The 260,182-nt window shown below is 35.9% G+C and overlaps 29 protein-coding genes and 1 long non-coding RNA gene across 45 annotated transcripts; 15 read left to right on the forward strand and 15 right to left on the reverse strand.

Annotated features, from left to right (window-relative positions):
• The first annotated feature begins 463 nt into the window (after positions 1-463).
• On the forward strand, positions 464-3,462 carry LOC140759855 (tropinone reductase homolog At2g29290-like). Its single transcript, XM_073096520.1, has 6 exons — positions 464-616; positions 1,624-1,834; positions 2,166-2,382; positions 2,668-2,774; positions 3,060-3,297; positions 3,362-3,462. Exons 1-5 carry the CDS (start codon positions 537-539, stop codon positions 3,237-3,239), a joined length of 795 nt encoding a protein of 264 aa, XP_072952621.1. The 5' UTR covers positions 464-536; the 3' UTR covers positions 3,240-3,297; positions 3,362-3,462.
• A 3,561-nt stretch (positions 3,463-7,023) lies between these two features.
• LOC140759912 (phosphoinositide phosphatase SAC3-like) lies at positions 7,024-21,240 on the reverse strand. 2 transcript variants are annotated; one of them, XM_073096606.1, is made up of 15 exons: positions 20,766-21,240; positions 19,368-19,572; positions 19,103-19,268; positions 17,741-17,963; positions 16,316-16,392; positions 15,541-15,728; positions 15,369-15,463; positions 15,096-15,229; positions 14,565-15,000; positions 13,697-13,818; positions 13,500-13,580; positions 12,436-12,618; positions 11,909-12,043; positions 11,128-11,236; positions 7,024-7,498 (listed from the first exon to the last, which is right to left on the reverse strand). In XM_073096606.1, the coding sequence occupies exons 1-15, from the start codon at positions 20,901-20,903 to the stop codon at positions 7,394-7,396; spliced, it is 2,397 nt and encodes a 798-aa protein (XP_072952707.1). In that variant the 5' UTR covers positions 20,904-21,240; the 3' UTR covers positions 7,024-7,393. The 2 variants fall into 2 exon arrangements, with proteins under 2 accessions (XP_072952707.1, XP_072952708.1); XM_073096607.1 differs by having other exon boundaries at positions 14,565-14,997; positions 20,766-21,239.
• A 12,583-nt stretch (positions 21,241-33,823) lies between these two features.
• Positions 33,824-34,590, forward strand: LOC140760356 (auxin-responsive protein SAUR76-like). The gene has a single exon (XM_073097289.1). The coding sequence runs from the start codon at positions 33,879-33,881 to the stop codon at positions 34,263-34,265; it is 387 nt and encodes a 128-aa protein (XP_072953390.1). The 5' UTR covers positions 33,824-33,878; the 3' UTR covers positions 34,266-34,590.
• Positions 34,591-36,479: 1,889 nt separating this feature from the next.
• Positions 36,480-38,912, reverse strand: LOC140760430 (putative pectinesterase 63). The gene is made up of 4 exons (XM_073097365.1): positions 38,472-38,912; positions 37,835-38,041; positions 37,294-37,529; positions 36,480-36,639 (listed from the first exon to the last, which is right to left on the reverse strand). The coding sequence occupies exons 1-4, from the start codon at positions 38,910-38,912 to the stop codon at positions 36,480-36,482; spliced, it is 1,044 nt and encodes a 347-aa protein (XP_072953466.1).
• Positions 38,913-41,148: 2,236 nt separating this feature from the next.
• On the forward strand, positions 41,149-43,681 carry LOC140760100 (uncharacterized). 3 transcript variants are annotated; one of them, XM_073096913.1, is made up of 6 exons: positions 41,152-41,440; positions 41,662-41,752; positions 41,894-41,961; positions 42,051-42,107; positions 42,181-42,435; positions 42,526-43,346. In XM_073096913.1, exons 1-6 carry the CDS (start codon positions 41,333-41,335, stop codon positions 42,568-42,570), a joined length of 624 nt encoding a protein of 207 aa, XP_072953014.1. In that variant the 5' UTR covers positions 41,152-41,332; the 3' UTR covers positions 42,571-43,346. The 3 variants fall into 3 exon arrangements, with proteins under 3 accessions (XP_072953013.1, XP_072953014.1, XP_072953011.1); XM_073096910.1 differs by lacking the exon at positions 42,526-43,346 and adding an exon at positions 43,363-43,681 and having other exon boundaries at positions 41,157-41,440; XM_073096912.1 differs by lacking the exons at positions 41,894-41,961; positions 42,526-43,346 and adding an exon at positions 43,363-43,681 and having other exon boundaries at positions 41,149-41,440; positions 41,594-41,752.
• Positions 43,682-45,235: 1,554 nt separating this feature from the next.
• LOC140760335 (uncharacterized) lies at positions 45,236-49,007 on the forward strand. 3 transcript variants are annotated; one of them, XM_073097259.1, is made up of 9 exons: positions 45,236-45,959; positions 46,669-46,740; positions 46,904-46,962; positions 47,192-47,259; positions 47,589-47,695; positions 47,874-47,923; positions 48,007-48,089; positions 48,195-48,730; positions 48,821-49,007. In XM_073097259.1, exons 2-8 carry the CDS (start codon positions 46,686-46,688, stop codon positions 48,307-48,309), a joined length of 537 nt encoding a protein of 178 aa, XP_072953360.1. In that variant the 5' UTR covers positions 45,236-45,959; positions 46,669-46,685; the 3' UTR covers positions 48,310-48,730; positions 48,821-49,007. The 3 variants fall into 3 exon arrangements, with proteins under 3 accessions (XP_072953360.1, XP_072953359.1, XP_072953361.1); XM_073097258.1 differs by lacking the exon at positions 45,236-45,959 and adding an exon at positions 46,354-46,443 and having other exon boundaries at positions 48,821-49,005; XM_073097260.1 differs by lacking the exon at positions 45,236-45,959 and adding an exon at positions 46,496-46,545.
• A 5,682-nt stretch (positions 49,008-54,689) lies between these two features.
• On the forward strand, positions 54,690-62,017 carry LOC140760230 (respiratory burst oxidase homolog protein E-like). The gene is made up of 14 exons (XM_073097096.1): positions 54,690-55,402; positions 55,531-55,690; positions 55,771-55,819; positions 55,919-56,032; positions 56,147-56,653; positions 57,264-57,647; positions 59,324-59,419; positions 59,969-60,084; positions 60,168-60,338; positions 60,433-60,592; positions 60,704-60,889; positions 60,989-61,117; positions 61,491-61,569; positions 61,679-62,017. Exons 1-14 carry the CDS (start codon positions 54,808-54,810, stop codon positions 61,786-61,788), a joined length of 2,856 nt encoding a protein of 951 aa, XP_072953197.1. The 5' UTR covers positions 54,690-54,807; the 3' UTR covers positions 61,789-62,017.
• A 632-nt stretch (positions 62,018-62,649) lies between these two features.
• LOC140760250 (protein FAR1-RELATED SEQUENCE 6-like) lies at positions 62,650-67,504 on the forward strand. Of its 4 annotated transcripts, XR_012104348.1 has the most exons (7): positions 62,650-62,794; positions 63,891-65,963; positions 66,148-66,339; positions 66,410-66,478; positions 66,588-66,669; positions 67,157-67,256; positions 67,396-67,504. XR_012104348.1 is itself a non-coding variant. In XM_073097126.1 (6 exons), the coding sequence occupies exons 1-5, from the start codon at positions 62,690-62,692 to the stop codon at positions 66,666-66,668; spliced, it is 2,520 nt and encodes an 839-aa protein (XP_072953227.1). In that variant the 5' UTR covers positions 62,650-62,689; the 3' UTR covers position 66,669; positions 67,157-67,504. The 4 variants fall into 4 exon arrangements, 2 of the variants coding, with proteins under 2 accessions (XP_072953227.1, XP_072953226.1); XR_012104347.1 differs by having other exon boundaries at positions 66,588-67,256; XM_073097126.1 differs by having other exon boundaries at positions 67,157-67,504.
• Positions 67,505-67,653: 149 nt separating this feature from the next.
• On the reverse strand, positions 67,654-82,214 carry LOC140760249 (uncharacterized). The gene is made up of 19 exons (XM_073097124.1): positions 81,716-82,214; positions 80,608-81,139; positions 80,261-80,515; positions 78,567-78,649; positions 77,578-77,775; positions 77,314-77,505; positions 76,998-77,216; positions 74,322-74,494; positions 73,949-74,042; positions 73,809-73,865; positions 73,607-73,741; positions 73,436-73,507; positions 72,350-72,463; positions 72,022-72,186; positions 71,765-71,893; positions 70,934-71,035; positions 70,776-70,852; positions 69,265-69,417; positions 67,654-69,101 (listed from the first exon to the last, which is right to left on the reverse strand). The coding sequence occupies exons 1-19, from the start codon at positions 82,211-82,213 to the stop codon at positions 68,525-68,527; spliced, it is 3,825 nt and encodes a 1,274-aa protein (XP_072953225.1). The 5' UTR covers position 82,214; the 3' UTR covers positions 67,654-68,524.
• Positions 82,215-84,669: 2,455 nt separating this feature from the next.
• On the reverse strand, positions 84,670-85,479 carry LOC140760287 (uncharacterized). Its single transcript, XM_073097193.1, has one exon. The coding sequence runs from the start codon at positions 85,425-85,427 to the stop codon at positions 84,834-84,836; it is 594 nt and encodes a 197-aa protein (XP_072953294.1). The 5' UTR covers positions 85,428-85,479; the 3' UTR covers positions 84,670-84,833.
• Positions 85,480-96,668: 11,189 nt separating this feature from the next.
• Positions 96,669-98,936, forward strand: LOC140760538 (uncharacterized). Its single transcript, XM_073097538.1, has 7 exons — positions 96,669-96,892; positions 97,012-97,162; positions 97,493-97,618; positions 97,694-97,774; positions 97,877-98,066; positions 98,151-98,418; positions 98,512-98,936. The coding sequence occupies exons 1-7, from the start codon at positions 96,706-96,708 to the stop codon at positions 98,751-98,753; spliced, it is 1,245 nt and encodes a 414-aa protein (XP_072953639.1). The 5' UTR covers positions 96,669-96,705; the 3' UTR covers positions 98,754-98,936.
• A 143-nt stretch (positions 98,937-99,079) lies between these two features.
• LOC140760539 (trihelix transcription factor ENAP2-like) lies at positions 99,080-100,600 on the reverse strand. The gene has a single exon (XM_073097539.1). The coding sequence runs from the start codon at positions 100,371-100,373 to the stop codon at positions 99,225-99,227; it is 1,149 nt and encodes a 382-aa protein (XP_072953640.1). The 5' UTR covers positions 100,374-100,600; the 3' UTR covers positions 99,080-99,224.
• A 6,633-nt stretch (positions 100,601-107,233) lies between these two features.
• LOC140760281 (auxin response factor 16-like) lies at positions 107,234-114,988 on the forward strand. 5 transcript variants are annotated; one of them, XM_073097182.1, is made up of 13 exons: positions 107,234-107,998; positions 108,601-108,716; positions 108,811-108,906; positions 108,998-109,054; positions 109,141-109,296; positions 109,393-109,477; positions 110,420-110,510; positions 110,594-110,758; positions 110,838-111,033; positions 111,297-111,435; positions 111,804-113,503; positions 113,864-114,054; positions 114,146-114,988. In XM_073097182.1, exons 1-13 carry the CDS (start codon positions 107,956-107,958, stop codon positions 114,324-114,326), a joined length of 3,216 nt encoding a protein of 1,071 aa, XP_072953283.1. In that variant the 5' UTR covers positions 107,234-107,955; the 3' UTR covers positions 114,327-114,988. The 5 variants fall into 5 exon arrangements, with proteins under 5 accessions (XP_072953283.1, XP_072953284.1, XP_072953285.1 ...); XM_073097183.1 differs by having other exon boundaries at positions 107,235-107,998; positions 111,837-113,503; positions 114,146-114,987; XM_073097184.1 differs by having other exon boundaries at positions 107,235-107,998; positions 108,604-108,716; positions 111,837-113,503; positions 114,146-114,987.
• Positions 114,989-115,696: 708 nt separating this feature from the next.
• On the reverse strand, positions 115,697-118,224 carry LOC140760284 (20 kDa chaperonin, chloroplastic-like). The gene is made up of 6 exons (XM_073097188.1): positions 118,070-118,224; positions 117,724-117,920; positions 116,945-117,124; positions 116,562-116,717; positions 116,270-116,347; positions 115,697-116,034 (listed from the first exon to the last, which is right to left on the reverse strand). The coding sequence occupies exons 2-6, from the start codon at positions 117,910-117,912 to the stop codon at positions 115,861-115,863; spliced, it is 777 nt and encodes a 258-aa protein (XP_072953289.1). The 5' UTR covers positions 117,913-117,920; positions 118,070-118,224; the 3' UTR covers positions 115,697-115,860.
• On the forward strand, positions 115,925-117,865 carry LOC140760285 (uncharacterized). Its single transcript, XR_012104352.1, has 2 exons — positions 115,925-116,065; positions 117,677-117,865. It is a non-coding gene; the product is annotated as an uncharacterized lncRNA (long non-coding RNA).
• Positions 118,225-124,957: 6,733 nt separating the features above from the next.
• LOC140760292 (uncharacterized) lies at positions 124,958-126,635 on the forward strand. Its single transcript, XM_073097198.1, has 2 exons — positions 124,958-125,683; positions 125,787-126,635. Exons 1-2 carry the CDS (start codon positions 125,095-125,097, stop codon positions 125,789-125,791), a joined length of 594 nt encoding a protein of 197 aa, XP_072953299.1. The 5' UTR covers positions 124,958-125,094; the 3' UTR covers positions 125,792-126,635.
• A 606-nt stretch (positions 126,636-127,241) lies between these two features.
• LOC140760515 (pentatricopeptide repeat-containing protein At5g48910) lies at positions 127,242-130,060 on the reverse strand. The gene has a single exon (XM_073097505.1). It carries the CDS (start codon positions 129,859-129,861, stop codon positions 127,954-127,956), a length of 1,908 nt encoding a protein of 635 aa, XP_072953606.1. The 5' UTR covers positions 129,862-130,060; the 3' UTR covers positions 127,242-127,953.
• Positions 130,061-130,113: 53 nt separating this feature from the next.
• Positions 130,114-135,386, reverse strand: LOC140760516 (probable polygalacturonase). Its single transcript, XM_073097506.1, has 5 exons — positions 134,708-135,386; positions 133,995-134,115; positions 132,132-132,380; positions 131,580-131,733; positions 130,114-131,029 (listed from the first exon to the last, which is right to left on the reverse strand). The coding sequence occupies exons 1-5, from the start codon at positions 135,137-135,139 to the stop codon at positions 130,504-130,506; spliced, it is 1,482 nt and encodes a 493-aa protein (XP_072953607.1). The 5' UTR covers positions 135,140-135,386; the 3' UTR covers positions 130,114-130,503.
• A 1,472-nt stretch (positions 135,387-136,858) lies between these two features.
• LOC140760283 (photosystem I chlorophyll a/b-binding protein 6, chloroplastic) lies at positions 136,859-139,295 on the forward strand. The gene is made up of 5 exons (XM_073097187.1): positions 136,859-137,018; positions 137,126-137,299; positions 137,382-137,419; positions 137,633-138,147; positions 138,979-139,295. The coding sequence occupies exons 1-5, from the start codon at positions 136,972-136,974 to the stop codon at positions 138,994-138,996; spliced, it is 792 nt and encodes a 263-aa protein (XP_072953288.1). The 5' UTR covers positions 136,859-136,971; the 3' UTR covers positions 138,997-139,295.
• Positions 139,296-140,352: 1,057 nt separating this feature from the next.
• LOC140760631 (probable nucleoredoxin 1) lies at positions 140,353-145,970 on the forward strand. Its single transcript, XM_073097665.1, has 4 exons — positions 140,353-140,496; positions 143,467-143,949; positions 144,015-144,494; positions 145,065-145,970. The coding sequence occupies exons 1-4, from the start codon at positions 140,392-140,394 to the stop codon at positions 145,746-145,748; spliced, it is 1,752 nt and encodes a 583-aa protein (XP_072953766.1). The 5' UTR covers positions 140,353-140,391; the 3' UTR covers positions 145,749-145,970.
• A 153-nt stretch (positions 145,971-146,123) lies between these two features.
• On the reverse strand, positions 146,124-148,928 carry LOC140760629 (putative pentatricopeptide repeat-containing protein At3g15130). Its single transcript, XM_073097664.1, has 2 exons — positions 148,785-148,928; positions 146,124-148,573 (listed from the first exon to the last, which is right to left on the reverse strand). Exons 1-2 carry the CDS (start codon positions 148,883-148,885, stop codon positions 146,881-146,883), a joined length of 1,794 nt encoding a protein of 597 aa, XP_072953765.1. The 5' UTR covers positions 148,886-148,928; the 3' UTR covers positions 146,124-146,880.
• A 233-nt stretch (positions 148,929-149,161) lies between these two features.
• LOC140760627 (pentatricopeptide repeat-containing protein At3g18110, chloroplastic) lies at positions 149,162-156,673 on the reverse strand. 3 transcript variants are annotated; one of them, XM_073097660.1, is made up of 6 exons: positions 152,994-156,672; positions 152,678-152,878; positions 151,943-152,033; positions 150,418-151,262; positions 150,151-150,309; positions 149,162-149,686 (listed from the first exon to the last, which is right to left on the reverse strand). In XM_073097660.1, the coding sequence occupies exons 1-4, from the start codon at positions 156,584-156,586 to the stop codon at positions 150,726-150,728; spliced, it is 4,422 nt and encodes a 1,473-aa protein (XP_072953761.1). In that variant the 5' UTR covers positions 156,587-156,672; the 3' UTR covers positions 149,162-149,686; positions 150,151-150,309; positions 150,418-150,725. The 3 variants fall into 3 exon arrangements, with proteins under 3 accessions (XP_072953761.1, XP_072953760.1, XP_072953762.1); XM_073097659.1 differs by having other exon boundaries at positions 149,163-149,686; positions 150,400-151,262; XM_073097661.1 differs by lacking the exons at positions 149,162-149,686; positions 150,151-150,309 and having other exon boundaries at positions 151,205-151,262; positions 151,943-152,025; positions 152,994-156,673.
• Positions 156,674-158,537: 1,864 nt separating this feature from the next.
• LOC140760634 (uncharacterized) lies at positions 158,538-161,351 on the forward strand. The gene is made up of 3 exons (XM_073097669.1): positions 158,538-158,788; positions 160,615-160,736; positions 160,847-161,351. The coding sequence occupies exons 1-3, from the start codon at positions 158,656-158,658 to the stop codon at positions 161,174-161,176; spliced, it is 585 nt and encodes a 194-aa protein (XP_072953770.1). The 5' UTR covers positions 158,538-158,655; the 3' UTR covers positions 161,177-161,351.
• A 457-nt stretch (positions 161,352-161,808) lies between these two features.
• LOC140760633 (protein DEEPER ROOTING 1-like) lies at positions 161,809-165,470 on the reverse strand. Its single transcript, XM_073097667.1, has 6 exons — positions 165,215-165,470; positions 165,019-165,097; positions 162,871-163,397; positions 162,580-162,742; positions 162,432-162,493; positions 161,809-162,126 (listed from the first exon to the last, which is right to left on the reverse strand). The coding sequence occupies exons 1-5, from the start codon at positions 165,218-165,220 to the stop codon at positions 162,474-162,476; spliced, it is 795 nt and encodes a 264-aa protein (XP_072953768.1). The 5' UTR covers positions 165,221-165,470; the 3' UTR covers positions 161,809-162,126; positions 162,432-162,473.
• Positions 165,471-172,087: 6,617 nt separating this feature from the next.
• LOC140760635 (ATP-dependent DNA helicase Q-like 3) lies at positions 172,088-189,716 on the forward strand. The gene is made up of 20 exons (XM_073097670.1): positions 172,088-172,185; positions 173,235-173,390; positions 173,574-173,681; positions 173,805-173,812; positions 173,896-173,979; positions 175,276-175,416; positions 175,524-175,558; positions 175,693-175,776; positions 176,675-176,763; positions 177,302-177,454; positions 177,559-177,655; positions 179,793-179,796; positions 182,428-182,577; positions 182,651-182,743; positions 182,812-182,877; positions 182,991-183,121; positions 183,520-183,614; positions 185,059-185,186; positions 187,440-187,549; positions 188,920-189,716. The coding sequence occupies exons 2-20, from the start codon at positions 173,240-173,242 to the stop codon at positions 189,416-189,418; spliced, it is 2,226 nt and encodes a 741-aa protein (XP_072953771.1). The 5' UTR covers positions 172,088-172,185; positions 173,235-173,239; the 3' UTR covers positions 189,419-189,716.
• A 120-nt stretch (positions 189,717-189,836) lies between these two features.
• LOC140760628 (uncharacterized) lies at positions 189,837-199,467 on the reverse strand. Of its 2 annotated transcripts, none has more exons than XM_073097662.1 (8): positions 199,277-199,467; positions 198,768-199,126; positions 197,552-197,749; positions 197,143-197,415; positions 196,659-196,761; positions 194,969-195,087; positions 191,409-191,585; positions 189,837-191,107 (listed from the first exon to the last, which is right to left on the reverse strand). In XM_073097662.1, exons 2-8 carry the CDS (start codon positions 199,071-199,073, stop codon positions 190,298-190,300), a joined length of 1,986 nt encoding a protein of 661 aa, XP_072953763.1. In that variant the 5' UTR covers positions 199,074-199,126; positions 199,277-199,467; the 3' UTR covers positions 189,837-190,297. The 2 variants fall into 2 exon arrangements, with proteins under 2 accessions (XP_072953763.1, XP_072953764.1); XM_073097663.1 differs by having other exon boundaries at positions 199,263-199,467.
• Positions 199,468-201,059: 1,592 nt separating this feature from the next.
• LOC140760632 (polyadenylate-binding protein-interacting protein 7-like) lies at positions 201,060-208,940 on the reverse strand. Its single transcript, XM_073097666.1, has 6 exons — positions 208,594-208,940; positions 207,239-208,074; positions 206,255-206,660; positions 206,068-206,138; positions 202,645-202,769; positions 201,060-201,732 (listed from the first exon to the last, which is right to left on the reverse strand). Exons 2-6 carry the CDS (start codon positions 207,989-207,991, stop codon positions 201,435-201,437), a joined length of 1,653 nt encoding a protein of 550 aa, XP_072953767.1. The 5' UTR covers positions 207,992-208,074; positions 208,594-208,940; the 3' UTR covers positions 201,060-201,434.
• Positions 208,941-212,144: 3,204 nt separating this feature from the next.
• LOC140760431 (uncharacterized) lies at positions 212,145-212,537 on the reverse strand. Its single transcript, XM_073097367.1, has one exon. The coding sequence runs from the start codon at positions 212,535-212,537 to the stop codon at positions 212,145-212,147; it is 393 nt and encodes a 130-aa protein (XP_072953468.1).
• A 3,495-nt stretch (positions 212,538-216,032) lies between these two features.
• On the reverse strand, positions 216,033-227,913 carry LOC140760075 (aldehyde dehydrogenase family 7 member A1). Its single transcript, XM_073096874.1, has 15 exons — positions 227,630-227,913; positions 227,178-227,264; positions 226,615-226,746; positions 225,679-225,751; positions 224,433-224,455; positions 224,285-224,348; positions 223,619-223,664; positions 222,729-222,909; positions 220,808-220,984; positions 220,551-220,715; positions 218,907-219,047; positions 218,674-218,771; positions 217,316-217,465; positions 216,419-216,486; positions 216,033-216,259 (listed from the first exon to the last, which is right to left on the reverse strand). Exons 1-14 carry the CDS (start codon positions 227,765-227,767, stop codon positions 216,432-216,434), a joined length of 1,530 nt encoding a protein of 509 aa, XP_072952975.1. The 5' UTR covers positions 227,768-227,913; the 3' UTR covers positions 216,033-216,259; positions 216,419-216,431.
• A 2,841-nt stretch (positions 227,914-230,754) lies between these two features.
• LOC140760494 (copper transporter 5.1-like) lies at positions 230,755-231,647 on the forward strand. Its single transcript, XM_073097472.1, has one exon. The coding sequence runs from the start codon at positions 230,973-230,975 to the stop codon at positions 231,387-231,389; it is 417 nt and encodes a 138-aa protein (XP_072953573.1). The 5' UTR covers positions 230,755-230,972; the 3' UTR covers positions 231,390-231,647.
• Positions 231,648-260,182: the final 28,535 nt, after the last annotated feature.

Consider the following 260,182-nt stretch of genomic DNA (forward strand, 5'->3'; position numbering starts at 1 on the left):
CATAACTGTCTCTACTATGTTACTTGTTGTTAAAGCAACATTAACTCTGAATATTGTTAAAATACATGACTCTCGAATGATAAATATGCATGTGCTAGTACAGTGTGAAAGATAATAAAACAAAAAAGTTAGGGTGTTTTGGATAAATTTCTTCTAAATTCTTTTTTATAATAGTAGGTTTACAATTTGTCCCCTTACTTGTTTGTAAATTTAGCAAACGTCATATAATAGAACTCGAACAGCCCAAAGCCTCTCATCGTACTATGTTCTATTCCATGGTTGAAGATTTATTAGAGGGGGAGATCAAATTCGTTACTCCTAATTATTCTAACGTATGATAAATGATTATCTTTTTTCAAAGTTTTAACACCATTAATAATTTGTGCCTCTCGTCTCGTCAATCACTTATCTACTTCGCACGCGCGTAGAACGTGCCCTATGTACGGTCAAAGTCTTGGCCTCCCTCTATAAGAGGGGTTGGGAGTTAGAACGGATAGAAAGAGAAAGAGAAAGAGGAGGAGAAAACAGAGTGAGAGATGGACAGTGGGAGATGCAAGGGGAGGTGGTCTTTGCATGGAATGACGGCTCTGGTCACCGGAGGTACCAAAGGAATCGGGTAACCTTACACCCCTTCTCGGCTACTTCTCCTTCTAATTGTTTATTTTTATTACTTTACGCTCCTATAAATCATATGTCATGTTATTAATTTCAGAATTAAAATCAATTCCAAAGTAAGAATTAAAATCAATTCAAATCGCATAACGTTACAAGAATTTTAACGGTGGTTGAATAAATTTAGGGAGGTTACAGGTGTTTGGAGAAGAAATTTAAAACCATCAAACACATATATATGCACCCCTTTTGCCTGTGAAAAATAATGATGTCAAAATTTTTTTTTACTTATTTTTCTTAGTTTATATATATATTATTTTGATCGAACAGGTGGAGTGCGATTCTCACAGAGAAACATTAAAGGACAGTGCTGACCGATGATGTATACATAAAATTCTAAATTATATTTTAGAGGAAAGATAGATGAGTAACTCCGCGTTTTTTTAGTTAGCTGCGCTTCGGCGTACCTCACATGCCAAAATTTTAAATTTTTTAATATTATTATTTATATTAACTATTTTTTAAATATAAAATTAAATTTACTTGTCACATAAATAGTATATACTAAATTTTAGAAATAAAAACTAACAAGTTGTTCCCAAGCATTTAATTTCCATAGTTGATATAAAATTGTAACCTTTAGTGAGCAATCAATGAGGACATGAAAAGACTAATTTAAATATGGTAAGAATAGTATAGTTATTTGGCAACTTATCTATGGGGTTAGATTACCGAGTCATTAGATGCTAAGTTTAAAATATATGAGGGCAAAGAGCATTTATTTTTGGTTTGGTCCGAATTATAATTTACACTCTGTACACATGCACAGTAGACTTAAGCATTTTTTTTCTATAGTTCATTCATACCAAATAACAGCAGTTAGTCGACCAGTAATAAGAACATAAAGAAGTTGACTAGTCCTGCAGAAATACAAATGATATTAATTCCAACTTTATATTATTAGTCAAACTTAGAATCCAAAGGTTGCAACTTGGATTATTTAATGTGTAGAAATGCCATAGTGGAGGAGTTGGCCAGTTTCGGAGCAGCCGTGCACACCTGCTCGAGGAAGGAGGCTGAGCTCCAGTCGTGCCTCCAGCGATGGAAGGAGATGGGTTACCAGCGAGTGACCGGATCCGTCTGTGACGTCTCCTCGCCGGAGCAACGCCAAGAGCTCATGAGAGAGGTGTCAGCCATCTTCGAAGGAAAGCTCAACATATTGGTATATTATTGCTATCAATTTTAGGATAAATATTCCTCTTTATTATTATTAAAATAAAATATTTATTTTAGAAATAACACTTGTATTTTAAAATAAGAGTGTAACAATTATTTTTAATGTGATATAAAATAAAAAAATAATAATAATAAGATATAATTTTTATGAACAGTATTTATATTTTAGAATAGAGTTATTAACATATTTAGCTATTATCCCAGGACAAAGAGTTATATATAAAAAGATTATAATATATATATATATATATATATATATAAACTTTGGTAACAAGAGTACGTAGTAACTAAAATGAATTGGTTAATTAATTTGACAGATAAATAACGCGGGCGTAACTATCGTGAAGCCAACGACGGAGTACAACGTGGAGGACACGTCATTCGTGTGGGCCACCAACTTCGAGTCAGCTTACCATCTCTCCCAGCTCTCCCATCCTCTTCTCAAGGCTTCCGGATCGGGAAACATCGTCTTCATCTCATCTGTTGCTGGCATTGTCGCTGTTCCTTATGGTAGCCCTTATGCTGCAACAAAAGGTATACATACATACATATATATATATATATATATATATATATATATATATATATATATATATATATATATACTATATATAGAGAGAGAGAGAGATTGATCTTAAAAATACTATATATTATGTTATTATTATAGTATAAAATATTTATTATTTGAATGCTGTTTTCGATCAATTTTTCATATATATGACAATAACATAATTGAACTCTTAAATTAAATATAAATTAAGGTAATTAGTTTATATATTTATAATTGATATGAATTAACAATTGTGGTGATGGCCTCAGGAGCAATGAACCAGTTGACTAAGAATCTTGCATGCGAGTGGGCCACTGACAACATACGAGTCAACTGCGTGGCGCCAGGGTTTACAAAAACTCCACTCCTCGAACCTGTCAGTTTAATTCTCGTGCTTATTTATATATCTTGTTTATAAATTTGTTAGCTAATTAATTAATCTAAAAGTTATATTAGAAAATAGATTATATCAACGCAATTAAACCCCATTATAAGTGTAGATGTAGTTCTTCTAGTTTGTATATCTGCTCATTCAAGTGCTATACGTGCGAACGATCAATCTGCGCATATAATCATAGTTTAAATTAAAAAATAAACTATATGTTTTAATTTATTATTTTTGGTGTACAAGTTAATGTATATAAAGATGGATGGATTGCAGTTTATTTTGGAGGACATGGTTAAAATGCTTGAATCTCGGACACCCCAGAAAAGAATGGCGGCTCCAATGGAGGTGTCTTCAGTCGTGGCGTTTCTTTGCCTGCCTGCTGCTTCGTTTGTCACTGGACAGATCATCTCGGTCGATGGAGGATTGACTGCCAATTGTTTCTTCTCCTTTTAATTTATCTAAATATGTGATTGCTTATTATTAATTACTACTCTAAGTTGGATATTTATACATATATATATATATATATATATACATATATATATATATATATATATATATATATATATATATATATATATATATATTTAAGTTGAAGTATTATTTGTATTTGTGGTACTATGTGTATCTTTCGCTTGTATGAATAAACGTCGGATATAGACTATTATTTATTTCTGGTGACAGTTTTTAAGTTTATTTAATGTTTTCTATGGACACCTTCAGAAAATAAAATGTATTAGATAGTTGAGACGTTTAAAGTGTTGCAAAAAATAAAATAAAAAATAATATATATATATATAATTAAATTTAGAAAAAATTGTATATAACACTATACTTTTTAATAAAATTATAATTTATATTATATATTTTTACTATTTGTAAATCGAACACTATAATTTATTAAATATGTGTAGAAAATATATTGGGTTAGATATGAACTAACTAAGTGAAAATATTCTGTTCAGTAGAGATATTTTATTTTTAAAATAATAAAAATATTCTTATTTCTAAAATAACTTAGTCGAGGATATTTTTATAATTTTCTTAGTCTAATTAATTTAACTCAGAGGTTTAGTTTAGTTTAGCTAACAAACTTAACAGCTAATTATAAGTCTCGATTTATAAATAGTAAAAATACAAGGTGTAAATTACAATTTCATTTTAAAAAATAGGGTATTATATGCAAGTTCCTCTTAATTTTTGAAAAATAAGTACGAAAACAAAAGGATATTATACATAGGTGGATATAGATAAGTAATTAAGAATAATGTTGAGTGAGTTTTCAAAATTAAGAAAAAAAGAAGCTACTAGAATAACCTATTATTACCTCTATTAATTTTTTATTTAGAGTTTTAGGTGCGTTGATATAATTAAATGGGATTTATATTAGAATATAAATTAAGCTAACATTATATTAGAGAGCCCACGATTTCTCGCTCGCGGTTTGTGATAGCCGCGTGGTCAACGGCTGGCGGCGGTCAAAGTTCAAAACTAAAGCTGAGCTGGCACGCACTCATTTGATTCGATGGATTGCAAGAAACCATTAGCCTCTATAGTTGGGGAATTAAAATGCAACCTCGTTGAGTTTTTTATTATTATTAATGATATGATAAGGCCATTAGAGTTGAATTGATATAAAGTTATGATCGTATTAATGTTGTTATTCTCAACTTCGTATATATATATAATAGGAAAAGGAAAAAGTCAAACGTCCATTTGACGTTATTTATCTTTTCTCATACGTGCGAGTTCATGAATTAAGAATGATATTTATAGTCGTAGATAGTGAAAAGGGGATAGAGAAAAAGAAGAAAAATGAAACCATAACGAATTGAATTAATTTCTTGGCCAATATATTTGTTAGAGAAGAAAATGTATTCAATGTTTAGTAAACCAAAATATCCGCCACTTTTAGTACAATTATTTTGGACAATATATAACTAAACAAGGAACCAACAATAAAATATTTGGTTCCGAACCCTAGGGTTAGTTCACTTTAAGAGAAGAAGAGGAGGGCAAGTTGTTTGTCGATCAAAGTCATTGCGAAGATCGAACCCTTCGGTAGCTATCCCTTCCGGCTGCACTACTAGTCATCGATAATGATGTAAATTACTTAAAAATGACATCAATAATAAAAATAAATCTTTATTAACAAAAGATTAAGAATATTTTGACTTTTATATTAGTTTATGAAACAGATGACTATGAATTAAGGGTGAAAACGGATCGGATAGTGCTCAACCCATATCCGGATCCATATTTTTAGTTCGGATACGGATTCGGATACAAATATTAGACGGATAGCAAAATTTTAAACCATATCCTAATTAAACGGATACGGATAATTTTCGGATAAAAAATCGGATCTTAAACAAATATTAATTGAATTTAAAATAATTATAATATTTTATTTAGATATAATTAACATAAAATTATTAAGAGTTTTACAACAAATAATTTTTTTATATGTCAAATATATAAAATTAGAGAAATTAATCTGTATAAATAATATATAACGTATTATTAGTAACAATATTAATATTTACTATTTAAATAAGCAAACTAAAAACTATAAATTATTTAAAAAAATATGCGAATAAACGGATATCCGATATCTGATATCCGTATCTGAAAAATATATCCGACTCGTATCCGAATCAGTATCTGAATTTTTTTAAAAAATTCTATCCGTATCCGAATCGGATAGAAATTTTTTATCCGAATCCGATCCGAGTCGGATCGGATAGCAGGTCGGGTCGGAGTTAATCCAACCCGTTTTCACCCCTAACTATGATAGGTTAAAGGATGAGAAGGATAATAAGTAACAAAGAAGAAGGGCTTAAAGTAAAAAAGAAAAAAAGAAAAAGGCAAATTGTTTAGGTGCATGGGTGGCCCACCCACCATCTGAGGCTTCCTCGTGATTCTCGTTTGCATGGATGTGTTGTGCGGTCAAGAAACCGGGTGGCGGTCGCTGTTAGGAATTTGAGCACATGAGTCGTCGTCCTCTCGTCCCAGCCGACCAGAGACATCGTCCACCAACTGCACGACGAAATGTCGCAATCGACCGGTGGTCGAGCGGCTTTTGGTTCAATTCCTCATGACGTCTTCAGATTGGTTTATAATCCTTATCCTTAAAACAAAATAAAAAAAGAATAAGACCTTCCAATCGAGGGAGTAATATAATAAATGCGAACTTATTCGAATTTAGATAAGTTATTAATATTATAAAAGAGTCGTTCGGGGTTATAATTGAGTTATTCGAGTTGAGATGATGAGCACAAACAAATTCTCTGTTTAGTAATCAAGTTAGATAGATTAACTTATAAAATATATTAAAAGCCGGGTTAATCAACCGAGGCCAAATTTTGCCCTATACCATTCGTGATATTCTTCTTCGATAAGTAATGGGTGGCATTGGTCTGCTGCTGCACCACGGAAAGGTCTTATTAGTGGCTTGTATACGGCTTCAATTGCAAGCGATGATAGGTGAATGTGACTTACAAATTTTAGTCCCGGACCATTCAATTAAATGTGGATATCATCATCATCATTAATCATAGGACGATGTTTAATTAATTAAGTTTCCTCCCACTCTATTTCTCATAATTTATCGCGAGGCTAGAAGTGATCATTAGGCCTAATCCGTCTAAACTCGGCCCGATTTTAATTGGGCTAACTCGACCTGAGCCTAAGATAGTAGTGGATGCCCAATTTATAATACATATATATTTCTATATTTTTTTAGTTCGATATTAATATATAAGTATACTCTCATGAAAGATAAATAAAATGTCTTCATCGAGGCCATTATGTTTTGCCTAGCTAGTGAGCGGTAACGGGGCCGGCCCGATCCGCCTGCAAATTGGTTGTTGAATCTCCTGGCTTTCTCTCGGTTGTAAATGTCTAAATGAGGGTGTAGATGTGTGGGGCTTCCAAGCTTTATGAAAACTTACATATAAATGGAGATCTGATACATTTACAATATATAGTTTCTTAAGTGTCATCGTTGTTTTCACCATTTACTTGGTGCTAGTTAAGCAGCACAAATTTTGTGGGAGAAAATGGTTTCTGATTCAAGAATGTGGTACCTGAAAGGAAACTTTTGGGCTAATCCCAGTAAAAGATACAAATTTTCAGTAGAACTCATACCGTTATACCCGGCAACAGCTTAGAATATTAATTTGTAGCAAGAATGTCATATAAAATAAGTACTGAAAGCATGGAGAGGTAAAGGATATCATATAATTGAACTTTATATTGAACCTTAATTATGACATAGGTTTTACAAAATCTATAAACACATCAAGCTGAAAGGGAACAAATGCTGTCACAACATCAGTCTCAACAGAAAAATGTACATGAATATTTACATCATGCGGATTTCAGGCTTGTAAACAATGATACAGATTTTGAAAGAATCATATCTATGTACTCATAATTAGCAGGCTATTAGCAAAAGATGTAGTGACAAAATAAACAGAATTTTACACCGGGGAAAGAGTAACGAAGAGAGTAGTAGATCAATTACAGAGGAACGCCACATTGTGAACACCGTTCTTGCAACCAATATGCTGTCTTTCCCCATTTCATGTGATCTGCTACGTCGTTCAGGGATGATCGCCAAAGATATCTCCATAGTTAACCCAATTCTGAAAGCTCTCAGTAAAATCACCAACACCACAAGGCATTTCGCATTTGGCTCTCTTTATTTCCTGCCATAAATTACAATAAAAAGTTGATATTTTGTATTTTTCTGCATATTTATTTTCAAGACTAATCAATCATGTGATTCCATCTTAAAGGATGGAAAAAGGAATACAGGAGTACCATGTGATTATAACTCCGACTAAACTGAGCTTATCCAGAAGGCTAAGTCAACAGTAGTTTAAGCCTTTTCCAGTTCATGCAAACAGGCACAAACATGAAAATATTTACACATTTCACACTAGTATCATCCATTATCCACCAGCTAAAATTCTAGATGTTAGTAAAATTTGTGTAATCAACTCTGCTTCTCAAACTTCTTTGCTAGAACTCTGGCTATGCTAGCATACAAAGCCTTCTCAGTACTTGAAAGAAAATTGGAAATTACAATAAAAGCATCATAAGAACATAGAGACTTAGAAACCACGGAAATGGATACGTGACACGGACACGATATGATACGGATACGCTGATACGGTAAATCGTAAAAAATAAGGATGCGTATATACATATACATACACATACACACATATCCATTAGTGAACTTCTGTACTTTTATTTCCTTAATTGAGAAATTCTATATCATGTGTCTGACAGTTGTTATAAGGAGATCTTCAATTAATTTATTAAAAGAACTACCATTTATAACGAATAACTAGTATTACGTAGTATAATACTAACTAAGATGTAAGATAAACAAGCAATTCAATCTATAAATCAAAAGAAATTAGCCATTGTATCATGATTTCTTAATACAGATCATAAAATAAATAAGCAAACTCAATTTTTTCACAGAAAAAAACCTTCTAAATCTAATAAGAAATGAAAACTGAGTCTCCTTTGATTTAACTTCCAATGATAGGAATCTTAAGATTATCTAAGAAGCATTTGAAAAGTAACCATAGTATTAATTATATTTTTAAAAAATTGGATACATTAAGGAAGTATCTGATACGTATCCGAATGTATCTGATGAGTATAGTGTTTGATACTATATCTGATACGGATTTGATAAGAGTACAAAAATATCCGTGGTTCCTAGATATAGACTCTATATTAATGATCCCATAAATTCTTTTAATCTGGGTTGTGGCTATCTGGCTTGAACACAATAGAAGGGTTTTTCATAATACAACCAAAAGTTGGGAGAATGTTTCACATAAAATTATATTATCTTTGGGCAACTATTTAGGGTGATGACGCATGCTATTTAGGAAAGTTATTCATAGCATGCAATTGAGGATCCAGTTATTTCGGATAACTAGTTCTTTGTTGGTGTTATTTTTCTAGGCCTTTTGGTTGATTGCCTTGTTACTATAATTTTGTTTGGTGCGTTGAAGTAGGTGATTGTAAAATATAAAAACCACTATTATCTAATAGCTTAACCTTTTACAGTAGTTGGTGAGTTTAAAATATAAAACTTCTTGGGCCTATTAAAATATCTCATTGTCAAAATGAGCGAAGTGTTAAACATAAAAATAAAAATTACTGCTCTCTAACAACTTTAACTTTTGAAGTAGTTGGTAATTTAATAGTGATGTATATAAATATCTGAGTCTTTTAGTATGCTTGGATGTATGAACTCTTTTAAACCTTGTCCTCATTGGTCGTTTGTGGCAGTCTGCAAGATAATCAAGTTTCTTAATGGAACATGCTGTTTATCTTTTTCCCTAAAAAATAAAAAGAATAAAATATAAACAACTTAAGCTTCCTTACCTGAGCAATCTAATTTTTCCATCATGGAAACTAACGATGGCCGTGCCAACTGATATTGTGCCAGTGGCGTATCGGCATGTGGCACAAGGGGTGTCGCACGACACTTCCTAACAACAATCTGTTCGTCGTCAAGCTTTCCGTCACCGCCGACCTTGTCACCCGTCGTTCGCATGCTAGAGTGTCAATAAAGTCGCCGCTTGCATCTAACACGATGCAAATGCCCTAGTTCAAGGAAGAAGACCGGGCGGGTCGAGGTGGGTGAATAAAAACTTAAGTTACTCATTCATCGACGAGGCTCCAACACACAAACAATGGGCGATGAAGTCATGGTTAGGGGTGTAAACAAGACGAGCCTGAGCGAGCCGGCTCTAGCTTAGGCTCAGCTTAGTTCAACTCGAGTCGAGCCAGACCAAGCTCAAACCAAGCCTGAGTCAAGCCCAAGCTTTATTAGAGGAGGACGCGGCGGCGGTGAAGCGGACGGTGGTGAAGAAGTCTATATAGCAAATCCTCAATGGAACCCTCGACTCTCTTCTCCTCGTGTTTCGGTGGTGGCAGCAGCGGCGGTGGTGGGGAGAGACCTCCTAGGGCGACGGCGAGGGGGAGGTGAAGCTTCTCGAGCTCGTTGATGAGGGCAATTACAAAGGGCTTGGAGCAGACTACTTCCTGCTCCTTGCTTAGAGGTTTTCCGCCAACAAGGCTCTCCTCTATTCGGATGATGTGCGGCTTGCCAATGGAGGACAAGGCGGCGACGGATGGAGGAGAACGATGACAACGAGGCGGCGACAGATGGAGGACGACAAGGCGTGATTGAGTGAGGGTAAAGAATTGGGAAATTTAGGCTGTGTGACAGTGTGAATACTAATTTTTTTTATATAAACCGAGCTTATCGAGTCGAGCCCAAGCCGGCTCAGGCTCAGGCTCAGGCTTAGGCTCAGTTCGAAATTAATTTCGAGCCGAGCCGAACCCGAGCTTCAGCCGAGTCAAGCCTGAGCCGCTTGTTTATTTTGATAACCCTATCGGTGACGAGCGGCGATAACGAGGTCGAAGAGTGAAGTTGAGTAGACTCCCTTCTATTTTTCTCTCTTTCTCTTGCAACACGAGACGTGCCATGTCAGCTGGTGATCGGCACGGCCATTCTTAATTGAAACTATAGAATTGAAAAGCTAAATCAAGAGGATGTCCAACCTGGTTTCTTGAATTGAACAAACTAAGCCTAGTTTTCACTCATCTTGTCTTTTGGTGGGCTAAGTCTAGGATTCTAGCTTAATGAGCTAGCCAGGACCAAAATTAAAAGCTTGGTCATTATTCAAGATGGCTTAAGTCCCATACAATTCAATTGAACAACCGGATTGAGTCTGATTATATATTCCTCCACACCCTCTCCCTCGGCCTTACTCAAATCTTTGTCTGTTTCACTTTCCCCTTCTCTCACTTCACCCCTAACCCCCATCCCCTTCATGCACACGCACATACACAACCAATCAACTCTCTTTGGTTCTCTCCACTTTGCCATGCCTCCAATGCCCGCCTCCCTCTCTAGTCTTATGCATCTCCCCGAAAACTCCCATGATGTTTCACCACCAGAGATTGCTCAATTATATCTTGTTCAGTTTGTTAAAATTCATGCTACTATCTTTTCCTTTGTTTTAGTGATTGGAGCTTGCTTTAATTAATTGGACAAGGAGCTAACCCTCCCTAAAGCACAAGTTAAATTTTTAGACGCACCACACAATAAGGAGGCAACACTACAGATTAAACCCTTGCTTTTGTGCATGAGTGCTCCCACTTCTACCACCAGGGTGTGACCACAATCACAACTCATGTACTCTCTCGAACATGTCGTTATCACAATCAGATGTACCAGTAAAGAGCTAAAAATAGGAAAATGAGGTACCAGTAAAGAACTTAAAAGAAGTCTGACCTTTACGCCAACACCATTTGGTTTTTGAGTTGGAGTTGTCTCAGAGGTTATGCCGTTACATACATTTTCAGTTGAAAGATTCTCTATTGAAGAGCTTGTAGATGTAGACCTGCATGAACATAAGAATAAAACTTAAAATATTTCATAATTTCCTATTGCACAAGAAGCTTTGACCTATCCAATGAATAAAAAAGTCGGACAAATACGTCGTCATTCTCTAACAAGAAACAACCCAAAATCTATATGCTTATGATTTATGAGAAATGGGAATGCCTCATATTTAGAATCATGACATTAATAATTAACCAGAAAAGCCAATTAAAATCCGCATATGCCCCAGTTCTATAATCCCATACGTTTGTAATTGAAAATAAAATTTAGATTTTTTCTCTTTCCTTTTTTGTGTGTGAGGCATCTGTTCATGTATGTGGATTTGTGCACCTGGCTTTTGTCTGGAAGCATGAGATCATGGTACTAAATCAAGCAAGAAAGAGAAAAATACATGAATGAACTCAAATGCAATGTTCATGCTCTGAATCAGAAGCTCAAAAATGACACACAATGGAACTCTTTCGTGATGTTAGAAAAAGCAATCTTAAACAATCAATATCAGTGCACATAAGTGCATAAGAAAATACTAACTCGGAAGAACCACATACACTTGTGTTGAATATATATTGACTGAATACACAGGTGCAGACTAAAAAAGTAAAAGAAAAGCAACAAGAGACTATAAACAAGGTGTGCTCCATAAAAGCATATTAAACTAGATAAAAATCACCTTTCATAAAGTTCCTCCTCACATAAAGATGAAAGCCGATCAACGTCGAGAAAGTTTGAAAAATCTCTATTTTCATTGGAACAGATATGTTCATCGTCTGTTGAAAGCTTCTTTTGCAACACCGTTGTAGTGCACCTACAACCGATAGAAAAGATGGTTAGTCAAATTGTTAATATATTGACTAACAAATAATTATTTTCTGTGTCTGGAAGGAGAAAAGTCTTTCTAGAATATATAACACCCAAAAAGAAGCAACCCTGTCAACAGGTTGGAGATAGATAATGGAAAAAAGTAAAAACATCAGAATAAATTTGATGGATATTTAACATTTGAGATTTCTTCTGGTAATGTAAAGTATGCATGAAAGCATATGCAAATTAATATTTTTAGTTTTAAGGGCTGAAAATAAATAGGCATCTTCCGCATATAAAGAAAAATAAGATTCAAGTGGCATATAACCCTTCTATCAGAAAAGCAAGGAACCTGACAGTTTGATACTTCAAAGATAGAAAACTGAAGGAACTGACCTGGAGTATGATACTTCATTTTTGTAGGTTGAATATCCTGCTATTGTATCAGAGGAAACATGTGGAAATGCCGCCTGCTTCTCTCTTTCTGACACTGCTGAGTTTACAAGTCCATTTTGACCAGCATTACTGCTGGACACTGATGTATCTCTTTCAAGAGAAATGTTGTCATCTAACAGAGACCTTTTAATACATAACCGGTCAAAAATATGTCACAAAGAAGATTCTTACTTAAAAATTAAAATATAATGAATCTACAAATGCTGTTAAAGACAATTACCCAAAAGGTGTCAACTAAATAAAAAGAGATCTTTCTGTGAGATTATTGAAGCAGCCAGTATAAGTTCCTTTCTGATATAAAAATGCAACTGTTCAAGACAAGATTCAAAGCTTTGTTCCACATGGGTTCTAACAGGAAATACTTTGATAGATAAGTTTGACCAAAAAGCATGAATTAGACTTTGCAATTATCACTGTAACCTTTCTGGACTATGTTCAAGCATGGTAGCAAATAGCAATTGATTTTATTAGCTCGGTAGAAAATCTCATTAGTCTTAAGAGTCCATATTTGTTGCACCAAATCCCAGTAAGGATGATTCAAAGAGCTACTATAGATAAATATTTGGGGTTGTTGGCTCAGACTGGTTGCATTTGACTTTATAGTTTATATGCTTACTAGAATCATATGTTTCATAAATCTTACCAACCTACAGCCAAAAAAAAAAAAAAAAAAAGTTGGGAAGCTCCTACAGCACAGTAGAGGTAAGATAGACACCACAAGATCTAAGAGAAATACTCAGCAGGGAAACCATCACAGAGAGGATTCCAACATAAAGAAGGTTAAAGCATGAAACAAACATAACTTCCAAAAATGGAATATATATCATCCTCTATCAAAATAAAACTTGCATAGTAATTTTTGTATTGCCATGGCAAATTTTAGATAAAAAATTTAGTTAATGCTCTCAAATTAAATTATGGAAAGCAATAGATGGAGTTCTATATCATGTGCTATAGAATGACAAGAATACATCAAACTTTTGTCAGCAAATGCATGACCATACTTCTCGATGTTGCAATGCTGATCAGAGTCCAACTCCTCAAGTGCTAGTTCACATTGTTGGGGTTGAAGGTAGCCCAGGAATCTAAAATATTAGGAAGAATTAATACCGTCAAAAGGTATAGCATTTTGATAAGTTGAACTATTACTTGTAAGTAATGAGATTAAGAAAATTCTTGAGGAAAGTTGGTATGAACGTACAAGTCTATTGAAGCCTGTTTATTAGCATCCATATATGCATTGCTATGGTGTCTTTGAAGTGTTCTAAAGAACTCTTGCAATCGGATTGCTAACTTCAGGTGACCTCTCCTCTCAGAGAATATCTACAGATCATCCCCACATGAATGATTAAACCATAATAGTTTTGTTGATAAGATTTAATTTTTTGACAATAGAAGTAAAACAAAACATATCTTGATAAAATCCAATAACAAATAATTATAGGAGTATCAACATACGGAAATAAAATATGGTTGTACACGGTAGTGGAAAATTGAGACGAAAAGAAGAATAGAGTCTCTGAATATTAAACTAATATTAAGACATAAATGATAGAAATAGTTAAGGTGAATTTTCTTAGTAAAACTTTCCTCTCGAGACATCTGCCTCTCACTGAAAAAGATAACTCATAGGTGTATACTGGTCTCATTTTTGATATTTTCAGATTCTTTTGCACAGTCAATTTGACAAATCCTTTTTTAGAAAAAGGGATAGCACAAAGAAAAAGGTTCAGTAAACTCATTAGAATTCTTAGTATTATCATAGTAAGTCTAGATTTACAACAACTATCATTGTTGTAAGAATATATCTACAATCTATATGATATTCTCTCCAGTTGACTGAACCTTCTCAATGTAGTTGCAACTACAAAGAGGCTAAATCCAAACTACTGTATAATCTGACAGATATCCAAAGTTGATAATCCAGAAACATTTCTGAGAATACTTGGGAAAATAAAAACAAGAAATAAAATTGGTTAAACATCACATCCCAGAAGGAAAATCAAGAAAATAGAAACTCTTCTGATGAGTATAGAATCAAAGACGATAATATCAATCCCTAAACAAACCTTGTTGTGAGCATTAGAACCACTATACTGTTGAGCAAGTGTGTCACCCATTATCTCATAAATGTCCATCAAAGATACAGCTAAAGGGGTATCCAGACCAACTTCTGGAACATCTATTAAGCCCAGTGCATGAAGTTGATGTCCAAGAGCAGCTAACCCATAGGCATACTGTGCAACATTAGTACGGTCCAAGCAGTCTATGCAATTTGTGCGAAGGACACCTTGTTGTAATTTAGTTGGCTTGGCAAACCAAGTTTTACTATTTCCAACTCTATCCTCTGCAATCCCATGAACAGAGGTATTGGGGCTTATGGAGATATCTTCTTGGCACCCATCAGGCCTCAAAGTCAGCGCCCCTTGACAGTAGAAGATGTCTATCAAATTCAAGGCTTCCGATGCCACTTTCACCAGTACAGTGAGGACATATTCAGCACTGCTGGATTAAATTTCCTGATTTAGTATTGTTCCTCACAAAAGTAGAACTCTTTATTTTTACAAACTACAATATAGTGCTGCATGAAAGAAGAATACCTTCTTGAATTTTTACGAAGATCCCAATGTAAGAATCTCAAATGATTCTCCTCTGATAGATCCCTATTTATAAACTTGATTGCCTTATCAAACTCTCGACGAAGCAGAGATTCTCGAGGTTTCCTTTCACATCTCTTCCATAAAAAACCATGAAGGAATTGAAGATACAGAATATCATCAGACCATAAAAATCTTATGCCAACGTTCCATAAGAAATTATCTGGCCAAATATTTCCCAACATTGATGCACTACTAATCTAAGATGGAACTCACCTTAATGAGGTTTAGTATGATTATTGGATTTCCATATCTACTAGCGAGGTTCTTGAAATGGAGCCTGGTAGCTTTGTAAACCTCATCATTGTGCACTGGAAAAAGGAACAAAGCACAAAAATAGTACATCATGATTTATCTTGAAGACAGGAGCAGCATTTTTGGAGCTTACCTATAATGTCTGGTTTAAGATTCATTTTTGAGGTTTCCTGGGACCAAAAGAGTGGAATGGAGCCCCTGTTCTGCACAGCAGAACTTATACGTGAGGGAGGTTCTCCAGGAACTTCTTCAAATGCAATCTGTTCTATCTCAACATCATTTGCTACACTACCATGCTCATTAACACCTCGCTTTAAATACCTGATCAGAAAAGGTATATGGAAGCTAAATAAGTATAACCACAGAAGCATCATTTTTGTTGACATATCATAGCATTTCACAGTCAAAACAAACAAAAAATAACACTGTTTGGATGCAGCTCTCTTTTGAGAGGAGACAGGAACTACAGGAAAGAAAATTTCAATTTTCTCAAAGTGGAAAGGAAAGAGAGAACTCTCTCTCTCCAAAGCCAATATTCCTTCTTTCACAAAGTGGAGTGGAACCAAAAGAAGGGGAATCTAAAAATGTTTCTTCTCATAAAATAAAATAAATGTCATCTTTTCATTTCGTCAATTATATATTTTGGATAGTTTTATCTTCCCTTTCCTTTCCAACTTCCTACAACCTGTAGGGTTTATATTCTAAAGTTTTAGCCTCTTTTCTTCTCCGTTGAATGATACAAAGAGCTCCCTCTTCCTCTCTCTCTGTTCCCTCTCTTTATTTATATTGTTTTCTTTGTTTTCTATACCCTCTCTAACCATCCAAACTGGAGTGTACAGTTTTCTCTGAATAAACTATATGGCAGCTTCAGAATAGGCCAGCAATGACAAGGAAAATAAATTAAGAACCTGGTTCCAGCAAAATGCCGTGAGCGCCTAGCAATTAGTGTCAACCAAAAGACCTTTCCAGAAACTGATAGTTTGTCCTGAATGCACAAAAAGAATACTATCAGTGTCCTAGTACGATACAAAATTGAAAAGGAATAAATTGTAATATGACACTCAAGAGCATTAAGGAAAGAGGCACTTAAATTCTTGATACAGTAGTACACCTATTCCAACATTTACAAGATATACTCCCATGCACTCTATAATATCGGAGTATAGTGGTTTATACTCACAGAAACTACTTATCATCTGGCCTACTGCCCCATCATAAAGTAAGTTACTACGTCATCGATCAGCATAAAGTAAAATCATGAAACTAAAAAGGAATATCAAAGTACAACATATAAGTAACTTTTCCAGTTCTATCTTACAGAAACATGTATAATAAGATAGGTAGTGAAATTCTATATGGAGTACTGAACAACCAGAAAGTAACTCAATGAAAAGGACTGCAAGATCGTAATGAGAGAGAATGCAGAAAGAAATATTTGCACGCATTGAGAATGGTTCCAGTGAAACATTTATATTTGCAGTTACCTTAGGCATCAATAGCATAATAGCATTAAGTGAAAGTAGGATTCATTTGGATCGACCAAAAGCAGGGATAAAAGAAATTCATTGCTGGGTTTTACTCCACAGCAGAAAGATAGATGAAGGTCAGAGGAAGAATAATAGAAAAGAAAGGAGAAGAAAGATGGAATAAAAGAGATAAGATATTAAAAATAAGCCACACAAAACTTTCTAAAAAAGAATTCCTTTAAATAGAATAGCTAAATTTTACAATAGAAGTGGTTTTATACTTTCTAGGTTTCTCTATTTTACATGTAAATGACCATGAACACCAAAAAATAACTAAGTCCACCTAGATTGAGATATTAAAGGTAAATCACAAAACATCTCCAGTTTCCAATGTTGTGCCAAACTTCATTGTCACAAATCAATGTAATTGTCATGCATGTCGACAATTTTCTTTATCGAAATATTTTGCATCTAAAATTAATGTGGAGTTTTGAGTCTCAAATTTAAAGGTGTCACTGATGACAACTTTGAATAGTGACAAGTCCAATGGAGTGAACAGAAATGTGAAATAAAAGAAAATGAACCTTAATGAGATGGAAATCTTGGTTTTGATGAGAAATTCAATTACCATGAAATTACACAACTTATTACCAGCCATATGCATAGAATGGGGGTATTTGAACAAGCTCCATGACCAATTACTATTGGTACCAAAATTGATCTCTATATCTAGTTATCAAAATAGACGCTTAATTAGATTTGTCAAGTAAGATGTTATGTAAGACATGTAAAAAACCTCTAACTTATGGTCAATTAAAAACATTATATAAGACTGCAAAACATCAAATATTATTTATCTGCATTTACCTGTTTAAAAAAACCATATACTAATGCTACGATCCAAACTGTACTTTTGAGGTGGTGACGAATCCCTCGTGTTAAGAATTCATTCCACACAAACATAGTATCATACAAGGCCTGCCCTTCCTGCGCATCACATAAGTTTTCTTGAAGGCTTCTCATGAGGTGGTAAGAATAACTGAAATAGAAGTCCTTAGTAAGGTCTACAGTGCACAAGAGCTTCAAGTATCTGCAGGATTAATGAGAAAGAGGAGTTTTGTGAAAGCTAAAAAGGAAATTATGTGGATGACAAAGAAAGTGCAACAATAGAGAAAGTCATAACACTGCTTAAAAGAAAGTTTGGACATAATAATACTAATTTGCTGATTTGATAAATATTTTTCTGATGAAAAAAGCATGATGCAGTCTCAACAGTAGAAAATGTATAAAAATGTAATCACCATTGAAATTAGGAGTATAGGAGAAATCAAGGATTGCCACGCCAAAGGCTCATGCTTGCCGACCTTAACTCAGCATGATACATATCGCTGGCAAATGTTGTGCCACACTTAATAGTCTTTGACATATCGAAAAAGTAATTTTTAAGTTTAAACATTTCGAGAGCCTTAAAATAGGTTTTAAGGGCAAATATAAAGTGCTTCAACATAGATATTAGTGAACATATGCAATTAGATTCTAATATCATTATTCTTCCCAGTTTTCTCGGATCATTCTAAGTAGGGGCAAATAACTTTGGGAATATCAAAATTTCTCTTTGATTTCTAAAATTAAAAGTATAATCTATATAAGTCAAGCACCACAATACAAAAAGGTATCAAAAGAGATAAAAGAGACCCCAAATTAGATTTATTTAAAGTAAGATATGTTCAATTCCAACACGCATCGTCATAAATGATCATGAGGGAGTATCTTGGTATCGAGATACTCCCATATAATCGGTACTAACAATTTACAAGCACAATATGTGTGGAGCTTGACTTGATATGTGAGCTAAAGAGAATCTGGCATTAGACTCACATTAACCATAATAGTGTGATAATAAGTTAATAACTAGAGATTGAGAGAGGACTTCTGAAAAGTATATATAAGGAGTAATATTGCTTGCAAATAGTTTCCTTTATATATTCACTACTAATATATTCAAGAAATGATATGGAGAAGCATTACATTAATAGAATGCAATATTAACGGGCAAATGGTAGTAGTAATGTTGCAATTTTCTCTGATACTCATGAATTATCAATGGAAATCCAGAATTGAAATAGAACAGATCCACTAAGATAAATCACCATAAAATATTTTGGCACTACACAGATAATAGCTGTAGAAGTAAAAAATTATACATAGTATGAGATGTAGAAAGATCACCTGTTCTCGTTATTAGAGTCGACAAGATTGGAATGTATGCTGGGATTTGGAAGCACAATCACTTTACTCTTGGTGACCTTATACACTGTATGACCACATATAGCACCAATCTCCTCTCTTTCAGTAATAACCAACATGTAATAAGGTCCCAAGAACTTAACAAGACCTGAGAAAAGAGATGTTCTATCAAAATATTATAATGGGATAAAGCTATTAGCCCAACAGTATTTCAATAGTGTGTTATAAGATCTAAAGTTTGACTTGCCAATGATGCCATAACACTTCGTAACAAACTTCAGTCCACCAGTTGACTTGTTTCCTCCATCTATCTGATTCATCAGGTTGAGCTTTTGAATTTGAGAATACGTGGTAGAATCCTCATGAATATTGAGCTCTGATGGCTCCAACCTATCTATTGTTAGTACTCTCCACAGTTGTCCGCTCTTGTCACTTCCAAGCATATAAAATTTCTGCAATATAGAGCAGCAACTATAAAACAGAGATCAAAAGAGCAATCTAAGTCAACCTGTTTGGTGCCTAAATCATATACAAGTGCTTTGTTTGTGATACTGTACTATTCAACAGTGCTTTGTTTCTCTTTTTTTTCTCATTCCATATTTTAGTAGGCAATTGCATCGCCACATTTCTCAGGATACAAGACAAATCAAAACCAGCAGCCAAAAAAGTATTGTGTCACGGTGTACCTCTAATCAAAACCAGCATGCAGTCTGAAAGAGTAAATCACTCCAAGGAAAATGCTATAAACTATAAAATTAGTAAAATTATGAAGGGTTATCTTATAATAACAAAATTAAGAAAATTAGCATAGAATAATTGACTTATCATTCTAACCAATGAAAGATGCAAAAGGTCGCTGTCCTGTAAGAAGGAAACCACGCTAATCCCTAGTGCACCTAGTTGAGAGAAAAGATACACGTGGGATGTGGTCTCCTCCCTTTAAAAAAAAAAGATCCATGAGGTTTTGCTAACTACCTATCTATCAATCACACAAGTTATCAGGAATTTAAGCGGGAAATTCATCTTGCTAGGAGTTACAGATATCTTTTATCCATAGATAGTGGGCTGTCTACTCCCATAATTAGTGATCCTCTACGCTCACCATTGAATTTCTCCTGTCCAAGAAATTTTAACAGATCTAATATCTCTAGAAAATTAGGATAACAGAAATTCAGTAAGATAGATATTGCTGATCTCAATTCGATCATGTCTTTGATAATAAGGTGAATGAAATGTACTATGTCATGCGTACTATAAGAATATATACAATTCATAGTTTTCAACATTTCAGCTTTTAATGTCCTTTATGTTTTTTTCTGTTATTATTCGTCCTTATATTTATTTCAGCCCCAACTTCGAATTTATCTGTGACCAAACTTCATTAAACATTTTACATAAGAGAAAAAACTATATCATTCATTTCTCAAGAAAATTGAAGCAGTATATGTTCCCACGGAAAAAACAAATTCAAGCACCAAGTTTAATCAAAAAAAAAAAAAAAAAACGTATCTTTCCGCATAAATTTTTTTCAAATTCAATACTACAAAACAGCCTTAGTAGAACCTTCAAGGTATCAACACGACTAAGAAACCAGTGTAAAGCTAAGAAAAAAGAGAAATGCCTCCGTTCGAGGCAGAGAACTAACCGATTGGGTCTCATAGAGCTCAAAATTTTCGAGACAGCAGCTAGAGAAGCCGGGCTCGCCGGGGATCCGATACGCCGCGCCGTTCTCCACCGCCATCTCGACCAGATCCCGAGCCAAGAGTGGCTCGGTCGAGCTCATCGGCACATCCACACGCCAAGATCACCACACCGCCGGCCGCCGGAACCCCAGATCGCCCCGCGGCTGCTTCAAGTAGAGCATCTCCTCTTATACAGCCTCTTGGATCCGTTCTCTTCAATCAAAAAGCTTCAAACGAGCAGCAAACGGTAGATTTCAAAACAAAAGGAGACGAGAAGCGGCAGAATCGAAACAAAGGTCGAGACGAAGGAAGGATTTCTTCGGTAGGACTAGGGCTAGGGCTCCGAATTCGATTTGGGAATTGGTAGAGAAATCTCCAATCCAAGGAGAGCTCAAGAAGACCACGGCTTCGAATACCCAACGAGCCGGGGAAGGGAGAAGAGAAATTGCAAAATGTATTTATAATATGTGGGAAAAAGGTACATTTAATATATTTACCTTTCTAAGGTCGACTAGAAAGGCAAAAAATTAATCCTGATTTCTTATTTTGGTGGAAAAGGTGCAATCGGAACGTTTCGGCGTCACGAGAGGACGATGAATTGGTAAAAAAGATGACATGGAAATTTATAAATAAGACCTCATCTTTTGCTCTATTATCGTTTGCATCCTTTCTTTTACCTCAATAATATAATTCGAATTTCTTCTTTTAGTTTATCTAACTTAGGATTATTATTGGCATGAGTTAAAGTAACTATAATCTCCAAATAAATTTCTTTTTCCCTTTTTTACTCCTCCAAAATAAATAGCTGGATTTTTTTTTATTTTTTAAAAATAAGATAAAACTGCTAATTATTTATGTTATTACCTTAAATTCGCTGGTTCTAAGTAACATAAATTTTATATAAACTTTGAGCTTAAATTTAAGTGGAGTCAACGTATTATTAGTAACGAATTAATAGAGCTAAAAAAATAATTTAATTTTATATATCCAAAAAAAAGTGAATAGAAATTAATTTTAAAATTAAGAAGAAAGTTTATTACTAATAAATTAACTATTTATAAAGCTATGGGCCCTAAGGAGTTTTTTTTAGGTTAAAATAAAGAAATTTATGCAACTTAATTTACACAATTTTAAGGAACATAATATTTAACACTATACTCTGAAATGTTTGGAGAGTAACTTATTTTATAGAGAAATAAAAAGGATTAATTTTTATTTCTTGTGAAGTTAGTACAAGATGAAAACAAAATTACTATCATCTAACTATTCTTTCTAGATACTCGAATATTCTTTCATATGGCAACCAATGTGACATATACCAATCCAAACTTTGCTTTGGTTGCCATATTAATGAAAACCCACATGCCAAAATACTAATTAGTGACAAAGTCCCTTGGAATCTTCCTCTTGGTTCTACCTCCAAGCAATCATTAAAGGCTACATATATATATATATATATATATATATATATATATATCATAATTTTTACAAAGACCCTTCTAAATGGCCTTTATGATGGTCCTTATTTGAATAGTATTGTACTAAGTAAGTAAGCCAACCTTTCAATTCCCTCAAGGAAAAGTGATTGCATTTGGATCACAAGAGCCATGTGAATTATATTAGATATTTATCATGACCCAAATATCCATTTGATATTATCTAGCATTCTTGGTCTCTATTAGAGTATATTGTGAGTAGTTGGTAGGCTTTCTTTTATTTATTATTATTATTATTATTATAAATACTTAAATTGTAGCAATTGATGGGTACCACCTTATCTATTTCTTTTTGTCTACTAAGATAATGAAATGGCCACTTAGATGATCCACACGTATAATGGTTAAGGAAAAAAAATCTAGGTAGTCCACCATTACTTAGATGACACGTATCAATCAGCCAAAACGTCTAAAAAGTGTTTCCATTTTATCCTGAAAAAAATAATAATTGTGATATAAGTTATTGTAATATTTAATTGTATATTGGTATAAGGAGTGATTATTATATCTCATATGATATAAAATTGATATTGGAATAATGGAGAGAGTAAAATTGTATTAGAAAATTAGTGATGTTTTGTACTAAATGACTAAAATATTTTAATTCAACTTAAAAGAAGTAGTAGTATTTAATATAATAAATCTTTACTTGCAGTTATTTTTTATTAATAAAAGTACTGATAAAATAGTAATTTTATGTTATTATTGAATTAAAAAATTTTGAAAGTATGGAGCGAGAGGAGAGAGAGATAAGAATTATGATTATTTAATTATTACATCTTAATCAAAAGACTTATTTTAGAAGAAGTTTTAATTCTTAAGTAGAGGTAAGTTTTAAAAAGACTTATTATCTGACTCATATATTTTATTTTTAATATCTAAAAAATACCATATGTTAGTTCTCTTAATCTGAGTTAAATTAAATATAGATAAAAAATAATCTTAATACTGTGAATAAGATTTTATATTCGAGAATAACAAACTATTTCCTATTCTGTTGTCAAGATAAATTATTCAACAATACGTTTAGAAATAAATCCACATGTTTAAATGATTTTATTTTAAAAAAAATTCACTGCTTTAAACATAATAAATTTTGAAATAAAGTAAATATTAGTTTTTTTAAAATACCCTTAAAACAGTTGTATTTTCAAATTTTATATAAATTAGATATTAAAAAGATATAAATACCTTTATTTTTAATTGCATGCACTTTTAATTAAAGTTATACATGGAAAACAAATAAGGAGCCTTTTAAAGCTCTAAAAAAATTAAAAAGAATTTACCCAATTTTATTTTCAACCTCATGATAGTATTCTCAGATGGTATAGAATAAGGTTAGGTCTTTATTGCATCGTGCCAACAACTATGAGATTCTAAATAAGCTAATAGTTCCATACGTGCTTATAATTAAGGTTTTTTTATACATAATTATCTCTTGAAATTTTTTAAATATAATAATAATAATAATAATTTTAAATATTATAATTGCTATTAAGAATTATTAAACTTTTCTTAGATTTGTTGTTGTGGTTAGCTTTTAATGAAATATTCTTAACATGTTATTATATATTAAAGTTCATATATATATATATATATATATATATATATATATAAATAACTTAGCTATTCTTCTTTTTTTAAGTTTAGAATTTAAAATATTTATCAAGGATTTATGTCTCTCATAGAAAATATAAGATAGCTTCTAAATTATTTTAAATAACTTATACAATGAAAATATAATTTTATTAAGTCTAAATTTGATTTTAATCATAATTAGTTAGCTTTAACTAATGGAATAATATTTTGGAAAAGCACAATAATTTCAGCTACAATTGTGATCTTTTAAAGAATCCAGTGGTAATTATGATATTTAAAAAATATTAATAGTAATTATGTAAATATCCTTATTATAATTAATTTGAATTCTTAATTCAGTGTCGAGAATTAATTTAGAATATATATATATATATATATATATACTGAAGACTAATTCTTAATAAATTTACGAAGTTGATGTATTAATTCTAAAACAAAGACTTTGTATTGAATGGGACCCAGTTCAATTTCCTAATAAGTTTTATCTCAATCAATTAAACACATCATATTTGTGTTTTCTAAATTAAAAATATTAATTTCTTTTCTAGTGGATTAATATTTAAATTAAAATATAAAAATAATTTGAAAGGTAAAAATAAGATTTGGGATCATACAAATAAATGTTACATCTAAATAAATAAAATTATATAACATTTAATTGGGAGCAACTATAATAAATATCATGTTACATTCAACGTACTTGCAAGGTCTTTGACAAATTAAGCCAAAATGAGACCCAATTCAACTGTATTGAATCTGACAGACTTCAATGAAATAAACAAGTTTCTTTTATCGCAGTTTAGAGGTACACCTAACTTGACAAATAACATTTGTAATTAGGTTAAGTTTTATGAAGGGAATTGGTGAATTTTTAAATAGATTTTGGTGATTTGCAGATCGCTCTCAGGACCAAGATAACAGGATTATGAGATAAGAGCTTTCTTTTTTGAAAGTTTATAGGCGAAGGCTTTTCATTGACTTATCTTAATTACGAGGATGGATACAACATGACAATTTGATAGACAAAATATAGGAGAAGATAGAGTGACGGCGCTTTGACTCTATGTCTCATACTTGGCTTAAACTTCAAGAGTGATGACCCTAGTGAATTCATAGTAGCAGGGAGCCTTAAGACAGCATACAATTTTGTCGTATTTTAATAGTCCAATCACCAAAGGTTGATAGATTCAAAATCGCCAACCTAATGAAAAAAAAACAAAATGGAACAACAATAAATAAACTTTGCAGCAAAACAAGCTAAAGAACGGGATCTTAACAAAAGCAAAGTAGGGGGAGAATGAAATTTGTAGCAAAGGAAAATAGAAAAGGATTGCATTGGAGGCACGAGGAAGGAGGGAGGTCGTTAGATTAGGACGCCGATGAGACATATGCTACAATTACAATTGTATGAGAGAGCGAAAGTAGTGGAACTAGACAAATACGCCCAACTACGTGATGGCCCAATAAAATCTCATTCCTAACTTCAACTGTAGCACCTTTCATATTATCAATCCCTACCATCACAACACCTCAGATCGTTGCCTCACACCCAACATGAGACCTCACTGGCCCACCACCTCCACTATTGATGGCATTGGTGGAGGAGGCACATTGAGGAAAAGTCTAGTCATGGAAACTATCTACACGAGTAGCCTCGGCTGTTGTCTACCAAACTGGTGACGGGGTGCAAGGTAGCTGGAGAAGGCAAATGAGGTAATGGCGTAACTGACAAGGTGAGAGAAGTAGTGAGCAAGGAGATGGCAGAGGCAACGATGTGGAGAGAGTGTTGACAATGATGATGGGATTGAAGGAGAAAGAGAGGAGAACCAAGAAAGTTCGAAGAGGAATTGGTTGGCATGAAAGATGGAGGAAGAGAGAAAAAATGGAGCATATATCAACTAAAAGGATTGTGGCGAATAGAGGAAGATAGAGCGATAGAGATGAAAGAGAAGGAAGGTGGAACGAGTGGCGAGAAGAGGAAGGTGACATCGGATAGGAAGGAGCAGTGGTGTATGCTGATTGAGATGAAGCTAAAGAGGAGAAAAGAGGAGGAAAAAGAGTTGGAATGTTCTCCTAGCCACTTAGGTTAGGAAAGGAGAACGGAAAAGATCATGCATACAATGAAATGCCTCTCAACGGGAGAAGAGGTCGAGAGAGGAGAAATTTTGTGCCAAACCCTAGCAAAGATAGAACGATTATTTTTTGTAAGTTGTTAGATATTATCTCATATTATCATACGTACTAATAAGATAACAGTAGATAATAAAATTAGAAGAATATTTATTGAAGAATTAGTAATTTAAGTCTAACTCTGATCAAATCTAACACATCTCATAGAGCATGCCAAAATATTTCTATAATAATAAAAAAGAAATACAAATAATATCTTACATTTTGATAATACTAGAAATATAAATTTTTACTGTTTTAATGGCTCATGCATGTGTTTAGGGGTTTGAGTGTTGTCTTGATAAATGTTAATGAGTACACATCTATGAAAGGAAAAGACCCACCAAAACAATGAATTATGCTAATTTTATCATTGGAGACTATAATTTTCAGCTCAAGCTTCTTATATGTAATGTGAGTTTTTTTTTAGTTAAGTAACAATTCCTTGGACTAGAATTCATTAGCACACAAGGTTACACCAAACATTATCAGTTGATCTGGGCATTTATCGGGTCGGGTTGGGTTCAAGCCCATGCTCAATTCCAAGCCCGATATGGTTTGGTAAGCTCGAGCCCAACTTGATTCGAGATTAATTTAATTCGGCGCAAATGTGTCTATATTGTTGGGGCTGAGCCCAAACCCAACCCATCAACCTGATGAGAAATTAGGTCTGGTTGTAATAGAATTGGAGAAGTACACATAACTGCACATCTTATATAATAAATGGGAAATAATATTTATGGAACAAAGATTATTATATATAAAGTAATTGACAAAAATGCCATCATATGGTTTAATAGAGCGGAGGAAAGATAGAATATGTTTGCTTTTAATAATGATAATCCTAGCTTTGTAAATAAATATATTGGGTCGGGTCGGGTCGGGTCGGGCCAATTGGATATTTGGTTAAGCCTAAGCTGGGCCTCATTGCCAATTGGGCTTGGAAATTTCAGCCGTACCCGACCCAATAAGCCAAAGAATTTTGGCCCAATTTGAAGAATAAGAGGGTCGCAAGGTTATTCTAGATCTGGGACTCAGGCGAGGACTTCGTTGTGACCTTAGTTCTAGATTATAGTCAAAATATTAATATATTGAAAAAAAAAGACTATTATTCTTTATCCTTTCGAAATGCCAACTGATAATTTTTAGGCATTTTTTTAAGAATTTCTTTAGGTTCCTAAGAATTTTAATTTTTAATTCACGCAAAAGGCATTTTAGCATATGACAATAAGGGTTAATTAAATAAAATCTTAAAAAAAGAGTCTCTATTTTATTGTCCCCAATATATATAGATTGTTGGGGCCACATTTTGAAGTTTGATATATATTCTCGGTCTTTTATCAAATGCATCATTTTGCAATTCTTTTAAGTTATCCTTTGAGATTTGGTGTAGGCTGATCGATAATTTGTAAGTTAGATTCGAAAACAGCATTAGATGTACGCTAACCCGTCGATCACACATATCTAATTGTTTCGATTATACTCGCTCAAAATCTATATTATGTATTGTCTTCTAGGCACGAACATAGATATTAGATAAACGCAATCAATACGGTGATGTGTCGATACAAACTTGGATTGGCAGCTTATATATAAAAAGTAACCATACACGTAACCTCAGCTCGTTTAAACTCGGCTCGTTTACACTCTCCACAGCTTGCCACTTGTCTCTCCCATCTCCAACTCATCTAGCACACAAGCACGACACGGTAGGAGTTCAATGGCAAGACGTGATGCCCTAAAAGGCCCAAACATACCAAAGTTGCATGGCCTCATCCCCTCCCATTTTAATGTCTCAAAGAGCTGTCAACCTCAACCTCATCCTCACCCTCGCTAAAGCAAGTGAATGCAGCAACAAAATCATGAGACATATATACATATTTATGTCATGTGTATATCATGGGAAGTATGCATGCATGGTTGTCTCCCACCATTGACCATACCAACCCCTTTTCTAGATCGATCTCTTTACTTTTATTTTTGATGCATGAGTTGATGTGTCAAAGAGCAGACGACGTACGTACCTCTGGATGAATTAAAACACCTCACATGCATGCATCTTTCATATATCCATGTTACGTACTGTCGTATCCTTTGTGTATACGTAAAGATCCGCAATTGGTGGATCGATATCTACAGCTCATCGCCATTAAAACTCAAGGAGGAATTAAGTGCAATCATGCATGCATGAGTGATCATGGATGCGGCGCACATAGATTGTTGCTAAGGCTCTTAGCATATGTATGTATATTGGTCTGTCTCCATTAATCACTAGACGACCAGAGTTAGATTATAATTAATAGGCATATATTGTACAACATGTTAGGGATTCTAGAAGAAAGTTATGTCGTTGACTTAGACACGCCCAGCTCCCACCCGTGCCCTGCTCGACTCGACTCGGGCTCGAACTATCAGTAGGCGGTATAGGTCAACCCTTTGCCTAGAAGCCCTACCTGAAAGTCTGGTTCGGAAGCTCGTCCGTTTCAGCCCGACCGTTCGGCTTGTAATTAAGCCTGTTCATATTGCTATAGTGAAAACTAACCGGATTTTGGTACTCTCTACTATTTTATATTTTTTTTAAAATTCAACTCTGCCATCGGTGATCGGTCTAGCCCACATGTACAATACTCTGTATTATTTAAGTTATTATTTTTTTCTAAAAAAGAAAGGAATAGAAATATTTTTTTATAAAAAAACTAATGGTAAAAAAATCTAAAAATAGCTTAAAAAGTTATAAAAATTTGCGGGCGAAGCCCGGCTCGGTCAGCTCACTCTCTCACTGACCGACAGACAGTAACGGAATAGATTATTCTAGCCCTGCCCAAATCTGGCCTACGCCAAACCACTCACTGGCGGGCTTGCGAACACAATGGCCAGCCCGATTGGCTTGACCTGAATCCGGCTCAGTCGATGATCACGTCTACTTTTCGGGATGATAAATTTTAGTAAGCTTAGAATCTTATTAATTTTTGTGGGAAAATTTTAAGTAACACCTATTATATATATATATATATACACACATAATTCTATAAATAAATATATGATCGGAGTAAAATTAATTTAACCCTCGCTACTCTCTTTTCGAGTGCCATTCATAAATTATAAGGATATAGTTATGATACGATATAAAATATATATATATATATTGGTAGATCAGCCCACGGTATTACATAAATACAAGTGGAGTTTGATTGATAAGAAGTAAATTATTATATATTCTTCTCAAAGTACAAATTAAAGCCACTTGACGTAATATTTCTGAAGGGCCAACGTTTGTCGTGCTACAACTTTGCATCTACCAACTTGTTACCACTTTGGAAGTTGGGATTATTAAAGTTAATTGTTTTTATTTTTATTTTTATTTTTTGGCATATATGTACCTCTAAAACATTCTTTATTTATCCCCCTCAATACCTATTATTTTTTTTTTTCATGGATCACTTTTAATTACTTTCTAATAACTAATTAGTTAAAACCTAAAGCATTTAATATATAGATGAAACAATAAAAATGCCCTCATTTGAGAGCAACCTATACAAAAGAAGATATTGATTAAATTTTAACTGCTGGCTAAATTTATGCTTATCTAGGTCATAACAACAGTTTTAAGAATAAGTGTTTCGAATAGTATGCATATAAATATTAATTTCTACAGGCATATCATAAATAAATAAAAAATTGAAGGGTATACATGAAGAAGAAAAATATTGAAGTAGTACAATATCTTGGTCTTTCCTTACACATATATACCCTTGTAATTATTTATTATTTATGCCTATACCTCTCTAAAATTAATATTTGCATATAATCCCTCAAAATACTTATTTTGCTTAAGAGAAAGTCGAGATATCATTCATTTAAAGACTAAAATATTACAACTAATAGATTACTATCTATATATTATAAGCCTTGTACATACAAAAAAAATAGTGGAATAGTTTTGACAAACCTAACAACTTAGGCCAAAATATCAATGTCACAATAGTGAACATATTATATTAAACCAAAAGGGTGAAAAAAAAAATACAACAATCACACATATGTCCGACACCAAAATAGGTGTTTTGATCGACTCTGTCGTAACTTTGGCGAATATGAACCAGCATTACAGCAAGTACATAATGACCTACACTGATAAGTTCAAGTAGAAAAAAAAATAAGACCGAAACAATCAAACCCTAAAAGATCAGTGCTATCATAGCAGTTCCTGTAGGACATGCAGCGAAGTGGAGGAGGATGACGATAGAGCATTAAAAGCAAAAGAGAAAGGATGAAGCAAACAAAAGAGAAAATATGAGCAATGCGGATTAATGAGGAAGACAGGAGACAAATCCAATAGCGAGAGAATAGTGAGAATAAAAGCGGCTGATATCGTATATGTTATATATAAATGAAATGATTAAGTAGAGCATACTCAGAATACAAAAGATAATAGGGTTTACCCCTCTGGCCCACAGTCTTGCACCATGCACCTGAGTGTTAGGCCATTTGCTGTTACCTAAAAGATGACAACCAACCAAATGCTTTTCTCACACTGTCTGCCTATTCTGCCTACAACTCTTTACAACTGTATTCTACTCACTAGCATTTTATGATGCTTGCCAATTATCACCATATGAAAGACTAGGGGGTTGAAAAGAGTTGATGGATCTTTTATTATAAATTTTATGCTGTGGTTTGATTCCATTTTTAACTTAACTTCCATCTAATCTCTGTGTGGTTTGACAGTAGGAGGTAAACTGTAATTTATTCTCAACATATGTATATTTAAGCTAATATGAATGTCCATATACTATATAAATCATAGACATTTATATAAGTCTGCTGCTTAAGTCTTAAGATGATGCTGTTACCACATCCAAGCTCTTATTATGGCCACTCTAATCACCAACTAATCCAACCATCAAGGCTGTCATCAACCGTCCTTTCTTTCAAAGTCTCTTAATTGTTTATCATATGCTTCATTAGTCGCAACAAATCCACCGAAAAATGCCAGGAACTGAGTTTCTTGGACTTTCTTGTGTCCAAATCTTCTATGTCTCACTTACTTAATGCCTTCCTAATCCTTTATATTTAATTAGCCGACTCTTATCCCCCATGATTGGTGAATATTTATAATATGTGTATGTTTGATTTGATAAAGTAATCTCCAGCTACTCTCATCTAATAGAAAATTATTCTTTATGGTTCCAAAATGAACGGCTGGTTTGGGAGGTTGAAGGGAATCTTGTAGGACTTCTCATGTCCAAGAAATAATATTAAAAAAATAGAATTTAAGATTAATATCTAGGAAATGCAAAGATATGCTTTTAATTAATGATTCATTATTCTTTTCTTCCTTATATTTGCATGTTTATGGATCCTTTTAAATTTCATATTTCTGGTTGGATATTCTTTAGGTCACTTTATATCAATTATAGTTGGTAATTCAATAGACAAAAGACATCAATATTCTTAACTCAATTGAATATATATATATAAACTACAAATTTAAGATGCCTTTTGGCTTTTGTCATGAAAAGAGAATTTCTCATTTGGTTTCTTTTGTGATCTCATATCAGTCCAAGTGATGTGTTTCTAGACGAGAAAGAGGACACATTAAGCTTACCATGAACTAAGTATATATAAGATTAAGTAATACTAACCACTGCTGGTTAATTAATCTAAGTAAGAAGTATCTTATTCTTGGCAATATTAAAATAGGTGCTAATATATGTATAGGTTCAAGACCTTGTAACTTCCATGCACATGTCTATCACTTTCAGTATCCCATAGTTTTTATGAGAGACAAATTAGGTACTAATATATATATATACATATAAATATATACCATGAAACTTATATCCCTTGTTGGTTGGTATATAGTCTATTGTACATGTTATGAGAAAGAGCTTAGCTATGAGAAGATGCATCAAAGTTTCCATGCAATGTTACAAGGAGACCTAAGGGAAAAGAGTGGAGATTAATTTGGACACAAGAAAGTGACTCAAAAGAATGGGAATTGAAATGAATGGTACTTATTATATTGACCTAATGCTACTTTTTTTGAGCTAACTTACTAGTATATTCCCTTGAATAATTAGAATAGCAAAATTCCATCGTCCGCATTTAAGATATATATTCAAACAAACGAATATAAAATTGAAGGAATTAAGACAGAAATGTTGCTCTTCGGTCAAAGAAAAATTACGCCTTATTTGGTTTGAGACTAAGTCCTGAACTCAATTAGTTAGTCTTATTTCTTAGTCTTGATTTGAGTATCTTAAACTAGTTTAAGGTAATTTGATGTTTGATTTTGAACTAGTTTAAAAGTGCATTTATTATTTATAATGTAATATGAAAAAGTAAAAAATTATTAACTTTAGTGAGAAATGTATGAGATATAATTTTAATGGACAAAATTACTCTTCTCATGTAACGATGGTAGTCAGTATTATAATTTATGAATAATATGTGGTGTCTATAATAACCATTTGCTGGCTTAAATATAATTTATAAATTATTTACAAGCTTATATAAAATAAAGTATTCTCGGTGAAAAATTTAGTAACTTTCTAGTATACAAAGATTCCTATATCAAAAATATCCTTAGAAGTTAGATCTATCTATAGAGAATCTTTGGTGTTCTTCTTCCTCCCTCCCTCTCCCATGCTGGCTAAGATAACTGGACTTTGGTATTCGCAGCTCCTCGTTTCAAGTGATGGAAGTCAAGTTGAGGCATCCCACTTAATTAGGTATCTTTGCTCATAGAGGTAGGCATCAATTGGCCTCCAATAGGATGGTCACCAAGCTATACATTTCTCTCCCAAATTTCTTAAATCCAATTAGGCAAATAGGGTTTGGTTTGGTTTGATCCGATTTCAACTTATTCTTATATATTTTAATTAAAGATGAGAAATATACTTTAATTTTCATGTATAATTTTATCATTTTTACAGTTAATTTTGGATGAAAATTTAGTTCGTTAAATTTGAAGTATAAGAGTGTAAATTAAAATTAGGGCGAAATAGAGAGAAGAGCAGTTAACCTCTCTGTTAGCTAATTAGGCCAACCACTTTCAAGAAAAGAGTAACAATAATTATCCTCTCAAAGTATCATATAAGTTTACTAGTCCTAAATTTAAACAATAAAAAAATAGTATAAATATGTGTTGTTTTATTAATTCTAGAATACCAACCACTTAATACTAACTTTGTAATGCTCCATTATTTTATATCTTAAAATAAAATACCAAAATATAACTAGAATTATTCTTTAATTTCCAAAATATCATCACTTTTCATTTTTCCTAGAAAAAAATTTACTTCTAACTTAATCAAACTAATAAGAGTAAAAAATAATGCTAGAAATTATATTGTACTCCAACAACTCCTAAATTTAGTTTACCCACTTATTGTTATATTCAAATTAAAAATATTTTTTTATTATATTTTAGTCTAAACTAGAAGGGAGTGAAGTAATATAAATAAAGATTACAGAAGGTGAAGTAAAATTTTAATTTTAATCATAGAAATAAATAATAATTGTCCCAAAATAATAGTATCATCTTCTCTCCATTTCAGCAGCCTTAACTATTATAGATTTCATAACCCAAATTGTAATAGAAAATAAATCACCTGTGGCACCCCTCGTAATTACCATCAACTCCAAGGCCTCATTCCTCTCCCCTCCCCCTCCTCCCAATTCCAACTGGAACCCACTCTCTCCAACCCCTCTTTATATAAACTCCAACCTCCTCTCCTCTCTTCCTCACAACTCCACAACTTCTCTCTCTCTCTCTCTCTAGATCCAGTTACTGCCGGTCATCCTACAATGGCGAAGAGCGTGACCGGAAAGCTCAACAAGATCAAATGCATGCTGAAGCGGTGGAACTCCTCCAGCCACATCGCCCGCGAGGACACGTGGAGCTCGCCGGCGGCGGGGTCGTCGTCGTCGTTCCACGGGGACGAGGTCCCCGCGGGGCTCCATCCCGTCTACGTCGGCAAGTCCCGGCGCCGGTACCTCGTCAGCTCCGACCTCGTCGGCCACCCCCTCTTCCGCAACCTCGTCGAGCGCTGCGGCGGCGCCGCCGCCGGAGACGACGGAGCCACGGTGGTCGGATGCGAAGTGGTTCTCTTCGAGCACCTGCTCTGGATGCTGGAGAACGCCGACCCGATGCCGGAGTCGGCGGACGAGCTGGTCGACTTCTACGCTTGCTAATGGAGGAGGAGGTCCAGGAGGAGAAGCGGTAAGGTTACCGTCCAGAGGAACAGACTCGCGCGAGTAGGGTGCTTTTTGAAAAATTTTAATTTGTTTACGTGAATGTGAAATTAGCAGGTAGTTTTGTGTAAAATTATTAGGAAACAAATAATGACGTGAGGATTATTAATTAACCCCCCCTCCCTCCTCTTCTAAATTCTAATACGTGAAACGTGGAGTTAGTAATTTAATCGCTTGGTTTTCTAATCCTCTTGTAAGGTGTATGGAAAGCATATGTACATTTGAATCCAAAAAGATTAGTGATTTATTTCCAAATTATAAATGGCTTTTAATTAGAATAAAATAAAATAAAAAAATTGCGTTTAATTATATGTCATATTGATGCAGAATGATGTTGATTTCTACACTGTTTGTATACATGATTATATCTAAAATCGAATTTAAGGAGGACTATAAAATTAGAGCGATTGCAATTACAACGGTCAAACCAACCTCAATCCTTCTGGGCAATTTTAAAGAATCTAAAAGGAACAGGTTGATATGCAAATAGATTATTACGATCAGGATGCTCTTCACATGCAGTACAAAATTAATAAACTTAGGGGTACGCAGAATGAGATAGAAAAGATTTGAATAAGACTTTCTAATTAATCCACCAAACGCTAATTGCCTACTAATAAGATATATATATATATATATATATAGATTATTATATGTGTATATAATTGAAAGATTGAGATTGAGACAGTGTAAACCAGTTGGGTTGCAATATCTTTGTCAACCAGCTAAATAGGAGCAATTTGTTAGGGCCATGCATGGAGGATGTAATGGTGTGACTCTTAGCTGGTGAGAACCTGGCTGGCTGTCCTTCATGTCTCATTTCTCCGGCGTGATATTTAAAGCAATCTTTTTCTCCCCTATTTTTCCTTTTGCAACTTGGCCCAATAATTATTTTCTTTTATGGCCAATTTTGGTTGTTGCCTTTTTCTTTTTTTTTTCTTTTTTTGCAATAGTTTGTACATTGCATTCTTCTCCACCTAATGATTGGCTACAATTTTATTCCAACCTCTTTCTTTATATATATATATATAAATCATATCCGATATTTTACATATTTTTAAATTCGCATCCTGCCTTTAAGAATTTTATAATCCGACTCCTTCTTTTTTTATAATTCTTATTTAACACTTTGGATTAACTTAAAATAAACTAAAAAAGTAATATTTTGTTATAATATATAAAATAATTTATAAATATCTAAATTATTCCTATTTTCTTTGTTCTCTTTTTCATTTCTCAATGAAGAGGAAAAAGAGTAGTAGTGGCAGCAACAGCGATAACGATAATTGAGGAAGTAGGTGGAGAAGATAATAGATAGATATAGAAAACGAGAGGAAATGGTAAGGATATTTTAATAATTTGATAAGTTAGTCAAAATAACGTCAGGGTGTTAAATCCTCAAAGATGATATGTAAATCATAAAATTGATAAAATATAGAGTTAGAAAATATATATACATACGTATATTTATTTATATTTGAGGGACACTTGATCTCGTGAAATAATGCATGGGCCATGGGAGGAGAGAGTTGCAAGGAGAATAATATGTCCTTGATGTACTTGCAAGATTATAAAAAAATTCAAATTGCGTTATATATGTTTAAATATTTAGGGCTAATTATTTCGGAGAATCAACTGCTGTATGTATGTGTATTCTATAAATTAGGTTGATTAGAAAATATGTCTCTCTTGCAAAAGAAACTTATTAGGTTACTAAATTACAATTTGAAAATTTCTCCACCCCTTTACTGTAGAATTCTGGTCATAGTTAATTTTACATCAAAATTCCAACTTCCCTTCAACCCTGCAAAGAATTTCAACCCAATGGGCCAAGTAGGGATGAGATCTTATGCTTCTTTGGTCTCAAAACTTTCTCACTTCAATATCAATAATTTTAATAATATATTGTCTTTAGCCTTATTTTTAACAGAAAAAAACTAAGGGCCACATATAACTAGACCTATAAGGGATCAAATGACACACATGAAAGCTCAAAAATACACTTTAGAATCTCTCCAAACTATAATGTGCTTGGTAAAGTGGTGGTACTAGAAAGAAAGAAAGAAAGAATAAAGAAAGAAGGAGAAGAAAGAAGAAGAAGAAGAAGAAGAAGAAGAAGAAGAAGAAGAAGAAGAAGAAGAAGAAGAAGAAGGTCTACAGCGATGGTGGCGGAAGAAGCCAGGTTTGGGCCTGGATGAATCCAGTGTGCAAGAATTGCTTCGCCTCCTCATCGTCTAGTATTCGAGTATAGTTCACGCGATTAGCAGTAGAAGATCCAGGTCCCATGCACTTGTACTCACCGTAGTAAATAGTCCTGCAAATATTCATTCAAGAACTCATAATGGACATTATCTAATTTACATCATCTCATCAAACTAAGTACATGCCAGTGGTTAAATAGATTCATACTGTATGAGAGTTCTTCAGTTCACATCCCAGCAGTATCAATATTTAATGTGATAATATTAAGCTCTCACTTCTCACTTCTCCCTTTTAAACAATAAAGTAAGTACATGCATGCCATTTCCATCCATAGTACCAAATTCTATTAACTTTAGTGCGCTATAAAATACACATCCCAAGTACTGGAATGCTCTCATGCATGTAGATAAGTTATGATCTATTTGGGTTCTATTAACATAAAAATTAATTTAAATTTGAAATAATTTGAGTGGCAATTATGTAGAAAAAGGCCTTAATAAAACATACTCCAAAATAAAGGAGAAAAAAAAACTTTATATGGAAATCAAGGGCTCTAATAAATTGCTACAGTAGCTAACTAGTCTAATCCTAGAGGCCATGACATTAGTTCATGTGTTCAATCCCCAATATTTAGTGAATTTTCCGTTGAAATGTTATATAAGCATTGATTTGAGTCTGATTTTGTTGTCCAATCTATATATCAAGATTGGAAGAGCTAGCCTCTTTGTCTAGTCCATGACATAAAAAGATAAGTATTGATTTATACCTATCCCGATTCGAAAAACCCCAGTCGTTCCATCCTTTAGGATCAACGATACTACTCATATACGTATACGCATAGATGACCCTCGCACTCGGCCTCCAAGCTCGACCTAAGTACATAGCTCCCGTTCCTGTGATCCTACACTGGACAAAGGAGAAGCCACTGTCTTCTGAGCTCCTTGTTCTTCCTTGTGCTGTGATAGCTGCAATGCCATCTGCAACTGAACGTAGCTCACACGACTGCAATCATTCAATTCAAACAATGCTATTAATATTTAGTCGCATTATATTGATTGATTTTTATTCTAACTGCATCTAAGAGAGAGAGGAGATGGAGTTGCATTATGTTAATTTAACAAATGAAAAGATACATATACTTTTAACTCTGAGGAGTATATATAACTAAGATTCAGAGTATTTCTATATTTTTTATTTTACAATTAATTTTATGGAATCTCAACAGTTTGTGATGGTTGATGGATATCCATATGGCGATGCAAAAGGTATATATGCAACTAACATATGAAGAAGAAGAGAGAGAATACCTTGTACATGGATTTGCCATTGCCAAAGATAAAATCTATTGAGCCTTGGATGAAGCAATTCTTGAAGAAATGCCTGCCTTGATCATCACAGAGAGTGTCTTGGTACCCATAAAACTTGCAATTGTAGAATGCTGCCTTGTCCCCTGAGATTCTCATGGCTATTGCTTGAGCTCCTTCCACTCCATGCCCTGGCTTTGGAGCTGTGTTCTTCTAACACCAAAATTATATCAATATGATGTTTAACAATAGAGATGTCAGTGTTTTCTCTTACATTTATCGGCTTAAACTTTCTTAGAACTTGGCTATATATATCTATATCATGATGTTTTGCTTTAAAGATTAATACTAATCTTCTGAGTAGTGATTTCAATATAGATTAGATATTACAACAACCTCATTTGAAGTACATTATGAAGAAAAGATAAACCGAAAGGCCTCAAAAGGTAACAAGGTAGTTAAGCTCTGCATGTCAGTTCAAACCACTTCATATTATTCATTAATGAATTATGACAATTATTGAGCATTAGTATGTCTGTAGATCTTCTATATCTAATGCATAATACAACCCTAAACTGAAATAAAGGAAGGTCAACAGTCCTACCGAAAAAAGAACAGCAAACCAGATCAAAACTATTACCTCAAAGATGATATTGCATGCAACGAAGTAGTCCGACTCGACGGCGACGGTGGCGCTCAAGAACGTGGACCCGCAAGACGCCGCCGTCTCGCCGTACGAGATGGTCGGCATAGCATTCTCATCACCAACGAGTGTGACAAATGGCTTAGTTCGATCAACTGTCACCTTCTCTCGGTAAACCCCGGGACCAATCACTAGATACGTACGTCGCATGTTGCCCGGCGGTACGTCGTCGACGGCATCTCCGATCGTCGTGAAATCGCCAGTGCCATCCTTCCTCACTCTAATGATCCTGCTGCCGTTCTCGGCACCGACGAGAACTTTGTCAAAATTATATCTTCTTCTTGTTGTTGTTGTCGTTGCTTTCGAGGAGGTAGGAAGGATGGAATTGGCTAAGAAGAAGGCTACAGCGAGAGTTAACAGTGATAGCTTTGTATCCATGAAACTATAGAGAAAACGTATGCTGAGAAAGGTTTCGGAGTTAAAGAGGAGAGATGCATCTAAAAATATAAAGGAAATAAATTGGATTAGTGATCTCATTAAATTAATTTTTGAGGAAGGTAATCACCATCATCACCATCTAATAGTCCTATGGTATTCTAATTAACCGTTATGTTAGTTTTCTAAACATTGCTATGATACTTACTATATCTAGAGATACCTAGAGAGGCTAACGATATTGATTAATATGGTAATATATCCTATTTTATTTCTTTCCATTATAATTACATTTTCTGATTTGCACCCTGTATTTTCATTATTTGCAATTTAACCCAGAATTTATTTTCAATATTTCCATTATATCCTCTTGATGTCAAGTATAAGGAGTTAAATAATAAACATTGATATGGTAGAATATATACAAAATAAATGTAAAACATAATGCTTTTCTATAACAGTGAGGAGGGTGGCTGCTAACCATAAGGTTAATTATAATTATTGAGTTCATCTTGTATATTTAACTAAAGATGCCTCTTTTATTAGATAAAGTTTATTATGTTTTTTTTCACAGGGAGGAAGTTTTTAATTCAAATTATTGGGTTATATTTATGTCCACTATTATTTTAATTGTTTAAAGTCAAATCATTCAATAAGAACTATTAATTGAGCCGATCAATTTTCTAAATTATAATAATAAATTAGTCATATTTTTTTCTCTCTTAACTATCTATTTTTTTATAAAATAAAAATAATAATAAATTGATAAAAATTGAAACTCCTATTATTAGGAAAACAATCTCTAATTTTTTTATCGATTAATTTAGTCACATGCGTAAAATATCTTATATACTCTTTAATTTACTAATTTTGAATTATCTTTTTAAATGAAAAAAAATAGAATAGATAAAAGAAGAGAACAGTAAAGATTAATTATTAAGGTCATGTCATACATGTAGTTAAGATTATTCTATATATATATAAATGTATATAAATTGTTTAAAGATTATGAACACTGAAAAGAGAGAAAAAGAGAGAAGTATAGTTGAAAAGGTATTATCTCCTAAACTTGTCAATTTCCTTCTTCACACTCCAGCTCATTGGTGATGATGACCTCAGTTGACAAATATCCAAATAACAAATAAGAGCAGAAGGGAATACTGGAAGTCAAATTATAGAAGAAATCACCAGAAAAATAAGACCTTTTAAAGTTCATCACTTGGTCATACCCAATTTATTTTTAAGATCGTTTTGTATAAGGTTTTTTTGTCCTTTGTTTTTGGATCACTGGTGTTAGCTGTTGTTCCACTGGAGGAGGTCATATGGAGAATAAATATAAATCATTTAATAAGATTTAGGGTTAAATATATTTTACTTAGTATATTTTAATTAAAATCATCTCATCATATATATTAAGTAAAATAGATAAATTTTTTATCTTAAATTTTATAAAAATAAATTAGGTTTAATAAAATTTATTATATAATTAGCATAATATAAAGAGTAAATTAAAAAATTGAGATAAAATGAGAGAATTTAGCCTGCCATATAATTTTAAAATTATTTGAGCGCTCTCTATTAATTTGTATAAAAAAAATTAAAATATAGGAGGTTATTTGCAAAATGTTTACAAGTTGAGCTGTCCCCTGTTACCCGGTCCCACTTTCCCCCTCCGGCCCCCGTCGTTCGAGTCGATGCTGGGGCCCACCGAAGAACATTCTAGAGAGATGCGAAAATATCTCAGCCCGTTGCGGTTGATCTCTCCGATCCTACGGTGGAAAAGGTCCACAGCTTTCGGCGTGATAGTGGCACGCCGTAATTTCGTTCAACTTCGCGTCCTTTCTGCGAGGAGGGCTCCAGAGAAATCCGGGCGGGAACTTTCTGGAGCGACGAGAAGGTTGGCCTTCGTCTCCGCGCAATCAATTATCAATCCCGTCCGAATCATTTGGGCCCCATTAGGGTTCTTTAAAGGAAAAATGCATTTAACACCTTACCTTTAAATAATTTACAACTAAGTCCCTAAAATGTTTCACTAAAATTTATCTCCCCATGGAGCCTCGGTCCGGTAGAAAAAAACTTGGTTCCGATCTATTCTGCACCAACTTAAAAGATAAGGATGAGTACGGGATTAATAAATAAATATTTATATAGTAAAAAAGGATGGATGGACGACCTTGATCTTTAGTTCCTTAATAAAGAAATTTTCACTTAAAACTATATAAAAGAAAGGAAGTTTTAATAACTAGACTGTTTCTGGAGGCTTCCTGTAGAGTCTCTCTCTCTCTCTCTGTCTCTCTCTCTCTCTGCGCTCTGTCCAAAGTTTTGCGTGTGGGAGATGGAGTAGTACTTCCTTATAATCTTGGGTTTGGAATTCTAGCCTCCGCTTCTCTTCGGATCGGAGGTCAGGGGTCGGATTTGCTGCAATGGCCGACGGCGGAGAGAAGGGTGGCGGCGATCTCTACGCCGTCCTGGGTCTCAACAAAGAGTGCTCCGATGCGGAGTTGAGGAATGCGTATAAAAAGCTCGCCATGGTACGTGCCTTTTCTTCTCCGTAGAGGAAACTTATGGCTATTGGGTTGATGGGTCTTTCAAAAGCTTTCGGTTTCTCCCATTCTTCTGTTGGGATTTAAGCGATTTGTGGATCGAAATCGTTATTTTCCCCCTCTGTTTCTTCGATCTCTTAGCGTATCTGGGATTACTCCTCTGTTTCGATCGTTTATCCGATTGATTTATCCGGATTTCTCGACGGCAGAGATGGCATCCGGATAAGTGCTCCGCTTCCGGGAATACCCACCTCGAAGAAGCTAAGGAAAAATTCCAAGAGATCCAAGGAGCTTATTCCGGTAGATTCATCTCCCCTCTTTATTATTTAATTCACGTTAGGTTTAGGCAAAAATCCTCGTGCTTTCGTTCTTAATCATTAAACTAATCACACACAAAAAAGAAGCAAAATTTACGGGGTTTTGTGCCTGCGATTTGAACAGTACTCTCAGACTCCAACAAGAGATTCCTGTACGACGTTGGAGTCTACGACAGCGACGAAGATAATAACGTATATTAAACCCGTTTGTTTTTCTTAATTGTTATTATCATCTTAATGAATTAATTTATCCTGATTATATTTAATTTTGGGTTTAATAGGGAATGGCGGATTTCCTCGGGGAAATGGCCCAAATGATGAGCCAAACAAAGCCAAATGTAAGGATAATTATTAATTAATCCAAAAAAGTTATTTTTGTTTTAATTTAATACAGGCCCGTTTGATTGGCAGGAGAGCGCGCACGAGAGCTTTGAGGAGCTGCAGCAGCTGTTCGTGGACATGTTCCAGGCTGACCTGGACGGTGGATTTTGTGGGGCCCAGAGAAACGACGGCTCTGATCGCTTCGCGCCGCCCTCGGCGGCATCCCGGTCGCCGTCGGGCTCACCGTTTTGTAACGGGGGGAGCAAGCGGGGCAACTCGGAGATGAACTCGGGGAAGTCGAAGCTAGGCGAGTTGGATCGGAGTTCCGCCGGTTTCTGCGTCGGGGTGAGTCGCCTCTTCCTTGACCGAGTTGTTTCTCCGGTATTAATTCATTTAGTTGAGCTGGGCTAGTCAGTGGATTCTCTGCAAATCCAGTTGCAGGAATTGCTACAATTAGAGTACTTGGCAAACCATCGCTGAGTACCACCGCTGGTCTTTCCTGCAGATTCTTCTGCATAGGATCAGATCCTGCTCAATCAGTTGCTGTGGGCGGGTGGGGCCAGTGTCTGACCAACATAGTGGCTGCTGACGTGGCAGTTGTCCTGCCTTTTGTTTAGTGGCTTGTGACACGTGGGGCCACAATCAGTGGTTTTCCCTATCAGTAGCGCCGCCACGTAGGACTCGTTGGCTAGAAATATTTGGGTGTTGATGATGAACTCATCGGTGGTTTGTGACCACCGATAAAAGGCCAACTTGAACACGAGATATTTGTTTAATTTTGGATTATGCATCACATTAGGTATGAATTATATGAATTAAAAAGTAAGCAAACCTCAAATTGCCTAGTACTTTGTTTGTCTTTTGTTTTCTTTTTCTTTTCTTTCTTTTTTTTGTGATAAAATTACACTTTAACTCGTGTATTATCTTCGTATATTTTATAATTAAATACTTGATTATTTCATAGTCCACACAAAATTGCAAATGTTAATCAGCTGAATATATTTAACTAGTCCTATAGAAATATAGTATGATTTAAGAATGGTAAAGATAGTTTAATCATTTACTAACTTAATTTCGGCAGGAAATATTCCTCGCAAATGAATTGCATTGATTCTAGCATTTATATAGTCTTTTTTGAATAGAAAATCTAACACTCACTCATCGATCATCAACATAGTATATTCAAAAGGGATGATGATAAGCATTGATGTTTTTATTATAATCTGTTACTCTCTCTTATTTCCTCCATCTTTTTTATTGTTATATTTGCAGTCAAATGATTCAGGGCAGTCCTCCAAAGGAAGAGGAGGAAGTAACAACAAAAGAAGGAACGGAAGAAAGCAAAAGATATCATCAAAGCATGATGTTTCATCTCGTGATGCAGGGATCTCAGCTTAGAACCAAGTTGACTTTAATTTTTCCTTTAATTTTTTTCTTTTTAATTTAAGTAAGTTTCCAATCCTTCTTCTAACTGGTAATTATCATTTGTCGACAAATCAAATAGCGTAAGATGCTATAGAACATTTGTAAGAGAACTAGTGCTGTTAGTTTCATTTGCTTCTCCAATTCAATTGCTCCATTTGATTCAAGCAACAGATCGAGTTCATGAATGTTTTTTTCCTACACTACCATAGAGAATATATGTGTGCTTTCTCCTACCAGTGTGTGGTTTCCATGCTGTTGCTCAATTCAATCCTTTGTCTGTTTAGATAAATATTAGTTTTGTAAATTGGTGTGACACAAGAGTTTGTTATTATACCTCAAAATTAGAATTTATTGTGGCCCAATCTTATGCAGGTTGGTCCGAATATATCCAAGAATTTTAACCGCAATCACTCTTATGCTATGGCTTTTTATATTCAATTTCGAGTGTCATAAGAGCTATTAAATGCATGTAATTAGTGTGCCGGCATAGAGATTCATTTTAGTGGCTGATTTATTAGTTTGGCGTCGAATATTTTTTGTTGCAATATATATTTCACCTAAGTTGTAGGGGTTTGTTCAAAAGAGTCGTCGCCCTTACGATTCCTGTATGATGCCTTGTAGCTCTTGGATATTGTTATAGAACTCTTGCCTATCAACTTTCTCCTTTTCAAAAAGACTTTGCTATGATATTAGTCAATCATTTTATACCTTGTGACAATAAATTAATTAATTAATCAAAACTCACTTTTCCTTTTAGAAAAAAGTCATGAAAGATCCCTTTCAAGAATTTCTCACACGAATATCTTTTCATCCAAACACCATTCCTAAAATAAGAGAAACACAAAACCTAACTTCTACTACAAATGCCATCAAGCATTCCTATCAACTAATCATTTTTAATTGTTAAATCATAATCAATAGTACCAAGAAAAAAAATAATTAGTAGACACATAATAGTGTGGTAGCTTGGAGGGATAGTTGGATGGCCGACAACCACCTCCCTGTGTATGCTTTTCCACTTGTACCCATGCAACTTGGGCTCTTTGATGGAGACCAAAGGAAAGGACATGTCGGTTCTTCTCCCCCTCCCCTTCCCCCTCTCCCCTCAAGGAAAAGATTGGAAGACTGTGGAGATCCACAGAGATGCATGCATTTTATACATTTCCTGATGCAATTGATACTAATGTTTCATGGTATTGAGAAAAGCCCACCCATTTGTTTCTTTGTGCTTGATTAGTTGTAACTTTTGCCATCACAATCAACCATTATCTATCCTATATTCTATAGTTGGGTTGTGGGTAGAAATGGGACACTAATTACTTTTTCATTCACACGCAACTTGGTGACTTCAGACTTTGAATTTTAATCATCATGTGCATGAACCCAATCTTAGATTAAGTGATTTCTTTAATTAGGGCTGAGTTTTTTTTTCCTTTTTCTAATCTTTCCTTTTGACTCTCCATGATAACTCAATAAAATTAGAAGTATTTAAATGGGTCTGAATTTACTCGCCAAGATTCGTTCATTTCGATAACTTGGCTCGGTACATGGTACATGATACATGATATAAAGAGGAAAAAATAGAACGATAATTTTTTAACACAAGTTCTATACTTAGTTATATATAATAATATTATAACTTGAAAATAAGGTAATAAGTTAGGCTACAAATAAAATACGACTCTAAGCACAACTTTAAAGAATTCACGGACGAAAACACAACCCTTCTTTAAATCTTCAAGGTGGAGAAATAATACCCAACTTAGCAAACATTAACTGTAAAATTGAAATTAAATTGCTCTGATGCGATATCTATGCGAGGATCCAATGAGAGAGTGACCAGACAATGGAGGGGAGCAGTAATAAAGAGAACAATACTAACAACTACACATAAACATATGGTACATATAGAAAAGAGATAAGATGAAATAAATAAAAAACCCAAAATCATGATGTTGTAAGCTACCTCGGCAATAGCTATCATAGTGCCATTAGTAGGGCTGGAAGAGGCTGAGAAGGTAGTGGAGGGGAAAAAGGTGGCAGAAGCATAACTATGGCAGCAATACATAAGTGGAGGGAGAGGATAGATGCGATTGGAAAAGAGAGGAGCCACTACCGAAGAATAGAGGAAAATATAGGAAAGAGGGAGTACCGACAAACTGACAGGTATGGCGGAGACCAATAGAGTGGGAGGGAAGAGAGACGTCACAACATGGATCCGGCAAAGACGAAGGAGAACCATCAAGAAGACGATGAGGGAAGTGCGACGTTGAGGGAGGAAGACAATTGAGGAGAGAGAAGAAAAATAAAGTGCAAGAAAAAATAAAGAGGGAAGAAGAAGAACCCGTCCCCTCCACCCAACCACTAGCCTAAACTAACACCTAACACCAGCGAGGAAAACCCTTGAGGGCGAGGAAAGAAGAGGAACCAGAACCCTAACAGAGGTCTCTGCTTATACTTTTCAATGGTTTTGTGAACACTTGAAAATCTAGGCATGCAAGTGAGGCTCTCTCTACCTTTCAAGTGTTCAATCGAATAGGCACATCTTATAAGGCCGTGGGCCTCTCTTGGCCTCAATCAAAAGTTAGAATGAAGCCCAACTTATATATTGTTTTCCATTTCACACCCTGCTTATCGTGTTAATTATGCTTCACATTTCGTCTTTTCATGATTTTTAATATTATCTCTGGAAAAAAAGTTTTCTCATTTAATCACATAAAAACACACCACTCAGAGTGTTTCTTTTGGAAATGTAACTACAAACGATTCAGTATAAAGTATAAAATTTGAATTAAAAATAATAGAGAAGATGGGGTGTAAATTGTAAAAAAAAAAAGCCAGCCGTAGATCAACCCCTTCGAACTTTCTAGCTTCGAGCCGCGCTTTCTATCTCTTCCTTCCCGCTTCGTGGAAACCTTTCTCGGAAAGGTATCTCTCTATTTATTTCAAATTTTGATTTAATTCCCATTCGAATGGCTTAGAAATCCTCTGGTATATTTAGTTGTTAGATTTTCGAAAACTAATTGCGAGGTAGATGTAATGGCGGAGATGGACTTGGTTCTTCCAAACCCTACTTAGGGTTTCGGTCTCGATTATTATCGAGAAATTGGATGTGGTTGGGAGTTTTTATGTGCTTTGTTCTATAATTTACAGGATTTTTGGGTTTGATCATGTTATCAAGAATCTCACAGCTTGGAGTGCGAATCTTTAGCGAGACTAGAGTAGGTATTTCTCTTAACTATTTAAAAAAGGTTTCATTTTTACTAAATCTTAATATTTTAGAGAACTATTTGGACGTCTAAATGTTGTTCTGGAACTTATCTTCGCCCAACCTACATTTTTTTTTCCTTTTCTTTAAGTTTATTAACACTAGTTATCTTTTCGGCAGGTCAACATTCCGTAACGCAAAGAGGCTATGACCACCCTGGTCACTATTTGAATCCTGCGGTTGGTTCTATGTTCAAATGATAACCATTCATCTAAGTTTTCAAATTATGAGAATTAATATGTCTATATACTGGATTTGTCATATATATATATATTTATTTATTTATTTTCAGTCGTGTAGTTACTTTTTGTATGCAGATCTTGAGATAAGCTTCTAGAGTTTCTTGATGTCATTTTTATGAGTTAGTTGAGTTGTTATGTTTAACAATTACTTTCATATTGTTTTCAGAAGAATCTTCTGTTTTCTACTGCGACAACTACTGATGCTCATGAGAAAGACAGCAAGAAAAAGGACATGTGAGATTTTGGTTTTTTCACTGCATATTATCTTTTCGCATAGCTATTTCTTTTGAACTTCTATGTTTTAAGATAAACTAAAAATAGATAATTATCTTGTGATTTGGAATGTGCTAAGTGCATTTGTGAAGTTAATCTTTATGTGAAATTACCTTCTTTTATGATATTTATGTAAATTTTCCTGTGGACTTTTCAGCTTTTCTTTTGTATGCTTATAGCCTTCTACTTGTATGCTCGTATTTCATCTAGTTAATCATCTAAATTTTACTGTGGATTTACTTTTATCATGTCTTTTCATCTGTGAAACAATGAGAGGTGGTGATATGCAGGATATCAGTCACATTTGTCAATAAGGATGGGACAGAGACACACATTAAAGTTCCAATTGGAATGTCCATGTTAGAGGCTGCTCATGAAAATGGCATAGATCTTGAAGGTAATTGGCTTGTTATAAGAAATCATATCTGGTTAGATTGTCACAATGGAATTCCTCACTTCAAATAGTTACAACTCATAAGGACCTTGTAAAAGTTCGAAGTTTGGATAATGTATATTGGTAATTGCCATGGATCGTGTAATCTAATTAGTTACTCTTTTACTTTGTGTGATTATAGGAGCATGCGAGGGCTCACTTGCATGCTCTACATGCCATGTGATTGTCATGGTATGCTCTCACCATTACCCTGTGCAACTTTCATACGATTTTAGGATGTAAGAGCACTTACCTGATTAACAAGTTCCATTTAGGATGTGGATTACTACAATAAACTAGGAGATCCAACTGACGAAGAAAATGATATGCTGGACCTTGCATTTGGGCTCACTGAGACGTATGTGGACCTTCCCTCATAAAGCCTAGAAAATATATGTGCTTTATCTCATATAACTGAGATTTTTTTTTTTCTTCTTTGAATTAACTCCAAGCATCTTTGCAGGTCTCGTCTTGGTTGCCAAGTGATTGCGAAGCCTGAACTTGATGGTATACGCTTAGCATTACCGGCAGCTACACGGAACTTTGCTGTTGATGGCTATGTACCAAAACCACATTGAGTTTGATTAGACAATACCAAACATAAATGTTGCTTTCCTAACCTCGGTTTTGTTTTTAAATGGTGTGGAATTCTCAGCCTCTTGAGTCCTGGTCAATGGTCATTTAGAAGATTTGTCCAATCTTCCATCTTGACGTATTCATTGAGCCTGCTATCTCCTTTATTGGGTTATATGGGAGTAGGTCTCTACTCTTCCAACCATTCAAAGATGGACTAGGATATATTGTTAATAATATATAGAACTGTCTCTGAAATCCAGATTGGCAATTCCGGATTAACTTTTTTCCTTTTACTCTGATGATTTTGTCCTAGGAATAGCAGAATTCATTATTTATCTCCTTTTTTGTTTTATTTTAAAAAATTATCTTTCTGTTTCAGAGCAAATTTTGTCAGGGAATATTAGATAATTGGATTGATAACAGGTATGATCAGGAAGCTATTGTTTGATGCTTTGTCTTTATAGACTAGTGAAACTTTTCCATGAGAGGATTAATTTTGTATTTATTGTGCAGAATCTTGACTTAAGTGAATTATAGACACCTGGGACTTGGAAATAGCAAGAAGGATCCTTTTCGATGGCTTTGCCACAATAGTGGAATATATACCTTTTCCACTTGATGTTAATTACTTAATAATATGGCGGTCTTTCTTTAAACACCACGATAACTTTTGACGTGGTATAATCTTGTCCGCTGATAGTGATTGCCCTAAAATAGAGAGAAACTATCAATGAATGAGATGATGTCTTAAGATTAGTAGTGTATTTGTGGGCATAGCATTACTTTTAATTCAGTTGCCTTGAGTGATAGTTATCTACCATGAAAAGAAGTAGAAAGCTGAGCTAACTTGATAGAACGGTATGATAGGGAATAGTGAAAGCTAATCATATAAATCATATATGTAAGTAATAGGGTGTGGAAATTCCTCTTCTTTATTCCTCTCTTTGTCTTAGTACCCCAATAATTGAGGCACAATCTAAGCTGTGATCTATGGTTTAATTCTTACATCATAAAATCCCACAATATCTCGTATACCATATATTTACTTTTTCATATCATTGAGTAGGTTGGTCAACGATTAGAATGTTGGAATTATGATTCATAAAATTTGAACTAATATAGTTAGGATTATTAAATACATGCAATGGATACGTTAGCCTGCAATAGATCTTGAATGATGGTACACGTAGTCATACGTTCTGACAGCTAACTGTTAGTCAAAAAGGCCTACAATTTACCATTAGCCACATCTACGTAGGTTGACTTTGACGTGTATGTCGATCGTTCAGCAGTAGATTTCCTCTTTTTAATGCTATATCAAAGACTACAACGTGAATCCCTTCTCTTTCTCTTTCTCTTTCTCTTTCTCTTTCCGAGAGTGGTCACTATTCGGAGCAGTAAATTAGGGTGGGTTCTTATCATAATTTCAATTGGACCAGTAGATTTAGTGCAATTGGAGTATATATATATATATATATATATATATATATAGATTATTTGTAATCAGTATATACATAAGTTGGATGAAATATTTTACAAAATTTCGAGTTAACGACTAGTTTTCTTGAAAGTGTTGGTAAGTGATTCCAACGTAATTTCTTGCATTTTTAAAGATAGAAATAGTTTAAGAATATGTGTTTGTAAGTGGTTCAAACATAATTGTTTTATTTGATAGACGGAAGTTTGACATTTTGTTTGAACAATCTTGGTCTTTGGTATTTGAACACCTGTATGATTTTAGATTTTCTAGCTTAATTCTACTGGCATTCGAATGCATGTTCGAACTATATCGAATTTAAAAAAACTACATCTTGAGGATCACTAAGATGGAAGGATCAATATCTAACATTTGGAAACTGATCATAAGAAGTAGTGTGTTATAGGTTCAAGAGAGCAAAATCTTACATATACATTTGTTGAGATCAATGAGCGATCTATAAAGTCTATCTTGTAACTGCTAAGTTATTAATAATTAATTTCAATCACAATTTGGATTTGTGGTTTTATATAATTTTAAACTTTTTCGTATAACAAATCTTTGTGTTTGTATTGTATTTTCATAATTTATTTTTCACATTTATTATTAATAGTGTGTGATATATCCGATCTCTTAACGTGTTAATTATAATTTTTTAAAGAAGTGAATAGGATAGCGCTCGATGGCAAGGATGAAGCATTCAATTGGAATATCACGATTATCATTCAATGAAGTTTGAGGTGGATAAGAATGTTACCATGTATTAAGGTGTGTTTTACGGATAAAGTCAACGATACCTTAGCCCATGTGTTAATCAGTCTAGCAAATCAATCAAACCCTTGTAAGATCTAAACTGATCCATCTGGGGATTGAAACTGTAATCTTATCCATCAATGACCTGCTCAATCGACGAACTTTTCATCCAAAAAATAAAAAACAAAGACTCTTTTGTACGAGTGTTTGCGGATTCAAAACTTAATAACATCAAGTTAATTGGGACACTATTAAACGCTACTCTTCCAAGAAAGTAATTAGATTTCACCTGAGGTAATTGACTAATGTCACTCCTTTTCCTAAATAGTTGGATTAGGACTCCCATCTTCTAGATGACAAGGAACTCAATGCAACTCCTAGTTTGCACCGCTAAATTCTTTTAACCAAAAAAAAAAAACCCTAAGAACTCAATCGATTATTGTCACCAAATGGTGGTCGGCAAACAAAAGCCCACCTCTGATCATTCCTCCACTACTTGAATACCTATATCTTTGCAATTAATTTGATGTGGTCTTAGGGGTGGTCCTTTCTTCTGGATGAACATCGACTTTGACTAAATATTCCATTTAGTCTTCAACAAGCTAATCAAGCTAATGACATGATGATTGCTTTGATTGCTTACCTAATGGGCAGTAAAGTCGTGACACTGATTTGACCCTTTTGGTATATCCTGCAGGGTTTTGCTTTCGTATTTCCTTTCTGATTTGGTATTAGAAGCCACTTAAAATGGATTTATACTTGGAACTACTTAAATCCAATGGACTTGTACGTCATCAAGTAGTGGTTAAGGAAACTAGGGTTTCCATCAAAGTGTTAAGGTAGAGCCGGATTGTGTCCGTTTGAGCCCCGCTTGAAAAATAAATTGAACCGAGCTTGATCTTCTAAATAGGCTTAAAAATACCTTTGAGCCAAGCTAGATCATGAGCCGGCTCCATCAAATTAATCTGATCACACTTTTTTTGTTGTTGTCTATAGTATAGTATTGTTCTGTTATGTATTCCAAAATTTGTTGTAGTTTAGTTCTAAATTTTGATCTTATTGTATCTTTTTCAAATACATCGATTAGAAAATCTATTAATTTATATTTTAGAGTTGAATTAGGTTTTATTTTAAGTTTAATTCAAATCTAAATTAAATTTGACTAGGCACGAAATTAGAATTAAAATTACTTATTGACTGAATGATTCATGTAAGCTCGAATTCAGCTTGAATTGCAAAGATATCAATTGAAGCTTGATTATAAATGTAGACTCGAAATTGTTTTTAATTCAAGCTTCATCGGCTCGACTAAGCTCGGCCCGATTACAACCCTAGTGTAACGCGAGTCTTTCTTATGAGATCACCGACGGTAACCGTTAATCGACAAAAATTTCCTGATCTTATATTGGGACCTACTGTCGTAGAAAACTTTCTTGTTGTATAGCTTAAAGTGATGTATACCAACTCAGGTGATATAGACTGCGATGGTACAGCGAGCTATTAGTATACTTTAGGTTTTCTATGATCTCATACTACTATTAGCATCAATGTTTAATTATTTAAGAGTAGTTGAATAAGTAGGTGATTTTTGTAGATATGTTTCATTTGACGCTCGAATATACGAGAGTAATTCACGTAAAACATAATTTTCGCAACTTATGGATCGCAATGAAACACTAATTAATGCAGAAGATTACCTTTTAGAGTCAATATTAGATTTATATTTCAGAGTCTTTAAGTTGAAGTTATGTCTAAATTTGTTTTAAAATTATAGTTTTATATGGTAAATATAGAGAGTATTGTATTTAGATACGATATGGTTTTATTTCGATAATAAATTTCTCTTCATGTATTGTAAGAGGTTTGAGGTGAGTCGTGTTAACTTAGAGAAATTGTAATTATGAGATCTAATGGAGATGCCATCCATTAAATGTATTCGATTCTTGAAAAAAATTGTTCAACGATCTTCTTACAATAATAGCGATTCGCTTTCGCTTTCTAATGTGAAAACACGATACATGATACGTATTTTAAAGTCGATTTCATAGCATTAAACTTCACTTGTTACTCTAAATAGTTTGGAACTCACTATTTGCTAAATTATTCTAATAAGAAAAAAAGCTCTATAGGATGATGGATAATTTGTCTTGTTATATGTAGGATTATTCAAATTTGAGACATACTTATAGCTCTTTAATTGCTTGCAGAACTTGGACAATTTTGTCAACGTCAATCAACTTGCAAATAGTTCCACATAAATCACATATATTTTGTTCAGTTAGGCTTGAGTGCAAGAGAGCTCAAAATCCTGCACAAGTTATTGAAAATATATATATATATATATATATGTTTGGTTCAATCTAAGTAATGCTACAACAACAGTAATTTATGAATCCACCACGGTATCATCTTGTGTCAATGGTCAACTATATTTTAGTTTATTGCAAACGCATTAAATGAGAATTTATGAGCCACTAAAGTTTATAGCATTTTAATAAACTTCTTCATTTTATTTTTAGTATTCTTATTTTTTTTCTCTCTCTTTTGTGAGTCAATGTGATTCAAGTGAAATGAATTGCATTTTCTTTTGTCTATATATAATAATAATCTGTCGATTAAACTTTAAAATGAAGCTAAAAGCTCAATCTAAACCTAGCTAGATTAATGCATAACATGCTATCTATTTCTTTTACGTGCTGAGAGATAGTGGAGTTTAGTGTAAGTAAAATAAGGTAATCTTAAAACTTAATTGAACCAAAAAATTTAAGCTATTAGGTGAAGACTCATAATCTATATAAACATTCATTATACCGTCATATATGATATGATACTCAACAATCTCTTTCTTTTATATATGAGATAAACATGAACAACCCTTCCTCACCAATCTACTACTCTTAATCAAAGTCTTGTGCTCATATTTCTTCCGGTCACACATTAATCCAACTCTTTATTACCATCAACAGCTCCCTGAATCCACTTAGTCCGAGCTTATGCATCAATTTCACGTATCATTGTCTTTTATCTATTTTCATTGTGATGGAGATTTAATTGTTATTGGGTTTATCTATATTACATCCTCTTTGATAATCTTTGAAGGAGTAAGCCTTTGCTAATATGTGACAAGGTTAATAATCCTTATCTTTATATTTCTGCTATTTTGCTCAGGGGTTAAGCTTTAGATTAAGCAGCATTACATTTATATCTTATACAGTACAGGGTATGCTTTTCCTGAATTTTGGCCAATGAGACATTTGAAAAATTTAAGTCCAACATCCAGGAAGGAAGCTGCAGAGCTCTATAAAGGGAAGAAGAACATAAGCTTCCTAGTTAGTGATGCAAGTTGATTAATTTATACATAAGCTTCATTTATGCAAGTTCATGTATTCCTTAATTTGTCCTTTTCTAACCAGTGCAAGCTAATTTATACTTGTATTCTTAAAAACGAATTTCTTGTACATTTTTTATTTGATTAAGATTTTGATCCATACTTAGTCTATATCCTTATTCATTTAAGATTTAATTATATATTTATGTCTGTTTAGTTAGGATATAATTTTAAATTTTATTTACTTACCTAATTTTTGTATCGGAATTCGTATCTAAACTAAAAACTATAAATCCAATTATGAGTTAATCACTATCTGAGCTATATTCTATTCGTTTTCACATCTAATAGTGATATATTGTGATTTATTGTCAAATAAAACAAGACAATATTAAAATATATTTATAGTGGAATTTTTTTTAAAAAAAAAAGGTTTAAATATGGCATGGAATGCTTTATGATAAAATTTAAGTCAAATTATTTTTTGTAATAAAAATAACTAAGTAAAGATAATGTAATAATTATAAAGTAATATTTAATTTTAAATTTACAGGTATGTGAGAACGAAACGGAGGCCCAGAAAGACCAAATTACCCCCGTATCGTCAGGTATAAAATTCTTTCTCGGGATATAATTCTCTTTGAAGTAGAAGGGTATTTTAATCCCACCGTTTTTGGCCCCGCCAAGAAATGGTAAATAAAGGCCACCGATTATAGAAAGTTTACTTTTTAGTCCTTGATGATTAAATATAATATCGCTTTTAACTTATTAAACTTTTGTCATTATTATTATCTCTTACTTTCTTCTCGGATTTTTCTACAATAATCCCAACCACTCCGTCCGCCTCACATCGCCGAGCATTAAATTCGTAGTTTCTACTTCCTTTTTAAGAGCGAGGAGGAGGACGAAAGAGCAAGAAAAGGTACCGGGCGTACCTCGAGAATGGTGACGCCGCGCAAATCCGGCCACCGCCGGATCGCCGACTTCCTCGCGGAGGACACGGACTCCGATGCCGAGTCCTTTATCACCGCATACGGCGGCACCGACGACGAGACCCCGCCGACGCCGTTATTCTCCAACCGGGGCGATCTCGTCGAGGTGATGCTCGAGCTCGACGAGGAGTCGATGGTGGTGCGCAGCGTCACGCCGACTACCTCCTCCATCTTGTACGGCGGAGTGCCGGGTCGGGTAACGCCGGATCCCGGCGGCCGGAGCCTGAGCCGGTCCTCGTCGACGACGTCGCGGATCCGGAAGAAGTTCGCGTGGCTGCGATCGCCGTCCCCGTCACCTCTCCGATCGTCGGAGCTGGCGCAGGCGCCGGGAACGCCGGCAATGGCGGCGAGGGAGAAGAGGCGGATCCAGGCGAGGCTGAACCGAACCCGATCGGGGCCACAGAGAGCGCTCAAGGGGCTCCGGTTTATCAGCCGGACGACCGGTTCGGTTCAGGCGGCGGAGCTGTGGTGGCGAGTGGAGGAGCGGTTCAATTGTCTTGCGAGAGATGGATTGCTCTCTCGCGATGATTTCGGCGAATGTATAGGTCTTCTTCTCCCACTCTCTTTGGATCTCTCTTGATCTCTCTGGATTGCGGTGTGATCACCGCCTCGGTGAGGCATTGGGAATGATGACCGATGAGGATTTTAACCCTTTTTTTTTTTTGGTTAATAGGAATGGTGGATTCGAAGGAGTTCGCGGTGGGGATATTCGATGCGCTGGCGAGGCGGCGGCGGCAAAACTTGGAGCGGATAACGAAGGAGGAGCTCTACGATTTCTGGCTCCAGATTTCCGACCAAAGCTTCGATGCTCGCCTCCAGATATTTTTCGATATGTAGGTATTCAAAGCTTATTCTACTTCGCGATCTATTTCGATGGATAAATTTGGTGATTTATCCGATGATCTTTGGATAGGGTGGATACCAATGTGGATGGGAGGATAACTAGAGACGAAGTACGGGAGGTGAGTTGAACGAGCTACTGTTTAGAAAACGCTACGGCTTTTGTGGCCCCACTGTCGTAATTTTTAAGTAACATTGGGGATAATTATTCTCTTTTACAGCTTATAGTTCTTAGTGCCTCCGCAAACAAGTTGGCGAAGCTAAAAGAGCAAGCAGAGGAGTACGCCGCACTAATTATGGAGGAGCTCGATCCGGAGAACCTTGGCTACATTGAGGTGTGAGTTCAATTCCCAAAAGGACCTCCTGGAAACCTATATATATCCGAACTGCCATTATTAATTACTGAACGTGTCAATCGCTTACGCGCTTGTCGTTGTTCGCTATTATAGCTTTGGCAGCTCGAGGCGCTACTTCTCCAGAGGGACAGCTACATGAACTACAGCCGACCGCTTAGCACGACGAGCGCCGCCAACTGGAGCCAAAACCTCGGCACAGCCAGTGGCCCCGTCGCCGGGGCCGGGGCCGGGGCAGGGGCCGGGGCCGCTGCCGGCGGAGGAAGACAGGAGCCGAAGCGGGTCCGAAGGAAGTTCAAATTCCGCAACGCCGCGGCGCAGCTTAGAATGGCCGTGCAGGAGAACTGGCGGCGGTTGCTGGTGGTGGCCCTGTGGGTAGCGGCGATGACGGCGGTGTTCTTGTGGAAGTTCGTGCAGTACCGGCGGCGCGCCGCGTTCCACGTCATGGGTTACTGCCTCCCCACTGCGAAGGGGGCGGCGGAGACCCTCAAGCTCAACATGGCCGTGGTGCTACTCCCGGTGTGCCGCAACACGCTGACGTGGCTTCGCTCCACGTGGGCGCGCTTCTTCGTCCCTTTCGACGATAACATTACGTTTCACAAGGTACTCAGAAACGGGGAAACGCGGTACCTCGGGAAACCGTGTCTCAATCTTAGTCGGTCAGCTGTCGAAGTCTTTAGGACAAGCAGCTGGCTTCCTTTTCTCTTGGTCAGAACAACGTGACTGGTTCTCACTGGACCGAAGGGATTTGATGTAGGCTCGGTGGACGGTGGTGTTGCCACTGCTGTCGCCGTAAAGTGATTGGTCCGCTCTCTGGGCCAGGGACCCGGGTCCCATTATTATCACCAATTACGGCAGGGGCAGTTATAGACTAAGAAAATTTGCAATCAGTTCACCGACGCAGTTCTGGCCCATCCCCATTTTTTATTCTACACCCCAAGGAGGACACGACAGCAGAGCATACAGACCTTTGCCACGTTATACATGGCCAATCATTTCTGGGCCCACATAGAGCCAAGGCCCACTGAGGGCTCCAATAGCCTGCAAGCTGTCCTCTTACTTAGATTACGTCATTATCGCTATACATGCTAGCTTCCGGTCCTAACTGTCCATTATTCAAATTAAATTGTTTCAATTCTCCAATTTTCCACTATGATTGACGGTAAATTTAACTTATTTCGTCGGTTGTTGAATTTGGTTTTTATTCCCGCAGATGATTGCGACGGCGATAGTGGTGGGAATCACCCTCCATGCGGGGAACCACCTCGCGTGCGATTTCCCACGTGTGATCGGGTCGAGCCCGGACCAGTACGAGCTCGTGGCTCCTGACTTCGGGTCCGAGAAGCCCTCGTTCGCGAGCCTCCTGTACGGGGTGGAGGGGGTGACCGGAATCGCGATGGTGGTCCTGATGGCCGTCTCCTTCACCCTGGCCACCCACCCATTCCGAAAGAACGGTATGAGGCTGCCCTTCCCCCTGAATCGCCTCACCGGCTTCAACGCCTTCTGGTATTCTCACCACCTCCTCGTCATCGTCTACGCCCTGCTGCTTATCCACAGCTACTTCTTGTATCTCGTCCACGAATGGTACCAGAAAACGGTAAGGCCTCTCCATCCCCTAAACTTTTCTTCTTTCTTTTTTTCCTCTTCAGAAATTACATATTACTTTTCACACCCTATATTTTTAAGTAGTACTTACATTTCGAACCACATGCATTGGACTTTTGTCGAAAAAATCCTAAATTTATTATAGCCAATGGAAATTAAAAAATACACACTCTTTCCACTTCTCTTCCGAAGGAATATTTAATTTTTAATATGTTCCGTCAAATCGAGAACATGGGACTCGAAATATACCTACAAAAAATGATGAAGAGTGTGAATTTTTTTTTCTTCTATTTTTTAACTCACGAATTGGTTAGTTTTCTATTGATATTGGGATTAAGTTTGGAGAATAAGAAACGTGCGATATGCCATGTGCACATGCGTAAGATAGTATATGTTAGTCGTCTCTCAGACACAGGTGTAGTCGTAGTTTGTAGTATTTGGTAGGGGGGATGGAGGTTTGGTGTGTACCGTCCTTCACATGGGAGCAAATTTAGGCATAATTATAGGGTAATTAGGTCCTCCTTGTCGGTTTCCAAAGTCTACGGCTAAAAATAAATAAGTAGATAAACATATCTGGGCAATAGTGCAGTAACATGCATCACTACTCTTACAGTAATAAAATAAAATAAAATAATATTCACTAAATCAGAACATAAAAAAATATTATACTATATCCCAGGTAATGTGAAAGCTTAGATTGAATAAAGACTCAATCTATTAAGAATTTGACATATTATTACTGCCGCTACTGTAAGATATTTTTGCCAATGCACAGGGAAGAAGGCAGTGGTTTATCCTATAAACCAGCCTGGAAGATAAGTAGCTAGGAACTGCCCACTTGGCTTCAAAATAAAGACCACCAAGATACTCGTCCTAATTGTTTCTAATTTACATCCCATCATACACTGACTTCTACTTTATTCTAAGGAGAATCCAATGATAGACATCAAAATATTTTAACGTATATTGTAAGTTAATTGTGGACATCGTGGACGTAACTCGCACTGTTAGATTGTCAAAACCCCCATCACTCTGCAACGCACCATTTTGACTCTGATGACATAGTCCAAAATTCCAAATCATGCAATAACAAAATTGGGTCATAGTTTTCTTCCCAAGTTTGGTGCATGTAGGTGTGACTAATTGTGTGGCTTTAAGCCTATCACTGTTTATGGGTGATGTCCATTACCTACCTCTGGTCCCCTTTGTATTTATTTGTTATAGGCGTGGACCCACCTAAGTAGGAAGATTGTGTTGTCACTTGTCACATGTTCGGTTTCCAAAGCAAAAAAATTATATAGTGGCTTCCAGAGCATTGTTCAAAGGGGTTGTAGCATCTTAGTATCAACTTTAAAAGAGGTGCTGTAATGAAAGGGTATGATGCCTTGCCCCACTGATTTCGTTTAATATAGCCCATGGTATGATGGTATGTCCATGTGGACCTATTAGAAGACTCAAATGATAACCATTCTGAACTATATTAGGTTGATGGGCACATGCAAGTGCAGTATTAATATTCTCTACTGCCATTTATCAAAGCAACATTTATTGCAGTCAGTAAAATTTCTGTCCTTTTTACCACGCACTTTTCATTTCATGGGTAGTTAGATATTAGGTTTCTTATCCTATTTGAGGCACTAATAATTATGATTTTTTTTGTTTTGCTAGACGTGGATGTACATATCTGTTCCTCTGCTGATATATGTGGGTGAAAGAATGCTACGAGCCCTTCGTTCCAAGGCTTACTCAGTTAAAATCTTGAAGGTGATTGTTTTTTCTTTAAAAAAAAAAACTATATCATCTAATTTTAATCCTTATTGGAATTTTACATTCTCTAATAGGTTTAACAACTCAGACATACTAGTGCTGATTCTGGAGAAACTAAACTCCTTAATGTGTTGGTAAAGATGCAATTTAGACTTCAGATTTTGAAGAAAGCTAGCTTAATGTTTCATCCATGTAAGGAAGCTATAATTACAACAAAAAAGCAAAATTCCTGCCAGGAGTAGCAAATCAACCATCTTTTTCGTTCATTTTCCCATTTGAATGCCCATTCTATATTTAGGACAAAAAATTTAGCTAATCAACGGAAATTCCATAGAGTTGCATAATATCATGCTTTAGTCACTGCCTGTAACCTCTTTAACTATTTTACCCTTTTGAGTTTTGACTAACAAGGAGTAGTATAATAGTATCCTGTTACGTTGTTGTTATTCCACACTGCCAGAGTAATATATTCTTCAGCAAAAATAGAGAAGTTTAATATCTATACAATCATATTTCTTTTCCTTTGATATCATTCTACTTGTTCAGGTCTCATTGCTACCAGGAAGTGTCTTGACAATTACAATGTCCAAGCCTTATGGATTTCGATATAGAAGTGGGCAATATATCTTCCTTCAGTGTCCCGCAATCTCTCCATTTGAATGGTTTTTGCCTCTTATCCTGTTTCCTCTGTACCTACTCGGCTTTGATTATATCACATAACAAAAGATATATTGGTGTTCGATAGGCATCCCTTCTCCATCACATCTGCTCCTGGCGACGACTATCTTAGTGTGCACATTCGAACAGCTGGTGACTGGACACAAGAACTGAAGCACATCTTTACAGAACACTACTTCTCATCATGCTCCACAGGAAGAGCTACATTTAATGAGCTTGGCTCACTAAAACAAAGAAGGTTACAATACTATTACACTATATCACTATCTGACATTTGTTTTACCTTAGATACTTGGAAGATTTCAAACTCAAATCTTTCATTTCTAATTCAGCCTGCCTAGACTGCTCGTCGATGGCCCTTACGGTGCTCCTGCACAAGATTTCCGGAATTATGATGTTCTACTTCTCGTGGGGCTCGGTATAGGAGCGACGCCTTTTATAAGCATTCTTAGAGACCTACTCAACAACATTAAAATAGCAGAGGAATTAATGGTTAAACCTCATCCCTGTTACTTTAGATTTGTTGCACTACTTTGATCTTTATTTTTATTTTTCTCGAAGATTTTATTTTAATTAGGTTGCATATTGATCTTAATTTGTTAGGACTTAGCAATGGAGACCAGCAGATCTGAGGACAGCATGAACAGCTTCACCTTCTCCAGGTCAAGCAGCAGCAAGAAGAGAGCATACAGAACTAGCTGTGCACATTTTTACTGGGTTACAAGAGAGCCTGGATCTTTTGAATGGTTCAAAGGAGTTATGAATGAGGTTGCTGAAATGGATAAGAAGGTATATTATTTTTTCACATACTCCTTTACTTTGTTTGCATTAATAAGGAAGAATTATGTTGCATTGATAGATACTAATTTTGGCTTGAAATTGGAACAGGGTGTCATAGAGCTGCATAATTATTTGACGAGTGTGTACGAGGAGCGAGATGCGAGGACTACTCTACTCACAATGGTGCAAGCCCTAAATCATGCTAAGCATGGAGTTGACATTGTCTCAGGCACTCGGGTAAAATTTATCTCTAGAGAAAACTTCAATACTTCAGTTGTTTTCTATCTCATCTTAAAACAAACAAAATGAAGAAAATGATAAATCATCATTATATAGATATCTCTTGAATGATATGATCATGCTTATATCTTACCTTTATCTCTTTCAGAATTCCTAGAATATTTTAAAGGAACCTATTAATCACTCTAGTAATCTTCAGTATTTACTAGTAGTCATAAGGGTCTAACTTAAAATTTGAAAAAGAAAAAGGAATAGAGAGGAGTATAACAAGTATACAGAGACTTCTCATGGTTAATATAATTCTGTTATGGCCACAATCATTATGTTTGTGTTAATTTAACTTACAACAACTGCATTCATCATTTGGCAGGTAAGAACACACTTTGCAAGGCCCAACTGGAAAGAAGTCTTTACAAGGATAGCTAACAAGCATCCCAGTGCCACCGTAGGTAGTACTCTTCACAAATTGAAATCTCCTCTAAGAGATGAATAAGAATAGGTGTAAACTTCATTGTACTGATACATGTGGTGTTACTTAAAATTTTCTTTGTTGTCTAGGAGTCTTTTACTGCGGTGCGCCAACTCTAGCTAAAGAACTGAAGAGATTATCACAGGAGATGAGCCATAAAACAACGACGCGCTTCGACTTCCACAAGGAATACTTCTAACTGTTCTGATAACAGATATAGGAAGAATCAAAATTTTGTGTAATTTAAGAGAATTACTGCAAAGGGAAACAACTATACATAATATACAAGTGGAGAGGAAGGTAGGGCATGAACTAAATCAACTAACAAAAAGGAGGGGGGATAGGAGTTCTCTATATCAAAAATTTAGAATTATACATGTACACAAACATATTTACTAATGCAAGGTATTAGTACAGTTTTACTTACATCTCTTGTGTTCATTTAATTTTTATTTACTTCAAGCTTTTGTATAAATAATAGACTGGAGATGGCCTATATATAATTAATTCCATTTAACTAATAATGAGTGCATCTTCCTCAAGTATCACAATGGATACTAATGAATCTGCCAAGGTTCATGCCTTTCTTATTATATTTTATTTATGCCATTGGGTTTAATACTTTGTATCGAAAAATCCTTACTTTATCGGTGTTTGAGCTAATAAAATTATTTTCCTATGGTTTTTCTCTCTCCAAAAAAAAATGAACCCTATTAATGTATTAAGCTTCAGCTTATTTTAAAAATTCTTCATCAGAGAAAACTTAAATGCCAAAATTTATGATTATTCTAAACAGGAGGAAAAAAATATATATCATTCCAATTTTCCTTCTCCAAGTTCTTTAAATCTCTGAGTTTTCTTTATATCGTTTGATCAATCGGTGTTAAGCTTAGCAAGGTTTTTTTTTTTTAAAGAAAAAAAAATACGGGATAAAATATTGGATTTCAAACTAAATTGCATATGCGAACCATTAATCCGACGTGTCACATAAGTTGGTGGGCCCGGAACTACCTCAAGATGGACTTGAAGAATTGGTCGTCCACGAGACAGAAGTGACGGGTCTCTCAGCGCAGCTCCTCGGCTTCCTGCGTTCGCCCTCGATGGGACGACGACCCGCGCAATCCGACGCCAAACCCGACACCCCTAAACCCAAGCTAAAGAGGAAGAAAGGGAGGAGGAAAGCTATTCCCATCCCCGAACCACCGGTACCACTCCCCATTTCCTCTTTCGATATAATTCCTCTCTTCTTCCTTTTCCCCAATCCTATCTTAGGGTTTTAGCCGTTAATTTGGGACGATTAGGTCTTTCCTTAGATGTAAAGATTCAATCTTCGTCGTGTAGTTTGGAGAACAGAAGTTGTTGTAGGCTTGAGCCAAACTTTTCTTCCAAATGCTCTTTTAGGGTAATAGGATTTTGATCATTCTGTATCAAGACCGTAGTTGGGATCCTTAGTGTGTTTCATTGCGACCAAAAATTTGAAGTTTGAGCTGTTTTAAAAAAATATAAACAAAAATCTATGCAATGCTGTCGTAGGGTTTTAGGGGTTTTGGATTTTCTGTATCCTAATCCCTTACTTTTAGTGGTGTTTAGATGCAAAGGTCTCATCTTTTTAGTTAATTCGGACAAAAAAGAATCTTTGGATATATTGAGCTAATCTCGAAGATGTTTGCATGAGAGAAGACAGTAACTATTCATGTCGATTTTGTCGGTTTGTATCCGAAGCTTAATTTGGGATCGTTAGGTCTCTCTTGAGATGTAAAGGTTTGTTGTTTAGTTGATTTCGACGAATTATTGTATACTTTGAGCTGATTTCAAGACGTTTCCCGATCGATTACATTCTCATCCATTTTAAATTGCTGCCTTTTTTGGTCATATAACATGCTAATTGTTAATGGTTGAGGCGGGTGTCAAGAGCGCCAACTTATTTTGGAAATTCTTTTGGGGAGTTTATGTTAGGTCAAGTATGATGACACTCACAAGAACGGTTTATAATGTTGTATATGACCTTTGGGTTAATTAAAGAATGTGAGATGGGCGGTGTTTATGCCCAAGAGATTAAAGAGATCCAAAGGAGAATAATTAAGAATGACTACCAGATCCTATGAAGGAATTAAGTAATTTACTATGATGGCAAGAAAAACCAGAGGCATTTTCCTGCTATTCTTTGTATCGGCTTCATCAAGAATATGGGTCTCCATGCATTTCTTTTATTGCATTTTGTAGCATCTCAGCTGCATCCATATACTTAATTTGTGAAGTGTGGGAGTCTACCCTGTTTGTGAACATAAAATTTTATTGTAGGAACGAGAAGAACCAGGCAGCAGCAGCGATGTGATAGCTCCCAGAAAAGGAATGGTTTTCAAAACCTTGGAAGAGATCTGTGACTTTTACAACCGATATGCCCAGCATCTTGGATTTGCTACAAAGATTAAAGCTTCAAGCCACAAACGTTCATATATTCAGATCATGTGCTGGAAGGGTCGGAAGAGGGATAAGAGAAGGCTTGATGCTCTTGCTCCGAGGCCAACTATATACACCAACTGCCCAGCCGTTGTCAAAGTAGGCCTATCCCAGTATGACAGCATGTACCACATAAAAGAAGTTGTTCTTGAACACAACCATGAACTAAATCCACTGCGAATGCACTTCTTTCGGGATGAGAATATGTTGGGTGCTGGAGTAAAGAAGCGCCTCAGAAGCGATTATGGGGATGTACATGTCGAAGCAGCAAGAGATCAGAACCTGTCTCTACAAGGAAGAGAATGGATGACTTCTGTTGAAGAAGTACAACGTTTGAAACTTGCTAAGGAGGATGTAGAAGCTATCAATTGGTTTTTTGGCCATATGCAGAGTAGTAATTCTAACTTTTTCTATCTGATGGATATAGATAATGAATGCCATCTAAAGAATGTGTTCTGGGCTGATGGTCGGTCAAGATCAGCATACCGGTACTTTGGTGATGTTCTCTTACTGGACACGTCTTATCTGACAAGTAAGTTTAATGTTCCTTTGGCTGCATTTGTCGGTGTAAACAATCATGGGCAGTCAGTGCTGATGGGTTGTGGTTTACTATCGGATGAGTCAACAAGAACTTTTGTATGGTTGCTAAGGGCATTGCTGTCATGTATGCCTGGACATCCTCCACATGCTATAATCACTGACAATGGCAGCTCCATTCAAGAGGCAGTTAAGCAAGTTCTCCCTGGCTGCCCTCATCGTTTCTGTTTGTCTCAGATTATGAGGAGGATTCCTGAGATGTTGGAAGGGTTGCGGGAATATAAAGAAATAAAAAAGTCCTTAAAGAAAGTGGTTTATGAATCTTTAAGACATCATGAATTTGAAATGAAATGGCAAAATATGATTGAAAAATATGGTCTCATATACAATGATTGGCTTAGGTCGTTATATCAGGACCGACATCATTGGGTCCCAGCTTTTGTGAAAGATACTTTCTGGGCAGGTATGTCCATTACAATACGTGGTGAGAATATGGATTCATTCTTCGAAGGACATCTAGAAAGCAGTACTTCTGTAAACAAGTTCCTTAATCAATATGAGATGACTATGGAAACTAAATATGAAAGTGAAGCACTTGCAGATTTTGAATCATTTCATAAGGTTCCACCATTGTCCACACAATTTTACATGGAAGAGCAGCTGTCAGAAATTTACACAATTGACATATTCATGAAGTTCCAGGATGAGGTAAAGGCCTTAGTATATTGTCATCCTTCACTTATTAAGACAGATGGGTCTGTTCATACCTTTGAGGTTAAAGAGCGGATCAGAGTAAAAGAAAGTAAAGTGATGGAACAGAAAATTTATGAAGTTATATTCAAAGAAAGTGGCCAGGATGTGCAATGCATTTGTTGTTCTTATCAGTTTAGGGGTATTTTATGTAGACATGCACTTTCCGTGCTCAACTTTCAAGACATAGATGAAGTTCCATTCCAATACATAACGGAGCGTTGGAGAAAAGATTTTAAAGGTCTGCAGGCTGCTTCTTATCCTCCATATGAAATGGTGGCTAATGGGCCAATGGAGCGGTATGAAAACTTGTATAAGCGCTGCCTTAAACTTGCTGATGTAGGAAGCATGTCTGATGATAAATACGAGTTCTCTTTGAAAATAATGAACCAAGCTATGGGAAAACTTCTTGAGGAGAATTTCACAAGTAAAGGCAAGAAGGTTAAGATCATGTTTGATGAACCTACGACAGATCAAAATGATGTCCATGATGCTACTACCAATGCCAATGAAAATTTGGGAAAGGGATCTTATGAGGTTGAACATGTTACAGAAGAGAGGAGAAAAGGAAAGAGGAAGAAGCAGAAAGAGCCGTTGGTGGGGACATTGGATAATAATAAAGAAAAGGTAAAAAATGTCAGAACTTTTAGAGCTGATATTTTTTAGGGTAACAAAGACACAGAATAATAAAAGATATACTACTTTATTAAAGCACTTCTCTTCCTTGTATTCCAATGATGGCATCAAGAAGCAGTCGTCTTCATAATGCACTCTTTCTCATTCTTTTTTGCTGGACTTTTTTAAATTGTAGGAACAAGTGAACCTGTCAAATTCTCCGGCAATTTTCCACACCATGGTACCTCTGGCTTTCCAACGTACAATCACTGCTAGCTCATGGAACCCATGGAACTTTCCTCCTGTGAACCAAATTCAGCCATCTAACTTATTGTATTATGCTGCTGCACCAGTGAACAATCCACAGTACCGTCTTCTCCTACAAAAGGTAATAACAAATGGATCTTATGTGTCAATTCACAGAAGAAATTCTTAATTGAATAATTGGCATATCTCAGGATCAGATTGGCCATCCCAGCATTGGCGGTCATTCAGGGGACCTGAGGAATCCTCAGCAAACTTTGGAGGTTGCTAACTAATTTATCTTTTCCTCGCTTCAGCTTGTATATCATTGTTGATCCATACTTTCTCTTTTGCCCTTTATTGTCTACTAATATTACTCTGACTGATTTACAGAAAACACAAAAAACGGAGGCAACTCCTTGTCCAAAGAGAAAAAAGAGAAAAAGCAGTCAAATTGTGGAACTGTCATCTTGAGGTCCACTTAGAATTACCTGAATTTTCTTATCTAGGATACAAGTAGTAGTTGATTATTTTTCTGTGTTAAAAGAAAAATCACAGTTCTTTTTCTCTGAAGATTGCAACATGTTATTCTCAGTGCCTTCATCATTTTCGCACTAGTCCTAAATGTCCTATATCTTGTCTTGGTTCTAGGTTTATATATCAGTTTTGCATATTAGTAACAAAGCTGTTCAAACTCCTTCCAGGTTTATGGTTTGAATCTCTTATAGCATTTGGGCATCTGTTTAGACTTTAGACTCTTTCGACACCTTCAGAAAAGCCCTTCACAGGGGCTATGCGATGAACTTTTTCATATTTCCTCCATTTAGGCGTTAACTATGAGCCTGTTATCTTGTTGCTTAATCCAAGATAGAGTCCACCATAAATACCACAATGTTGAGACTATAGATTCTTAACCTAGACTGTATAGATTCCTAACCTCAGTTTCTGTTGCTGCTATATAGTTTGGCTATGTTTCTCAGGCATGGTTCTCAGTTCAACATGTACGCCGGTCCACATTCTTGATCTGTTGGACGGGCCACATACTTGATCTGTTGGATGTTGGTAAGCTTTTATTTTTAATTGCTAAACCTGCAGTGTTGTAGCACGTAAGTGTCATGATTCATGACATTCTGTTGCTTATATGGATTAGTGAAAATAATGTTGGATTATGTTTTGCCTTGTACTGTTTAATTTCTTGCAGAAACATGGAAGATAATTTCACAAAAGGCCAAAAAAAAAGAAAAAAAGAAGCATAGTGGTAATCTAATACTTTTATTTTCTTTACTACTTTGCCCCTATCTCGGTGTCTACACTCATGATTCAAGGATCATTCACTGGTTTGTTCAATGATCTCAGTTGTTATTCAAGGTTTGTTAACTGATTACCCTTTATTTTTCTCGTCTTTCTACGTCATCATCATTAACCAAGTTATAGTAAGCATGTATGTGCAGCAGAGGGAAGTTTTGATCAGAAGGTTTAAGGCTATTCAATTGGTATATTCTCAGGTAAAGAATGCACTCTCTGCTCCAGGGGCAATTTCTCGGCTACATTGGATTTTTTTTTTTTTTTTTTGTTTATAGGGTTTAGACAGTAGGTTTTTAAGTGCTAATCTACAACTGTGGTGATAATCTACAGTTGGTCTTTAAGTGAAAATAGACGCAAAATTGTTTTCTTCGTGGTGGAATGAGTTAGAACTTGTCTATCTTCTTTACCACGACCACTGTTACCTGGCCCTTTTTTTATATGTCAATGCCCAATATTATTATTAATTATATGAATGTGGCAAGCTAACTGTCTATAATCATTTGACTACTAAATTTATCTGTAGCTATTTCATCTGTATCATTTTCTTGCCCTTGTTGATAGATCCTCTTCCCTATAATATGCAGAGATCATCAGAAGTATAGCTGAAATTTAAAGTTTGCCATGGAACAATAAAGAAGGCCAAATCTTTTGCAGCAGGGTATAAGAGTATTGTTCGTTAAAATAGTAGTAATAGAAAAGAAGCAAAGATTGTTAAACGTTTACATGCAGTGGGTTTGAAACCAGATTGTGAAACTTTCTATCTAGTGGGTTTGAAACCACAAAAACTGTATAGGCATACAATTACAAACCGGGATAAATAGCATCAGACATTACCTTTCTCCAAAACTATCTGCTAAATTGCAGGACTCCTATCAAAATGAAATTGAAAAAAGAAATAAATTCAAGCCTCAATATAAGACTCGCAATGTGCAACTCTTCCTCGGACAAAAAAGAGAAAAAAATGAGAGGTAATGCCAGGAAACTAGGGTCACTGGATGCACTTCATTAGAAGTCCATTGCTTATATCACCTCTTCTTGCTACCATTTTGCTTCTTTTTTAACCTAGTGTCCTTGACAGAAAGTGCACGTGAAGCACTCTTCCCTTCAAGCTTCTTTGCAAACTTCATAATGCTTGACATGCCCTTGCGTGCAACCGCCTTGCGATCTGCACGGCGGTTAAGCAACTTCCGATCAAGTGGCCAATAAGCATAAGGTTCTAACTTATCTTTCTTCTTGACATCCCCGCCAGCCTTCTTGCTGGTATACTCTTTGCCAGTGTAAGCCCAGCCGGAATCAGATGTTCTCCTACGCTTCTGTGCTACTGTTGAAGAACTCACAAGAGAACGGCTCCCCAAAAGGCTTCTTGTATCTGAGTCCAGATCAGAGGTGAGGCTCTTCTTCCTTTTACGCTTGTCATCATCCTCGCGCACAATTAGACGGCCTTCGGGGTCTATCTCTGGCTCATCATAAAATGCTTTCTTTGATGAGGATTGGAGAGCCAATCTCATTGTTTGTCTGTCGAGTAGGTCCAACGGATCACCATTCCTTTGGTCAATTGAGTCATCAGATAAGCTTTTAGCTGGATGACGCTTCCGTGTTGATCTATATAGAAGCAATCAAAAGAACTTTTAAAAAGCCTGATTACAATTGAATAACTTTATACCTGACTATTTGCAGAATGCATGATTCAACTATGATGGATTGCGACAAAGTAATAACCAAATGAGCAATACGGCGTATTTCAAGCATTTGTACGGGTGTCTACCTTAAGGACAAAGCTTTTGATCCAGGGCGGGAAGATGCATCAGTGCGTTGACCAGAAAATAATTTGGCAACCCCAAATTCAGCATCACTGTCATTATCCCCATCATCGTCTCCAAAATCAGAAAATATACGAGTATCATTCCATCTACTCTGCCTGCAAGTTGGCATGAATCAGCAATTACATAAAACAGATAATGGGGCCAGAAGGAAAATGACCACTCAGGAGCATTCAAAATGCAGCATTAAAGAAATGCAATTATTGAAACAATTTAAAGGCAATACATATTTATAAAATCAAACATTTACAACTAATCCTTGCCACTTGATTTTTCTATTATCAATTAAAAACAAAACCACCATTACATTGCTTCACTTAATACAGCTCAAGATTCGGTAGCTTAGTCATGATACATCAATTGCTAAGAATGAGGAGTTTTAGTCACATACAACAAACTATGGGTCAGAATGTTGTGGTCGGAGAGGGAAGGGAAGGAGAGGTGCTCGGTTGAGGGAGGAAGGTGATGAGTGGAGGGGTCTGGCGCTGGGATTGGTGAAATGGGAAGGAGAGTGTGGTGGTGGAGAGAGTAGTAAGTTAGGGCAAATATTCTTTTTTCCGTTTTACTTGGGAGCTCACCACATCTTATATAGTGGCTACCCATGATAAATCATGTAATTTGCCTTCCAAATAAAGCTGAAAATAGACTAGACCCAACCCAAACGTCTCATGACTCAACCCAACCAAGCGTAGAAAATAGCTATGCAGGAATTAAAATAAAAAGACTTGATCTAACCAACTAGGCCCCTCTAGATCGGGTCATAACACAGAATATTCCTAGCCTTTTTTTTTTAAGCAATGAAAAAGAAAATGCACATAGCCATCCTCTCTTCTGATGAGAAATAGCAAGCAGAATAGTAACCATCAAAAGATAACCTGAAATTGCATCATTTGGTGGTGAAACAGGAGGACTGGAGAAGGCATCATGAATAACAGAATAACAGGATTCATGACAAAGAAAATGACCCTTAGATTGTCACGGGGCAAAACATATGATGAAGCACCAAACTGAGATTCATGGACATATGCATATCTTTTGCAGAATTCAGTGTCAAGCTTCTAGGAGACTAATTATCAAGCATACTCAGAATGTGCAATCAAGAATGGTCATCAAAATTAAATATGAGTACATTACATGATTCTCATCTATGAGAAGACCAATGGCAGGATTGAAAAGCTAATGGGCCAGCCTGTCCAACAAAGAAAGCCTGACATCTCGGGTTAAATGACCCAAGGAATATCAAGAATGCGACATTGAAAAATTGCATTCATGGCAGTGTTTTAAAAAATGGTCAATCCGATCCTGTCTATGTATTGGACAATAAAGAATTAGCTATCATGCAAAACTCCATGTCAAGATGGATCTTTGGAAGAGTTGCAAAAAGATAAAAATGAAAATACATGTACATAGGCAACACATCAAATATTATCTGCAATTAAAGAGATTATTTTGGTACCTTGAGATACTTGTTCGTGAGGTAAGTGACTCTTCATTATCCGAAAATTTGGCTTTCCGTTCCTTGCGTTCTTTAATCTGCTATTCATGTTAAAAATTAAGAAAACAAAATGAAGAATAGGATATTATGGAAGTATCATGTAATGCAACACTGTTTACCTTGCGTATATTGGTTAGCAGCTTTATATGCTCTTCAGGCATCACGGCTTTCACAGCATCTAAGCCACATTTCCTCACAAGCATCTCGAGGAGTAACTTAATCTAATCAATAAAACAAAGCAAGAATAAATGAAATGGTAATTTGAAAATAGTTTCCTTTTATCTTTCTTTGTGTTCACAAAACAGATTCCGGATAAAAAGGAAGACTTAACACATGGAAAATAGAAAATTAAAGATTATATCTCCGGTATATATAGATTATTCGATCTGAAGTGTATTTAATTGGTAATGACCAATCTTTTCGAGGGCTGAGAACAGTATAATGATGACTTACAATATAGATATTGCTGATTTTTGTTCCCATATGGAAAGTATAAAAATCTCTTAGGACTCATATTAACAGTAAAATTTAGATTTACATGCATTGAGCAACAATCCAGAAAAGTCAAAAGATTTATAAAAGAGCTGTTCAAACTAAACATAGAATGATCATCATATAACACCTACAGCAAAATGACTGACACAAACAATCTCAACAGATACATAAACAAGTAACATCATATGCATACTTTGTGCATGAATGTAAAAGAAACACATTATGCAGAGACATATTTTACTATCAGCAACAGTATAAACTCAACTGCTGTGCTTATAGATTTCGCTGCTAGTCCACTGGTCTAATATCCCTTTAATCAAAAAGTGACAATTTTCTTAAGGGTTGATGTCAGGTTAATAGTTTGTGAAAACATGTAAATTATTTAGGAGCTTTGTCATCTATTAGTTGTTGTTTAGCTAATCCTGTGATGATGGTGTCTAGAGAAGAGAAGATGCCTTGGCCTTAAAATGATTTTTTGTGTCATCTTGCCACTTCAACAAGCCCTCAACAATTCCCTTCAAGTGCTCCTGCAACCCATCAGCTTTGGATTTTGCCACTAGAACTTTTATGAAACCTAGATTAGCCTGCAGTAAGAATCATGACAAGCTCAGTGAGAGAATAACTGGAAGAAGATCGGATGCAGTAAAAGTACATTAGATATGTTGGAATTCAGGTTCTAAAAGATTCTTAGGACGTAGAGAATGTAAATTACCTTGACTATCTCACGATTCTTCCTTTGTAGGAGGAGAAAGGCCGACGGGAGCAACTTGTAAGCTACACCAATGAGATCAGAAAACTCATAGGTCAAGCGAGCTAACCCTTTTATAGCAGCACTAATCATGTGCGGAGTTTGACCAACCAAAACTCCAGTAGCAACCTGAGTCGAAAAGGAAGATCAGAAAAGCAGGACATCAATATAATATATAACAGAAGTATTACATTGAGAATGTGATTCCTATGTACTTATGTTTTCTCTTCAGCCAGACAGAACAATATATACCAAGAACTAGAAGAGTAAGAAAGAATGATCATCAGGATACCATGTTAAATAGCTGCTGCAAGTTCTCTTTCCTCTCGCCATATTTTCCTTCTTCACATGCATGGCCAATTTCAACAAGCAAGTCATAAGCTCTATTTCTTGTTTTCTTGTTAGCCTACAAAAAAGCTCACAAATGAAGGAAATTCACACAATCTAATTAAAAAAAAATAGTGAAAAATGCATTGTCTAACATAGCAACAAGATTAGACGATGCAAACCATGAAAATAACATTAGAATACTAGAGTAGAAAATTAAGAGATATACAGATGCCTAACAAAGAGCACAATCTCAGATGCGGGGAGATAGGATAAATTATGATTAATGTTTCCCTCCACAAGGGCTCATAGGAAAGAGTACAAAGAAAAAGACATCTACTAGCACCGTACTTCTACCTTTTTGAAACTCCTGAGAAGGTATGTCATTCAAAAGTATGAAAAGAGAAAATGCAGCAATCCTCACAAGAATGCCCAAAGAAAAATAACTTTACTTTTAAGCTGCAGCCTTTAGATTGATGATGGTACTGCTCATGATAAAGATACATGGCGAGAGGTTTCAAATAGCTCTATACACCATAGGTAGATAAATATAGGATTAAACATAAACCTTTTGCTTTTATTCATCTTAATCCACAACCAAAAAATCTTATTGCCCTTAGATATGTTGGGAATTATTAAACCACGTTCTCCATCCATCTTCTCCTTTAGTGGTCACTATGGCAACTTCTCCCAATATAAACTCTAAAGCAATCTCCTCTAATTCCTTCAAAATCCATTCTAACAAAAAAAGCGAGGAGAAAGTAAGGACACTTTTGTCAATCTAATTAGTTAGACAATTTTTAAATATTTTTTCTAATAAAATTTTTAACGAAGAGGATAGAGTGACAGAAAATTAAAGAGTTGTTTGTGTCTATTTTTTGTTCAGTGGATGAAAAGTGATACGGAGTAATAGTTGAGGGGGTCAAAATGTAATTAACTCTATATTTTCAAGATAACAGGGGAAGTAGTACATACTAAATATGATATGAAAAAAGGCCTATTTGCTTACACAAAAACAAATTATAAAACCTTCAAAAGATTAAAAGATTACCTCCTTCAAAGCAAGAAGAATTTCAGTGAGAAAGGAGCTAATAATCTCCCTCTTTCTTTGTTCAAATGAATCCTGTAAATAAAGTTATATTTTACAAATTAGCTTATCTTTAGTTTATGACGTGTCTAATCTCACTATCAAATTTAGATAGTCATAAATCTTGTCACCAACCTTTGAAATGTAAACAATTATGTAATATAAACATTCCAGTCGATGCCGTTTTGCTGGAAACAAACATGATGGGAGTGATGAAACCAACAATTCAAGCATTGCATCCAAGTTCCTTTCGAGGAATTGATCAGAATTCTGGCAGTCAGAGTTTTGTCAGCATTATGCCATCCACAGGTTATATTCAACTAACATAAGTCAATACCTTCATTACAATTGAAAGAATTTTATATGCCTTTTTTTGGATCAAACCTTCGTCATCCTGCAACAAATTAAATTATATCAGGTCACCAGAAGCATAATATAACACTAAACAACTTAATTTGCATTGAACTGTAAATGCACCTGGATTGCAGGCTTAATAGCACTGAACAATAAATCAATCTCTTTTGCACCGAGACCTGGAAGAAGGGAAACTGCAAAGTCCAATAAGAGGGCCCTGCAATCAGATTAATATTAGGTTTCAGAGTTCAGATACAAACATACAAAGAATTCATGAAATGTTTTTCCAATTCAGAATTCTAAAGTTCGCAGTCAGGTTCCTGCAACTGCAACTTCTGAGGGGAAGATTCTAGAGATGGATTCCCCAACCTCTAATCAGTAACAGCACAGTGAACAATGGCAAGCATTTCAACATGCAGAGTGCGCCCTTGCTCAGACTTCTAAAGTAACAATTAAAGATAGAAGAACCGCTAAAGAGATTGCACTTTAGTCGCACCTTTTTGTTATTCTTGTGTTGGACTGAATGTCTATCTGCATTGCACTGGAACTGTCATGTTGCTTGGCATTAATTGCTTTATGAGTCGCATCCAATAGCTCTTTCATGGCATCAACAAAGAATTTCTTAACTAACTTCTTGTCTGATACGGAAGCAAACTCACGGATGGTAGACTAAATGAAGGAAAATAGAAGAAACATGTCATTCCATATTTCATAGCATAACTGACAAGAGATTAAAATACTTAAAAACAATAAAAGTATAGATAACATAGTATTTTCTCTTCTTCAAAAGCTTTTAATAGATTTATACTTATTTCCAGCAAAGGGATATATATATATATATATATATATAAAATTATGCTTAAAAGTTAAAATAACAGACTGTATTATTTGCTATTATTTATGCAAATAGATAGTCCCATCGTATCATGAAAAGAAGACAAATATTTCAAGCCTACAGATCTCCAAAAGGCCGAAAGTTAGAACTGATCAGTTGGTTTCAATCCCCTTAAGTTTTCACCAATTATGAGCAAGGCATCCCTCTGGATTACTTGAATGAGTTTGAACAATCACCCCTTGAGTTTTCACCAATTATAAGGATGTGTAGAGACAATCCTCTGGAGCACTTGAATAAGTTTGGACTCACACATCCAAAAAGATAGGATCGGAGTTCATTCTCTTGCAAAGCATTGGGATGCTAAAGGCCCCTTTTTGAGTGTACAAGTCCAATGTTCCAAAAAGTTGGTTGTGGCAGCCACCATGGAGAATTCACAACTTGATCGCTGCAGTCATAGCGGCCTAAATATTTTAAGGACTGAGGCAGCCGCCTTAGCGATAGCGGCTCACCATTGTGAGCTAGATAGTGGTATCTTTTTAGCACAACCAACAATAACTAACTTATTTTCTCCATCTCAATTTCTGCTCTCTAAAATCTAAATAAAATGATTCAATTGTGTTTGCTAATTAAAAATGTGATCCACATTTGAAAGATTTTCCATCTCAAATTCTTATTGAGATGGTAAACTTCTTTGAAATTTGTAATTGCGATATAATCTTACCTCAATAGTGATAACAAGTTGGGAACTTGTAGCACACAGAACTGTAGATTACTGCAGGAATTTTGTGCAGCCGGCACTTCTTTTTTATTGTTTTCATTTTCCTTTTGGCTTGAGATCAAAAGGAGACAACTAGTTGTACTCTAGTATATTCACAGTTTTATTTTCAAAAGTATAGAAACACCAAAAATGTCATTTGTAAATGTTTCCAAGTTTTTACATAATCTATTGATTATATCTATCATGTGTTGAGTAATGATAATTTGTCAATATTTGATATTTTTTATTTGATTACATATAAGATAGATAGTTTAGGATTTATATATAAAAATTTCTAATATTTTCATTTGAGACCAGCCTTGATTTATATCACCCGCCATGGTGCCAACCATCCACCACAAGCTACCGAACCTCCTGTACACTAGAAACCCATTTTGCTCAATTTGAGTAAAAGGAGAAGCAATAATATTTAATTTTTCTTCTCACAATATCCATACCCATAGTCGCAGGAAAATATTCCAGCAGGATCATTCTTTGGGAACAAAAAGGTAAACCTAGTCTCTAAGAAGAAAGGAGGGCTTTTTCACGTACTCTGTGCAGCCCGTCTGAACAGATACAACCCTCCAATGGCATCTCCACCACAGAAAGCAAGAGACTGTAGCTGCATTGAAGCAGCAGGTACATTTCTTCAATGACAAAGAGCTGCAGATAGACTTCTACCTATGTTCCATAGATCTTAAGAAGACAAGGAAATTCTAAAAGCATCCATTCAAGTGGTTTGTACATGTTGGGGAAGGTCCCTCCTTCCCTCCAATATATATAACATACACACCCATGTGTACACATCATGGTTTGATTGGGCCAAAACAAGTGATTTGACTCCGAAACAGGTCTATTTTGCAAACCCAATAAACTTAAACTCTTGTTTGGCAGCATAAAAGATGTGGAAAGCATTTTTTATCTTTTTCATTAATTTTCAATTCTCCTCAACTCCTCCTTTAAGTTCTTTCCAATTCGTATCATTTCTTTCCTTTCACATTAACTAAAGCTTTAGAGCCATTAGATGCTCTTAACTCTCATAAAAGAGATTGAGAGCTTGCTCAACCAAAGGTCCCCTTCCCTCTCTCCAAACCGTAGCCATCCTCCGTTTGTAGTGACTATTGATTTGTTTCTTCATAAAATGCGAGTAGTAGATCTTTTCTGTGACATATCTTAATTTTTCTAATTCTAAAATTTTATGATATTTATCATAAATTTCTGTTTGTTTTTAGAATTTTCTAGAGTTTTTATTATTTAAAAAAGACCGGAAAAAAAAACACTAAACTCTGATTTGAAACTCCAAAATTGAAACTTCAAACCATGGTACACACGCATATGAGTGTGCGTGTATATCTAATCAGAGATTCACTTGATTAGGTTATTTTCTTGATTTAGGTCCTTAAATCCTGAACCCCTAATAAATTAGAAGGCTGGGATATAGATCCTTTGAAATAAAAAATATTATAGAAAACATATATATTGTAAAGATAACTAAATGGTACAAAGCATAGCAAAATTGCAAACATATACAAGAACCTTAAAGTTACAAAACCACAAAATAGAAAAAAGAAACCTCATACCTGCAAGCAGCCACCAGTGTCTTTTGAAGCTTCCAATAATATAGAGTATAGAATTTTCAAAAACTTTGGAGAGAAAGCACACATAGCTTTCAAATTTTCTTCTGCTACTTCTTTGGTATAGCGGTCCTTCGCTCTTCTTTCAGAATTGCTTAGTTCATCCTCAATCTCAATTTTCTCTTTAGATTCAGAAATTATATTCTTGTTCTGCTGAATTAGAATCTAGCACCAAAAGAGAAGGGAAAAATGTAAACCACTAACATTATATGAATTAAGGGAAAAAACTTGGACATTGACTATCAGTGACAAAAAGAAGCACCTGAAGACTAGAGCAGATTACCCCATGCAAGTTGGGCTCTTTACGGAGAACATCACATAATACATTCTGAAGATCTTCAAAGGTACTTGCTGTGTCACAAGGATACTTGCAGAAGGAAGGCAACAAAGACCATAGTGAATATGCGAAGCCTTCGACTCTCTTAGCTGAGTAAGGCTTATCTTCCCTTACAAGCTGTTCAAATGGGCATCCATTATCAAGCGCATAAAAGAAAAGAGCTCAAGTTCTCAATGAAATTATCAATACCTTAGTGACATCTTCTTGTAAGCTGCTAATCATTTTCAAAATATCTGTCAAGAAAAAACTTAAACTAGCACCAACTATGTGTTGCTTTAATATAGGAAGAAGCCATGCATTGGCTTCACAGATACTTTGAACATGTAAAACATTTAAAAATTCCTTAGGCCCCATTGCTGCAATTGCTGACCCAAGACATTCAATAAGCTGCAAAACAAAGAAAGAGTAAATCCCATAGTATGGAAAGAAGGTACATCAAGTCTTACTGGCCAAGTCATACAACAGAATCAACCTGTAATGAAAAATAACACCAGGTTCATACAAGATTGTAGTTGAACATGAAATTTCAACCTATAACCTAGTAGCACTCCAGTGGAAAAAATATAGACATAGTACAACTATTTGATTAGCATAGCACATTAAATTTTGACAATTACAGGAAATGACTTAATGCACAAAGATAACATCTCCTTTTTGAGAAGAAAATAATAGAAAAGCAACATGTGTTGCAAGAAGTTCCTAAGTGGCAAAAATACAAAACAAAAAAGAAATCCTACACTATATTTTGAAACCCAGTCGCCCCCGAATAGTTGGGATTCGTTGGTGCTGTTACATTTAAAGACCCTTTATATGGAAGACAAAAGAGAAGAGAAAGAAAAAAAAATGAGGCAATGAAGGCATTAGTTCATAATAGGACAAGGACAAAGGAGGAGAAATAATTGAAAAGATGAAGTACAAGCGACTTACTTGCATAAACATCAAGACTATTACATATCATAATGTACTTAAAAGATTATTGTCAATTGTTAATTTGACTTTGCAAAAAAATACAGAAAGTTCCTACAATTGTATTAACCATATAAATACAGAAAAAGTATCACTACAGAATTTACAACAAGAACAAAATGTAACCAATATTAACACTTACATAATGTGGGAACCTCACTTTAATGACTGGAACTTATAACATGAAAAGACTCGTAAAATAAATAGCTTACCTGCTTTCTGTAAGGTAAATCTTCATTGTGTAAATCTGCAAGACTCTTAAGTGCTTCTGCCATTAGATAGCATGAAGACTCCCCTGTAGATTTCCCAATTATATTATACATAAGATTTCAAGGCTTAAGAAAGTTGAATCTAGTAATACTTCAGTATATACATATTTTTATTATTTTAATAATTTTATGATTTTATCTACATCAATCAAGTAAATGACATGATACTATGTTCATCATTACAAGTGATAAGCACAATCACCATCACAAAGGGATCCTCCAGGCTTCAATACAAAGATGGGGGAGATGAAAAGATTTTTCTAATTAATATCTACATATTCATGAGAAAATCCTCGAAAATTACTATGGGTGTAAACAGGCCGAGCCTGAGCGAGCCGGAGCTAGCTCAAACCACGTTAAGTTCGGGCCAAGTTCAAGCCTTAATCAAGCCCATTTTCAAAATGTGCCCAAAAGCCTTAAACAAGCCCAACTTTTAAGTGGAGCCTAAGTCTTTAATGAGCTCAAAAATCTTAAATGAGCCATCAGATCAAAGATATAATGGCTATGGATATACATATATGTAATATATATTTATATTAATAAATAATATTTCTTTCGAGTCGAGTCTAAGCAAGCTAGCTCTGGCTCTGGCTTGGCTCATTTAATAAATGAGCCATGTTTTTGGTTTAGTTTTCGCTCAATTCAAAACCGAGCTCGAGCTAAGCCGGAGTGGAGCCGAGCTCAGCTCATTCATTTTGACAACCCTAATATTCTAAAAGGCAATAAGCATGCATGGCGGAACACACAGATTGACCATAAGCTAGATAGCTGCATATGCAGAAGAATATGCAATCTGGGATATATCCATATATTGTCACATAAAAGATATTCAAGTATGCAAGAATCCTAAAGGATCATATTCCCTTTAAAATCAAATGTGAATGTTTCCTCTTATCAAGCTCAAGTAATCAAGTAGTTATTGTTAAACCCTTTGTGTTTGGAAGTGGTAGGGACAATATATCCCAACCTATTACTTTGTCCGGTTGAATATGGATGATAAATGTAGTTACAAGGATGTAAGCATGACATGTCAAGTGTCTAGCGATAGCCCTCTAAATAAACCCCTTGTCTAAGACACCATTATGCGGTCCAACTGTACAAGAAACAAGAAACTACCATTTAAAATCTACTTTCAGAAACTTTTGTACTTCAGAATCATTTATTGAAGCTGATGACATTCCAAGTTGACACATATGCGCTAATATGCTGTCAATCCAAACAGACGAAATCCAAAGTTCTATTTTCAAATATTTGTTACTGGGCAACCCTTTTCTCTGTGAAATTTTGTTTCATTGGGACCTAGCAATCCAAGACTTACTTTTTTGTCCATTCTCCAATTTACTAAGTATAGACTGGTACAATAGTTCTACATAAAAAAACGCATCTCTGTTCAGCCTTTTGATAGCTATTTACAGCTTGTCTGCTTATCTTATTAGAATGTAGTATTTCAGTAGTAATGTACGAGCTCTCTCCATGTAATGGAGTTTATACAAGCATTAAACACAAGCCTAAAACTGTTTCTTATTATCAAAGACAACAGTCATAAGAATAAAGGTTCAAGTAAGTTTACTGGCAAAATTCACAAAAAAAACTAGTATATCCAATCAAAAAGTGAAGAAACATAAACAAGAATTCACCTAGAATATCAAAAGCGGATGATAGAATGTGAAACGATAAGTCCCAAACAGCATTATAGCGAACGCCCAGAAACCCTTCAAGTACCGCACAAATCTTTTCGATGACTGTAGGCCCAGACTTTACCCCTTTTTGTCTAGCCTTGATCTGATCGACACCCTGTTCAGCCAACCTTTTATCAATGCAAGAATGCATTAAACCCTTCAAAGCTTCCATAGCAGCAGATGCTGCTTCCTCGTGCTCACTTGCTAACATGTCTAACAAATGACGAAAGAACAAATGTATAATGTACCAGGGAAATAAAACACTTTAGGCACAATAATCGCAAGCTATTAAGCTATAAACTAACCTCCAAGGGCATTGAATATGAGCGGAAGCTTCACAACGCATATTTGCTTGTTTAGATTGCAAATCTTTTTCATACCGACATGTAATAAACGTGCAGCTGCTGCCATTTCATCTGCTGATTTCTCCTCAGAAGAGAAAGACAGTGCTAATGAGCACAAGAGATCCAACAATAGTTCAGGATTAACCTCCGAAGAAGATTTGTTACAAAGAGATTGCAAAACCTCCAATATAATCTTTGTCACTACAGGTTGACGCAAATCCAATAGAGATTTGAAGTACTTCAAGATGATATTAGTAGATTTTACCGCCATAAGAGGAAGACAATCCTTCAGAGCATTTAATATATATATAACTTCAATAGCTCCTTTCGTTCCTTCTTCCTTTTTACCTGCATTTGCAGAAGTGGATCCACCAGCAAGCAAAAGAAACCGCTCAAAAATTGTTGTGATTCTTTCGCTTGCCAGCACCAAAACTGCCAACTTTTGGAAACTCTGAAGTATATCATGCAGACATGAGTGGGACTGCTTTCTCACCTGCAATGCAACCCATCAAGCACTTAGGTACGTGTCTCATATATATGAAAATTATGCTCTATATCTTGAATGAATTATTTGTATCATCTGAGAAACTTCTTCTTTTTTCTCTACAAGAAAAAATATGATACAGAGAAAATATTTAAACTTTTTTTTTTTGTTAATAGTGGGTGCTTGTTTTCTTTTGCCAATATAGTCTGCTAACATGACAGAAAATTTCTATTCAGCTTGAAGAATTCGTAAAGCAATAAATTCCCTCTAAAAACAAAGAAAACTATACCGATTTGTTATGTCTACAACAAAAAAGAAAAATTATTGTTTTTACAAGCATACAGAGATGCAACTCAGCTTCTTCAAGACAAATTATAGAAACATTACATTCATTAACACATGATCCCAGAATAAGTCAAATGTCAATAACTAAATATATATTTCGAATCAAGAATTTGAACGCGAAGGAAAGAATTGATCAAATATCGCATCTTTTGGGAAGATATTAGATATATACAGCATATGTGATAAACTAAACACAAAAGGACGGCCGACATCATCCAAAGAAGAAACTTTTTACATTACCTTTGGCCGGTGATCTGTGGCAAAGCTTAGAACAACTCCATAAAAAGGGGACAAACTCTCCCAATTCGACTTATCCCCAACCACGATGAGATGAGCAAGGCACTTCAACCCTGCCTTCACGCCGCCATCCGGAAGAGCCTGCAATCCTAGAATGTGAACGACCGACTGAGCAACCGAAGCTCCCTTGCTTCTCAAGACCGCAACAGGGACTCTAGGGAGGGAGGTGGAGAGGAAGGATAGGAGGGAAGCTGTGACGGGATCCGAGGCAGCGGCGGCGGGGTCACGAGAGAGACGATCGAGGGAGGCGGTGGTGGCGCTGAAGTAGGCGACCGGAGTAAGGGGCATCCCCTGGTCCTTGAGCGCTTGGGCCATGGCGCCGATGGCGGCGCACATGTGCTGGTGGTCCTCCCTGGAGGAGTTCTGGAGCCGGGAAAGGATTCCCGCCGAGAAGTCGGCGCTGAGGTCTCCGGATTCGACTTCCATGTCTAGTTCATCCATGGCGGAAGAGAGAGGGTTAAGACGAGGCCCAAAACCCTATTTATTTGAGGAACTAGGCGCGAAAATGGGTCGGAGTTTATCCGAGACCCGGACGGCTATCTGCTCCGATCCGGATCAGATTTGGGTAAAAAATTCCAACCCGATCAGGATACGGATTCGGATGTGGTTTGGCATAATTTCTTAGATATGGATATAGATATCGGGTATCCATTTATCCATATAATATTTGAATAATTTATAATTTTTAGTTTAATTATTTAAACGGTGAATACTAATATTATTACTAATCATGTGTTATATATTATTTGTAGAGATTGACTTGCAAAATTTATATGTATTTGACATGTAAATTTTGTTCTTAACTCTCTGTATTTTGTGTTAGTTGTGTTAAAAAAAATATATCATAATTTGTTAAAATTCAATCTAGATTTGATAACATATCCGAAAATTATCTTATAAGAAGTTAGATAAGAAAATAGATAAGTTGCCAACGCACTAACCGACTCAAATTACTAATGGATTTTGATTTGGATCCGATGACACATGGAGCACAAAAGGGGAGAATTTGTATTTATCAACCACCATGATTACAAAGGAAGCTATTGATGTGGCCAAAACACACAAATAGTTGGTCAAGGAAAACCGCTTCCTAAGTGCATCTATATCTCATAGTTCAACCTAAATTCACTAAGCAATTCACAGACTTGTTAGCTTCTTGATAGATATGGTTAAACTTAATATAGTTATAAGAGGAATACAAGCCTTAGTTAGGTGAAAAACAATCCAAGGGGTGGGGTGGGGTGGATCCCTCTCATCGGGCTAAGTGATCTCGGCACTCTTCCTCCAAATGACGAAACTTGGCTATTCAATAACTGCCAAGTAGCAGGCAACTGGATTATCTCCTCTGAAGTTAGCCCAAGTTGGACAACGCACCATATTATTCTTAACCGCAAATTCTTCCTCTCAAAAAATTCATGGATCGAAATAGGGTATACTAGCATGTGCAACAATTAGTATGCTCACAATTTAACGCATCACGCTCTCCACACCAAGTCTTTTGGCCACTAGACTGGAGAGCAATTGGAATCTATTTGTAATCCTCTTTAGTGAATGATAATGGTCTAAGGACATCCTTTCAAAAAAAAAAGAAGTATAAAGCCAAAGTAGAGTGGAGCCAGCCAAATTGATTGTCATCCATAGTCAATGAGCCCGTAAAGGAACAAAGAACAAACCCTACTCCCCCGAGCTTGTTGGGGCCTAAGGAATTCCCAGCATAAGAAAAGCTGGCAAAGAGGATTGCCAGCGAATAAGCCGAGGTGTCTATACAAACCTATATAAGGAAGGAATCTATAAATTTCATTTTTCACCCCAATTTTTTTGTAAATACATCGATCATTTGGAGAGAGATAGATTAAGCCCACGTTCACTTCGGATAATTTTTTCTTATTTTAAAATATAACTATTTATTTCATAATAACAACTAAATATCATGGTAACCTCATTCTAGAACACAAATACTATTCATTTTATACCACACACTAACATAATTACTAATTTATCATTGAGATCTATCATATTAACCTACTTTATATCAATCAAACGGTATTCATTATAATTTCATAATAAATAAATTTTTTATTTATTTATATCACATCAAAGATAATTATTACTAAAATACAAGTGAACACGAGAATAGTTATTCCTGAAATAAACGTTTTATTTTAAAAATAACAAAGAGGAATATTTATTATAGAATTAACCTTATTTTTGAATAAAAGAGTGAAAAATTATTCTAGGATTAATCTCATTCACAAAGTAAAAGAATGGAATACCTCGTTTAAACTCAATACCGTTCCTGCTAAGATAGCTTGGAGTTGTTAAGGCTTGGCTCGAAATGAAGAGAATAAGAGAATGGATAAGAGAGAGATAAGCGTCGGCTATTCGTTCTCACTCACCTGAGAATGAGAGAGATGAGAGAGATGGAAAGAGAGATGTGATAGGTCACAGGGATAAAAAAAATAATAGATAAGAATAAACTATTAAAATAAAGCTGACTGAAATGATAGCCATCAAATTAAGATCCAACTATATAACTAATATAAACTAATATTTTGCCAGACCTAATCCCAGCATATTTTTCTTTCTTCTTTCTAGAAAGAGTGTGAGAAGTTACAACATCCCAAATCAATTATATACTTCTAAGAAAAAGAAAACAAACAACAAATATTATATTCTCTCCACGGATTGTTTTAGTTTATCATATAAAGAGCTCGAGTTAATAATGCCATAATTAATCATAGTCACGCAAATTGTTTTGGTTTATGCACTCGGTCGGTTGGTGCAACAAATAATGGTACAACCAATAATTATTGTTAAACTAATAGTGTACTCTCGACTAATCTCTCCAACTTAAGTCAAGAGTCTACAATTTATACGATTTATTTTAATACCATCTCCACTAGATGCCACGTCCTCATCGATAGTTTGATAATTTGATAACAAGAGTTAGGTAAGAAACTTTTTACAGAAATAAAGGTAGATAGATACAATAATAAGGGCTAAATTGATTAATATTGGGAGACTAATATTTTATTATATGCACAATTTATGGAGTTCCTCCCTAATAGTATATTCCAATTTTGCCCCTCCTGCGAGGGCTCGCCGTTAACTCGCCGTTTCCATCCCATAACCTCACGATGCTGCCGTTAAGCGCCGTCATGTCCTGGTAACGGTACCAAGCGAAGTCTACTTTCCTCCTAAGCGCAACTCCCTCCCACCCCAACGGCGCCGTCATGTCACCGTCACCAACCTCGACGCCGTCGCTGACGACGTCATCGTCCGCCTCCGTCTCCCTCTCCCTCTCCCTCTCCTGGTCGGCGCCGTCGCCCACCCGGCAGCGCCCGTCGTAGTACGCCGTGAAGCGGACCTTGGGGGAGCCCGCCTCGACGCGGCGGGACGCGGACGGCGCAATCGGCTTCTGCTCGGGCTCCGGCTGGTCGCGCTCCCGGTCCGACGGCGGAGGCGCTGCGGTTCGCGCCTGAGGAGGGGGTTGGAAGAGAGGCGAGGCGTCGGATCTGGAACCGACGGCCCTGATTCGCCAGAGGCTGACGGCTGCGGCGATGACGGCGAGCCAGGCCAAGATGGATCCGCCGGCGGCGGGGAGGGAGTAGAGGCGGAAGGCGAAGGCCTCCAGAGGCATTTCGAGGAGGTCCATTCCGGGAAATGGACAGACCTCTCTTGGCTTCGGAGGAATAGCTTTGGGTAGCGAAGGAGTTGAGAGGTATTTAACGACGGAAGTGGGAAAATGTCAGCCGTCAGATCCGAGGGGATCGGATCGAAAGATGCCCGGAATCGAGGGCGTAAGATGCCGCAGTATTGATGCTAATATACCCAACGGTGGAGATGGATCGCAATAAGTGATCTGACGTCCGATGATATTTTTTATTCTGATGTGGCCCCACCACTGATCCTTTTAGTGGCTTACCTTCAACTACTGCTAATTTTATTCTGCAGTAAAATATATTTGAGGTAAAGTGTTGATTGATTACCTAATTAATACTAATCATATTTTTTTTGTTATAAGTTGATGAGTTGATATCCGACATAGTAATTAAGTAATAATATAATAAATAAAATATTTTATTTTATCATATATACATATTTAATTCAATATATGAGAAGATTGATGTTTTGTTAGCACCGACTAATTTTGGAATACAATCCTTAATTCTAGAATAACAGTTAAACATCATAATAATCTCATTTTAAAATATAAATATTATTTATTGAAATTATATTTTATACCACACGCTAACTAAATTACTAATTTACCATTGATATTTATCCTACCAACCTATTTTATATTAAATCAAAAGGTATTATGATAATTTTATAAAAAATAAAATATATTTTCTTATTTTTTTATTCTATTTATTATTTTTTTATTTTAAAATATAAGTAAATATAAGAATAGTCATTTCTGAAATAAAAACCTCACTTTGAGAATAATAAAGAGAAATATATATATTCTAACCTTATTATTAAAATAAATTAGGTAAATAAAAACATCTTATAAATTTTTAATGAAACATATCGAGGAAAAGGAGTTTTGACCGAACTAGCTCAATTTTAGAATTTACTTATTAAAATAGACAGACACCTAAACTTAAATACCAAAGGGGCCTATTATAATTATTTTAGTTGTAACTAAAATGCCAAATTGTTAGTGTTTTTCTAAGTAAAGACTTAAGAGGCAAAGGAATACGAAGCATTATCTAAGATGTCTTAATAAAAATGTCGATAAAATTAGTATTTCACTAAAAAGAAATACTAATCTTATCAGTATTTTAAGTAAAACGTTTAACAGTTGAGTATTTTACGTCAAACTATAGTAAAATACGTATATTATAATATTAAAGTTTGAGTGTTATCTATTTTAATAAATAAATTAAAAAATAAACATATTCGGTCAACAACTATGAGGAAAAGTATATGCTTATATGATGTAGTGGTGGAGCTTAGCCTTTATTTTATGTGCTGTCTGATAGTCCTGCTTCAAGATAAAAGGGTCTACAAACGACCACCATGCGTCCTAAAATTCTGGGCCACTATCTACTAAGAACTTGTGGAGAAGTTAATCTGACTAAAATAGACCCCCAATATATAATATATATATATACCACTCATAATTATAATAAAAATATTAAATTAATTAACGTTATTAAAAATATTAATTAGTTCCGTATTTTTATGGTTAGATTTTTTTATCTTAAAAGACTAAGTTAAAAAAAATTATATACATAAGACGTTGAACTGTTTAGTGTTTTAGGACTAGACAAAAAATATTGAACTGTTCAATATTTTCGCTAATTAGTTTAATATTTTTATTAGAGTTATAGTAAATTATACCTTATTTGGTAATAAGTTTAAAGAGTAGTTTTCGATGAATTTTATTCTTGTTTACCCTAACAGTACAATTGACAAAATGAGATTAAGAGGGCTTTTAAAGATATCCCGTTGAGATTTAAAAAGACTAATTTGCCCCTTTTAAATACATCTTTTATTTTGTGCACTCTCTATGTTATGTATTGTGCCGTATATTTGAAGGTTGAATGTTGAATATTGTAATATTATAAACTTATTGTATATTTGTTCATAATATGTACTTAGTGAAAATAGCTTAATATGGGTTATTTGTGATGGTTTTAACTTTGGACGGACACGATATTAGTTGTAAATTAAATAAAATTATAAGTGTCTACTCACATTGATCTCTAAGAAAAGAACAATAAGATCAATTTTATTTTTTTAATCTTTTATTCTAGTTATCACAATCAAATATTATATTTATTTCTTATTTTTATCCAATACATCATTATGTCTATTCATCTTTTTCCATCCAAATACAAAAGGAAAATATATAAATTAACTTCCTTTATCTCTATCTCAGAATAAATCCTCAATTTATCATTTTCCCAATTATTCTTTATCCTACAACCCCAAAAGAATAGAAAGCTCAAATTAGCTTTAGTTCTATTTGGAATTGGTATAAGTTTTATTATTGACATAAATTTAATTAATTTATTCACAAGTCTAATGCATATTTTATTGTTTTTATCGATCAAGAACCTTTAGACTATTGACTAGATAAATTGATTAGTCCATCCGATAAGTAGGTTTGACAATTAATTAATTTTTTTTCTTAAAAAATAAAAACTATAAGATATCTATCAACTCTTTGTGATTTGATATGTACTTAAAAGTGATACATAGGCACAGGGATAATATATTTTAAAAATTTTTAAAGCAACTCACAGCTGTTATGGATGATTACTATCATATTACAATTTAAAGTGATATCATCCCTTGCTAAAATCAACTATGTTAAATTAAAAATAATAATAACTCTATTAAAGATAATAAAAGACTATATTAAGACCTTTATTAAGACAGGAGAAAAGCTTACAGCTATGGATTCAAACAAAATTAGAGGTACATATAATATGTGCAAGGGGAAATCATCCATCCTTTAACCCTCTTTTTTATAGGGTATATATAAGAACAGTCTAAATTTTATTGTCATTTCTAAGTTTTTATGAATTAAGTATTTAATATATATATGTGTATGTTTGTGTCACCCTCTGGAATTTTGTTTCCAGATGAGCAACTATTTAATTTAGTTAAATTAAATTTTAAACTACACATAAATTTCAAACCATAGTTTAGTTAAATTAAAAGCTTTCATGCATTATTTCTTCTGTTGATAGTTTTTAAGAGTTAAATTAAAAGGTTTTATGCAGTATTCTCTAGCCTCTTCCTCTACCTCTTCTATGGAGAATCTGAGAAAGCTCTCAACTAGATCCTGCTTCTCTTCTACTTCCTCGAGCCCTTTTGGGGTTTCTTTCTTCCAGCCATGGGTTTATCTTCTCAGTCATCATCTATTGTTTCTCGTTGGCCGTATTGAAGCCATGGTTCCATTCAGTCCCATCTATGACCAACCGCTGGCAAACTCATAAGGGTTGGGTTCTTCAGACAATGGAGGATCTCCTATCTCTCATGCTCAGTATCTTCCTTTGATGATTTGATTTCATGACTTCAGTAGCCTTGCAATGCCAATGCCTCCCCTCTACCTCCCCTCCTTGTTTGATTTAAGACTTAAAAAGAATTTCTATCTTAAGAGAATCAATCAAATAATCAAATAAATAAATAAATAAATTCTATAGCTACCACTCTCACTCTCTTGTAGTATATCTTTTACTGTTAAATCCTATTTAAGTTTTCTTTTCTTTTAATTACTTATTAATCGGCTCGTTTAAACTCAAACTCGGTACTCGAAATTGGCTCAAAATTAGTTTAAAATAAAATTATTTAAATTGGAACTTTATCAGAAAACGGCTGCATATCTATTGAGATATGGTCAGCGTATCCCCAAAATATATAGTGATAAAACTTGGATAAGGAAAAAAGAATAGCAAGTTATGCACTGAGTTATTTAGGTGCATGCATTTGTATCCATATTCCTCGTCAACATCTGTGGAATAACTTACTTGCCTAGATATACAGCGTCCCAGATAAGGAATCGGAACTTTTCACTTCACACCCTACCTTTTCTGTATATTTTACTTTGCACTGATTTTAATTCGACCCGGAGGGGTTTTGCAATTTATTGAAAAGACAAGCGTCTAATTGAAAACGGCGAAAAGATAGATGTAACGGCAAAGAACACGTAGAGTAGGGTGTGAAATGAAAGAAAAAGAAAAATTTCGAGCAACATTTGGCTGTCACCAGGGGTTAGTATAAATAAGTACAATAACTCCCGTTGCGACAAACTCCAACTTCAAACACCACCCCCAGCTCACTCTCCTTTTTCGAACTCGAAACGTAGGAGGAGGAAGACGACAGAGGAGCGAGAACGAGAGAAGCGTGAGCGGAGAAGGTTAAAAGCCGAACCCCCTCGCCATCTCCAATGCAGGTCGTGAGAACCCTAACCCTAGCAAGCCACTGATCGATCGAGCTCTTCTTCTTGCTTCCCGCTGTCGTTTCTTAAGCGTTTTTTGGAGAGTAAAAGATGGAGAACGAGAGCAGGAACCATTTTCTCCGCGTTAGGATTAGCATGAAGAATTCGTCGAGGAGGTGGTTCTTTGGAGAGTTTAAAAGCCAGAGGCGACCGGACAAGACTCTCGGCAGTTCGGTGAGTAGGCTTGCTCGCCGTGAGATCGGCGGCGTCCCTCGACTCCCCCGATCGGCCACCTCCGACGCCGACGAGAGGTTTCGCCACCTCCAGTTACAGGTCCGTGGATCGTCTTCTTACGAGTTTTCCATGGGTTTTATTTTGATATTTAAACTGTTCTCCATGCATGTTCGAAATGGTTTTCCTTCTTGTTGTGCCCTGTTACGGTGATCGTGAATAGTGCTATGCTTTTGGTAAGTAGGAAGTTAGATTATAGAGTCACTGATTTGTGGGATGTGATAGTATCTGTGTGATGATACTGATATCTATGCTAGGAATTGTGATTAAAGGTGGCATCTTGGGTGTGAATCGAGCTTATTTTGATTGATCCATGGTGAGAATAGGACTTATTTTGCATTCACATGTAATGTAGATGATCTGTTTCTTGCATGTGTGTGAAACCTGAAGCTGTTGATGCTCAGATTTTTTTCGACATGGTTTGTTCTCTCTGCCATCTTTTTTCTGAAACATTTACTTTATTTCCTTATTAGATTGTGGTTTTTGTCAGATGCCAATTGTCTGATGCTTCGCAATTTCTATTCATATGAGATATTACTAAATGAAGTAGAAGGATGAAGAATTGTGTGCTTTTTCCATATCAATTGAAATCCCTGCAAGATAAAATGAGGTTTAAGCCCTTTTAGAATGGAGTTGTGTTAATTCCTGCCAATATAAATCATGGTTAGTTTCATCAATCTTTTTTATACTGCAAACTGCATTAAAATTGCAGCAGTAAATGTCCTGAGCTGTTTTTCAGAATCCAACAGCTAAGACAAGCTTTCTCTTGTAGGGTCAAAAGAGAACGTCTAGAATGATGCTGCATGTTGTTATTAATTTGAATTGCCATTTTATATAGGTCATTTTCTTAAGTGCAGCTGTTATGGACCATCAGAATAGCACAGAAAATGGTCTGAAAATGCAAAAATAAAATAAGTACATATATCATGGTTCAGATAATCGGTTTTGGTTTACCAGTTTAGGCTGTTGTGATAATTAGATTCTAGCTTCAGCTTTTTTGGTTTAAAAAGACTATTTTTTTAAAGAATAATAACAGTATGGAACATTGTAAGAACTATAACAAGTTTCATAATATTTTGAGATGTTCAAGTAATGTTTCAGACTGCTTATGTGAAGTAACAGTAGTTTTCAAATTTACACATAAATTGAAACAGAGTTCTAAGTGCTCAATTGTTTTTTTTTTTGGGAAGCCTCACACACATTGCCTATTATTTCATTGCACTTATACAGAGCATTCTGTACAAAGTGTAAAAGGAAAAGTCACATGTACAAAGAAAGACATAATTGTAGTGTTAGAATCACACTGGTAGGCTATATGCCCCCACAAGATAGAGCTGCCATTGGCAACTCCAATCTTGGATCAAAGCAAGTAAAAGCACTGATGAGCAAGTGGTTTGGTAAGCAAGTCAACAAGCTGATCGTGGGTGTGACATGGCAACCTAGAGATAGATCACGCACAAAGGGAGGCCAATAACTATGTGCTTCATTCTTGAGTGTTTAACTAGATTGAGACTTGAGTTGCCCCTATGTTGCCACAGAGGAGCCTTGGAGGCACAAAAAAGGTGATACCAAGTTCAACAAATAAAGACTTGAGCCACACAAGTTCAAATGCATCAGTTGCAATTTCCGATATTCTACTTTTGTAGAGGATCGTGTTATATCTCTTTGCTTATGGCTGCTTCGGGAGATAGGATTAGAGCCAAGGAAATTTACATAAGACAAAGTTAAAGTGTGCTCATCTACATTGTCGGCCCAGTCTGCATCACCGAAGGCATAGAGCACTGCTCTAGCGGCATGATGGAAAGGACACCAAGATAAATGGTATTTTTCAAGTAATAAAGTAGTCATTCGGTGGCTTACCGATGAATGGCACTTGATCGGTGCATAAACTGAGTCAATTTATTGATTGCAAAAGCAATATTGGGTCTGGTCATAGATAGGTACTGAAGGCTATCCGCAAGCTGATGAGCAATCAAAAAGCTTCAATATGGTGGTTGCAAATAGAGTTTGTAAGTATATATTTGGCTCTATCTATCTAATACAAGCATTTTTTGAGAGTTGTCTCCTAGTTCTTCATTTATTATAAAATTTAAAATATAAGGAAATACATAATGTCATGACAAGAACGTCCTGCTTTATGTCGCTAAATAATGCACAATATTAACTCACCAATTATTCTAAAAATTAAGCTATTAAAGGTCAATGATTATGCACAATGTTCACAAGATCACGTACAAAGTGAGATCAATAACTGTGTGCGTCATTCTTGGGTGTTGAATTAGATCGACACTTGAGTTGCTCCTATGTTGTCACAAACTCACAGTGGAGCCTTGGAGGTGCAGAGATGGACCAAGTTCAGCGAATAAAGACTTGAGCTACACAAGTTCAGATGTAGCAGTTGCAAGTAAGCAAATTTTTGCTTTTGTAGAGAATCCTTTATATCTCTTTACTTACAGCTGCTCCAGGAGATAGGAGTAGAGCTAAGGAAAGTTATATAAGACGAAATCAAAGTGTGATCATCTATATTGTCAGCATCATTAAAGGCACAGAGCAATGGTTTAGCGGCACAATGGAAAAGGATACCATGTTAGATGGTATTTTTTATGTAACAAAGTAGTCATTTGGTGGCCGATTGATGAACGGTATTTGATCAATGAATAAACTAAGTCAATTTGTTGACTGCAAAAGCAATATCGAGTTAAGTCGTAGATAGGTACTAAAGGGTGGTATCCACAAGGTGATGATCCATCAAAAAGCTTCAATATGGTGGACACAAATAGAGGAGTAAGCATATATTTGGCTCCAATTATTTATATGAACATTGATTGAGAGTTGTCTTGTTGTATTTCTTTTATAGAAAATATAAAAGATAAGGAAATACATAATGTCATGACAAGAACATCCTGCTTTATGTAGCCAAGTAATACACAATGTTAACTCACCGACTACTCTGAAAGATTAAGTTATTAAATATCAACACTTATGCACAATGTTCACAAGATCATGCACAAAGTGAGGCCAATAACTGTGTGCTTCATTCTTAAGTGTTGAAATAGATTAAGACTTAAGTTGCTCCTATATTATCACAGTGGAGTCTTGGAGGCACAGAGAAGGTGACACCAAGTTTAGCGAATAAAGACTTGAGCCACACAAGTTTAGAACTTTGGATGTAGCAGTTGCGAGTATCCAATATTTTTCTTTTGTAGAGAATACATGTGTTCCGAGAGATAGGCTTAGAACCAAGAAAAATTACATAGGACGAAGCTAAAGTGTGATCACCTACATTGTTGGCCTAGTTTGCATCACTAAAGGCACGGAGCACTAGTTTAGCGGCACGATAGAAAAAGACACCATGATAAACAACCTTTTTTAGGTAACAAAGTAGTTGTTTGGTGGCTGACCGATGAATGATACCTAATTGATGCGTAAACCAAGCCAATTTGTTGACTCCAAAAGCAATTTCGGGTAGGGTTGTAGATAAGTATCGAAGGTTCCTATCCACAAGGTGGCGAGCTATCAAAAAGCTTCAATATGGTAGATACAAATAGAGGAGTAAGTATATATTTGGCTCCATCCATTTAATTCGAGCATTGATTGAGAGTTGTATTATTGTATTTCCTTTATAGAAAATGTAAAAGATAAGGAAATACATAATGCCATAACAAGAACATCCTGCTTTATGTCGCCAAATAATATACAATACTAAATCACCAACTACTGTAAAAATTAAGTTATTAAACGTCAACGAAATGTTCTTTCGTAATCTTTAAACCCCAGCTGAATTTTGGGCTTGAAAATTTTTAATAGGCTCCAAAAGTGAATTTAAATTAAATAAGTGGAGGCTTTATATTTTAAATGGCAGATATGCCTATAATTTAAATTCAGGAATTATATGAAACATTAGCACTAGCACCAAATAAATCTCATGGTTGAATTAGGTCCCGCGTATTGATATATAAACATCTATATAATTGAGTTGAAAGAGAAGAATGAGAACATATGAATTTGTGCATATATCCAGTCTGTAATAGTATCCGGAATATGAGCCATGGAAACGAAGAACAGATATGGATATAACATAATATATAAATTTACTCATGTAATAACCATGAGAAAATATGGTAGATTGAGGATAGAACAAAACTGACCGATATAAATATATTTTTAGTATTGTAACGCTCTGGGTTCTGACACCCTACCAGTGTGATATATGATGCACAATCCAAGCTGTGCTGGTTTCTCTGTATTTGTGTTGGATCGTGCTATCTGATACTTAAATTGATGTAGGATTTTAAAAGGGATCCATCAATCATTATGCATTTCAAGAATTATTAATAACACTAAATCCAAGGCATCATGACAATACATTAATTGTGGTTCGCCCGCTAGTGTTTGCCAATGTCTTAGAAAGCGTTTGGCTAGCACATGTGGGTTAGTAGGGTCTGTGGTGCTAAGTGGATGGCAGGTAACATAGCACACGCCTTGAGCCTAAAATGGGTTCTTAAAATCTATAAACATTTTGTCATCAGACATCATATTTTGTGAATGATTTGATGAATAGAGAATATCGTAAGAAAAGATTCTAGTAGTTCAAGAAAGAAAATCCTATACAAAATATTATATTAAGAACATAGAGGAGCAAAACCAACTCATAAAGAACGCGATCAACCCACTAGTGATGTTATATAGTACTAACCTGCCATAATCTAAAGGGCAAGGGTAATAGTAAATTTTTGTTGAGGATGGCACTCTTCATGACCCGTCAGCTTAGACATTATTCATAGCTACCAAAATAATAGAACAATGGATATGGTTTAAAACCTCCACAGCGGCCGTCATGACCTTTTCCTGGAGGAATAATGCATCTACAAACTTTGAACTAACACTACACAACAACAAACTTCTAATGTCTACACTGACAATGAAAATGAAATCCTTGTCGGTGGACCGCCCTCTCCCAGAAAGGAAATGAAAAGAAAGAAAACGATGCAAAACAGTGATAGCTATACTATTGAAATGATTCGTAATCATGATCCATAAGGGTTGCATATTTTAAGAAAGTTTAAGCTAGTTAAAACTTAAAAGTATCGTACGTCGCCCTAAAGTACATAAATTATCATATACAATTCCATTTTCTATTCTTGTTTTACTCCAATATTTGGTCATTTGAAATAAGGATCAGCTTGTATACACCTCTTGTGTAATGTGTATTTTGTAAGTACTAGATATGTAAGGACCAGATATGCATGTTTTATGCGTTACCAAATCTGGTACCTTCCTTGGATGGAATTCTATGGGCAGAATGCAGTGACACTAGCTGATGTGGGCATATGTTTCATGTTTCCTACTCCAGTAGCTTATTAGACTGGAACACTATGAGCTATTTCAAGCAATATGACGCAACACACGATTTAGCTCATTCATTGATCAGCTCATTCCAGGCTAAGCTCTTATTGGTATGTCTTTTCATACCTGAGAGATCCCCTCTGTAAACTGACCTCTGGATACCAATATGTGACTATATAGCATATGTGTCCTTCCCAGCTAACTATAAGTTTATAAGCTCATTTATTATACAAACATCCATATGTGGTGGAGCTCCCATCTGCCTTTCTGAGGCAACAGAGAATGTTTCTTTATGCCAAACTAGTTGCGGATTTCTTTGTTTTCTTGCTAGCACTTCAGTCTTCTTCTTGCTCCTGGTATGACTTTTGTGCCATTTTTCCATCCTTCATTCAAGATTCATTTATAATTGCTGGTTAAAAAGTTGTATGTTTTCCATCATTATATTCATGTTGTACTAGTTAGACTGGTGGATTAAAGTCCAGATCTTGCCTTTTGCTCTTTTTCTTTCTTTTATCTGTCTTGTATCTTCTATGCTCATTCATTATAGTTGAAATTTACTTCTGCACAGAAGATTGGCAACGCTAGTTGCAAATTAGAATGTTTGTTTAATTTATAATTGATTTGAAATTGCTCGTGTTATTATGCCTTACCATCATTGGAATTTTACGTGATCAGCATAAAGGCACATACTTGATAAATCATGAACAATTAAATGTGAAGATCAGATATTTTTGTCGTTCTAAGCAGTTTCAACTAATAACCTTTTGTATCTGTAAAATTATCTCTGAAGAGGCCTTGTAACAACCACTTTGACATTTTTCATGTCAAAGTTGTCTTCTGGGGCTCTTGGAAGAGCCTATTCCAAGTTTCTTATATAGTAGATTTTAGAACAATTGACACTGCTGGTTCCCCATCCTTTTAGATGTTATCTCATGCTCGTAGTTTAGATGATTGAGGTTACGCTAGCTGACTTCAAATTAAGCCTTTACTTGATTTCCCGAAAGGAAAACATCATTTATTTAGGGAAAATTTCTATTTAGATCCATATTAGAGCTTAAAAGTATGAACGGATGAATTCTATTATTTTTCCATCTCCTTAAATGATTATTTTACATTCTACTTTGCCGTTCTCAAATAGCCAGTGGTAACTGTTTGAAACTTCTTGGACTTTGTTCGGTGTGCCCTTTTCTTTCCGTGTTTGTGCTTGTCAAGTGAATTTTGAATGCCTAAGATTGAAAGACTCTTTTTATGCATAATCTACAGTAGTTTCATTAGAGGTCTCTTAGTTTTGTTTGATGATATATATGTGAATCCACTACTTGGTATTTTAAAAAACAATACAAGAAACTAGTATGTCAAAAGAAAGAATACTATATGAACTTGATAATTGTTACACAATATGCTGTCAAATGATCTCTTTATGTTTTGGATAATGCAGGAGGAATTTGATGCCTATGATCCCGACGCCGACCCGTTTCTTGAAGTAGAAGCTCTGAAGACGAGAACCAGAATCATTGAGATTGTTGGAGCAAAGGATGTTATATTTGCACTTACACTGTCTGGTCTCTGTGTTGCTTTTAGCCGGAGTAAGACTTTTGTCTTGAAGCTTCTCTCGTAGAAAAGAAAAGAAGGCTGATGCTTTTGTAGTTCTCCATTTGTATTTCTATTTATCCTGATCATCATCATCATCTTATTCTGTTGACAGCCACAAATAAACGTATATGTCTCATGAACGTAAGGCCAGATGAACTGGTTAGGAGCATATATTATAATAAGATCAATGACTCACTTATCACAGTGTCGTCCTATACTTTGGAGAACAACAGTAAATTGAGATGCAGGACAACACCAATTGAGTAAGATACTTTGGTTTTACATGCAATTGCAGTTTTTTTTCTTCCAGAAATTAGTTTTATCCATAAATTATCCTTTCTCAAGCTTCTTCCTATGTTTGTAAATATAGCCTCTTCCTCTTCTTGACAGTACAAAATTACTCTTAGAATTGTGTTGATGCTTCTTTAGTCATCAGTTATTTATACTTGTAGTCTGTACCAAATTTTCTCATACTGGTCTTTCTTCCATTCACTTGAGATAGATTAGTGATCAACTGATCATGGGAAGATTAGTTTGTAACTCTTTCTAGTACCTAATTACTTCCCCCACTATTGGCATCTTTTCGACTGCAGATGTATTAGACGAAATCACTTGGAGTCTGGTTATCTTCTCTTTGAAAACGAATCACTAAGATGTCCTGGTTTCGTTGAATTTGATGATGTCAACGGCAAAGTGCTTACCTTTTCTGCCAAGACTAGGTAAGTGGTGACCTTGTTGGCAAGTTCCTGGTAACAAACTAGAATATAACTTATTTCCCCATGTGTTGTTTGCAGTACTTACAAGGTGTTTGACCTGAAGAATTACGACTTTCTATACTCTATAAGGGATAAGGATATTGTCGAGATAAAAATAAGGTTTGGTTGCCCACTCTAGAACATGCATTTATGTTCAATCTCTTTTCAATCCGAAATCTTGCTATGTTTCTAATCTTTATACATCGAACGTCCAAACAAAAGCCCAGGAGTCATGCTGCTGATATACAAGAAGGTTGGTAGGCAGATTCCACTGACAGTAATGTCTGTTGAAGATGGCGAAAAGATGAAATCTTTCTCTCTCCTGATAGAAAACAGAAGGCTCGATTTCATCGAGCAGTTCAATGAGAAGCTTCTAATCAAGCAGGACGATTCGAATCTAAAGATCCTTGACGTAGGCTACCGCACCTTTCTCTTTCCGGTTTCATAGATTATACTTTCATGTCTGTGATTTAATATTCGTCAAAACATGGAACAGGTGAGGAACATGAAGTTGACTGACGTAGACAAGAATGAGTTCAGGACCCCTTCTGCATTCATCTTCCTTTATGAGAACAACCTCTTCTTAACATTCCGGGACAGGACTGCTGCAGTCTGGAATTTCGATGGAAAGCTTGTGACTACCTTTGAAGACCACAAGCTGTGGCACCCCCGATGCAACACCAACAACATCTATGTCACTACTAATCAGGATCTGATCATCTCCTACTGCAGGATAACAGATGGATCTATTACTGAAGAAGAAGGTATGAGATTTGCCCTGTTAATCCCTAAATCATTGCCCATTTTCTAGCTGCCACAAGGATAGCTAATATTTTTCGTTAATTTGCACTTGGCAGCTGCTGCAATTGGATCCATCAACATAAGTGACATCTTCTCAGGAAAGTTAATAACCAAGCTCTCTCCCTTCGATCCTTCTCTCCAGATCGCTCCTCGCAAGAAAGGCGACCCGAACCATTCTACTGTAGAGAGCACCGTTCAGGAAGCTCTGGAGGATATCACCGCCATCTTCTATGATGAAGGTCGGAACGAGATCTACACCGGCAACCAGAACGGCCTGGTTCATGTCTGGGGCAATTAGTATCTAATTAATAGCTATTACCTATCTATATTGCATATGCATTTCCATTTCCAGACTTCTGCTGCATCTCCATTCCAGAGTATAGTTTCTGTTTACAATCATGGGTCTTATATCCGAGATATACCGGCCCATGTCTCAGTATGTTGTTGTCTGTTTATTAATGTTATAAACTTGTGTGTGTGAGACAACTAAACTTTAAGTATTATCTATATGGAACTTTCTGTTAGGATAAATTAATGCTCTTGTTCTTGCATACTATTGAATCTTTATTCAGATACTAGAGAAGAAACCATTCACAGGGAAAAGATCATCAACACATCATGACATGAAAGAAATCAGATTCTGCCCCCACTGGAGCACTTTTATAGATAACTAGAGACACAGCTAGATGTTCTACAAATGATGAGCTGCTGAGGTTCTAATATTGCTTACCAACATCTTGCTACAAATCCTAAGGAGGTAAGGGCAGCTCTACCCACTGTTATGGCTGTTGTCATTGCTATTGCTGCTGTTATTGTTGTTGTTGTGGTTGTGATTGTGGTGGTGGTGGTGGTGGTGGTGGTTGCTGCTAACGCCGGCATCCCCCGCCCTCCTCCTCCGGCTCCTGCCGTGGTGGTGCTGCAGCTGCGAAAGCTCCATCTGCGTCTTCATGAAGAATTGCATCCTCTGCAGCTCTAATTCCCTTGCAAAACCCATCCTTTGCTTCTCCATCTCCATCATCTGCCGCAATTTTGAGCTCTCCACCCTCTCGTATACCTCCCCGAACCTTAGCACCGCCCTTGTCAGCTCCTTGATCCCCGCTATCCTCCTCTCCGCCTCCTCCTCGCCCCTTTCGTCGTCCTCCATCATCCTCCTCCGCTTATTCCCGTTCGCCGCCGTCTCGGGCGGGTACCCCTCGGAGGACTCCGCCGACATCTCGTCCGACTTGGAGGTCACCGACGGCGGCGAACGGGGCCGCTTGTTGATGGGGTTGTTCGGTCCGCTGCGATGGCGCTGCGGGAATTGGGGATTGGCGGGCGGGCGGATCGGGACGCCGGCGGGGATCTTGGAGGGTTGGGGATTGGTGTTGGTGGGAGGGGTAGATTTGTGGTTGGGGCCGAGGAGGAGGTCGAGGCGGTGAAAGAAGGGCCAAGAAGAGGAGGCCTTGCCCTTCTCGACCTTATACTTCTTCTTCAGCGTATCGATCCGGTTCTTACACTGGACGTCGGTCTTGGGGGCTTTGGTGTAGCCGTCGCGTGAGGTGACGGCGTCGGCGACCTCCTGCCAGTGCTTCTGCTTCAGGTTGCCGCGGCTGAGCTCGAGGTACCGCTCGCCCCACGCGTCGATGAGGGTCGACGTGGCGCCCTCACTCCAGCAGTCCTCGCGGCCGCCGGCGGCGGAGGAGGGGCGGGGGTGCTGGATCGGTAGGGCTAGGGTTAGGGTGTGGTGTGGAGGGGCGGCGACGGTGACGGCGACCGGATCCGGGGGGCGGCTGCCGTTGGAAGGAGGAGGGTGGGGTGGCGGCGGGGCGGAGGACGAGGAGGGAGTGACAATGGTGATGGGGTGGGTTGGGGAAGGAGAAGGGGAAGGGGAGGGGGATGGGGTTGCGGAGTTCGAGTTTGGGTATTCGTCATCTTCCATGGAAAGAGAAAAGAAAACGAGCGCGCGCGCGCGCGAGAGAGAGAGAGAGAGAGAGAGAGAGAGAGAGAGAGAGAGAGATCGGAAGGGCGGCGGTGGGTGAGGGGGAGCGACAGAGGATGGGAGGAGAGGTGGGATTTCTATTCGGTTTTGGGGTTTCTGCCGACCGGCGGTACTCGTACTTTGACGGACGAATTCACGCCCCGATATAGTTTCCAAGCCTTAGAATTACACTAAAATTCCATTTCCACCCCTGAAACTTTCGACTTTTAACCCCCTCTACCCCAACTCTCCACAAGCATGTCAACAACCCGTACGAATTAGTGCTCTGCTGCTTAACTAGGAAAAGGAAGGGGGTAATTTGTAAATATCGGAATCTCGTGGTTCTCAACCCGGGAATTATCTTAAACATCATGGTGTTCTCTGCAAACTTTCTATATTCGATGTTTTACTCCGGCAGAGTTGACGGGGGAAACTTGGAATCGATTGACGCCGTCGGCGTGGAGACGTGGGGCTCCCTGCCCGTGGTCATCAGATAAAGCACGTGGTTGGAAGGAAGGGTAGGGCTACGTGAAGGGGCCTTATTGGTGCGCGGCAACGGGAAAGGACTAGTCACCCATATTTTGGTTTTTCCTAGGAAACCACTGAGAAAAGGGTGGAAAATACGTGGGTACAAATAATGGGTAGCTAGCCGAGCCAGTCAGTCAGTCAGTCAGTCAGATTTATGGGTTATAATCACGGAAGTTTTGACCAAACTAGTTCTACTTTATTTTTTATCAAAATTATTACTAAATATAATTTAATTTACTATAACCCTAATAAAAATACTAAGTTAATCAGTATTTTATCTCTAAATAAAAAATATTAATCAGTTTAGCATTTTTGTCGGGTTCCAAAACGCTGAACTGATTAACGGTTTAAAGAAATAAAAATACTGATTAAGACTACAGTCAATTAAATCATATTTTTAGATAAAAGTAAAGTTCGAAAAAAATGTCTAGTAATTTTTTATAATTTAGAAAAGAAATTACTTGACGATAAAAAATACTGATTAGCTTAGTATTTCTATTAGAACTACAGTGAATTAAATCATATTTTTTTGATAAAAATAAAATTTTAAAAAAAATCTAGTTTGGTCAAAACCTCTATTATCATTATCATGATCACTACTTTTGCAACCAAAATAAAAAAATATATATATTGTTGATATTTTTTTGTTAACAGGTAAATTTTTACTATGACAACGTACGTGTATGACTTTCCAAAAAGTTTAAAAACCAAAATGCCACGCTGCTTTTGACTAAAGTATGTCGCTATCATAGTCATTTTAATTAGTGATCGTTAAAACGACTATTTTGGATAATAAATTTATTTTTTTAACTTATTTATTGAAGGAATAGATGAGTTTTTCAATTATTTTTGGATAAATTTATCAAACTGCTTTTGAAGGAACTAATTTGTCATCAAAGTCGGTTCCATTGGCACCTGTAAAGATTAGAATTTTGTCAAGGTAAATATTTTCCATAATTCGATAAATAAAGAATAATTGTAGAAGTTCTACAGAGTGAAATAATAAAGAAAGAAAATTTTACTGTCGTATATTTGATAAACAAAATACTAAATAATAGGTGGGCCTATATATAAAATTGTTCATTTTTTTTTTGTTACCATACAGCAGTATATATAATTTTCTATTAAAATTGTTACTTTTTTAGAAGATTTTAAAAAAGCCCAAAGAGAAATTTGAGATGATAGAAGTATAAAACTAAAAGATTTTCACAAAATAATCTATCTTTCCAACTGATTATTCCAAATCAAAGAGGGTATTTTTGGTCTTTCAAAACAAATGTAACATAACAGTCAATTTGGACATAAATTAGAACCCCCCAAAAGAGATCCAAATGAAAGCTCAGATAGGCATTAAATTTTTAACGTACCCAACAAGAAAATAGTAAATATCTTCTCTCTCTCTCTCTTTTTCATAAAATTATTTCAGTTAGAGTTAGTAGTTAGGAAAGGCCTTAAGATAGATCAAAGTAGGAAGGCTTTAAACATCCAAGGCAGGCCATACTTTAGCCAGGCTTTTAAATTAGCCCATCTTCTATTCTATTTGTTGGCCCAATAGCTGCTATAAGAGAGGATAGATTAATGTATTTTTATCATTCAAGGGCCTGAAAGCTAAGCACTAAGACTCCGTCAAACTTTAGCCACTATACTAAACCGCCTAGTTTAGAGTTCAAGCTGTGTGTATCTTTTCCAAGTTAACCGCAACACTGAGCCAAGTCATTGAGTCAAGCCACCACCGATCACCAAATAATTTTCTCTATAATAATTGTTTGGAGTTGGAGTCGATCATATGACTTTTTTTGTCATAAATTAATTATAAACTTTTTGGCAAAAGTTTGGATACGTACTAGATTGGATGTTTGGTGAATAGCTTGGGTTTATCTAACTCCAAATATAGAGTTGTTCACTTTGTGAAAAATATTTAAAACCGTTAAAAGAATTAGTAAGTCTTATGGGAGAAATTTTATATAATTTTTTTTCTTTTAGTTTAACTAGTGCCAAATATAAATGGCTGATATATACCTAGTTTTATATTTAAGTTTGTATCAGATAATGTAAAAAAAAAAAATTGGTAGGGCTAATTTCAAAAAATAAAATAAAATAAGAATCTCAAATTCAAGTACATTTGGTTCTTTCGGTTGAATTTCTAAGGACAGTTATTCAGTTATTCCAACATGACAAAAATAAATAAAGTACATATAAGATTTACTAGCTACCTAAAAGCAATCCAAGCCTGTTTATTATTTAAACAATATATATATAGTCATTTAGTTCGAAAATATATACTAACTCTCTGATATAAACCTTGGGTTCCATGCCGTGGGTCAAGTTGTAGGTCCGTTAGAATTAAGAGGCAGCCCCGCACCAACCACTGAGTGATGATCTGCCGCATTTCAGGCGGGTCCCATACACTAGGAAGAAGTTAATTGGCTCAGCGCCCCCCAGCCTAATTTTATCGACGGACGCAAGTTGGAGACCAGACAAAAAGACGCAAGGCCCTTGTTGTGTTGTCTGGTGGGGCCCAGCCATTCCGATCAGATCACTGGTTCAGTCTCATATTTGGGACCCACGGCCATTGCTTCATTTATGCATGGGGTGTCACTTCACTCGTGTGCATGCCTTCTCTTTCTTTAGAAGAAGAGATATATATATATATAGAGAGAGAGTAACTCTCATTTTGGATAATAAATAGGATAATATTAGTAATTATTTTTGCAAAAGAGTATTTTTAGAGTATATTCATACAAGATGATCGAGCTACCATATTTAACCATATCCTCACAGTCTCACTGTAGTTCTTTTGTGAACGAGTAAAAGATATAACTTTCATGAGAATCCAAGAGCCACCTACTATTAGGTACATATAGTTAAATGTATCTTAGTTTAATATCAACTAAGCTAGATCCCAAGAAGTCCTTATAATTAGGTGTGCCTTAGAAATCAAAGCACCATGCATGAGAAATATACTGTCTCCCAGGAGTACTATAAGATGAGATTCTTGTTTCTCCCTATCTACTTTGTAACCTCATATGCATTTTTTCTTTAATGCTCATCAAGCATATATATTAACCTTCTTGCTATTCATATAAATTAAACAAGTAATATAACTCTCTTAAGAAATAAGTCATAATAAATCCAAACTATTTGTATATAGCGCTCTAATGAAAACTTTATCGAATATTAATTTCAACGGTCTATGAAAAAATTATAATATGTGATCTCTATCAAGGAAACCATAGAGATTAAAAGATTTCACCAGTGTTCCATTGCTTTTATTTTGAGTAAGCATAGCTGTAGGTATAAAATGAGACAAAGTATATCTTGCAGTATCTTACAACTTAGAACACATGGGAAGATTGGTAGACAAATGCTGGCAACTTCTTTGCTCTCTTTTGCCCTCTCTTTGACTCTTAACTACTTTTTAAAGTCATAACAAAGACAAAGATAGAAGAAAATAATCTCAGCTAGATATAAGGATTAGTTGCTCTAATCCTAATATCTTTCTCTTGGAAAAAAGTTATATAAAAAAAAATCTCTACCAGTACCCAGATAGAACTTGTTAGGTAGTTCATAGTGAACAGTTTTGATGGTTATATTTAATTAGTCAAACCCCAAAAATGTATTACAATCTGAGCATAGAAGTACTCATAGAATATCTAAGGATCAGTGAACAGTTTAAGTTTATAGTTTTTCACATTAAGTTGTGAGGCTCTCAAAGGTAAAATGCTCTTCTCTCAATGCCTTGGTATAACAAATGAACCTTTTTCAGGCTCCACAATCTCCAATACATAGTAAATATTGGTAGTGCTTACATTAATCTTGGTAATTGTATAATTTTAAATTTTTTCTGGTGCTCTCAGGTTATAATGTGTGAGTTCCAAATAACCTATAAATCGCCTATTTTGCTAATAATTTTAGAACTCAGATAAAATTAACTTTATTAAAATTACTCTCTCTTTCTTAACATATAGAGCTATCTTTTGTTGATAAAGAAGTATTTTTTTATTAAAAAATATTTTTTATAATCAAATATTTAAACTAAGAATGTTTTATAAACTGACCACTTTTTGGACAAGCGTGTTAAAGACTTCGATTCTAAATAATTCTAAAGCCTCGTTTGATTCATCCATAAAGCTTTAAAGATAATTTTATATATATCTCTTAAACATAAATTAGATACATTTATAATTTTACTCATATTTTATTATTCTATTATATAATAACATAATTATATTGAATAAGTTTATGTAATAATTTGTGTTTGGTTACTAACTATGTGTAAGTATATTAATTGTACTAAAAATGTTGCTTAGAAAATGTGCATAATTTTATCACACCTTCTACATCTGATAAGATTTTGTGGATAACTTGTGACGTGACTTACTTATACAAAGTTTGACTAAAATATAAGTAAGTGCGTGTTTGCTTGTAAAACATTTTTAAGAGAGTCATAATTCATGAATAAGTATCTCTTATGCACGAACCAAACGCCACATAAGTGATTAAAAATATTGGCTTCTTTAATCAAAATTTACAATCTTATAGTCGACAGCATTTAATCTCTTCCAAATCTTTCGGGAGTTAATAAAAAATTTTATTTTGCATGTATACATTTTAACATTCTTATTTATTTTATATTTTATTTATTTAAATAGATCACATTTTAAACTTAATACTAAAATAAGTTTGTAGAACCATAGCCTTACATTAAACGCTTATAAATTTAGCATTTGACTTTTAAATAGAAATACCAAATAAAAACACTCAACTATTATACTAAAAAATATTTTAAAGTAAAATTCGAAAGATACGATATTTTCTTTTTGAAATTATTACCCCAATTGGTTACTGGGATGACTATGTTATTTCAATTTCTTTTTATATTTTCATAGCAACATAATTTATAACTGAAATAAATAACTTAGGACCGAGCCCCAAACATTTTTTTTATATTTTTATTTATATTTTTTTAGTAAGAGATTAAATTAAGTATCAATCAAAATTATTATAATCTACTCTGTATTATATGTCCAAAGCGGATTACTGATGAAAAAGTTACGATATGCAAAATTGAATAATTTAATATCTTAATAACATATCGAATGGTTTAGTAATTTTTAATTAAAAAATACTTAATCAGTGTTTTATGAGTATCCAATTATTAAAGCGTTGAAATTTTAGTATTTTTTTAAATAAAAACACAAATTATATCAGCCTTTTACTTGAAAAAAGAAAAAGAAAATACATTGTAACTCGTTCCCGATGACGCCACGTTCCTCGAGGGTATCACAGCCGTCGTCGGCTTTCCGGTGTCCTCACCTGCAGTGCGCTTACCGGTAGGGCCCTCCCGCTCTCCTCCCGGCAGGAATAAAGAGGGCGCGCCGTGGCATAGAACTTTGTGCGCGAGTTACGAGGCCAACTGCCGCACGCCGCAACCCGACGTGCGGTAAAAGCCCCTGGCAGTACCCTTTAATTACGATCTCCGCCACGCCTTCGTGTCAACGAGGACGAGAGAGAGAGAGAGAGAGAGAGAACGGAACACGATAAAGCCGCCGTTGTAACAGCGGAAATGCAGAAGCTGCCGATGCCACGTGGGGTGCGCTGGCAGCTGGCGCGCTGCGGTCCCCCCCGCCCTCTTCTGTCACGCCGGAACTTTGGCGGGGACTATCTGGGAAATAACAAACAAATTATTTTACCTATATAAATATATATAAATATAAATTCTTTTCAAAGCCATTCTATTTTACATTAACAAGATTCGAATTTAACGCCTTTCTAATACTTGAGAAATATTTGCCGATGTTGCGTCTCGTCTCTAGATAACATGACATGAATACTCGACCTTTTACGAGTAAGAATGTATAATATAAATAAAAGAAAATAAAAATATTTATTGAGGAAAGCTAGTGGCATTTTCGTGGGAAAGCTTTACCATACCATCAGGTCATTCAAACACCACGTGGGTCGGTGCGCTTTCTTCGGCCGAATATTACCAACTTAAATAAACAGCATCACTTCAAGAATAAGAAAGAGTAGAAATAGGACTTCTTTTTTTTTTTTTTCAATTTCACCCCCAACGATTATATTAATTTACGCCCCTATTTTCTCACTTTAAATTCGATGCTTATTTTTTTCTTTCTTCTAGAATAGATGAGATCCTGATTGAGAATAGAGGGATCGAATTTAAATAGTGAAAAAGGACAGGGTGTAAACTGTAATAAAGAAATGACGAAAAAAAAAAAAAAATGAAAAGAGTAATAACACTATTAAATGTCGTCCAATTTTTAATTGCTCTCTCGTGGAGAGGAAGGCGATGGTTCCGTTTTATTTTAACCCGCCTCGGTCCCTTCCATGTCGGTCCCCCGTAGCCGAGAAGACGAAGAAGAAAGGAACAGGAGGAGAAGAAGAAGCGCCAAATACCAACCCACCCAATCCACGCTGTCTTGTTGATTCCTCGGCGACTTCGCCGAGGCCACCTCCGTCGCCGGAATACTTAGAGGTCGTCTCTGTCGCCTCTGCTCTAGATCTGGTAGGCATCCAGCACTCGCTAGAGGTGGAAGGAAGAACTCCGCCGGAGCTCCGGCTGCGTTCCGGCCTATTTGGACGTGGTATTTCGTCTAGTAGTGGGGATTACGGTGAAGTATTCCGGCTTGGCTTTGCCGCCGGCGGGGATACCGGGTTCGAGCTCAGATGCCTAGATTAGGGTTAAGGTTTCGTTGGACGCGAATGGGAGGTGAGGTGTTGAGTGGAATAATATACTCGGGATATTCTTGCAGCTGAAGCTTCTTGGCACGGGGAAAGGTGAAGGAGAACAGGTTGATTCACTTTTTGTGAAGCGAGTTGATAAGAATTTTTTAAGGATCTCGGCGTGATATTTAAAAGGGAGGAGTGGGAAAGGGTGGAGCTTTATTACTTATAAAAGGAGAGGGAAGAGGGTGGAGGAAAGGACGAAGATTTCGTTTCCTTAGGGCATTTTGGATCGGAGGAGAGTGTGTGGTAGCCGGTAGGAGCTGCTTAAATGAAGGCTCCAGGATCAAATGTGACGCCATGTCAGGTTGAAGGTGAGATATTTGTTCTTTTTCTTTCGTGTCGTTTTTTTTTTTTTTGGATTTTGGTCATGATTTGAGCAAGCTAATGCTATTTTAGTATGATGGGCGATTACCAAATTTGCAATCTTAAATGCTTCTATGTGGAATTTATGGTTCTTTTGTTTTTCTTTTTTCAAGTCTAATTTACCTACGTGCGCTTTTGAGAGCCTCTAAAAGTCTCATTGTGTTCACACAAATGGAGTCAAGATTTTAAAATCATGAAATTGTAGCAAGTTTGTTCATCTGATTCGGGAGTAATGATAAATTGCAGAGAGATCAGTATGTAACAGTTCTTTTATGAATCAAGAGATACCAACCAGAAATTAAGTCCTAACCCATAATAACTGAGATCTTTCTAGTCTAAAGTTTAAAGGCATACCCATTACCCATATATTTAAACTTTTGATTCCTTTTATGGATTGAGTTATGCCAGATGATTATCTACCAGGTACTTAGTGCTGTGTTTCGTTGCTTAATTCTGTAATCTCAATTCTTATTACCTCATAGATGAGAATTTCATGGTTGGGGTCGTTTGATGTCTGCCTTGATAATCTTACTAAGTTTACTTTGTACAGCAGGAGAAAACAAAAGCATCAATTCAGAGTTATGGCATGCTTGTGCTGGGCCGTTGGTGTCAGTGCCACCAATGGGCAGCCTTGTGGTCTACTTTCCTCAAGGTCATAGTGAGCAGGTGTGACATCCCTATCTGGTATAGCTTAAAGTGAAATAATTTCCGTGCGAGTTATTTCTCAGAGTTCCTTTTCTTCTCTCAATGGCTATGTCAGGTGGCAGCCTCTATGAATAAACAGATGGATAGCATTCCAAATTACCCTTCACTACCTTCTAAGCTGATATGTGTGCTTCATAGCGTCACCTTGCATGTAGGCCTCTGAAAAGAGTTCCTGTTTTTTTATAGCATTGATTTAAATGCTTTTGGCAGAGGAAATCTATTAATGAATGTTCTGTAACCAGGCAGATGCTGAAACAGATGAAGTTTATGCTCAAATGACCCTTCAGCCTGTTAATAAAGTATTTCATTTGACTCAAATACTTTTTTTTTTCCCCTGTCCTCTTTTCTTCATGGAAGTTCATTTATTAAGACAAGGCTGGTGTAGTATGACAGAGAGGCAATGCTGGCATCTGAAATGGGCCTCAAACAAAACAAACAACCAACAGAATTCTTCTGCAAAACACTTACAGCAAGCGATACAAGTACTCATGGCGGATTTTCAGTACCCCGTCGTGCAGCTGAAAAGATATTTCCACCACTAGTATGTCCAGTTTCTTCATGATGTCACAATATGTTAATGAATCAAAAGCTATAAAATGTAGCAATAATTTTCTTACAACAATATCACATTCAATAGGATTTTATGATGCAACCACCAGCTCAAGAATTGACAGCCAAGGATTTGCATGATACTTCATGGACATTCCGACATATCTATCGAGGTATGAGGTCAACATATACATCTAACAATGAACTTTTCTGAATGTCATTATGTTTTCTGATCTTCCTGCATTTATTCCAATCGTAATTGGTTTAAAACAGATCTAATAGTCGCTTCGCTCTCAATTCATTAAATATTAATTCACCACTATGTGGGTGGCAATGAGAAAATTTTCGTCTTTAATTCTTTCTCTGACTCAAGTCCTTATTAGTAACACTTTTTGCCCTCAGATAGTCTAATATGTTAGAACCATTATGAGATGCTTTTGTGCGAGTATGTATTGCAAGCATTATCATTTACTAGTCAGTGGCTGATCAACTTTAGACATGCAAAGAGAATTCAGCTTCAGACATGCAAAGAGACAAGCAGAACTGCCTTTTGTTTTCATCAAACACTTTGTAACTTCCATCAACAGATTCCTTTCTTTTCTGGCTCTATAATGTTTTTAGAAGTTCTGGTCCCTACAAATATGTTTAGTTCTCTATCCTTGCGGTAATCTATCTTGTTATATCAAAATGTAACAAAACGTGATCCAACAAACTTATTTTCAAGCTGTAAAACTTCTTTGTATGTGAACTGCTTCATTAATACAAAGGGTGCTCTCTTGGATTCTACTTATTGAAAGGCAAGATGCAGATTGTGCTCTTCCTGTGATGCACAGGTAGAGCTTGTGGTTAAAAGAATTGTTCCCCTAATTGACACCCTGTATTTATAAGCTAGTGAATTTTCAGCTACTTAAAAATGTTTACACGTTATATCTATCCAGCTGTATGTTATCCTTCTTTGCTGTCACTTGATTCATGTATCCCTTATGTTGTTGTTAGGAAAACTTCTGTTATGGTTTATAGTATTTCTAATCAGTCGCCTTGAGTTCATTTGTTTGGGTGACAATATTATATAAACTATGATTCACTGACTTTCTCATCCATAACCAAATGTGCAGGCCAACCAAAAAGACATCTTTTAACGACCGGATGGAGTGTGTTTGTTAGCACAAAAAGGCTTTTAGCGGGTGACTCTGTCCTTTTCATTAGGTGGGCTGGGAAGATTTAACCTTAAAAGTTAATGTTCATCGTATCACATCTGACTCATAAAATCATATTATTTTTTTCTTCAGAGATGACAAGTCACAGCTTCTCTTGGGTATTAGGCGTGCTAATAGACAACAACCTGGTTTATCATCTTCAGTTTTATCGAGTGATAGCATGCATATTGGAATTCTCGCTGCTGCAGCTCATGCTGCCGCAAATAACAGTCCATTTACTATATTTTACAATCCAAGGTAATATATGTTTCTGCTGACTTTATCGTATTTAATTAGCAATTTGGTGTAGTACTGAAGTGGACTGTTGGTCACTTAGAGCATGTCCTTCGGAGTTCATCATTCCACTAGCCAAGTATAATAAGGCTTTGTACACACAAGTGTCTCTTGGCATGCGGTTCAGGATGTTGTTCGAGACTGAGGACTCAGGGGTCCGCAGATATATGGGCACAATTACTGGCATAAGCGACTTGGATCCTCTGCGCTGGAAGAACTCGCAGTGGCGTAACCTCCAGGTTAGCCAATGCTTAATAGCTCATGTGCCTGTAATGGTACTTAGCTGTGTTATACCAGTAATTTATTAAGTTGACTTCTGTTCTGCTTATCCGCTTAAGTCAGGCATTTGAACTGGGTAACAGTGGTGAGATCTTTCTAACCTTTTAATCGAAAATTAATTCTCACAGATTCTTTTGAGTCATACCTACAAACACTTATTTCTTGAACTCAGTATATACTATTATAGATGCTTCTGACACTTGTCTAATCTTGCAATTCTTAGGTTGGCTGGGATGAATCAACTGTGACTGAGCGAAGGACCCGTGTGTCAATATGGGAAATTGAACCTGTGGCAACTCCTTTCTATATTTGTCCACCACCATTTTTTAGACCCAAGTTTTCTACACAATCAGGCATGCCAGGTACACCTAGTTATATTTGTCTTTTTGATAAGGGTATTAAATTGCATAGCAGTTGAATGATCTTGGGTTATGAGCCATCTGACATAATTATTTATGTCTTGTTGCTATAAACTTTATTATTTAGGTGCTTTTCATACTCTTTTTTTGTTTATTGGTTTTCTGCTCTCTCTCTCTCTCTCTCTCTCTCTCTCTCTCTCTCTCTCTCTCTCTCTCTATATATATATATATATATATATATATATAACATCACTATCTTCTTGAAAGAATCATGCCTCTGTCCTTATTGACCTTTACGATATTCTAATTGGATGTGTAATTCTTTCTCGGGAACATCTTGATATACTTGTTGATCTTTCTTTGCAATATAGAGTTCACATTGCTGACTGAAGGTAAATTTGTAGAGGATGACTCTGAAGTTGAGAATGCATTTAAAAGAGTCATGCCGTGGCTTGGTGATGATTTCGGCTTGAAGGATGCACAAAGTGCAATATTTCCAGGTCTGAGCCTAGTCCAATGGATGTCTATGCAACAGAATTCTCAGCTAGCACCCTCAGCTACCCTATCACAAAATTTTCCTTCTACTTCATCAGCAACACAAGATGGCCTTGGCAATGAAAATCCAAACAGAGTGCTGAACTTTCAGGCCCATGCATCAGGCATACCTAACTTGCAGTTTGGCTCAAAGGCTAATCCTCCAACTGAGCTAGTGGATCAGCATCAACAGTCGTCTCAGCTATTATCCCAACAGCAGGTACATCCCCTGCAGCAGAATTCTTTTCCTCTGCAGCAACAGCAAGCATCAGCGTTGCAACAAAACACTGTGCATTTGCAGCAACACCAGCGACAACAACAACAACTGGAACAACTACAGAGACACCAATTACAGCAGCAGCAACTAAAGCCTGCTACTAATCTTGAAACAATTGATCAACAGCAGCTGAGACAACATCAGCATCCAGGAAGCCAAATTCTACCTCAGGCTCAACTGCTCAACCAAATACTACAACCATCTTCATCTCATCTTCAACAAGGGTCACCTAAGACAAATACTCAGCTCCAAGGAAGCTCCTGTTTATCCAGCGTAAGCTCTCTTCAACAACCATCTGTACCTCAAACCTTTCAGGTTCAGCAACCTATGGAGTATCCAAATGCTTTCTTACAGAACCAACAACAACAATTGCAGCAACTGTCACAGTCACAACTTCAGCTGCAGTTATTACAAAAGCTTCAGCAACAACAACTGTTATCTCAACTCAGTCCACAACTACAGTCTCAGATAACACAGCAGCTGGCTCAGAAAAGCCCAGAGTTTCAACAAGAGCAAACTTTTCAACACTTAAGTAGCACCAACCTTTTACAGAATGAGCTCAAGCAACAGCAGCAATATAACACAAACTATCTCAAACATCAGCAACCTGTCAGAGCTCCCTCTACACTCGCTGAGAACAATATCCCATCTTGCTCAACTGCCCCATCCACCAACTGTGATAATTCTTCATCTAACTCACACAATAGAGTCCAGCAAGGAAGTAGAAATTTGACCGAGACAACTCTCACACCACCTGAGGAAAAAATACTTCAGGAAATTCCTAGCAAGTCAAATACTCGAGTCAAACATGAAATGCAGGGAAGGAAAGAATCTGTTCAGCTACCAAACCGGCATCCAGTTGTAGATCAGTTAGATGCTTCATCTGCAACTTCCTTTTGTTTAGATGATAGCCCACAAGAGGCCTTCTCATTTCCCCCTCTCTATTTGGATGGTAATGGACAAGTTGATCCAAGGGATAATCTACTTATTGGGGCTAATATTGATGGACTGATGCCGGAAACCCTGATGTCAAGAGGTTTGGGTTCAGGAAGGGATATCCAAAATTTGCTCTCTGGATGCAGGGATCACAGGGATGTTGATACAGAGGTATCTACTGCTGACATCAACTCACAGTCATTCAGCATGCCAGACATGTCTTTCAGAGCAGGCTGTTCAACAGATGCTGGTGTCAGTGAGAAGGGAACACAAAACCGGGGATTATGGACTAATCAACCTCAGCGCATGAGAACTTATACTAAGGTTCGGTAGACCTCTTGATTAAGGATTACACTTTCAGATTCCACAGTATGATTTATTTCATATCTCTACTTCTCTAGCTTCTTAGTAATCAAGAGGTAACACTATTTCATGAATGAAAAAACAAACCTTTTATGGCTACATGTTCAAGATACTATACTAGTATGGTAGAAGTGATATTTAAGTTTGGCACCAACAACATGATGTTATCACTAGTTTCCTTCATTTCTTTTCTTAATTATCAGGAATCTGTTGGCAAAGTAAATCACTAGATCTCTCTATTCTAAGATTAGGATACAACAGTGAATTTCAGTAATCTGTTTTTCTCGCAGCAACACTAAACTATTGATGATTTTTATGAAGGTTCAAAAACGTGGATCAGTAGGGAGATGTATTGACGTCACACGTTACAAGGGTTATGATGAACTTCGACATGATTTAGCATGCATGTTTGGGCTTCAAGGGCAGCTAGAAGATCCATATAGGACGGATTGGAAACTGGTATATGTGGATCACGAAAATGATATTCTACTTGTTGGCGACGACCCTTGGGAGTAAGCTTTCCTTCCTTTCTCATTTGAAAATGCTGACATCTTAGCTTGATTGATACTTGATTCTATTCTCTCTACCTTTCCTTTTTCACAGGGAGTTCGTCAGTTGCGTGCAGAGCATCAAGATATTGTCAGCTGCAGAAGTCCAGCATATGAGTTTGAATGGTGATCTCGGTAACATCCCTATACAAACCCAAGCATGCAGTGGGTCTGATAATGGTAACGGATGGAGGGGTCCGTATGAAGATACCTCAGGTGCCTCCTATGATCGTTGAGGGAAACATGCTGAGTGCATACAACCAGGATGATGCTATGCGTGGGAAAAGGCCTACCTTGATGGCACAAATATTGAACCTACAAAAACATCGAGGAGGATTGATCAAACTAACAGGCTTCTATATTATTTTATTAGATGGACACAAAAATTCCTTGTGGAGAAGCTTGATTCTTCTTCCGTTGAAATGAGCTGACTGTTGCTTCTTTTCAGGTTAACTACACGTCTTGTATATGCATCTATTACGCAAATGAGGAATTTCTAATAGGCAGTATTCCTATTTATTGTAGTATTAGAAGCAGATCTTTCCTTTTATCTACTTTTCTCTTTTTCTGTACATATGTACAACTGCTGATGTTTCAGTAAATCTCGATCTGTCTATATTTTGCAGACTTTCCTCCCATCTATTAAAATTTAATTGTTGAAGCAAATTTTGATGGGCAAAAGAAAGCTGCCTTCCGTTTCACAGATAATTCTTGTACCCCACGAAGAACGCAACAAATGAGGCAAATTTCCTTTCGAAAGTAATGACTGCTTAAACGTTGAATTGTTGATTACATCAGGAAATGCAAACTCCATTGTCTTTCGTTTTGCTATTTTGTCAGTGTCTAATGAAGTTGCTACTACTTTTGGGTGCTGTTTGCTGATTATGAGAAAGGTACGGACTTTACAGCCTTTGACTACGTTGAGTTGTGCTAGTACAAGTTTCAGTTTGCATTGCCTTTTTCTGCTATGTTTATCGATTGGTTCTGGAAAATATGTTCTAGTGTTCTTGCGAAAATAGACAACCTAGGGGTACGAGGTCCTTTTCTTTTCCTTTTTATGAGAAAAACTATATAGGAAAGTTGAGATTCTAAGCTCTCCTTGCACTCTTTTTTGATTAATGGGGACCTGGGCGTTCCCTTAAAAACTTTTCTTGTCTATTGATTCGTCTTCACCAAATTTATCTCCTTGCTTTGACGTATATTTTTTTGCACAAATATACTAAGAAGGTAAACAGTAAAAACATCATACTATTATTTGCTTGACTGCTACTAAGCATGTGAGTAGGTTTGAGGAGATTAAGTTGGTTAATGGGTTCTTGTAGGTCTCTAATTAGTAGACCGCCATTGTTGTTTAGTTCGCCATGCAGATCCAGGAACATGACATTTGTTATTACTGGTTAATCATATTCAGCAATATAGCGTTCGCAGTGCAACCCATTTCAGAAGCCCCAGTGAATTTACTCCAGCTCACAATCCAAATGCAGGCAAAGCTTGTCCAATAGTTAACCATAACTCAAATAATAGCAATGGATTAACTCCTTTTGCTGATGATAGACAACTTAATAGCATATGATTCACAATTGGATTGCATCGCACAACATCTTCGTTTGCTCAAATGTTTAATCTTGTACTTAGTAGTTTTCCAAATCAAACAAGAACAGCCGGACTAAGCATCCAATTAAGTTATCCATACAGGAAATTTAACAATTGTAATCGTATTTTCCTTCTCTCCCCAAAATCTTATCCTACAACTAAAACTCAGGGCCAATCTCAAGAGAGAACAGCCATGACATCAGAAATCCTCAATGCAATATAGTCGGTGCCATCTGCACTCTTGAACTCACTTCCAGCATACTTGGAGTACAGCACCGTGCTGCCAGGAGTAAGTGTCAATGGCTTCCTGTTGCCTTCCTCATCCAAAGGACCCGGGCCTACTGCAATTACCTGTTCAAGAAATACAAAACCATTGTTCCAAGTAAGTTTTTATGCTGCAAGATGATTCTCTACATTTGAGCTTTTGTTGATGTTTGCACTAATAGTTTAAAATAGAACTTGCTTTTGAATCAAATAAGACCCACACTCGTCCTTCAATAGAAAATCAAAACCAAGACAGTCTTGGTCATAGGAGTAACATTCAAAATCAAGTTTAAAGACACAAATATCTGAATGAAACACTTACTGTGCCAATAGAAGGCTTTTCCTTGGTTGCCTCTGTGAGCAGCAGACCACCAGCAGTTTTCTCTTCAACTTCTGCAACCTGGTATAAAAGGAAAACATTTTATTCAGAAGGGCTATACAAGAAATAGATCACAAGTTTTGATGACATGACCAAAATGAACTAATAGCCAGAGCACTTAGAGTTAACCCCATCTTTGGTTGGTTTGTGCTATCAAAGAAAAGTAAACCTAGTTATACATGAAGATCCAAATTGTCTAGAAAGAAACTCCAAACTCTGAGAAAGAGAGAAGAACCTTAATCAGAACACGATCATTAAGAGGTTTGAGATCCTTTACGTCATCGGTCTCGAGAACACCCACAATGTCATCCTCTTTCAATATGAGATGGCTGGACCCATTGAATTCCAACTCTGTACCCGCATACTTGGAGTATACAACCTCGGCGCCAGTCTACACCAACAACAATTTTGCTATCAGCTACTAAGTCTGATGTATCCCAGAATCACGCAGTGAAAGGCCGTAGAGCTACTATATGATAAAGTTCTCTTTTCATGTCCACCACATACTAAAGTTCTCTAAACCACCTGATGTGCCAACTTTTTGAGCCACACAGGAAATGATTTTTCTTTATCAAATTTGATGCTGACAAACAGAGCAATCATCAAAGAACTACATACCTGAACACTGATTTCCACTTTGTTCTTGCCTATGGTCCTTCCCTCTCCAATGGCAACAACCTCACCTCCTTGTGGTTTAGTTTGAGCTGTCGATGGGAGTAATATTCCTCCCATTGTTTTCTCTTCAGATGATTTGATCTTCACCAGTACTCTATCACCCAAGGGCTTGACAGTAGTATACTGCAAAAATCATGAAAGCAACTCTGTTACTTCCGCGGAGAATCATATATGCCCAAAATATAGACCAAAAATTCTGCAGTTGTCCAAAATGTGCTGCCCATTCTCTTGTATATCAAATACTAGAGTACTACCCTATGGAATCATAGAATGATTACACAATTCGAGAAAAGAGATATATCAAGCTAATTCCCGATGAATGCAAGAGGGAATCTTGCCAGGTTATAGTCAACTATATCTTGATTCTTGAATCAAGTGGAAGTACCATCTAGTTATTTTGAAATTTATAGCAACCAAGTGATCCAGAATGATAACGACAATAACTTAGATAGGTTAACACGTATCTTCTACAACTCACATGAATAATTATAAGATTACAAATCCAACCCATTCGACTATAATTCAATAAATGAAAACCATTTAGTACTAGTTAACTCCTGTCTGATTTTTCTACAGTTAGCATAAAAATCAGATCTTGTGGACAAATTTGAGGGGAAAAAGAAGTAAGGAAAAAGTTTTAAACCGCAAGCTAAATTCTACTGCTAACATCAACAGGATACTGGCAGGATCTATAGGCAAAATCCTCCAAAATCTTCATATACCTTTGGAGCTACAACTGTGGCAGCCTTGACGACGATTCCCCGAAAGCACCTCTTGTGAAGCCCCACACCACTGACACCCACCGAGGAAGAAACCCCCAAAGCCGAAGGAGACAGGCGGAGCCCGTCGAAGGAAGGCAAAGCCTTCTTCGCCACTACCATTCCTGTTGCCGATAGCTGCACTGACGCCATTTTGACACCTAATAGTGCGATAATTAATACACAAAATGCGGCATATATCAAGCATTATTCAGATCTTATCCGCAAACAAAGAACAAACCAGCGGAATTGGGAAAAGAATCCACCAATCCAGGTGAGAAAATACACAGAAATTGTAGAGATATTACACCTTGGAAAAGGAAGAGGGGGGAGGAGTTGTCGTCAAAATGTCGCCTTTATCTCGCAAGCTTGAGAGGAGAGCAAGCGGCAGAGATAAACCCTAAAAAGCAGAGGAACTATCGAGAAAGATGCTGCATTTATCGCAGAGCTGCGTGTCTGGTGGTCTCGAGGTATCAGTTAAAGTCACTGGATTAGGGTGAAATCGAGCCTTCGCGGGACTGCGAACTCGCTATCTGATTTTGGCTTTTATTGGAGATGTTTGTAGTTATAGGTGTTAAGGGAGGACATCGTATGCGAATTTATTTGGTTTAGGTGATTAGAGGGTTCTAGAACGTTGTATTCCATTTCTAGAGGGGAGTCTGGCCCAGTATATATACAACGACGACATAGCTAGGGATTAAGCCATGAAATTATTTAAACTATGGTTAGAGATGCATCTTTATCCTTGAAAATACTAGAATGTCATAGGGTAGATTCAAGGGTATATGTGTATGCCAATATTCATTGTTGTAGAAGTTTTGTTTCTTCTTTTGCCTTCTTTAGTTTAAGGCAAAACGTCGAACTCGATTAGTTAGTCTCACTATTTAGTCTTAGTTTTTTTAAGAGTAAATTTAGTTAGATATGAAAAAGATAAAAAAATATTTAGTTAATGAATCAATTCAGAAGGAATTTTTAAAATCAAAGCAAATAAAGCTAAGAAGAACACTAAGAACAAAAAATTTTGAACCGATATAATACCTAAAATAAGTTCTGTTTGGTGTTGATATGAATTTATTCAATCCAACTTGTATTAATCTAACCTTAGAAATTTGTCCCTCTGGAGTAGAGATAGAATATATAAAATAAAGATAATTTTTTATAACAATGATATAACACTCTTTATATAAAATGAGAAGATCACTATTGTAGTTTAGTGGTTGAGTTATATATCAGCCTATAATAAAATTATGGGTTTAATTCTCTCTTTGACGTTAGAGTTGACATTTGATACATTTTCATCGTAGTGCTACGTATATAAAATTTAACTTACTATGATTTATTTTTTATAAGCGTTGCCTCAAATGCATAACCTACTTAGTGAGGATGACTTGTATATAATTAGCTTACATTCTCATAATTTATTAAAAATAAAAATAAATTAAGAGATAGGGCAAATTCATGACATTCTAATTAAATTATAAATTGTCATTAAAAAGAGTAAAATTTTCTTAGCTCAATTGGTTAAAGAGGATAATTAAGTTTACATGATAGTCTAGTTAAATTATATCCATTTATCAAATAGTAGGCAGTTGCTTAATATTTGTTTTCTTTTAGCAAGAGATGGCTCTATTTATAATGTATAAATAGTCAAAACATAGAATGTTATTTATAACATTCTCTACTTTAGAAAGGTATCAAGTTGCATGTACAATGTTGCACTGATGATTTTCATAATAAAGGCCCAGAAAGATTAAACAGGCCTAAGATAAGCCCAATAGCCGTTATATTAACAACTCCAATCACTTAGACTAATTCTTGCATGGAAGTCTTAGATGCTAGGTATCAAAACCGATTATCAAATGCCGATGAACGTGTAATAAATGTTACTATTTGCTGACGTTCATCAAATATATAGAAAAAACTGCTAAATATATCACAAATGTCGGTGTTGACTAACACTGACAGGACTTTAAGTGGTGCTTACATAGAATATAGTTGTTGATTGTACTTGTATTTTATCTTATTTTAGTGGTAATTTTTAATTGCAGATAAAATGTAAATTTTTTGTTGTCATATGAATAGTAACGATTGAGGAAATAACTCTTATATTAAAAATTAATGAAAAAGTAAAGGAGAAAGCAACAAAATTAATAATAATTTAAAGTTCCAAATGGACCATAAACTTATGTGCAATGTGAAATTACTTCTTTTTTTCTTAAAAAAATTACTTTCAAACAGAAATTGGGTTGCAAAACTAATTCTGATGCATATAAAATTAATAGAATTATCATTGTATTAAAGTTGCTAAATAATACTTTAATGACAACAAGAGTGAATATCAGCTTTTTTTTTATTCTTTATAAAAGCTTGTAGGGTAGAATTCTTTCAATTTTTAATCAAAATATTACAAATATAATGCCTAAAAAAGAAAGAAGATAATTGGAAGAAGCCCTGCTACTTAGTGAGCATTAATATAAAGATAGGATAATAAATTATATCAAGCCCAAAGAGTGTAGAAAGATAAAATAAAAATACACACATGCTACAACATTGGCACAAGGGACTTCGAGTGGCTTGTTGTGATGCTTGTGGATCTGAATTATCTTTAAAATACATTATTATATATATTAGATAATAAATAATATAAAAGTAATATATAAAACTAATGAGTGACGACGAGATATGCAGAAGAGAAGAGAGTAAAGAGGAGAAGAGAAGAAAAAAGAGTGAGAAAGAGGGGGGAGTGGTTAAGAGTGTGGCGTGGAGGAAATCACATATGAAAAAATGATCTTTTTCAGCGGGGAGAAAAAGTTGACTGTTGAAACCTTAGTAGTACTAGAGTCGACTCCAAAAAAATATTAGGTCAAGTTACAATGTAAAAATGTGTATCTTTACAAATTATACTGTTTTAGATAAAAGTGAAGTTTGTTAGTATTCACAACAAATCTTCCATACCTTGTAATTTTGGAATAATTATTAATTGTCTTATTGGGTCCAAGTGGAGAATTTGAATACTCTTACACTTCTCTCTTCCTTCTTATTTCCACACTTCTTACAAGAAATAGTCATGCTCTATTGCCAGTGTGAAAAACTACTACTAGTTACCAATAAATTTGATCACTGTTGTGCTATCTTTCATGTGAATGTGAGACTGATCATGCTTAGATTTATTAGGCGAGTTCCATCCTGACTCAATGACAATCTTTTCATGTGAATCAAGAGAATTTTGTAGCCATTTAAACTTCAAAACTTAAACATGAATTTAAGCGCGTTTTATCGTCGGACTAAACTACGACGACTTCTAAATCTAAGTCATTGCACTAAAAAAAAGACTTGATTTAACATGAATCAGCGTTTTTGCGGAGCTAAATTTGACACGACAAAACTCATCTAGATTCATATTTAAATTTCGTTAGAAAAAACCTAACCCCTAGAATTAGATTGGGCCTTCAAATGACAATAATTAATCTCTACATATCAATATATAATTGAAACAAGATTTTCACCCCTAAGACCTATCAAAAGATAAGATTGTCACCTAACATATATTACTTAAGTGCGATTTTATTCGATATCCTTTAAAAGAAATCACAGAATTTATTGTGATATAAAAAGTTGGTGAACAAACCAAATAAGAGAGTTAACCTTTGGATTGAAGAGAAAGAAACTAAAAATAAGTATTAAATTATTTGTTAATCCTTAGATCATACATTTAAATGTTAAACTCATTGATAACTCGAACTCGATTATCTCAAATCTCATCATCATTAGTAATACCTGAAGGACTAGTCTTCTAATAGTGAATATTATCATGTGGACTCATAAATCAAATTAGAGGGTCAGAGACGATATCTTAACGCGTTCATGTTGACAGTTTTGACTCCAAATCTAGTAGGACGAAGATCTATTGATATATTTCTCATACCCAGACCTTCGTCTCTCTTCAAACCTCTTGTACTCGTTCCATTGAAACTCTCTCTCTCTCTCTCTCCCCGGGTGTTATTAATACGTCAAAAAGGTGGACACTTTGGACTCCTTTAACCATTTCTTTTTAATAGTTATTTTGGGCTCAGATCATCGTTCACCATATTTAACACATGTTGGGGGGGATTCATGCAGAAGAATTCTGGAAGCAAGTAGAGTACCAGACTTGCCTTCTAGTGGAAAGAGTTGCACTTGGGATAGTTACGTATCCACTGTCACTGTGCATTAGGGATTAAAATAACGCCTTTGGCATTTCAAGAGACATTTCTTGTCGGCCGCAAAAGAGAGTTCGATTGTGTGTATCTTTTGTCTTTTTTGTATGCAATCTGTACCCAGGTTTAGAGCAGTTATATTCTTGATTAAATGAGAAATTATTCTAGATTTTTATTCTTGAGAATGCATCCCTAAACTGTAGTAGATTAGTTTCGTTCTGAAATAAATAAATGGAGATTATCTGGTTTTTTCTTCTTAAAAAAAGACTACCTCGTACATTAGAGGCAATTATTTGTACAAGAGATTGGCGAAAGGGGACCTCTTTGATATTAAAGAAACCACAAGTAGATGACTCAAGGAATGCAACAGTTATACCAAAGCCCATAGTTTTGGCCTTATAAAGCAAGGAAATATTCTAATAACACCCTACATTGATTGAGTATTTGTAATCTTTTGTTTATTTAGGGCTAATTGCACTTTATTCCCTCGTGGTGGTCTCGCTTAAAATTATAATTTTATTAAAAAGATAGAGCGTTATATACAATTTTTATAAAACCGTCACGTGTTTTTCATCAACGATATTTTAAATGATCTACTCTCTATAATTTTATTTCTAATTATGATCTTCAAATATAAAATAATAATTGCATTTTAATCGTGATCATATAAAGATTAAGTGCTTAAATTAAAACTTTATAGTAGTTTTATAAAATTAAGTCAAACTACAAATACAGTTTCCCCTTTTATTTATAAATTCATATCACACTCCTATGACTGTCTACCATTGTTCACAAACTATGACTTATTTAACTCTTGTGAATAAAATTATAAAAATATGGATGATACACTTTGTAGCTTAACCCTGTATTATAAAAAGCAAGCTTAGTATCCCTGATGAAATATATTACATACTAATTTGTTAGAGATTAGTTACTTTAAGTTAATCTTTACTAAAATAAAAATAAAAATCATTCAAAAATTCCAGTCTCATAGAGATTAGTTACTTTAAGTTCATATTCTTATGAAGTAACCAAAATTCCAGTCTCATGATATATACTTTAAATGATGTGAACGTCGACCCAAAACTATGAATATTTAGCCCTGGCCGTGTCTCCATGTTAGAGGGACTTCTTTCTTTAATTTCTCCAGAAGCAGTTTAATTAACTATTTAACTCTGAAGTCACATACTCCTCCCAAAAATCTTTATCAAGAAAAAAGAGGCTTATATTTTGCATTAAAAGTCTTAATCAACAGTACTGCACCAATTATGCTCTTTCAAGTTTCAACCACCATACTTATCACAAGCTCTAAGTAAGTAATCAACAAGTTTAAAGGAAAGAAAAAATTGGCATAGCTGACTTTGGAAGTAAAAGGAATTTGCAGAGAAGGATAGATAGTCAAAGACTTTATTTGCTGACTTCCAAGGCAGAAAAAGAACACATCAAATTGACTACTGCGACTAACCAATCTTTGTGATGCCCCTTCAGCAATATTGAAGGTCATCATCTAGTCAATCAAAGTTAATTCTGTAGGACAATAATTTCTAAGACCCAGTTTGCTAATAATAAATCTTTAGATATCAAATGCTGCACCAAAAAGGTACAGCAGAATGACACTATGCATTTTCTCTTGCAAATTTTCATTATCACCTAGGACTCCTATAAAGGACAATACTTTGGTGAATACTATTTAATTTGAACTATTACATGGCTTTAAATATTTGAACAAGTTTAATATTTTTCGCATACGCTAATGGTTTACCAATAATCACTCACGCCGTCAATAGATGATAAGATATCGAAAGCTCTACTCTAAGATTAGAAATAACAAGCTTTGGTGGATAATTTGGAACTGATATATCTAGGTGATACTCTTTCATATTCAATCTCTTTCAAATAGAAGTCTATTCCACTATGTCAAGATTGGCTTGATTCCATCTTATATGCCTTAAATTCCCTTGTTTATCACATTCTACAGTGAATCCATTAGATATCATTCCATATGTTAGCTTTTTATTTTGCACTTTACATTATTACACAATGATGCTCCAACAAAACTCTTTTTGTTGTCCATTTAGTTGCAGTCTTGTAGAAGAAAAGGAAGGGGGGGGGGGGGGGGGGGGGGGGGGCATACCCTAAAACTTGTAACTAAATGATTAGAAAGCATGACAACTCATTTTTATCAGAATTTTTTAATACCATTCTTTTTATTATCAAATAAGTGAAAGGACAGCATTACCAAATAGACAATTAATTGAGAATCTTATGAAGGTGAGGTGGTTAGCATGTGTTTATTGTCCTCCTTGATTTTATTATTTTTTTTCCTTCTTTAATGTCTTTTTCATTCCTTTATATTGTTTTCTTCTCTCTCGTTATTTTTCTTATTTTGATTCTTAAGTTTTTACATGTATCCACATATAGATATTGCTTTCAGATTATTTCTCTCTTTTTAATTTTTTTTAATTTAAAAAAAAAAGTCTCACTATCTTAGTTCACTATCATGTCACAGATGAATCTCGAATCAAGAAAGCTGTGACAAGGCCACCAGATAGAACCAACTTGAAAAGAATATGAAGGCAAATTTATTATTCTAATTCGAGGAGTGAATCTAAAATTATTTTATAATTTGGCTTAGTTAAAGAAAATAAAAATAAAAGAAACTAGTTTTATTTGTATTATAATAAAAAATGTAGGATGTTATTAGTTATAATTTTCTCACAATTAAGAAAAGAAAGCAGTCTTATGACGCAAAGGCTGTCTCTTTCTCTCTCCGGTGTGCTAGAATCACACCATAGGCCGCCATTATTGTGAACAGTATTCGAAGCTTCAGTGCTGCTTCAGTTGAGTAAATCCAACGTGCTCATTGTTCCTAATATTCCACGCGCTCCTTCTTTTTTTCTTAATATATATATATATATATATATATAATAATAATTTTTTAGTATATTTTTAGTTTAATTTAGTTGATCTCCATCGTCTCCTCTTTCCTACGATACGCGAGACTATCAGTTACCCCACGGTCGTCTCGTTTACGCGTATTACCCGGAGTCCCATATAAATCCATCTCGGGATCCTCGTAATCCTAAACCTTCAAGTAAAACTCTCGGTGGACACGTGGTGGCTAGCTTAGCTCGAGAGGATGAAGGCTGATAGCGGCGCTACTAGTAGTTGTACGGCGACGGCGGCGGCAGCCGAAGAGAAGAAGTACAAGGGAGTCAGGCAGCGGAAGTGGGGACGCTGGGTGTCGGAGATCCGGCTGCCGAATAGCCGGGATAGGATATGGCTCGGGTCGTACGACACACCGGAGAAGGCGGCGCGGGCGTTCGACGCCGCCTTCGTGTGCCTCCGGGGACACCTAGCCGGCCAATTAAATTTCCCCGACTCGCCGCCGCCGAGGATCCCCGGCGGCGGCGGCCCGGAGCTTTGTCCGCAGCAGATCCAGGCGGTAGCGGCCAACCACGCCAACCGGACCCGGCCGGGAGAGCCGGCCGCGACGCCGAGCGCAGAGGACTCGGCAATGATGTCGCCGTCGGAGGTGGCCTCAGATGGGCGAACGGAGGAGAGCGGCGACTCGTTCGATTGGTCGTTCTTCGACACGTTGCTCTCGCCGGCTAGGGGATGCGGCGCCGAGTTCCAGCCGGTCATCGAGGATTTTCCGTGCGACTTCTTGTCGCCAGAACCAGGGCCGACGTCGGAGGCTGAGGCGGCGGACGAGAGCAGCCTGAGCGGTCTGGCTTCATTCCTTTGGAACTTCCAAGAGTAGCAAATGCTTAATTAATTCATTATTTCATTAATTACTATTCTTTTAAATACTTTTACTCAATTTTACAGAGTGAGGGAACATGGCAAAATATTCGTTTGCCAAAGAATCGGCTGGCCGAAGAGTTTCAAATCCGGTGGCCGATGCCTCTCCTCAGTCCTCCCTTAATTGTTTCTGGAGTTGAAGTATACCTTCAATTTCCTCAACTAAGAAAAAATATATGCATTCTTTGTATTATTCTTTGGTTCTTGCACAAAGGTGCATAAAGATTTCATTTGTTGAACTAAAAACTTTTCAACACTCTACATGTGTGTTTGTAGAGTCCAAATTCATAGGAGTTGTTGAGTGCAAGCTCTACTAGATTTTGAGGCTTTTTCTTCCCTTTATCTCCCGAGGGTTTTTTTCTGTTGTCGCCGGTGAATTTCTCCTCTCCTCTCGCCAACCTAGTGGCTAGGTGAAGAGAAAAGACTCTCCTTCCCTTCCGTAGGAGTTTCCCTCTTTTTTCATTCCCTTTCTCTTTCTATCCATTTTAACTCTCTCCTGGTAGTCTCCGTTGCATCTTTCGTTAATGACTTTTTTACTATTAGATTTGTTCTTCCCTTTCTTTGGCTCACTTTATTCTAACCTCTTGTCGGTCGTCATCTCTTCACTACTATGTCGCCTACACAATATCTTCATCACCACACTTGTCTATCGCCCCTCCTACTTCAAACCTATTGGCCTTGCCACCTTGCCACATCATCCTCCGACTCTGGCAACAAGAATTATTGTCGGCATTGACCTTTTGGTGGTTGATGGTTACTTTGTTTTTTCATTTATTTTCTCACAAGTTTCTGTGAGGTAGCTATACTGCTCCAAGATCTTCGCTTCGTTCTTGATGAAGCTATAATTAATTGACTTATTATGTATGTGTTCTGTTTGCTTCTTTCATTGCTAGTAGTGTGATTGCTCCAAATTTTTTATCATTTTCTTTATATATCAAAGCTTGAAACTAGTCAACGGAGTTAAATGAAATTGTTGGTCTACAAACGGTTGACAAAAATAAAAACACATAATAATCTCGTCATGCGAACTTCATTAAAAAGAGTAGATTAAATAGGATAAGCTTATTAGCTCATCATTGAACATAGTTTCGGATATAATATTGTATGATAGGGACTTATTCACTTCTTAGAGAAGGAGGTTTACCTATTTGAGTAAGTTATGCAAACATGGAAGACGTTATGATGTTGTTGTTATCTCTTTATTTACAAGAGAAATAAAGTAATATGTTAAGCTCAAATGCATCGGTATCTCCATCAATTAACACATGATGTTTCCTTGCAACTAATTTAGCTCTTGAGGAAAAAGGAATATGTTGCTCCCTAGACCAAAATTTGACAGAGTAGAAATTGAGAAAAATAATTCTGAAATTGTTAAAATTTCGAAGCAATCGAACACCTTCGAACAATTTATTTGCCCTTCATTCACAACTCTAGAAATGGGTTCACGTTGCACTCACTGAAATTTTGAAAATGAGCTGAAACTGTCAGATTAAAGCAAGCACTTTCTTATGAATACTAATGTCTCAAAGATCTATACATTCCTTAATATCATCTAAAAATTTGATAAAGCATATACAGATAAATACGTTATGACTGAATAATATGAAAACTAGGTTCGGTTATAGCAACAATGAGTAAAGATCGAGGTCATTTTTTTGTTGATGTGGTAGCCATAGTAGGCTCTGAAAGCTGCCGTTCCTGTTCCAGTAAACACCATTCATATTTAGGTTTCCAAATTGATGAATGAATCTCTGAAACTGTCAAATGTCCAACAAACAAGAAGCACACTGTCTGGCACCTTTGACGACGAAAGACAGTTGATCACTATAAAGATCTCCATGCAAGTCTATCTAGCTTGTTGCCGACGAAAGACAGTTGATCACTTTAAAATATCTCCATGCAAGTCTATTCTTGTTGCCAACTTTCAGTGTATTTGAATATCAGCCAAAAAAGCTTGCACTGATACAGAAATTGCAGTGATAGGATACTTTTAGCAAACAAGAACAATCAGCGAGCACCTTCAACACCCCCAATAAATACTCTGCATCCCTCTCCTTTCTCTCTTTTCTCTGCTCCATCTCTTTCTCAGTCCCCTTATATTCTTTCTTTCCATATTAGTCCTTCATATCTCAACAAATTCAGGCAAAGCCTGTAACTGAAAAGTATGGGAAAGAACAGCCATCTTTTACTTGTGTTACCAGTAGTCATTACAAGAGCAGAATCCATTTTCAAAATGGTGGAACCTGTTCCTATCCCTTAGTACTATTCTTCGTTTGTATAACTTTGAGATCAGCTTTATGGATGAGTGACAATCCCCACAAACTCGCAGGTTCTTTACTACCTGCAAAGGTGTGCCCTCGCTAGTGCTGATTAAGCCAAATGCAATTGCAATTTTTTCACTGTGGTAGAAAAGCATGCTCTTTTTTTCTTCCTCATCTACGTTAAGTAGTACCTGTGTTGTGTCTGAAACATAACCTGCAGCCTGTAGCTTTTTAGCCATCTCCTCCAACATTGAGTATATCTCTTTTCTTCTTGGATGGGCATCATCTTCCACAACAAACTCATGAATTGTCCCATCAACTGTGATCCAACTGCATCCAGGATCTTTCCTTATGTCTAATTCCTTCATCATTAGCCTCATCTTAGCCATGGCATTCCAGTTACCTGAAGAGGCATAGGTATTCGATAGAAGCACATAGCAACCTCCATCTGTAGGGGCTAGCTCCAAAAGGCGCTCAGCAGCATGCATTGCTATATCAGCATTACCATGGATTTTACAAGCTGCAAGCAAGGACTTGTAGATCACATCATCAGGCTTTATGGGCATGTCCATTATGAACTTCTCAGCCTCATCAAGGAGACCTGCTCGACCTAGCATATCAACCATGCAAGTGTAGTGCTCAACCCTAGGTACGAGCTTATATACATTCACCATACGGTCAAAGAATAGACGGCCCTCCTTCACCAATCCTGCATGACTACATGCACTTAAAACGCCTATAAAAGCAACATCAGTGGGAATTACTCCAGCCTGTTCCATCTTGGAGAAGTGGTCAAGTGCATCACTAGCACGGCCATGCATAGCAAGTGCACCAATCAATGCACTCCAAGTAATTGGATTTTTCTTTGGTAACCCTTCAAAAACCTGAACAGCCTTATCAATGTTACCACACTTAGAGTACATGTCAACTAAGGCTGACCCAAGGACATCATCCACCAAAATGCCATTCTTATTTATATAGAGATGCACCCACTTACCCAATTCAAGTGCACCTAGACGTGATATTGCTGGAAGAACGCTGACCAAACTAACATAATTGGGCTTCACACCTTCCAATTGCATTGTCCGGAAAACTTCCACGGCTTCCTTGAAGCAACCAATTTGCGCGTATTTAGATATCATCCCATTCCAAGATATCACACTTTTATGAGGCATTCCATCAAACAGTTGCCTGGCTCGCTCAACCATTCCAAGCCTGAAATATGCATCAATCAAAACATTATTCAGCACCACATTTGCTTCGCTAGTTGGTGATAAAGAACTAGTCTGGACCATCCTTAGAGCATCTTCCATGTTTCCACATAAAGAATACAATCGCACCAAATTTGTTAGGATAAATCCATCGTGCACCAATCCCAATTTAATGGTCTGGCCATGGATCTGCTTCCCTGTAAGAATCGCCTCTATCCTAGCGCATGCCTTTAGCACAGATGGGAAAGTGTACTGGTTAGGCTGGATGTCGTCACAACACAGCATCTCTAAGAAAAGGACTAGGGATTCCAAGGGGTTATCATCACTCTCGGCAAAGGCACGAATGATGGTGTTCCAAGAGAAGCAATTTCGATCAGGCATTTGGTCGAACAACAAGCGGGCAATACTAAGGTCGCGATTATCTGAGAGGGCTGCACACCTAAGGATCTCAGCTGCCACGAGCGGGTCCCTCACTTGGCCTGTCTTGATTGCTAACGCATGGAGTTGTTTGAGATCTACTAGGGTTTTGGAGGTCTTGAGAGAGGGTAAAATGGAGTAGGAAAGAGGAGGAGGAGGAGGAAGGCATCGAGTGGAGTTGAGGGGCACTGATGGATTCGAATTTAAAAGCATGGTTGGTGGCGCATGTAACCGGTAGGAAGCATGCGGGTATAAATATGGCACGATGGATTGATGACAAAAGTACTCGGAGGATTTTTTTTTACATATAAACCCCTCTGAAGGAAAGCTACATATAATTCTTCTATTAGCTTTAATATTGCTAATACGAATTACAAATTGCCACCAATCAACAGGGATAGCAGAGACCTATGTGCGTCCATAATGAGTATCGAGAAATGCCGTAACGGTCCACATTATATTATACAATATAACATAAAGGAATCATCAAAACTTTTCTCCGGTTTGAAGAGAAAAGTTATCTGTACATAGTGTGAATATATGTTGCATAAGCAACTATGCTTCATTGAAAGCCTTTACCTGCCCTTAATATATAGTACTCAGCCTGGGACAAGTTTTTATCCAACAATGAGCCGAACGAAATCTCATGGATTACAATATAAAGTTGGACTAATGCTAAACAAGGAAGCAAAGAGAAAAAGAAAAAGCTCGTGTATCCTGCTATCCCAACAATACAAACAAATGAACAATAGAATTAGCAGTATGTACAGCCCAAATGAAAGAACAGGGGATCGAAGGGTATGAAGGTGGGGATATTTTTAAGGCCACAACTAATCTTGATGGCAGTGTGCATTTTCAAATATCATAATCAACATCAGTGGTATTCTGTGATGCAGAACGCCTAATTAGCTGTCCTTGCTCATCATAACGATCTAAGTTCTCACATGGTGCAGGAAACACATTGCCGATTACGCGTCCCTCAACATAGGAGCACTGAAAGATGTGCTTCTTCTTGTAGGTTATACCTACTGACATATCTCGGAAGCTGACACCCTTAATGGGGATAGCATCAGTGCCATGAATTCGAACAGGAACTCGAACACCATGCCCATGAATCCCACTGAAGGATATATTGTTGAGAACTGGGACAGCCTTAGGATCGAAGCCGTTGTCAGGATGCTCATTGTAATCCGTCTTAATCACAATCCCGACACGGACATTACTGAAGGTCACATTGCGGTAAGAGATGTTGTGAATGTAGGCCCCTCTTCCAGCAGCAGTCTTTATCCTAATGGCTCGCCTTGACTCCCAAACGTGAAGGTTCTCCACTGAAACGTTTGAAACCCCACCTGACATCTCACTGCCTATTGAAACCCCAGCACTAATCAACAATAGCAATGAGTTTAGATTCAATCATTAGACCATACACACATTCAAGCAATCGACAAATTTGCCAAGAGGACAGATTGCATAAAGTATATAGTTAAAAGGAAAAATGGGTGAAAATGCAAAAATCGTCCTTTCTAATCCACTCTTGGAGATGGAACCAGTTATATTTGATGCCTCCATTTAACCACAATCTTATGCAGTTCCTGAACAACGATGTTTTCCAGCATAGAAGTCATAATGTCTAATGAATTTCAAATCAGAATGAAGTAGTGGATGCCTAATGCAACTTTACATTTTCCAATCAGCTCTACTGCTTGGACTAATCAACTCTCTGAGGTAGCAATTATACGGACTTTTGTATCAAAAGCACCAACTCTTTTGTCAAATAATACTTTAATATTTCAAGAAATTTCATCTGGAAAGGCTTCCTACATATCTTGCTGCAAAAATGGCAGCCCTTCCTAGAATGGTAGCCTTAGACCATGGTTAATAACTTTACATGATAATGCAGATGGAAAAAAAATATTGGATAAGCATCTTACCTCACCATAGAGCGAACTGTGACATGGCGGATCAAAATATTAGTAGATGGGCGTCCATATGCAATTCCATACTGATCCCAACCACTCTTTATTGCTATTCCATCATCACCAACACATATGTAACAATTCTCTATCACCATATCCTCACAAGAATCTACATACACCATGCCCAGGAATCAGAAACTGGAAGGCCAAAATTGAAAATGGAAGATGGAAGGACAATAGCTTTCCTCAGGCTTCAAAAATGTACCGTATATTGATGGAAGTAATGGACTTTAGGTTGTCAATATGATTTAGTAGATGAATGCAATAAGAATATCAAATAACATGGAATATAGAGCAAAAAAGAGGTAATGTATGACCCATAGAACAACAATATTAGACTATTAGAGCAGACTCTTATATATTCACAAAAAGCAAATGAACAAACTATTAATGCAATGAAAGTACATGCAATTTTCTCAAAACTAATTATCAAACTGAAGTTACTGAATATCTGCACAATACTTTGCACAAGAAAGCAGAGGCAATACGTAGATACTAAATGATTACCTGGATCTATTCCATCTGTGTTTGGAGCTCCAGAAATAGGAGCCAAGATAGTAACATTTGCAACAGTTACATTCTTGCAATCATAAGGATGAAGTGTCCAGAAAGGAGAATCGCGTAAAGTTATGTTGGAGATGATGATATCCTTCGACCACATAAGCTGTACAAGAGGACCCCTCGTGAAATTGAGAAGTCTTTTGCGATACTTGGTCCACCAAGCCTGACCTTGACCATTTATGGTCCCATTATGTCCTGTTAGGCAAAAGAAAAGAAGCATTTCATGCAGAAATCACCACAATCCTGCTCATTAAGAAAACTCAAAATTGAAATTCCACTGCAGTAGAAAAAACGCAAGGCAATGTAACCTACAATATTAGGTGATTTAACTAATCAAAAGAATATATCTATCTAAATGACAGATCATATTTTCCAAAATGACAAGAATCACAAAAATCAAGATTCAAGACACCCTTTTTCTAAAATCAAATGCCACCATATTCTAGTTTGATGCATAAAGTTTAACTTTCTCTTATCTAATTTTAAGGATATCATTTTTATTTTCAGAAAGAAAGATGATCATAGTGACCCTGTTCCTGCAATGGAAAGGAAGTATACAACAAGGAGATTCAAACTATAATCTAGAGGATATCTCCCTATTATCATCTTGTACATATACCATTATTTTAAAAACTTCCATCTTAACGCCTACCCTCCCACATTTGTTAGAATATAACTAGGCTCTGCTTAGGTCCAGCCTAGGTGACTGCCTTAGTATCTCATATCATATTTTAGTGTGTCGATTGACTCTGAAATTCAAAATTATTGTACATATTGATGAATTAGTGGTATCTAATAGCTTACTATAGTTCTTAACAAGAATACATTAGTATATTTTTTAAATTGTATGTACTAATTTTAACTTCTTCTAACTATTATTTATTTTATTTGTTTATTGTTTAACTGTCTTGAATTATAAATGCTCACCTAGCACCTAGGCTTGTCTGCCCCTCTACCACCTACAAGCTTTTAAAACCGTGACATATACTATCCTTTTTATATAGTATTTACAGCATCTTGGCCTTCCATTCTATTTCTTTCGTATATGCTGATGACTAATCCTATGATCCTACCAAAGTACAAAAGGTCAGATTTGTGTACTGCGAACAGCAAAACATAACCAAATATGTTTGTACCTTTAGTTTCCAGCATTATCACTATCATTTATATGAGCTGGACCATCTAAGACATGACCTGGAAAGTAAAGAACAATCCTTCCTACACTTCAGAGGCCTGCCCTAAATAAACAGATCGTGTATATCTTACTGCTTTTAATTCCTGTTTTATATGGAAGGTTCTTTAGTTCATTCCAACCACAACAATCATATTAATACTGCTATCATAATATCCCATTCCTGTCTTATATTACCTCTATTCCTTTTCTGCCTTTAGACTAACCACAATGGTAATTATGGTGGATGAGCGCCCATTCAAATAAAAGCTTTGACTCAACCAGTTAAAAGAATGGTCATTACAGAATTCTGCAAATGGTGTTTAACTGCTAGTCTCAACTATTTGTGTTCCCTTCCACTTAATCAAACTTGCCGGGAACAATTCTGGTCTGACTGGAATTATTCTCAACCTTAAATTAATTTGACCTTTTCAATCCCATTTGTCCTATGATATAGTCATATTGATTACTGACAATGTCTAATTGATGTCTGACCTTAATCAATCTCCAGTTTTATATTTAAGACTTCTCCTCATCAACCTGATTTTGGCAATTGTCTATAAATGAATGAAGAGATAGTTGAAAAAATATGAAAAGATGGATTTATTAAAAAATCAAAATTCAGACAGTAATGTAACCTGTTATAACCACATCCTTCAAATTTTGACCATGAATAAGGCTTCCGTATCGAGGTCCATTGTGTTCTCTTCCATGTCCATATGATGGCAACGGGGGCAACAATGGCCAATATTTCTCATCCTGCCACAGAACACATAGAAATTCAGTTAATGTGCTTTGCATAATCAAATGTTCAGAAAATGGCAACATCAAATGGAGAGAGCATAGTTCCCAGAATCAATTAGCCTACATAAGGATAATGATACTTCTTTGTGAAATTAGATTTTTGCACCATCTTGTAGGGTCGAAGATATTCTCTCTTTTTTTCATAGGTTCAACCTCATTGACAAGTAGAATTAGCCTGAGAAACTGTAATAAAGAATATCACAAGAGAGAGAAGAAGTTAACTCAGAAAGATGGAGAAAGGAATCAAGGATAGCATGGAAAGAGGAAAAGAAGGCAATTATTTTCTCCACTCTTTGACCTAGTACAAGATATTAAATCCCTGATAGAGAACGCCATTATCCTACATATTAAAATCCTTGTAACATGCATCAGGACAAGAATTTCTACTAAAGAATAGCAAATGAGGAAAAGAAAAAAAATCTAGGCAAGCAATAAGCCTGGAAAAAAAATATGTGATTTGTACAGACTTATCACAAAATTTTTATCATATATATTTACCACTAAGGAAATTGTCAAATAAATTCCAACACAAGATCCTTAGCTTCACCTGAATCCCAAGAATCACTGCACCCTCGGTAAGGAAGAGAGTCATATGGCTCGTGAGATTAAACGGAGCCGTGAGCCAGCGCCCTGGCAGCACATTGAGCTGTCCGCCGCCCTTCTTCGCGAGTCTCGAGATCGCCGCAACCGCTCGTTCAAACGCCTCGGTATTCAACGTCCTCCCATCGCCAACACCTCCGAAATCCGTCAAATTGTACACCACCCTTCTCAGCCTAGGGATCGGCCTTAGCGGCGGCGCCCGCCCAAAGATCCGAATGTCGTACATAGAGCTACTCTGCCATATGAACACCGACGCGAACGCCGCCACCCAAAGCACGGTGAAGAGGGTCTTGAACGAGAAGACGAACGTCGGAATCCACCGCCGGTTGTGGTGGAAGTGGAATCCGCCTCTGGGGGAGAAGAACGACACCATTCTCATAGGAAACCGAAGCGAATCGCACAGGAACCTGATAAATCGATCGTTCTCGCAGTTCAATCTAGCAGAATAGACGAGATTAAGTTCGATCGATAGATCTCGGCGAGTAGTACTCGATCGGCCTTGAGAGAAGGGAAGGGGAGAGATTTAAGCAATGTATTACGGTTTCTGCCATGGGAGGAGTTGGTTAAGGTTTTAAAAAGGGGCGGGACATGCAGAGAGAGAGAGAGAGAGAGAGAGAGAGAGAGAAAGAGAGAGAGAGAGTCGAGAGACTGGCCATAAGCGTCGTAGATGGCAAGTAGAAGAAGACGATAGCATAATGACCGAACTACCCTCATTTGGTAGTTATATCTACCGACAGGGGTTACAAATCGTCTGCACGAATTCGTGGCCTTATGATTGCAATCGGACGGTCTGAGACGAGGAAGGACGACGTCATATTTCATTGACCTACGTATCACGACCGCATGTCCTAATCACCTATTACTTAACGTGGAACTAACGACAATGATGTTCTCATGTTGAGGCAATTAATTTCTTTTTAATTAAAAAAAATGGCACATAGCTCCGATGTCAATTAAAACCTAATTTCTTTCTAATTTTGCCATTTCCTACAATATTTATACACGTCGCTGCCAATCCATCAACTTTCTGATCATCTCTTGCTTAGTTTGAGACTAACCCATAAACTTAATTAGGTTAATCTCATTTTTTAATCTTAATTTATATATTAAAATATATATATATATATATATATATATATATATATATATATATATATATATATTTATTTATGCAAGGCAAGGTTTAATTTTCCACACGGAAGCTTCCCATGGTTTGAGGGAAGCGTATTTGATATACTTGCCAAGCATAACTAAATTTAAAAAGTTAAATTAATTTATATGTGCGTGCTAGAGAACGTGAGTAAGATGTTATCACGTAGTATATTCGTATGATGTGATTGGTCTTAACAAATGTATTTATTTTTAGCAATAGGTAAGAACGCTGACTATTAGTCGCCTATGGGGGATTTAATATACGTACATGAGGTGAATCACTGATCTAGTTTAGATTAGACGTAATATTGGATATAATCTAAGTTATGAATCATAATTTATCACTAGGCACCACACTTTTGAGTGAGATAATGGTGATTAGAGATTATTTAAATCAACTGTAATTATATAATCCTCAGCTAAAATATTTTGATGGGCTTAAAATAAATAATATAATTTAAACTAATGAGTAGATATTTTTATATTTAAAAGTGCACATGGATCCAACAGTATTTGAATTCAAAACGTCTACTTGAAACTTTAAATTACTCTAAATTCTTAACTGTTAGTATTTCTATATTTTATATTCTAACACTTTCTTTTATATATTTTTTTTAAAATGAGCATCGTAAACTTTAAATTTATGAATTGCTTTGATACCATATAAATTCACTGACTATTCTAAATTTTTTTTTAAAAAAAAAAGTGATTTTAATATTTTACTCTTTGGCTCTTATAGATTGTGCTTGATTTAGATTAATGAGAGCTAAATTATAGTTTTATTTTTACAGATCACAAGGCTAATAAAAAATAGACAAGAAAAAGTTAACACTGCCTGAGAGCTAATTATAAGTTAAATAAACTCGTCTTCTGTTGGAAAGCATAGGCCAAAAGGCCCACAAGGACTTGCTCAAGCCTTGGCATATGAAGCCCAGATAAACTGCCACATGGCAACCACTCATCAGCTTCCTATCCATCAATGGCATGCCTTCCACACTAACTGCTAGTAGATAAAGCCCTCCAACTTTATTCGATTCAGCAGCTGCATCACTCTTTGCCATGGCGCTGGCTCTTGGTTCCTTTGCACTTTGTAGTCCCAAATCCAGGTATGGAGTTCATCCTCTGTCTTCAATTTTCTATACTAGTTTAAACTGTCCATGCCTGAGCTCATCTAGTTTCTTTCATTGTCCAAACCTTGTTATTAAATGGAAAGTCTGAAACCAAGGGTGGAATCCTCAAATCCACTATCAAAAGTAGCTACTACCTCTTGTAAGCTAAAGACCCAAGTAGGAGCAACTAAAGGTGTGTCCAGTGTTTGCCAGCCACTGCCTCCAGATAGACCTCTCTGGTTCCCTGGGAGCTCTCCTCCTGCGTGGCTTGATGGAAGGTAACATATGACTACACTAAATTTGTTGGTTAATCTCACCTCTTAAGATGGTGAATGCCTTCACTCCTGCTTCATCTTGTAGTCTTCCTGGAGATTTCGGTTTCGATCCTCTTGGATTAGGTAAGTAATTAAATCTCTGTGTGTTATGTGACTGTGCTCAATGCAATAACCATAGCCCAGATAATCTGGAATTTTTTCATATCTCTTCAAGACGTTACATACATACTAATGGCTTAAAATTTTACGTGAATTCGCAATCTAATATGCTCCTGAGGTAATTGTTGGTCTATTACTTTAAAGTTTAATCTTTTGGATAAATTGGTTATCTAATAGGATCCGACCCAGAGTCACTACGATGGTTTGCTCAGGCGGAACTGATGCATAGTAGATGGGCCATGCTTGCTGTGGCTGGAATTCTCATCCCAGAATGCCTCGAAAAGCTAGGGTTTATGGATAACTTCTCATGGTATGAAGCTGGGGCACAGCAGTACTTTGCAGACCCAGTGACACTGTTTGTAGTTCAAATGGTTCTCATGGGATGGGCTGAGGGGAGGAGATGGGCAGACTACATGAACCCCGGTTGCCTCGACATTGAGCCCAAATTTCCGAACCGGAAAAACCCGAAGCCAGATGTAGGATATCCAGGAGGATTGTGGTTTGATTTCATGATGTGGGGCCGCGGATCACCAGAGCCGGTAATGGTGCTGAGAACAAAGGAAATCAAGAATGGAAGATTAGCTATGTTAGCATTTGTGGGGTTTTGTTTTCAGGCTATTTACACTGGAGAAGGTCCACTTGAGAACTTGATGGCTCACTTGGCTGATCCAGGGCATTGCAATATTTTTTCGGTAAGTCTGGAATTCTCTGTTATAAATTCCTTCTGAATGAAGTACTGTTACCTAAGTGATATTGGAACACTATGCGCTTATAGTTTCATATGTTGATTTCAATTAAAGATTGTGAAAGTGATATTGGAACCAAGAAAGAGAGGTTAGAATCAAATAGAAATAGGGGAGGAAGCTCAACAGAAATCTTTCCTAGCCTCTGCAAATGAGTTATGTGACATGAGTTTAGTTAATACTTTGGTGACTAGATCTAAGAAATTTCTACTCCTTGTAGACTATAATCTGCAAGATCTATTTTAGTAAATTAGTACTTCTTGAATAAGAGGTTCTCATTCTAGTAATCATTCATACATTCATTTGTTCATTATTTAGGTCTACATTCTTGATTTCAGTTTAGTCTCCATAGTAGTGGCCTCCTCATAAAGTACTCTGGACATGCGACATAGTTTAGAGAAGAGAGAATTTCTAACGAGCTTCTGCAATAAAGATACATCCAAATGAAGATTCAACTGAAAATCATTAGTACAGATATTGCAAGATATTGTGAAGTAGCTTATTTCTTTTGTGCCTCATTTTCTGAGCTTGTCCATGTCCATCTTACAAATAAAAGAAGAGAAGTTAAGCTGGTAAAGCAAAAGGCTTTCTTGTTTGCAATATGAATATAACTTCTCGCTAAATTTGTAGTTGGTCGTATTTAGAAGCAACCTTTTTGGTTGTTGAGAAAATAGAAGCAACTTTTATCAATTGATTTTTTAGATCATTTCGATTCCATTAGAAATGAGTATTCAGACATTTGAGATTAACTGGCTCCTGTATCCTAACTTTGTAATGCAGGCATTCTCATCTCACTAGATACATTCAGACTCAGTAATGCTGACACTGAAAACATTAAGAGCAGGAAAAGTGTCTTGAAGTCAGCCAATTGAATTGAAATCAGTGACAGAGATTTCATTTTCCACTGACCTGGACTGAGTACATTCTATATGTCACGAGCTACTCACTGGAAAAGAATCTCAGCTCGCCTTTGAACATTCTTACTTTGAAGTAGAGTGCAACTGGAAGCTCCCCATAGCTTGCTTTACTACCTTCTTGAAGTGTTATGTCACAAACTAAAGCTATAAATCATTTCAAAAGATAATTATATGTATTTATCTATGGTGTGAGTTCATTATCATATATTTCAAGATAGTTACTTGTTTCATGACTGCTAGCTTTCATACCAGTTTATACTCCAGTCTCCACGATACTACATCTACTAGTTTCATGATAGTAAAGGGCCATTATTTTCATATAGCTATCCCTTTCTTCTTCCTCCTCTTCTCTTCCATTCCAATTATTATTCTCTTCAAGTTTCTTTAGAAAGTCTCCTCTTTTTCTTGCCATTTCACATGATAGCAAAGATACAGCTTGTAGAAGAACAGTTTGGTCGAGTTTTCTCCCGACTTTAAATTGGATTTATTGTCATCTTTACCATTTCCTACTCTATCTTATTGATACGTAGTTCCTTATTGCTCTCAACTCTAATTAATTATTATAGATAAAATTAATTACTAGTTTAATGGCCTAGTGTTTAATTCTTGTTCGGCTTATACGTATTCATTAAACGCATGAACGATAAAAAAAGAGAATATAAAAGAATAAAATATAGTTAAGCCGAATAAATAAATAAAGACCACCCGAGGGGTAGCCGACACTAACGGACAAAATAAAGAGCATCAACTGGATATAAAATATTTAATTGGTTGGATTCGTCTCGAAGGAAGATGTAGACGACGTTGCTTTTGATTACCGTCGCACTTCTGACGTCGGAAGCTGCAACGTTTGGCGTGTCAGCACCCACCGTCACTCGGTCAATGGGTTTATTTTCTTTTACAATATTTAGGTTGACATCGATTAGTCTAATTATTTAATCTATTTATTAGAGAACGATATAATCCCTTTTAATAGAAATAAAAGAAAATAAGAATGATTTCTAATATATATAAAGAGAAAGGCTTGCCCTTCGTCATAGTCAACAAGCTCTAGATAATTAAACAATACTTGGAAGATTCGGTCGGTGCCAATATATTATCCTCGTCTGAATTGTCACAAATTATTAAAGAGTAAAGCTAATATATAAAGAAAAGAAAAATAAAGTTAACCGCGATGTTAACGGCGTTATCTCCGCTATCTATAAAACCAACTCCCTTTCGTGTTCACAAAGACAGAGAAGCTGAGAGCGAGAGAGAGAGAGAGAGAGAGAGAGAGATGGCGGAAGCTGAGGGAGCCGATAACGGCGGGGCGACCCACGAGGTGAAAGCGTTGCTCTCCACGGAAGGACGAGATTTCCTCGTCCGTACCAGTGGCGATCAGGTGCCATTTTCTCTATTTTAATTTTAATTTAGGGGCTCTTGGTCCGAGGTTTTTATAAATGCAATGCTTAATCTAAAATATATTATTTAATTTGGAGTATTAAATTTAAAAAATTATATTTTAAAAAACTATTTGATCTAAGTAGATGCCAAAAGACTGTATCTTTTTTTATTTTAACTAAAATTTGATTTTCTTTAGTTGAGAATATAGCTACAGTCTTTTAATTTTAAAAAATATAATTAAATCTTTATAATTATAATATTATAAAATACAATAACTAAATACTTATTTACTAAATATATTATTATAAAATATAATAAACCAAACATATATTTAATAAATTCAGTATTATAAAATATAATCAACCAAGAAATCAAAAAAGCGGTTCTCTTGTACACGATACAAATTGATTTCTTTTTGGTCTTCTATGCCTTAAAAAAAATAAAAATTTTAGTTGTTCTTTTTTGCATTAATTACTCGCAACCTGGACATCTTCGTCTTTTCTCGTGATTTAGTCATTAATAAAGAAAGTAGGGGGATCTATGTAAAAAACAAAAAAAATACGTGTGTTTTAAAGGATATCTATAGATAAGGGGATTATATATATATATATATATATGCAAAACACTTTTTTTTTCATATTTTATTATTGAGCGCTTCTTTTGTAAATTATTTATCAATCAGTTTGATGAATATCTAACGGCTTAGATTTTTAAGTATACAATAGGAATGCAAAAAATTAAAAAGATATTATTATTTCAATATGTAATTATTATTTTTTAAATATATTACCTTGCATATTATTTTTTGATAATTATATTATTTTAATAATTTATCAGAATAAGGGTATTGATATCTTTTTATAATTAACTTAATAAAAGTTTATTTAAATTTTATCTCTTGGATTATTTTTAATTATTTACATATATCTCTCGTTAGTTTAAGATTGACTTAGAATCATATTTAAATTGAAGTCATTGAAGTCTATTTTCAAAAAATCAAATTTGAATTATTTAGCATTAAATGATATCTCCTATAATTAAGGTATAATTATATCTCTCACAATCATATTTATAAGAGAGAAATCTTAATGGAAGAAAATAATATGTAATTTGGAAGTTATGCACATGTAATCAAATCTTCTTAACTAATATGCCCATGTGATTTTGGAACCAGTACCGAATATAAAAACTGGCTTTAGATTTAAAACATACGACATGGAATAGATATGCACTACCAACTTTGATACCAATAGTTCTGCTATCAATTAACTTTATATTTGAAACACCAAAGGAATCAGAATCAGATTCAGATATAGTGAGAATTCGAATTTGCATCCAGATTTCTAACATTAATCTGGAATTGGATGCTGAACGCAACAATGGATATTGCCCACAATTTTTTCGTGCAACTTTTTATGGCCTTACATTGATATAATATTTCTTTGAATATAAGCATAATGGAATCATATGAGGCAGGAAAAATAGTGCATTTTATTATGCTATTATAATTGTTATCTATATGGATACACAGATCCAGATTCAGATAAGAATATCAGAGTATGTCTCCATATTAATATCCCAGTCGAATAGACATCTAAATCCATATCCAACAAAAGCCTGAACAATCAGAAAGTGATCCAGTCTAGCAATTCAATATTTGTTTCTATGTACTCAATGAAGTTCCTGAGCATGATTAACGGAAAGCTACAAATTGGGATTTGATGCTGTCATTTTGTGCAGAAAGGATAAAGAAATTTTAATGGTAATTCCTTTCTTTTCTTTGTGGAGAATGTAATCATAAATGACGCTGCAATCCTAGTGTTGTGAGAGGAGTTGTGAGTAAAAACTTGTCTGTTAATATTTGTGCAGAAAGGATACAGGAAATGAATTTAGTTTTTCTTAAGCACAGTAGCAGATGCTATGTTAAAAAAAAGAGTGAAAAGATGCTAAGATCATCATAGTTGTGATGTACCCAGCAGCAGAGGATGGATATGAATCTATGATGAATAGAAGATGACTTGAAAGTAAAAACAAGGAAATTCCCAAACCTTTATAGGAGGGGGGTGGTGTGAGGGTTTGCATGTTGGTGTTGAGGGTGTAGGAAAAGAACAAAACATGAAAGGGTAACAGATTTGTTTATGATGTGAGCTTAATGTGATGGTTTGATGATAAATTGTTTTGCTGTTGCAGACTAACATTAGATTTGATAGACCACCCTGGAATCATATTCAATTTTTGTTTTGTCATGTTAATCAGCTGCTACTGTTGAATTGTTTATCACTTCATTGATCAACTCACATGTTAAACAGCCATAAGTGAATGTTGATGTTTGATAAATTGTCCATGATTTGCAGGCTTAATTTTTTAGCTTAAACATGGACACAGTTAAAAGATTGATGAAACATCCTGATCAACAATGAGTTTCATGCTATGCAAACCATACATCAAGGTTACAGCTACAGAAAATTATACATTAGAAGTTCAATGGTTCCAGTAGCAGAGTTGATAACCAAAACTCAGTAGTAGTGCCTGCCTCTAGACTAGATAAAATGAACATATATACAACCGTGTAGGAGTCTAACCAGTCAGTAAGTGGAATATTTGTTTGCCTTTGGATTATTATTTATTAACAACTCATTTAAGCTTCACACAGTAACTGAAACAGGTAGTAAAACAGATTTACAAAGTTTCAGTACTTGTCATAAGAAACAAACCCAAGCTATGAATTGTGGTCAGTGGATGTAACTTGTGGAGTATGCATCAGTAGCATGATATTATACAAACTCGCTTTTCCTTTTCTCGTAACCTATCATATATTTCTGGAGCATAGCTTGAGATTATCAGCTTATGTCATGAACTTCCTTGATGGTTCTCCCATAGTTCTATCAGCATTAGCTTTTTGTTTGATTGGTTAGTGAATTAATGAGAAGTGATATATGAATAAGCTCTTGAAGAACACAATTTGCAGGTGAATGTCAGTAGTCTCGATGGTAAAATTGTTGGTCTCTACTTTTCAGCCTCGTGGTGTGGGCCTTGCCACCGGTTCACCCCGAAGCTGGTCAAGGTTTACAATGAACTATCATCTAAGGGTAGCAACTTTGAGGTTGTGTTTGTCTCAGCTGATCAGTCTGAAGAGTTATTTAATACATACTTTTCCAGTATGCCATGGCTTGCCATCCCCTTCTCAGACAATAAAACTCGAGACCACCTTAATGATCTTTTCGAGGTGAATGGGATACCAACTCTTGTGATTCTTGATGAGAGCGGCATGGTTGTTACAGATGATGCTGTAGAATTTGTGAGGAACTACGGATCAGAGGGGTATCCTTTCACACCTGCGAAGATTGCATCATTGAAAGAGGAGGAAGAGGCAGCTAAGAAGAATCAAACTCTTCGTAGTGTGCTGACTTCACCTTCCCGTGAATTTGTAGTCTCAAATACTGGAAAAAAGGTACCTGTCTTATACCTTCCGTTATCACTTTTGGAACTTTAATCTTACCTCCTTTTTGGTAACAGGTACCTATATCTGAATTGGAAGGAGAGGTTGTTGCACTGTACTTCCATGTAAGCTCTTTCAGGTCATGCCATGAATTTACACCACAACTTTCTGACATGTATAAGAAGCTGAAGGAAAAAGGAGAGAGCTTTGAGGTTGTTCTGGTCCCCTTAGATGATGACCAGTCATCTTATGATCAGGCATTCCAGGTCATGCCATGGCTCTCCATCCCTTTCAAGGATGAGACTGTTGATAGGCTAGTTCGCTATTTTGAGCTTAGGGGAGTTCCAACACTCGTCATCTTAGGCTCTGATGGGAAGACCCTTCATGGCAATGCAGCTGAACTTGTAGAGGAGCATGGAGTCGAAACATACCCGTTCACTCAAGAGAAGTTGGAGGAACTTGAGCAGAGAGAGAAGGCAAGAATGGAAGCCCAAACGCTGGAGTCACTACTTGTTACTGGGGAAAAGAACTATGTCATTGGGAAGGGTGATGTCAAGGTATGAAATATGGACCGTTTTAATGCTGATTTCTTCGCTTATATTTATTTTGCCTCAAGGTTAAATTGTCAATGACTTGCAATACTTTAAATTCTCCATCGATATATAGTTAAACATTGACAGAAGAATATACTATAAGTTTAATTTCGTCCAACAGAATGAGCTATTTGTGATGCGATTAGAGTATTAAGCAAAACTCTATTATCAGTGATGCTTTTTTATTTGTATCAATCCTGAGGGATGCATAATACTAATTAGGCTCTGCACTTCTTTCTCTGTTGAACTTATCTCCTAATTTAGTGTTGCCATTTTGACAGTAAAGGAAGAGAAGCCTATGGCTAGGACATCTCTTTAGATAGATTCAGATGACACTACATAGTTATGATTCCGATTCTTTTTTCTCTTTGTTGTATAAATCAATGCATTGGATCCTCAGAGCTAGTCGGTCATGGTCTGGTATTCTTTAACTATCTCATGATCTCCTTTACATGGGTATAGTATGTAAAGTTACTTTAAGTTAATCTTGCAACGTAATAAACTGACAAACTAGTCAAATTGTTCGTTGCTTAGATGCCTGTCTCAGAGCTTGTTGGGAAGAATATTCTCATCTACTTCTCAGCACAATGGTGTCCTCCATGCCGAGCATTCCTGCCCAAGTTTATTGAAGCATATCACAAGATCAAGGAAAAGAATGGAGCCTTTGAGGTGATCTTTGTCTCTAGTGATAGTGACCAGAGCTCTTTCAATGACTTCTTTTCAGAAATGCCATGGTTAGCACTTCCCTTCGGTGACGAAAGAAAGAAGACACTGAGCCGCAGATTTAAGATTTCTGGCATCCCGTCCCTTGTGGCCATTGCTCCAACTGGAAAGACAGTCACCACAGAAGCAAGAGAGCTGGTCATGATGCATGGGGCTGATGCATATCCTTTCACCGAGGATAGAATAAAGGAGCTGGAAGCAGAGATCAACGAGATGGCAAAGGGGTGGCCTGAGAAGGTGGAACATGCACTGCATGCAGAACATGAGCTGGTGTTAACCCGCCTTAGGGAGTACGAGTGCGATGGATGCAAGCAAGAGGGGAAGATGTGGTCCTTCTATTGCGAAGAATGCGACTTTTGCCTGCATCCCAAGTGCGCGCTAGAGGAAGACACAGAGAAGGATGATTCTGTTGATGGTGAGAATCATGGAGAAGAACAGGCAGAGAGTGGCAAGGAAGGTTATGTTTGTGATGGGGAAGTGTGCTATAAAGCTTAAAGGCTTGTTCTGTGTTTATAGATTATGTTTGCATGAGAATATGAAATAAACCTCTGTATTGTGCAAAACAATGGTATTTGCTTGCCAGTTTGAAATCTGTGATGGAAGATATTGCTCCGGTAATCATTGGAAATATTTATATAGTGATACAACCTTGAAGGAAAATGATGTAAGTACAGTCAATTTGCTCAGGTTGCCTTGAGTTTAATTCTTGTTCTACCAGTTATAGTATTTCATAGAGCTTACTCAGTAGTTACGAAAATATAGTTATGGATAGTCGTGAATATCTTGCTTACCCAACAGAGTCTGATCAATATATGGAGTTCACTGCTGACTATGACTATTATCTTGCACATGCATATTTGGGTGTATGCAAGCCTAACTGTATAGCAAATTGATATAAAACTTATGAGCTCAATAAATTGCTTGTCCTGCATACTATTTTCTTTCTGAAAATGCTACTCAGTACACTGTCTTAGATTCCCAATTTCCCATTTGAATTGTAACATATGGAAGAAAAAAAAAATTTGTCAGCTAACTTTACATTCACGTTCGATCTTTGAACTCAGACAAATCATTACAGCTGAAATTTTTCTTCAATTCAATTTACAGTAGCATTTTATCATGCTCTAAAACAAAAGTTTTGTTGTAGCATTTTTCTTTGGTGTTCAGATGACATCCATGGCCAGTTTTCCAACTCCGTCCCAGATATTCGAGCATGGCTGCTTCCACCCAACTCTAAAGACCTCTTCCTCAGAGAGTATGCTGACAGAAACAGAACGTTTCAAATATTTTCCTCCCTGACAACATCTTCCTTCTCGGCTGGAACCAAAAAGTGTGCACTGCATCCATTAAGCAAACTAATGCCTTCCATGGTGATGAGCTATCTTGCTCAGAACTCCTCTTGCATTTTTGAAGAGCTATCTTGTACTTGGTAAGCACGTCCAATTTCAGTTACATTGGCTGAAAGAAGGTAATAAAGGAAATTGTACTTCGAGCTTCATCAAGAAAATTCCAATCTTCGTTATTTAAACTGTCAATATCTGGAGTAACTTTTTCCAGATAGGATCTTAGTACTGACTGCTCAATTTCTGATTGATTGAACTAATAATAAAAGTTTTGGCATCCTCTTTTATGCTCTTAGATCTGGAAACCAGCTGCGAGCAGCATCCTTTCTCGACCTACTAGAATCAAGCCTCTCTCTTAAATTCTCCTTTTCTTGCCACCTTCTTCGTTCCGCATACATATTAGATAACAACACATATGGTCCATCCTTTTGTGGTTCCAATACCATTATTTTCTCTGCTGATCTCTGTCCCAACTCCATCTCTCCATGCATCCCACAAGCTCCAAGAAGAGCTTCCCAAGCTAATGGATCCATTCCTATCTCCATCTTTCCTATAAATGATTCAGCTTCTTTCAGCCTCCCAGCACGACCCAACAAATCGACTATACAAGCACAATGTTCTCTCTTTGGCTTAATTTTGTACCGATCAACCATGGAGTGGAAAATCCTAAGACCTTCATGGACAAGACCTCCATGACTGCAAGCAGATAGAATTGCAAGGAAAGTAACACTATCCGGTATAAATCCTCCAGTTTTCATTGCTCTAAAGATTTCAAGTGCCTTATCTCCCTCACCATGTTGGCCGAATCCAAGAATCATTATTGTCCATGACACTGTATCATGCTTTGTCATTGTCTCAAATGCTAGCTGGCCATCTTCCAGGCTACCGCATTTGAAGTACATATCTATAAGAGCATTCCCCACCATTACATCAGAACAAAACGCTGACTTTTGAATCCTACAATGAACCATTCTTCCATGCTCAAGGCTCGCAAGCATACCGGACACAGGGAGCAAACTAGTGAAGCAAAAGTCATTCTCCATTTCACCTGCATTCACCATTTCTTTATAGAAGCCTGCAGCTTCTGCTGCTAGCCCATTTTGCATCAACCCAGAAATCATCGCAGTCCAAGAGATTATGTTCGGTTTCAAGATCCTCCTAAAGACTTCAATTGCAGAACTCATCCCTTCTCCACAATTTAAATACATGGTGATAAGAGCATTCCCAGTGGGTGCTTCTGATTCCAAACCAGCCTTCCAAGCACATCCATGAAGCTGCATTCCCAGGTACAATTCTCCTTTCTCCAAGCACGTCTTCAAGACACTTGTCAAAGTGAAACAATCGAAGCTACCTCCACCCTCCTTCCGCATTTGAGAAAAGACCTCCGCTATGTGTGATTTGCTCCCTCTTCGAGCGCAGACGTCGATCATCACATTCCAACAAACAGAGTCCAAGTCAACAATCTCCTCGAATGCATGGATCGCCTCTTCCATCCCTCTACACTTCTCATATGCATTCACAATCGCACTACCCACAAACCCATTTAAATTCAGCCCGAGTTTTAGTGACTGGGCATGAATTTGCTCCACGAATTGAGGACACACAATGCCATGAGAAGCAGCGAGCAAAGCGGAGAAGGTGATGTGGTTGGGCTGCAAATCTTCATGGAGCAAGCGAGCATAGAGACGCATAGCATCAAAAGCGCCACTGTCACTGCGGGGCTGAGACGAGATCACTGTGTTATAAGAAACAATGTCTCTATTTGGCATTGTGTCGAACATGTTGAGGACGATAGGACGGAGACCACAACGCGAGTAGAGGTTGAGGAGCTTGTTCCAAAGAGAGGAGTTACCGTTAAAGAAGTGGAGCTTTAGGAGGCGAGCGTGGGCGGCGCCACCGCCTCGAGAATCGTGCTTATCGGTGGCCGTATCCAAGAAGGCGGACAAGTGGTGGAGGTCGTCGAATGGGATGGCGCTACTGCAGAGAAATTTAAGAGGTTGGTTGAGGTGGCGCGGTTTGAGGAAGGAGACGTAGAACGATGGATGCATATCGATAGCGTATTGGTCGAATGGATTGGAGCAGTTATTCGAAGTTCTATTACACCTCTAGTCCTATGACGTCCCTTGGATCAAGTTATTCGAAAACTAGAGCATGCATTAATAACCAGCGGAAAGATTGGAACTCTCACCTGATTATAAGTACATGCTTCTCGATCAACGAATTGTCACTGTGCACCATTTGGGCAACGTGGACCATTGATTGGATTACTGCATATGAAGTTATAAACATGTATATGGAAAACAGCCTTTTCTTTTAACCCCCATGGATTAATCATATGCTAAATAAAAAAGCTAACCACATCTCAATTTTTAATATCCCTCCCAAGAAATAAACCACAATGAATCATACGTCATGAACAAATCAGTAATATCATGCCCAATATCAGAAAATCGAACTCAGTGACTTCTATTGTGGACAAGTATAATTCAACCATTAGAAGAAAGAGACTATAGTGATGACCCCAGAAGTGCTTCATAATAAGTGTACAAGCAAATCAGCAAGTATTAAAACCAAATTCCAAACATTCTGAATAAAGCGAGCTTTACAGAATAATAAGGACCATAATTTTTCTAATAACTGCGTCAATAAATGTAGTTGCCTGAGTTACCCGCTTCCATGTAAAAGATTCACGGCTAAACTGGGACGCCATGAGTTTCACTTCTTTCTCTCGGAAAGGGGGGAAAAAAAGAAGCAAATGCAGTTGCACAGGATGTGAAGTTTTTATTGAATTAATATCATTGTTCAGAAGTTCTGCAAAAGCATACAGATATATCCATAGACATGGTGATAACAACACCTTATAAAGTGGGAATATCAAGGTGCAAATACTCTTTTGCCATCAATCCAGACAAGCTTTAGCTTTTTCTTAAGCTGATATAGGCAGTCTTTTCCAAGTTTGGAAGGAAGTACTTCAGTAGAGGGCCAAAGAAATAGTTGCATATTGTCTCCAGAGAATTAGTATGCTAAGCAGATTCCAATTTGGATTCTTCTGCATGACTAGAAGGCTTCGATCAACCCTAATCATCGAACCTGCAAAAAGGAAAAACATGGAAGATATCTAGGTATCAAATATACTGCTGGGGATCAGCATATACAGATTTACAAGTGACTATAGCTAAGCATACTAAATATTTTTGGCATGTCTAATGTTTTTCAGCATATACTCTGGTCCTCTGCAACTTCTACAATTATATTTTCACATGGAATATCTGAGGCCCACGACCATCCTTTCCATGGCAACTTAAATAATGATCAGTAAAAAGACTGAGGCCTAAAGATACTCTTTGAGAACAAGAAAAAAATCATACTATTGCAAAATTCAAAAACTCCTTCCAGCTCTTAATAGTCAATAGCAAAACTTTGTTAAAAACATTCTATAATTGGTCTTCCAACTTAAATTAAAGAACCAAATAAATCACTATATTTAGGATGATTCTGTCAGTCCCATTGTTGGATAAACAGGATTTGAAACATGCTGGAGAAATGTCTCTAACCTTGTTATCCTCATCTCTTTAGACGCAATCCCGCCACTCAATTGAGGATAATTTGTGCTTCTAGCAGCTCATCTGTCAATCCACGGTACCTCATTGCCTTTATGAATTTACAGAAGTATTGACAACCACTTTATCCACACCAAGAGAAGAAATAGCCATCTGTCATATAAAGTTTTTTAACCATCATGTAAAACACCAATTATCAAATTGTAGCAACAAATTATTGCATTTTAATTTATGTTCACTTACCATTTGAAACTATCTCACCTGTCATTCAAAATAGTCAGCCAGAAGAAAAGATGAAAAGAATCAATACGGTGCCCTGGTAAAGTTTCTTCTTTTTTTTCAACTGATCTTGGCATAAATCTATCTCCATCTGTTAGGAGTGCATTTCTTGCTTCACTTCCAATTAATAATGGATAACTGCTCAATGAAGGATGAAATGTCATCAATCCCCTGAAGTACTTCTCACTTTCTCAGTTTCATTTATCAAGGCTGACAAGGCATATGGATGAAGCATGATGTAATTGGTGGTGAAGTTTTCCTGAAAACACATACAAGCAAAACAAGTTGAACTACTTTGATGTTGACTGTGCTTTATGCTGCCGTCTCATAAATTTTCCTGTGCGCAATCTTGTTGGCTTCCTTGCCCTGACAGGACCCTTGTTCTTCATTTTCTCTAGCTTTTCTTTCCTACCTTCTATGTCAGCTTTGATGACCTTGTCTCTGGTCCCTTCGGATAATAAAACCAACCTAGCAAACTTCTTTGGTCTTACCTGCCCCAGTCGTTCATGTATATCCTTAAATGCTGGAACTAGACCAGATCTCATGAAATATCCCTCGGTGAGCTTCATTGAATTCGTCTCTGGAAGAGTTAATGCATCTTTCAACTCAAGGTCCATGCAGAAAGTAGAATCCTTCAGCCACATCCTAAGAGAGTGTGCTTTTGCCACAAGGACTCCTGTGCGAGTTTTGCATGGCAAAAATGGTGAACCCATCTCCCAAAGGTATGCTTTTAGGGTTTTGTCCAATGAAACCATATTATATTCTGCTGTTCCTGTTATCAGAACAACAGATTTTGGCGATTCAGGAGATCCCTGCAATGAAGCATCCTGTTGCGACAGAATTAGCTTGTTTAAATTCAATATCATGTAATAGGGAATTCAGGAAGCATGCATGTATAGTATTCCAGGAAAAGGAAGAATAAAACAAGAAGAATCCAGAATCCCTTTGACCAGTTTGTCAGACCAAACTTGTACAAAGAAAAAGAAAAGAGCATTTAAACATATCAATGAACATATCGTCCATTCAGCTATATGGTGGCAGAACGATTGGCTCTTCATATAAATGTTGACCAAGTTTGCTAGCAGCAGATCTATATAAATTATTTAGCATGCTAATATGTACAAAATATTCCCTCAAAAGAAGATGCTAAAAAATTTAATAATTTGAGGATGTGTCTTTATGTTATCTAACTGATATCTTTTAAAAGCAATCATCCATTCTTACCACTAACATTGAGGCTGCTAAATATAAATCCCCTAACATTTCAGTAATCTATCAAATAGGACTCCATGCTCTATATATTACAACTTGGAGGAAACAGTTGTCATATCATTTTGATAAATATTTTCACCTTATAGCAGAGATTTTCCTAATGAAGGATCAGTTGTTTGAGGCATCAAACGGTTTATATGATCATGTAGAGTACGTAAAAACATGGTGAAAATGGAGTTCATGCTGAAGTGTCACATAGTGAATATGAACCCTGACGCACAATAAAAGTACTTACTTGCATGTGGTCAAGCCACAATGTAAGGCCAACAAGTGCAGCACCAGCAGACAACTTGCGAAAATCAGCTCCCCAATCATTATCTGCTACCCTAAATCATCAGGAGAACAACAAAAGATTCATTATACATGTTAGACCACTTTATGAAACAATAAAAATATAAAATCTAGGCTATCATGAGATGAGACATTCAATTCTAATTCCTACTGTTAAATGACAGGTTAATGAAAATGTGGGAAACAGTCTACCCGTTTGATCTCTTTATATTGTTCTTTCTCTTAATTCTTCCTTGTAATTCTAAAAAGTGACAAGTCAATCCAATACATTTATACTCAAGTCTTCAAGAAAGTGGGAACGGATTCTTCTCCTTGCCCATATAACAGTTTAAGACTAGCTCATGTCTTTTACTCATCCAGCTGTAGAACAGATGGTGTTAAGTTACAGTAATGAGGCAAGACAACAGAGATATGATGAGATTTGTTTACATCTTAATCATAATTTTCCATATCTTTGTGTAGAAGAATGACCACGTAAGAAAATATGCTTTTCTATTCAAAAACCCATAACCACAGTTTCGCACTACAAGTCAAGTAATTCTCACTTCAGACTCAAGCTCTACCATGATGAAACTGATCCATGCAACATAAATGATAAATACATTAACTGACTTGATAAAATCCCATCGATTATAGTAGTGGAAAGTGGAAACTTGCAACTAAAGGTAATTCGATGTACCGAAACACATCATGGCGGTATATGCTTCTCTTGATTGCTAGCTGGAAAAGCCATGAAGCAGTAGCGCGACGTTCAAATGCCCAAAAGAGGTCTTCTAGTGCATTGACAAAATTAAAGGAAGCATTATCTTCCAGTGGCACTAGATTTTCCAGCAAATCATCAACCTCTAAAATCAGAGACCCAGTTTTTCCAGTCAAAAGTCTGCAAAATGAAAATGGCTATAAGTATTGATTTCCACACTAATGCAAACACACATTTATGGCAAAAGAAGTATATTGAAATTCTTTTGAAGATCTTAACATGGAGAAAATTCAACCTGACGGGAAGATCAAATCCAGTATTTTGTAGAGCATTAAGAAGATGAATTGCTTCATCAGTTCGCTCACATAAACTTGCAGCTCTAATGAAGCATGTCCATATTCTATGATCCGGTTCTATACCATCTCTTTTCATCTCAAGTAGCTTAACGATTCCAAGGTCATAATCTCCATTCTTCAGGTAAGCATCAATAACAGAACTGTACGGTAATGTAGTGAGTTCCATACCAGTAACCTTCAGGTTATTAAGAACATTCTCTGCTTCTTGAGGCTGCCCAGCAGTCCCATAAGATGCCATAAGCATGTGCATAGTAGCAACGGTTGGCTCAACACCATCCTGCTTCATTAGAACAAGCAAATTTTCAGCTTTCGAATGGTTACCAGAATTTCTATATATTTTCATCATCACATGGTAGACAAACCGGTCCAATCCATGTCCCTTTGATCGCATACTCTGGAAGAGCTCTTCGGCTTGTTCCCATAATTGTTCCTTACCGCAAGCGACCAACAAGCTTTTGTAAGAATCTAACTTCGGCTCTAAGCCCAGTTGTTGCATCTCATTTAAAAGGGTGAAGCCCTCCTCAGGCCTCAGGTCTCTACTGTACATGACTATTAGGGTGTTGTAAGTATCCTGGTCAGCTTTCAGACCAGCTTCTAAGATACTATGATATACCTCTAGTGTCTTCTTAAAATTCCCAATTCCTGTATACATCTTAAGTAGTGAATTAAATATGCTAATGTCTGGCTTTAGTCCAGCTTCTTCCATCTCAGAAATCATCAGTTCGATGTCCCTGACTCGTTTTCCACGGGACAGCAAAGTAATCATACTTCTATAGAGATGCATGTTTGGCAAATACCCAGCTGCCTTCATTCCATTGTATATTTTCCTAACCTCAAATATGTTCCCTGATCTTGCAAAGGCATCGAGCATTATGAGAATTGTGCTTTTGCTTATCTTGAAATCCATATCTTGCAACTCTTGAACAACAACATACAACTCATCAAGCCTCCCATCAACAATCAATGCTTGCATAAGACCATTAACTGAATCAACAGATGGCGAGGGCCCATTTTTCATCATCATGTTAAAGACTGCTCTTGCCTGTTCATAGCGACCACTCTCACCATATGCATATATTAGAGCATTCCAAATTCTTCTGTCAACAGATGACTGCTGTCTTAGTTTCCCTACCAAGTTTTCTGCCCTCTGCCAAAGCTTTAACTTCCCGTACTTCTCAATTAGACTGACATAAACTGAAAGATCATCAAATGCAATACCATCTTTTACAGCCCGATCTATCAAATGATGAGCTGTTTCTGGGAAGTCCATCTTACAATACATATTAATCATACTCTGGTAGATCTTTTTTGAGGGCTTGATGCAAAGAAATGTCATATCAGAGAACAACTGAGAGGCTTCATAGAAGAATCCACCCTCCTCACAGCATGTGATCAAGTACTCATACAAGGCAAAGTTTCTGCTAAAGGATCCAAAACTGATCATCCCCATCTTATGATACTCTTCAATGGCAGCCATTGCCTGTTGATTTTTACAGAGCATCATTATTGAAGACTCAGATATCAAACAATGTGAATTGGGGGAATACTTCCGAATATATTCCAGCAAAGAAAGAGCTTCTTCATGCTTGTTTGATGCTTCATAAGCATCCAAAATGGATAACAAGTTCTCACGATCAGGCTCATAGCCTTGAACAACAGCCTCTTTCAACACCTCAGCCCCATGGAAGAAGCATCCTCCTTTGATGAGGAGAGCAGATATAACTTGCAGATTCATATGACAAATATTCTGCAAGTCCCTAATAACCTCATCAATCTTACCATCCATGTTTCCTTTTGCAAGGCTTGCAAGCATTATCTCATAGAGGCCCTCATCCGGCTTGAAGCCATCTTGCATCATAGATCGATACAGAACCATTGCCTTCCTTGTCTCATCAAATCTCAACAAGACATCCAACATTACTGAATAAGCCAAATGGTCTGGCTTGATGCCGGATCTGACCATATGACCAAATGCCCCCTCCGCCTCAACCCTCATCCCAGCTTTAGCATACCCACATATCAATGCGCTGAAAGTCCTCAATGTCGGCCTCACCCCTGACTCCACCATTTCTGTCATCACTTTACCTGCCTCAGTAATCCTACCTGCCTTCCCTAATGAATCAACCAACACCGTATAGGTTACTGCATCAGGTGTACACCCCTCCGACTTCATATCATCATACAAACTGAGTGCCAAATCAAGCCGTCCCTGTTTCCCATACATATGGATTATGGTATTATAGGTTATCTCATCCTTCTTAAACCCAGTCCTGGCCATTTCATCACACACTCTCTCAACCTTCTCTACATTCCCTTCTCTCGCAAAGGCATACAAGAGAGAGTTATATGTAACGGCATCTGGTGCAAAACCCTTTTCACCCAACTCATCAAAGAGGCTCTCCGCCTCACCCACCATCCCGCACCGCCCATACAGTGAAACCATCGCATTGTAGGTCCAAAGATCTGGCTGGCATTGCGACACAACCATGTCATCGAAAATCCTCACAGCGTCCTCCAGATTGGACCTGCGAGAGCAGGCACTAATGAGAGTATTGTAAGTGATCGTGTCGGGCCGTAGCCCTGACAGCCGGACCTCTTGCAGGAGTTCCTGGGCCAAGCCAGGTGGAAAATTCCCTGACTTGGCCCTCGCATTGATGAGAGTGTTAAAGCTTACAAGGTCTGGTTCGAGACTGCGGTCACGCATCGAAGCGAGCAGCTTCTGCACCTCGGTGAACCGCCCGGTCCGGGCATAGACCCCCATCATCGCATTGTACACCTGGACGGACGGCTCGGTGTCCGAATTGGCGCGGACAAAGACCTCCTCGGCGAGTGCGTCCTGGTGAGAGCGGCCGAGGACGCCAAGGATCGTGGCAAGGAGGCGTGGCCCGGGGGCGTGGCGCCGGCGGAGAGTCAACCACTCGAACACCTCGAGGGCACGGCGCCAGCTGGACTCGCCGACGCACTTGACGACGAGCGCGAAGTCGGTAGGGGTCATCTGGAAGTTGTCCCGGTGGTCGAGGACGTCGGCGACGAGGGCGGAGGGAGGGAGGGAGAGGACGCGGTCGGATAGGAGGCGGACGCGGCGACGCCAGTCGCGGGCGCGCTTAAGGGCTAGCTTGGAGAGCTTCTTGGCGCGGGTGCGGGTGTCTTTGCTGGAGAGAGGCTCGAAGGAGTCCTTTTCTACGGTTTCCTCTTCCGGGGTTTCGAGTGTTTGGTTGGGGCCGGGGTCTTGGGGAGGAGAAGGAGATGGAGTTGGGGAAGGGAAGTGAGGAGGGGAGAAGAGAGGGAGGTGGAGATTGGGCCAGCGAATGGAGGGGTCGGCGAGGGGGTAGTGGAATTCGACGGCGGCTGGTGGGTGGTCGTCTGGCGAGGTGGAGGAGGAAGTGGTGGTGGTGGAGCTGGCGGTGACGGTGACGGCGGCTCGCCGGAGATTGGAGAGGTAAAAAGAGGAGGTGGAGGTGGAAGTGGAGGAGGAGGAGGAGGGGAACGGGGAGAGGGGAAGCAGTGGGCTTGCGAGCGCCATTAGAGGCATCGGAACGAGTACGGGGTTTTAGAGACTCAGAAGAAAAGGGAAGCAGGCGAATGATAGCGGGAGCTGCGAGCCTCTGAGTAATGCGAGAGATATTTCTCATTTTTCTATAAGAAAAAGTAGTAATATTATTTTATCCAAAAAAAAAAAGCGGAAATATTACACTTACAGTTACTCCTAAATTTTCAATTCACTCATAAACTAGCAATAATAAAGTAAACTACTCCGATAGCGGTTGCACCACTCTTTAGTAAAAAACCTCTATGTTAAAGTAAATTAGTTAGAGTGATTTATTATATTATATGAGTATTTTTTTTAGTTTGAAATTCTAAAGTCCGCATTTTAATCAGGACATTATATTTTGTATAGTCTCAAAAAATAACAATAAGAAGGTAAACTAGTCCTCAAGTGATAGCACCGTTATTTTGTTAAAAGCTCTACACTTATGAAGTGTTTTTTCGCTTAGACGAAGTCATCAAAGCATCGAATTAGAATTAGAGGATATTACAAAGATCTTCGGGGAGCTCCTTAGCAGGCCCCAGCCAAAAAGAACGAAAAACTATCATACCTTAGTTTGCGACCCAATTCGCCACCTGGTTACCTCGTGGATATGGCCAACTCTAAGCTTATCAAAGCCTTTCAATATATTTAAGCACTCCAGCACAAGCCCCTTCACTTTCCAAGGACTCTTACTATCTTTGGACTAAGACCTTGGACTCCATCTCCACCTTAACGTTCCTACAGCCGAGCGATAGGGCATGACAAAACTCGAGTCTTAACGCGCATCCCTTTGCCATGAGCGTTGAGCCACCCGGAGCAGGTTCCCAAGTAAAGCCCATGAGCCCCATAATCTGCCATAGACCAAGCACCATCTATGTTAAGCTTAGTCCAGTCGTCCTTTGCCTTGCGTCACTTGACCTGAATTGAAGTTCGTCGACGCGACCTCCTATCGTCCCTACTGACATACTCAACCACCATCTCGAGCGCTCGACGCGCCCCCCTTGTGGTTGCGTGGCCACTCCGCCGAAGGCTTCCTTATTTCGCTGCTTCCAAATGCCGCATAGTGTAGTACCAATCACAGTCTTAGCTTATAGATCTAACCTTCTTTCTTGGTGCCAGCCGACTTCCAACCAATTCCAGCTAACCTGCTCTGCCAGGTCCATTTTGTATTTAGTTTCCTCGTCCACCTTCTTTCACACTTCTTTGTAATATTGTAAAGAGAAGATGGTCATTTGTTTCTCTAAACAATTCGCAGAGGCTGCGACGATCTTTCACCCCTAGGTTGAGGTTATTAAGGTATGCCAATGTCGAGATGCGATTCCACGCCACCTTCCAATAAAATAAACGCACCATTGGAGCCACTTTGATTTGCCATGGATACTTCCAGCCAACTCAATGGTCTTAAGCTTGCGGGAGAAGGGCCCGAGGCTCTCTCTCTCTTTGGGTGAGGCCATCAAATCTAATAATTAGAACTAGTGGCATCCCTAAAGCGAAAAGCCAATTCAAAACCCGAGGCTCTCTCTCTCTCTCTGGGTCTGCTATTGCACCCTTTCCACCAACTCTGCCACCGGTAGCTGACTTTCCCAGAGGCGAGAGAAAAACAAGTATGTGATGACATTGTTTAATACAATACAGGGAATCTGATGGATATTTAAATTGGCGTGCATCTTTCTAAAAAGCCCAGTACAAAATGAAAACTACATGACTAGTTCTCTAACCTTGCTGCAGCTGATTAAAATCGATGCTTTAGACAATAATAATAATAACAATAAATCCCTCTTATCCCAAGTATGTGGCATAACCTTGTTTAGCGAGAAGGTCAAAATATGGGCTGTGGGCCCTGGTCCACGTAGGCCACTTACGAATCCAATACTCTATAGTCGCCACCTGACTATGTTTCCGCCGTCCATCCGCGACTGCACAAAAGTCCAAAGACTACCTTCTTCCACTTTTACTTTGTTGCTGGTAGTATCAAAGAAATTTCGTACGCGAAGGTTTATATTGGTTCGTGTAGTTACTCTCTCTTCTTCCGCATCATAGTAGATAGATCCATCCAAATCTCTAATCATCAGATGGGTTCGACTAAGAAGTCATCAGAGATTGCATCTCTCCTGGATCTGAAGCCTCACCCCGAAGGCGGCTTCTATGCGGAGACTTTTAGGGACTCCTCCATTACCCTATCCAAATCCCAGCTCCCACCTCATTGTAAGCTAATCTTTGTTCGTCCCCCATACGCAACTTTTTGTTAATTTATAGAGTGTGGTACTCTAGATCTGTGACATGGGCCTCTAGGAAAATTTTTAATTTGCTCATCTTGGTATTGAATTAAGCATCTCATGATGGTTTCTTTGAAGTACTTATTGAATCAAAGATGAGGGAGGTTTTTTGCATTTTAGTTATTGTTTTTACCGATTGAATTTGGTAAATTTTAGATCTTACTATTTGTATAGTTGAATCCTTGCAAATCCTTGGTATTCTTAATTCTCCCAAGGTCAGTTGTGGTATCCAAATGGCCTAACTCAATTTCCTGGGGATGAATGCAGTTATATGTTTTCTAATAGCCTTCCGATAATAAGGAAAGAATTTAGATCCTCCTACTACCCATGTAAGATTAAGACAAGTATCCCAATAGATTTCCGGTATTTCCAACCAGTTCCTAGGTTCCCTTTTTTGTTTATCCTGGTGTCTCAGAATAGAGGATTAGGAACCACTAAATTGAGATTTTGTAGAGCATGTTTGGATAAAAAGTCTGTGGGAAAAAGGTCATTCTAATTGTCTACAAGTTGCAACAACTCAAGCTAACAGTGATATCTGGATATTTGTAGATCATGAAGTTGTTGCCTATTGGTAGCCATGACAAGTTTATAAATGAGAAAGAGCATAATTGAAGAAGAACTACTGATACTTTTTTAGACTTGATGACATTTGACAGCAAAATTATAATACCTCTCAGTGGTTCAATTATATTGGTTTATATAGTAGTTTATCAAATGAAAAATGCCTAATACTACGTATGTATATTTTCATCTTCAAGGGCTCCAATTAGTAGCAAATTAGTTGAGCCAGATGGTTGACTTCTCAGGCTCTACAGAGTTGCTACAGGACCTTAACAATCTTGAATCTGAGCTCTCATACATGACTTTCTGAGAAATTATAGAAGTCACACATGGAGCCTACTCGATCTTGCTCCATAATAGGATTTATTCTCAGCTTGGCTTAGAACAAAGCCAAGTTCAGTCAATCTTTCAGCAAGCTGAGATAGAGCTGTTCATGAGCTGCTCAAATCATTTGCAGCCTCTGACTTCAGCATATCAATTTCGTCTTGTTTGCGGACTGCTTTTAGATTTTCAAGATATCATTCAGATTACTTATAATGAATATTAATTTACTTCTTTTCTAAGTTAAGATATATCAATCAGTCTCATTGAAATTCTGCTATTAATTTCTCCATCTCATAATTGTCCTTTCTATGTTGATTTCTACATGGCATTCTCATTTATATCTTTTTTTTTCCTTAGTATTTTGATTCTTTGAGTTTTGACATGACCTCCTTCTGACTAGTGAAATTAGCAATTCAGTCAGGTTAAATTTTTTTAAGAAGCCCAAGCCTGAAATGAATACTCAAGCAACTTAGGGTTTTTTTTTCTCATCAGCAAGAAAATTATCATTCCACGTTCACTTTTTGCACAGGCTTCCTCTAGTGCTCAAGGGTATGGACTACTCCATTGCCACATATCAGCATAATTTGGCAACAAAAAATGCAGAATTTATGGTTTATTATCTCATTTTTGGTTCTAATAGATGCTTGATAGTGAATGCAGTACATCTTTTACTTGAACATTCGTTATTGACACCTACTATTAGACAACATTCAGTTTAATTTTTCAGGATCTATATAAGCTGGCAATAACTGCAGATGTACCCAAAATATATAGGCCCATACATTTTATTGAATTTTTATAAAGAGACTTGTTGCTATAATTCTGATTACAGTGTTTGTGCATTGCATCATCTAACTGAAGTTTCTGCAGACAAGGTTGATCGTGCTGTGAGCACATCTATCTATTTCTTGCTGCCATCAGGTAGTGTCTCGCACCTCCATCGCATTCCTTCTGCTGAAACCTGGCACTTTTACATGGGAGAGCCGCTCACAGTAAGGAGTCCTTACTATCAGAGCACAGCTGATTTAGATTCCAATACATAAACATGCCACTGTACCATATAATACTGAGTCCTGGTCTTGTGTCCTATCGAAACTACTAGGTATTTGAGCTACATGATGATGGCCACATGGAGCTGACTGTCCTTGGTTCGGATCTAGAAGCTGGCCACCAGCCCCAGTACACTGTACCACCAGACGTGTGGTTCGGTTCTTTCCCAACCTTGGACGTTGAATCATTTGCATCTAATGGCAGTGTTCTTGTCAAAGCTCGCAAGAGGGATCCAGAGCTGCATTACTCTCTTGTCGGCTGCACCTGCGCTCCTGGCTTCCAGTTTGAGGACTTCCGTTTGGCAACAATTGAAGAGCTGAAGGCACTTGCTCCTTGTGCAGAACCATTTATCAACTATCTCACCCTTGCCAATGCCAGCTAACGAATTGTTTGACTTGATAAGTTATACGAGCCTTGTTCTTCCCATCAGCCACAGTGTTCTGTACTAGCTTTGAATTTTAGTGCGATATCATCCAGAAACATTTGGATTTATTTTCTGTGATGAATTGATGGAGATTTATGAGATAATGATGGTTTGAACAAATTTTCCTGAGCAATTTCTTCTCCTCTGAGACAGATTGATAGAATTTCTCCGGTTTGCGTGCATTTTGAATTTTGATCATAGAAAGTGATATAATCTTAGTCCCTAATCAGTAATGCAATGTTGATGCAAGATAATGAAGCAAAGCGATGCATAATTTGTGAAGCTAATTTATTTGAATGAAATAGGTGCTAATGATAGTTCTATCATCAGATGGGGAAAAGAACTCTTTCCTTGTTCTCTTAAATGTTGTCTTTCACTGTTCTTAATTATTTTCTTGCTAATGTCCCATAAATTGTTATTCCAATTATTTGTGAGAACCATAACGAAGATATAAAGCTTCATTAATTGCAGCTGTTATTATAATGCTTTTTATTGAGACACACACACACACACACAGAGAGCAGCCAATATCCAACTTTCGGACTGATGAATGAATAAAAAAAACTAATTAACTAATGAAAGTACTTGAATCAATTGCCATACAGGAAGTTCCTCAATATGGAGAGGACTATATACATCATAAATGCAGCATAAAATAGTCATTTGCTAGAACAAAATTCTTTACAAAGATATCCCAAAACAAAGACCCCACAAGTTCTTATGGCAGCTCAGGATATTCTTTAGTGTTTGTGCATAAGATCTGCCTGAAAGCAGAGGAGCTCTTCCTTTCAATATTCAAGTTCCAGAGATGAATTGATGACTACTTATTCCATGAAACTATTCCGGTCCTCTTTCTGAATGGTTTCTTCACCAGTTGAGAACATTTGAACCAGAGAACATAATGTTACCTGAAGAAATATTAAAATGATGTCAGTTTCTGAATTCAAGAAAAAAAGGAGAAAAATAATTCGGATCCTTCACAACATAACCTAATTAAAACAAATCCAAGATATCTTTTGTGACGATTTACGACACATGATACTGCCAATCCCAATGGTCCTAGTCTACCGTTAGTAGTTACATCGTAACTGAAACACTCAAAAGACCTCTTTCCTCAAAATTATTTAGATGAACTCCAGTAAGCAAAAAAGAAAATGGATGGAACCTTCACAGATCAAAATGCTAGCTTAACAAACAAAAAAGGACTGCTTACCTTTTATTTGGTCACCAGACCTCATGGAACATTGCATGTCATCTACATTTCAAGGACAATATCTGTAAGTCAAGGAGAAGCATTGATTAGTTGTGTAAGTAGACCTAAATAAGATCATTACATTCTAAAGCTAATCCCCAAAACTTACATTCTGAATCAGTTTTGACCCATTTGACTCCATCCTCTCCTATTTCTTTCATTGCTTCCTCCGAATGTGCTTTCTCCTGTGGTTTCGTCTCCAAGTACTTCTTTGCCCTTGTTGAAGTAGAACTTTGAGGGTATATTTTCTTGTGAAGTATTGCCTTGAATAACTATGGAAAGTTCCACAAGGAAGTTAGAGCAAAATAAAAGAAAGAAAACAGAAAAAGAAGAATAGACCATTGCCGTCAAAGATTGCATTAACTTGTTAATATCCATAATTAAGGGTTAAACAATTTACCTTCTCCATTCTTGATTCAGGTAGTGGATCCCTAAACTCAGAAACTGGTGTGAAGCCACCCTTGCAAACAAACATCTTCTTGAGGAGAAATGAGATCGATCTTTGCTTAAGTGCGTTGTGATTATCTGCTAGAAAATCTCCAGCTTTGTTTAAGATGATCTTGCTATGGGATGGTGACTGATCGCAACAGTTCTCTTTCCGCGATTCATTATCAACTTTCTGGCTATCATTCGAGCTAGATTGGCACTGCAGCAATCTATCCAGTGGTGCATTATCCTGCTCCAAGGTCTGCGATCCATCACTAGAAAACTTGTGCTTTGGTGTCAACAGCTTATTGAGTTCTTTCTGTAACTTGATTACTTCCTCTAGCGTGAAGTTTGATCTGTCCGGTGATGACAATGCTTTTCCTGGCGAATCAACTTTTTGTATAACTTCCTTCAACTCACTATTACCAAATGTCCCAATTGCCAGAAAAGATTGAGGCCAATCACTGAATTCATCCGTTGGGGCATCAGGTATGGTGGCATCTATTAGAATTATGTACAGTCAGTATGCAAATCAGATACAAGTCTAAAGAAATGAAAGAAGTAAATATATTGTTTATTTACACTCATGAGCCTCTCATTATTATATACAACTGGACATGCGCTGGTTCCTAGGCCACATGAACATTCTTTTATTCTGTATATAATATGTCCTTTGAGGAATGCTGACAATATATATCTACCAAAGGTCCAAAACCATACTTTAATCTAACTGACCAATATATGCTAGACAAAAGCGGGTTAATCACTTTATGAATTATTTCTTTTACTTCATTCAAACACCTGCATAGATCTGAAGCGGCAGAGATGGAACCATCCCTAAGGACATAAAAGTTGCTGGAAACCAAGAATTGTTCTAATTCTTTCGTTCTTCTTTCAAGGATTTGTTTGTATGATGTAATTAGTTACACTGGCCAACAAGCTGCATAGAGAAAATGTCCTATGACTGCTTAATTAAAATGTACTTAAAGATCTTCCTTTCTCATGTACCAGTATAATTGTTAAAATATAGGCACATTTTTTTACCTTTATATCCATATTATGTTCCCACTACGATAATTTGTGAATTCTCAATTTTCGTGTCTGCTAACATTCTTGCAAACAGAAATTTCTCAAGAGAAAAATATTCATTCGAACAAAATAAAGACATGAAGTAAAATGTAGCATTACCCTCATTATTAGAGATTTTGTTTGTAAAGGTTCAAACTTAATACCACTCTGATGTAAGAAGATATCGTCACACTAAGTGACACTCTTGCCAATGTTCATATAAAATACAGAGAATGAACTTTTAAGGTGACATGGCCCACTACCACTTTCAGTCATGAGGCCATTCATTATTGCAGTGGCTTAGAAGAAGGGAAACTAGAATATAGAGCGTTAATCTACAAGATAAAAAGTAGAAAGAATAGATTAACTTTACAGATGTATTAAATAAAAAGAAAATGAATCACCTGTTTTACAATCTAAGCAAACAAGATGGGCAAAATTTGATAAAAGGTAGAGAATAAGTGTGCATAAGTAAATAGAATGCTATCAGAATCCGAAGCTCATAAATAAATTCACTTTTTTGTTGCTGTTGATAGCATGAGCCCATGCTAAAAGGATAACTATATAAACCCTCTCAAGGAACGAGCTCAAATCATACAAAGTTGCAATTGGAATGGCAAATCCACCAAATATCAACCACAATGTATCTAGAGGGGACTCAAAGCTATGAACTCCTACCATGGGCTGGTACAGTTGTGACCTTCATTAAGAACTTATCATCCATGGTTAATTTTCTCAGAAAACCAAAACGGTTATAATCCATGGTTCACCATCTTCCTATTTTGATAGGAAGGTAAAATGCATATAAAAACTTGCAATATTAAATAACTTCTATTACCAATGAAATCCAAGGAAATAAGATGCATGCACACTTTATTGGACTAGCCTTCTAACAAATTAACTCTGAAGTATAAACTATGATACCACCATTTTAAGCATCTTGCAGAAAAATATCAAGCAAAAAAAAAAAAAAAAAGAAGAAAATTTTCAAAATGAAAAAGCAAAAGAAGAAAACCCATAACACAAACAAACCAAAGATGCAATAGATACTTACTACAAGATGAACCACCATCTGCATCAATTTTCTGTGTCTCTTGTCTCCCACTAATCTTGTTTAGTACCCAACTAAAAATCTGCAAACCAACAAATCACAAAAACCTATCAACTTTATGATGCTAATATATGTTAGAAACAATCCCAAGATAGACTTCCTTCTTTTTCTATCAATCAACATTGGATTCACTCCTTACCCTCATTTCTCCTGCTAAGCTAGGAAGCTCCCAATGTGTGTGTGTGTGTCTCTCTCTCTCTCTAGAGACAGAGAAAGAGGGATGAAAGAAAGAAAGAATGAATGAAAGAAATAATCCAATACAAAAATCTACCAGGTATCAGAGGTTGTGAAGTAGAGGAGGTTTATATATAGACTGGTGGAGATGAGTGATAAAAGCTACGACTAATTGGGTAGTAGGCCAGGAGTGATCCAGGAGGTCCAAGTTCCAAAGAGGTTTCTGCCGCTTGAGTTCTTTCCTGGCTGCCTTTTCAAAACTCTCTTCTTCTTTTCTCAAGCCTTTTCATTCATTACTCAGCTGTCTACCATTAGTCATATGCGGACAAACCCATATATATTATCAAACGAGCTATACTGCTATATATCTAATGCTAACTCTAAATTTTATTTTTATTTTTTAAAAAAAAGAGTTGTTTTATTATTTATGATAAAATGAATAGCTTTTTTTTTGGGGGGGTATATAAATATTTTCCTACTATATTTTCCACGTGTCTGCTCGTCTGCCGCATCGGATAGACCGAACCGCGCCACGTGGGATCCAAAACACTCCGCGGGCCCCACCGTACAAGTGTCAAGACATTGATGGGAATCCGCAGATCGCATCTGGTCGGGCTGACACGTGCGTGGGAAGTGGTTTGACTCGCTACAGAATCATTAGGCGGCAGCCATCATTCTACCAACATGATTAGAGAAGTTTGAGTAGAAGGATTTGTCTTGATTAGCGAGGCTAAGCGTTAGCCTTCCTACTTAGGCATGCTTTAATTAAATGCCTCCTCCGATACCAATGCTAATTAGATATTATTACACTTCCGAACATGCGAAGCAGGCTTATTTAACCAAGATTTAACCCCCAGTGTATATTAAATATAAAATATAAAAATTACTATGCTCTAATAATTTAGGCTTTTGCCTCGTCTGATATTATAAGAGCTCCTAAGTTTGAACGAAAAAGAGTATTTAATATAAATATAAAATTATCATTATTTTAATAGCTTAAGTTTTTAGATTCAATCAGTTATTACAATGATGCTTCGGAGATCGTTGAGTTGAAAGATGAAAGCTAGTAAATATATGCTTCAATTAATTAATATGAGAGAAAATGACAGGAATAGATGAGAATTGGATTAATTAAAGAGATTTTCCAAGATACTAAAGGCAAATCACTCACTGCAGATCTCTTTCCAGATGCGATGCTTACAACAATGGGGAACAAAATCCCAGAAAAAGCCAAAGAAAACATCAAACAAATGCATTAATCGCCAGGAAACCAACAAACACGGGCAAACTTACTATTACAATGTGATCATAATAATAATAATAATAATTACGTTTATAATTTAGACTTAGTGTATATTTTCATATAGACCTTCTTATTTTCTTCATGCTCCAGAGATCGTGCATCTTTATTTTGAAACTAAAATTAAGAGTAAGACGGCGACGGCCATTTCGAGTCCAACACCGTTAAGAGTGAAAGATGTTATATAGTTTAGCAAGTCTATGGAAATATTTTTATTTACACTGTTCGAAATCTCATGATCAGGTAGGAAAAGAGGAAGATACTCCCCATTTAAGTAACAAGAAGATCAGAATTACTAACTAAAGTAGATAAAATTTACTACAAAGATATAATAACACCTCGATAAAACAAGGGCGAAAACTTATTGTGGAGGCGAGATGAACAGCTCTCCCATGTGGTTTGCTCGCTCGGGCTCTCTCCATCTTGGGGATAACTATATTTAATCCCAGGAAAACGTGGATAATTATATACTTATTCTCGAGATTTACACCACCATCAAAGAAAGGGATAGTACTGTGGAATAAGAACGAGGGAGACTTGGGAGGCCTCAAAGCACGAGATGTATTATGGGAGGAGGTCATGTGATTTTGTCGACAAAACTGTGCTAGGAAAAGTGATTAGTATTAAGTTTAGGAGACCAAGGAGCCTTGATGCCTTCGAGGCTGCCTTCCTAAAATGGCAAGTTTCTTGCATAGAATACTCAATAATCCATGAAAACGGAAGCAGCAGTGGTGTGGTGTGGTGGTAATGGTATCCTCTGCTATCATGCATGCCACCCAACAACATCCCCTACCCCTGGTTTTATTTAATATTTACTTTTAATCATTAAAAAAATTGTATATACTTTGAAGAAAATATCCTGGAAAGAATAACAATAGAATTTTCATTGTCTTTAAAAACACTATTAAAAGAAGAAGAAGTTTTGTGGCTTTTTGATTGGGATTGCCATATTGCCATGCCATTGCTAAATGGAATTTTTTTCTTTTTTTGAAGTAGTAGATACTTGAATCATTTGATTTTGGACTTCATGTCCCGATAATTTTATGCAGATATGTTTACTCTTAGAGTACTATTGATGTAATGATTCATGAAAATCTAAATTTTAGTTCAAATAGTGCTTTTACTCTGGATAAGAGACAAGTGAAAACTTAGTAGTGTCTTAATTAAATTGATAAATAATAATGTATCAGTTGCTTGTATGATTATGATCACATGCGTAGGCTTTTCTATATCATTTAGGACGGATCGTGATCGTTGAATAAGCACAATGAATAATATATATGTCTTGAACTGATCGAACCGGCTCGAATAATACTATGCATTGTTTTGTGTTTTGTTTTTGATTAAAAGTTGGCTCATTTTTGTTGTCGGTGTCAAAAATCAATACTAAGAGAGGAAAAGAGAAAATTGTGAAGGATCTATCATTGAAGAAAGAGGAGAAGTATATCTATAGTTGCTATTCACTGATAAACAGGGGCTTCGATCTTCATGGATAACGCTGGCATGCCCAAAATCTTGATCACAAGTTGCACACCAACATGCATAAGGATACTTGATAAGTATTTTATCCAAATTTATTGAAATTCACATCTTACAAGCCACATGAGAGTGAGATCAGCTGGCTTGTCGATTTTGATACCAGTTTCCGAGTTAGAATAGCGTTATTATTATGTTAACTCACTAATTATTTTAAATTTATAATAGTTATTCACCGATAAATAAGATCTTATTTGTTGTAAAAATTTGTAAAGTAGAGTGAAACCAAAACAAATATTTGAGTTCATAAGGCAAGATGCTAAGCTTTCTTTAAGATAGTAATTTTCCCATTAAGGTATTGATGAACTTTTGAAAATTCTATCTCCAAGGTATAATGTTTTCATAGTTAAGTTTTTCAGGACTATACTTCTGAGGAACTTAAAAATTAATCACCAACCCAAGAACGAAAATAAAATTAAAATTAGGTTTTTTGTATGAAAAAAAAGGAGGATCAAAAGTATAATTATTTTTCTTATCTTTTAGGTGCTATATTTCTCTTTGTTTAAAGAGTTTTAGAGATGAAATAGACATATTTTGTAATATGAGACATTTTATTCAAAATGGCACAATTTGGATTAATGAAAAAAAAAACTGTTTTCTTAGAGTCGTTCAAATTAGTATAGTGAAGAATTAATACAGATTAGTGTAGAAAAATAATATTAAGTAAATTATTTTAGTTAATGAAGCCGATTAATTAAATGTGGTTTATTTGTCTTACTTTAAATCGATAACAATTAGTGGAGTGATAATTTAAGGTAAATTATTTTAACTATTTTTAATAATATATCAAGTCTTGATACAACTTTGCTGGCTTTACTTATTCATTAAATGTAAATATTTGTTAGATAGACCTACTCAAGTTTGTAGCATCCTTTGTAGGACTATTTAATTTGTTATTATAAAGAATGTTGTGCTCATAGTTTTATTTATCTTCATTATTGAGGTGGATTTCGTACCATACGATGATGATCCCGTGGCACAGTTGCAGCTAGATAACTGGAAAGCATTATGAGGCAAATCAAATTTCTATAATATATGAGTAGTATTGATAATGCAATTCTTAATTACGGCATCATCGTATTTATATCATATATGTGCATATATTTTCTTACTATTATTAGTACATGTGGTGCATATTAATTTTATTTATTGTTCGACAAGATTATGCATACTATGATTTTTATGCATATCTATTGTCATGATTATATATGATAGGGCATAATATATGATAATAATATTTATTTTATTATGTTTGTTTGTACAGTATAATATCATGCTATTAGTACGCATACACTACCATGAAAGAGTGACTTATGCATCTCGATTGTACTTGACATCTTCTAGCTAGGATTAGGAGTAGGTTATATATTAGGGTCACGCTTGAGGTCTCAGTTTGTTAATAATCACAAACAATCAGACAACCATTTCGCTAGACGATAGACAACTTATTGTCGATTGACGAAGATCATAGTTTTTAGAGTATTTTAGTGAGAGAGAAGTGTAAAATGACGTCGACTAAGTGGTACTCAATAGCTCAGGGTAAGGATGTCCATGAGCGATGATTCATAGTTTTTCTACATAGTGGTGCAATAATATGGAACTAAGTACTCGGAGGGTAGTAACAAGTGCGATACTAACTCATGTGATGGGCTGGTGACTGAGGTCTTTAGTCTGAGGTGTCGAATAATCAATAATGAGCAAAGAATGATAAGCAGATAATTCTACCGCTAATGCCTATCTTCTTTTAGAGGTGTTTATATAGTCGAGTTTGAGTGTTGTTGTGGCCTACAAGCATAGCTTTACATGAGCCCGAGTTAACGACTTAATAATTTGAAATGATGTATATCCTATTGTATAATGTTGACATGGCTTATAGGCAGAGCTCGAGCATGATAGTTTAAATTAATACGTGTCATGTTATAGATCTCTAATGCATATGTAATATTGATGCATTGATTTTAATCATAATGTGTATATTCATGTTAATCAATTATTATATCTTTATTTGCACTACTTTTAGACTATAGAAGTGAATATTTACTGAGCTTTATGCTCACCACCTTTTGGTGGAAATATTTTTTAAATTTGTAGATTAGCCAAGTTCGTGAAGAAGTTGGTGAATATTTAGTTTATAATTAATTATTTTAATTATTCATTATTGTAAATTAAGCTAGATGACTTGTAGCTATATTTTAGGGCTTATTGTGGCTTATGGTGTTATAAACTTCTTTTTGTCTATATTATTTATAAAAATATGTGATATGCTCATTTTATTATGTTGAAAAATTGATCAACATATCACGTAGAAATCACGTGGGTTCCGCTTACGTGAGAGTCACGCGTATTTGGTTGCGAATGTTACAATAAGCCACATGGAAATTAGATCAACTATTTTAAGTCGTTCAGATTTCGTGTCACCCGTTGTTATTGAGCAACTCGTAAATTGACTAAATATAGACAAATTAAAAACACATGAAATTAAAATAGCCTATATAAAGTAATATTTGGTCCCAAGACAATCAACTTGATCAATAGGGAATCCTAATAAGCCTAGATTTTCCATCCCCAAACAACAATTTTTTTTTTCTCACTAGCCAAGAGGGTTCTACTAGGGTTTGAAACTTCTTCTCCATTCACCCAGAGGGATTTCCCATAGCTGTCAACGACAACTAAGAAAGTTTTATTTATTTTCTTTTTTCCCCCTCTCTTCATCTCCTCTTGCTCCTCCTCCCTTCTTTAATCACACTATTCCTCTTTCCACCATTGTTGTCCTCTTAGTGGTATCCCACTTTATTACTACCCACCTTGCCGCCATCCTCTTCCTCTTCATAATATCTTCATGGTGTCTCTCCGCCTCATCCATCTCAACTCTCCACTTTGGATCGAGTGTGACGTCGTCATCATCCTTCCCTCCACTTTATTGTAATCGTTTGAGCCTAGCCACCCTCACTTTGGCTGATGATCCACTTTGGTCGTAAAAACGCTTCTCCATTACCAGTAGTGTCAAAATAAACAAGCCACTTGGGCTCAACTCGGCTCAACTTGGACTAAGATGAAGCTTAAATAAAATTGTGGGCTCAAATTGAATTTTGAGCCAAATCTAAGCTAGAGCCTTGACTCAAATTTTTTTATTAATATTATATCTAAAGTTATCCATAACCATTAGATCTTTGATCTAAAGATATAATCGATTTGAAAATAACTTAGTTTTAGGCTTGGATTCGACTCGGTTTGGCTCGGCTTGAGTTCAGCTTGAATATGGGGTCTATTTTAGGCTCATGTTTGACTCAGCTCGAGTTGAGCTGAGCATGAAGAAAATAATTAAGCTCAAAATCAATTTCATGGTCAGGCTGGAGCCGGAGCCTGCTCGCTTGACTTGGCTTGTTTATACCCTATCTATTACCATGGACTTATTTCTAGATTTGTTTCATTTGTGTATGCACCAACGTGTATGTGTATGTGCCTGAATGTGCCTGTATGTGCCTGTATGTGCTTTGTACGCTAGTGTAAATATTGGGTCCACCTCTTTCCACCATGCATGATCTATTTTGTTGTCGATTCTTTTGCATGGTTCTTTAGGCTGTGCCAGCCAAGTCTTCTCTAGTGGTTGGTCTGGACGTAGCCGCTCATCTATAGTGAGTTTGTATTTGTAATGATGCCGTATCAAGTGAATAGCCAGGCTTGCTTCCACAGTTGTAGCCTACCTCTTCTATCTATGAACTTTATCTTTAACAAAAACAGGCCTAAATTTTCCTGAATTACATGATCCATTATCCTCAATGCTCTAATGATAGATATGATCCAATACTAATCTATTATTGAGATTCTTTTTATTTCACACCCTAGAATTTTTTTTTTCTATTGGGTTTTCTCCCTACTTTTCCACAATTTCGGTTTACATCCTGTATTACTATTAAACACTGAAAGATTAGAGTGTGAGCCACAATAAATACATATATAGGGTGTGAAATGCAAAGATCCGCTTTTCTTTATACCACTGAACCCAAATGACCACAGTACCCGTCGTTGCGACACTTCCTTTCTTCTCATCGGGACTCCATTCCCGCTCTCTTTTTGCCTCACCGCCTTCGAGGCCGCAGGTTTTCTTTTTTCTCCATCTCTATCTCTATCTGCATTTGTTGGATTTGATCTCCAAATGTATGAATCTTTATCCTGGATCTTTCTTTTCCCTGTTAGGGTTTTGTCTTGATCCTTCACGGCAATATCGATTGCAATGTGCGCGGAAGTCTCTCTGTTCTGTTCAATATATATATGCTTCTTTATTAATTGGTGCACCATTTTTAGTCTTGGATAGAAGTTTCTTGAGCGGGTTTATATTAGACAGAACTTTGAAAAGTGATTCTTTTGAAGTTAATCGGAAAAAGGAATTTGAAATTTGGTTAAAGATCTCGGAAGAGGGCTTGCCGGTTGAGAATTCCCAAATTTACCCAAAGTAGAAAAGGAAGGAAGAATAATAATCGACTCGCGTGTGGATGATAAGCATCATATGAAAAGGATTGCATCCAATTAAAGTAAAGAAAGCCAAGGGAAAAAATAGATCTATTGGTTCTTTTGTTAAAAGAGAAATATTTCTCTTAATTAGATTAACTTAAAGATATTCCTAGTATGGGATGATAAGCATCATATGAAAAGGATTGCATCCAAATTATTATGTGGTGGAGAGTTATGCTAAGGCCATCTGGCGATATGTGATTAATATTACTGTTTTTACAAGCTTAAGGTTGGATTTTATGGTCATTTAAAACCTATTCTTTATGTGATGTCGAAAGAAAAAATTTAGCTTATACCAGTTATCCTTTAGTTTTCTGGCAAATTCTTCTTTCACTTGAATAATTTTTTGTTTCTTCCACTTGATACTCGTACCAACTTATAGACTATTGGGGCAAACCCTTGTCCTCTACTGCATTACCATTCTTTTTGTTTCTCTTGTCATGCATGTGATGGGTTTTCTTTTTAATGATGAACTTTTGATGTTGGTTGTTAACTTCTTAAAAGTTCTTATTTTCTTTTGACACTTGTGATGATTGTGATATTCCAATTGACATTGAAATTCAATGTCTGTCATCAGCCTGCACTAGTTTTATACCTGCACTCCTCATAAACATTATGGTTTTTCTGGCTTTTTCAGTCCAGATGAAGAAACCTCTTCTTCCTATGAAACATGAGACCAGTTATGAAAGTAATGTAATTGAAAAGGAAGATTTAGTGAAGATTTTGGAACAATTTTTTGGGCATCCTGCATTCAGAGGAAAGCAATTGGAGGCCATTGAAGCTATTCTAGCAGGTTTTGTCCTGGCTCTAAATATTTGCTGACATATTTACAATCGATAAGGCTATTTCCATTATTGGCATTCTTTTAACACTCAGATATCCATTGTTGGTGTTTGAATATTGAGAAATATCTCTCTATATAAGCTTTGTGGTTAGCATCTAAGAAGTAAGAATATATTATTTACTTCATTTACAGGAAGAGATTGTTTCTGTTTGATGCCAACTGGAGGTGGCAAGTCTATGTGTTATCAGATTCCGGCTTTAGCAAAGCCAGGCATTGTACTTGTAATCTCTCCATTGATAGGTGAATACTCTTTGTATACTTCACATTTTAGGATGAAAAAGTTGCAACTGAAAAGGGAGTTATATATTACATGCGGATTTATCCTGACGATTTTTTGTTCTGACCTCCAAATCTTCTGAGAAGCACTGATGGTAAGATCATAAGCTACTGAACTTTTAACATCTGTTATTTGATACTTTATGGAAGGTCATGTGAGCTTATTGTACATCTGCAGGAAAATCAAGTTGCAACATTGAAGAGCAAAGGAATTTCTGCTGAGTTTCTCTCTTCAACACAGACTGTGCAAACTAAAGAGAAGGTAAGTACCTTTATTCAACATGGAAGGACTGTAAAGGTATTTACTTATCAGTTGTATGCTAGATTAAGGTATGCCATCTTTGGAGTTAATTGTGATGTTATTGAACATACTACCATCAGCACTTGGTGTTATAAGCATTCACTGCAGAAACACTTGGTTTGGAAGCACTTTAGTTCATACTTAAGTATCATGAATTATTGCATGCACTTCTAGTAGACTTGAACTTCTAAACTAACAGTAGCTTCCATCTTTCATCTGGCCAGTCATCTCCTTACAACCACCCTTCTTTTACCAGAAAGGTTTGCTTGAATCAATTTTAGTTGCTTGAATTTGTGCACTGTATTACATGTCCAGACCTCCTTATATTGCAATTATTTCCTTTTAAAATATTTGTACTAATCCTACATTAGCTTTAAAACCACGCATACATGTTAAGATAATAATGTCTAAAATTCAGACATGGATATCGGAGTTACATGCATATCTTCATAATCTGGGAAAAGAAATATAAGGTATGGTGGGGAAGTGGCTTCTCAGTGGCACTCTTTATTTGCTAGACTTGTTTGAGATCATAAGTCCTATGATTCCTATCATTGATTACTAGACATGCTAGGATAGAGTAGAATGGAAATGCTTGTCCTAGAGCATAAGGCTCCTGCCTATGCAGGGTATGGGAAGGTAAGATGTACGTAAACCTATCATCAAGTCTTAAGAGGTTGTTTCCAAGAGAATGGAGATGTTAGTAAAACTTGAACATGATTACTCCCAGGACAGCAGTGTTTGCTATCTCAAATAACGAATGAGAAGTATTGCAAAATATATCAGAGGACAACCATCATAATTCATAAAGTTCATCAAAAGAATCGGCATCACAAAATCTATCGGAAGGCTTTAGTTGTGTTATCTCTTTTAGGGGTTATGAAAAACTTTAAATACAATTTGTTCTTAACATGTGCCTTTATATTTTTCAAACTTACAGGAGCGGTCTATGCAAAAATTCACTTTTATGATCACTATGATAGCTTAGATATTGGGGATTTGTGTGAGACGAGACTATAGCTTTTGATCCAGTATCATATTCTCATAAACTAAATCTGTTGCCAATTTGGCAGTTAGTTTTGTTAGTTCCACGTATTTCATTATTGATGTTTTTGTAAGTATTACCGTAGTTTGGTTACACAATGAGTCTACATATAATGTTGAGGAGCAATATGATTGTAAATCTTCCTCGTGTACTGAATTGCTGCTTTATATTTAGTTGATCATTGTGATGTTTCTTCTCTCTTTCTTTGCCAGATACATGAAGACCTTGATTCTGGTAAGCCATCTCTTAAGTTGCTATATGTGACGCCTGAGTTGGTCGCAACCTTTGGATTTATGACAAAGCTGTCAAAGCTTTATAATAGAGGGCTACTAGGTCTAGTTGCCATTGACGAGGTCTTGTTAGATTGAACCTTCAAGTATTATTTTCTGTTAATCTATAACTTTACCACGTAACTATCTACTCATTTTTTTTATTGTATTTCTTATTACTTCCATTTCAGGCTCACTGCATTTCATCGTGGGGCCATGACTTCAGGTATGATAAGAAGATGATCGTGAGGTTTCTTTCAGCAATTTTGCTCGACCACTGTAAAGTATTTTTGAGAAATGGGGTGCAATGTATAAATCACCATTTACTTCAAATGTCAATTCTCTTTTATTGTAGTGCAGACCTAGCTATCGAAAACTGTCATCTTTAAGGAAGAAACTGCCAGGTGTGCCTCTGTTAGCTTTGACAGCAACTGCTGTTCCAAAGTAAGTATACATTTCTATTTGCAGCAAGGCTCATTTTAAGTTCGTATTAAATGTTGCAACTGGTTTTAGTTTTTTAAGAGTATAAACACAGTTGTTTTCAAGAGAGACTGCTACACTCTTCATCTTCTATACTATACCTTTACTTTAATGAAGACAAGAAATCAACCATTTATCTCCATTAGCTTCAATTAAAGATCTTGTGTAGTGCCAACTCAAGCTTAAGTTTCTTCTATAAAGAGCCAAACTAAATGGCAATTCTGAGCAGCTGTAAGCTTTCCACAATCCTAAGTCTATCAGATTTTACTTGGTTCATCAGGAATTCTCGAACTTGGCGCGTATTTGTATGCTAACTTATATAAAGCCATAGAATATAATCATATATAACCATTATTAATCTGGGGCTAAAGAAGTACATATCTTTGAAGAACATACATAACAATATTGCAGTTGATATGGATTGAACAGTTTGCTGCACAGAAATAAAGGAGTGCCTTATGAACTGTGCCAGCAAAAATTAATAAAAAAGCTTCTAATAATTCAAAATAGATGTTCTTTTTACTTATTATCTATACCTGTTCTGTGTATGTTGCATATCTATACATTATATACATGAACTACTTCGAACCAAACTTAAGCTAGCTGAGATTAGCACAAGCTCAGAGCTCTAGGCACACTGTACATCATACTAGATAGATCTTACTTCAATTTATCTGCTTCTTCTTTCTTTCTTGCTCTCTAACCAGGGGTCTGTCCTTTTTTGTTGTCTCTCTTACTTTTCCTCATTACAGTGCCTGCAGTTTGTTCTAATGATATGTATCTGTTAAAATCCCTCGTCCCAATGCTAGTGTTTTCTGCATGAATAGCTAACAGAGTAAGGACTAATTCTGTTGTGATGCAGAGTCCAAAAGGATGTTATAGAATCATTGTCTCTGCAGAATCCAGTTATTCTTAGGGCGTCTTTTAATCGTCCTAACATATTCTATGAAGGTAAAGTCAATATATAGTTGATTATCGATGGCCTTGCTTTCTGGATCATCCAAAATTGCAAACCATTCAAGATTTGTTGAATATATTCTTATTCTTTGGAATCTATTAATTCTTGTTTAGTACCATGAGGAACAATCTGTGTTCTTTATATTTATAGTATTTTGTTTGAGGTGGTCTCGCTTTCTGCACCATCGCAGCTCTGGGAGATTATGTTGATTCCGTTATGATGCTCCATGATTTCTACTTTTCTAAAATATAGTCAATACACTAATCATCTTTTAGTATTGAAAACTGTAGAAGGTTAATTCTTTCTATTTGATGGATCATGTTTTCCCTTGAAAGTTCATGATTTTTGACTAATGTTGGTTCCTTGTTATAAGTTTTTGGTTGAGCACTTTATTGTTTTATCTCTATTTAAATAGATAAATTCCAATTTGCAACAGAGTGGTCTGTGATAAGATTCATTTTCTCTATTTCCTTTTGATTAGTCCAAATCTTGAGATTATTCTTGATATAACCTGTGTGATGAATGATACAGTTCGTTACAAGGATCTTCTTGATGATGCTTATTCTGATCTGTCAAATCTTCTTAAGTCCAGTGGAAATGTTTGTTCAATTATTTATTGTCTTGAACGATCTTCTTGTGATGACCTAACCAGTCATCTGATAAAGCAGGGTATCTCCTCAGCTGGTATGAATCTGAAGTTCATTATTGTAACCACTAATAGTTTTTCTTTCTTCCTTTTTCTCCAAAGTGATGATCTTTTCATTGTATTTGTTTTCTCTTCCTTCTAGCTTACCATGCTGGCCTAAACAGCAAGCTGCGGAGTGCTGTACTGGATGATTGGCTTTCTTCTAGAATTCAAGTTGTTGTTGCAACAGTGGCTTTCGGGTAGCACCACTTTTGCTCTGTGTCAAGATTCTGCATTTTTGTGCTTACAGATACCGTTATCTTCTAGAGGGTGTTACTTAATGTGGATGTGTCATGTAAGGCCTATGAAAGTATGAAGCATGGATATGAATACGGGATACGAATACAGGAATATGACAAATCCTAAAAGAATAGGGGATGACATACATCTAAGATACGGGAATAAATAAATTAAATGAAAAAGTATTTATATTCTAATGATAATCTATAGGTGTATATGTGCAAAAAGTAAAAGATAACATAGACACATAGAATAAAAAAAACACATTATATTGCATTCAATATATCTATTATCTACATGAGCAACTAATAGCACAAAAATTTCATGACTAGGTATCAAAGAGTGCATTAATATTTAACAATTAATGCACCAAAATGAGAGTAGTAGATATTATTGAATTTAGCACGAGCAATTCATAGGCTCATAGCTAAAGTTTACATCCACTTACGTAACACTAAAATGAGAGTAGTCAGTAGTATAAATGGCATTAAACATTATCTCCATCTAAGTCATTGTCCTTATTGCCTTCATATTTTGGTCTCCCCTTTCATATACTCAACTGATTCCTAGAGAAGGTGAAAATTTTTATAGACAAAACCTAGATTTTTCGCCCATTATTAAGTGATCTTGTTTCTCTTTATCGAGTGAATAAACCATAGATCAATGGATCGGCCGGTTCAGGTCAACCGAGTCAGATCTATAACAGATCTAGTGGACTCAATAATTGATGTCCCCAATCCCGTCTTCCTCCTCTCTCACTCACTCTTTCTCTCTTAGATCCAGCAGATTTTTTGTTCCTTTTACACACTCTTTTCTTCTTCTTCTTCACTGCAACAGTTTTCTTTCTTCTCGTTTTTTCCACTCTCTTTTCTTCCTCTTCACTGCAGCAGCTTTTCTTTTTCTTTTCATTTCTTCCACTCTCTTTTCTTCTTTTCTTCTGCATTGCAACAGCCTTTTTCCTCTTCGTTTCTTCCACACTCTCTGTTTCTCTTTTTTTCTTCTTCACTGCAGCACCTTTTTTTTTTCTCATTTCTCCCACTCTCTGTCTCTCTTTTCTTCTTCTTCTTCTTTACTGAGGCAGATTTCTTTTTTTCTTTTGTTTTTGTTTCTTCCACACACTCTCTTTTCTTCTTCACTGTAGCAATTTTTTTTTCTTTCCTTCACTGCAACAGATTTTTTCCTTTTTGTTTCTTCCACACTCTCTTCTTCTTCTTCAGTACAGCAGATTATTTTTCTTTTCTTTTCATCTCTTCCACTCTCTCTACTATCCCCCCCCCCCCCCCCCCCCCCCGCCTTCTCACTGCATAAGCAACATTTTTTTTCCTTTTCAGTTCTTCACTTCCACTCTCTTCTCTTCACTAAAAATTATAATAGAACAGATTAGAGAGATAAATATATTTTGTATATACAATTTTTTTAATTTGATCTTTGTTTAGATGTTTACATTAAAATGACTTCAAAAGAGAAATCATAATATACTGATATAGATTGGTAACATTATATCGCTATTAGCCAAGATAATAAATGTGTCAAATGCAACTGGTATGGAAAGAAAATTTGTGATGGTATTAGCCGTCTGAAAAATTATTTGACTGGAAGTTAAGGAAATATAGTGGCTTACACTTAAGTTTAGTTTGAAAGTCATAAGATAAATGTCAGCCTATATAATAAGACAAAAGAAGGAAATCTGTACAATAAAGGTAGTCAATAGTTCATCAAAAAATGATGTATAATTGTGAAAATATTGATAATAATAGCAGTGAGTAGAATGAGGACAATGAAAGATATTCTAGTGGGAGCCCATGGAATTGGTCCAGAAGTCACAGACATTGAAGGACCAGCTTTCCACCAATGTGTTGGGAGGGAAGTGGGTGAGGATAAAGAGATCCTGGTTGGAAGGCCATGGAGAGACTAGCACAGCCTTCCATCAGTCTTTCTCCTTTCCAAAGACCACAAGGAATATGTTCTTGCCGGCTTTAGGAAACTCCATCATCCCTTCGTGATGCTAGGCTCTAGTAAGGGAGCTTTTAAGTCCTAAAGGAAAGCCCAGTCAGTGATCAATTTTCCAACAAGACAAAGGTGTGGGTTACTTGTCAGAATGGTGTTTTCTTCAGAGAGGAATAACCTTTTCCATATTATTGTCCTTGAGTAGGCAGCAAACTGCTTAATGAGCTCATGATCAGACGAGATCATAGTGTTAGGGTGGTTGGTAGGAGAAGTTAAGAGGATACAAGGGTGACTTAGGAGGGACTCAACTTTAGGAGGGGGTGGAAAGATGGGTGGGGTAGAAACAAAAAAGGACAAGGGAGGTATTAAGAAAATGGAGGAAAAGGGTAAAGAGGGGAAGGGACCAAAAAGAGGGGGGAGAGAGGGAAGACTAGGGAGGCACACTCTTTAGGAAAAGATGTTGATATTTCAAAATAATGCGAGACTGCAAATTTTTTCATCTAAAATAATAGATAAAGTACAAAAAAGAATCTAAAAAATTATTAGAGGGAATTTCCCACCCTAATAAATATTAAAATGTCAATTGTTTTTCTCCTTCCATTAAATTTACTTGCTTTATCTTATCCTTCAAATTTAAAACAAAATGTACTTTCAACTTTATCTATCTTCTCCAATTTGAGATTGCAAGCCTCACATCTTAGTTAATAACTATCATAATGTACCTCCCTTTAAATATATGATCATGGAAGAGAAAAATTTAATTGTCTTAAAAATATAGATAGAAGATTCATATTTATTTAAACAATAGGATTATTAATACCATAAGGGTGTTATGAATAACGATGGTTGTGCCAGTGGCACGTGCTGATCAATCTTTGGTTTTTGGGTCTTAGGCATGTCAATCTTCGATTTTTTGTTTATATATATTAAAACCTACGTGATAGTGTTTTATCTATAAATTATTTTTGTAAATGACTTATTTTATTAAAAATAAAGCAATAGTCAAATGTAAATATCAAGACATAATATGATTGAATACATTTATTAAAACTAATATTAATGATTGTACATTCTATAATATGATTAAATACTCTATAATGCAACATAATAACATTCAATATATAATATTAAAGTTGATCGATGATGATTGATGAAATTAAGAAAAAGTTTAAATAAAAGGCTTCATATGTTATATCATGTTTGTTAAGAAAATGATTAAAGTTAATTTAATGATGATTGACGAAAATATAGTTTTTATTTTTAAAAAAATAGCTCCACATCGGCATGGGGCATCCCGACTGGCACGACCATCTTTGGTTATGAATAATTTGTACTCTCTCTTTGTTAGTTTGGATGAAAAAGTTGACTATTTCATATTAGTCTAAACCACATGCAACAAAATTATACAAATTAAAGTTTAAAAGAGTAATTTGATTTTAGTCATAACTACAGGTGGCAATTTGTAATTTATCCTTAAGATAATTTATTTAAACTCTAGATACTCCAAAAATGTATCAAATACGTATATGGGCCATGTCTGACTTATATCCGTATCCGATACATACTCCACTCATTTTGGAGTATCCATGTTTCCTAGTGCAAGGCTTTTCCTTTTTTGCACAAATGGTCACATGTTTGAGACATTGATAAATCAGAAAACTTCTCCTACAATGGAGTATATGTGCATGCATTTTACTGCTCCTACACTCTTCACTGGTGGGGCCTTGTTCACTGTAATAATCTGTTTCATCTTTGACTAAATGTAGCTTACTTGTTATCATGGTTACTTCGCTGGTGAATTGGAAGCTCGAAAAGGCATGCTTGAATTTCTTGGAGATGTTGGCCATTTTTTCATCATTATTGTATACAAAATGGAATGAAGCTCCATTCCACTTATTTGTAGGAAGTTGTTCTATGCCCCAGATATATGTTATCTAAATGACTCAATACATTATCTAGTGAATGGTCTTACAAGATTCAATCATTACATATTACACTGCAACTGAGTATTAAACCGATTGTTTTGTTTCATAGAAGGTAATGGAAATTCTTAAAGTGTCCTAAAACTAGATCTCTTGAAAATCCAAGGAAGTTGTTCAATGAAGTTCCAATACTAAAAAATTCATGTACATGACACTCCACCCGGTGCTTTTGTTGAACTTTGACGCTTTAAGATGGAATGTCATGTAGTTTGTTGTTATGCCAAACTGATAAAGTGCCAAGAGCCCGACTTTTGAAAACCTCAAGATCTAGTGCCCATGTAAAATAGCTCATGATATTGGGTACAGACCAAGTTTCTAATATGTCTGATTTGCTTTCTGGTTTGTAGAGAGCAGTGTATTGTGCTTAAAATACAATATGTGAATAGTACAAGGCAATATTCTGAATGCTTATATAACAGATGAGAATGCAGTAATTTATCTAGTATGCAGTTTGGATCTTTATCCTATGGATCGTATGCCAAACTATATTGATATGTAAATTATTATCTGTTGCCTTCGTTTCCACGAAGCATCAAAAAGTGAACGCCTACTTCTAACTCCTGAGATACAAAATTTCTGACTCATAATTTTTTGTCTAAATATTGTTGCCTACTGCTGGATCTACATGGATTAATCTATGGATATTGAGTTATTTGTTGCTGCTTTCACAGAATGGTAAAATACAACTTTCTTTACATATCTTAATTCATACTGCTTGTTCATTCAACAATTTTCTTTTATTGCTACAATCTACAAAGTACTCATCCAAAATCCTTGGAATTTTGTGGCACCCATATTTGCAGGGTATAGATAGAAAAGATGTTCGGATTGTTTGTCACTTTAACATGCCAAAGTCAATGGAATCCTTCTATCAGGAGTCCGGAAGAGCTGGTCGTGATCAGTTGCCTGCCAGGAGTGTTTTGTACTATGGATTGGATGACCAGAGGAGAATGGTGGCTATAATATTATTTAATTTTATTGATACAATAATTGAATTTGTCAGGTAATCTTTCTATGCTTTAACAGGAATTTATTTTGAGAAATGCTGGTAGCAAAAAATCACAACCTTCATCCTCGTCAGATGGCTATGCAGAGAAGTCCCTAGCAGATTTCAACCAGGTAGTCTTCTGTTTACATGTGATGTTAGCTGTCCATTCAGGTTATATTTGACTCCTCATTTCATGCAGGTGGTGGAGTACTGTGAAGGTTCTAGCTGCCGCCGGAAGAAGATCCTTGAAACCTTTGGAGAACAGGTACCACCAGCAAGTCCCATCTGATTTGTTTTTCTTACTATGCCCTAGATAGGTGTTAGTTTATATCCTTCCTAACCTTTATGGCATGAGCTATTTTTTTTCCACTAAACTAGGTCCCTGCATCATTATGTCAACGGTCGTGTGATGCCTGCAAACATACAAATCTTGTATCTATGCGTGTGGAGGAACTTCATCGTGTGCCCAACAGTCACAAGAATAGATTCTTTCCTATTTTTATTAAAAGGTATCTCTTGACCATGTAGAGAATCCTTTCCTTGTTTTTGCTTTATAACATGCTGTTGCTGATAAGTGCATCAGTCTGTATGAAGATAGATAGCTCATAACTTCTTTATGTTTTAGACATTATGAAAAATTCAATTAATCAATTTACTAAATAAGCTAAGCTTTTACCTTTCATCCGAGTACAAGTTGAATTAGGTTAGTGGAAACTTCTCTCACCATTTTATTGGCCTTCTCTTACACAAACTTTCCTGGTTTCTCCTTGTTGCCTAGTGTTTGTTCATAGACTGTTATGCTGTGCATAGTGTACGCTGGAATATTATGAAGTAAACATCCATTATAGCTTATTCAAATTATCTTTGTTTCTTATTCAATTTTTATATTTCTGATATTGTTGGGCAGCTCGCTTACCAATACTTCAGAGGCCAAGGACACTGAGTTCTGGAATCGAGAAGATGAGAAAAGTTTATCGGGTGATGAAATATCAGATTCTGATGGTAAGAGGTCATTTTCTTGATTGTTTCAATAGGTACTTTTTGTCCACATTTTCATTTCTATAAATAATGGAGCTTGTTGAGTTTATATTTTTTTCTATCGACATTTCCTGATGCTCCAACTTTTTTACTGTCTTAGAATGTTACAATATAAAGATGCAACAGAGAATATAAAACCTGAAATTTTTGAGGAGATTGCTTTGTTTAATAAGCTTTAGGGTAAGTCTTGGTGGATCTTGTCGGCACTCTGGTCAAAAAAGAGGGAAAAGATCTAATAGAAAGGAAGTTAGACTGCAGAAGCTGCAGCTTTGAGGACAATAGAATATTTAAAGATATATAAAACTGAAGTTCATAGTCATGGTATTATTTGGTGGCTCACATGTTCTATGATTGGATTATGCTAGTTTTCAGCATGCATTAATGCATATCTCTTGTTGGAATATTCTCCTATTAGTCTATATATTATTTCATCATTGTAAATTCTTAGTATTGTCCATTTTAGGACTTAATTGGTAGGTGAATGCTCAAGGATGATTTTCGTGATCCTTCCAAGAAAAAGTAATTTATATAACCTCTCAATCCAAGCAACCTTTATGTTAATCTGGATGGTAGAAAATAGTACTTTCTGTATACCCTCTACTCAGGCAACCTTTCCAGACATTCAGATGGTTCACTTTTTGGCTGTGCGCAGCATCACTATTCAGTTGAAAAGGCATTTCATCAAGTACATCAGTGGAACCTCATAATGAGATTTTACCCATGAAGATCTTTGATGAATTTGAGAATGAAATGCCATCATGCACGCACATTGTTAACTGCACCAAAGGGATCTTTAATTTCCACTATGGTGGCATATATTTCTTAAATCACAACATAGGTTAAAATGCTAGTTCATGCTTACATTGATGGCAGAGGAATGACGGAAAGAGTAGTTCTAAAATTAGACAATGAAATTTAAGAGGGCAGAAGACAAAAAGAACTTAAAAACTACATAGTTGAAAAGGCGAATAAAATGTTGGATAAAATGGTGCTGATATAAGGTGGAATAAGATGGATAATCATATTTAAGGAGTGAGGAAAGAGTTCCTTGGGATATTTATTGGTAAAAAATTGGCTGCAAAAGAGTCACAGATTAGGTGTTAAGATCTCGTGCACGGTGCTCTTATCTATTATTAAGAAGTACTAAACGGTGCTCTTTATACAGTTGTACGAGATTTTGTATGAGCAAAGCAAGAATGCCCTATAAACTTTAGTTTCCTTTGTTTTGCTTTTGGTGATTCTGGCCTTCAAAAAGTTACTGGTATTATATACCAACTTGAACAAACAATACGACAATGTTTGTTGATGCCTGACCTGCCTGATGGTAGCGGTATACTAATATGTAATATGTGTAGGCTATGGCTCAGAATTGATTCATTTCTCTTATTTATAATTTTTGAAATGGTAGATGGAAGAGATGTCTTAAGCAGTGTCACTATGTCAAAGATATCATCAAAAGCAGGACTAGGTGAAAAATTTGAGGCTTTGCAACGAGCAGAAGAGGCTTATTATCGAAATAAAGGCCAGAAAAAGCAGGTAAAGTGTACTATATTTCCTTCAATTGATCCCTTTATATTAGGCAAAATTGGATTTGATAGTGACAAAATCATAATTTATATCCACTTTTTATTAATGATTAATACTTATAAGGGTTGTAACTATTTCTGTATTACCAGATAGTAAATTTTATCTAGTGACTGTTTGTTTGATACAGTTACGGATACGCTTCACTAATGTATCAGAAATATCCATAAATGATTTGCAAAGCCATAGTAAACTTATTTGTATCATATATAGAAAATATGTAAGAAAAATTATATTTGAGATTCACATAAAAAATACAAAAACAGGCTTTAATCTTTTTTTATCAAGATATATATATTATATTTGTTATTACCAAAATGAGGGATTTATTCTAGGAATAACAATTATTATTTATTATTATCAAAATTGAGATTTATTTTAGGTATAATAATTATCTTTGATGTGATATAAAATGACGGTAATTTTTTTTTAACTAAAATACCCTTTGATTTGATATAAATTAGATTGATGAAAATTAAATCACTATACTTTATGTATGTAATGCTAGGGTGGGAAGCTAGTTATGCAATACAAGGGTGGGGTGTTAGGTATGCAATGCACCTATGCAATGCTGTGGCATTACCCATATAATGTTATTAGGTATGCAAATGCAAGGGCGCGGGCACTATATATGCAATGCTAGGGTGTAGACGCTAGGTATGCATTGCTTTATATTTCATCAATACATATGCAATGGCTATATAAAAAAAAATATAGTCAATAATACTAAAATTTTCTTTTACATGGAAAATGTATTTTATTTTATCTTAAAACATGAGATTATAGAAAATAAAATATTTACACTTTCATATATGTATTTTTTTTCCAAATTTATTATTTTATTATCTAAAGAAAGAAAGATTTGGTTAGATTAATACGTAGTTTAAATAGTGAATGTATTATTTTATCTTTCAATAAATATTTAACTAGATAGCATATTGGTTTATTAATATTACACTTTTAATTTATTAGTACATATAAAAATTATTTTAATAATAAGATAATTTATAATTATATTTTTATTATATCAAATTAAATATTATATTATTAAGATTTTTAATATTTAATAATAATAGTAACAATTTTTTAAAATGTACTTATTTTCATGCAATATCAGATTATTGATATTTATACTTTTTAAGTTAAATTATTTATTTAGTGTAAAATAAAAATATATTATTAATATTAGATTATAAATATATTGTTATTATGTCCAACTAAATATTATATTATTAAGCAATTTCGTAATGTATACTTAATTTTAAGAATTTTACTATTAAAATAATATTGAATAATGATTATAATAATATCATTATTATTATTTTTATTATTATATGGGGTGGTATTATGTATTATATGTGTTTTGGGAGAGAAGTAATGAATTATGATAAGACATCCGAAAGAATTTATAGTCAAATCAATGGTAAATTAATAACTAAGTGTGTGTTATAAAATATAATTTTAGTGAATAGTGTTTGTATTATAGAATAGAGTTATTATGATGTTAAGCTGTTATTCTGGAATAAGGAGTCATATTCTGAAATTAAGAAAAAGATGTTCGAAAAGTGAATGGGGCTAAAATTTCTTGCTCAATTTTCCCACGTATTTTCTCTCCCACCACTCATTGCATAGATACAGAATAATGATATATAGCCATTTCATACGTAGAGAATAGTAATATGTAGCCATTTCATACGTAGAGAATAGTAATATGTAGCCATTTCATACGTAGAGAATGGTAATATGTACTCATTGTATATATAGACAATAGTAATATGTAGCCATTTCATACATAGAATGCTAATATGTATTTGCTGTCATTGCATACATAGAGAATTTTGTACATGTACTCATTGCATACATAGAGTTAATTCATCTATCTCATCAATCCACTTTATGTTAGACCCGAGGAAATTCTTGTAAATTCATAAAAGGACAAGCAAAAGTTCCCTACTTTAGTGTAATTTTATATCACATGAAAGTTAATTACTACAACCACTATTTTAGATTATAAGCAAACAAAGAGTACCATAATCTAGATTAGAGGTACAATTTAAGAGAAAACCTAGAATAGCTACTCTAGATTTTTCCTTAAATCTCAAAGCAAACAAAGCCTTAATTAACTATTGCTTTTATATATATGCATGTTTGCTTATTTCTGCTCTTCATACTTTTAATTAATAGAACTCATTGATGAATCAATAGGATTGCAGTCTTGTTGATAAGAAGGCTATATCTGACGTGTTGAGAGATTCAAGCAAAAAGAGGCTACTTGACACTCTAAAACAGGCCCTGCGGCGCCTGGGTCATTCATTGTAAGCATTAATCCGTTCTTACCTTTTCTAAATTGCATAAACACTTTTGGTGATTAATTTACAAATTACGATTGATCACAATATAAGACCTTGTTTCATAATTTCTGTAGCTGATAAAAGTACTGTGTTTCAGCATTTTATCGCAATACTATGGTGTGCCAGATAAGTTGTTTTAACAAAATATAATTCATCAATCCATTGTAACATTAAAATGACAAAAGTTGATCAATGTTAAACTTTTTCAGTGCTAATTCTGACTGATGAATAGAAACTACTCTTTGGTATATATTGCTAGAATGATCTCTTTCATTAATGATTTGATACACTAATCCCCATATGTTTAACTTTTCCAAGTTACTGAAGATCTTTCAATTATTTTCAGAATGCCTTGTTATCATTTCTGTGCTTCGATCATTCAATGAACCATCATATTTTGATAATTAAGTTTCTGCACAGTTCTCATTTCTGCTCTTAAGTTCCATTTCTAGGCATAATTCATGATTATTAACATTTCTGGACTTTTTGAGGGAACTACCAAGTGCTCCAACAACTACATAGTTAAGCGCCTTACCTCAAGCATACAAACTATAACCCTTAGTCATGGTTGTGCCGTTGTGCCAAAGGCACGTGCCATGCTGAAATCTAGTCGGCCTAACACTCCTTTGACACACCTCTAATATATTTTTAGAGTCTTTATACATGTTTTTGGTTATATATATATATATTAAAGCTTATCCTTAGGTAATATTGTAAATGAAATTTTTTATTAAAAATATAACAATAATCAAGTAGAAACATGATTCAAAACGTAATATGATTTAATACATTAATTAATTGACAATAGCTCAACAATTAGAATTAAAACTTAGTTGAACATAGTTAATCAACATGTTCCTATATCAATTTTGACCCAATTTGAATCAATTTGTCCTATTAATTTTGGATTTTTTAAAATATAGCTAAAAAATTTAGGAAAAATCTAATCATGCTGAAATTTCAACTAAAATTTTTACAATTTAGGTTCAAATAAACTTATATAGAGTTAATATGATATGTTCATATATCAATTCTGACCCAATTCAAATATATTTGACATTAATTTTAGATTTTAAAAAAAATCAAATTCTCTTTTATTCCTATATATTAAAGAGTATCTTTTAGATCTAACACTAAATACTAGATCTATGTTGAATGACTCTTTAAAATAATAGATCTAATAAAATTGGAGCTTGATCTATTATTTGTAAACCTCAAATTAGATTTTAAAGTGTAAAACAATTAAATGTTGGTTTTGCATGCCTATTGGCATGGCTTGTTTAGTCCTGAGCACCACCTGCACCATACTAAAAATGCATTCTATTGTTTTGCAGGTCGGATTTGGAGGCTTCTGCAACTTTCCTTGAAATGGAGTGCTTCAATAAGTACTCAAAGGTTGGCAAGACATTCTATAACTCACAGATAGCTGCTACAGTTAGGTGGCTATCGTCTTCAAGTTACGAGCAGATACATGACCGTCTTCGTGCCAATTCTACTCCACATGCGGTTCCTTGTACGCAAAATTCCCTCCCCTCTGTTCATTCTTCACTTCCTAACTCTGATCTAGTCGATGAAATGCCAACAACTTCTAGATGTGAACAAAACTGGAACAATGAGCAATTAGATCATTCTAGCGAGTGCACTGAGACAAAAAATCCAAGTGAGAGGGCAGTGCTTCCTCCAATTCCATCTTTTTTGGAGTTTGTTAATCAGAAAGGGAAGGTGGGCCGAGCAAGCTCTTCTGAGGCGCAGAGTAAGCGTTCCACAATTGTGAGGAAGAGGGTTATGGATTTTGAAAGTGAGGATGGAAAAAAATGCCGAAAAAAAGATTAAGTAGTGAGCTTTCGGCCATGCTTTTATTTAGGACAGCTTTGCTGACAATTTTACTGATTTTTAATACCACCATATACTTAGCTTTTCTTTTTCTCCTTTTTCTTTTGTTTTAAGGTTTGCACCTTCTCTTTGATTTTTGACCTGAGCACAATTAGCTTCTCCTGTTGGGCAATGGAGAATTAAGCTTCTATCTGTTGCTAGATTTGCTTGCCAGTATCGTGGGATATAATCGAAGTAGATATATGTGCAGCGAATCTGTTGATACAGGAAGCAATTAAGATTTGGGAATTTTGCATGATCTACTATCTATCCACTTGTAGCATTCCTTTTCCTCTTCCTTTTGTAACCTTAAACTCTGCGTATTCTCCCTCTTTTATTCGTTGCTGGGCTTTGCCCATTATTTCTTTTAAAAAATTACAAAATCATCAAAAGGTGTTAATGAAAAATGATGAAAATGCAGGCTTGTGAAAATTTCCCTAAAATGTCTTTCCTGCAACAGCAGAGAATCATGCTCTAGCAGAGCATCAGGGTGAAGGCCCTTGCTCCAGCTTGAGTTTTAAATAGATTCACTGTTATTCAGAAATGTACAAATACAACAGTATATAACCTAGGAGCATTTGCAATTACCTCCAGTATCAGCATGCAGTTCTGTAGGTAAGCAGTGAAAAATCAATTCCTGCTTCATTATCAATTGACTATTCCCTGTGTGAACTGAGTTTTTACAGTTTACCCTAAAGAAAGAAGGGGATCAAAGCTGCCACCGATCTGACATGGATACATAAACGATGTACAAACACTTGGACCTACTGCTTGTATCCCATCAACTTGCAATAGATTTAGCTATTGCCAGAGTCAATCTTAGGCAACTAAAACAAATAATTAACTATCAAGAGATTCGCCACTGGGGCATCGGTCCATAGAAACATCCTTCTCTAGCTCGTTAATTAACTGCTCAATATTTCTTCTGTAAATTGGCATGTAATGATCGTTGATCATCATTTGAGAAAGCCTCAACTTGCCATATAATGATCTTGGTGTCAAAAAGATCCCGATCTTTTGATCTGATTGTTTCATATCATCCTGTTCTGGTATTGCATCTTCTTGATTTCTCATCTCCTCTGGGAGGAATGTTACAATGTGCATGACTTTTCCTGGGGGATAGAATCTATGCATTTCCTTATTTTCAGTAATCACTTCTGCTGATGTGCTCTCAGCCTTCTCAATAGCAGCATTCTCCTCCTTAATTATTTCTTTCACTGTGTCAGCATCTTCACTTTCCCTTGGCCTGGATAATTCATTCTCAAGTTGCTGCCACAGCTCTACCTCAGTCATGCTGTCCTCAATTCTACCATGACCTATGAGATCCTCACCATCACTACCACCCTCATCATCCTCCATCTCAGCAGCATGAGATGCTTCTATAGAACGAGAGCACTCTGCAGTCCAACCTACACCTTCGGAAGTAATGAGATCGGTGGTTTCAATGATGCTATTTTCAGTTATTGTCAGAAGAGGGTCAGCGGTATCAGTTGTGGAGGTAGATGCTTCTCTATTGTCTTCTTCTAATGTCATGCTCAACACAGAAGGCTTATTACGTTGGCGGGGCCCGATACATGACCATGATGACAGCCTAAGTGGTGGCCTAGCCCATGCAGCTTGAGCCACATTCCGTGCACTTTTCATCACGACCTAAGGAGAAAAAAAACAAGATCTTGCTCTCAGTAATGGAAGGGGAAAAACTAATTTGCTCATAATATCACCCCACTATAGAAGGTAACACAAATTTGACTACTATTTGAGTATTCCCATGCCCCAAGTCCTAATATAAACAAAACTGAGAATTTGTTAAAAAGGCCATGGGTACTACATTTACCTATAACCAATATTGTTTCTAAATCTTTTAGCTAGTGATTTTCATCCATCATAAATGTCAAAATGACTACATATCGGCAGGAAAACACATATATAGGTCAAAGTATACGGAGCACACCTGTGTTCCAGTAGAGACTGGACGAAGGATTGCACCAGCTCCAGCTACTCTTGCTTTAGCATTGGCAATAGATGGAAGTCGAGAACCCAAGGCAGATGCAGAACGATAAACTGTACTTAAAATTCTTGTGTGCTCAATTTGATTTCGCAAATCATTTAGCCAGGCTGATGCTGTCACCTGTTCAATGTGAAAATAAAAGTTTTAAATTATGTAAATCCACAACTGATTGAAATAATGAATACAAGTGAAAGATAAAAATCAAGTTTATGTGAGAAGATCTTCAAAGGAGTCTAATCAATATCCTCTAAAACATTCGCAAACTTAACATATATTATTAAGACACAAAATGTCATTGTACCAAATAATCCTGATTGGTTATTAGCAGCTCCCCAATTAAATATGATTATCCTATTATAGTTTCAGCCCATAAGAAGCATTGAGAACTTGCTACTCATAGTTTTTCCAAAATAACAACAAATTTGTGCATAAGTTGTCAAAAAGAAAAAGGATACATATAAAAGCTGGTATCACCACACCATGCTAATTAGAGTCAAGAAGACCATGTCCATGTTTCTGTACATAACATAATAGCAGGCAATGAATCTCGACTGGCTAATCATTTGATAAATCAAGACTAAAGAAATTTGTTATACTACTTTGTTGAGAGACTAATCCTCTTCTACTACTCTCAAAGAGAATCAACTTCAGTCTAAAATTAGCTCAAAATGTGCATGGACACAAATTGACCCACTTTTAATTGCAGATATATGGAAAACATTGATGAACATGATGCAGAAACAAATAGATATTGCCATGAAATTATGCAAACATTTTGTCAGCTCAAAATAAATATACAAGAAGCAATTTTTCATAGGATCATGAAAAATAAATAGACAAGCAGCAATTTTTTCATAGGATCATGATAAACTTAAGGTTATGTATATTTACATTGTCTTCCTCATGTTCTCCAACAAATCATGAATATGATAAAATTCTATTGGCATATTATATTCCTCAAAATAAAAACTCTTTCAATCTATTTCAACTTTTATCAATATTTTGAAAGACAGCCGTGGGTGGCGGGCCACCCACCACTTAGCCGCCATGGCGTAAGGCGGGCGACAAGGTGGGTGACAAGGCAATTTAGTATTTTTAATTTATAAAAATAAAAATTAATCATATATAATACATAATATATACTAAATTATTAATATAGTATATATAAATATTTTAACAGTGGACTACACCAATAGTATACTAATATAGTATATAAAAATTACCAATATAATATATAAAGTTTTAATATATATAGTAATGTAGTATATAGAAAATAATAAATAATACTTGCACTAGTGAGACATACCCACTCAATCCACTGTAGTCTAATACCCTCTATCATTTCTCTTTAACTTACATGTCCAACTCTTCCTCGGTTCCTCTTGACGAAAAAGCCACCTAAGAGAGCTTTCGTATCCTTCCCCTCTTTTTCATTTTCCATTTTCCACTTCACTTCTCTCAACCTCACTGGTGGGAGTATGAAGAGAGAGAAGATTGAGTGAAATAATGAGAGAGAAAGTTAAAGGCCGGTGGCCGCCGGTTGGGATGTGAAAAGAGAGCGAGTGAGATTGTGAGAGAAAATTATGCCCATCTTCTTCATGCAATTGCTGCTTTGCCACCACTTGTCGTCGTTGAAGAGAGGAGCTTAGGTTAGGGCTCAAATCATGGGAAGAGGAACAAATGGAGGATTGAGAATTTTTTTAAAGATTAGTTATCAAACATATTACCCACACCTGACCTACTAGCTTGACCCGCTAGCCTGATTAGACCCATTTATTCCGCCAAAGCAAGCTACTCGGCCTGCCAAGGACGCCAAGTCAGCTCAAACGCCATTACACCGCCGCATTACCTCTATGCAAGGCAACCGGTGCTCCACCCCATCAAGGTGGCCGCCATGGCACCTTTCAAAACACTGACTTTTATAATAGTACATTGCCATCATCCTACAGTTTGCACTTGATCGCACCTCCAACTCAACTTGGAATCAGGAGTGCCTCTCATAAATGGATGAATGTCTTACACTTGGCTAAACCATTATCCGCAGCCATCACCAACCACCATTACCATGACTAATCTGGGAGACTACCATTAAATCACTTCATCAAAGATTGTCATGCTTATCCGCATGCAAAATATATCACAATCTTTTCAGAAAGAACTAGATCCATTGTGTCGATAGCACTTCGGCATTATAACCTACTCTAGTCCCTGGCATCTGTATGGTATTTGAGGCTACATCTCAACATTCCCCTAATCCTTCTTCAACTAGGATACTTCTACTAACATTTAATCAATCAGGAATCTGAGCCCATCCACCCTTACTTCTCTATTGAAATCACGTTTGGCTAGACTCCATTCTACATGTAGGAAGGATCCGATTCAGTCAATTATGAATCTAGCTGAATTCTGTAAGAACAATACAAACTAGCAGCACGAGCAAATAATTTTAATTTCTTATGCTTAATATACTTGCACAACTAGAAGCCATGGACTTCCAGGAATTGTTTACTAACATCAAGTTTTATTTAACCATGTGCCACAAAGATTAATTAGTATGTGAAAAAAAAATGAGATTTTTATGCAGATTCTCACACTAGTCATCATAATGTATAGAATAATTATTATCTTAACTCAAAGTGCCTCTAGTAATTGGTCCCTTGATGTAACCATTATAGTATAAGACTTTAGCTATGGTCCCTTGATATGATCATTAACTTATGGAACTCTAGCTATGACACAGCCAGATGTTATTAGAATATTTTATTTACCTCGCTTCCTTATTTTTACACTAGTATGTTTTCACTTTCTTACAATTAACAATCATATCATGCACATAACTGAAAGACTCGCCTTCCCTAATGGCATTATTATATATGATAATAGAACCATTTACATGTTTAAGATCTAATCCTAGTAACAATTACTCAGGTTTCTACTAATAACATGAGTTTGTAACTTATATTAGCTTGTCTATCCGAAACAACAGATATAGTAGGTTAAAACTTCTACCAGAGGTGTCAAGCTTGAAGTTCTTCAACCAACCAAGAAATACATGCACAAAAGATTGTTGCTCATATGTGGTAAGTACTCAATACATGGACACAATAAAATAATTTCAATCTATGACAAACAACTTATTTATAATTATGATCTCGAGCATGACAAATTACAAGGTGCTAGAGAAGCATCATCAGAAGTCTTCTAGGACAGGATAGGATATTATGTCATAACCTCTTAAAAGTTGTACCGAGCAATAAAAAGATATTCAAGCACAATAAAATCTGTAAGGAATATAGAATTACAGGTAATTCATATGATAAAACTAGCATAACAATCTGCAACACTAGTTTCAAAAAACACTAAGCATTGCTTACTACCTATTTCACAAGTAAAGTTAAGATGAGATCATAGACTTGTCAATGAAAGATTTCAGACCCAATGCCTCACAGAAAAGAACAACTTCCTATGAAATGTAAAAGACAAACATATGATTCAAGTACAACCTCAGAACGTAGATCATCTACGGAAGCAGCTGAAAATGTAGGCACCAAATCAGCTCCATTAATAACTGAAGTAATAAACTGCATGCCTGATTCTGCCAACTCCCATGTCATACAAGCAGCTGAAAGTGCAATAAGGATCATCAATAAATATTATCCTATGAAATGTAAAATTCAGATAGTGGACTACTGCCAGACTACCATACAGTACTAATGTTAATGAAAACTCTGTAATCTCTCTAGATTCTTTTTCTCCTAAACTGGTAGAACTGGTTAGTCCTAATAGAATATATTAGTTTCATAACTTGTTAAAATTGAAAGTAAATACAATTCACAATGGAGCTTTGTTGGTTGGCATTGTTTAGATTTCCTATTATTTCCTAGGAATGCCTTACTCTTTCAAATTTCAAAAACTACAAGCATTTGTACATAAGGGAAAAGATATGAGGGTACAAGGTTGCAAAACCATCGGTTCATGCACCTTTATTATGATCAACAATTCAGTAAACGTGTATAGAATTATCATGAATGATAAATATGCATAAACCATAATAATATTACTAGAATGAGATACAAATGTAATAACAGAAAATTAAAACCCTTGCTTTCCCTTAAACTCATAAATATTAGCAAGGTTTCAAAATTCGGTATCGGGATTAAGATCAGCCATCCTTAAAAACAATACGTATCGGCTGTATCGACCACCATATTGAATCAGACTATTTTTTAATTACGTAAAATTTTAAAAATTATTTTAAAATGCATAAAATTTTCTAAAATTTTAGAAAAATGATAAGAAAGTAATAATTCTCATATATAAAGCCTAAAAACTAAAAAAGTACATTAACTTACCCTCTCTTGCTTTTCTTCCCTCTCTCTATTACTGCCAAGGCAAAAATAAATCTATTTTTTCCTTGCTTTTCTATTCCTCTCTTATTACCAGAAGGCAAAATTTATTTTTCTAATTTTATTTTTTTCATTTCTTCTCTCTCTCTCTCTCTTCCTCCCTCTCTCTCACTCTCCACTCTCTTCTCATCTCTTCTGTTACAGTAACATAGATTGAGAGAGAGAGAGAGACAGAGAAAGAGGGAGGGAAGAGATCTGAGGAAAGAAAGGAAGAAAAGAGAGGGAGGTTAGAGAGAGAGTAAATAGAAATGAAAGAGATGGGGCAATGGAGAGAGAAGAAATGAAAAAAATTAGAGATAAGAGAGAGGGAGAGCCCGTTTCTCAATCCCGATGTTAGATGCTGAATTGTATTTCAAAGCCAATAAAAGTGACATCTTTTTCAATATTATGGGATAAACAACAAGGAATTTTCTCATACAATTATTCCAATTCAACAGGAAGTAGAATATAATGAAATAATTCATGTGAAGATGAAAATCCATACAATCTGCCATAATGGAATTACCATTATCTTTCAGGCAACATAATATAGTCTATTCCAGAGCTAAGGTGTCAATACCCTGCCAAAAACTGTTCAATGTTGAATAAAGTGAACTTAGATATCCATCATTACAGTGTGAGCTCAAGAAATATGACTAATAACCTGAATCTTGTAGCCACATATATTAGAGTTTTGACTATCTCATTCCGCCAGGACAAGAATGACATAATTTGATAATTATCATGGAGCTCTAGAGAATACTCATATAAAGCATGCTGACCAAAAAGAATATAAAAAGTAACAAACCTGGAGCAAATGTTACACAACTAGTGGTGGCAAACTCCTGCTGCTCCCGCAAAATATAAGTTAAAAGGGCTGCTGTGCCTCCACCGAGTGAGTGTCCCACAATCTAAACAGCAAAATTTTGATAAGAGAAAATCAACAGTTGTTTTACGAGAACTCCAAAATATTGAGCATTAATATATCAATGTCTCTGAGTCTATTAGTTCTTAAGTGAAATTCAAGCAACAAAATACTGCATGAAAGTGACAGCAGAAGTAGCTAATGATTAATAGATAGCAGAAATGCCACTTCACATGGTTGGTGCATGAAATACACCAAAATTAAAAACATATTGCCATGTAACTACAACACCAATAACCTGATTGATGACTCATGTGCTGAAATACCAAACTGCAAGGTGTCTTTTTAAACCACAGGAAAGATGAAGTGAAAAATAGAGAACCATTGCAATTATGACAAAATTATAAAGTATGACATTATGACTCACCTTTATCTTGTAATCTGGATATTCATGTAATGCTCTTGTAAGACAAGGAGTTGCGAGCTTTGCAATCCACCGAGCAGCTGCAACCATACCATAGTGTGCATAGCCTAGAACTAAATCGCTAACACCACCCTCAGATATAACAGTATGGTGAAATGGTACTACTGCACCAGTTGCAGCTGTCAAGGTATCTCTGATGCTATGAGTTCCCCTAATTAATAGCAAGATACTTCTTGTGCTTTGGTCAATTAGAATGGTAAAAGCTGGCTTTAAGATCTGCAGAATTTGAGAAAAATCAAGATGTCAATATGATGTGAAGAAAAGTTACTGGCCAAATTTAAGGAAAAAAAAATCCAGAAACTCTTAAAAAAGTATGTTTAAACTTTGACAATCAGGACAGCTTATTACTCACTCCTGCTTTAGGTTCCTGAATAAGAACATCTTCTTTGGAGTAGCCAGTTGCTTCCAAAAATAAAGGGAACGGCTTTTTTGAAAAATGCCAACATAGAGTCAACAAATTCAAAAGATTCTTTAGTTCTGCAACTATTGGGTCTCCTTTAAGCTGTATGCTATCCTTGCCAGCATATATACTGGCTACATGTAAGTTTCCCTGCAAGGTTAGAAGAACAAGGAAGTTAAGAGTTAAGACCATAATTTGGAACCCTCATTATCAAGCACCCATTAGGATTTCAAAAGGATATCAAGTATGAAGCTTGTAGTATGTAAGAGAGAAACATAAACAAAAAAGTTGATAAGTAACACAATTGGCTTTCGCACCAGATCTTAAGAAGAAATAAATTCTTCTGCTCCTTTGGAGCGAAGGCACAAAATGTAAAAAAGTATTTTTTGAGAATTCTCTACATGGTATGATTGTTATGATAAAGAAAATCAACATTTTCTTTCACATAGAATTCAAATTGCTAAGGCCTCATTTTTTTAGTGATAGGGAATTCAAGAATAACATTATTTGCAATTCATTTATTTGAATTATGTATATGTATAAGCTTATTCATGTAAAACTGTAATTACCGCCATGTAGGCATGCATAAGTACAAGTAGAAAATATGTTGGTTGTTATATATGGAATAACCAGTGTGAATTGAGGATGTATTGTATTGAATGGATATACTACTCTAGATGGTGGATAGATAGAGTAAGAACAAAATAATAATTATTAATTACCCATGTCCTCCACCAATCTGCTGTTATAAGATTTCAGATTCTTGCATGTGCAATGCATGAACTACATAAGCAATTCCTGGATTTATGTGTAAAATGCCTGGTTACATGTGTGCAATGCATGAAACTGTATAAGCAATACTTGATTCACAAGGAATAATCAGGTAAATTAATATGTCGTCCATTAAAAGATCCTACATCCATGAAGCTTCAGCTCACAGAAGTACTATTCTCCATGTGTTATCATTTCTAAAATGTACAACTAAAAATTAGGTTCTACATATTAATGTGTTTATTCTTACAGTCAAACTTCATATCATCATAGTCACATAGTATATTTAAAAGTATTACGCTAACAATAAAAAATCATGCTGGTTCTTAATCTACAAGTTCAAAGATCATAAAACAATTCACATACATAACGAATAGAAATCTTCTACTGCCAATACCTGCCTCTTTAGGAGAAAACTGATCCCAAATGCCAGATCCCCTATAGGCCATTTGCCCAAAGTCTCCGAGTAAGTAAACCTCAACGTCTCCGACAACGTCGATATAGTCTCCAACCACGTAGCCGGGGCACGCACCAGCCTCTGCGACACACGACTCCTCCCCGACCGCGTATCTCTCGACCCATCCCCACCGCCATTTTCGTACTCCTCACCATCCTGAGACCTCGCGGCATGCAACTTCCGATTCAGCGTGTAGTAAAGCAGCGCCGCCGCACCGGCGGCCGTCGCCATCGTCGCCGTCGCCATATTGTCTTCAAGATCGAATTCGTGACCTAGGAGAATCTCCAACTTCTCTTTTCCTGAGAAAAAAAAATTCGGTTCGCCACGATTAACAAGAAGCCCTAATCTCCAAATTCCAAAGGAATCAATCGACTTTTCAAAGAATTCGTAGGGACCAAACCCTAATGGAATAATAAGCAGAGGATTCACGGGTACCTGATATCGCTTACCTATCTCCTGTTTGAGGAATTTACTGAGAGGATTCCTTATTCGATCTTCGTCTTCGTCTTCGTCTTCGTTCCTTCCTTGATCTAATAAATTATAAAGAAACCTTGGTTCTTTCCCCCCACTTTCTTTGCCTTTTACGGGAAGCGGTTCCTCGTCTTGTTTTCTTTCTCCTCGCGTTTTTTCATGAGTAAAGAAAAGAGATGCGGCCTTCGACACGGGGTTAGGCGTTTAAGTGGACCCGACCTTAACTGACGGTCAACCAGGAAAAGAACCGGATTCGGTACCGATGTGTCCTACTGTTTATTAATTGATACTTTGGTCAGGTGGGTTTCCCTTTTGTCTACGAGATCAATAAATAGGAAAACATCCGCCGCATTTGTAATGTCGGCTGCCCAGGGAGAAGATAATTAATATGCAATCTAGGTGGTGATTTTAAAAAATAAAAAAGATTTCTTTTTTATCTCCCCTTAGTGGAAGCGAGTATAGAAGAACTACAAGAGACATCGATACAAGAGATATAGAAGAGAGGATAGGATAAGATAAGATCTCCCAAGATCTTAACCTGAGACTCATATCGGCTTGATATACAGCACAGTACCCTCCTACCAACACCCTAATATCATTATTGAAAATATTATACGATATAATTATTTATTAACTTTGATCTAAGATTTAAGTGGAGTTGGCACATTATTATTAATGATAAATTAATAGTGAAATTAAAAAGTTTAGAAGTACTTTATTATCATAATTTTATTTATTTAAATTTATAAAAAAAAAGTGAATAAAATTTTAATTCTTATCATATATTGACTTTGAGTTCACCTCGCCTCATATCAATTTGCGCGCTTGAATACAAATTTGAACCTCTTAAAATTAACCACAATAATAGTAAATATCTTGAGCTTTAGTATTCTGGAATATAGAGGAGAGTTATATGGAGCCAATTTGATGATTTCTTCTCAAGCCACTTTGCAATGCAACTAATATACCGTAATTAAGTTTTAAACTAAATTAAACGTTTTGAAAAAAATTAGAAGCAGACTTGAAATAAATATAACTCCCTTATTTCGATCCTCTTAATAATAGGACCCACATCGAATGATTGAAATATCTAAAATGGCAGGATATAAACCATAACGACAATATCCCCCTTTTTTTCATGCTACCCCCTCAAAGATTTCAAGATGATACGACGTAAGTTGTCAATTAATAGCTTCTCTCCTCATCGTATAACCATCACTATTAACGAATAAAATAATGCCATAACTATCACTGTTAATAAATAAGATAATGCCATAACTATCACTGTTAATAAATAAGATAATGCCATAACTATCACTGTTAATAAATAAGATAATACAGTATTAAAATAGATATTTATAGAGTGATTGTGACCATAACATTAAAAAAAATCACAGGCAATTGACATCTTTTGAGTCCAGTTTTCTGATATTCCTGAGGAAAAGAATATAGAAGTTTCGCTTTTAACTTAACGTCAAAACGCTCCTGCCAAGCTATCAACAGCAGGACCAACGTTATTGCTTACAAGATGAGGAAACTGTGTTAAGAATAGCTTCATATAGAGCTTATATTATATACAAATGCCCCACTTCTGAGAAAAACCGAAAAAGAACAAGATAAAAGTATATTTCCAGAGTTCGAAACCTAGCAGCATCAATGTAACTGGAATAATTCCATCCTATCATTGAACTGTTGAAATAAGAACTAAGCAGCAGCAGAGACGGAAAGCCAAAAACTATCCTGATAAATGACAAATGCAACTGGATCAGCTACCAGAGAATGATCTAAATTGCGAAAGTTTGCACCCGATAGATCTTGTTGAAAATGAAAAGAAAAAAAAAAAAAGCAAGTATTCCCCAAAAGATATGTATAACATACGAGTTTATGTTTGCCATCACAGAGTGAGCCTAAAATAATTTACCTTAAAATGACCTTAGGAAAGAAAGTTCCATCATAATCTGCCAGAAGAAAATAAAATGTGAAATTGGATCCTACATATAATATTACATTGCTCTTTAGCCAGACTTTGCTTCTTTTTCTCTTCCTTCAATATTCACATACAAGAATTGCTGTGCTTATCCTACCTTCTTTTTTATGTTGCTCCCTTTTCTCATATCTTATACTTTGACAGTGTTATTATATGACAACCTGGAGGAGACCGGGTTGAGGCTGGGTGTAACGAAGGCCCTCTTCCAAAAGGAACTGCTCAACAGCAACTGGCAACCTTGCAGGAGTCCGTGAACCTTTAGTATGGTGCCCTGTCCCAACACAAATCATGACCTGAAGTCGTTGGCCAGCAGACCTTGCAGTGCGCCTCAGAATGCCTAGTTCATGTTTTAGAATATGGATTGCTTCAGTTACATGAAGACCGTGCAAGTCAATTAGACGATCTTGCTCTTGGCCATATCCCTGGAATTCAGAAGCAACAGGGTTCCTGCAAAACAAATACCGAGGAAAGAAACCAAACATAAAGAGAAATTTAAGAACTACGTGCATATTCTTAAGAGAAATAGTCTCGATAGGATTGATCCAGTGAACCATGGCGACACACAGCAGTCCATTTGTGATTCTTAAGGCACACTTCTGCTAAAGTTTTCAAATATCATAATCAGTAATGATAAGTCAACAAAAAGATATGCACTGGTTGAAACTTCAGTAGATATCACCAGGCACGTACTTCTAAAAGATGCATGAGCGTAGAATATGCATGAGAATATCTCAAATTTCAAACAACTAAACAGATACCAATCACAATTTTGATAACACGGACTCGTCTAATGCAAACATGAAGTGGCAAAGTCCTTTATTATAAGCAAGGTAGGCTCCATAGTCCTGAAGTTATATTACTGTGATGATAGTAAATAAAAAAATTACAAGGAACCCTAGATTACAATGTAGGACTCAAATTAGCAGTCGAACAAGCATTTACTCAGTACTATCTCATGATTACTAAATTATCTGTCAGCACTGGAGCTGCAGGCAGGCTTACAGGACTTCTGAACGTGGTACCTCATGCACTTCGATGTTTTATTTCTCTTAAGCCACTAGCCTTTCAGTGGAGTAACTTATTGATAATGCATGTATGCATGTTATGTATCAAAACTATGGCAGTGATGGCCATGGGCCTAAAGGAATAAACCTAATTTCTATTAGCTCGCTTGTTAAGCACAAAATGGCAATGCAAATGTAAATTGCAACAAGCTGGCTGCAGTTTCTTGAGACTTCTCTGTTCTTCTTTGACAAAAGAGAGGCAGTTGCCTGTGTAACTTCGATATTAAGATTTCACAAAATAAGAAGACAAGAAAGAAAGCTGACAGATGGTGCAAATTAACAGTTAAGAATGAACCTCTGCCGATATATTGTTTCCCTTGCTTTCCCATGAGCTGCTTTCATTTGCATGTTGTATACCTGCCCTTTTATACTTAGTTCCTTAGCTAGAGCTTTGTTTCCAATAAGATAGGCCTGCCTTGCCTGCCAAGAATCATATTATGAGTTTCTTTACCAACATAATATAAGAAGACCTCAATTAGGTGGAAATTTAACCAGCCTAACAACTATGTTAGGGTGTTAGCAAAATTATCTTGATTAACACAAAGTGGAAACTCCAGATAAATTCCTCCACTTGGAACAGTCATGAAGAGCTTATTTACTTTGAACCCCTAACAGTGGTGCCTGGTGCCGCTAGATTATGTTCGTAATGTAAACTTAGCAACCTCACTTTCTATCATGCTTAAGCAAATCCAAATTTCCTCACATATATATATACAACAGAAGCTTGACTAACGTATAATTCATCGTACACAAGAATAAGGTAAAAAGAAGACATGTCAGGGCCTCAATGACAATCATACTCCTCTTTTGCAATAAAACATATATTATGATTTGAATCCTCATTGAAGGAGTTCTAACTTAAAAATGTTCACCACAGTTTGTATGGATAGGTTGATCATCTGATTAAAATGTAGATGTACAAATTTCCATATTTATTAGTTGGTATAGCCACTATTTGCCCTGATTAACCATTACGATAGTGCCATATATCTTAGAAACATCTTGAAACTTTATTTCCAAACCTACTCTAGATTGGCAAATTTCAACAACAAAAGAAGCTACCAATAATTGGTAGGAAATACTGCATCTTCATGCTATGCATCAAACATGACAAACTACTGTTGTATTAATTTGCTTATATTAGGGGATCCCTGTAAGTAGCTACTTCCATAATAACACAATTTTTTTTCCAATTGTTCAAATCGTCATCTATGACCATATGCTACAGAGTAGAACAAGTCACGCAGCATAATATGTTATGTTATGCCAAGAATATGCATTCCCAGACCAATTGTATCTAGCATTTCTGAAGTCATCAGAAATCGGCATTTCTTTTCTTAAAAGGCAATAACCCACTTAAGAATTAAGATTCCAAGCATTAATATTATCAGTTTACACTTAGAGAAGCTAGTATCAAATTACAAACATATACAGTTATATACCACTATAGTGATTGGGTTTCGGCGTGGAATTGGCCGACAACCAATCCATATCAGGTCAATTCGATCGATACTGACCGATATGGGTCAGATCTAACTAGAATCCGACCTACGAACATCATTTATTTGATATCTCCAAGCCTATTCTCTCTCTCACTCGTTCTCACCCATCAACTCTGGTGCCCACCCGATGATCCGACCATTCAACATTTAGTGAGCTCCTCCGACCAAGATTTAGTAACCTCGAATTTCAGCGACCTCGGGTAAATATTTTTTTTTGTTTTTTGTTTTCTTTCCTTTCTTGTCTCTTTCCAACTCCCCACCTTCTCTTTCTCTCTCTCAGCCGCTCCCTACTCTCTTTTCCTCTCCCTTTCTTTCTTCCACTCTCTTCCTCGCTCTCTTTCTCTTTCTCTCTCTCTTTCTCTCTCTCTTTTTCTTTTGTTGCTGCAGTAACAGAGATGGAGAGGGAGAGAAGAGAGTGCAGAGAAAGAGAAGGCTGCAGCAATTTTTCTGCAATAATAGTGGGAGAAAAGAAAAGATAGAGAGAGAGTAAGAGAGGAAGTTCTCACCTCTCATAATTCTGAGGCAGTAACAAAGCAAGGGAGAGCGCCAGAGAGGGAGCTGTTAGACAGAGGGAGTTTCATGTTTTTACTTGTTTAAGAGTAATGTAAAGGCTAGAAAGAGAGTATTCTGTGACAATAACAGAGAGGGACGAGCTGAGGATGAGAGAGAGATGGTTTCATTTTTTCAAATTTTTAATTATTTTATCTTTTATTTTCTTAATTATGTTATAAATTTGATCTCTATTTAGATTTGGTTTAAATTAAAAGGACTCTAAAAGAGAACCCATATAATACCAACATTGGATGACAAAAGGCAATACTATTAGGTAAAATAAAAAATGTGTCAACTGCAAATGTGTAGCGGTGTTAACCATATGAAAGAAATTTCGATTGAAAGATAAGAAAATATAGCATCTTGCCCTCAAGTGGCTTTGGAAGTCTAAAAGCAAATACTAGCTCGTGTAATAGAAGAAAAAAAAATAATCTCCACAACAAAAAGAATCAACAATTCATCGGGAAATATGAATAACCCTGAAGGAGAAGACGTCGATAATGATAGCAAAGAACAAAGTGAAGAAAATAATAAGGAGAGGCAAATAAGAAGGACAATAAATACATACAAGTAGGTGTATGATATAAGAAGAAACAAAGGTGGTAGCTTTCAACAATTCAGATTAATTCACATGCATGGAGAAAGAGAGTATGAAAGCAGTAGTTTTAAAACTTATGTTAAGTCAAATTGTCTTCATCAATATGTGAAAGAAATTAAACTACTTTCACTTTAATCCACACCAAAACACATAATCAATTAATAATGGACAGATTAGAGAAGTTAGTGTTCTGCTTATAGTGTGAAATGGATGAAGAAAAATTTAAGAGTAACGTAAAAAATGATCAGCTAATTAATTTAAATCATATTTTTTTATAAAAACTCCTTAACTTCATGGATCAAAGAAATGGATGACAGATTATTAGATGATGAAAATAACCCTTGGATGGGGGGGGGGGGATGGACATGACGAACCATTCAATAGTGAGAGATAACAATAACTATTAGTACCAATGATAACTTTGATGATAGGGTAAGAGCCGATGAGAGGGTGAGAAAGGAAGTAGGACTATGGAATATGGTGAGAAGACAGTGACTGCTAGTAGGGATGGCGAGATGAGAGAGAATGGGAGTGACCGAGTGAGAAAGACTGAGATTGAAAAAGGGAGCTTACCTTCACCATCTGCCATGCTGTCATCTGTCGTCCCTCACCAATCACCATTGAAGAAAGGAAAGGCTGAGAAAGGTCAAGAGAGAGCTCGAGAGGATTTAAGAATCGATAGAAAAAGTGAGGATTTTATTTTTAACTAAACTAGGTAGAGCTAACGGCAGGCCTAGTCCACCATGGCTTGCCATGGTCCACAAAACGACATTGCAGTCCGCTAACCTCTCCAAGGCAGTCGGACAACCAAACTGCAGTTGTATACACTATTTGCAAGGCAACCGACATGCTGACCCACTAAGGTGCCAGCAAATTCCCTTTTTCAAAACACTTAATGTAAAAAAACCTACATGCGTCCATTTGAACGTCCAATATGATCATAATTCATATGTACATATGTAAGCTCATGTTCGCAGTATAAATATTTATATATGTATGTGTGTGTGTTTGTGCATGCATGTTGTATATGTATGCATATAAGCACATGTCGTCGCTAAATGCTTACTTGTTCAAAGCATGCATTTCGGATGCGTGCCAAATCACGAGCTTCTCCCCTTGATTCCGAATAAATATTTGCTGTCAAATACAAAAAAAAAACATTTTATAAAGAAAAAAGCAGTTCCTAGACTGAAAAATTAGAAAGAAAATTTAAAAGCTTCTAGAGAGATTAAAAATTTATACAAGAGTATTACCCACTGTTTCACCAGTCTCAAGCCAAATGGGAGCTGCCCGAAGATTGCCAGCACTTTGCAACTTATTTCCAAGAGCAACTTTGCTAGTAGTACTGTATTGTCTAGTTAAATCGTGTGAAACTTTAGTTGAACCAACACGACCATCTTCGGTACCCCTTTTCTCGGTTTTCCGACTACTAATGTCCTGGGAAGCAAGCTTACGGACAGCTGAAACATAATCAGTAGTTCCAGTAGAAATGATGGAAGATTTGTATCCATTATAAGACCCTTGAACATCTTGTGTCTTGTATTTTGGGAACCCACTTTGAGCCTCTGCCATGGGAAGTGCAGGGAAGTCCCCCGCACTAAAGCTCGGAGCAGTATTGCTTGAGTTCAAGTTCTGATTGAAACTACCGTCAACTTGCATCTGCAGTAGAAAATATAATTATGTCAAGAGAAAGTGTCTACTGTCACATAATGTAAGGAAAAAAATGCACAGTGATAAAAAAGTTATGTGAATATAGGAAGTGCATAGCAAACTCGCAATATCATGATTCATGAAGTGGCAATGCTATCATCATGAAAACAAGCACCGATATTATTGACGAAAACAGCTGCAAGACAAAACTCATAGTCAAGAAAGATCCTGAAAACTAGAGAAGATACTTGTGACATTACAAATCAGGCATCAACCTTTAACTAATTACAATTTATAAACAACAGTCTTTTGTTGCAATTAATTGGGCGCCTTTACATGATTCGAATCATTAAGCATTAAACAATACTTAATTGAAAAGAATAAGTTCCTTGAATAGAATAAAGAAAAGAAAATTTACAAATTCTCAACATCCTAGAGGAAGTGCGAACTTTAAACTTTAAAGGTCACTCAAAAGAAATATGATAATTTCTTTTCTTTAATAGAGATCATTTTCTCACAAAACCACTGCATCATAGTTGACCTGCAGTCTAGCTGTATATACCAGATTTGGAAATTAGTCAAATTACCTCAAGTTGAGTGAGTATTTCGATGGTCCAGGTGAGGTCACAGCCATTCGCATAGTATATATCTGCAAGACTCTTGGAAGAAAAACCAGGGAACTGTGATACCAGATAGTCCAGCGGGTCAACAACATCATCACAATACTCACTAGAGGTAGAGGAGTTCTCCAAAAAGCCAGCATTGTAGTGACCATTATAATTGTTTCCCTCATTTCCAGAATGCAGATTGTCAAATAATTGTTGATCCACCATATTCAGAAAAGCAGCTTGTGAGTTATTTCCACAGTACCTTGAACCAGTATATCCCATTCTTTCACTGGAGATTAGACCATCAGTACCTTGTGGAAATACATCCTGAGATGCGCTAGACAACCTGCTGACAGCTGTTTCAGAAAACCGGGAAGTTTCCACACCATCATGCAATGACAAACCAGCAAGTGATAGCAGTCTAGATGGTTGCTCATCTTTCTCCATGATCGTAAAGTCAGGAGTAATATCATCTGGTAGTTGGTTACACCAAAACTGGCGTGCTTCATCATCTGAATTATCAGATTTTGATGAATCCGACCTATCTAGGGTTTTTTTTGCTGAAGACCCAAGGATACTTGAACTGGTAGCATGTGCATCCATGAGGTTTCCAGCAGTAGATTGAGTTAATGGAACAAATGCTGCTGCATTTGGATTTAACTTTGTAACCTTATTTTCTGAATGCAGACTCGAATCATTGTTGTTTGGGGAACCTTTAATGTACAAACTCATCTTTACTTTAAATACAGTTAAGTGATGTTATATATAAAAACCCTCAACGAGAAAGGAATTTCCTTTTAGGATCTATCCCAGCCCTGCAAATTAAATTGGAAAACAATGATCAACAAAACAATCCAAGTGAGAACATGCATATTAAAAATATATAATATAGATAGTGACAGAAAACTGTAGTTAGTTGAGCAAGAATAACCATCAGAAACCTCCTGGATTCCCTACAGTCCTAGAAGAACCAAGAACAGCTATAACTGTAGGCCAACTTTATATATGTAGATAACTTAAGAATACAAGTTAACAAGATGGAAGATTTAGTACAAGATAATCACAAGGGAACCCAAAAAAAAAAAAAAAGATTTTTCTCTCGTCCAACTATTAGAACCTTAAACAGTCACACTTTAAGATTCAAGGATTCACATCTAAAAAGAAGAAGAAGTAATCTTTGGAATACTTACAGAACAAAAGAAGCATCAGAGCTAGAGAATCTAAACAAAATACCCAACGAAATAATTCAAGGTTTCAACAACATAAACAGATCTACATAATACAACTCACACAAATCGATAAAAGAACGAAATCAAGTCTGAGGACTTCCTAACCTTTCTGCCGATCTATTACAGCATAGATCGAAGGAAACCGATCCATAGGCAAGAAGGCCCCGAGTAAAAGAAACAATTCGACGAATTCGGGCTGCTTCCGTCTCAGTCTCTGCTTCTTCTACTGCTATTGTGAGCGATTTCGCTGCGCCTCTTCGACTCGCTGCTTATCACCAACAAGGAGAGATGAAACCCTAACTTCACCTTCGCTGTCACGAATACCACCACAGAAAAGGAGTGGTCTCATACGAAGATAAAACCCCAACCTTTCGCCTTCCTCTGGATTTCTACTTGCTTCTTGGGTCTCTGGGTCTCTCTCTCTCTCTCTCTGTTTGTCTCTTCTCGGGTGATCTGTTGACCCCCAAAGCCAGTGGAATTTAGGACGAGTTTTGGATACGGTGGGACGAGCAATGACCGTGTGATTTACGGAAATTACCTCTATGTCCTTAGAATATTGGTGACCTTTCTCTAGAAAGTTCCAAAGTTAATTTAAAGAAATCTCTTATCATAAGAGGAATATTTCCCACGTAAAAAGATAAAAATAAATAATTCATATTTTAATTAAAAGTCAAAATTAAACTAATTATTTTTAAGTAAATAAATTAAGCTCTTATGCTACACGTACGTCAACCAAATCAAATGAAATATTTCACTTGACTTTTCTTAATGATATATTTCTCTTTATATTTTTTTATGAAGCCTGCAGGCAGCCTAATTATGATACTTAACCACTTCAACCAAAAATTTATTAAATATTAACTCAAACCTCTATGCAAACTATACTCATACTAAACAGTATCTTTTCATTAAGTAGGAAAAGAATTATTAAGATTTTGAGATAGTTTTGAATTCGTGTAAGGAATTTGAATGAACTGTAAATTGAAACCTTTCAAATTTTTTTAAAATCAAATATTTGGAACTGTAGGAAAGCTAGAGTTCCAATTTACTTGGTTGAAGTTAAACTGCTTTAAGCTTCTAATATTGCCCATATATCCATAAGTACAAGTTATTATTTTATTTTCTTTGATCCTGTCACACAGTAATAAAGTTGCATAGGTTATATATGTTGGGTCTGGGCCTAGGATGGCCCAATTCAAGCTCATGTCAGTGTCACACAAATCAAAATAATTATGGCTGTTAATTTTAGGGAATTTTATCAAAAACACAGTAGATTTTACTTTTATTAGCATTTATATCCTACTATATAAGTATTTATAAGATAGCTGAATACTCCTCATTTTATTCTAAAAGTTGATTAGATCTTCAATTTTAATATTTTTAAAAAAAAATTTGCTCAAGAGTATTAAGGTGAATTTATAACTATATTTAACTTAACCATTTATATAGTAAATGGTCGTTAAAAAATTAGCAGCAAGATATTTTTGAGATAATAAATATCCATATGATAGAATGTAAGTAATAAGAAAGGCAAACCATATGATATTTAACTCTAGTTAGATATTATGAGTTCAAACTTTCTCGAGCTCCACATAATGTGAGGCAGAAGCGTTAGAATGATTTATTATCTATTATATGTCTCCTTATTTCTAAAGAGATTCTTAAATAAACATAATTATAAAATTTAAACATCTTTGAGGATATTTTTATCAAAGATATTTTAATAAATTTAGTTAGTACAGATCAATTATTTTTTAGGTAATAAATATCCATACGACATAATGTAAGTAATAAGAAAGGCAAATCATATGATATTTAACTCTAGTTAGATATTATGAGTTCAAACTTCCTCGAGCTCCACATAATATGAGGCAGAAGCGTTGAATGATTTATTATTTATTATATATCTCCTTATTTCTAAAGAGATTCTTAAATAAATATAATTATAAAATTTAAACATCTTTGAGAATATTTTTATCAAAGGCATTTTGATAAATTTAGTTAGTACAGATCAATTAGGTTAGAAAGTCCCTTACACCTATTTTTGTAACTCCACTTGTCGAAATAAATAAGTCATATACTATATACTATGGTGAAGAATAATTAGTCAACCTAATGAAAGAATTGGATTACAAATAGCTCAAAGAAAGGTATTAATCACAAAATCACTAAATTATAATGTGCTATTTAAAAAATTTCCCAGATCTCTCTCTTAATTAGAATTGTCTATCTAATAGTCTGTTCACCTAATAAGATGATTATAACTATTCCTTGGATTACAAGACTTTGGCTGTGATGCTACACTTTAACAGCAAAATTGCATTGCTTACTACTGCTCATACATATGTGACAATCTCATGAAAGCGAAGAAGCTTCAATAGTGATGATGATTTATAACAACATCTTTGATCATTCTAAACATTATTATCTTGTACTAAAAGGATAGCAATAGGCACAGAGCTATCACCAATGATGGCCTAATTGTGTACCTCTCCCAACTTCATCACACATTACAAACTTACAACTAATAATTGCTTATGAAAGAAACAAAGCATAAAAGTTCATTTTCTGTACCTCCACTACAAATTTAAATCATTAGCAGACTTAGTTGTGCAGTCTAATTGTTGAACACTCCAGGATATGTCAAGCACTAGTCGTCCTTTTCCTACAGTTTAATTGCTCAACCATTATTCCGATTTTAATTTATGTTTAACCTGCCTATGATCCAGACTAAATTATAATTAAAGATAGTTGTCTCAAAATGCCACTGTTAATTTACAATTTAAAATTTTAAAGTAAATAACGAGTAGTATTAGAGCAAGCAATTCTGAATTCAATCTCGCATACCTGTTATTTAAAATATAAAACCTCCACGGTTTCGCCAACCCTCTATGTTGTCATCAGATTGATATATAAAGGTAAAAAATAGTTAAGAGTAGGAAACCTCATCAATTAGTTACTATTTAGGACACTAAAGAGTTTCTAGTTGTTTTCGCATTGAGAGAGATGTAGTAAGTAGTAACATTCCTTTGTAAGAGACTAATGCAAGGTTAGACTAACAGTACTTATCATTACAAGGAGAGGCATTATGTGAAAAGATCCCAGAAGTTAGAATAATGTTACATGAAATATTAAAATGTTAGATTGGTATTTTTTAATTTCATTTGGAATCATCCTCAGCACAAACTGTTAGCCCTTCATAATTGTTTATATAGCCTTAGTTTCTTATTATATACCACTCGTAATATATTAAAAATGAACACAAGCAAAGTCGTACGTCGTCCTTCATGCATCTGAAATATAATTTCTCTACTTTACCCACAAATGGCTGTTCATCAATTGCAACTCTAAATTAAAATCAGGGGGATTATTTATTGAAGATATATACCACTGAGGTTGCAAAAAAGGGGAATTTTTCATCAAGTATTTGCGTGTATACAAGTGAAGCAAAACAAAAGTAAAGACGAGAAAACAAAGAGACGAAAGATTAAAAGGATTTTAATATATTACGAGAAACTCCTTTTTTTTATATGTAATTTTTTTTATACAAGTCCTCAATTTTCTTAAGTATTATTTCATCTGTTATACTGTTCCATTCCCGTAACCAATTTGATTTGAGGACGAGACGAGTGGAATTCCATGCATCCATCAACAACTCATCGATCGAGAGCGGCGAAGCAGTCGTGGTCCACATTCCGGAGAGGGATCGCCGGCGAGCTAAGGCTCCGTCGAAGGAGCCGGCTTACGGCGGCGATGAGGTGCTCCGCCGACTTCGCCGGAGGCGAGACCGATCTGAAGCTCTTGAAGAAGCGCCGGTGGCGATCCATGGCATCTTCCGTCGAGATCGCCCACCCGGAGCGGCGGATCTCGTCCTTGATGGCCTCGGCGCAGAGGCCGCAGATCCAATGGCCGTGATACTCCGCACGAATCTTATCGGCGTACGCCGGCGTGCACTCCTCCATCAGGCCGCAGCACTCGCACTTTGCCACCTCAAGCTCGCTCAAATCCGGCGCCGGTGTCTCCTCGGAGCTCCGCACCTTCGCCGACATCGCCACCCAAGGCGCAGGAAAACCCTATTCGGAAGCTTATCGGATCGGGATCCGAAGCAGGTAGCGGCCGATTGGAGCTACGGTACCGCTAGTCTACCTCTCCTTCTCCCATACGGCGTAGGAGGCCTCCTCGTGCTCGTCTCCGTCGATCGCGGCCGCGCGTGGATTCTCGATATCCGCGTCCCCGGCAGCGAGTATCATCGCACTCGGACTCGATCCGCGGGGGATTTCTCTCGAGAGTTATCGACTCGTGTCGTTCTCTCTGCTATCTTTATTTTTAGAGTTTTGGTCTTGCATGTATATCTCAAATACTCTTTCCATTATATTTTTCATCCATATATAACCACGTGCAAATCACACTATATGACATATTTATAATTATATTCTTTAGAATAAAAATAAATAAATAAATTTTCGTTTACTAAAATATCTTTACCTTCTTCCATTCTAGTTTACTAAAATGTGCAACTGTAATTATCTCGTATAATATTTATATAGTATTTTCTTCTGTTACAATTTAAAAAATTTAATATGGAAGGATAAGAATATTATTTTCCTAGTGCTCATAAAATTTTTCTAGTTAAATTTTTATTTTTTATTTTTTTTAAATTAAATGACTAAATTGTAAGGATATACACGTAAAAGATTCTTTTACTTATTTTATCTCCCGCTGGTGCTCCCTATAATTTGAACGTGGTTTTTGTTGGCGGAGGAAAGAAAGCGAGGAGGAGGAGGAGGAGGAGATTGATAACTTCGCGTGTAGAATAGTGGAATGGCGGGGCCCACATTTGATGTTAATCTGCGGGCCCCGCGGGTAGGACCCGAAGTCCACGTCACCTGGCTGGGCTGCCAGCCGTCAGCCACTAATCCATGGGGTTGGACTTTGTTGCTAGGTTTTGGGTTCAATTTGGTGAATTGATGTCTGAGTAAATGAACCCTCACAGTTCCTAATCCACCAAATGATAATTTGGAAGCCAAAACTAGGAGCTGCCAAGCATCTCTCTCTCTCTCAATTGCAGAAAATTGATATAGACATACTGTTTTATATGACTTTTGAGTTAAACTCCAATAATATTAAACATCTAAATAGTTTGGTCATGGTATTTTTTAAGTGTTTAGTTGCTAGAAAGTAGAAGAAAAAAAATACTCATTTTCTAAACCTTTCTTCTCTAATCTTTAGCTACAAAAGTTAAATAATAAAGTAAGTGAGTTATTTAACCATCAAAAGAAGAGAGTTACTTCCTGAATTCGGGTATTCTTATTGAAGTATACTTTCTAGCAATCAAAACATATCCTTATATAAAAGAGATAAACATTATGTTGGCTTATGTCATTTAAAGCATGGATGTCGACCTTATACCAAATCAAGATAAAACACTTCTATAATTCTATCGGGCGTTTTAATTGCACATGCGTTATTGCACTGTGCATGTTAGATAGGTGTGGTATGATTCATATTTAGAATCTCTGTTTTGATATTATATTAACTTACCAATGGCTCTAAAAATTTAAGTTATTAGAGAACGAGAACTTATATTCTAACATTCAATAACACCGACCAATTACTAAGTTGATGGGAACGGCTCGACATCACTACGAGATAATTTGATATATAATTCACACTCAATGTGCAGACTGTGCAGTTGGAAATCATGGTCCATATCACAAAATATGATACTGACATTAGGGACCTCTATGTGACTAAGGATATTTTTGTTTGCAAATGCTATATCCCAACGTGATTATTTGTTAGGTATTGGTATTCCTTTGCTGTCTCATAGAGAGCCTCAGGTTTCCTATCTCTTTTGCAGTTGCTTGGTGTTTAATTTCTTGAGTTTTATTGGAAGTTGGAACCATTGGACAGCTACAGGCGCATTAAAAACTTCACGAAAATGTATAGAAAAACATCCTATATTTTATTTTTACTATCATTATCCTACCATATGGACATCAGAATATTTGTCACTTGAATCCTATATTTTATTTTTAATGCCTCATAAGTAATTTGTGTTTATTTTTTACCCTAACAGTAGTTAACAAAATAAATAATATTTCTGTAGTTTTGGAAATTGAAATAGAAAACCTAGAATACCTCTCTCATTTGGTTTCTAAAATCTATTTTTTAATCGTTTATATCTTATCCTAAAAAGCATTATTCAAGGGTATTAAATTTAATTTTTTGCTCTAGTTAGTTTAACTCATCTGCATGATAATTAACTGTTAGAAAGTAATGGTACGGTGTTTTATTTTTGAGGCATTTAAGGTAAATTGCAGGGATTAAATAATAAACATCAGTAGCGTGTGAATAATAATAAAAGCGAATGCATAAAGTTCAGCAAGCTTTCTGGCAGGAAATATCTAACGGTAAGCTTGATAGATATGATGTTTTTTCTTTCATCTAAATTCCTCAATATCTTTTAAAGAACTGACTTAATAGTTAATAGCCACGAGATATAAACAAAAAACATTTCATTATAAATGAGGCTACCATGCATGAAATTCCAATAAGAATATGGGACGCGCGTATTGTTCTTGATATGCTACATTGTAGTGGGATTGTCCTTTATCCTCAATCGAAAGCTCATATCAACTTGCGTAGCTAATGTGGATTGTTAAGAGCCTAACGCCTTGTTGGCCACTTTTTTGATTATTTGGATAGTAGTGCTAATAAGATCAAATTATATGCAAGAAATGACATTTTTGTGGGCCATGCACACCCTTCAGACCCTTGTCACAATCCATTTGCCCAACAGATGTATGTCGCCACTGGATGGGATTGGATCACAAAGAAATCAAGCCATCGACCAATAAGAGGCGGATTAATTTGGCAGTGGCAGTGAAAGACTTGACCAGGCCTCATAAAGAACGACCGGGTTTTATAACTAATTGATAAGAATTGAGAAGCTAATCCTTTCGAAGCCCAAACTTGATGTGAAAGATCATGAAAACGAATTTCAAAACTAGTGCATGGAGATGTTTCTAATCCATACTGTTACGTCAACGTTGTTTGTTAAAATGCGTGTTTTGTTTTGTCCTAATTGTACCATTAATATTAGGTTGAACACATGATTAAACAAGAGAAAATCGCAATTAAGTTAACAGACTTCCCAAGGATGCAACAAACTTCCAACTAGTTGGCCTATGAATCACATGAATCATAAGGGCAATAATTGAATGGATTACCTCCATTTCTTTTAGCCTAGCTGGCCAACGAATACCCGGACCAAATTTAAATATGGTAGGTCTTGGAGGATGATGTCTCACACTTGTGATACAGCTCCATAAGAAACAACTACTGGTCACGAAAACCTTATAAGGACAAGGCACTCAACGGCATCCAATGGCACGTTATTCTTTTCCTTTCCCTTTCCAATTTCTAATCATATGGCCAAGTTGCACGCAAAATCGTGTTACAGAACTCAGATGACCCAGTGGACCGAGTCATCCCACGGCAACAGTGACTCAGACGAGAAAGGATTGGTGTCACTTACGCAGTTGGCAATCAGAATAGTACGAAATATTAATAATAGAAAGGCAAACAACTTGAGAATATATGCACATGCTCAACGAGCAATGGCCCTTATCCTATCAAACAGTTGTAGTACCAATACAATGGTACCATTCAAATGGAGCTAAGCCTACTACAAGGAGAGAACTAATGAGTTGTTGTACCTGTTCAAAGTCGGACATGGACGTTCCACTTGGAAATAAGGATTATTGGCCTGAAAAGAAATAAGAGATACTTGTTCATATTTGGATCTGACTCTAGTTTATTAGCCAAATGTTTTGAGGAGATGAATTAGATAAAAAAAATTACTTCAATGCTTCTTCTACAAACATAGAAAAGGGAGATATGGAAATAAAAAAGGAGATTTGCTTACCAGTCACGTTTTATTAACAAAAATTTATTCCCTGTGCCAGTGGTAGTTCACTTCCATAGTTGATTGTACTGCAAAATAGCACAATGTTTAGCCGATCAATATGCAAGTCAAGCAAAATAAGATAATTTTTGTGCTTCCTCTTTTTGTTTCTTGTTTCTTGGAAGTTTCAAGATTGCAGGGCTCTCTACAGGTAATAGAAATAGAATAATAGTAATAGATAATGTTCCTGTTATATTGCTCTCCAGTAACACAATAAGTCACTTCTATTATGAAAACCTACAAGAACTATGGCATACAATTCCCAAAGACAGTTTGACTTTTGAAAGAAATATAGTATCTAATAAAGGAATGTCCAATCAAGCTTACATGTCAAATTGCCCTTGGGGGCCTTCTTTTACTCATTTTATAGTGCAGGTTTTCACTACTACTAGGAGATTAATATTCAAACTTCCTTCTACTAACTTCGCAGGATCTTGGTTGACCCGAGAAAGAGTGAAGCTACCTTGCAGATACGTAGGGACTCAAAGCCCTTCAAATATTACACACCTATGCATCATTTTTGTGAAGATAGAAACAACCATATCCGGGCCAATGAAGAGAATATAAGAAAGCAACTAGGTGAAATGATCTATAGTATATTAGCAGAGTTATATGGATATTACTAATTCTCAAAATGAAGCTAATTGAACCAAATAAAATATCTTTAATCCACAGCATAAAACTCCATTGGTTACACTTTAACAGTCCGAATTCTAAATTATGCACCAAAATTCTAAGTGAAATGCAAGACGGCAGAATGTTCATTGATCCAATTTGAAATAAAAAGATAAACTCATATTATGTAAGACCAAAATGAAGATTTGGAACTCAATCTCTTTTTCTAATAAATTTTCTTACCATGTGGCACGCCTCATGTACTGCTTCCAGGAGTCACTCCCAGCTTCCCTACCACCTCCAGTAGCCTTCTCACCACCAAAAGCTCCACCAATTTCAGCACCATTGGTAGGTATGTTTACATTGACTATGCCACAGTCACTGCCATGTGGCCTGTATAATTTTCAAATTAAAGACGCGGTCCAAAATTTATCTCAAAGTTCTCAGTGCCACATGGACCCAATCAAATAAGGAAATGTACGATAAGGCATAATTTCTGCAACAGTTATTACTTTTTAGACATTCAGAGTAAAGGAAAACTCTACATTTATCCCCCAATGTGAGAAGAGTTGAAGCACCAGATATATTCCTTCCCTATCTATGTGATGGACTTTCATGTAACTAAACGCAAGAGTCAAGACATTTCAAATTGATATCAACAATATGACCAGATAAGAAGGATTTTACTGCTGGTCAGCAAGACCGGCACATTAAGTAACAATATACCACGTGAGCAGTATTTGATATAAATGACAGCCTTGGTGTCATGCTAACAGTTCTGACGGCCAACTAAACACCACTGTAAATGTCAGGTAAGACACCTCTAATGTTAAAAGCATCTGACACATGGAAACTGAAGTTCTGAAATTTAAACACCAAAATAAATTCAATTATGAATCACTATGAATATGATTATCCAATGCACAAGGCTCTGGCACAAGTAGGGTCTTCGGAGGGAATATCAAATGATCACTCAAAAGACAGGTTTCATTTTGGAGCATGGGCCTGATATAATATATACTTTAAATTGACTGAAGAGATTAGCCATTCAGGAAAAGGTGAGGTGGAGATATCTAGCCAATGTGAAACAAGTATAGAAGAAATGGAGAAAAAGGGTAGAGGGGCTAGAAAATTAGACATATTTGAAGACAGACTATTTAAAATTCTTGACAAATATCAGACTGGTGAAGAATGACTGAAAAAAAGTTGTAGATAGAGTTGTTAAGCATATTATTGTAGATAACTAATAATAACCAGATTTCAACTATTTGATTTGCAAGTACAATTAGATGACACCATTTTCTCATAATATTCTTGCCTTTTCTTATATGCCACAGTAGTACTAGTTCTAACCATGAATTCGTCTAAGAATGATCTAGCAAACTGAAACAGTCACTAGTGTATAGGCACATATATTATTATAAATTTCCAAGTTCAGCCCCAGACCTGAAGAATGTCCATTGTCATAACAAATGACTGGAAGCAAAACTTTATAAAGGGATGCATATTGTTGGATTGCAGTTACTATGTATGACCATCATCCTAAAGCTAGAAAAATACAACCTCAAAAAAGTAGCCCAGCAATTGATACTAAAACTTACCCAATCCACTTGAAAATTACTTCTGGTCTGCGAGTGAATATAGAACTGCTTAACCCTTGAGGCACAGAGTTGTTTATCTCAATTGCTTCTTTTAGAGTCTGGAAAGAGAGAAAAGGGAACTCAGATTTATTCTCCAGAACTATCTCCATGTGAATAGCTCATTGTTGGTGGTAAGAGGTTGAAGAAATATAAGGAAAGGACAGCAATGAGAATTAGAATACAAAATTAACTACCTGAAATTTCATCACGTAGAGGACAGGACCAAACAACTCTTCTTTAACAACTGGTGCATTTGAAGAGATCTCAACAATAGTCGGTTGCACATAATTTCCCTCAGATTCTATGACAGATCCTCCGGTAAGTATCTTTCCTCCCTGCACAGGTCTGAGTGTGAAAAGACAGAATATGAAAGGAAAACAATATAACTGAATACTGAAATTGTTTGACATTGAACACTGATGTTTATTGGATTATCTTGATAGAAAATAGAAAGATAAGAAATTTCACACCTTCAGAATTTCACCGTACATAGTTTCAGATTAACAGAGGAGGAACCTTATTTGAATGTTTGAAAGTCCAACATCATGGTTTAGTAGTCAAGTAAAGTATTACAAGATATTCCATTTCATGCTCAGATGAAAGTGAGTGAAAAGTAGGCGGTGCATAGTTCTCTACAATTTTAAAAGAGAAATATGGAAAGCAAGCTGTACATCAGACCTAGGTGCTAAGAAATGGAAGAAATAAATGGCATGAACTAAGTGTGTCCTGATTCTCACGAAGATATTATAGATCAAATCAACCCTAAAAGGCAGCACAGACCTGACAAGTTAGATCATAATATCTATAAGAGAAGGTCTATTTCGCTACTGCTAATGTCCTTTTGTCTTTCTTTTACAAAGCTAATAGTTCAAATTGTGGACCCTTCTTTGGTTGTGTTGTCATTTATATACTGCATTAGTCATGACCACTGGAGAAGTATTCCAACCACAAAAAATAGAAAGTTAGGAAAGCAACATTCTATCATCTTCCATCAGTTGAATGAGTCCATTTTGTAATACAGAAAGTGAAGCTCAGATTCATAATTCACAGAAGTACTACATAACTCTGTATTTCTGATGTGTCAGGAACTTCGAAAAGACAATCTAGATACATACTATGTAACATGAATCCATGAGTACACTATAGAACATAAAATGTGCACCCTTGATCATAAAATGTGCACGCTATATGAATCTGGTAGAGACAAACTTGGATGAATTTGCACCCTTGATCATGAAATGTGGTACTAGGAAATTTTGTGTGTGTTATTTACATGAATATGGGCATTCATAATGAGCTATATTTATTTGGCTGGTTAGAATTATTAGAACCACAGGCTCTTTAATTTTTGTCATTAAGAGCTTTGCCTTATCTTACTATGTTTCTAACCCTATATTTAACTTGTTATCTTAAAAGGAACAGCTGTTCAAGCTAAAATGATGATTTCAAACACCTGGAACATGTGTGAGAGTGTGTGACAACCAATAAGTAATACTATTAAAATTTAACCTACCCAATAATATTTGGTGAAGCAAAAATGACAATACTTAAGGAAGTTCTGGTACCAGATGTGAAATTCAGCCACAGATGGCTCCACAATACTCTCAAAATTTAACTGCCAGATGGCTCAAAAATGATACCAGATGTGATTTTGAGCCACCGTATCATCTAAAAACTAATAGTGGTAAGCTGTTACAGAGAATACATAAAGAGTGGCGAAATGTTATTATCTTAGCAACTATATCACATATGCAACATCTGGGTAGAGGAAGGGAGGAACACAACAGTTAGAGACAGAGAATGATAGAACCATCAGTGTAGAAAGAGAGACGACTAACCTGCGATCTAATGATTTTAATGCCTTTCTCAAAGTTCTCCTTTGAAGATGGAGTGTGCAATGGGCCCAATAAGGTGCCTTTTTCTAATGGATCCCCAATTTTAACTTGCTTATAGACTTCAACTAGTTGATCCAGTACAGTTTGATATATAGTTTCGTGAAGAAGCTGTATGCAGATTAAAAAAAGACTCAATCTAGTCACAGTTTACCAATACAAATTCTGAATGAAAAGAATACAAAATCATAATATTGTCTGACCAGTCTACGGCATGTGGTGCAGCGTTGTCCAGCTGTACCAACAGCAGCAAACAGAACAGAGCGGACAGCAAGCTGGATGTCAGCATCATCCATGACAATTATTGCATTATTCCCGCTGAGTTCAAGCAGACATTTACCAAATCTCTCAGTAACTCTCTGTTGAACTGCGAGACCAACCTGTTTTTAAGAAGAATCACATATTACGAAAAGGAATGATTTCACAATAACGACAGGTACATAATGCATAAGCAAAGAAGAAAATTTGTTGAATCAGAAGGAAGAACTCAAATGGATCATCTTCATCTAGGCACATTGCATTAATCTGAATTCCCCAGATTAATAGCAGATGCATACCCAAGTATTACATTGATATCCGTGTCAAATACAGGGACTACTAATCTAGTATGCTACGGGAATGAATCAGATCACTAGTAGGGAACATTTATTATATAATACTTATATACCTATTCAATAGTTGAGGCAAGAAGATGAAAAATGGTCTGAAGTTTCAGCCAAGATGAAACAGTAACAACCAAAACTTGATGAAAACTAATGCAAAAACTCATTGGTTAGAGCTGAAACTATCAAGATTTTAGTTGTGACATTTATTTTGGACCATAATAGGCTAAAATCATTCTATTTCGGGCTCATTTTTTCTAGCGGTAAAAACCGAAACCAACCAAAACTGAAATTAAAACTTCGAACCAGACATGAAATGATCTTTCAACATCAAGGTTACTAATAAAGATGCATTTGAATATAACTTCATGGTACACCCATGGATTGGCTAATTCCCCTTTGGAAGGTTTGTGATGCTTCATGAATTTCAGATTATTAAGACATTCCATGTAGAAAAGGTCCATCTTATAGTTTTATCATAAACAAGACATCATGCTAATCATAATAGACAAAAATTTCATGATACAAGATTGTGAATTATAATTTTAAGCCTTTGTTCACTTATGAAATAAGAATAAGTTTATTCCGGTAAAACTATATAAGACCCTTATATTAGTATAACAAGTAGTAAACAACAACTTATGAATTAGGTCTATACTAATATCGTAATACTTACTTTTCTCTTCTCTCATTTTCCATTTAATATTTTTATATTTACTAATTACTATTTTACCATTGCAAAGACATCACTTCAATCAATTATTATTTCATTACTTTCACTCTCTGTCTTTTTCCTCTTCTCTCTCTTCTATCCATCTATCAAAATTATAAAGAGTACTTTAGTCATTTGCCAAATAATTATTTTAACTTTTCTTCACATCAAGTGTAATTATTACACTATATTAGTATAAAACTGAACACTATAACAGTTTATACCTGCCCCTCCCCCCCCCCCCCCCCCTCTCTCTCTCTCTCTCTCTCTCTCTCTCTCTCTATATATATATATATATATATATATATATGCTATCTTTCTCTCTTGTTCTCTCCATCTTCTACCTTTTCTCATCTTTTTATTTATCTCTATTAGAAGGTCCATCATCAGATCGTAGGATCCCTACTTTGTTTTAGTATTTTGACTCATTCAACAATAATAATAAGATATTCGGCAGCACTATTCACTACTACAGTAATGACGCTATAGTACCACAATACTATGTGTGAGCATTTTTCGCTACGATACTTTTCACTACAGTATTTTGGATAATTAATAAAATAACACTAATAACCTTAAGTCTAAAACTATATAAAATCTACTACATTTTTCATTTTTGCCCTCCATCATTCATCCGTTAATGATGAAATTTTAGTCTAACAAAAATGCATGTACTTAAAGAAGCTTCACAAGAACATTAAAGCATTAAAGTACATAAAGGTACTTGATTAGAATATGGTATTTAAAAGAAAGTATTATAAGTATCCTTCTGCAGAAAAGAAAAATGAGAATTGCTAGACATTGCATTACCTTGGTACTTCCGGTGAATGAGACTAATGGAATCCGTGTGTCACAAGCCATTGCTTGACCAACCTCAGCACCCCCACAAAATGCTGTGAAAATTGCTCCCGGTAGATTGTTCTTTTCCAAAACTCCAGCAATTAGCTCAGTCATCGCAATTGTGATTAATGGAGTTGTAGGTGCACCTTTCCTGGATGAGTTTTGGAGGCAACCTTAGCTGATAGATGCAGGACACGCTATTCTAGAAAACCTTAAGAGACAAACGGTGCCCCCAAAATGTGGTGAAACAAATTAATTTAATCAGTTTTATCACTGTCTTATTCAAATAGCCTGGTATACTACATCTTAGAACATTCAACTCTCCGTTAGTTAATAAAGACTCTGATATTGATCCTGGTTAAAAGAGTATAGTGTCCATTTCAATTTTTCCTTGGATGATTTTAGTTAGAAGCTAGACAAACATAAAGTTTCTGCCAGTGAAGTAAGACTTAAATATTAAGGTTAACTTTAGTTACAATGTGTCCATTGAGGCTAGATTAGGATAAATAAATTCTGACAGCCAGAAAATAAATTGTCCATTAAACAACTAGTTAGAGACTCACTTATTATTCAGCATTCATGTCAGAACGAATAGTTATTACTGAATAATGAAATGAAACAGTAGAGTAAGTTTGATGTCTGACCCATCTAGTGATTGAACAGAGCAACAAAAAGGGGGAAAACAAACTAGTGTAAAGACAGTTATCCTCTAGAGATAGTATGTGTTCAAATTCAGAAGAAATGACTCTTCACTTATAGCCAAAGAACCAGGTAGAAAGGAACTCTTCATTTATGCCCAAAGAACCAGGTAGAAAGCAATACATTTACAAGAACATGTGATTAAAGTTCCAAATACTTACCAAACAACACAATTACCACAGGCCAGTGCAATGCAAGCATTCCATCCTACTCAACAAAAAGAGAGAAGAGATTAAGAGAGATTAAAATTTACAAGAGCACCTACATGCTTAAAGTTTTGATTTCAATATATCACCTACAATGAGGATTGCTTAAGTCACAAAAATTCGATCTATTAGTAATGGCAAAAACTTGATTGATCAACTTTTGATATAGATTAAGTCAATAAGGAATGCAACACAATAAAATTTTCCTGTCACCAAATTTTCAAGTTTTAATTTTTAAGTTTATATAAAGGGTTTAGAAAAAGGAAGATCTGTAATTTACTAACCGGTAAACAGGAAAGGACGAGCATATCAGAAACTAATCAGAAAGCTAGATCAGTTCTAAATATTGTTGAAATGATCCACTCTTCATGCTCCACATGCCAAGAATCCAGGGTGCACCGGTCGTATTGAAAAACTAGAATTTTAGTATTAAAAAAATGAAATTTACCACAACTGGGTAGATGCAATCTTGTGGAGGTTTATTCATGAATTTTTTTAATCAGTTCAACGCCTCGATATTATACAGTAAAGTTAGACAAAGCAACCTCTACTAATGGAAACATGATAAATACAATGTTTTTAATTGGGAACATGATACATAATCAAGGTGCACAGGCTTACCAAGTACAGCACATGGAAAATTGAACGCTGTAATGACACCAACAACTCCAAGAGGATTCCACACCTGAGATGTATATAGTTAAACGATGCCATCTGATGATCAGAAATTTTAATAATGTAAATCAGAAAAGGATAAGTTATTTTCCACCTCCATCATCATATGATTTGGACCTGCAGACATGACAAAGATAATGAAAACTATGTAAGAAGAGATGTCCAAGGAGGATGTGAAAGTATTGAAAAAAGAAAATCAGCTAACCATAATACCATATTTATGCTTTTCATTCAGGTTAGCTTTAATGTCATTCTTAAAAAATAGAATATGTGAGGATAATGGATACACTCAATTCTAGTGCAACTTGCCAAATAGACAGTGCCACATTCTCTTCAGTTAATCCCACAACCAGTAAAGGACAACAAAGAATGAACTTTCACTTCAGAAATAGTTTGGGAGAACCTTTTCTGGCTGAATTATTGCTAGTACAACCATATAGCTACAAGTAGGAGTAAAAATTTTATGTTAATCAAAGAAAGTATTGTGAGTACTTATCTCAACCAAATATGTATATAAATAAATTATATATAACTATCATCAATTCATCATTGTCATCACAGTTGAATATTCTCATCCCTTATATACTAGTACAGTTTTTCCCCTCAATCCCATACTAATGAAGCTCTAACACCCACCATTGGTTTGACGTGTTCCTGCAGTAGCTCAAAATTTGCTTCTAAAATACCAAGGAATAAGGATTATAACATCCTTCAGAATACTAACACCAAAAAATGGCAAACAAGTTGCTTCAAAAGTTCATTTTATGCCCACATCTGAATAACATCATCATATGATGGCAAACATAATTAAAAAAAATTCAGGGATAGCTATCATTAATATTGAATATTCACATAGAAATTTAAGATACATTATTTTACGATGATTCTTTAAAATGACTCATTAGGAGTAGAAAATAAATAGTTTCAGCCTTCAGAATGAGTATAAAATTTTTATATTGTCTTCTGTTCATGGTTGTGAATGAAGAGGTGAAAGAATAATGATTATACAAGGTTGGTAGGGATCAAATAGCGAACATCAATGATTGATGGTGAATCTTTTGGAATAGTGCTCCCAAGAAGAGGAAATTTGTGCAAAATAATAGCACCCTACTTGGAAATCTCATGATAGATATGTAGATCAGAAAGTTAAGATTGGTGACTAGCCGATGACAATAATAGTTGCAGCTTTCCAAATCATAAATATGTTCGATCTAGTTTCATCAATACCGGAACAAAATGTGATCATAGCTGATACATTCTTCTGCGCAAGGAGAAATTTTTTCTTTATAAAAAGTTGAAAAAGAAAAAAGAAAAAGAAAAAAAGAGGAGTATAATCTCACGTTCAGATGGTATGATTGATCCATTTAGCTGTCGGCTTAACCCAACAGCATAGTCGCACATGTCGATAATTTCCTACACAAGATAAGTTTAACAGATATTTTAAAAAAAAGGTCAACCTTGTAAGTTGTAAATAACAGAAAAATGTGTCCCAGTTGTGTTGGCTAATGAAATTTTCTTTGCATTCAGCAATAAATCAACATGATATTTTCTAATTAATGCTGCTGCATTCAGTGTATGAGGTTATCAGAAAACAATGTTATACAGTACACACTCTCTATAGTCTATGCAGCTTCATCATGATAAGGCATGCTTTCACATAGCTATCAAACAGCAACCACTTTATAAGTTTTAAATTGGTAACCTATGTGTGCACACAGTATTGTCTCTTCAGCAGGCACTGCCTTGTACTTTACAAGCCTATTTTTTATTTACTTCTTTTGTTAGCCCAAGTAACCTGGTACAACTGCTAGCCCAAATTTTCATCAACCTCATCATCAAATCCATAAGAAATTCGCAAACACACTTGTCAACAAAAACTATTGGGTGCAGGAATAATACTAAAAGCATGTAATTAATCGTAATTCTTAGCTTAACATCAATTTTCTTCTTGTATCTCTAATTCTTAATGTTCTTTATATTTGCTTAAAACATTATTCTATAATCATGTATTCAGCTGGAAGGTGAAAAACTTTAGATGCATGTCGAGATATTTACACTAATAAACCGTGATGACTTCTCTAACAAATAAAGATGCCAATTATTTTTAGAGATTGTCACAGTAGTAGCTCTCAGTATTTCAAACTTAATTCAACTGGACCACTAGATAGGAAAAATATACTGTAAGAAAAGGCACATAAAGTAATCCTAAAGAGATGAGTACTATGTACTATGCCACATACTGATAATGTACAAATCATGAATCATAAGATTCTTACCTGAACCTCCCCAATCCCCTCGGGAAGTATCTTTCCCATCTCAAGTGAAACGAGCCTACCAAGATGTTGGAGTTTGGCTCTCAGTGCTTCTCCTATCTGCCTGACGATTTCTCCCCTCTTTGGTGCTGGAACCTGTGGACAAAAGGTGAGAGGTACATAATCATAGACAGCATGCACTATGTGATACATAGTTCTCTTTAACATATATGACTCAGTTCAATGCTAATGCAAAGGATGAAATTAAAAATTATTAAAGATCTAATGTTAGAATAGAAGAACCTACAAAGCTATAAATATAAGAGTGAGCTAGTCTCAACCCTCAATCAAAGGGCATTACACAAATTCAACAATTTTAACGATGCATACTTTATTACTAGTGTACATATATGTATGGCCAAAAAAAGTTCAAAGCAACTCAATGTTGTGTTAGTTTCAAAATCTCTAGTGCAAAATTCGTCATTTAAATTCTCAAATAAACATATGTCTCATAGGTTCTTCAACGTAAGCAGTTTGGCGGCAAATCATTTCGAAAGAAACACTACAAGCAGAAGTTAAACCCTAACCTGCATCCAAATCTTTGACGCCTCGACGCAAGCTTGCATCCCCTCCTCATAGTCCTGAATTGACGCTTCAGCCACCTCCGCAATAACCTAATCAAGAACCCAGTCTCACCTTCAGTATGCTATTCCAGATCAAGGTCACATTAAGAACGATCAGTAAGAAAGAACAACGCCAATCATCCAACAGATCGAGAAAATCTAACAGAACAAGCATTTGAAGACGAGAATCATCAGATATCACCGATCACAGCAAGACGACATAAATATCACAAGATCGTTTCAAACAAACGGGAAAAGTAAAATAAAATCAATGACTTCGAAATCGCTATCTCAGATCAAGCGCGCTCTAAGAACAACCACTAGGATCGGAGCAAACAACACGATGCGAGAATCCATAAGATATCACAAAGATCGCAAGATCAGAGAGGTAGAGGAAGGGATCGAGGAGAGCAAGCCTGGTTGTTGGCAGGGTTTTGGGAGGAGACGACGGGGCCGCTTCCCCTCCACGAGCCATTGACGAAGCACCCAGGGTTCCGAGGGCGGAGGCCGAGCTCGGAGAGGAATTGGTACTCCTTCCTCGCGAAGCTCCCCATGGATCGAATCTGAGGGCTCGATTGACTTCCGGTATATATCGATTTGGCGAGGAGATGGGAGAAGAGGAGCGATTGGAAGGGGAGTGATCGAGAGCGACGATGTGGGGGCTTTTTATAGCCGTACGTGGCGAGACGAAGCAAGAGGAGAAAGAAAGCGCTTGGTTTAGTGTACTTCGTAGTCTCAGGCTCGCACCACGTGGAAATGGCGAGTGAGACTTGTCAACCGGATTAAGAAATATATATATATATATATGAGACATATAATGGCATATATTTTTCCAGTTAATATTTGTCCAGAAATTTATAAGAAATATTATAAAGTTGCAGTACCATTAATTCTACGTTAAAATTGCTTAAAATACTTTCAAATACTAAATATTGGCCAAGATATAATAAGAGGAGTAAGATGCTCCCAAAGTCAAACGAGATTTTTCTCACATGCATTTTAAGCCACGCACGGCTTTTTTTTTTTTTTTTTTGCTTTTTTTTTTATCTTTTGCTAGGAGTAAGAACGTAAATAATCTAATTATCATTATATAATAATTTTTCTCATATTTTTTTAAAAATTAATTACATAAACAAAATTGAGCTTACATACAATGAACAAATACTTATATCGAATGGGAGACTCCCAAATATTAAATATTTTAACTTTCTTTTTTAGACAGAAAAAAAAATATATGCTTCGTATTATCAGGAGAGCAGTAATTCAGTCAATTTTTAATTTTATTTACTTAAAAGAAGATAGTTAATTTTATTTAAATAAGATATTTGATTAAATTTCACTTTTTATAACTTTGTTTCTATTGCGTAGTATTTATATTTTATTATATTTAATATTTCCCCGCAAAAGCCGAAGTATGGCTCAGTTTCGTCTCGATGAGAAACGTGCCGTGACTGCTTTCGAGACTGGAGAGTTGAGAGGCGTGTGAAAATTCTCTTATCTGAAAGGGATTAAGATATGCGTGCTACTTGCGTTCAATCGATTGAGATATGCCCTGATTGCTTTCAGTCATTTCCACCAAATCTTCTTTTTTCTTTCTCTTTCGTCATTTATAGATAAGCTTTTCCAATATATATATATATATATATATATATATATATATATCTTAAGATACGGTTACATATAGAGTAGCAGTACGGTCGTTTTAGAACATCCTTTATATTGTTCTTTTAATTACTAGGTCTGACAGTGACTATATGTATTATGGAGGAGTATAATATATGGGAAAGTAATAAGTTTTGTTAAATTTGACATCCATACACCACTGTTATAAGAATGGTATGAGAGGTGCCTGCTATTTCAACTCTAATTTTAAGTATATTTATTGTGAATAAATTGTTTGGATTTAGTGCCTTGGCTTGACAATTCACGGTGACTTAGTTCAAATACTTAATGGTATGTTAACTTGGAAGGAAGAGTAGCTTAGCAGTACGATGATTTGGAGCAATGGCTCGATTTTATAATTACGTGGAGTTTAATCCAGACGACTTAGTCTATTGGCTAATTAGTGGGGGCAAAAAGTGTTTTTATAGTAAGAAAGAGTTAGCTTATTGTCTAGCATGCGGCTTGAAGTTTAGATTAAGCGACTTAGTATATTGGCTAAAAATTAGTAAAACCTAACTGCATTTGTATTTGAGGAGGATTGATTTTTCATTTAGTCATTTCTTCGAACTCGTAACTTTAAAAAAAGTTATAAAACTGAAAGTGACTTCTTGAAAAAAAATAGATATCTAAGACTGATTAATTATCACTTAATCAATAATTGTGACAAGAGAAGAAAATCTTGTGAAAATTTTATAAGAAAATCACACAATAGCATGCAGATATGGCTCATATAGGCATGTTATTTACGAAAGTAAGCCTAAGTTGTCAAACCTAAGTGGTTTTAGACCTCAATGCCTATATCGTGAATGACTCAAAGTATATCACTAATAATAAGAATAATAATAAGTTCTAGTAGATTTTGTCCGATTTAGTTTCCAAAGAAATGAAATAAATAATATAGACTATAGTAATATTATGAGATTTAAGAATTTTTAAAATTAGATTTAGTGTATCTGATTTTTTTATAAAAAAAATCTAACTAAAAAGACTAAAATAGACACTAAAAAAATAACCACTTGCGCAATATTTCTACCAAAGAAATGGTTAGAGTTTTTTAATCAAACTAGCCATGTCTTAATTTTCTTTTAACTAAATAGATAGCCTCTCAAACTTAACATTAAAATAATTTATTTTACTATGCTTATAAGTAACTTTTAAATAAAAATGTCAATAAGTTTACATTTATATAAGTTAATGAAATACAATGCTAGTGTTCTCGGTGATTTTTTAAAAAAAAATTCAAACGAAATGCTAAAAGATTTAGCTACATTTTCTTATTTTTATATTATTTTTTTTGTCACAAATTAAAAAATAATAATATTGATGTCCTATATATATAAAAAGAAGGCGTTATTTGACATTTTACAACAAGCTTCAATGAAATTTGAGAAATAATTTGGTGTATTTATTCTTTGCATGTAAGGCAGTGCAATAAAGAGTTGCTTCGAGCCATGCACTGGCAACCAACCTGGCGGGCCGAGCCTGGTTTGAACCCAACTTGCTGATGGGCAATACGAGTTAACCCTTTGTTTATCCTGCTTCACAATTATTCCGGACCACATAAGCTAGCTTAATAGTTAGTAGGAAATATTTGAGAAATAATAATCTACACTCATTTGGTATGATTTCATCTCAAATTATCCTCCTACTTCAAACTTATATAAGTATATATTCTAATTTTGTAATTTATATGGGTGAAAAAGTAACACCATTACTTGAGCTAGTTTATTATTATTTATAATCTAAATAATTATAGTGGAATAAGTACCCTTTTCATGTTACCAAAGAGATTTAATGGTTAAATTCGGTTGAGGGGGGGGGGGGGGGGGGGGGGGGGGGGGGGGTGTCAAGAATGATTTAGGGTGTATTTTATGCAAATTTTCCTATCCAATGAATAATTAAAGAATAAATCTATCTATTCAAGCTTTATTCGTCTCTTCGTGTATATATCTCCCGGTCCGGATTCCCCGCCCCTTTTGTGCGGATATCCGACCTTCCCTTCCGTTCGTTGTCTTCTCCATTTCCGTTTTCTTTTCTTCTCCATCGGTTAATTTCCTTTACTGTCCTTACCGTTTTCCTCTAATCCCACTCTCCGCCATGATGCACATGACCTTCTACTGGGGCAAAAAGGTAACTATCCTCTTCGACGCATGGCGAACCGACTCGTGGCCGGTCTACGCCGTCTCCCTTCTCGCGCTCTTCCTCGCCGCCGCCTTCTACCAGTACATGGAGGACCGCCGGATCCGCTTTAAGATCCTCGCCAAGGCCAAGCCGTCGTTTCCTCCCCCGTCGATCGAGGCCCCCCTCCTCTTCCCCGCCGGATCCGGCTGGGCTCCTGCGAGGTTCGCCGTCGCCGTCCTCTTCGGCGTCAACTCGGCGATCGGGTACCTCCTCATGCTCGCCGTCATGTCCTTCAACGGCGGGGTGTTCGTCGCCGTCATCCTAGGGTTAGCCGTGGGGTACCTCGTGTTCAGGAGCGGAGAGGAGGATGAGAACCCTTGCGCGTGCTCTTGATCCGATTACCACAATCTCTCTTGGTATTTCGCCTAATCTTACTAATTCTATAGCTTGGATTTGCGGTCTGTGTAATATTTATGCTTGATTGCTTCTATTGCTATTGTGATCTAAGAAAGGTGACATTTTTATTGCCCGTGTATCGTGCTGATGATATATACATTAGTAACATAGTTGTGCTTCAGAAAGGCGAGAATTTTCTTCTTTCCTCTGTTAATTTTCCGGTTGGAATTGGGAATTTTCTGCATTGGAATTGCACCTAATTGGATTTTTGGTTACTATTTTTTCTTCTCCCGCTTTTGTGTAGCTACGAATTATCGCAGGTTAATTTGCTCTAGGCGAAAAATTCGGATTGTTTCAATTAGTCTCTTGCTCTGCTTCTAGAACTGTTGGTAATCTTGTTTGGTGTGTGACATAACTAGTGCTTTGCGTTAATCTGAAGCATCTTCAAAAGTTAAAGTGAATGGAAGGTGATGTAGATGATTGGAATTTCTTTGTTAACTATTGAATGTGGATATCTGCAAGTTGTATGACTGCATTGAAAGAAAAAGAGATAAAGATAAAAAGGATGAACGACTTTTTGTCGAAAACTTGATTAGGAAATATTTTATGGGATAATCATAGAACTATTGAACTATAACTCTTTTTTTACATACTTTTTATAAACTTTTTCTGTGACATATAAAATATTTCAAACATATCTTTTGTTAGGTTTTCATCTTTTCTGTTCACAGTGTCAGAGGATGAAATTTTTTTAATAGTTCAGGAGATTTATGTGTCAAAAGAAAAAGTTTATGAAGATATGTGAAAAAGAATAGTAGTTCAGGATTTTAAGTGTAATTATCTCAATTCTTAAGAGGATAAAATTTATTAAAATACTTTAATTATCTTTTGTTATCTTTGACACTCTACCACTGTATATACTACATCTGGGTAGTATTCTGACCTTTGCTACACTAGTAATACACTATTTGTTGCCCATCTGGTGCACAATTTGTAGAAGGTATTTCAATGTTCTAGTTTAGTAAGTATCGAATACTTTTTATGTATTAGGTGTCAGACCAAATTAAATTTAATTCAGAGCATTTTCAACTTAATCAAAGCAAAATTTAGAGGTCAAATAATAAATGGCCATCAGGAAATCAAAACTCAAGCAGATTTAATTGATTTCACTTGTTCGTTGGTTTGCTACAAGCTAAATGAACTACTCAAACCTTCTTCACTTTCTTTCTTGCTTTGATAATAGTGACCATATGGGTCATATGTGGCAAGTCTGCTGGTGATTGGATTCTTTAGGGAAGTCTGAAGATGGTGATCACTATTTTAAACTACAACCCACAATTTAAATGTTCTTGTTACCAGGATCTTTTTAGGTCGTAATTAGTTGTAGACTTCTAGCTGAACACAACCTGAGGAATGCTGAGGTTTTGCCATAAATCAAAATAATGCATATCATTATTTTAAGAGTTGGTCAAATGTTCAAAGATTCCAAACCTGCAACTCTGTCAGGTGTGCAATACTAAGTGAGCCACATTGCATATAAAGGTATATTTTATACCGGGCAACTCACAAATTATTATAACAGAGTACTCAAACAATTATTAATATCATATGAGTATTATAATAGTTTATACTTTTTTATTTTAAGTTTGAATAGAAAAGTTTACGGTTTTAGCAGGGCAAGGAGCAAGGTGATGCAAATGGGAAGTGTTGGGTGATAGTTTAATTTTAGGTATAACTAGAGGGAGGTAGTTTAAAATTTACCCTTGATCTTATGTGTGGATATTTTTAAGCAACTTCTTACAAGCTTAAATTAAGAAGACCCACAATTCCACTTGGCTGATGCTGTGGGCAAATAACTATCTGTAGCATTGGTTAGCGGAATAGATTATGCTGCAGAAATAGCCTACTTCAAAGTATTTTCCTATTAATTAGCAAAGTTCTTATATATATATATATACCTTAAGGTATATCTAAGTATTGTTTTAGCCCTTAGAACCTACTGAAAAATAGAAAACATCATTTTTGCGCAACATTATCACCCAAAGTATTGCTAGAAAAACATTGAAATATCAACTAAATCCAAAAAAATCCAAATTACTTAACAATGGTTGATGTTTTGACATAAACATCCTTGTTCAGATCAATAGAGAATTTAACATAGTGAGATATAGAGCAAACAATTGTCACCTGTTTACAGGAACTGCTAAAATTGGACAAGAACTGCAGCTGATCGGAACTTAACTAGAAAAAACTTCAATGCTTTGTACCCATATGTACTCCTTATTGTGGGTGGTTGTTCCCTGTATTGATTTGCATTAATTTGCATACGATTTGGTATTACAATTACCAAAAATTAATTATTCTAATTTATCCTCCCAGAGAAAAGATTAAATATCACTGCAAATTACTGTGTCACGTCGATGTTTTTTGACACTAAGGGAGCTTATGTGGTATGGAAATTCTTACTTTGAATCTCAGCAGCACTAATTGGGCTTTTAAGTGGATGTTTTTTTCTTTGAGAAATAACTTACTTTTATTGGACGTTTTCCTTTGTTTTGTCTCGCAACTAGTAATTCAACTGCTAAACTACATCAATTGTTTAGGAAATTGAAGAGAGTTAAACATTTGTTGCAATGGTGGTGATACTATGAGAGAAAACGAAACACTAAATGAATTAAATTTTAATTTCGGACCTCTATTTTCACGAGCAGCTTAGCTTAAATTAGATTTCAGAACAAAAAAATAAATAAAAATAAAGCACAACTAAGAGGTTAATTAACCTCAGATTTGTACGACTAGAAGGTCAGGAGATGCTCAATGGTAAAACAAATTGAAGAATAGAACAAAACCGAAAGAGGGGGTGAACAGCAAAAGGTCAACCTGATGCATTTGTGACCTTAGAAATCAAAATATGGCTGCTCTTTCCTCGAAAGAAAGGCATGCTAATTGCTATGACAATCTGTTGTTACGTGCGTTTGTTCTTGTACAACAAACAAGAGATCTTGACTTCAACAATACACGAAGGAAGCAAGTTACAAGGAATGGAATTGGACAAAATTTTACATGTTGAATATTTAATGTTTGATAAATCTCGCAATAATAAGGGATCTCAATAACTGATCTACATTCAACAGCAACAAATTTATGAACTAGTCTAGCATAGACAACCACTGATACAGCACGGCTTACTGCATCTTGGGCAACAGTGTACCTCTTCACATCTTGGGCAGGACCAAATACAACCACAAGAACAATCAGGGCAGGAGGGACTTGGAAGGGAGCAGCATCTTCTGAAACATGTCGGTTTCGAGCAACAGCGCCATGGTCTGAAGCAGGAAAAACTCCAATTACTACAGCATTTAGGCAGACAGCAGCAAAGATCTGAGCAGTTGCAACATGGTTGACAACAAGAACCACAAGGATTGCAACCTGGATTGCAGCAGGAAACATCACGGCAATTACAGGGGAATTTGCAGCAAGAAACTTCTGGGCAAATGCAACTTGGTTTGCAGCATGCGGTTGCAGGGCAACTGCAGTCTGATATGCACCGAGAACAACGTGGTTTGCAACAAGAAATTTCTGGGCAAGTGCAACATGGTATGCAGCAGGTAATCGCTGGACAACTGCAGTTTGGTTTGCAGCAAGAACATTGTGGTTTGCAGCAAGAACAATCTGGTTTACAGCAAGAACAATCTGGTTTGCAGCAAGAACATTGTAATTTGCAGCAAGAACAATCCGGTTTGCAACAAGAACAATCTGGTTTGCAGCAAGAACAATCTGGTTTGCAGCAAGAACACTCTGGTTTGCAGCAAGAACGGCGTGGTTTGCAGCAAGAAACTTTTGGCCAAGTACAAGTTGGTACGCAGCAAGAAAATTTTGGGCAAGCGCAACTCGGTTTGCAGCAGGAAACTTCCGGGCAAGCACCACATGATTTGCAGCAAGAAACTTCTGGGCAGTTGCAACTTGGTTTGCAGCAGCAAATTCGGGGACAAATGCAACTTGGTTTGCAGCAAGAAACTTCTGGGCAACTACAGCTTGGTTTGCAGCAAGAAATACATGGGCAAGTACAACTTGGTTTGCAGCAGGAAACATCTGGGCAACTACAACATGGTTTGCAGCAAGAAACTTCTGGGCAAGTACAACTTGGTTTACAGCAAGAAAAGAATGGGCAAGTACAACTTGGTTTGCAGCACGGGGTTTTGCAGCAACGGCAATGGGGGCTTCTACATACACTGCAGAGACAGCAGTTGCTCTGTGGATGTGGACAACTGCAGGTCGGTCTTTCAACCTCAAGTAGGCATCGACTCGAACAGCAAAACAATGACAAGTTGATACATAGCTTTGTTCTGCTTACAAATGGTTAATGAGATGTATGAGTAAATAGATACAGCAACATCTTAATCAGGCAAATAAAGTATGAATAATAATTCATGCAAAGCAACAAAAGTAAATTTCAGTAATGTTAATGCTGCAGCTCCATGGCATGGTTTACTAATATAAAGCTTGAATGTTCACAGATAGATGCCATCAAGTAGCTACCAATAGATGGTGTTTTGAACTTCATAAAAGTTGTCCCTTCATTGCTAAATCCGGCAATTGGAACTTCTAATGTCTACGTTTTCAGATACATCATACCATGTGACAAGGAAAGGAAATATATTGACTAAGACTATCAATACCACATCACTGAAACTTCATTCTGACAATGAACATACAATGAAACAGCAAAACAAATGGAGGGAGCACGAAAAATAAATACATAAGAATCATATATGAATCAACAATATAAATTAGAAAAACAGTGGCAGGACATACCCTTGCACATACAAAAAATAATACGCAAATAGCACAATTCAGTAACATGTTTTAAGTAGAATTTCCATAGAGCAAGGACATGACAAGTTGTGGCTGATAATTAGCTCATCAGTACCAACAAATAGGAAAAGAGAATCCTATCCTTGTCTGGATAGAAACTTGCTGTTTTAAGTTCAACAATCCTATCCTATATCTTAGTTAAGAGTTTTTTTTTTTCCTATTAAATTACTGAGACTTGAAAAGTAACTAGAGGATATCTACATAGATAACATATGCTTTGATGGGTATACATAGAGATTTTTTAAGTGTATACAAGCCAAAAACCCTATTACTTGTGTTGTTTCTCATTTATCTAAAGAGACTCGGGCATGCTTAGAAGCCTGATACTTTTTCTATATGCATCAGACGAATTAACAAGCAACTTTTTATCAAGATATTATGTAGTGAATGTTTCAAGGATATCAAGAAGTACCTAGTCCATCTCCACATGCAACAGTACTTGTGTCTCTTCTTATTTCTGGTCAATAAACATAAACATCAGTAGGTGACATCATAAATTTTCAAAGATGAAAGGTAAGGTCAGATTATCATACATCGGTATAAGCGGATCTGCTTTTGTCCCCACAAATTCATTCACCCTGCCAATATCACAAAGAAACAGTACCATTCACAATATGATAATTATATGCTTTAAACATATGAAAATTCCATAAAAATTGATTTATGAAATCATCAAGATGTATGAGCCTCTGAAGTCTACATTTACATATTTCAGTAAACTTTTCTAGATCCAGTAGGGAACTTCAATAATCCAACTAACTCAACTAATGGATGGGTCAAATTTGTTTCCCAGAAGAGCCATATTTTCTGAACTTAGATTTAATGCTCTAATCATCCTTCAAAAGAACAGGAGAAAAAATCTATTACATTGGACAAGACATCAAGATGATATATATATACACTCATGGCATACAAATTAGCAAGAATATAGATGTGAAAGACAGTCTACACCATTTGCGGATAAATAAATTTTAACTTCCCAACGCAAAATGCAATAAAATACAGAAGTTGCAGAAAGCAGTTAAATTATAGAACATACTCTTTGCAGAATTTGGAAGCAGGTTGAATTCCTTCGAGTGATTGCAACTCTTCCTGATTAAGATGAAAATTCCATGAGATCCTTTTGCAATTCGGAATCTAGCATAGGAGCTCTAAGCCGCTAACAACACTGAAATCAGCTTGAACTACCCTTTCAGTCTGAATGTCATGTCTATGGTAAGAAATCTATTGAACAAAAAATAAGTAAAAGGCATTTTCAGAAATATATTTCGAGAACTAGCATGGAAATGGTATACTAAATTAAACAAACCTAAATTTGGTCTTATTTTTGGCAATCTATGGCCTTCTAATCTTCTTTTGGTTGAAGAAGGTAAGGAAGGAATGAAGACTGCAATCTCATTGAATTATATGGTTTCTCTACCAAGGGATTAGTTGAAGAGGATGATGTATGAAGTGAACAAAACCGGAGGTATAAAGAGTTCTAATAACTTGCGATGGCCAATAATAGAGTGAGATCATAACCCAAAAACAAATGAGAAAAAATACTTTGACTTTAGCACTCAAAACTTTGAACAAAAAGTACATAATACTTTTCTCCATACTTGCAGAGCTAAACGCTTCGACTCAATGATCGCATTGCTTGACTCCTTTTCCAGGTTTGACAAGATTGTTAAGGATCGAGCATGATTTACGGTCTCACATGGAAGAAAAAAGATGGCATTCGAAGGTTGGAGCTTTGTGTTAAATGGCTCACACTGGTTAAATCAATTCATAATTCCATTTAGATTATGATTCTCTAAAGTATAAGTTCTCGCTATGTTTATCAGGTCTGTCAACAAGAAATTAACAGCGTAATCAACTTGACCTAAAAACCTTATAAAACATACATAAGAATGTACTATTCAATTATATATATTTTATTGTACCATTTTATAATATCCACAGGAGTACTAACACTGCAGTAATCTCCAGTTTAGATCCATCCACGGATCCACCACATCTCTGTTCTCATATAACCAAAAATTGCACTTCCCCCTTTTTATCCTTAGTTTTGTCTACAAATAGCATTACTAAATCAAGAAAAAATTCCCAAATTAACACTCTTGCACAAATCCCTATGATTACCCAATCCCTCTCATCCCATATACGTACAGCTAAAAGCCCATTAAAACAAAATGTAGAAAAGAATATAGAGAGAAATACCTCAAGGAATCCAATCTCCCGGTTCAGAGTCTGCACCTCGCGCTGCAACCTCCTCCTCCCGTACAAATCCGGGTACTTGGGCGGCGACTTAGGCCTGGGCGGTACCATCACCGTCGCGGTATCCCGCCTCGCCATCGGCGGCGAGCAGCTAACTAGCTCCTCAGGAAGAACAACCCGGAACCCGAACTATTAACTACAAGCTAAAACCAAATCAAATCTCGGATCATTCTCGAGTACTAGTAGTAGAAGTCACGAGTGTCCCGGCTTACGCTGCTCCGCGGTAGGGTTCTCCGCGCGGAGGAGGGGACACGAGGGTCAGGGGAGCAGAGGAGGGGAGAGGAGGGTGGGGCATAAATGCGGTACGAGGCGGAGGAGCGCAACGCGGTAGACGGCGGTGTGGTCACCGCCCCACCATGTCATCACCAGTACTACGCCAACTACCAGCAAGGAGGCTTCATCCATCCGAGAGCTCGATCGATCGAAGAGAGAGGAGTGGGAGAGGGAGAGGGAGAGGGAGAGGGGGTGAGGAGGGGGAGGGGGAGGAAGGAGAGAGGAAGAGGAGTCAATAGACTCATAGAAAGAGAGAGAAAAAAAAAAAAAAAGCCTGCGAGCGGTCGTACGGGGCGGAGCAGGGGAAGTTGCAGTGGGGGCGCGTCATCTGAGAGATCTCTCTCAGCTCCCCTCTCGGCGTCCGTACGCCAGGGCGCACGTGACGATCACGAGCGGCCGTGGGATCGGATGGAAATGCCCCTCGGATTTACTCGAATTAGGGTTGGTTGGGTTGGGGGAGGGTTGTGTGGAGATGGCAACTGGGGCGATTTGATTTGAACTTTGGGGAAGCGGGAAAGAGGAAAAGTCGTTGGAGGCGTATAGAGCCGTATTCGGCGTGGATTCATGCGTGCAGTGCACCCCGGACAGCGGACAGCTCGTTACGGTGACGTGCCAACAGCCACTTGCTCAGAGAAATTTATCACAAAACACCTTTGGGTCTGCCTTTATTACAAATCGGCGTTGATGCTTTCTCCAAAGGCGGAAGGTAAGAAAGAGTAGAAGGAAGAAGGATATGTTTGATGTTTCTAGTATTAAAAGTCAAACACAGTGGTAGAATGTTAATAATAATAATAATAATAATAATAATATAGAGAAACGGTAGGGTGTTTTTACTAAACTTTACTAGTTCTTTTTAAAAAAATTCGGTCGCCTGGAGAGTCGTGCTCCCCCTTCTTTTTCGCAGCATTAATTAAGAAACAGGACGGAGAGTACCAAACGATCACCGGCCGAGATCCTTGTTGTCTAATCGCGGGGCCCGCCAGATCGGAACAGGGGCAGAAACGGAATAAGGGGAAATTTTTTTTGAGCCGAAGCGGGTCCCGCGAGAAGTCGACAGCTGCGTGCGGCCCTGAGCCTCGTCATCCTCGACACGTGAGCTCACAGCAGAGATGGACGCTGACGTGTGACCGCCTCGAGATGTGTGTCGCCCGGGATCCGACACGACTGTGTCTCACGTGGGCCTGTCCTCTTACGTCATCGATGGGAGGTGATCATATTTTAATTCCCCCTTCTTCTTTTATTTCCCCGCAGTTAACTGCTATATTTTATTTGTTTGGGTTTCTCCTCGGCCGCTGGAGCCGATCGGCTTCTATTCTTTCAGATGTTCGTGGGTGAGATTTCTTTAATAATTTCATAACGAGGTTGCAATCAATTTAAAACCCAGATCCGATATGCTTCCGTTTCACGAGGTGAACAAGGTCTAATAATTGCTTTGGGTCCAGTTAGATTATAATTTATAAGTGATACGTTCTTTTTAATATTGTTTTCATTTGACTAATTTGGGCAAGTTGTCTAAGTTAAGTAGTAAACATGGGGTTATTTAATAATCACTACTTTTACTGGAGTATTTCTTTTCTTGCTTAATATTGAGATTCAAGAGATGATGATGATAAGATGAGCTAATGGTAGCCGCCTCTTAAGCCATGTGATGCTCTCTTCTTCTTCTTCTTTTTTCCTTCTTTTGATGTGCATAAGAGATCAAGGTGATGTTCGTTGAATTAATTTCTAACAACCATACGCTATAAGCATTAAGTGATCTACCAATTATTTATCTCATGTGTTTTGTGCTCCTTATTATTATAATATAAGTATCCAAGACATCTCATTTTTGAATACTTAGTTGCTCAAAATACTTGAGAAAATTTTTATAGCACATCACCCTTTCTCTTGTGTTTAAGGTTTTTTTTTTTATTATTATTCATTAGCCAAAAGGCTAATTCTCCTTAGATACAGAGATATTTAGGTCTCACTGAGCTTTTTAGTTATCTAATTTAGACTTCAAGTCATATGTATTGCTGAATACTTGCTCTGAATCAAACACCGTTGAGATTTGCTTCGAGTCGTTGTGCTGTCTAACCAATCCTCAAAACTAATCGTATTACCGAGACATCAATCAAATCGAACTAAATTAGTAAATAATTTTTTTATAATATTATTTGGGATTAGAGTTGAGATACTGCTTGTATTAAATATGATTATTCTATTAAAGTGACAGCACGAATCTTCAACTAAGAAAATAGTTAAGTTCGTGTCATACTGCTCTCGAGAACACCCGTAATGGAGGGCATTTAAAATCTCTTTACTCTATCTCAATTGTTTCCCCTCCTAGTTTCAACAATATTTTAGGGGGAAAAAAGTATTATTAAATATATTTATACTCCCTAGACTATGATACAACATGACATAGGCAAACAGTCTCTCATCTATTTTCTAATACGCAACAATACGGATCTTTCGGTATATGTCATACAGTGATCGTAACATTTTAAATAATTCAAGAAACAAATTCTATATTTCTATTTTTCAAGAGTATAATATAAATAGAATAATGTGGCTCTATTAAATAAAATTGATAAATAATATTTATATTATAAAATAGAGCTACTATAATATTTATGTGTTATTCTAAAATAAATAAAAAAATAAAAGGAGGAGTAAAGTACATGGAGAAGCCAACAAAAGTGTTTGATTGATTGGGCATTATTGGTCACTCTTTTGTAGGTTCTGGCCTCGAAGGAGGCAGGATTATTCAATGGCATTTTTCTCATATAAAAAACGAATTGGAAATTACCCAACGCTGGAGAGATGAAACCCATATAAGCACAGTGCTCTCGATCCTCCCCTCTGCTACTTTGTTATGTGAGAGTCAGAGATGATCCTGGAGAACATAGTATGCGACAGGTCAGCATGGTTGTCACAAGCTGTGCCACGTGGGTGCACGTACGGATCTCCATCTCGTGTTTCGTGTCCGTGGCTGAGTGGCCGGTACTATTTACCTGAGATCTCTGAGTCATTGACTTGTTATTTATTTTATTTTTTTGCGACAAGAGCGTCGGAATTGCCCAATAATTCTAATCACCATTAATTTTTCTCATAAATTAATTATATTTAATTTCTCTCTCTTAATTTTTTTTAAAAAAATAAAAAAATAATAAGTTGGTAGAAATAATAAAAAAATAATTAATTTTTAATAATTAATCTAATTATATATGCAAAATGTCTTATATATTTTTTATTTTTTAATAAATAAAAATTATTTTTATAACTAATGTGAGTCATTGCCGGAGGGAGTTATGATCCCACTAATATTTGGCTATGTTTAGGAGTCTTGCTTGGTTTTGGGAATCGATTCCTTTTCCTCTTAGAATGAGAAAAAAATAATAAGCATAGAAAAAGAGTACCTAAAGAAATAATTATGATTAGTCCTTTTCCCTCGTGTCATGTCAGTTACTGTGTCCTTTGAATTTAATGTATCTGAATTGGAGAGGAGAGGAGCGATCGTTTGCAGTCCACGATACAGGAAATTGCTGCAGTTGGAGTACGGGTCAGCCTAGACCCCACTCATGGACTGCCAAGTGGCCGGGTAACACATGGGCTTATCGCAGTAGCCAACTCCTTTTTACCAAAATTCCACTATTCCTTCAATTGGGAAATAAGCATAATTTTATTATAAGATAAATCTTTTTATATAAGTGTATAATTAAGTAATAACTTATCTTAATACTAATTTATTAATATCTCTTTTATTATTATTTAAAAGTCCGTTGGCTAGATATGAGTTGAATAATATACTAAGCTGTCTAATTTAGTCTTCAAATCGTGTGAATCATAGAACTATTACTTTGAATTTAAAATGTAGCTCAGATAATGCTCAAAGTTGTCACTCTCAAGTTATTTATTCAAACCATCAACTAAATTAAAATAATTTTATCTATAATAATATTTGAGGTTGAAGTCAGTCCTAAGACCACCTTTCGCCCACTACTAGAATTGGCTGATAATTTAATAATATCTTTTTTAAAAAATTATTTATTAATTATAATTTAACAAATGGAAAAGATATCACTTTGACTATCATTTTCAATCATACGGAACTCTTTGGATGTTTTTTTCTCATCTACTTGTCCTTTACTAAAATATCTCTTCTCTTTATTATGCAACTCTAAAACAAATAATATGAAAGTTGTTTCACAACTAGTATGATTAGCCATCCAGAACATTATACTGTTCAAACCGGCGCTTCCTTCGCTATTCATTTCACACACAGCAAATATATATAATTACTCACTCATTTATCTTGCACAGGAACATATTGAAATCCCCACAAATAATTCTTAGGGCCTTGCCCTTCTCTCCCTTCCCATACCGGCAAAAAGAAGTCCAGATCCCTGTTCAAGTTAGGACCCAATTCACCTGTAATACTGGGCCTTTGTAGGCCATCTAATGACTATGAAACTTAAACCTAGGCTGACCTAGTTCAAGCTAAAGCCTGGACAAGATGAAGACCCCTAATTGCTTCTATTTAGAATTTTGCCTTTGGGTTTGTCTTTGCTGCTGTATTTTAGAATTTCTTCTTATTTTTTTAATAGGATAGAGCTATAGACTAGTATACACTGAAATTTTAAACCCAAACCTCTTGGTTGATAAGTAGGACAGTTCATTAGAGAGATATTAAAGATAGGTGGTAATGTAGCTTAGTCGAAAATTAAGGTAAGTTATAGTAAGTATTATATTGAGTTTTATCTATGGTTTTAGAGGAGAGTTGTCATTTTTCATGACGTTTGAGTTTGAACTTTGAATACTAGCGTCGAGGGTGTAATCTTAATTAGGGGTAATAAGAATGAGGTCTTTGATTGTTAAACGAATTAAGGGAGAGATTGAGGCCATTCTCTTAATATCTTATTCACGAACACTATGTACAGAATATCTATGAGGGAATTTTCAAAGAACACCCTATAAAACGCCATGTCCAAGATAGGGCGTTTTTTTGAAAATTCTGGTTCCAAGTTTACAGGTCCTTCCAGGAAACTTCCTTAGAACTTAAAACCACGTTCATTACACTATTAAAGAAGAGAAGGTGGATACTCTCACCCCATGCCTATTCTCCTCCAAAAAGAAAAGGAAAAAAAAATCCATGGCCGAGCCCCAAAATTTCCGACATTATGGGACCAACACAATCGTCGCGGCCACGTGTGGCTTCTTCCTCGCAACACTCACCATGCTTGATATCCTTGCTTACCCCGTCGGCTTCGCAATCTTGCCGAGGTGCGCCGGCGAGCGCCTCTTCGACTTGGCCTTTGCGATGCTCTGCGCCATCAACTTCGTCCTCTTCCTCCTCAGCTGTCTCCTCATGTTCTTCTCCGACACCGTCTCGAGAAGCCTCGCGGCGTCGCCGAGGCCCACGGCCGCCGCAGAGGGGTCCTTGATGTCGGCCACATACGCCATGTCCAAGATGGCCTTCTTCCTCACCGCAGCCTTCCTAATCACTCTGTTCGCTTCCGAGCCGCATCTCAGATCAATTCGACTCGTCGGAGGGATAGATTTGTGATTTGTGGTTTCCCGGCGACTCATTGATCTAAGTGACTGTGTGACACCGTTCCATGTATTTTTTAGCACGTTATTTTGTAAAGTATTTTATTTGCATATTATAGAAGAGAGAGAGTCATAGGTTGGATTTACTGATTTCATTTCTCGTGCTTGTACTTATTTCGTTCCAATTCTGTGTATGAAAAGGTCTATTGTGATTTACATGTATATTGAAGTAATTGGTATGAATAAAGTTGTCTGATTGGGGAATAAACATGGCGTTACTCTTTTTTTAGATTTAATTTTATTTTAATATAAAATTTAAAATTAGTATTAATTTCAAATTATTTATAAATTTAGATTTTATATCTTTCTATATTTGCCATGTCATCATCTTTCTCACATATTTTCATTTCTTCTCTTTCTATTTTCTTCCCTCTTCCTCATCTAAGCAAAATCACTCATCAAATAAAACTGTTCATCATCATCTCTCTCTCCTTCTTGCTTCAATGGCCTTGATGTGCCAAAGGGAGTATTTCACATAAACCCATTAATTTTTGCCATGTCATAATCTTTCCCATATCTCTCTTCAACCCTCTCGCTCAATCCAAGCAAAATTAATCATTCTCTCAATCTCACCCAACTCTATTCCTTTACTCTCATTCTTGCCCCAAAACTATACCTATCTCTCTTCCCCTCCAACGGTCTCGCCCCTTCACTTTTTCATTCCCTTCTTCTCCTATATCATGTTATCGATCTATTCATCTACTCTCATTCTTGCCCCAAAAGTATACCTATCTCTCTTCCCCTCCAACGGTCTTACCCCTTCACTTTTTCATTCCCTTCTTCTCCTATATCATGCTACCGATCTAGACCCTACCTTCTTCGGCTAACACTACCATTCCTTATGCATTCCCACTATAGTACGATGGTTAGTATGGATTAGAGAGATGGGAGACATCTACGTGTGATTTTGAAGAGGGAGGGGGGAGTGGAGAGGAAGAATATGTGGGTGGGGTGGAAGAGAAGAAATTGTTTCGATTAGATGGGAGAGAGTAGAGGAAGGGAAAATAGTGCATGTGCTTTGTGTGCGCTATTGTTCATCATCCTCTACCTTCTCCTCTCCCTTCAATGAGAGAGAGAGAGAGAGAGAGAGAGAGAGAGAGAGAGAGAGAGAGAGAGAGAGAGAGAATCTAATCCTTAGTGTAGCCTTTATAAATCCTCAATCCTCATTTAGTCCTCTCAATATTGTCTCCTTCCTCTTCACCTCCTACTCTCTTCAAATTCCCCTCTCGTCTTCTCTTGTCACCAAGATGTCCAACGAGGTTTGCTCAGCTTTGGAGCACCATTGGAGCTCGAGGGACCTACTAATAGATCCGTTGATATTCATTTCCCTTTCCCCTCAGTTGCATTTTATTCTAGTGTGTATTTGTATCACCTATGCTGGGTGTTCTCGGTTTCATCGACAAATTCATCGGCCTTCAACCTCATGGCATTGTTTTCTTGATTTTGGGGTTCGTTGTAGTTTCCAATTGCTCTCAGTATGCCTTTGGGGTTCCTTTGGTTTCGCACGCTAGTTCTCCATCTTGTCTTAGGTTGCCTTCATCATGCTCGACAACAACCACCTTCCGGTCACACTCCACTCCGCCAAAAGTAGATGTCAAGGATGTTCGTTTGGGTCATCATGGTTCGGTAGGCAATTTTGGTTCTTCCCATTGTCGCGGGCCATGTGTAAATTCCCTATAGTTTGGAAGTAATTTGGATGTAATAATTATTGCTACATGATATTAATATACCATGTCATACATGTTCATCAATTTATATTTATTCATTTTATCAATATTAGAAATCATGGTTCATTTATTGTGTGTACCAAATGATGCTATGAATACATTGATTAGACACTAGTGCCATCTTGATAGCGCCCTATTACTCACTCATCCCATAGTTAGAGAGTATAATATATATTTAGTACCTAATATATATATCAGCCATAGTCAGGGAATTATTATATTTGAGTGACAATTATATAGTCCAATGCATCGAATTAAGAATGCATAAATACTGTCTAGAACGGAGACTAGTCACTTGATGGTCATAAGAGCATGAATGTGAGGTATCTTTTATAGCTCTGACGATATCCAATGAAGTGGGGTTAGGGCATTCTCAAACATTGTCCTTGTGATCTCACAAGAGTTATGGTAATGATGCAATTATGGACATGACTTTAACTTTTAATCTGTTGTCATACGTAATTGGCCACATACAGTATCATCAAATATGTACGAGAGATATAATCATTAGATAGCTATCTCTTATCATTGAATTTGCTATTGATGCTTTATTATAGTTGTGACGCTCTAGGAGAGCATACTTTGATTATGAATTGTGATATACCTTAAAAGTCCATGAGTGGATATTGTTGGCTTAGTACTTTAAATGTATATACTTATGCCTTTTTCACATATTCGTCGTCATAAATATCATGCACTTCTATTACTTGTAAGCTATTATGAACTACACTTGTTGTCTTTGCTCACCGCCTTTGGTGGATCATTTTTATAGATTTAGAACGAGTTGACATTGTTAGTGAAGAGTAGTTATTCCCGATCAGATTTTTTAAAATATTTATGTTTTATTTTGAGCTCGATGAGCTATAGCTCCTTATATAAACATCTTTTTTTAAAGATTCTTATGAACTTATATATTTATATTTTAGTCTATCACATTACTATTAAGTGGGTTTCACTTATATGAGTAGTACATGCAATTGATGGTAGATGTTTCATATAAGGAAAACTAATAACAAATGATTACTAGAGAATATTTTAAATATGTAAATAATTTAAAGTATCACTATTTTTAAAATTTGTAACATTAGCAGCATTTTCAACGGGGCTCCAAATCTCTAGATTTGGAACCCGGTGGAGCACCACTAGGGCTCCATAGTTAGCTCCACATTTGGAGCTAGCAACCCCTCCAAAAAGGCTCCGTATCTATTTAATTTTAGAATTTTCAAAATTCTAATTTTGCTTTTAAATATTTAATCTAATAATTTTAATTTTATTTATATTTTTTATTAAATAATTTAATTAATTAAACTGAGTATATAATTAGATTTATTAATTAGTTTTTAATAAAAATAATACATTTGGAAAAGTCTCATTGAGACCTCAAAATGAGTCTAATATTAATTATTTTTTAGTTAATTTAAATATTAAAAATTTTAAGTTACATAATAAATATTTTTTATTATTTAAAATATATGTGTCCTAAAATTATTCGGATTATAACTCAAAATTATTTTTAAATGTAAATACTAAATATTAAAATCTATTAAATATGAAAATACATCACACATTTAAAAATCTCAAACATCAAATAACAATTATATTAAACATTATATTCCTTCGTTCTCGTGCCTCTGCCATAATTGTTCAATTAGTGTATTTCGAAGCTCAAAACGAGTAATATAATTTTAATACTTTTAGTAATGAAGTGTAATGCTTATTTTGTGTAATATAATTTCGATGTAATTAATTAAAAAAATTAGTATTTTAAAATTACTTCTAAAATTATTAAATGCTAGTGCTATTTTAAATATTTTGATGAGAGTTTTCTAACTATATATATTTTATTAAAAATTAGTAACACTAAGAGGACTTTTATATAATTTAAAATAAATTATATATATATATATATATATATATAAAGCCTACTTTGGAGGCTCATCGGTTGGAGATGCTTTAAATAAAAGAAAAACAGTCCGTCAGGCGGTTCAAGTAGCTATCACCGTGAACCCCCAAATCATCAATAGGGCCCACGGTGAGTCATCCTGAACATTAAACATAGTTAAGAGAGATTTTATATTGAGGACTAACTAATATGATACATGAATCTGTCATGTCACATGACTCACATCATACGGAAGATAGAATTCGGCGAAGTCAAGAAGTCGACGATGATAGAATAAATTATGTGTGTCTCGAGACTTTTACGCTAGTCTGAAAGTTTCAATACTTAGAATTGCGTCCAATAAGATTTTAGGTGGATTTCAATTCATGTTCAAATAAGATTAATTTCATTTTATCTCATTTTTTTTCTTTAGGCCTCAATAAAATGTAAGTAAATAAAAAGTCAGCTTTGAGATTACGAAAAACCCTTGGATTTTGACTTTTTAGAATTTTAATTATTAAGGTGCCATTTAGATAGCAAAAAAAGAGAGTTTAAGATTACTATGAAAATCTTTACAAATTGTGACAATCTCGGGTAATTGAAAACTCTACTCATATATCCTTTATATTTCTTCTCCGAATTTATCGAAACTAGCATCTTACTTTAAAATTCTTAATACGCCCTTATCTTCTTCCACGATGTGATTATATTTTTTTTCTTTTGTGGTCACAAATCTCACATCCTATTTTTTTGGACTAATGGTCCCTAGAATTAACGGTCCTTGCAATTACTGGGAAGATTTGAGGTCTTTCATAAGACGTCGGTAATTTCACCAACAACTTCTTTCACCCGTTGTTGGCAATCCAAGAAGATCCATAGTCTTCTATCATCATAGTTAGCTTTGATCTCTTGCAGGGCATGGAGGAGGGCAAGAGTCTTCCCCTGAAGAGCACTAGTGTACAGTAGTGAAGACTTAGCCCAGTAGAACTTTCTTGGGTATTCATAGATGGCAATTCCCTATGCTCCTGACATCACTCCCCTTTCACGCAGCATCCGTCCAGCAAATTAGGTCACTTTCCTCCAATGAGTACATGCACACAACTTCCTTTTCATCTAGTGAGCTACCTATATCGCCTTCGGGGTTGACTAGCAATCTTTTAACTTGATGATTGATTGCAGAGAGGTTACTTCCTTCATGAACACAATAGTGTTTCTAGCCTTCCATAAGGCCCACATAATAGTGAAGACTTGGCCTATTAGTCGCGAGGCAAATTAGCCTTTAGGTTTTAGGATCCCGTCTTCTAAGATAACTTGAGAGTGGGTATCTCGTAAACCCATGCTGCTCGCAAACCAAACTGCACATGCCAAATTGCAATGTATTAGAAGGTGTCAATTGTTTCCTATTCCTTATGGCAAACAGGGCAAACATCATCCACCCTTTTGAACCCTCCTCCTAATTATAGCTCCCACCAGAATGGTTCTAACTAAGCATCTCCAAATGAAGTTCCCGCCTCTAGGTATATTAGTGTTACAGGTCTAAATAGTCTTCCAAAGGGAGAATCTCCTCTGGTGAGCTATTCCAACTCCTATTTGATAGAACATTATAAGCCAACTTTGACGAGAATGTTCCATTGGTAGCTGCCATCCAAACAAGCTTGTCCGGTTCCTAGCACATAGTGCTCGTGTGCTCGATTCTCTTGATAGCATCCACCATGTCTGGGGCCCCCTGACCTCCCAAGATGATTCTAAGTGAACCTCACTAAGTATTATTCCTATAATTAATACCCCAACCTTGATAATATTCGCAACACCTCTCGAGGGAGATTTAAAATAATACCGATTTAAAACATTTTTTTGAGATAAATTTTATTACTTTGAACGACTAGAATTGATAGTGAGAGTTATCACGATTCTTTTTTAGGTTGCAACTATTATACATCCTTTTATGGTCCTTGCTATTGTCATTTTGTTAGATTGGTGGTTTTTATCGAGTTTTTGACTAAACTACTGCTACAATTAAATTATTTTTTAAACTACATCATCGTTCAAACTAGTACAACAGTAAAAATATTATCACAAATAACGATTTTTAATGGATTAATTAATTTTTTAATACACAAAAAATGAGTAAATTTTATGAAGTATATAAAAAAGAATTTGTTGAAAATGAGGGAGTCTTATAATTAATAATTATATGTAGTATATGAAAAGTAAGACTTCATCACACTCTTTCTTATAGAAAAGGTAGTGAAAAAACTTATTTCTCATCCTATTTTTTTTAATCAAAATATAATAAAGGTGTAGACTTTAAAAAGATTCTCTGTAGTTCAATCAATGAAGCACACTCTTAATTTATGTGGATATTTTTTTCTATTTATTTTCTCTATCCTTATAAGACTTGTCTTATTTTTATGGACCTTTGTTTTATAAATGTAAGTATTTTCTTGTGGAAAGAAAAGTGGTGACATCTCCAAAAATATATTACTAAGATGGTTGTACGAGCGACAGCGACAGCGACATTAGTCAATCCAAATCTATCACGCCACGTGTCTTACATCATATGAACGATACCATTGGACGAATCAACGACGAGAGAATGAAAGATTCCTCGGTCACTTTTATTATTTATAAAGTAAATTTTGTAATTAATTTATGAAAATGACATAAGAAGGTTCCGGAAACATTCCTCGGCCACTTTGTATCACCAGCCAGTTGTCGGTGTATTTAATCTTGCTCCAGCACTGACCTAGACATAATTAAATACTAAACTAATAGTCGTTCATTGGTCGTTGGCAAGGGTAACTCGATACGCTACCTACTCCCTCGAGACACCGTCCATATGCAACTCTTTTTTTAAATTTCTGATTATTTTAGATAATGTAATTTTAATATTTTTAGTTAATGATATGTAATGTTTATTTCGATGTTTATTTCGATGTTTATTTCGTGTAATGTAAATTATTTATAAATTCTATAATTTTATTATTTATAAATTATTTTTTATAATTTATTTATGAAAACGACATACGAAGGTTCCGTAAACATTCCTCGGCCACTGTGATCATATGTGCAACTCTCTGTTTAAATTGAACATAGAACCCTCTCTCTCTCTCTCTCTCTCTCTCTCTCTCTCTCTCTCTCTCTCTCTCTCGATTTCCATGGCTCTGACTACGATACCATTCGTGCTCTTTACTTCTCTGGCGATCCTCCTTCTGGCAAAAGTAGAGGGACCGCTAACAAAGATCGGGAGCCAGGTTTGCTTCGCGAACCTTCACATCTCCTTCTTACTTCTTCTGCTGCTATCTCCCGTCCGCTCTCTTCTGAACCCCAACGTCGCCGCGAAGCTCCTCCGCATGGCGATTCCGGCGGCCGCCCTCTCCGTTCTCCTCCTCGGCGCGGGCGCTGGCCTCCTCCTCCTCGGCTTTTAATTGACACCCAACGTGAGGGAGATGGGGCCGATCGATCGAAGATACTTTTGCGACTTTCTCGTCTTCGAGAGATTCGTTCTAGTTCGCCACATCGCTTTACTTTTTAAAGATTTTAGGGTAAGATAGTTTCGTTGATGTATGATCAGTTGCTTTATTCTCAAAATATTGTTAAAAAAACAAAAAAAATTAAAAAACAGAAAAAAAAGAGGAGTACAATCTCCCGAATTAAAAAATAGTGGTGCCTCTCTTCTTTTAATATTTTTAATTTTGTTGCCATAACATTTGTCAACAAGTAAAATTGACACTGCCTTTCTTTCTTCTTTTAAGCTCCATTCATCTAGTTACATGCCTCTTTTAGGCATCTCTTTGATGGAAACGGTCAATTTTTCAGAAAATATGAGTAGAATTAAAAGAATCGACTCACGCGCTCCCACTCCGTGTTTTACCGCTTCTTTCAACGTCATGTCGACCGGCCACCGCTGCCTCCGCATTTGAAGCAACTCTCATTCATGCGCATAAAAGTTCTTACAATAATAAACTCAGCATCACCATCCTTTTGGCCCACCGAAATGCAACGCCGTCGGCGTTGACTATGGTATTGCGTGAGCCGTTTCGTGGCATATTTGGTTGGCATCGCATGTCAAATATTCAACCGTAAGAGTCAAACGGTCGCATCGCAACTACCGGATAAAGTTGTAGATCGATTGAGAGACAACGACCCTGTGGGCCCCGATTAGCTTAGAAAATTTTATATCTATTTATTTCTTTTTCAAGAAAAGGAAAGTGGCATTAATTAGAATTTATTGACTACTTAATTTCCTTATCGTTTTGAGTCATTCTCAGTTGGGCTTAAGCTCTCTAATATGCTAATAGGTTTAAAATAATTAAAATTATATAGGATTGGATTAGTTAAATTATGTGTTTGGGCTTACTTTGTAACTTGTTTTTATGTACTAATATATTTTAGATTTACTAGCTTTATTAATCGTGCCATTTGAGATCATATACCTTTCTTTGCACTATTTCAATGAGTATTATAATCGTTTTAATGCATAGCAAATTGACGACTCTCTTGTGGTTTAAATGGAGGAGATGAGCAATGAGCACATGATGAGTATAGATTTGAGTAATAAATTCTGTAGGATATTCCAGGATAGCATGGGAAGTTAAAAGGTAGGTAAATATTCTTAATTAGAGCTTTTCTTTAGTACTCTTCTTTACATGTTGGTGTTTAGTACGAAGGTAAACCAAAAATTTTATGTAATTAGTAATATATTTTAAAATATAAAAAATATGTCTAAAATCTTTGTATGAGTATATGCATTAGTTGTTATCTAGGTTGACGAAAAAAATTAAAGTACAAAATAAATTTCTTAGATATTGTTGGAACACCACTACTAACGTTTTTAAATACAGAAGCTTGATTTTTAGTGTGACAATAGTTCTTAAGGATATTTAGATGAAAGTTTTCGAGCAAGTCGTGCCCAAACATTATTCTAAATCTCAACTTATTAGAAGATTTCTTGGATTATTTTTAAGATATTTTTGACTTATTTAAAGGAGGTTACATAGCCGTTTAAATTATCCTAAGAGAGACATTTAGATGATAACCAACAACTTTGCATGGAAGGTGCTGAATTTTTTTCTTTTCTTCCATATTATATCTATAAACAAAAAGATCAACCATGAAGACCGTAGAGATTAGAGAACTTATAATAAAATGTGATGTAATATGAGTAAAATAAAAGCATTGACTCATGATGCCTTAACATCGTGAGCCGCCTCGAGGAGGTTACGGAAAGCATTCGTTGACTAGTCCATTTATTTTGTCGTATATTAGATATTGCATGACAAAGATTGAGACGAGGCAGTTAAACGGTCACATCACAGACAAAATCTTCAAATCGTAACCCCAAATAAAGATGTAGATTGATTGAAAGACGTCATCCCGATTAAGACTTATTTGGATGCTTATGAATTTTGTATTCCGCGTAAATTCCAAAACTAGAGAATTGATAGCTATGTATAACTTTGGTGGTATTCGGGTATAAAATCGGCATTAAGACTATGGTGCAGTATTTACCCTAGTTTCTGTACCATTTTAAGACGGTATAGTCTTATTATTTTCAGTGGTACCGGTATCAGATCGGGGTATAGTATTGGTAGGGTTAATATTAGAAATTACTTGCCTCGGAAACCGTGGAGTATAGAAACTTATTTACCACGCCATCTGTGGGGGGCCATGCTGTCTAATTCCACGTGTGACCTGTGCCATCAAAGTAATCGATCAAGTCGCGTCAACGTTTTACTAACAGAGAAACAAAAGTCGTCTGAATGTCGGCACGATAAAGCTGGATGGAATTCGATCTCAAAGTCGTCGTGATTTAGTAGCTTTCCAAAGTTTTTGATTAAATTAGTGGGCGGAAGCATCGTCCACGTATTACCAAGGAAATAAGTTTCCAAAATATTGGAGCATAATATTACCAAGGAACCGTCCGCGGCCCCCGCCCCTCCAAGATGGTCCACCCCGGAGAAAGCATCGTAAAGATAGATAGGATTATGACCTCTGTTCGGTTGTAACCATTAAATGCAAATACTTCTCTACAGACGTTTCTTTAAGAAGAAAAAACAACATATAGCATTTTTTACGCTTCTAGAAAGCATCGACTCTCTATTTTTAGAACGCGTGTGTATTTTTTCCTCTGGCGTTTTGAGATCATTTGATAACTGTAATCCAAAACTGTACTTTTTTTGCTGTCGTTCAACTTTTTTAAAAAAAAAAGCTATTTCTTTTTCTACTTGTCATTGTCTAACCTTTCTTATCTAGTTGACCAATGTACCTACCACTCATTTTCCACCTTATCCTTATTTCTTTGGAACAGAGAAAAATAAGATAAAGAAAGAAGATATAAATAATTTAAATATTTATAAATTATTTTATATATTATAATAAAAATATTTATTTAATAATATTAAATAAAAATAATAGAGCAAACAGAGGGTGGAATTAAATACTGCAACTGATGCTATATATACCCCTACCTGGGACGGAAGTACTAATCCTCTTCCTCCTCTCTTGTAGGCCGGAATTTAGGTGTCCCTCCCTCTTCTCCTCAAAAAATTCCATGGCCAAACCCGAAATCGACTTGGGCAAAGCCCAAATTTCCCAATCTTACGGTACCAACACAGTCCTCGCTGCCAAGTGTGGCTTCTTCCTCGCTATACTCACCGCGTCTGACCTCTTTGCTTACCCCGTCGGCTTAGCAATCTTGCCGAGGTGCGCCGACGACCACCTCTTCGACTTGGTCTTCGCGATGCTCTGTGCCATAAACTTGGTCCTCTTCCTCCTCGGTGCTCTCCTCTTGTTCTTCTCCGACGCCGTCTCGAGAGGCCTCGCGTCGTCGCAGCGGCCCACGGCGGCCGAAGAGGCGTCCTTGATGTCGGCCACGTACGGCGTGTCGAAGATGGTCTTCTTCCTCGCCGCACTCTTCCTTATCATCCTGATTGCTTCCGAGTCGCATCTCCGATCAATTCGACTCGTGGAGGGGTAGATTTGCCGGCGACTCTGTCCTCTTCCTCTGCTTTTGGAATCTTGTTCGGCACTCACATCAGTCTATGGATAATCATCATTTTGTACAGAATATTTCTGATCAATTCTAAGAGACAGATTCGACGAGATCTCTAAAGACACAATTCGAATCTACTTAGTTCAGATGTCTATCTAAGTAATAATTAGAATGAATAAATTTTCCGGTTGGGAATAAGCAAGGTTAAAGCTATTATTGTTTTTTTTTTCAGAAAATTAAGCAAATCCCAATTAATATATTATCGAAAAAAAATAAGAAAAAAAAACGAGGAAGAAATTATATATTATTATTATCATTATTATTCTTAAAATAGAGGGAGGAGGAGGATTTGGGAAAGGATCCACATTTTCAACGGAATTATCTTCTTCTTTGGTGACGACATCTAAGTCAGTTGCTTTTATTATTTAAGTGATACTTTTTTCACATATTTATAATTTACAACTTGTATTTTTATATTTATAAATTTGCTTATTTTCTATCCAGCTATTAATTATTGGGCATTAATATATAGGGTGGTAATTGGGTTAGAATAGTTAGATTCGGATCAGATTATAATAATACAAATAGGAATACAATATATTTACTAAACGGATCAAAATAATCTAAACGGAGGCACAGCTTGTTTTTTAAAAGGATTATTGATCACAAGTTATTTAAATTTATATAAATTTATTTAGGTTACAAAAGAGTTTATCAAAATTATAAATAGGATTTTAAGGTTATAAATAGTTTTTTTTTTCAAATTATAAAAAAAGTTTTTTATATATTATGTCGTGTTATAAAGGGATTGACGGCTCGGGTCATAAATTAGATAATGAGTGTAATTTATTTAACAATCAAATTAGACAAAGTAATTTATTTATGATCTAAATCTTATCAAATTAAATTTAAATCAGTTTAAAAGTCATCTTCAGGCATGCTTGGACTGCCCTTACTGTGTGGTCCTACCACTTCTATGTCCCTCTCTCTTTACACCACCAATGACCATTTGGTGGCTCGCCACGTAATACCTTAACTCGAAACTTGGAGTCCAAGCTATAAAGGGATGGGCCCCTGATCACTTACACTTAGTAGTCGCCCGACTGAGATTGACTTGCTTCCTTCTAGAATAAGTTAAATACTAGTATAATTATAGTAATGTTTAATATGAATATAAGAGAACTTATTTTAACATATATTAATTTTCTGTTTCCTTATAAATTAGTATAGTATAATAATAGTACGAGATGAGAGAAAAAAAAAATAAGAAAATAAGAGAGAGTGATTGAATAATATTTAATTAAAATAATATATTTTTTAAAATCAAATAATAATTAGTAAATATTGGATAGGAAAAGAAATAAGAATACTTAGATATTATCATATAAATATTAAGATAAGTAATTATTATCTGTCTTTCTTTTCGCACACAATTATATGTATCTCCATCTGCTTTTTTTTTAATTGATTTTATTTTTTAAATTTAATATATAAAATTAAGTATGTATATATATTATTATTATTATTATTATTATTATTATTATTATTATGTGCGGTGCATACTAAAGTTAATTATTAAAAATTAAAAATTAAATCAACACTCCTCGCTATGAAAGTTTACAAGATTCTCTGTACAAAATATTCTTACAATCTAGAAGAAGATTCAGTTCAACCAGCAAATAAAATAGGATGATTGCTTTGCCGACGTGGACGTGGAGCTTGTTAAATTGGACGAGATAAGGGGACAATAAATTTCTCGTGCAAAACGTGGGCTGAGTAGGGGTCGGGTCGGGTCGGGTACAATCGTATCGGGTCGGGTCGGGTCTACCGAGGTACTTTAGATCTGCTTAGGCTTACCCGTAAATAAGCCCAAAATAATGGAGATGCCTCAACAATCAGAAAGCCCATGACAATGCTTTCTTTATTTTGCGAAATATATGTGTCAGATTTAAAACAATAACTCATGCGTGTGAAATAAAAACATGGACTCATAGTCTGCAGTCCTTCAACTAATTTTTTATTTGCTAAGGGGGCAATTAATAAAATTATAAAGTTGTATAAGAACGTCATCTGTTTGGCCCACCGAAATAAAAAAAGTCGTCGGTGTTGACTAAATTTCCAATTCGTCTGTCATTTTCTTAATCCGATTCACTCTTTTATCAGCAGCTCATTGGTTGAGATTAAGCTCTCTAATATGCTAATAATAGGTCTGAAATAATCAAAAGTTACATCTGATCCAAGATTTGGATATGTTTAAGCTTAGTTAATTATATATAAGCTTTTATTGCCCTTCCTGCTATCTTTACTTTGTAACTCGCCCGTGGTGTTTATGAAAATTTTCAAGCATAGTCGGCCCAAACATTATTGTGAATCTCAACTTATTATAAGATTTACGTGGAATCTTTTTAAGAGATATTTTTGCCTTATGTAGAGGAGGTAATTAAGGGGGTTTTAACTTAATCGGACATAATCATTTTGATTATCCTTAAAGAGATTTTTAGACAACGATATGTATCATATCAAGATGAATTGCGTCTTGAGAGTCGAACAAAAGAATCAACTCTGAAGGTCACAAATAGCGGGAGACAAATAATGAAAAATGGTGTATCATGGGGTTTAGCCATCAAGTTTGTTATTAGATCGAGTTGTTGAAATTAGTAGGCGATTTCTAAGTTTACTGTAACTGCTGTAGTTTATAGTTTATAGTGATTGATTTTAATCTGAGGACCCGGTTTAGAGTTTTGCTATGTCAAAAATCTTTATGATTGAAAATAATTTTTTATACTTCATTATTATATATATATATATTATTATTATTATTATTATTAGCTTTCGGTAGATTCAATTTAAGACAAAGTCTTATAAATTTAGCCATTGATGGACTTAAGAGCATAGGAGGGATTTTGTACTAATTATTTTCTAAGCCTATTAGAGAGAATGATTAAAGCAACGTATTTTGAATATTATTTTGAATACCGAGAGAAATGTATTTGAATCATACCTTTCAAAAAAAAAACAAATTTGAATTCAGCTTTTAAGTATATTACGAGACAAAAGATATTATATAGATTGGAGAGAGAGGGGTATGAAATAGGTTTTTTTGTTATTTTCAATCTCTTATTAAATAATTAATTTATATATATAAACAGAGAAAGGAGATGTGTTTCCAAAAGGATATTCTTCCCATGTAACTTTTTCTCAATAATTTCTAACCCTTATATTAATAATTAGAGGGTATTAGGATACCCAAAAAAAGAGGTTACGTTATAGCGTTGATCATAAACTAAGTTTTTTTTAATTCATTGTAGTTCTAACAAAAACATTGAACTGATTAATGTTTTTAAAAATACTAATCAGACTCCCAACTACTAAAAGACTAAGTTAACTGATCAACATTTTTATTAGAGACTATAATAAATTAAATTTTATTTAATAAATTAAATTTAATTTGTTAAATTTTATTAAACCGGTCTATATTATTTGTATAGGATTAACATTATAAATTATATGCCTCGGAAAGCGTGCGATATAGAAACTTTTATTTGCCACGCCATCTATGGGGCCATGCTGCCAACTGGACTTGTGAAGTCAACGTTTTAATTAAAAAAGGGGAGAAAAACAAAGTCGTCTCAATGTCGGCACGATAAAGCTGGATGGAATTCGAGCTCAAAGCCGTGATTCGGTAGCTTTCCAAAGTTTTCGACAAAATTAGTGGGCGAAATAGGGTATAGATTCATCTTAGTTCTAAAAGAACTACTCTCCTTCCACTATCTTCTCTCAAATCTCCGTTTCCAGCCGCCCGCCATGGCAGAACCCATCCGCAGAGAATTCTACAGTGCCGGAGCTCAAATCCGGCAAGCCTGTGGCCGCGATCCATTTCTCCTCGCCGTCGGTGGTGTCTTCCTCGCTGCCCTCTCCTTGTCTGACCTCTTCCTCTCCGCCACTGGGGTCGTACTAGTTTCGGCGGCGGGCTACGGCGGTCACTTCGCCGCACCGGCTTTATGCTTTTTTATCCTTCTAAACGCGGCGGTGTGCCTATTCAGCCTTTTGATGATATATTTCTCCGTCACTGTTTCCGCCGGCTTACCGCCGGCGCCGCACCACCCACCGGTTGCGGCGGCGAAGTTCTTGGCGTCTGTCGTCTTATTTTGGTCAAAGATATCGCTAATTTTCAGCGGAATTATCGTCTTCTTCCTGTTGGCTCTCGTTGACGACGACGACTTTGTTCCTAAGTAATACTTTTTTTCACACATTTGAGATTCACATCTTGTACTTTTTTTAATCTTAATAAATTTGGTTATTTTTTATGGGATTTTTATTGGACACTATTACATTAAGTGTGGTAATTAGGTTATATTAATCAGAATCTGATCCGATCATGACAATACATATACGAACACAATATATTCACTAAACCGATAAAAGTTTCTAAATATATGCACAACTTATTTATTAAACGAATTATTAAATCACAAATTATTTAAATTTATATATTCAAATCAAACAAGACGTAGATGAATTAGATAATGAGTGTAATTTATTTAACAAGCAAATTAGACAAAGTAATTTATTTATGATCTAAATCTTATCGAATTAAATTTAAATCAGTTTAAAAGTCATTTTTAGGTGTGCTTGACTACCCTGAGTGGTATATGCTCTCTATCTGGTCCTACAACTTCTATCTCTCTCTGTGTTTACCCACCAATAACCATTTGGTGGCTCGCCACGTAATACCTTATTCAAAACTTGGAGTCCAAGCTATCAAGAGGGGCCCATCATGGCATCATCACTGACACTTAGTAGTCGCCTCGACTGAGGTCGAACAGGAGCTTCATTCTAGAATAAGTTTAATACTATTATAATTATATTAATATAAGAGAATATAGAAGTAATTTTAGAATATTAAAAGTATAAAATTTAAAATAACTTAGAAATAATTTAATACTATTTTAAAGTAAAACTAATTATATGCTCAATTTAATAAATTAGATTATTTACTAAATAATACGGAATTAAAAAAAGATTGAAACCTTTATAAGATAAAATTAGAATTTTAAATAATTAAATAATTATTTTGAGCTGGGCTCTAAATTCTTGGACTTGAAGCTCGGATGAGTTGCTGTAGCCATCATCCACATCAGCTGTTGACCGGGCGGTGGGGGGACCACTGCAGCCTGTAGGTGTTTCT

Source organism: Typha angustifolia, chromosome 5 (assembly GCF_048772165.1).
Source record: "Typha angustifolia cultivar Huaian chromosome 5, ASM4877216v1, whole genome shotgun sequence".
Classification (NCBI taxonomy): domain Eukaryota; kingdom Viridiplantae; phylum Streptophyta; class Magnoliopsida; order Poales; family Typhaceae; genus Typha; species Typha angustifolia.

What these genes read in the sequence shown, in the direction of transcription:
- LOC140759855 (XM_073096520.1), top strand. Translation starts at nt 537, where the DNA reads ATGGACAGTGGGAGATGCAAGGGGAGGTGGTCTTTGCATGGAATGACG. An exon ending in GGAGGTACCAAAGGAATCGG is followed by an intron (nt 617 to 1,623) that starts GTAACCTTACAC and finishes TTTAATGTGTAG; the next exon opens with AAATGCCATAGTGGAGGAGT. An exon ending in AAACTCCACTCCTCGAACCT is followed by an intron (nt 2,775 to 3,059) that starts GTCAGTTTAATT and finishes GATGGATTGCAG; the next exon opens with TTTATTTTGGAGGACATGGT.
- LOC140759912 (XM_073096606.1), bottom strand. Translation starts at nt 20,903, where the DNA reads ATGAGCTCGACCGAGCCACTCTTGGCTCGGGATCTGGTCGAGATGGCG. An exon ending in TATATGGTTTTTTTAAACAG is followed by an intron (nt 16,393 to 17,740) that starts GTAAATGCAGAT and finishes TTGTGCATTCAG; the next exon opens with GACAAACTATCAGTTTCTGG. An exon ending in CGGCATTTTGCTGGAACCAG is followed by an intron (nt 15,729 to 16,315) that starts GTTCTTAATTTA and finishes TTTTCTGATCAG; the next exon opens with GTATTTAAAGCGAGGTGTTA.
- LOC140760356 (XM_073097289.1), top strand. Translation starts at nt 33,879, where the DNA reads ATGGCGAAGAGCGTGACCGGAAAGCTCAACAAGATCAAATGCATGCTG.
- LOC140760430 (XM_073097365.1), bottom strand. Translation starts at nt 38,912, where the DNA reads ATGGATACAAAGCTATCACTGTTAACTCTCGCTGTAGCCTTCTTCTTA. An exon ending in CATGCAATATCATCTTTGAG is followed by an intron (nt 38,042 to 38,471) that starts GTAATAGTTTTG and finishes TGGTGTTAGAAG; the next exon opens with AACACAGCTCCAAAGCCAGG. An exon ending in ATGGCAAATCCATGTACAAG is followed by an intron (nt 37,530 to 37,834) that starts GTATTCTCTCTC and finishes GAATGATTGCAG; the next exon opens with TCGTGTGAGCTACGTTCAGT.
- LOC140760100 (XM_073096912.1), top strand. Translation starts at nt 41,333, where the DNA reads ATGGCCGACGGCGGAGAGAAGGGTGGCGGCGATCTCTACGCCGTCCTG. An exon ending in TGAGCCAAACAAAGCCAAAT is followed by an intron (nt 42,108 to 42,180) that starts GTAAGGATAATT and finishes TTTGATTGGCAG; the next exon opens with GAGAGCGCGCACGAGAGCTT. An exon ending in CCGCCGGTTTCTGCGTCGGG is followed by an intron (nt 42,436 to 43,362) that starts GTGAGTCGCCTC and finishes TTATATTTGCAG; the next exon opens with TCAAATGATTCAGGGCAGTC.
- LOC140760335 (XM_073097259.1), top strand. Translation starts at nt 46,686, where the DNA reads ATGTTATCAAGAATCTCACAGCTTGGAGTGCGAATCTTTAGCGAGACT. An exon ending in CTTTAGCGAGACTAGAGTAG is followed by an intron (nt 46,741 to 46,903) that starts GTATTTCTCTTA and finishes TCTTTTCGGCAG; the next exon opens with GTCAACATTCCGTAACGCAA. An exon ending in GTCACTATTTGAATCCTGCG is followed by an intron (nt 46,963 to 47,191) that starts GTTGGTTCTATG and finishes TATTGTTTTCAG; the next exon opens with AAGAATCTTCTGTTTTCTAC.
- LOC140760230 (XM_073097096.1), top strand. Translation starts at nt 54,808, where the DNA reads ATGGTGACGCCGCGCAAATCCGGCCACCGCCGGATCGCCGACTTCCTC. An exon ending in GGCTCACTAAAACAAAGAAG is followed by an intron (nt 60,339 to 60,432) that starts GTTACAATACTA and finishes TTTCTAATTCAG; the next exon opens with CCTGCCTAGACTGCTCGTCG. An exon ending in ACATTGTCTCAGGCACTCGG is followed by an intron (nt 61,118 to 61,490) that starts GTAAAATTTATC and finishes ATCATTTGGCAG; the next exon opens with GTAAGAACACACTTTGCAAG.
- LOC140760250 (XM_073097125.1), top strand. Translation starts at nt 62,690, where the DNA reads ATGGGACGACGACCCGCGCAATCCGACGCCAAACCCGACACCCCTAAA. An exon ending in TGGATAATAATAAAGAAAAG is followed by an intron (nt 65,964 to 66,147) that starts GTAAAAAATGTC and finishes TTTAAATTGTAG; the next exon opens with GAACAAGTGAACCTGTCAAA. An exon ending in ATCCTCAGCAAACTTTGGAG is followed by an intron (nt 66,479 to 66,587) that starts GTTGCTAACTAA and finishes ACTGATTTACAG; the next exon opens with AAAACACAAAAAACGGAGGC.
- LOC140760249 (XM_073097124.1), bottom strand. Translation starts at nt 82,213, where the DNA reads ATGGATGAACTAGACATGGAAGTCGAATCCGGAGACCTCAGCGCCGAC. An exon ending in CATATTCAATGCCCTTGGAG is followed by an intron (nt 80,516 to 80,607) that starts GTTAGTTTATAG and finishes GTCATTTGTTAG; the next exon opens with ACATGTTAGCAAGTGAGCAC. An exon ending in TACAAGAAGATGTCACTAAG is followed by an intron (nt 77,506 to 77,577) that starts GTATTGATAATT and finishes CCATTTGAACAG; the next exon opens with CTTGTAAGGGAAGATAAGCC.
- LOC140760287 (XM_073097193.1), bottom strand. Translation starts at nt 85,427, where the DNA reads ATGGACCTCCTCGAAATGCCTCTGGAGGCCTTCGCCTTCCGCCTCTAC.
- LOC140760538 (XM_073097538.1), top strand. Translation starts at nt 96,706, where the DNA reads ATGCTGTCAAATGATCTCTTTATGTTTTGGATAATGCAGGAGGAATTT. An exon ending in CGAATCTAAAGATCCTTGAC is followed by an intron (nt 98,067 to 98,150) that starts GTAGGCTACCGC and finishes AACATGGAACAG; the next exon opens with GTGAGGAACATGAAGTTGAC. An exon ending in ATCTATTACTGAAGAAGAAG is followed by an intron (nt 98,419 to 98,511) that starts GTATGAGATTTG and finishes TGCACTTGGCAG; the next exon opens with CTGCTGCAATTGGATCCATC.
- LOC140760539 (XM_073097539.1), bottom strand. Translation starts at nt 100,373, where the DNA reads ATGGAAGATGACGAATACCCAAACTCGAACTCCGCAACCCCATCCCCC.
- LOC140760281 (XM_073097182.1), top strand. Translation starts at nt 107,956, where the DNA reads ATGAAGGCTCCAGGATCAAATGTGACGCCATGTCAGGTTGAAG. An exon ending in TTCATAGCGTCACCTTGCAT is followed by an intron (nt 108,907 to 108,997) that starts GTAGGCCTCTGA and finishes TTCTGTAACCAG; the next exon opens with GCAGATGCTGAAACAGATGA. An exon ending in GTTGGCGACGACCCTTGGGA is followed by an intron (nt 114,055 to 114,145) that starts GTAAGCTTTCCT and finishes CCTTTTTCACAG; the next exon opens with GGAGTTCGTCAGTTGCGTGC.
- LOC140760284 (XM_073097188.1), bottom strand. Translation starts at nt 117,912, where the DNA reads ATGGCGTCAGTGCAGCTATCGGCAACAGGAATGGTAGTGGCGAAGAAG. An exon ending in ATGATCGTGTTCTGATTAAG is followed by an intron (nt 116,348 to 116,561) that starts GTTCTTCTCTCT and finishes CTTTTATACCAG; the next exon opens with GTTGCAGAAGTTGAAGAGAA. An exon ending in AAAAGCCTTCTATTGGCACA is followed by an intron (nt 116,035 to 116,269) that starts GTAAGTGTTTCA and finishes TTTCTTGAACAG; the next exon opens with GTAATTGCAGTAGGCCCGGG.
- LOC140760292 (XM_073097198.1), top strand. Translation starts at nt 125,095, where the DNA reads ATGAAGGCTGATAGCGGCGCTACTAGTAGTTGTACGGCGACGGCGGCG.
- LOC140760515 (XM_073097505.1), bottom strand. Translation starts at nt 129,861, where the DNA reads ATGCTTTTAAATTCGAATCCATCAGTGCCCCTCAACTCCACTCGATGC.
- LOC140760516 (XM_073097506.1), bottom strand. Translation starts at nt 135,139, where the DNA reads ATGAGAATGGTGTCGTTCTTCTCCCCCAGAGGCGGATTCCACTTCCAC. An exon ending in GAAGGATGTGGTTATAACAG is followed by an intron (nt 132,381 to 133,994) that starts GTTACATTACTG and finishes TTTGCCTAACAG; the next exon opens with GACATAATGGGACCATAAAT. An exon ending in CACAGATGGAATAGATCCAG is followed by an intron (nt 131,734 to 132,131) that starts GTAATCATTTAG and finishes TGGTGTATGTAG; the next exon opens with ATTCTTGTGAGGATATGGTG.
- LOC140760283 (XM_073097187.1), top strand. Translation starts at nt 136,972, where the DNA reads ATGGCGCTGGCTCTTGGTTCCTTTGCACTTTGTAGTCCCAAATCCAG. An exon ending in CTTTGTAGTCCCAAATCCAG is followed by an intron (nt 137,019 to 137,125) that starts GTATGGAGTTCA and finishes TTAAATGGAAAG; the next exon opens with TCTGAAACCAAGGGTGGAAT. An exon ending in CCTGCGTGGCTTGATGGAAG is followed by an intron (nt 137,300 to 137,381) that starts GTAACATATGAC and finishes TTCATCTTGTAG; the next exon opens with TCTTCCTGGAGATTTCGGTT.
- LOC140760631 (XM_073097665.1), top strand. Translation starts at nt 140,392, where the DNA reads ATGGCGGAAGCTGAGGGAGCCGATAACGGCGGGGCGACCCACGAGGTG. An exon ending in TCCGTACCAGTGGCGATCAG is followed by an intron (nt 140,497 to 143,466) that starts GTGCCATTTTCT and finishes CACAATTTGCAG; the next exon opens with GTGAATGTCAGTAGTCTCGA. An exon ending in TTGGGAAGGGTGATGTCAAG is followed by an intron (nt 144,495 to 145,064) that starts GTATGAAATATG and finishes TTCGTTGCTTAG; the next exon opens with ATGCCTGTCTCAGAGCTTGT.
- LOC140760629 (XM_073097664.1), bottom strand. Translation starts at nt 148,885, where the DNA reads ATGTTTATAACTTCATATGCAGTAATCCAATCAATGGTCCACGTTGCC. An exon ending in AAGCATGTACTTATAATCAG is followed by an intron (nt 148,574 to 148,784) that starts GTGAGAGTTCCA and finishes ATTTCTCTGCAG; the next exon opens with TAGCGCCATCCCATTCGACG.
- LOC140760627 (XM_073097660.1), bottom strand. Translation starts at nt 156,586, where the DNA reads ATGCCTCTAATGGCGCTCGCAAGCCCACTGCTTCCCCTCTCCCCGTTC. An exon ending in GGATTTGATCTTCCCGTCAG is followed by an intron (nt 152,879 to 152,993) that starts GTTGAATTTTCT and finishes TTCATTTTGCAG; the next exon opens with ACTTTTGACTGGAAAAACTG. An exon ending in TACCGCCATGATGTGTTTCG is followed by an intron (nt 152,034 to 152,677) that starts GTACATCGAATT and finishes CTGATGATTTAG; the next exon opens with GGTAGCAGATAATGATTGGG.
- LOC140760634 (XM_073097669.1), top strand. Translation starts at nt 158,656, where the DNA reads ATGGGTTCGACTAAGAAGTCATCAGAGATTGCATCTCTCCTGGATCTG. An exon ending in ATCCCAGCTCCCACCTCATT is followed by an intron (nt 158,789 to 160,614) that starts GTAAGCTAATCT and finishes AAGTTTCTGCAG; the next exon opens with ACAAGGTTGATCGTGCTGTG. An exon ending in ACATGGGAGAGCCGCTCACA is followed by an intron (nt 160,737 to 160,846) that starts GTAAGGAGTCCT and finishes CGAAACTACTAG; the next exon opens with GTATTTGAGCTACATGATGA.
- LOC140760633 (XM_073097667.1), bottom strand. An exon ending in AGATGGTGGTTCATCTTGTA is followed by an intron (nt 163,398 to 165,018) that starts GTAAGTATCTAT and finishes TAATTCTAATAG; the next exon opens with ATGCCACCATACCTGATGCC. An exon ending in GGTCAAAACTGATTCAGAAT is followed by an intron (nt 162,494 to 162,579) that starts GTAAGTTTTGGG and finishes CTTGACTTACAG; the next exon opens with ATATTGTCCTTGAAATGTAG.
- LOC140760635 (XM_073097670.1), top strand. Translation starts at nt 173,240, where the DNA reads ATGAAGAAACCTCTTCTTCCTATGAAACATGAGACCAGTTATGAAAGT. An exon ending in GTCTAGTTGCCATTGACGAG is followed by an intron (nt 175,417 to 175,523) that starts GTCTTGTTAGAT and finishes CTTCCATTTCAG; the next exon opens with GCTCACTGCATTTCATCGTG. An exon ending in TGAAATATCAGATTCTGATG is followed by an intron (nt 183,615 to 185,058) that starts GTAAGAGGTCAT and finishes TTGAAATGGTAG; the next exon opens with ATGGAAGAGATGTCTTAAGC.
- LOC140760628 (XM_073097662.1), bottom strand. Translation starts at nt 199,073, where the DNA reads ATGGCGACGGCGACGATGGCGACGGCCGCCGGTGCGGCGGCGCTGCTT. An exon ending in ATCCAGATTACAAGATAAAG is followed by an intron (nt 196,762 to 197,142) that starts GTGAGTCATAAT and finishes TTTGCTGTTTAG; the next exon opens with ATTGTGGGACACTCACTCGG. An exon ending in TTGTGTAACATTTGCTCCAG is followed by an intron (nt 195,088 to 196,658) that starts GTTTGTTACTTT and finishes TTGCACTTTCAG; the next exon opens with CTGCTTGTATGACATGGGAG.
- LOC140760632 (XM_073097666.1), bottom strand. Translation starts at nt 207,991, where the DNA reads ATGAGTTTGTACATTAAAGGTTCCCCAAACAACAATGATTCGAGTCTG. An exon ending in GAAATGCATGCTTTGAACAA is followed by an intron (nt 202,770 to 206,067) that starts GTAAGCATTTAG and finishes GATTCTTGGCAG; the next exon opens with GCAAGGCAGGCCTATCTTAT. An exon ending in GAAACAATATATCGGCAGAG is followed by an intron (nt 201,733 to 202,644) that starts GTTCATTCTTAA and finishes TTTGTTTTGCAG; the next exon opens with GAACCCTGTTGCTTCTGAAT.
- LOC140760431 (XM_073097367.1), bottom strand. Translation starts at nt 212,537, where the DNA reads ATGTCGGCGAAGGTGCGGAGCTCCGAGGAGACACCGGCGCCGGATTTG.
- LOC140760075 (XM_073096874.1), bottom strand. Translation starts at nt 227,767, where the DNA reads ATGGGGAGCTTCGCGAGGAAGGAGTACCAATTCCTCTCCGAGCTCGGC. An exon ending in CGTCAAAGATTTGGATGCAG is followed by an intron (nt 226,747 to 227,177) that starts GTTAGGGTTTAA and finishes TTTTGTCCACAG; the next exon opens with GTTCCAGCACCAAAGAGGGG. An exon ending in CAAATCATATGATGATGGAG is followed by an intron (nt 224,349 to 224,432) that starts GTGGAAAATAAC and finishes TATACATCTCAG; the next exon opens with GTGTGGAATCCTCTTGGAGT.
- LOC140760494 (XM_073097472.1), top strand. Translation starts at nt 230,973, where the DNA reads ATGATGCACATGACCTTCTACTGGGGCAAAAAGGTAACTATCCTCTTC.